This window comes from Culicoides brevitarsis, chromosome 2 (assembly GCF_036172545.1).
Source record: "Culicoides brevitarsis isolate CSIRO-B50_1 chromosome 2, AGI_CSIRO_Cbre_v1, whole genome shotgun sequence".
Lineage (NCBI taxonomy): Eukaryota > Metazoa > Arthropoda > Insecta > Diptera > Ceratopogonidae > Culicoides > Culicoides brevitarsis.
Genome location: NC_087086.1, coordinates 33168407 through 33414732, shown reverse-complemented (window position 1 = coordinate 33414732; position 246326 = coordinate 33168407). Strand labels below are relative to the sequence as shown.

Sequence of the window (246326 nt, the reverse complement as noted above, 5' to 3'; positions counted from 1 at the left end):
GTCTCCTGAAACAACATCCCGCTTGAAAATGTAAGTAAAATTTGCTTTTTCAAACTTTTTCTTCATTAAAAAGCTTCAAAAGTCGCCCCTTTCTCCCTATTTTAAGTCCCTACAACGGTTGGTTGGCGTTTCTGGCACCCATGCGGATCGAATTTTGGCTCCAAGTCCTTACGCGATGCAAAAATTACGACATCACGTCACACCGGATGGCTTTCATGCAGGTATTTGAACCGGAAGATCACCAAAAAATCGATTTCATCATCGGAGCAAAGAAGAAATCTGGAGTTAAAGAACTGATTTTCACGGAAGACGAAGTCACGGAGCTCACAGAACTGCTCGAACGCTACAAAATAACGGACAAAAACCACTCAGAGTTCCTGCGGAACTTGACGCGGCGTGCCAAGTGAGTGATTGATGGGACGAAAATTGCATTTTCGGTGCAATATGTAATTAACTGTAGCAATAAATCACGCGATGAAGAAAATTCAACAGAAACTCATTAAAAATGTGTCGTTTTTCGCTCACATGTGGTCATTTCGCGCTAAATTTATGTAATTTTTCACATTTTAACACAACTTTTCAATATCACGATGACGGAGGCGCCACGTAATTCGTTCAGTCATGACCATGAATTCGTTCTTTTTAGTGTTTTTAGATAATTATCGTCAATTTGTTGCCAAAAAAAAACTCGAAAAATTAAAAAAAAATAGTTTTTACTCACATCGTGTTCCAATTCATCAATTTTGATGGGAGTAACGTTACCAGAAGCTTCAGGAGATAATAAATTATCGACACAGGTGCATTCTGATACCGTATGATAAGATAAACTTTGGCTCAAAGGACATTCGATGGCGGTACAGTAGCTGGAAAGGTCCTCGAGTTCGCTGCAAGGTGACATTGGATGACTGTGAAGATTTTCATTTGGCTGAAAAAATAAAAAAAAGTTAAAAATTTGGTTAAATTTTGATTTTTAACCACGTGGGTTAGACCCAATGCACATTTTAAAATGTCTGTTTAAGAAGAATTTCAATTTTTCGCCTAATGAACAATTTAAATTTTCATCCTAATGCATATTTTTGGATTTTGACCCAATGTACTTTAAGAATTTTAACCCCAAAGCCAACCCAAAGCACATTTTAAGTTTTCTCCCCAATGCACAATTTGAAATGTCTCTGTTTTTTTAAGTACATTTTTTTTATTTGCATTTTTTTTCATCTTAATGCATTTAAAACCCCAAAGTATAAATTTCAACCCCAAAATGGACATTTAAAATTTGCAAATTTTAAACTTTTGTCCCAATGCACAATTTGAAATGTCTTTTTAAGTAAATTTTTGATTTTTTGCCAATAAAAAAATTAAATTTTTCATCCAAATGCATGTTTTAACACTTTGACCCAATGCACATTCAGAATTTTTGCCTAAAGTACATTAAATATTTTAAACCCAATGCACATTTTGAAAAAAATCTTTAAGATAAATTTATGAAATTTTCTCAACAAGCAATTTGAATATTCATCTCAATGCATAATATGAATTTCTTAAGAATATAAGTCCCAATGTGCATTTTCAATTTTGACCCTAATGCACATTTTAAAATGTCTGCTTAAGAGAAATTTTAGTTTTTTGCCCAATGAACAATTTAAGTTTTTATCCTAACGCTTCTTTTCAATTTTTACCCCAATACACATTTAAAATTTTCACCCCAGAGCACATTTAAAATTTTTACCCCAATGCACATTTTGAAAAATTTTCCTTGAAAAACAAGTTCAAACAATAATTTTGCAACAAGATGACGAATTTTCGCATCAAAATTAATAAGTTTATTTGAAAGTGAACTAATTATGTCATTACTGAACTGCAGCTGTTCTCTCGATTTTACGAGTTATTTTTGTGTTTTTGTTCAAATTTTTGTAGTTTATGGGAGATGGCGTGTGTGTAATAATAAAACAAGATTAAACTGAGGAGACAACAAGTGAACTTACATCATCAGTATTTCCGTTAGCGACTTCTGCGGGTTCATCGTCATCGAAAGGATCCATTTTTGCCTGAAATTGAAGAAAAAAATGATTTTCAAAAAAATTGAAAAAATGCAAGTCAAAAACTGTCAATCAAAGAAAAGTCGAAAAATTTTACTTTTTTGTCTGTCTTCAGTAACAGGTGAGAAATAACAAGAACCGTCAGTTATTTTCTCTCTGACGAATGAAAAATCGTGTCACATAAATTTTCATTTCCAACGAAAAAATTTTACGATAATTTCTTTTGTTTACGGAAATTTTTCTCCACTCACTTGTTTCGACAAAAACACGTGCGCCTTGAGTTTTGATCGATACTTTTCCGCCGTTTTATTTGTTCATTCAACTATTTGGACAACGATGTTTTCATAACACTTGCTTTGTTTTGAGTTTCATTAACGCGGATTAAATTTTATGGGTTTTACAACAATTTTCTTGCTGCAAGTCGAAGAAGAACGAGAAAAAAATGAGAAATTTGCGATGATCGTAGGTTTTACCAAAACACCGGTAATAATAACACTAAATAAAAAGTGAATGAAAATTCTCACAAATTGTCTCGGCAGAAGGTTTTTTTAATAATAGATCGCCCTTGTATGCGGCGTAGAAAGACTCGGCGACGATGGTTATGATGAAAATGAGTTTTTTGCTGCGGTACGAGAATGGCGCGGAGACAAAGAGATGAATTTTTGAGAAGATTTGTCGAGATTTGTTGTTTTTGTGATGACGATGGCAGTTCAAAATACTCATTATTGTTGGAAAAAGGTGAAAAATATGAGAAATTAATTTGTATGAAAAATTGACGAATCTGCGGTTATGAGAGAATGATTTATTTTAGAGGCACGTGTCATGATTTTTTTATGCAAAAATATTAAAATATTTTGAATATTTTTCTAAATTTTCTGAATTTTTTAAAATTAAAATTTTCTAAATTTTTCTTTTTCTTGAATTTAATAAAAAAAAATATTTTTTTTTAATTGATTTTTTACGTTTTAAAAATGTTTTAAAAATTTTCAATTTTTTTTTTTCAATTTTCTGAAATTAAAAAAAATATTTTATTAATTTACTTTTTTAATTAATTTTTAAAAATTAAAATTTAAAATTAATTAAATTAAATAAAATTAATTAAATTTTATTCTTTTTTTTTTAATTCAAAAATTTTTTCTTTTAACAGTTAATGACAAACAAGTAAATTGATAAAATATCTTAAATTTTACTCTCATTAATTTTTGTATTTTTTTTCGCAATAATATCAATAAATTATTTAATTTCTTAAGTTATTCAAGTTCTGATTATAAATTTAAGAAATTAATTAATTAATTACGATTTCCTTAAAAATATTTTTAAAAAATGTCACGTGACCAAATAACGGACAAAATTTTATTTTTGTGAGGAGTTCGAAAATGTGAAATGCAAAGTGCTGAATACTGAATTCCGTTTTCGGCCAGTTTTAAATTTGAAATTTCAAAAAATTCGTTAATTTTATTTAAATATTCTAAAATTTTAATAATTTATTAATTCAAAGTAATCATCAAGAAATTGATTTAAAATTAAATTTTAATTAAAATAAAAAAAAATAAATTTAAAAAATTATTTTATGTGAAAATTTCCAAGAAAAAATAATTTTTATTCGAAACAAAAAAGTTTTTCTATCGACACAAAAAAAAATATTAAAAAATGATTTTTATAGAAATTCAATAGCGGTAAGTATTCTTATTTTCGGTTCAAATCTTAAATTTTTTTTAAACTAAATTAAAATTTTATTTTTTTTAATTTTAAAGAATTTCAAGAAAATGCGTTGAAAAATGTTCAATGAAAATTCAAAAAATATCAACAAAAACCCAAACCAGCAAATAAAACTTTTAATTTAAAATTTTTATCATCCGTCACAAAGTCATTGATCTCATAAATTAGCCATCAACATCTCAAAACAACAAGGCAACGTTCGTCGCTTATTGTCTCATAAACGTCCTTTGTTGTTGCCATACCTCACGTACATCGCATGGAGTCCTTTTTCCAACTTGCGCAGTGCACACCGGATTCTGTATGCATCGTAGCAACATTGTAGTGTCGGAAAAACGGGGCGCCGTCTGGTCGGCGTTGAATTGATTTTAATGAACTCCTTGGCAGGAATTTTGGCGCCTCCCATACACGCGTTGAGATGAAAAGTCAACGATTTCTGTCCTTTTACAACACAATTTTTCATGAGCGCCGCTTTTTCATGCGAGATAAGATGTTTGCCAAAAGTAATAAAAATGAGAAATTAATGGATGGTGACATGACAAAATTAATTGTTCCTTGAGTGCATTGAGATACAGAGAAAGGGCAATTAAATTTTTTTGGCTTGGGAAAATTATTTTTTGTAATAATTCTGAGTAAGAAGCCATCAAAGCAGCAACATCTTCTTCTTTTCTGATAATTTTTGCTCCCATATACACGAGAGAGCGCCTTTTATGCAGAAAGTGACATTCTTTTCCCACTTTTGTCGTGGCATGATCATCTGTGTGTTACTCGTCGTCGCGTTCGATTCAAAAGGTGGACCAAGCCATAACTGGCTCGCACAACAATATTTTCTTTTTGTCTTGTCTCTCTCTCTCACTGACTACCACTCGCTGCTCTTTTCTGTTAAAACTAAAAACAGAGTAAAACTATTTTATGTATTATTATTTTTTTTATGAGCATCGCGCACCAAAATGGATAATTGCAAACAAACGGCAAACATATTATTTCTTCGTCATTTCGAAAAATTTATTATGAGAAAAAAACAATTATTATTATTATTAGTGTTTTGTAAAGTGAAGTAACGTAAGCACCGTGTTTGATTGTCAATGTTACTGCATTGCTTTTGTCCTTTTGTGGGTGCACTGCATCGATGATGACAACGTTCCAAGTCAGGCGATGCAAGAAATCGCTAGTATTACGGCATTTTTCATTTGTTATGTGTGTAGTTTATTATGCGACACCAAATAGGTTGTGTGACTGCCAAAATGTGACTCACTGCCTTATTTCGCTAAAATGTTGCATGACTTCAATTAAAGAAATTCGTAATTGGTGAGAAATGGGAACGCATTTTGTGAGTAATTTTGTGCTTTCGTTACTCTATTGGATCAGGTAAGTTCTATTTTTTACCTTATGGGCGAAAACGGGTCCCCATTGGGAGTTATTTAACCCTTCAAAGAGGTTAATTTTACTACTTCAAGAGGTTAATTTGAACTATTTTGATTCAACCTCTAAAGGGTTAACTTAAGCTCTTGAAGGGGTTAACTAATGTATTTGAAGGGGTAAAATTAGCTCATAAGGGGTTAATTTGACCAGTTTTTGCCCTTAGGGTACTAATTTTCCATTGAATTTTTATTTCTCAAAAATTTCAGGAAGGCAGTTTTGATTTGAAAACTAAATCAAGAGCAAAAAAACTGTGTCAAAAACTGTGTCAAAGCAATTTTTGTCAAATCTTGTTGGAAAAGGAGCAACTTCTTCAAAGTCATAGACACTGAATTGCAACCATGAACTATAATGCCTTCAATAAAATATAGAAGAAAAAACGACATTTAGATTCTGACAACCAAGCTGAAAAGACGTGTTTAGAACTTAAAGAATATTTTAGGCATGACAAAGGCTTTCCATTCAAATACTTTCGCTCATACATACAACTTCAATCTTACAAGATCCGATTGCTGGTCAAAATAAAACAGATTCCGTACGAATTGTAGCAAATCATTTTTTCTTGCTTGAAAAACTTAATGAAAACTTCAAGAGCAAAAAAACTGTGTCAAAGCAATTTTTGTCAAATTTTGCTCCAAATGGATAAAAATTTGTCAGAGGGCTCTAATTTATCATTTTTAATCATTTTATACCTCAAAACTGCAAAAAAATTGAAACTGAAAAAAAAATTTTTTCCTTTGACATAGTTTTGTTTTAAAAACTAAATCAAGAGCAAAAAAACTGTGTCAAAGCAATTTTTGTCAAATCTTGCTCCAAATGGATAAAAATTTATCAGAGGGCTCTAATTTATCATTTTGCAACTCAAAACTGTCAAAAAAATTGAAACTGAAAAAAATTTTTTTCTTTGACATAGTTTTGTTTTAAAAACTAAATCAAGAGCAAAACTAAATAAAAAAAACTGTGTCAAAAACTGTGTCAAAGCAATTTTTGTCAAATCTTGCTCCAAATTTGTCAGAGGGCTCTAATTTATCATTTTTAATCATTTTAAAACTCAAAACTGCCAAAAAATTGAAACTGAAAAAAAAATTTTTCCTTTACATAGTTTCAATTTGAAAACTAAATCAAGAGCAAAAAAACTGTGTCAAAAACTGTGCAAATGCAATTTTTGTCAAATCTTGCTCCAAATGGATAAAAATTTATCAGAGAGCTTAATTTTTATTCTCAAAACTGTGAAACTGAAAAAAATTTTTAATCATTTTCAAAGCAATTTTTGTCAAATCTTGCTCCAAAAAACTAATTTATAAAAAATCAAAACTGCCAAAAAAAGAAACTGAAAAAAAAATTTTTCTTTGACATAGTTTTGATTTGAAAACTAAATCAAGAGCAAAAAAACTGTGTCAAAGCAATTTTTGTCAAATCTTGCTCCAAATGGATAAAAATTTGTCAGAGAGCTCTAGGGACTCAAAACTCAAAAAATTTGAAAAAAAAATCATTTTTAATCATTTTATAACTCAAAACTGCCAAAAAATTTTATGACTCAAAACTGCCAAAAAATAGAAACTGAAAAAAAAATTTTTCTTTGACATAGTTTTGATTTGAAAACTAAATCAAGAGCAAAAAAACTGTGTCAAAGCAATTTTTGTCAAATCTTGCTCCAAATGGATAAAAATTTGTCAGAGAGCTCTAATTTATCATTTTTTCATACAATGCTTAAAAAAGCTTAAAAATCAGTCAACCAATTACGGAAGCAATGAAAACCAAACTATCAAAGGTTAACTTGAACATATTCAACTGAAAACTTCAATTTTTATTCATTTAGTGAACTTGTCCATAAATTTTTAAATCAATTGACAATGACAATTCGTCAATGATACTCCTCAAAGCTTCAAGGGTTATATTGCCAGACATCTTGTTATATTCCAAATTCAATTCCTTCAGATTCGGATAAATCTTTGTTAAATTTTTCCCGAAAAATACCTCATCAATGTTATTCTGAGACAAATCTAGGATTTGTAACTTTGGAAGACTTTTTGTGATTTTAAATTCTGCTATGCAAGTATTAATTGCCAATAGAGTTTGAATGCTTAACGGCATCGAAGCATCAGACATCTTCAGGATTTGATTGTCACTTAAATCTAGTTTCTCTAAATTTGTCAAATGCAGAAATGCATCTTCAGATATTTCTTGAATCTTGTTCGAGGGTAAGTTTAAGTTCCTTATGTTTGTGTTTGTTTTGAATGTTTCTCCAGTTATTTGCAGCAAATGAATTTGCGTTATGTAAACAAAAGTTAAACGAGGACATTTTGAAGCGAGTTCTTTTGGAATTTGTCTCTTCTTTGAATTTCCAACAACTTCCAAAGTTGTCAATTCTGGACAGTTTTGAATAATGGGGAAATTAGCTGCGCCAATGTTCAACTGAAGGTCATTCAGTGTTTTTAATTCGTTGAAGAGATTATCTGTAAATGTCGAAATATTAGAGTTTTTTAGATGAAATCGAAGCAAGGTTTTCACTGAAGTAATTTTCCGGTATATTTTGCATATTTTTGCAGTCAAAATGAATAAAACCCAAAAATTCTAATCCTTCGATGTTGGGAGCAGTCCATATTCGATTCGAGGTTATATTGAGTTTAGTTAGTTTAGGAAAATATGGTTGTATTTTCTCTTGTTCATCGATGTAAAAATCATAGTCATAGATTTCCAAATCCCACATGTTTTCAAACCCTTTTCCAATTACGGACAAGCTGAAGTTTGGAGAATCAAAATCGAATATTTTGGCAATACTCAATGGATCGAGTCCTAAATTGTTGATCAGTTGAAAGTGAGTTCCTGCTTTAAGAAGACCTACTTTGGAAATGCTCAGAGTATATGCGTTAAAAAAGTTTCCATCAAGCTTCAGTTTAGGAACAGTATTCACGTCGATTTTCTTGTATTTTAACGGAGGCGCTGGATAAAGTTTGATGGATCCTCTTTCATATTTATTGCTATTTACAATCTGGCTGTATGTTGATACGGCAACCATCAAGTTGGAACAATTGAATATAAAATATATTATGAAATTATCTTCTCTGCGACTCAATTGATCACAACAATAGCTTGTTTGAAGTAAAAACCAGAGAATAGCAAGTAGAAACAACATTTCAGTCGAAAAGTTTCACAAAAACTGAGGATTGAATTTGTCAATTGTTTTATTTTTTAGTGGTTAATTGATGAAAAAGTAGTTTTTCAACTTCATCATGGCTTTATTCAATGTTTGAAACATTTTTTTAGCACTTGATACTCTCAAGGTCAATTCTCATCACAGTTTCTCCCGGAAGATTCTTGCATGGAATGTCACTTACTAAGCTGACTTTCAAATTTGGGTTTTGCCAAATTGATAAAATTGGTTTCATCTCACAATTGCACATCAGTTCAACATTTCTAATTGCAAATTTTAATTTGAACATTTCATCACTTCTCAAATCCGAAATCACCCAAGTTTGAATCTCATTTTCACTCAAATCAACAGTAACATCTCCAAAGTTTTGCGATGCAGGCAAACATGAGTCCGAGAACTTTAAGAGTTTATTTTGTCTCAAATCTAGTCTTTGCAACCTTTTGAGATGACCAAAAGCATCTTCTGCAATTTCTTCAATTCCATTTGCGATCAATTCCAAATTCACGAGTTGCAAGTTTCTGAGAAATTGTTCTTTCGTAATTCGTCGAAAATGAACGTTATGTAAACTGAACAAATGAAGGTTTGGCATATCAGGAAGCAACTCGGAATCTAGTCTATCTTCAGTTATTTCAGCTCTTTTTGAACCTTGTACCGTCAAATACTTCAAGTTGAGACATTCACCAAGTTTAGGGAATGTGGCGTTGGCAATGTTGATGTAGCTTATCTCAAGTTTACTTAAACCTTCAAAAATATTGTCAGAAAATTTTTCGATATTTGAATTCTCAATTTTGAAACTAGTGAGATTTTTGTTGTCTATCAAGTAACTTTCAGGCAACGTATCCAAATTTTGCATGTTAAAGTCTACGATTTCCAATGATTTTAATCCAATTAGATTCGGTGCCATTTTCTGTTGATTTGATGCAAGATAAATTGAATGTAAATGTGGACAAACATCTTGTAGATCGGCATCAAATTCAACTTCAGAGCTCTTAACATCCAGAAGTATCAGCTCTTGAAGACCTTTTAATTGTGAGAATTTAAATCCTTTTGAGTTTTTGACATAAATAAATTGCATAGAGTTAACTTCAAACCCCATTTTGCTGAGAATTTGAGCAAAACTCCCATCGTGATTCTTAAAACCTGCGATTGTGATATCCAAAATATAATAATTGAAGAAATACAATCCATTAAAGTTCAGTTTAGTAAAATGATCCGGATCGAGTGGTGAGTCGGATTGAATTTTGATGAATCCTTGCCGAGTATGTTGATCGGCTTCTATACCGACGGAAAATTTGACAAGGGTATTGGAACATTTGTAAGAAAAAAATTTTCGATTGTAGTAAGTTTCAGAGTTGCTTTCAATACACTCGCTATTTGCGCTGTCAATTAGAAAAATTGTAAAAATTGTTAGAAACAACATTTTTGGCAAAAGTTTCTATGATAACTGATCAAAGCTTGAATTTGAATTTGATTTGAGGAAATGTTATGGTTCAGTGATTTAGAACAAAGCTTTGGTCTGAATAAGTTTCATAAAGTAATTTTCAGTAATTTTATTCAACAATCAATGTTTTCAATGTTGATTTTTTTCACAGTTTCTCCTGGTAGGTTTTTGCATTGAACATCGTTTGTCAATCTGATATTTGACTTTGGATTTTGCCAAGCTATCAATGTAGGTTTCAAATCACAATTGCATTCTAGTTGAACATTTCGTAAGACGAAGTCAACTACAGACATATTGGAACTTCTTTCCGAAATTGATAAGTTGTTGATTGAATTTTCACTCAAATCAACGTTTAATTTTTCAAACTGAGTCAATTCAGGCAGACATGAATCCAAAAACTTCAATAGATGGTTATTACTTAAATCTATCCAGTTTAAAATTTCGAGATGTACAAAAGCATCATCTGCGATTTCTTCAATTCCGTTTGATTTCAAGTCCAAGGCTACAAGTTGGAAGTTCTTGGAAAATGTTTCCTTCGTTATTTTAGGCAGATAAACGTTTTTCAATTCAAATGTATGTAGATTTGGCATATCAGGAAGTAATTCGGAATCCAGTTTTTCCTCTGAAACTTTTGATTTGCTCGACCCATAAACCCTCAAAGTGTTCAATTTGAAACATTTACCAAACTCTGGAAATGTTGCATTCGCAATGTGGATATGAGCATATGTGAGATTCCCTAAGCCATCTAGAAGATTGTTAGAAATGTTTTCGAAATTGGAATCAAGAATTTCAATTCTTAGAAGATCTATGTTGTCTGCGAAACAGTTTTCGGGTAACGATTCCAAATGTTTTCCTTGCATTACAACCTTTCTCAAATGCCCTAATCCGGCAAGGTTTGGTCCCATTTTCATATTATCTGATTGAATTTCAATTTTGTTCAATGTTGGATATATGTCTACTAAATTAACATCAAATTTTACGTCAGCATTCGTGACGTGAAGATTGTACAACTGTCTAAAACATTGCAACTGGGAAACTCTAACATCCGATAAGTCCATGACAAATATTGTAGTTATCAGTTTTACATCAAATCCCATTTTGCTGAAGACTTGACAAAAATCGTCATTTTCGTTCTCGAATTTTGCATTCACCAAATTTAAATTATAAGCAGTGTACAAATGCAATCCATCAAAGTTTAGTTTCGTAAAGTCATCTGAGTTGAGAGTCGAATTTGATTTAATTTGAATGTATCCGAGTACCGTGGTTAAAAATGATGTACGTAAAGTAGAAGAGAACTGGACAAGGTTATTTGCACAATTGTAGGTTGAAACCTGGTTGCCGTTAAGAGTTTCTAATTTTTGTTCGACGCACTTGGCTCCAATGCTTCTTATTATAAAAGTTGCGAGAATTATATTAAACAACATTTTTCGTGAAAGTCCAAACGGTAACTGAGAATTGACTGACAATGAAGCGATTTCATTGTGATGTTAATTTGATGGTTGGTTGACTAAAAAGAATCGCTTTGTTCTGACATAAAAAAAGAACAAATTGAATCAGACCAAACAAATCTTCAAACGAAAATTCATAAAGGTTAACTTATTTGATCAGAACTTAGCTCGTGAATTAGAATGAATCAATTTGATCCCTAAAGAGGTCAATTCGATCCTTTCAAGAAGTTGAATCAACCACATCCTCATTGTTTCAACCTCTTGAAGGGATCAAATTGACTCCTTCAGGGATCAGATCACCCTATGGGCAAAAAACGGGTCAGATTGATCCCTTAAGGGATCAGGTTGATCCCTTAGGAGTCAAATTCCACCCATTAAGGGTTTAATCTGATCCCTTAAGAGATCAACCTGATCCCCTTTCGAATCTGTCATTTGTAGACCCAAAATATTGAATCATTCAAGAGATCATTTTGATCCCTTAAGAGATCAATTTGAACCATTAAGAGGTCAATTTGAACCCTTCAAGTGGTCAATTTAATCCCTTTAAGTGATCTAGAAGATCAATTTGATCTCTTAAGGGATCAAAATTATCTCTTAAGGAAGCAAAATGATCTCTTGAATCATTCAAAATTTTGTGCCTGCAGATGACCGATTCGAAAGGAGATCAGAATGACCCGTTTTAAGTGACCCGTTTTTCGCCCATATGATATCTTGAACCTTAAAAGATCATTCTCAACATAAAACTAAAGCAAATTTCAACACAAATCAATCTTTATTGATCTAACAGTTCAACTCGTTCAACTTAACTTTCAACAAACTTTGTCCTGCAATATTTTTGCACGAAACATCCTTCGCCAAAGATACTTTTAACTTTTTTTCTTGCAAAATACTCAAGAACGGTTTTAGATCACAATCACATTTCAAAGGATTTTTATCAAGATGGATCACAAAAGCTCCATTTCCTTGTAGAAAACTGGAAGCATTTACAGTTCCTATCTTGTTGTTACTCAAATCAACCATTCTTAAGTTCTTCAAGTTTCCCAAACTGAATGTTTCCAACTCATTGAATTGCAATGTCAAATGAAGAAGAGCAGGATAATGCTTCGTTACGGCTTCCAAATCACAGGATCCTGTCAGTTTATTATTCCCTAGACTTAAATGAGTTAAATTTGGTAGATTTTTGGTTATTTTAAAGTTAGTTATTAAATTGTTGGCTGCTTGAAATACTTCAATACTTTCCGGTAAACAAGAATCCGACAAAGTCAGGATTTTATTGGAAGACAAGAAAATCATTCTCAACCTTGTCAAATGACTAAATGCATCTTCTGATATTTCCTCAATTCCATTTGATTCCAAACTCAATATTTTCAGCTCTGAGTTTCGGTAAAAAGTTTCCTTCTTAATTTTTGGAAGATAAGCGTCTGTTACGATTAATTCTTGGATGTTTGGCAATCCAGGTAGAAGTTCCAAAGAAACTTTTTCAACTTCAATTGTTTCTTTAGAGCCAAAAAAAATTATTGAATGAATACTTTTGCATTCACCAAGGACCGGAAATGCCTTTTTCCCATAGTAAATTTCTAAAAAACCAAGTTCTTCCAATCCTGTAAGATTCAGTTCAGTTGAATTAGTTTGCAACCTGGCTTCTTTGATTTTCGGGCAGCATTCTCCCAACTTTGAGTTCACAATTGCTTCTGATCCTAAGATCATGAGAGTTTGAAGTTCTTGGAATCCTTGAAGTTGGGAAGTTTTCATGTTTAATCCATCAATTGAATGAAATTGAAGTACTGCTAAAGGGTCAAGTCCTAATTTCAGCAAAAATTGAGGATAGGTTAAGCCGTTTGGTAATCCAAAGTTTTGTGTTTCCAAAGAGTAAAATTCGTACATGAAGGTTCTATTGAACTTCAACTCTTGAATTTGATCCAGATTGAAGGTTTCATTGGACAAGGATTCAATGTTGATCCTTCCTAATGAATCTGAGGTCTGAATTTGACCTTTTCTTGGCTCCTCCTTCATCTCAATCTTAATTGAAAAACTCGAACAATTAAAAATCACTAAGCGACTTTGTTGCTTTTCCAAAAAACACTCTGCTGCGACATTTTGAGTTACAAATCCTGCCAAAATTATCAAAAACAACATTTTATGCCAAAGTTTCTATGAAAACTGCCAAATTTTTCCACTAAATCCAACAAAGGGTTATGCTTGGATGCCCAAAAACAATCAAGCCAATCACGAATTTCAACATATGTCACAAAAAATCATCAAACTCGTTAATGTCCAATTAAGTGTTGATTGTTAATCCTCCTCTAATGAATCACAATCCACTTCAAAACTTCAATTTTAATCGATTACTCGATAAAAATCGGTATCTTATCACTTTTTTTTCGGAATTCACCGTGGAATGCACTCGATTATTTCTTGAAAACGTTGAGAAAATGCTAAAAAATCGTAAGCCGGCATGTGTTTTGATAAAAAGGCGCCAATAAAATGTAAATAAACTGTCGACTGGATTGATTGGAAATTCACGGAGGTCATTAAATTGGTTCTCAATTTTTACTCAATTTTTTTTCACTGAAAAAGTGACTTTTCTCTTGAATTTTCTCACATTTTTTGTTCTGAGAACCCGCTGAAAAGTGATTTTCACTATAAAAATAATTACATTATTATGACTGAAAATTCCGATTCGCGTTCGGAAAAAGTAAACAAATGATTTTTTTTTGAGTGTGTGAGTCTTGTAAGAATTTTTGCATCTACCTGCTCTTTTGAGGCATTTGACTCATAGAAATGACGACATTCTTATCTTATCGTTCACAGCAATCAGTCAAGATAATTTTTTTTTGCAAGATAATTTTTTTAAGTCAAAAAAAAATTACCTGTTTTTTTTTCTTTTAACAAAAGGCGATGACGTCATTTTTTCTTATCAGAAAAAAATTAATAAGATTTTTTTTTTTTGATTTTTCACTCATTTTTTTTTCGAAAGATCGAATTTTCTCAGCACTCACGACGACAAACGACGACGACGACGACGACACGACACGAGACCCATGCAGCTACTGTGCGATTGCGGTACGAGCACTCACGTACGACAAACAACTCAATTCGCTGCATGCATGATCATCGTTCGTTTCGGGCGGGCGTCGTGTGTCTGTATACGCCGCCAGACAGCCAGCGAGGAGTGCATAGAGAAATATGTGTGATTCACATCAAATGTGTGGTATCTTTTTTCGATTCAATTCAGTATTTAGTGTTACGTCAAACGGTTAACATCTTATAAGTTACTTTTTTTGCCTTGCCTTGCTTTATTGTGTTCGTGCAAGTGAAGTGAACCAATTTATTTTTTTTTATTTGTGAGAAAAACGCGATAAAAAAAATTTACAAGGCACAGCTGACAACCTGTGTTCGGAAAATTTCGAAAAAAAAATTTAAAAACTAAAAAAAAATATTTTTTAAAAAATTAAAAAAAAACATAAAAATTGGATTTATTAAAAAAAAAATAAAATAATTAAAAAAAATTAATCCAAAAAATAAATTAAAAAATAAAAAAAAAGATTTTTTTTTGTAAAAAAAAAAATAAATGTGCGGCGAGTGATCAATAAATCAAATCATTGAGGATTAAATCAAAATCCAATTGTTCAACGGTCATCAACAAGAAAATTTAATGAAATTATCAGAAGAAAGGTGTTAAAGCCCTTTTTTGTTCGTAACAAGTTTGAAATGTGACAAGAAAAAAATCCAAGATTTATTTTTAAAAAATTTAAACAAATAAAAGTGAATTATTTATCGTCCAGGATTATTTATTTATTTCAAATTTATTGAAAAAAAAAATATTTTTTTTTATTAACGAGGAATTAACAGACCGAAAAAATATTTTTTTTATAAAAAAGGTAAAATAAAAGTGTAAATTTTTAAGTTTTGAATGAAAAATGAGACAAAAATTAAAAAAAAAAAAATATTTCGAAAAATTAAAAATTTTCTAAAATATCAAATTCATGATTTTATTTCAAATGTAGAAAAAAGAGTGCAAGCAAATCTTTTTCAACTAGATTTCCGATCTAAATTTAAATCTAAAGTGCACGCAACGACAACGACGACGACGACGCGAGACAACATCATGAGAGTCATGCAAAAATTTTTTTTTTTTGTGCACACGAGTAGTTCAATCTAATTATTGTGCGTTTTTTTTTCGTTGCTCGAGACAGAAGAAGGGACAAGACTCTCTCTCGTAAGTCGAGTCAACTCAACTGTTTGTTCTTGGCCATTGGCCTTCAATTGTCTCGATTTTTAGACACTTTTTTTGTGAATGGTGTGAAAAATGACCGGAAAGCACAAACAAATTACTGATTGACGATTCGCGGGTCAACATCCGATTTTTTGGCACGTTACATAAAAAAAAAAATTTTTTTTTTGGAGCTCCTCAGTTTTTTTTTCTGAGTTGTTTATTTAATTCAGTTCCAGAGAAAAAACTCTCGTAATTTATTTTTATCACAAAATGTTGTTCTCTCAGCCGCCGAAGACGATGAAGAACGACTCGCAAAAAAAAAAAATAGTTTACTGCCTCGCGCTAACTGTCTGGTCTCGTTCTCGTCCAATTTTTCAAACGAAATTTTAATTATCTTTTAAAGTTCATAATAACTAATTTTTTAAATTATCTTTTTTTTTATTATTATATATTTCTCCCGTTTGTTGCGAATGACGAACGTGCGTGAGTGTGCGCCACATCGTCTTTTGGTTCGTATTAAATGAGGCTGGAGCGATGAGGAAAAGTATTTCATGTTACAGAAAAAATTCAAAATTAATCAGATTTTTAGCTTGAATTAGCTAAAAGGCGATTTACAAATTTTTTACTTTAATTTTTTTTCCAATAATTTGCGTTTTTTTTTATTAAAAAAAATTTTTGAATAATTTTCTTATTGCCATTTTTTTTGATTTTCAAAAATTAAAATTTTTCCTGAATTAGCAATAAGCGATTTGTAAATTTTCGATCTTTTTCGTTTTTTTTTTTGAATTTATTAATTGTTTTATTAATTTAGGCATTGATTAATTAATTTTAATTAATTTTTAAAACCAAAAAAATCATTTTTGAGTAGTTTTTTAATAGATTAAAAATTTTCTTGAATTAGCATGAAGCGATTCTCAAATTTTAATTTTTTGAAATAAATTAAACTTTTTTATCGAACTTTTTTATTGAAAAATTTCGCCTTAATTTCCAGATTTTACAGAAATGATTTAAAAATTTTTTTTTTTTTCAAATTACAAAAATTTTTAAATAATGAAAAATTTTGATTTAAAAAAAAAATAAAAAACTTTCAATTTCTAATATTTTTAATTTCAAAATTTTGATCAAAATTTTTGAATTTCACAGATAAAAAAATATCTTTAAAATAAAAATAAAATAAAAATAAAAAAAAATTATTAAATAAAAAATAATCATAAAAAGTGAAAAATTTTCAAAAATCGCACCAACCTAATAATAATAAAATTAAAAAAAAATAAGAAAACAAAAATTAAATGAAAAACGGGAAATAAATCACACCGGTAAAAAGAATCGCTTTGATGATGAATTTTTATTTTATGGCCCCGTCGCTGCCGTATTAACCGTAATTTTTTTTTCTTCTTTCTTAATTCCCCCGAATGTTGAATGGATGGAAAAGTGTCATTTTATTACTTCTTTGATGAGTTTCCACGCAGCAGCGGCGGCACTTTTTCATCACATTCGTCGAAAGCGCAGCAAAGTGTCTATAAATAAAACAATTTTCTCCGAAACGTGCGATGCGTCGTCTTCAATTCTTTGGAATCGCCTTGTGAAAAGTGAGAAATGGGATGAAATTACGTGCGAAATTTAAGTTAATTACAGTTTTTCGTTAGGGGAGAGTGGGAGTAAAATCGCATTTCGACATTATTGCAGGGCAAACTTCATCAGGTGAAAAATGAAAGAAACAAATTTTGTGAGTTTTTTTTTAACGAATCACACATGTTGTAGCATTTACACAATATTTTTCCACTCTCCTCACACAGAGACACACAAAAAACGTTAAAAGTTATACATTTTACAAACAACAACAACAAAACACCCATAATAATTATTATAAAATGAACCAGACAGACTGTTGTACAAAAATAACAAAATAATAATAATAAAAACAGAAGAAGAGAGAGGAAAAAAATTATTTTATTTTTTTTAAGTAGAAGAAAAACTTTTTTTTTTCTTCTCGAGTGAGTGAGTGATTGAGCGAGAAACTGAGAAACCGACCGAAAAAAAATTAAAAAAAATTAATTAAAATTACTTTCTTTTTTTTAAATAAAATTTTTTATAATTTTAATTAAAAAAAATTTTTTAAAATTATTTTTTTAATTTTTAAAAATTTTTGGAAACTCTCAGGTGACGAAAAAAAAAATTAAAAATCACTCATTCACGCACCCGAAACTCACGAAGACGCGAAAATCTGAATGCATTTATAAATAGAATTTCCTTTCCTTTTACTCGAGTCGTCTTGAAAAGTTCGTCAGTGAGAGCGTAGCGTTGATGAGTTAACAACGAACGACGTTCAATGAAATTTTTATGTAGGAAATGATTTTTTTTTTCGAAATATTAATTATCAATGGTGTCTCATTTTTCCTACAAAATAAAAAAAAAATAATTAAAAAAATTAATTAAAAATTATTTTATTTTTTTTAAAGGTGAAAAAATTTTTTGGAAATGAAACAAAGTGAATAAAAATTAAAATAAATAATTTTAAAAAATTGAAGAATAAAAAAAAATAATTAGTGAAGAAAATGAGGAATCGTCAATATCAACGTCAATACAGTTTGTGGTCAAAAATAAATAAATTACAATTTCAACCTCATTTGCGGCCCGGACCTTTTTAAAAGAAAAAAAGTACATATTAACGAAAATTATTAAAAAAAGTGAATTTTTATAAAAAAATTGATTAAAAAAGTAATAAAACGCATAAAAAATTGGAGAACGAGAAAGGAAGTTGTGCTCACGCGCGTGTCTTCTAAGCACGAAAACCACGATAAAAGTCCGGCGTCCTGGCATAAGACGCCATGAATGCGCAAATATTGCGCAAATGGAGTCCATTCAAATCATTAATGTACCTGTGGCTAATTTTTTTAGTTGTATTTTCGATAATTTGGTGTCCAGGTGCGTTTGCGATGCACCTAACGCCGCCGTCTCCGCCGCAATCCGTCAGCAACTTGACAGCAGCACGCAGCTATTCAAGCGAAAACGGTGGCGTACTCAACTATAGTAGCAATAGAAGTAGAAATAGTAGTTCAAGTAGTAATAAGTCGTCGTCGTCGTCGTCGCCTAGTCGTAGTAGTGAGTTAGACCAAAAATTATTGACAACACATTTACACCAAATTACCAATAGCAGCAGCAGCAACTATGCCGCCTACAGTTCGTGGCTGAACGAAAACAACAACAAACGCGAAACAGAAATTGCCAGATGGCGCCACCGAATGAACGAAAAACGCAATCGAATACGGAAGCATCGCCGAAACCTGCTACTAGAGGGCGCTCAAAATGTTTCCACGCCTCTGCTTGATGCCCAAACGCTGCGAAATCGCAGAGAATCTCTCGCGAATCGACTTGACGGTACATTCAGGCAGGAGCGCGAACACAAACGTTATTGTTCGGCGCGCGATCCTGCCGTACTCGCTTTCGAAGCGCCCACAGTGTTCGAAGGTAAAATTAAATCCATGTCGCACAATCGTCAAGGCCCGTATTCCGTGACTTTTGAATGTGTTCACGTGCATAAGCAACCGGCGGGCTTTGTGATTCCGCCCAAGGTTCGGCTACGCTTCGAAACGACGGAAAATCGCACAGAATGCGACATCTATCGGCAGGAATTCAAACAACGAGGTCCCATTCGTGGCGATATACTGGAACAGGGAAAGCTGTACTTTTTGTTCGTGAAACAAATCGACGTGGGAAATTTTACGATCTTGGGACAGCCGATACGGAAAACCAAGAAAACTGAAAAGGAGGTGCGACTTGGGGCGAGTAGTAATTATGGTAAGTCGATTTTTGATTTTTTTTTTTAGTTTTTAAAAGCAGGTCTCTCGACTGCGATCTGAGAATTTAACGAACCCGTAAACTTCGTTCTATCAATGAGTTTTTTTTTTAGAAAACTCCTAAAAGTATGCAATTAATTCAATTTTTAGGCTGTTTTCGGTATGAAATTAAGCTGATTCTTCATATTTAGCAGATTTTTTTGAAATTTTGTTTGAGTTTTTCAGTTTTTATTGTACATAAACCTTCTTAGAGCCAAAATTGACGAAATTTTAAAAACTTTAAAGAAATTCGTGAAGCAAAATTTGAGTTATTGCGTTACAAAATTTGAATGGATTCAAAATTTTTAGAATTTAACAAACCCGTAAACTTTAATATACTAAAGGAATTGTTTTTTTTTATAATAAATGAACTCCTGAAAGTATGCAATGAATAAAAATTCAAATTTAGGCTGTTTTCGGTATGAGTTTAGCTGATTCTTTTTATTTGAAGGATTTTTCCAATTCGGCTTGAATTTTTTGATTTTTTCTTGTACATAAACCTTCTTAAAGCCAAAATCTACTTATTACAAAAAACCGCAAAGATTTTTTTGAAGCGAAACTTGAGTTATAGCATTTCAAAGTTGGTATGGATTTAAAAATTCTTTTAAAAAACAGGAAATTTTTAAGAAAATCTCCTAATTTTTTAAAAATTTCCTTCCATAAAAATTAAACAATTTTGTACAGATGACATTGAACTGCACTTCCAGCATCTTTCTTAATTGATGGATTAATTAACTCAATTAATTGAAGGCAAACTGACTCAACAACTCGAACTTTTTTTTTCGTAGAATTCCTCATGAATCGACAAAACGGCAAAATCCATAAAAATAACAATTTTGGCACGTTTCTAGTTGAAAATCCATCAATTTTGCACCGTCGCACGTTCTCCCAATCAATCTTCGTCCCATGAAAAGTGAGAAATTTCTCTCGCTCTCTCAACTTTGTAACACAATAAACTACTTAGATCTTCTCAAACTATAATTATTCAAAGTTCTAAGTCAGTCAGTCAAGCTTTGCTTGGCACTTTTCAAAATAAATCAACAAAAAAAAAAAAAAACTCTCAAGAAAAACAACACACTGAAAAAAAGACGAGAAAAAAACGGTTCATCACATAAATAAACATGATGATGATTAAAATGTGCGTGCTGCTGTTACTGCTGCTGCTGCTCTTCTTGTGATGTTTATAAAAATAACACAGACTTGACGATGATGATTTGTCTGCCGTGTCTCTTCGCGTCGTCGTTGTGCAGTTTTTCGGGAAGTTTAAATATATATCGCACATTTTCCATTGTTCGTTCTCGTTATCTAGTTCTGGCAGCGCTGCTGCGTTGTTTATTATGTGCCGCTTCGTCGTGCCTTCTGAAGAAGCTTCTTCGCATTATTTCAATTCAATTATTTTATTATTCATTTATGGATAAAACGCACTCGTTTTTGGCCTCTGTTGTTGTTGTTGTTGGTGCCCGTGGTTGGTGCGGCATGAAATACATGAAGCGAAAAAAAAACAACAACAAAATTGAAACGACATTGTGAAGGCAAATAATAGCTTTCTACAATTCCTTTTTTGGATTAAAGCCGCGTGTGTGTGTTTGTGACCGATGATGATCGAGCGAGGCACGCAGGTACCTCTGTGTCTCTGTTAACTTACGTGCTGCGTGTGAACATTGTTCAATTAACAGAAAAATGATATCAAAATGGGTTTTGTTTGTTTTGTTTTCGCAGAGACGACGACGGGAAAACTTTTCGTCTGAAAGTATGGGAATTTTTTACGCGTGATTTTTTTTTTTGTTTTTTGCAAAATTTTTTAAAATTTCATTTAAAAGTTGTTCATTTAAAAAAGTTCTTTTGACATTTTTTTTAAATTAATTTTTTTAAAAGTTTTCTGAAAGAAAAATCGATTTTTGAACAAAAAATTTTTTATTAAATGTAAAAAATTTTCAAAAAAAAAAATAAAAAAAATTTTTTTATTTTTAACTATGAAACGTCAAATTTTTCAACAAAAATGTAAAATTTTGATTTTTTTTTATTTTTGAAGAAAAATTTGAAATTTTTTCAATAGAATTACCCTCAAAGTCAATTGAAGGTCAAATTTTGAAAATTAATATTTTACAGGAGACAAAATTTGAAAATTTTTCAATAAAATTACCCTCAAAGTCAATTGAAGGTCAAATTTTGACAGTTGAAATTTGACAGGAGACAAAATTTGAAAATTTTTCAATAAAATTACCCTCAAAGTCAATTGAAGGTCAAATTTTGACAATTAAAATTTGACAGGAGACAAAATTTGAAAATTTTTCAATAAAATTACTCATAAAGTCAATTGAAGGTCAAATTTTGACAATTAAAATTTGACAAGAGATAAAATTTGAATTTTTTTTTAATAAAATTACCCTCAAAGTCAATTGAAGGTCAAATTTTGACAATTAAAAATTTGACAGGAGACAAAATTTGAAAATTTTTCAATAAAATTACCCTCAAAGTCAATTGAAGGTCAAATTTTGACAATTAAAATTTGACAGGAGACAAAATTTTCATAAAAATTTAAATTATTTTTTTTTTAATTTAAATGATAAATAAAAATTTTACACTTAATTAGGTACTTAAAAATTACTAAAAACTTAAAATTTATAAATAAATTAAAAAAAAAAATAATTAAAACTTCTAAAATTTATTAAAAAAAATACTTTTTAAATTTTTTATAAAACTAAAAAAAATATAGAAAATTTTAAAATTTTATGAAAAAAATATATTTTTAATTTTATTTTTTTTTAAAATTTTTTAAGAAGATTTTCTGATTTATTTGGAACAATATTTTAATTCATTTTAATGAGTTTCAAAATTTAAAATTAATTTAATTGAAATTAAAAATTAAATAAAATTTAAAAATTAATTATTTTTTTAAATTTAAAACTGATAAAAATTGGTTAAATATTAAAATATTTGTTTAAAAAATTTAGATTTTTTTATAAAAATACCTTAAATAAAAAATAAAATTTTTAAGGCTGAAAATCAAAAATTTCATTGCTTTACTCAGAAATTATCAAAAATAATTTTTTTCTTGTAAATCTCATTAAAAAACCGATCGATCACGTCACCTTATCAACACTTACATACAAAACACTTTCCCTTGAAATCCCTTCAAAAATCAACTTGAAATGATAAATTATCGTCAATATTGTGATAATTCCCATAATTTACGGCCCATCTCATATTTCTCCGTTCCTCCTTCCACACGGGAAAAAAACGCATCGTCGAAACGCCTCTTCCAACTTTTATCTCTGCCATTCGATCTACAACCGAAAACGAAAAACGAATCTAACTGTACGATGTGTGGAAAGAAATAGACCAGAACCGTCGTCATCAAGAGAAAAACGCTGAATTCTCAGACTTTTAACGATAAATAATTTATTTGATATTTTTTTTTTGGAGTGTACCGCGTCGACGATGACTGTTTACCCTTATTTGTGACAAATCATTGAACTTAATCAGCCCATACTGCAGCGCACACAAAAATAACAACAAATAATAATAATAAGAAGATAATGATGATGGTATGGAAGAACGGCAACAATGTGATGATATTTCGTTTGACTGCACAAAAGTATCGAACGAGAGACGGCGCGGTGCGTAAAATAACAACAACACAAACAACAAGAGAACGGAGCAGAAGAAGAAATCAACAGATGTTTAACGTGTTCGAATATTGACTCAAAAAAAAAATTTTTTTTTTCGTTTTTCGTGTGTCTGTTAACTTTGCCGAACGAGCTAATTACCAAAATAAAATACGGACCTCGAGAGCGACCAAAGTGACCTTTTATGACATTTTGTCACAACCCTCTGTCACAACAAAAACGCCCCCGACACGACATATGTTAATAATTAAATTATCTTCCTAATCATGTGTAAATTGAACTTTTTGATATGAAAAGTGCACGTGCCGTATTGCCAGCGCGATGCGAGAGAGAGGAAGAACGAAGAACGAATTACATTTTAAATAATTTGTTAACAACAACAACACACAAAAAAGCGTCTGGTATCCAGCTTGCTCGTCGTCGTTCAATTTTTTTTGTGTTTTTTGTTCGGTGTGCGTTTAATTTTTGCAAGCCAGCCGCTTAAATATATAAATTTAATTGTTGCTTAAATAATGTGGAGGAACAAAAAATTTGCGAAAAATTTTACGTGAAGGATTTGACTTGAGCGTATTTTTAATTTTTTGAAAATTTTGAACATTTAAATAAAGTTGTAGTTAAAAAGTCCTTAACGAGCCAAAAATATTAAAATAATTTTTTTAAATATCATAAAATTCGCAAAAAGTTGATTTTTTTGACATCTGTCAACTGTCAAAAAATATAAGGGTTTAAAATTTTGACCTCAATAAGTCTTAAAAGATTCAAAAATATCACAAAATTTTATTAAAATTGTCGAAATTTGAGATTTTAATTTTTTATTTGACATCTGTCAACTGTCAAAATAATGAAAATTTTTAATTTTTCATAAAATTTTAGAAAAATTTTAATTTTGAACTGAAATAATTTTAAACGAGATAAAATATCACAAAATTTCATAAAATTTTGCCACAAATTAAGATTTAAATTTTTTGGCATCCGTCAACTGTCAAATATTATGACAGCTCTAAAAATTTTGAGCTAATTTAATTTTTTTAACAGTTTTGAATTAATTTTTATCTAAATTCAGTATTTTTAAGCCTTTCATAATTGAGATAAGATTTTGACATTTTAATTGAGAAAAATTTAACTGTCAAAATTTGTATCTGTCAAAAAGATTAAAATTTTTAAGTTTTTGTCTAAAAATCATTTTTTTGAAAAATTTTTAAATTACTTTCCTGATTTTTAGTTAAAATTTTGGCAAATTCATTTATTTTTAATTTAAAAATATTAATTTTAGTAGAAAAAAAATTTCAGTTCTGTCATAATTTGAACTGTCAAAATTTTAATTTGAATTTGACGGTTAAAATTCATAGATTAAATTTAATATAAATTGAAAATTTTCGTAATTTTTCATAAATTATGTAATTTCTTTGCTGAAATATTTTTGAATTTTTTTTTAATAAATTTGACATTTGAAATTTTGACAGCTGTCAAAATTTTTGTTAAAATTTAATTTTTAATATTTTTTTAAAATGTTTTTTCATTAAAAAAACTATAATTTGTCTCAAAAATGACAGACAGACCCAAAAAAAAGCTCAAACTTTAATTTTTTACAAAATTTTCCTAAAATGCGGTAAAAAACCAAACCACACAAAACAACAAAAATTACGTTCCGTTTGCGATGTGAGCGAGCGAGCGATACGATATGGGAAGTCGTCACTTCTCTTCGGCAGATGTTTTTCGTTGATACTTATTATTTTATTTTTTTTTACCGGTTTTGACTTCTCTCTTTATCATTATATTCACTTTTTTGTTGTTGTTGTTGTTATTTGTTGCACACAAAAGAAAAGAAGAAATTTGAGTGTAAAAAGGGGCACGCGTCATCATTAAGGAACGATCGACAGGTTCATCTTCTTCGGTTTCTCGTCATTTTCGCTTCCATGATAATTAACTTGACTCGACTAGACGAAATCTTTTTGCACTTTTCTTCCGCTTCTCCGTGCGTTCTTCAGTCTATTTTCGAATTTCATAAGAATTTTGTGTGTGCACAGAAAATGCAAATAAAATGGCAATAAAACACTTATTTCTGTCGTCGTCGTTGCGTCGTTTTTGCCTTGCAGACTTAAAAAGAACGACAGACATCATAAGTGCCTCTCACACACACGAGAAACGCATGCTGATGAGACAACATGACAGATATTTATTTATAAAATTATGTAATTGAATTAAAATACTTTACTTGCCTGCCTTGCTGTTTGCTCGGGGCATTAATTAGATTTTACTCGTGTACTCGTTGGTGCTTGTAACGAGAGACTTTGCGCTCGCGATGATGTTAATTGTATGAAATTTGTGCATTTGTTACAAATTTTATAGATTAGAGCAATGAACTTGACTTGCCATGCCATCATAAGAAAATCGCAAGGCATGAAATTGCCAAAAAATATTTTTCGTAAATTTTTTTTTAATTATAAAAAATTTGAAATTTATTAATTTTTGTAAAATTTTTAATTTTTTTTCTAAAATAAAAAAAATATTAATTAAAATTATTTTTTTAATTTTATGAAATTTTTCTAATTATTTCTGAATTATTTCAATAATTTAGAAAAAAAAATTTTTGATTTTTTTTAAAATCCGTTATTTCATGATTTTTTAAGAAAAAAATCAATAATTAAAAAAAATATAATTTTTAATCTAATTTTTACGTCAAAAATTAAACGTTTTAATTTTAAAAAAAAAAAATAAAAAAAATCATTTTCAAAAAAAATTTAAATTAAAAAAATTAATAAATTAATTTTTGAATAATCAAATTAAAAAAAAATGAAAAAAAAAGAATTTAAATAAAAAAATAATAAAATAAATTTAAATGATTAATAAATTATTTATTAAATAAAAAAATTAAAATTTAATTAAATTAAATTTTTTTATGTGAAAAAAATTAATTTAATTTATTTTAATTAAAATTATTTATATCATCAAAATTTTTTAAAATTAATTTTTATATTTTTTGTGCTCAAAATTCCAAGAAAACTAACATTTTAAGTCATTAAAAAATTTTTCATGTAAAAATTACAAATTAAAACATGAACACAAAAAATTTGGCAGAAACAAAAAATCAACTTTTTTACATAATTTGTTAACAAAATTGATGATAAGTGGCGCACATGGCGCCCATTCCATTCACTTTCCAGGAATTATTTACAAGCAAAAAGTTAAACAATTGAAGTCAAACACGCGTCTTTTGCACCTGGACCTGCCATATCCCGTTATTTATCGCTCGCACGATATTTGCCCGAAAAAAAAAATTTACAAACACAGAGATTAAAAACTGTGCATTTTTTGCTGCATCTCCCAAAATTTCGGCAGATGTCCGGATCAGCTGCTTCCGTCTTCCTTGCGAGATGAAAAGAGATCACTTTGCGTTTTTAAATATTTGTTCCGACTAGTGACTATTAAGCAAATATGCGGAGAAAAAAAAAATAAAATTGTAGAAAAAAAAGTAAATATGATAATCAAAACACAACACAACAAGATCAAAATGCATGCGGTTTCTCTTGTGAGTGAAAATATTAAAAATTTATGCTTTATATTAAAATATACGGCAAAGCAAACACAAAACACAGAAAAATAAACAATAAAATCGTATGCGCCGGCGCATCTCACTTTAAAAACCTTATCCACACACAAAACACGAGAATAAATAAGGAAGGTAAATAATAATAATAATGCGCAAATGCAAACATTATGCTTGCCTCGTCGTTGTCGTGTTCGCTGTTCATAGATGAAGGAGGAGGAGGAGGAGGAAGAGAGAAAAAAAATGAAACTAAAGCATAAAAGGAACGAAAGATAGAATAATATGTAAAAATGAAATAATAATAAGCCATAGAGGGGGCAGGCAAGCAGCAAGGCAGCACACAATATTATGGTTTTCACCTGTCAACAATATAAATTTATTACGCGGCAAATGAAATGTAGGTACATTTTTATTGTTAAATTATTTCATTTGAATTTTTTTTTTGCACTTTTGATTTTTTTTCCTACTACATTTTTTTTTCTTTATTTCGTAAAATAGACACAAAGAAACCAACTCCAATTATTTGACTCATTATTTATTTATTTTAAACAAAAAATCTATTTGATGTTTCCACAGAATTGTTCAAGTAAATATTATTCTTTATCTTACAACTTTTTTTTTTGGTTCAAACAAGCAACTGAGAATAGAAATAATAATAATAAAACACAAGTTTTATGTTTAAAACATACAAACACTCGTCAAACATAGATCAATTGAATAATAATTTGGCGCCTATCCCAATTATGGTATTGAAAGCGATTAAACAGAAGTATTTTTTTTTTGTGTAAAAATTACGATCTGCGACCCTTGGATGGGGTGAGTTTTAATGTTTTTGGTAAAAAAAATAATTGAAATAGATTTAAAGAAAGCCGTAACGAAAACAACGATAATTAGTCTAGGATGACTTATGATGATGACTTTCATCTTTTTTTTTTCAATTTAGAAAAGTTAACAAAAGAAATTTAAGCCAATTAGAAATGTTTGTCAAAGTAATCCAATTAGAATTTTTGATCCAGTATTTTTTTATTCTAAATTATTTTTTTTTAATGTAAAGAATTATTTCAGTTTTAGTTGAAAAATTTTGAAAGTCAATGAACGCCATGGTCAACACGGAACAACATCCAAGATTAATGATGAACAATTTGATGATTTAGCAAAAACGGCTTGATCTGAAGTTATGTCATTGGGAAAGTGTCTAAAACAAGAACAAGGAAACATCGACATGGTACCAATATCTATTTGCATCATGCTGACTCTTCAAGGCTATACAGAAAATTTCAAGCTAGTCTCAACTCATAAAGCACAGATAATCGAAAGACTCAAGTAAAAACGGTTGCCAGCGTGCCAGTTATTGAAGTCCTGGAGTAAAAAAAGACAAAAAAACATTCTTCTTGGATTCTTCTGTAGAACTCGAACAAAATCTACAATCGCTTTTTATTAATATTCATCCCTACTATTTATTTATCTTGTTAACTGAGTCAAAAACTGACAATCTTATATTATCAAATTTTTAAACTTTTTTTGTCGATAGAATAATTCGATACCAATTGTGGCAAGAAAATTAATGAACACATGAGTCAAAATCTTAACTTAACTGAAAAAAAAATTATCAGGAAGTTAACCTGATAGTTTTATCCCTCGGTAAACTCTTATTATGAAAATTATACGACATACAAAAAAAAATTAATTTAAAAAAAAACTTTTTTGGACTATTTAGTTTTCAAATTTTTTCCCTGTAATTATATAGAAATTTTAATTTTTTAAAAATTATTTTCCAAAATCTAATTTTTTGTTAACTAATTTGCTATTCTTCAATAAAAAATACAAATTTCAGTTAAACGTTATTAAATTTAACTTTTATAGAGTTGATCGTAAGCAAAGTCATCCCAACTCACGTTAATCTAATCACACATTGAATATTTACTCGAAGAGGAGATCTTTTAATCTCTAATTTTTATTCCAGTTCAATTACTTTTGTAAACAAATAATTGAATTAAACTCACACATTTGCTACTTGCTAGTAATTGTTCCAATTTTAGCTTACAATAACCTCCAAAGTATCATTTTTTTTTGCAACAAATTCTCTCATGTTTTACTGCTAAAATGATTCATTTTTATTTTATTTCATTTTTTTTTGTGTTGAACAATAGTCACATTGTGTATCATCTTGAATTTTATTTATTTCCATAAACGAGTGGCTTGTTGTTCACTCACTTACTCACACGCAGCAGCAACATCAGCAGCAGCAGCAAAAGAAATAAATGTGCGATCATCATAGAAAATCATAGGAGAATTTTTTTTTATTATTATTATTTCAAAAAGGCAAGAGGCATGCACCGTATCAAGATGAACTTTATTAATAATATAAAATAAAATGAAATATTTTTTTAAAATGCTAATGAAAAGAGTCGTCTCTGCTACTGCCTGTGTTTGTTATCTTTGTGCATCACCGATGTTGCATTTGTTGCATAAAAATGTAATTTATGAAATATTGTGTCGGATGGTGTTACAACACACGAGACACAGCAGACGAAACGCAATGCAATGCAAAAAAAAAACGAGGTGCTTGAACTGCTCTGCTTTGCTCGGACGAGCATTTTTCCTCATTCTTCTCGTTTTTTTTTTTTTGAGGAACGGTGTGTGAAAAAATTTTCGGCTCCAAATCCGGCATAACTGACCGCACACAAACCTTATCTCGGCTAATTAAGTCTTTGGCATTGCCATTTTCGGACAATAATAATTAATTTTTTTGTTTGTTTTACCTCTTTTTTTCTCGTTTTTGGGCAGAAAGCACGTAAAAGGTGCTGTAGACACACGATGAATGGTAGCTGCCTCGAAAATTAAGTTAATTTATGCAAGAACACTGCTGAGTCGAGTCGTCGTCGTGTCAAACACACAAAAAAGGTCTCTCTCTCTCTTGTTCTGTGTTACTTTTAAATAAAATATATAATAACAATACTATAAAAAATAATAAAGAGACCAGAAATGGAGACCACACAAATTGTGTTGAAAAAGTGTCCAGAGAATGCGTGTGATTTTTTCTCGTGTTCGTTCTTGAATTTTTTTTTTATTTTTTTGCAAATAAAAATTATTTTATATGGTTATAAATAATAAAAATGTTACATTTTCGAAACACACAAAACAAAAAAAAATCCAACGACGTACGAGAGAGAGACGAGAATAAAACAAGAAATAAACAAACAATCGCCTATTAACGGTGTGAAGACATTTGCGCTACATCATTTATTGCCACCACGCTGCCATGCAAATGAAGTTGTAAAAGTAAAATTCCGTTGAAATTCACTCTCCGTGTGTTTGTGTGTGCGAGTGAGGAACTACCTGAAGGAGGTCACGTGAAGGGGTCGCCACACGTGTAAAATCCACCTTCATTTAGCACCATTAACGAGACGCAAACGAGAACGCAGCGAAACCACAATCGCAAGTACATCAACCAAATAACGAGAAAAACCAACGAAGGAACGAAAGAAAGACTCGATCGACTCGAGTTGAAACAACGTACAATTACATCTCAGAATAATAATAATAATAAGAATGTGTGTAAAAATGTAACAAAATGAATATTTTACTTGTGATATTTCTTTTACCGCATTTTGATGGATTTTCAGAAAAAAATATTTTTTGCTTGTTTTGACGTCTTTCTGTAAGAAAAAAAATTAAATTAATTTTTTTTTTTTTGAAAAAAATAATTTTTATCATTAAAATTAAACAAAATGTATAAAACAAAAAAATCTTAGGCTTTAAAAAATTAAAAAAATAAGGTTCAAATTTCTTTATGAAATTATAGCTTTTTTGAATTTTAAGTGACCAATTATTTAAAATTTATACATTTTTTTTAAATTATAAATAAAAAATTCTAAAAATTATTTAAAAATAATGCAAAAATTATTCAAATGTTTTTTTAAATCAATATTTTAGAATTACAATAGAATTTAAATTTTTTAAACATTTTTTTATTTTAATTATTTTTTTTATTAAATATAAAATTTATATTTAAAAATATAAAAATTAGTCAAAAATCAAAATTTTTGATACGAAAATATTTTCAGATGAAAATTATCAATTTTTTTAAATGAAATTTTGTTTTTTTCAACAATGAAAATATTTTTTTTTTCTTAGTTTTTTTTTAAATATCTAAAAAATTAAAATTTTAATATCTTTCATTGTCAAATAATTTTTTAATTTAAAAATATTTAAAAAAAATTTTTTTTTTCAAAAAAAATCTGAAAATTTGTGAAAAAGCTCAAAAATTTATAGTAAAAAATTAAATAAAATTTTTTAAATTAAATCAAAAAAAAAAAATAATAATCAATTAAATTTAATTATAAAAAAATAATTAAATTAAATTTAATTAAACAAAAATTTAAACAAAAAGTTTCATAAAATTAAAAAAAAATTAATTAAATTAAATTAAAAATTAATTAAAAAATAATTATTTAAATTAAATAAATAAAAAAATAATTAATCAAATTTTTTATTTCATTCGAATTAATTAGAATTTTTTAAAGAATTTAAAAAAAAATATTCAAAACACGTTCAAGTCTTCAATTTTTTATTTTTTTTTCTATCTCAATTTTCTGTTGTCTCGTTGTTGTTGTTATATTTATCATCAAACCCCAACAACAACAATACAACGTACATGCCTTTAACTCATTATTACTATTGTTCACAGTAGTTGGTAGAGTTTCGTTTTGGTTGACTGCCCCATTTTGTTGCGTCTTTGATGTACTTTTGTGAAGAAAAATAACAAAAAACGTTCAAGAAATTATTTCATTTCATTCCAAATTTAGTCATTTTTTTTTTCTTCAAATCAACAAACTTTCCTCCAGCTTGTCTACCACCGCGTCTGAGGTCATTTCACGATGTCTCCTAATTTTTTGCGTCAAAAACTGGAAATTCATACGAACGAGATCGCACACGATTTTTTTGATCGTAAAATCTATTAATTTATGGATGATAAATGTTCACGAAAAATAAAAAAAAATGTGAAGACGAGAAAAAAAGCGAATCAAAAACAGATGTTCAGACATTTATTTAAACGAAAAAATATAAATTTCAATAAAATTAACAGAATTTGTAATTTAGTGTAATAATTACGAGTGTGATGATATAATGATTGCCTGCCGACGTCGTTTTCGTCATGTGTGGAAGAGTTGTTAAATTAGATTAGATTTATCGTTTGCTGGACTGTCGCTCCTAGAATGGCGAAAAAAAAACATTAATTAGTAATATTTTGCACAGATTTTTTTTTGCGCACCTTGCAACTCCGCGCGCATATCTTGTGAGAAAATCTTAATGTGCTCTTTTTATTATATTATTATTATTTTTTTTTGCACAAAAAGAGTTTTTAATGTGCGAACAGAGTCCACGGTGTCCCATGCTTGGCAAACAAACGCAGCCAACAAACGAATCGGGTAACAAGATTTAAAACATATATTTAAAAGTCTCGCGCTCTGTATTTATTATAATGTTATATTTTTATTTGTATGAACTATTTGTGTGGCGCAAATGCGTGAGAATTAACAACTTTTAGTTGTTCGAGCAAACAAATAAAAACCGAAACAGTTAATGGAGAAAAAAACGGCAGCAACTCTTTTTTTTCGTTCGTTGTTGTTTTTTTTTTTTGTTTTATTGTGTGGCGTGTAGTAGAGCGACAGTTGCAGGTCGACTCGTTGCTCGGATGGATGACTGGCAGTGACATTGCACAAGTAAAAGAAATTGTTTGAAGCGCAGTGTGAAGGTTAAATAAATGACGAGCGATGATAAAAGGATTTTTTCAAAGTTAAAATTTATTTTAAAAAATGTTTTTTTTTAATTAAATTGTCCTTTAATTTAAAATTTGTGGAAAAAAATAAAATTTAAAAGATTTTTTTTATTTAAAGAAAATATTTTATTTTGAGTTTAATTTTTTTTTTGAAAATTAATTTAAATAATTTTGAATTCTTAATCTTCAAATTAATTTTTAATTAAACTCGAAATTTGCAATTTAAGATAAAATTTAAAAAAAAGAAAATAAAATAAAAGTGAAAATATTAAAAAAATATAATTAATTTCTGAAAATAATTTTGATAAATCTAATCTAATTTTGATATTAGAAAATTAATTTTGAAAAATACTTTAAAAATTAATTTTAATTTAATATTTACAAAAATTAAATTAAAAATTAAAATTAATTTTTTTTCTATGAAAAAGGAATAAAAATTCCAAATAAAAGTTTGTAGTTTCAATTTTTCAAATATTTCATAATTTAATTATTCAAATTTATTAAAAAAAAAAAACAATTTTATTTTTTTTAATTAATTTATTTATTTTTTAATTTTTTTTAAATTCCAAAAAACAATTTTTTGTCAATGAAATTAAAGGCGAATTTTTTAATGAATTTTTTAATTTTTTTTTCAAACTAATTCTGAGAATAATAATAAAAATATTAAAAACTTTTCGCTTTATTTTCACATTAAATATTCATTTTTATATACAAAAATCTGCCAAAACTAATGATTATAATAAATTTAAGGTTTTATATTTATTTTTTAGAAAATCGTAAAACTTTAAATTTTTATTTGAAAATTTCTTTAAAACGATAAAATTTAAAAAAAATAATTATTTGTTGTTCAAGAATTTCTTTAAAATTTTTAATTTAAAATATATTTCATGAAGCATAAATTTTTAATTTATTTATTTTTATTTTTTTGAATAAAAATTAAATTTAATTAATTTTTAATTTATTTATTTTTTTAAATTTTATTTAATTAATTAATTGATTTAATTTTTTTAAATAAATAAAATTTATTTAATTTTTTTAAACAAATTAAATTTATTTAATTAATTTAAATTAAAATAATTTTTAATTTGAAATAAAAAATTTTTATTTTAAATAAAATAAAATTAATTAAATAAAATAATTAATTTAATTCAAATTTAAAATGAATAAAAAAAATATTTATCAATAATTAAATTCAATAATTTTTTTTGGCTTAAGATCAATAAAAAAATTAATATTTTGTCAGAAAAAAATAATTTCCAATAAAAAAATTTAAATATAATTTTTTTAAAAAATTTTGCTTAAAAATTCCACTCAAACACTATTTTTCTATGAGTACTTTAACACATTTACCTACCGAAAAAAAACTCCACGGCGCACTCTAAAAATGCAACATTACTCATGCTTACGTCTCATAACGTGTCTTTTATGCATTTTAAAACGGCAATTGCAAATAAATAAATGAATAACTACACTAATAATAATTGTAATTCAATATGTTTGGTTTCTTTGTGCGTCGTTTGTTTGCTGCCACGATACGTAAATTTTTTGCCACAAACAGTTTTTTCCCATAACTAAATGTTTTAAACACACAAGAGCAAAAAATAAAAAAAAAGAAAAAAAAATATTATAAAATATCGGCAATAATCCAGCAATAATAACGTAATTCCAATTATTTCAATGTGTTTGTGGCTCGGTCAGTCTCTCTCGCTCTCTCTCGGTTGCTTTATGGATTTTTTTCTTGCAGGTAGTTATAAATAAATATTTTTTTTTGTGTTGTAAATTCGAGTGAGAATGTTACATTTTTCGAAAAAAAAAAAAAAAAATGCTCGATGACTCAGTCTCGAGATGTCAATTAGTGCAAAAAAACGCAAACATTGTAACGATTTCCAATCTAGATGCTGCAAAAATCATCAAATCATCGCAAAAAAAGACGAATATCATTCAATTTCATGTAAAACATCTGATTGAATTAAATCCGTGTCAATTGAACATTCTTTGCTATACGATCGCAGCGCAACTTTTCAAGGCTACAAACACTGCATGCAGCGATGATATTTCTATTTTGCTGCCGTTTTCATGCTGCCGCCGCTCCGTTCATGGGAAAAATTCAACGGCGGGCATGCAAATTTAATCCAATTACTCAAAAAAAAATTTTGTGTGCGTTTTTTCGGGTCCAAATGTTAATTTAATTCAATTAAAAAGGGCTTACAATGTTAACAACCACAACAATCACTTGGCGCAACGTAGAGACTTAGAGAGAAATAAGCGAGCGTTGCATGATATGGCAAAAAAATCTAGATATTTTTTTAATTGATTTGATTTAAATAAATGGAAATTTAATTGAGGCGAGTGAATGCATTTATTTTGAGAATATACGGGTTTCTCGTGCTGGTCAGTTTAGTTAATTTTATTCTTTTTTTTTGACAAGAAGGGAGAATTTTTGACATGATTTGAAGTTTTTTTTTGTTATTTTTCTTGATGATGACGAGCGAATTTGTTGAAAGATGGTTAAAAATATTTTTTTCAAAGAAGAAAGAAGAAAAAATTTTGTTAATTAAATAAAATTTAAAAAAATTAATTTTAAAATAAATAAATGAATTTAATAAAAATTAAATTAAATTTATAAAAATTAAGAAAATTTTTTTCAATTTTTAAGAAAAATTTTAAATTGCAACTTTTATTTTATTTTTAAAAATCACGTAAAATTTAAAATTTAATTAATTTGACTTGAAAATCCTAATTTTGAAAAAAAAACAAAATTTTCATATTAATTTTTTTCCCAAAAAAAGATGAAAAATTCTGAGACCTTATATAAAACTTGAGTAAAAATTTAAAAAATATTTGGTTTTAAAAGGTTTTGACTCAAGCTCAAGTCTTAGAATCAAAAATTTTAAATCAAAAAAATATTTTACGTTTTACTAAAGCTTGACATTAACTCTTAAAATTTGGAGTTTTGAACTTTTTTCTGAAAAAAGTTTTTTTTTAAATTAATTTAATTAAAATTAAATTTATTTATTTAAATTAAATTTAAAATGAACTAATTAAATTAATAAAAATTCAATTAAAAAATAATTAAAAATTTAATAATTTAATATTTTTAATTTAATTTATAAATTTTTTTTTATTTTTTTTAAATAAATTTAAAAAATTTTTTAAATTAAAAATTAATTTAATAAAATTATTTTTTTTTTATTTAATTATTAAATTAATTTAAAGTTAAGTTTTGACAAATTTTTAATTTTTGCTTAAAATCTTCTTTAAAATTTTTTTCAAAAATAAAAAAAAAAAATTTTTTTAAATAAAAATTAATTTTTTTATTTTAAATTTATTAAATTTAATTTTAAGTTAAAAATTTTTAAATTTTGCTTAAAATCTTCTTTAAAAATTTTTTTCAAAAATAAAAAAATTATAATTTTTTTAAATTTATTAAAAAATATTTTAATAAATTTATTAATTTTTTTTATTAAATCATAAAATTTTTATTTAATTTTTTAAAATAAAAAAAAATAAATTTAATTTAATTAATTAATTATTTTTAATTTAAAAAAAAATTCCATGAAACCCAATAAATAGCAGATATCTCATCATTTCGCAAAAGTAATCAAACCTCAATATAATAGTTTATAAAATACTAATAAAATGTTAACAAGTTGCAAAGACAAATAAACACCGCCGTGCGCGCAGTTAATTTTCGATGTTCATAAATATCGGCAACAAAATTATTTTTATGAGAATTTATTAGATTTTTATCGTAAAAGCAACACGAGTCGACTTCCAGCTGTGCCGCGCGAACAAATTTCGGAATAACTTGTCCTAGAAAGTGACTTAATTATTATCAATTTTCGTGCGACGTAAAAAAAAGCTTAAATTGGTACCTCCAAATTTTTTTTTTTATTTTTTTTTAATAATTTTTTTTAATTAAATTAAAATTCAGCGAAACTTAAGAAAACTCTTTTTTTCTCTTGCAGAACCAAAAATTGTCACTAACGTTCACAGTAAGTAACGATTGTTGTGCGTTTGGGTGCCAATTTAAGCTTTTTCTTTAGTTTTTTTCGTGTTTGTGTGGTTTTTTTTCGTAATTTTCGTAAATTGAGCACGAAGGACATCGCGACGCCAGAAAAAAGCGAATTAATTTCATGCAAAATTTAAATTCGGTCAAAAAAAATTACTTTTAAGCGTCTTTTGTCTGCTTGCCTCATAAATCTGCGATTGTTTAGAGAAGAAACATCATCATAACACATTACAAAAAATTCAAAAAAATTAAACTGACATAATTTCGGTCGTTTCACGCCGAACGACGCAACACAAGGTGACGAGACAGGCGCGTGGGTCGATGGAAAATTATGTTCGACTCATCGGCAAACAAAAAAAATTGAGAAAAATCAATATTTTCTTCCTGAATCGTAATTTCGAGCACGGAGGAAGTCTGAATCATCAAATAATGACCTGTCAGAGAAAAAAAAATTAAGTACGTGAAAATTGGCAATAAAATAAAATTTTCTGTTTTTTTTTGTGTGTCGGACAAAAGAAGCAAGATTGTTGCGGAAAATTGAGGCGTTATTGATTGATTTTACCTTGAAGTTGCACACGAGGGCAAAATTCGAGAAATTTTAATGGGAACATGATTTATGAACGTTCGGAAGACTAAACAACGCGAATTTTATGACGGCACAAAATCCAGAAAAAATTTTAAAATTTTTCGAAATTTTATTTTTTTTCATGTCTGGATTGCCACGCGTTTTCTCTCGTTGCAACAAACGACTGAAATAGACATTGTCTGACATGAAAATAAACTAAATTTGGTTCAAAGTGTGTAAATTTGATGCCGACAACGACGTCGACGACGACGAACGACGACCGGGGCAATGTGAATGAACTGCAAAATTAGAATTAAATTTGTTTAGAAAGGAATTACGCGTTGCGCGAGAAGACGACAACTGAAAGATTTATGATTTGGATTGAACTTTTTTTTCGCTTCGATCAATCATTCGTCACTTCATTAATTGCTTCTTAATTTTTTTTTAATTTTTTTTTGATGAGAAATGACACGAGAAGTGACCTTTTTCGATTTAAGTCGAAGGAAATTTTTTTTCTAAAATTATCCCGATGAAAAATCGTGGGTTGATTTATTTTCGATAAATGCCATAGTAAAAATTTTCGTAGTAAAATGGCTTAAAATAGGCATGCAAATCATCGGAGTAAACAAAATGCATCACAAGACATGCCGCTTGTTCGTTGCCGGTTCAAACTATTTTTTTTTTTCGTCGCTTTGATGGATCAATGCCAATCATCATCATCATCATTGCCGATGAATCATCACGAATGATAAGACTTTGAAAAATTTTGGTTAAAAATAGGAAAAGTCAAAACATCACAACAAAAATTGGGCAGACACATTTTTTTATCAGTCTCGAGAGACTTTTTGTCTGATTTTAATTTTTTTTCTTTTTTTTTTTATTAAAAATGAGCGACACACGAACAGACAACAAATGTGATAATTTTTTAATTTTTTTTCTTAAATTTACTTGACGCACGTAAATTTATGAGTGGCGAGGAAAAAAATTAATCTAACAAGTGGCACGAACGACGATTTTTTTTTTTTGAGCGAAACGCGAAGCACATGGGCTTTCTTCTTGAGAAGTTAACGACGACGACGATGATGATGACTTTAATGGATGACTAAAGAAAAAGAAAAAAAAAAGTTGACTTGCTGCCAAAAATTATATAAAATCCATGGATATGATAGACGCGAAAGTACTTTACACTTTGCTTCGCCTGTAAAATGGCAACGACTCGTTTTTTTTTGTAGAAAAGAAGATGAGAAAAAAATAGGCGGAAAGTGTGAGGTGTTAAAATAAAACACATCAAATGAGCGAGACAGACGACGATGAAGGTGCATGGGTAAACTCAGGGATGGGGAAATGTGAAATTTTGGCGGTTGAGCTTCACTTTTAGTTTTTAAAATTATTTTTTTAGCTTTTAAAATTGATTTTTAGTACTAAAAATTCATTCTGAGTTGTTGAAAAAAAAAATTTTGTACTAAAAATTCATTATGAGCTCTTAAAATGAAAGTTGTAGTACTAAAAATTTATTCTGAGTTCTTAAAATAAAATTTTTAGTACTAAAAATTCATTCTGAGTTCTTAAAATAAAATTTTTAGTACTAAAAATTCATTCTGAGTTCTTAAAATAAAATTTTTAGTACTAAAAATTCATTCTGAGTTCTTAAAATAAAATTTTTAGTACTAAAAATTCATTCAGAGTTCTTAAAATAAAATTTTTAGTACTAAAAATTTATTTTGAGCCCTTAAAATAAAATTTTTAGTACTAAAAATTCATTCTGAGTTCTTGAAATGAACTTTTTAGTACTAAAAATTCATTCTGAGCTCTTAAATTGAGATTTGCAGTACTAAAAATTTATTCTGAGTTCTTAGAAAAAAAAATTTAGTACTAAAAATTCATTCTGAGTTCTTAAAATGAAAGTTGTAGTACTAAAAATTTATTCTGAGTTCTTAAAATAAAATTTTTAGTACTAAAAATTCATTCTGTATTCTTAAAATGAAATTTTTAGAACTAAAAGTTCATTCTGAGTTCTTAAATGAAATTTTTAGTACTAAAATTTTTAAAATGAACTTCTCAACTTTTTCAATGGATTCCCTTTAAACTTTTCTTCGCATTTTCCGCCCCTGCCTCATCTTCTGAATCATCATCGTGACCTGCTAACGACGTTTATTTCTTTTCTCTTGTGTTTTTTTTTTTCATTTATTTATCTTTTTAAAGGTCGCTCACAGTTTTTTTTTTGCGCTAACCAACTTGCATCACTCACAACAGCGACGAAAAGAAAAACATGTCGACCAAACAATTGGCACTATTCCCTCAGATTCTATTTACTCTACTCTAGTTCTCTCTACGACGACGAAAAAAAACTGTGTTGCGATAATAAATTTTACAATTTACTACGTTCTCGTACTCGATCTAAATTTTCGACAATGTTGCTGTTTCTGAGTAAAATTGATCATCGATTGATTTGTCACGCGGTTTCTTTTCCGTTGGCGATTTCCGTTGAGTCAGAAAAACAGCGAGGTGTCATAATTTCATCATTTTTGTTTATTTTGAACGATGAGACCTACTTTTTGTGTTATTTTTCATAATTTTCTGTTGATTCGAGGACAATCAAAATATTTATTTGCGATTTTTACTTTTTCAGGTCAACGCGCCTCAATTTCCTCCCTCAGCACAAATGTGACAGTTAAGGAGGGCAAACGAATACGACTGGTGTGTCGCGTGAATGGGCAACCGCCGCCAAAGGTCACGTGGTTCAAAGATGACAAGAGTCTCAGTAGGTTAAGGAAAGCGGGAGTCAGGGGACGCCGAGAGGGAATCAAACTGGAGCAATTTAAGTGAGAAATTTTGATTTTTTTTAGATTTTGAAATTTTTTTTATTGTTTTTCACTTTTTAGGACCAGATCTAGACTTATTATAGAAGCGGCTTCACTTAGTGACGCTGGCAAATACGAATGTAGAGCTAAGAATAAAGTCGATAGAACTTTCAAATCTGAATTTACACATGTTCGAGTATTACCAAATAGCACCACAACGACCTCAAGTAAGATTTTTTTTACTTTTAAATTTTTAGTACAGTTCTAAAAATTAATTTTTTAGTACTAAAAGTTCAACCTGAGTTAAAAAAATGAACTTTTTAGTACTAAAAATTCATTCTGAGTTCACAAAATAATTTTTTTAGTACTAAAAATTCATTCTGAGATCTCAAAATAAATTTGTTAGTACAAAAAATTCATTTTGAGATCATAAAATTAATTTTTTAGTACTAAAAGTTCATTCTGAGATCATAAAATTAATTTTTTAGTACTAAAAGTTCATTCTGAGATCATAAAATTAATTTTTTAGTACTAAAAGTTCATTCTGAGATCATAAAATTAATTTTTTAGTACTAAAAGTTCATTCTGAGATCATAAAGTTAATTTTTTAGTACTAAAAATTCATTCTGAGTTCACAAAATAATTTTTTTAGTACTAAAAATTCATTCTGAGATCTCAAAATAAATTTGTTAGTACAAAAAATTCATTTTGAGATCATAAAATTAATTTTTTAGTACTAAAAATGCATTTCTGAGTTCTTAAAATGATCTTTTCAGTTCTAAAAATGTATTTTTGTGTTCTTAAAATGAATTGTTTAGTACTAAAAATTCATTAATTCAGCAATTTTAATCACATTTTCTAATTTTTCTTCATTTTTCTCTCTTAGCAACAACAAAATCCACTACAACCGAGGGTCAACCATGCCCAAAAGACTACGAAATCGAGTTGTGCCTAAATGGCGGTGAATGTATCTTCTTCCCCAGCATTGATGAGAAATCTTGTTCGTAAGTATTTTTTTTAATATCTGGAAATTTTTCTTTCGCACCGCATCTTTAATGAACTCAAAGATCATCCAAAGGTTTTCAAAGGCCAATAAACCCTTTATTTTTTTAATTTTCACACCTCAAATCACGCTCTAATTAAAATTTTTGTTATTTTTCAGTTGCGCCGAAGGTTTCAGCGGAGAACGTTGCCAGAACAAAGACCCCGGATCACATCAAGCGAGTACGTACACTTCGAGTAACAATAAAAAAGAATGTAAAAATGGATATATTGGTGGCTATTATTGCTAAATTTCTCTGATCGATTCTCAAAAAAAATTATTCCCGTACTAAAAATGTTAAAAAAATCCCTCTTAAATACAAAAACTTACAAAAAAAACTATTTAAAAAAATTAACATTCCATTTTTCCCCCGTTAACTCGCAATAAAAGCCATCAATTTTCATTATTTTTCCTTTTTTATTAAAAAAAAAATATTTATCAGTGTCAGGAGGAAGGGAACCTTATTTTTTAAAATCTTGGTCAAAGGAAATTTTGTTTTTTTGATTAACTTTTGGTCCCGGAAACGAAATTTTTTAACAAATAATCCTCTTTAACATTCATTTTTGTTGGATGGAGTTGTCAAAAAAGGCTCAGGTGCCATTTTTATTTGAAATAAAAAAAATGAAAGAAAAATAATTTTTAAGAGAGGAAAAAATCCTTTTTTTTTGTAAAAATTGTACTCATAATATGACAAAAACAAAATAGTTTAATTTATTTTTATTATTAATTTAATTATATTATTATTAATTATTATTTAAAAAAATTAAATGAAAAAAAATCAACAAAAATATCCTCAAATTAATTTAATTTATTAAAAAAATATTTTTAAGTTTTTTTTTTTGGTTTTTGAAAATGCGCGTTCGGGACGTAGTTCCCTTTCAAAATGGCTTGAACTCTAAAAAAAAATAAATAAAAATTATTTTTAAGCGTCATTTAAACATCACACACACTACACACAAACACAAACAGATTTCAAAATTTATTTTTTTTTATTATTTGTTTTTATTTTTTTATTTCTCTACACAGGACAGGGACTGCTAAAAGAACAAACTTGGGATTTCTTCAAAAATTTTTCGTACGTAGAACGATTTTAAGTCATTTTGGAAGTGATCTCTCCAATAAATATTTACAAAAAACACAAAAATCAATACAAAAAAATGTCGAAAGTCACTTCTTCGGTAATGAAAAATAAAATTTCTTGAATAAAAATAATTAAAAAAAATAATAATAATTATTTGCCAAGAATAAAAAAAATGCATTTTTTAATATTAATTAATTTGTTAAATAATTAATTAATTTTTGTAATAAAAAAAAAATATAAAAAGAGAGAATCTTAATTTTTTCCTTCTTTTTGTTGTATAAAAAATAAAAACAAAAGTCATGAAAAGTATTGTTGTTGTAAATATTTTTTAAAAAAATAAATAATGAGTATAAAATGGGCTTTCACTAATTTTATAAACAAAAAAAAGTCTCTTTAAAAATAACAGAATTTGTAAAAAAAATTAATTTTAATTTTAATAAAAATATAATTAATTAAACGAAAAAATATTCTTACAATTTTTGTACATAAAAAAAGAAGATTCTCCCCAACTGCCTTTTTTAAAATATTTTTTAATATTTTAATTTAAAAAAATAAAGGTAAGGCGTTTACGTACTTTGTTCCCGTTTTTAATTCAAAACCAATAAAAATTTGATAAGAATTGAAAAAAATAATAATTAATTAATTAATTAAAGACTGACTAGAATAGAACTGTACTCGTCTCTCTCGTAAATTTTTTCGCTGGAGAGAAAATAATGAAAAAAAAGAACAAGTTTGAACTTTTTTTGTGTAAATTTATTTATTAACTAATTATTTTTAATTAATTTATTTATATTTTTTGTATGTTTGTATAATTTTGTGTCTCCTATAATTTAATTTTAATTTTAAAAAAAATATTTTTTTTGTATAAAAATTAATTTTATTTTTAATGAAAAATAATACAGAGCCAAATATATAACTAACGTTCGCATGAAAATTTTTGTGTGTTTTTTTTTTATTTTTCCCTTGTCCCTTAACAAAAAATTTTGCAAAAAATCCTTTAACAATAAAAATTGAAGCTCATGATGAAGCTTTAGTCGTTAATTGTTAATCGATAGTTTTTTACAGAATTTGATGAGTCTAAGAAATTAGCGCCTGATATGGAAAGTAAGCAATGGATTGATTACGATGACGATCATGAAGAGGACGATGACTGGGAGGATTAACAGGTACGACAAAATTAATCGCAAAAATGCCAAAGACTTGTAAATTATATGTAAGCTTCGTAAATGTAAAATTAATGAAAGAATAATAAACTGTATACTAAAAAAGTAATTAAAAAAAAATAATTAATAGCTTGAAAAGTAAATAAAAAAAAATTAGGAGCTTTGTAATAAAACAATAAATAATTAATTAAAATAAATGAAAAATACTCGAAAATAAAGCTTTGCTGAAAATATTTTTTCTTCAGTTTAATGAAAATGAATCAAAATTAAAGGACGAAGATAATAAAAAAAAATATTTAAAATTATAAATTAAAAAATAATGAAAGCAAATAAAAAGTATTATTAGATTAAGCAAAACAAATATATTTTTTTAAATTTATTTTTATGAACTTTCGTCAAGAAATTTATTTTTTTTTTAAATAAAAAAGGTAAGATTTTTAATTATTTTCTTCTTCTTCTTCTTCTTTGCTTTATTAAAATTTTTCGTCTTAAAACTACACAATTTTTAATTAATTAATTTTTTTTAAGATTTTTTATTATTTTATTAAAGTTTAAATAAAAATTTTCACATTTTTGTACTCCTCAGTAATTTTTTTTTGATAAAAACTTAAAATTTAGATTTTAAAATGATTTTAAAAAATCAAATTTTGTTCTTTTTTTCATTTTCTTACTCCTCAAAAAATTCTTAAGCTTGTTATATTAAGTTTAATAATTTAATTTTTTTTTAATTAAATATGTAACTTTTATTAAGAAATTATTAAAAAAAAAAATTTATTGCTTATTTTCACATTTTTGTACTCCTCATTCACAAATTTTCGGATAATTTAAAATTGAATTATATCAAAAATTTAGATAATTTATAAAAATAATTTATTAAATAAAATATTTTTAATTTTAATTTATTTACATAATTTAACATGTTAAAATTCCGATAATTTTATAATAAAAATTATTTAAAAATATATTTTTTTATATTTTTGTACTCCTCAATGATCAATTAATGAACAATTTCAAATAATATTTGATCAATAATTAAAAAAAATTAAATTTAATTAGCTTGAGTTTTTAAAAATATTTTTAGATTTCTTTAAATTTTTCTTCAAAATTGCTTCAAAATAATGTTTTTATTTATTTTCTTCATTTCTGTACTCCTCAATGATTAAAAGGAAAATAAATGAATAATTTTAAATTAAATTTTAATCAAAAAGTAGATTTGTTTAAAGAATTCTTACTATTTTTATTAATTTTTGAAGCAATAACTTAATTTTATTAAAAAATAATTTAAATTTTAAAAACTTTTCACATTTTGTACTTCTCATAATTATTAAAACGGTTTAAAGGAAATTTTAACATTAAAAATTCAAAATTTTTGAAAAAAAAAACTTTTTTAAAATAAAATTTTCACTAATTTTTTGTCATTTATCTCCTTGAACCAGAAAATCTACTTTAAAAATCACTCAATTACCATAAAAAGCAATTTTCATGCTTTTCGTTCGTCATTATCCGTTAAATTTACGAATAAAATTTCAAATTACCTGATTAGCGCAATTTATGTAAAAAATAAAAAAAAATTTCTCCTCACAATGTTTACATCAACGAATCGTGTTTGTATACAAAAAACCGAAGCTTCTGTTTAATGATAATAAAAATAAATACTGAAAGTGATTTTTTTTTCGTCAGTAGTAATTGAATGATGACCAGTTTTGTTTACATTTTTTTTTTCAGTACGTTCTTTATTTATAAAATGATGTAAAAAAAATCACCGCTTAATCTCAATCGTTACCTCGGATTGATTTTCGAGAACGAACGTGTTGATGCACGCGGAGTTTGAATTCTGGAATTTCACATCAAAGTAACACATCATCAGTCATTTTCTCGAGTGGTCATCTCGAGACGTGTCAAACGTGTGATTTTTATCGGTTCGATTCCGGAGAAAAACGTAACAAGTTCATTTTTCTTCGTTCGTCGATAAAATAATTAAAATTTAAGTGTGACACGAACGAAGGCCCAATTTTTTGTCGACGAAGGAATTTCGTGACGCTGATGACTAATGTGTGAGAAATCAGATAATTAAAAAGATTTATTTTCTACCTCACACACAATTTTCGGCTGGCTTGGCGTCAAGATAGAATGCAACTGATACCGAACATCGAATCGTTATTATTATTATTGTTGTCATCATCATTATTTAAAAAGTTGAGAGAAACAACGCACAAAAAAAAAATAAATAAATAAAAACAAAACCTTATTATCTCGGGAATCGATCTCAATTCGGTTTTTTTCCCTGTATTTTTTTTTTTCGTTCGGTCGACTTGGAATGCTCACGCAATATTTGACTCTCGAACGAGCGAAAAAAAAAATAAAACGACGACAAAAACAGTAAATAAGACAAAGGTGAGAAAGGAACACTATCGATCGCATAAAATTTAATTTTATCAACACCGAGAGCGGCGTTACTTTGCGTCTGGAAATATCTCGAGTGCGAATCTCTGAAAAGAGAGCGAGCGAGAAATGTTCAATGTTATTTTTTTCGAATTTTTTGATGAACTTCGCTGCATGTTTGCGGTAAAGAGTTGCATTATTTGCGTTGCATTGTTCTTCTCCGTCGCGAACACTCAATCACTTTGACGAGGACAATAACGACGCAAGACTAACAAACTCGACTGATGAATGCCGAGAGACGGCGATGCGAGATGATGAGTAAAGCCAAATCAAGCATATTTGGCAATTTATTTGTTCTTTTTAAGGAAATTTTGGTAGCTGACAAAGAATTCAGGGGAGAATGAGAAAATTGTCTGTCTGTCTTTTCAATTTAAAATTTAATTGAGTTCAAATTTAAACGAATTTTGCTTGAAATGGAGGAGTTTGTGCATTTTGACAATAGATGGCGCTTTAAATTTTGAAAAAAAAATTATCAATTCATTATCATAAATTTTTTGACTTAATGTGATCAAAATTCTTAGATTTGTTCAAAATATGAGCTAACTTCATTTAAAATAAGAAAAATTCGATTTTTGACAACAGATGGCGCTTTAAATTTTGTTATAAAAATTTTATCTAACGTAAATTTCTTGGCTTAATGTGTTCAAAATGTATAAATTTGTTTAAATTTGAGTAAATTTTCGTTAAAATTATACAAATTTATTTTTTTTGGCAACAGATGGCGCTTAATATTTCATAAAAATATTTAAATCGACGTAAATTTCTTAACTTTCTGTTGTTCAAATTCATAAAATTTTTTTATTTTGACCTGATTTCACTTAAAATAAAAGATTGAAAAAATATTAACAATAGATGGCGCTTAGTTTTTCAGTAAAAAAAATTATTAAGAGAAAATTTCTTGACTTTCTGCGATTAAAATTCAAAAATTTATTCGAATTTGACCTGATTTTTCTTTAAATAAAATAAATTTGAATTTTAAAAAAAGATGGCGCTTTGTTTTTAATTAAAAAATATACTATTTGGAAAATTTTTTCTGATTTTTTATGATAAAAAATCCATAAAGTTGACATTTATTGCTTTTTTTTGAGAGAAAATGTTCAAAAAAGTAACTTATTAAAATATTTGACAACAGATGGCGCTGACTTATCTTTCAAGAAGTTTCAAATTTTCTTAATTTCCTTTAGAATTTGTCTTCTTCAATATATTTTTAATGAAGTAAACCTTTAATTCTAATTTTATTTTTAAAATTTCAAAGCTCGATCAATTTTCTTCGAAATATAAATTTTTTAACGCTAGATGGCGTTTCAAGATGTTTCAAAAATCTCTTCAAGAGCATTTCTTTTAAATTTTATAATTTTTGTTAGATCATTAAAAAACTTTTGAAGACTTTAAAGTAACAAAGTGTTTATAAAAAGTAATTTTTGAAATTTTGACGTTAGATGGCGCTGAGTAAAATTAATATAAAAGCTCAATTTTTATATAATTTTTGATATATTTTGATAATTTAAATTAAAAATCATTAAAAAAGCCCAATAACTTCTAAAAAAATCTAAATAAATTCAAAATATTCGAAAAATTCAAAAAAGCGCTCTTGTCATTTTCCCAACCCTACAAATTCCCTCACATTCCATCTCCAATCTTTTTTTATGTCCAATATTCTCGTGTGCGGAGTCTCTTCAACCGTCGACGACGACGACGACCATCAGAAGGCGGTGTCATTGTATTTCGTCTTTTTTTTCGCTTTAACCACCGTTTAGGTTGTTAGTTGCATGTTGACGGACAACAACGTGCATTTTTTGATTTAGAGATGAATAATAATAATTTTTGCAGGTATTTTTTTTTTATTATTATTTCATGTTGTAATCTTTCGCGCATCGGTATCATCGGCATAAACGAACGCGAACGAAAAAAATCGCGAATGGAATGTGATCTGAATTTAGGATTTTTCTTTTTTTTTTTGTGCACACGGAATTTTTTGCACACAATGCGTGATTGAATGTAAATTTGCTCGGGTCTGAATTTTTTTTCGCTGCTTTTTTTGTAATTTTTGGAATTCTTTGCGGAAAAAAGACGAATTTTTTAGAGGTCAGAAAGTGACTCAGAATTTTTTTTTTTGCAATTAATTTTTTTTTTGTGCTTTACAGGAAATTCTGAAGGGAAACTAATGAAGGTAATTTTTTTTACCGGAGACAAGACAAAATAATTGAAATTGCCGTTTTTGGTGTGAGCGCCATAAAAAAGGAGTGAATCTCGTCAAAGTGAGATCCCAATCGCCGGAGATGAGTTTTCTCTATTTACGGCGATTTTTTGTGAAATGACTCAACACGGAGATTGGCACAGCAGGAAGAGGAATCCTTCTGGGAGGTTTCAACACATTTTTCAAATTTAATTCGAACATCATCAATTTTTCGATTTTATTGTGTCTTGGGTGTCAAATGAGCGGTGCCTTTTCTTATATTTTGACACTTTTGACAATTTATGACCATCTGCCGCTTGTCTATCTCTTCCTGATCTGTACAAAGAAACCCAAGAAAAAAAAAGCAGAAAGAAAGGTCGATACAGACATTCGATAAAGAGACACAGAGAAAAAATATCCTTTTTTGTTAATTCCTTCTTGTTGTCGATTTTCGTCGTGTGTATTTATTTACACAAAACATCGACAAGTTTATTGGCATCGGGAGTGATTAAAGGGAATTAATAGAGACATTTATTATTTTTCGACAAATTTTTATTTTTTTTTCTCTTCTGAGGCATTAAAGGTGGCTTATCGCAAACAATTGAAGAAAAAAAAAGTTTAGAGAAATCATGAGTCAGACGGAAGAACATTTGTCTTCTTGTTTCGAACGAGATAGTGAGTGATAAGTTAGCGCCGTGTGTTACGTCGACGATCGACGGTGCATTGAGTCACTGCGACATGTGCGCGGAGGAAATGTTTGAACAATTAACATGGGCGGGATTATGGCACGTCATCAAAAGTCACGGAAATTTTCCAGTAAATTCGTCAACTGTCTGTCAATTGGAATGGTGAGTCAATGACTTTCTTTTAAAATTATTTTGAGTCATTTTAATGTTTTTTTACGCAAAAGGTTCGAAAATTTGTTTTATGAGGAATGATTTTTTTTTACAAAGTTGATTATTTTTCATTAAAATTAAAAAAAAAATTAAGAAAATATTAACTTTTTAACTGAAATTTCAATTTTTATTTTTTTTTTAAATTTGATCAAAAATTGTTTTTTTTTATACTTTTATACATTTTTTACATTTATTTTCCTTAAATTTGGTTTAAAGGTCAATAATTTACTAATTTGTGACTTAAGCTTAAACTTAAGCTTTAAACTGAAACGAAAAAACTTTAGGTCAAAAGATAACTTTATGCTTTTGAGATTAAGTCAAAATTAAGTTGACTTTCGGCTTAAAAGTAAAAAAGTAAAGTGAAATAAACCAATTTAATTTTTCTTACGTCAAAATTTTAAGTCCATTAAGTCAAACTTAAAAAACTTAATTTTTCAATTAAAATAATTTTTTTCATAAATAATTTCATTTTTCATCTTAAAAACTTATTTTTGCAGAAAAAAAAATTTTGTTCATAAAGAAAATATTTTTTTTAAATTAAGTTTTTAATTTTGACTTAATTGACGTAAAACATTGACTTAAGAAAATATAAATTATCTAATTTAAATTAAATTTTTAACTTTTAAGCCAAAACTCAACATAAATTTGAGATGTTCAAGCAAAAGCATTAAGTTTTCTTTGACTTAAAGTATTTTTGACCCTGTATAAAGCTTAAGTTAAAGTTTAAGTTAAAGCTTAAGTCAAAAGTTAGTCCATTATTCAACCCAAGCTTAAGGAAAAAAATTACAAAAAAAATTTTTTTTTTGAAAAAATAAATCATAACTTTGTCTTAAGTCAAACTTAATTGACAAAATAAACCTAAACTTAAGTCAAAAAATTTTAACAATTTACTTTTATTTTTTTTAATGAAATTTTTGACTTAAGCTCATTTAAAAGTCAAAAATTGACTTAAGACAAATTTATTAATTAAATTTTTCAAAAAAAATTATAATTTTTTGTTAATTTTTTTTCCTTAAGTCGCCTTAAGTTTGGTTAAAAAATTATTTATCGAAAACTTTTTACCTTTTCTTTTAAGTTGTTAACTTAAGCTTAAGTCATAAACTTAGTAAATTTAAAAATCATTTAAATTTTTTTCTGTTTTTAAGGCAAAAAAGCAGAAATTATTTTTAAAATGATTTTCAACGTAAAATATCAGACTTAATGCCTTAAAATAGATCTTTACCTAAAATAAGAGAAAAAATGAAAAAAAAATCACTTGAGACAAAAATTATAATTTCAAGAACAAGAAGAAGAAGTCTTCAGTCTCCCATGAATTAGTAAACAAGTAAAATGTAAATAAATAAATAAAACTGAAATAAAAAAAAAGTAATCAGACTCGTTTTACGCAATTGAGAACTAAACTTTCTCACAGCCTCTTTTCTTTTATTTTTATTATTATTACTTAACATTCAATGCACTGCCTCGACTTATTGCTGCTGCTGCTGGATGGAGTTTTAACAATAAACGATGATGATCAATATTGCGCACCGTTACGCATTGAACAGTTAAGCAACGACGAAGAGAAGAAGAAGTGGTTCAGACGAGTCTTCGTTCTTTGTTCAACTGGCAGAAGAAGAACTTTTACTTGTTATGGCTAGAACAAGTCTGTGGAATTTGTCGTCCGAAATCCACGTCGACCACCCGAGAAGAGTTCGAGATCAACAAGAGTCGACCTCTTCCTTCTACGGAGCAATTAAAGTGAGAAACTCGTGAAAAATCGATAAGAACTCAAACACACGAACGATTAACGTTGGAATTTTTCTCTCTTCTCGATTTTTTGGTTCAGGAGTGCAAATTAACTCCCGAAAAAAAAATTGCAAAATTATTTGATAAAAAAATTGGCAACAGAAAAATTATGTTAAAATCGCCACAAATTGCCATACTAAAATGTTACACCATATAATTATATCGATCGATCAAATTAATTGAGAATAATTTGCTTTAAAAAGAGAGAAAAAAAAATCATTCGAAGCAAGACAAACTGTCTCACACATGCTGCTATGTGCACTTGCTCCGCGCACAAATGTTTGATCGGTCACCCACTTTACCTACCGGATTGATTGGAATTTCGTGTATTTATGGCCTGAAATGGCATTGCAGGTGAAATGGATTTTGTGTCTTGGTCATCTGCGTCGTCGTCGTCGTCGTCGACGTTCTTGTTGGTGGTCTCGTTTCGTTTCTTTTCTTGTCTTGATGTTGTTTGTTGCTGTTTTACTGTCTTTTGTGTCGCGCGATTTACACAAACAATTTTTTTTTCGCTCTCGCTCGATCGTTTCGTACTCTAACTGTTGCAGTTGTACACAAATATTTACGCTAGCAAAGTATCTAAGCTGATCACGGGAGACTTTTTTTTATGAGTGATCGATCGTAAAATACACAACGTTTACGAGTCTAGGCTTGCGATTTGTAAACAAAGTTGTAAAATATTATTAATGGTGTTAGAACAAAAAATTATAGTTTCAACATAGAAAATTTTTAAAATAAAAAATTTGTTAAAAAATTCTTTAACTTAAAGAAAAACTTAGTTGACTTATTTCTTAAGTCCAAGTCACTTAAGTCAGTTTAAAAACTTAATTTGAACTTTTTTAATTAAAAAAAAAAAAATAAAAAATTATCAAAAATCTTAAAATTGACTTAAAGAACTTAAGTTGACTTAAATGAAACTTAAAATGACTTAAGAGAACTTAAGGATTAGTTTTAAAATTATTTTTAGTTGAAAATCTTTCGACTTAAGATTTGACTTCAACTTTGAAGTTTTTAAGTTCTATTTAGAATTTTTTTTCAAATCACGTAAGTTTTTGACCAAATATGAATTTTCTTAAGCTTAAGTTTTTTAACCCTTATTTGACTTATTGAGCTAAACTTAAGCTAAAAAATTATCAATTTTGGTAAATTTTGTTTATTTAATTCAAGTTATTAAGTCAAATGTAAAAATTTTTTAACATTTTACTTAATTTGAAATATTAGTAAATTTAGTTTGACTTAAGTTTTGACTTAATGAATTTTCGCTTAATATAAATTTTTAATTAATTTAATATTTTTTTCTGTTAATTCGGTCTAAAAGTCAAACCAAATTGTATTATTCAAACTTAAGTCTTAAGTCATCTTAAGTCAAAATATTTTTATTTAAGTTTAAAACTTAACTAATTAACTAAAAATAATTTTAAAACTGGTCTTTAAGTTTGCTTTACTTTTTAAGTTTCATTTAAGTCAACTTAAGTTCTTTAAGTCAATTGTTAGATTTTCGATAATTTTAAATTTTTTTATTTGAAATTGACAGATTAAAAAATTTTTTTAAACCTTAAGTTGAAGCTTAAGTCAAAATTTTATGCAAATAATTTTAACTTAAAAACTTAAGAAATATTTTTCACTAATTTACCTTGAAAATCGAACTTTTAGCCCAATAAATGTTCAAAGACTCCCAAATGACTATTCTTTGAGCTAAACTCCATGCTAGACTTTGTTGCAGCCTCGTCATAGCATTTTATGATGTTTACATTTCCGTTCGCTGTTATTATTTACATTTTTAATATATAAAATAATAGTGAGGTAGTAGTAATGATAGTAATTTAGCACACATCACATATTGACTTGCTTCAAATGTTTTGTTGTTCGTACAAAACAGGCTCCGTTTAATTTTTTTTTATCGCAACGACTTTTTCGTGTAATTTAACAACTTTTTTCTCCTTCTTAATGATCGTTCGCAGTATCGACACAAGTTACTCTAAAGTTTTTTCTTCTTCTCTACGAACCGGCTTTGATTCCATAAGTAGCAGACTGATCGACGTCGAGATGTTTTTTTTTTCTTCTTCTTCTGTAGCGAGTGTGTTTAAGACATCCCAGTGGCTGCGTACTATCATAAAAATTAATGACTTGATGAGCATTTTTGGTGCAGTCCTTGTTTAATGCCACCCACGTGGTTGAGTTGACTCGATGCGAGAAATTTTAGTTTTTTTCAATTTTTTACTTTTTCCCTTCAAAAGTCAAGGAATTAATTTCTTACCCTGAAGAATCAATCGAACCGTCCGAACAAGGTCAGCTTAATTTCTTTTGAATTTCTTTTCTTTAAAAAAGGTTAATGTGATCCCTGAAGTCTTGAGATCTTAATTTGATCCCTTTTGAAGTTGATCAGACTCATCAACTGCAAAAGGGATCAAATTTTTACTTTCAGGGTTCATATTAAGCTCTTTAAACCTTGAAGGTCAAATAGAGGACAAATTTATTTATGCGAGAAATTTCTTCTTTTTTCAATTCAAAGCTACTATTGTTAATCCTTTAAGCTACAAGATTTAAGAAAGTACTTTTGAATTGAAAATAAAAATAGAATTCCCCGCATAAATAAATTTGTCCTCTATTTGACCTTGAACTTCTCTTTGATAATTTCACTGTAAAAATGGGCAATTTTGAAAATGATAAATTAAATACAAAACAAAGCGATTCTTTTAAATCATCCAACCATGAAATTCTGATATTATTTAAGAGGACTATAAACTTTCGAAGCATTAGTTAAAGTTCAGAGTTTTCCTAAAAATGTTGCCTTTACTAATTTTAACAATATTTTTGTTTGAAAGTACGAGTGGCAAATGCATCAAAAGCCAATTGGATTCTTTAATAATTTTGAACTGTTCTGATACCATTGTGAAATTCTTAGTTTCCGAAAACGAACAACATCTAGATACTCCATGCTCTGAATCATCGGTTAATTTGCAGCCTCGTCATAGCATTTTATGATGTTTACATTTTTTGTTGTGCGCTTCTTCTTCTTTCTGTGTCTGTCGTCTTCTTCTCCGTTCGCTGTTATTATTTACATTTTTAATATATAAAATAATAGTGAGGTAGTAGTAATGATAGTAATTTAGCACACATCACATATTGACTTGCTTCAAATGTTTTGTTGTTCGTACAAAACAGGCTCCGATTTAATTTTTTTCCTTTATCGCAACGACTTTTTCGTGTAATTTAACAACTTTTTTCTCCTTGAACACTTGAATGATCGTTCGAGAAAAACTATCGACACAAGTTACTCTAAAGTTTTTGAAAAACGTTTATCTACCTAAAATACGAACCGGCTTTGATTCCATAATTTGATAGCAAAGACTGAAGATCGACGTCGAGATGTCTGCCTTTTTTTGGAAGCATGATTTCGATTTGAGTGGAAATTTTCTTCTGTAGCGAATGTGTTTAAGACATCCCAGTGGCTGCGTACTATCATAAAAATTAATGACTTGATGAGCATTTTTGGTGCAGTCCTTGTTTAATGCCACCCACGTGGTTGGGTTGACTCGATGCGAGGAATTTTAGAATTTTTCTCAAATTTCGGGTTTATTTCAACTACTTTCAATAGAAAAAAAATTTCAAATTGTCTAAAATATGATAATTAAGGAAGAAAACTTGAAAAAAAATAAAAAAAAATAAAAATTTATAGAAACTCATCATTTGAATTTTCTTAATAAATTTTTAAATAATTTTTGATTAAAATTTACTATTTAATTACTACTATTTATTATTAATTACTACCAAAATTAGCTTAATGATCAAAATTATTTAAAAATCTAAAATTTTTTACGAAAAAAAAGGTTAATGTATGATTTTTGAAGTCTTGAATACAAATGTTCATCCTTCTTAATTAATTTTTTTCTCATTTAAAGTAATCCCTTTTGAAGTTGATCAAACTCATTCAACTGCAAATTAGGGATTAATTTTTTATTTTAATATTTTCAGGGTTCATATTAAGCTCTTTAAACCTAATAAAAAAAAATATATTAAAACAAATTTATGTTATACAAGAAGTTTTCAACTTCAAAAATAGATCATTTATATTCGTCAAGTAAAAAAAAAAATAGTAAAAAAATGTGAACTAAAAAGGAATAAAAAGCTACAAAGTCGAAAAATTATTGTTAATTTTTGAGAACAAAAACTTGAATATAAAGGATTTATTTCAAAATAAATATAAATATTGACGTACACTACAGGACACTACACTACACAAAGTACTTTTGAATTGAAAAGAAAAAACTAAAATTCCCCACATAAATAAATTTGTCCTCTATTTGACCTTGAGCTTTTCTTTGATACTATCACTGTAAAAATGGGCAATTTTGAAAATGATAAATTAAATACAAAACAAAGCGATTCTTTTAACTCATCCAACCATCAAATTCTGATATTATTTAAGAGGACTATAAACTTTCGAAGCATCAGTTGAAGTTCAGAGTTTTCATAAAAATGTTGTTTTTATTAATTTTAACAGTATTTCTGTTTGGAAGTACGAATGGCAAGTGCATCGAAAGCAAATTAACTTCTTACGGCGGAAACAAAAAATTAGTTTTGAACTGTTCAAATACCATTGTGAGCTTTACAGTTACCGAAAACGAACAACATCTAGATAGACAATTAGGATTCATCGAAATTCAATCTGAATCATCGGTTAATTTGGATCACTTATCAAAATTGGATTTAAATGGAGTACATTTTTATGATTCGTACAATTTGAATATGAAAACAGCAAAATTTGAGAATAACGTTAAAACTTTCGAACAAATTCTTACCAAGCTGGGCCTTGAAGTGAATCGTATTGATAGAGTATATGTTTTAAACTCATTGGATTTTAGATTGTCACAACTACAAGGCTTGAAAATGGTAAAAAATCTTTTTGTGAAAAATTCTGAAGTAAAAATTGATGCTAATTTGGTAGATTTGTGTCCGAACTTAAAAACATTAGAAATTCAATCAGATACCATGAAAATAGGATTAAATCTAGCAGGCTTAAAGCTTTTGAATAGGGTTGAAATAATAGCAAAGAACCTGGAAACGTTACCTGAAAACTATTTCGCAGACAACAAAAATCTTAGAAGGATTGATATTATAAATTCGAATTTTGAACAATTTCCGAACAATGTTTTAGATGGCTTAGCGAATCTCGAGGATGCATGTATTTATATTGCAAATGCAACATTTCCAGAGTTTGGTGAATGTCTTAAATTGAGGATATTTAGGGTATTTGGTTCGAACAAATCAAAAGTTTCAGAGGAAAAACTGGATTCCGAATTACTTCCTCATATGCCGAGTCTACGAACTTTTACATTGAAAAACGTTAATTTCCCACGAATTACGAAAGACACATTTTCCAAGAACTTGAAACTTGTAACCTTGGATTTGAAATCAAACGGAATTGAAGAAATTGCAGAAGATGCTTTTGTACATCTCGAAATTTTAAACTGGATAGATTTAAGTAATAACCATCTATTGAAGTTTTCGGATTCATGTCTACCTGGATTGACTCAGCGTGAACAATTACACGTTGATTTGAGTGGAAATTCAATCAAAAACTTAGTTATTTCCGAAAGAAGTTCCAATGTGTCTGCAGCTGAGTTTGTCTTACGAAATGTTCAACTAGAATGCAATTGTGATTTGAAACCTGCATTGATAGCTTGGCAAAATCCAAAGTCGAACATCAGATTGGTAAACGATGTTCCATGCAAAAACCTACCAGGAGAAACTGTGAAAAAAATTGATCCTGAGACTATCAAATGTTGATTAAAAGTTTTGAATGAATACTTTTCTTTGCAATATTGAACAATTTTCAAATGAAATACTACCCTATAGGCGAAAAACGGGTCAAATTAATCTTGAAGGGATCTTAAGGGATCTTAAAAGGGGATCATTGATCCCTTAAGGGATCAGATTGAAATTTGTCCCAAGGGATTAAGGGGGCTCAATCTGATCAACTTTCGATTTTTTTTATTATTAAATAATATATTAAATTAAAAATAATATTAAAAAGTTTATAATAAAAATATCAAGTATACTTTGAGAATAATTTGATGATTAAAAAAAAAAATCTAAAAATTTAAATAAAAATAAATAATTAAATTAAATTCAAGTGTTTACCTATTATTTTATTTAAAATATAAATTTTATTTTAATAAAAAAAATATTATTGAATTAAATTTAAAGAAAATAATATTATTTTTTATATTAATATTAATATTTATTAATATTTTTCTTAATATTTTAAAAAAATTCTTCATGAAAACGAGAATTTCACGTTTTTAAAATTTTTTTCTCACATTTTGATTAGTAATTAATTAGTTTAATTAGTTTCAAGAAGCAAAAATATAAATTTCATTTAATTTTAATAAAATCAATTTTTAAAATTTAATTCAAAATAATAATAATAAAAATACCTAAGCATAAAAAAATTCGTATTTGACGAAAAATTAAAAAAAAAAATTAATTTCTTGAATCAATTATTTTGCTCAAATGATACATTTATGACAAATATGCAAAATATTCGAAAAATTCTAAAATTAAAAAAAAAAATCAAAAATAAAATCAATAAAATACTTTTTAAAAAACAAATTGGTTTAAAAAAAATGTTATTGAAAAAATCTTCACTTAATAAAAGCAAAAATTTTAGAAACTGAGAAAAAAGTCCTAAAAATAAAGAAATACTTACCAAATCGACTCCTGCTTAACATTCGGTATGCCACAGAACAAAAACTACCCCATACTGTTCGTATTTACCTTAAACAAGTCACACATTTGTCACACGCACGTCTCGTCTCGCTGCAAGAAATGCAGGCCGAAGAAGACGAAGAAGTTGTGAACAAAGGAAAAAAGACGAAAGGTTTCTCTCTGCTGACTTATTAAAACGTGATAAATTGTTGACATTACGCAGAGGCACACACGGAGTCGTCTTGAAAACAAACCAACAACTTTTTTATAACTAAATTAAAAATGTCTCTCTCCATTCATGACACGACAAGAAAAACAGAAAATAAGAAGAAAAAAAAATAATAAATGAATTAGTCACATATTTAGATTAAATTGAATTATTTATTCTTTGTATTGTTAATGTTTTCAGAGTTTCAGGTAGGTGGTAGTGGCATGTACACCAAAAACACAAAAAATCCCATCTGAAATGGCCAAAAAAGGAGAAAGAGAAAATAAATAACGAAGCATGTCGCAGCAAGAAGGATCGGAAGATAAGACAGACGGTAATTTGATTAATTAATGACTTTATTAGCAGCGCGATGACTTTATTCCAGATTTTTTATTTCTTCTTTTACATTTTTAATCCCATTAACACTGGTTGGGCTCGGAACGAAGAGAAATGTCAACACTTGTGACCTTTTTGTGAGTGTGTGTGGAGACAAGTGCGTGTCCCCATTCCCACAAACAAAACTTTTAATCACCCAATTTACAGCTAAAAGACATCGAAAGCGATCGTCATCATAATGCAGAGTGCACGGAAAAAAATATCAACAACAGAAAAGGTAAAGAAACAGCGAGAGAGAGAGAAAAAAAAAAGAGAAACAAAAAAAAATAATAAAAATTAAAATGAAATGTGATTTAATACCTGAAATGAGTGTTTTTTTTTGCATATATGTGAACACTGCTGCTGCTGAGGCTCTTCAAGACAAATATTATTATTATTTTATTATTACAACAACAACAACAACAATAAAAAAGACGAAAAAAAACATCTGAGAGAAAAGAAGAAAGAGAACTGCATTAAATTGTTATTTGTTTATGATTTTTTTCATCAGCGTTCAATTTTGCGCACCGTGTGGTCTGTGCGACGAGTTTTTTTCTCACAAGGATATTCATTGGAATTTGCATTAATATTATAATGTGTGTTATTTGATGGAAACGTCTGGTTTTTTATTTTATTTTTTTAAAATTAATTTAATTTAAATTTCAATTAATTATTTTTTTATTAAAAATAAATAATTTACGAAATTAATTTAGAACATTTAATTTTTTTAATAACAGATTTTTTTTTATTTTTAAAATTTTTAATAAATATTTCAAGGATTTAAAGGTTTTATAAAATTCAGATTATTTTTTATAAATTTGTCAATAAATAAAATTTTTTTTGTTGTTAAAAAAGTTCTAAACTCAGCTTAAAAATATTTAAAATTAATTAACAAAAAATTAATTAATTAATAAAAATTATTTTTTTAGAAATAAATTGTTAGATTAAGCATTAAAAATTTATTTTTAACTTAATAAATTAAAATTTTTATTATTATTTTAATATTTTAATTAAAATTTAAATTATATTTTTTTAAAATTTTAAATAAAAAAAAAATGTTTTTTAAAAAATAAAATTCACATAAAAAAATAATTTAAAAATTTCAAAAATAAAAAAAAATTAAAAATTGAATTGATTTTATTAAATGTTGTTTAAAAATTTTAATTATTCATTATTTAATTTATTAATTATTTAAAGAAAAATAAAAAAATAAAAAAAAAAAATAAAATAAAAAATTTGAAAACAAAAAAAAAAAAAATTAAAAAAAAAATAAAATTTTAAAAAAAAATACAAAAAATTAAAAAATTTTAAAAAAAATTAAATTAATTAATTTTATTTATTTTAAATTTAATTATTTTAAAAAAACAAATTTTAAGAATTTATTTAAAAAATTATAATTATTTTAATTATTATTTAATAAATTTTCTTAATTTTACATAAAATTAATTTTTTTCTGATAGAAAATTAAATTATATAATAATTTTTTAATTGACTAAATTAAATTAGTTTATGCATAAAGTATTAAAAATAATTTAAAATTGTAAAAAAATTAATTAAAAATTGAAGAAATTACTTGAAATAAAAATTTTAAATTTATAGAATAAAAATATTTAAAAAATCAAAAATTTTTGTATAAATTTTCCTTATAAAAAACTTCTTCATTAAAAAATTATATTGATATTTATTAATAAAATATTTTAAATTTTAATTTAATTAAAAATTTAATTAAAAAAATCCCAAAACTATGCAATTAATCAAATTTTCTCGTGAAACGAATAAAAATTCGTAGAACTTCCAAAGCGCACCGCTTGAACAGCGCCCCAATCGCAAAATGCGCAATTTGAGACGACTCAAATTGATAAACTGGTAACTTGACTTGTACAAGAAACTTGAAACTTGGATCAAAAACAGCTGTGAATCATAACAAACCCGTCTTCAAAAGTGTTTCGTGGAGTCCAAAACGTGACTTTTTTATTTTTTATAAATTTTTTGACCGAGTATTTGACTCACGTTTTTGTGTCAAATACTTTTTTGTGGCGTCTTTTGTGTGAATTTTAAGAAATTTTAGACCAAAAACTTTTACGATGAAACCTGAAAACGGCGAAAATGCGGAAAATGGCGAAATTCTGACGAATGGCGATTCACACATCGAGGGATTCGGCAAAAATTTGCTCATTTTGAAGGCAAACGATCAAATTAAGGAGTTGCAGACAATCATTAGAGATAAGTGAGTTCCTTTTTCGTTGTTGGAATTTTATTTTAATGATTTTTTTTATTTTTTGCCGCTAGAACGACAACCCGGAGTGATTTTAAATTCTACGCCGATCGATTAATTCGTCTCGTAATTGAGGAAAGTTTGAATCAACTTCCGTATTCCGAGTGTTCTGTCGTGACGCCGTAAGAATTTTCCTTTTTTTCAATGAAAATCGCCTAAAAATTAAATTTTTCTTGTAGAACGGGTGCAATTTACGATGGTTTGCGGTACCGCAGCGGCAATTGCGGCGTTTCCATTGTTCGTTCGGGCGAAGCGATGGAACAGGGACTCCGTGAATGCTGTCGCTCGATCCGAATCGGGAAAATTCTCATCGAGTCAGACAACGAGACGCACGAAGCGAAATGTATTTATGCGAGATTCCCCGAGGACATTGCTCAACGCATGGTTTTGCTCATGTATCCGATCATGTCGACCGGAAATACCGTCGTTAAGGTGAAAAATCGTCAAATTTTCCTGAAAAATCACTTTTAAATGTTAATTTTTCGCAGGCTGTCGAAGTATTGAAAGATCACGGAGTCGCTGAGGACTATATTATTCTGTCAAATCTGTTTTGCACGCCACAAGCAGCGCATGTGGTCACCCAAGCGTTTCCTAACATGAAAATTCTGACGTCAGAAATTCATCCGCATGCACCAAACCACTTTGGGCAACGATATTTTGGTACGGATTAAAGAAAAAAGTTGAAAAAATTAGAAAATTGGCTAAAAATTACTCGAAAAATTGATGAGCATGTAAAAAAATAATTTTAGATGCTCATCAATATTTTATTTTTAGAATTTATTTTGTAACAAAATTTAATTATATTTAAAAAATATATTTTTATTTAATTTTAATTTTTAAAAAAATTATTTTTTTAAATATTTTTCGCTTAATTTTTATAAATTTTATTTTTTTTTTGTTTATTTGTAGAGTAAAAGTGTTTGCGTTGCATTGCATTAAAAAAAACTGTAGCTGTGTGTTGCCACTTATTATTATTATTAACTTTTAAAAAATTTTTGCTTTTATCATTTTTCATTATAATTTACTAATTAATTAAAAATTTTCATCATCAATTACTTACCTTAATTTTTTTTAATTTTAATCTCATTTTTTTTATTTTTATTTTTTTTTTAAATAAAATTGTAATTTTTTTTCATTTAATTATTAGTTTATTTGCTTAATTTTTTATGATTTTTTTTAATAATAATAATAAATTTATATAATATAATAATAAAATATTTTATAAAACAAGGAGATTAGTGATTATAAATGTTTTGTAATATTAAAAATAATAAAATAAAAATTTATTACAAATATGTATAAAAAAACATACAAAGTTTACAAAAAAAAGTTTTAAAATATGTTATAGAAAATTTTATTTATTTTTACTACATTACAAGTTCTTTGATGATTTTAAGAATTTGTTGTAGTAAAAAATCGCTCGCTCGCTCGTCTCATCATTTTTGCATCGTGTTTTTTATTTGTTGGGGCTTTTGTATCAATTTATTGTTTTTTTTTAAATCAAAAAACGTTTGTGGAACGTGTTTTTGTTTAATTTTTTAGAGTTTTTAGGGTAATTTCGTTTAATTATTTTGACAGATTAAAAATTTGACAAATTAAATTTTTAAAAATAAAAATTAAAAATTTTTAAAATTAAATTTTTTTAAATTAAATAAAAATATTATTAAAAGATTAAAATTAATTTTTTTAAATTGAAATTTTTTAAAATTTATTTTTATTAGGATTATTTATTAAAAAATATTTTTTTTAAAAATTTTTTAAAAATTATTTTTTTTAATTCGTATTTTTTTTTTTTTTTTTTTTTAAATTTTAATTTTAATTATTCTTTTAATTGTAATTTTATTAAATTAATTTTTTTAATTTAAAATTTTCGTTAAATTTTTAATTTTATTTACCAAATTTGACAAAATCAAATAATTTTTTTAACAAAGCTTTAGAATTCATAATTTTGATCAAAAACAACAAAACATAACCTCAAAAATCAAAAAAAACGTATTTCAAATTAAAATTCAGCTTTCAAATTTTTAATCTGTCAAAATTATTTATTCAACGAACCTAACCTCAAAATTGATTTTTAATTATTTTTTTTTGTAAATGCTTCAAAAATCTTACTTTTACTAAATATTTTAGGCCATTAACTGGGAGGTTATGAAAAGGTAAAGTTATTATTTGTCTATAATTTTGTATCTATAGGTTAAGAGTTAAGTTTCGTTCTAATTCTACTGGTTCGACGTTATATTGTCTCTAGTTACGTTCTACATAAGTTTATGGAGTTAATTGCTTCTAAGTTTTAAGGTTAGTAAGGTGAAATTTTGATTTATTCAACGAAAAATTTTAATTTTTTTTTGTGGAACTTAAAAATTTTTGAAATTTGTAGAAATTGTTTGTGGAACATAACCTCAAAATTGATCTACATGATTTTTTTTTGTTTTTTCGATTAAAAACTACTATTTTCTCGCTAAAAATTACTTGTCATGACTAGCTCTAATTAAATAATTAATTAATTATTCGATACAGTTTTAAACCATTCCATAATCTGTGCAAATCCCATTTTTCTCAACTTCCTTGCCGCCCTGTTGTTGTTGCTGCATGCTCAATTCACACAACGTGTCGATGCTGTTGATGCTACTGACACCTTGCAAAATTTTCTGCGCCGCCAACGACGTAAAATTGAAACTCAAATCTGTCAAACTTGGAAAATTGTAAGAATTTTCCGCGTCAAGTTCATTTCTCGCGTTATTCGCTTCTTTTTGCGTCGTTAAACTCGCGCGACGTTGATCTGTATTAATTATTTCTTTTTTCAACGATGGAGATTTCTCGTTTGCCTTTTTTTCTAAATTTGCATTTTTTAGCGCCAAATTTGGTTCGCTATTTTTCCGCAAGATGTTGACGAAAGATTTGTCGCTGTATTGAATGGCGTTCTTCAGATCGATGTTTGAGTTGAGTTTTTTCTGCGTATCGAGCTTCGTTTGGGAAAGTTGTTTTAAATTTCCCACGGAACCAGCCAAATGTTCGTAATTTAGGCGATTTTCGAAGATATTTTTGTTATTTTGCGGCGATTGAGCGAGAGGGGAGCCATTTTCCTTCAAGACATTTTTGTAAATGAAACTTCCGCCGTTGGAATTTCCGTTCAGGGGGACTGACATCTTCCGATTGTTGTTCATGTTGGCTTCGTTATTGATATTTTTCGTATAACGATTGCTTTCCATGACCATTTCCGGGGATTTTAGGTCGTTGTTGACATTCGGATTGAGACTCGAGTCGGGCGACGTCTCGGAAATCATGGATAACGAGTCGCCAGTTTCGCTGGCAGCAGTTTCGTTTTCGCTAAAGTACTGAACATTCTCTTTATTTGCCGAATTTGAGGTTGTGGCGGGTTTTGTGCCAGTCGAAACGACACTTTTTACTGCCGGGGTGTAACTTATGCTCTTATTTGTGGTGACTTCGCCATTCGCATGCGACGTTTTCTCCGAATTGATGATGTAAACGTTCGAATTTTCCATCAGTTTGCCATTTTCGAACGTGATGACACTGCGTACGGGTGAATTTTGTACGAAAATCTTCGTGCTTGGCACATTACTTCCCTGATTATTGGTCACTTGGAGCGTAATGGAGTTGTTACTTTGCGAGTTGGGGACTCCAATTTCGATTTCCGGCGATAATTTTCGCGTTAAATTCTGCAAAGTCTTTTGCCGCATCTTCGGCGAACCCCCATTCGTGACATTTGACGACGATTCCAAGCTTGAATGGCCACTGGTGCGACTGTAAAATTTGCCGCTATCGATGCTACTGGGACCCGACACCTTTCCGCTCTCCAAACTGCTGGGGCCGCTATACAAACTTTTGTGTTTTTCTCGCTCGGAGGCGATTTTTGTGTCGACAACGCTGCGATTTTTGTAAACTTCGGCACTTTTGGCGCGCGATGCATCGTCGGACATTTGCTTGACGAGTGGCGCGCGTTTTGGCGAACGATTTGGGATGGAATGCGTGCTGCGGGGCAGGCTTCCGCTGTAACATTGGGGCGAACGACGACGAACGGGCGAGCAATCGCGTGACGAGATGAGGAAAGTTGATTCGCTGGACATGTGACGGCGATGACGACGAGGCAGCGTCAAGGAACGCTGACTACTGATCTCGGAGGCGGCGTAAAATGTTGAGTTTGAAAGCGTATGGTTGACTGGCATGTCCTGAAAATGAAGTTTTTGATGAAATTTCGAGTCGGGGGAAGAAAATTGGGGGAAAATTTACGTCTAAAGTTTGTGTTCCAACGCTGTGAAGATGAACAGCCTTCGAGTTGAACCACTCTGCGGGAGGAAATTGCCCTGAATATGTTTGAAGATTCTTTTGCTTTGTCCTGCCACTGCGTCTAAACAGTCGGGATAGCAATGAGGCACTTTTTTCTGTAAGTAAAAAAATTGAAGAAATTTTATTTTTTATTTTCTTAAAAAAAATAATTTTTAAAGAATGATTATTTTTTTTACAAAATAAATTTTTAAAGAAATTTAAATTTTTTTTCACAAATTTAAGATTTTTTTTTCTTTTTTAACATTTTTTTCTTATTTTTTTTCACAAAATTAATTTTTTTTTAATATTTACGATTTTTGAGAAATTTTTTAAATTTAAATTATGTTTGAAATTTTTAATTTTTTTTTAATTGGATTTACGGATTGAGAAATTTTTTAAATTAAATTTAAATTTAAATTATTTAAATTATGAAAGATTTAAAAATATTTCTTCATACAAAATTTTGGATTTTTATTAAATTATTACACAAAAAATTAAAACTATTAAAAAATTAATAGAAATTTTGCACATTTTCTGAAAAATTTTCCACAAATTCAAAAGTTTTTCTAAATTTTTTGAAAAATTTTTAATTCTTTAACCGCTTTTACGAGCTTAAGTTTGAAAAAATATATTTTTAAAAATTTTTATGAATAAAGCCTTTGATTTTTCAGAAATTTATAAATTATTTTAATTTACATAATTATTTTTTTTTTAATTTTTAAAAAAATTGAATATTTCGACAACAATAATGGAATTTTCTCACATTTTTGGGAAATTATTAAAATTTCCATCAGTTAACCTAAAATTTCATATTCATTAAAAATTTTTAATTTTTTTTTTAAATTTTATTTTTTTTTAATTTTAATTTTTTTTTTTTTAATTTTAATTTTATTTTTTTTTTAATTTTTTTTTTTTTAAATTTTTTTTTTTTTTTTTTTTTTTTTTTTTTAATTTTTTTTTTTTTTTAATTTTTTTTTAAATTTTTAATAAAATGTCATATATTTTTCAAATTAAAAAAAAAATAAAAATTTTTTGAAAAATTTATTATTTTTGATAAAAATCGTTAAAATTCATCAAAAAACTTACTTGGCGACGAGGAATCCGTACTCTGATACTCCGAGCTACTACTATCTGTGGTCATCGTTTGCGTGTAATTCTTGTTCGATAAGCTCCTAAACGAAAAAGTTCTTTAAGTGAGTTGCCATCTGAGGCAAAATCATCCAAAATCTCATTTAAAACCCTTACCTCGTTGATGCACATCGTTGCAAACGCTTCGATGACCCGAAAAATCGTAAGCTGTGACGTCGTTCGAGGCTACGTGGCGTTGGAAATGAGGCACTTCGCCGTTTATTTGAACGTGGAATTATTATTTTGTCATGAGGATTGCCTAAAAAGATAAAAATTTAACAAAAAAATTAAAAAATCAAATTTTTTGAAAAATTTACCGCCACAAATGACATCCGCCAAGTTGGTTTGAATGCACTGATGAGTCAAATCTCCATCGCGTTCCGTTGTAATTTCGCCGTAGAGCCCTTGGAGAGCCTCCGTGTTGGTCATGAGCATCGTGCGCGAGTCATAAGGCTCACATTCCTCGTAACTTCCGTTGTGAGTGGTGCGTGGGCGGGATCTACTTCGACGGCGTCTTCGAGAAAAATGGAAAAAAATTAAAAAATTCTTTAAAAAACGTGAATTTTTGGGGACTTACTCTGGTGTTACGATAAAATATCCCTTTGCGGTTTGGTAAATTTTGTGTTCCTGCATCAATTGTGCCAAGGCGTTGTAAATAATCTCAGATGACGGTTGTTGCATGTGAGAAAATCTACGAAAAATTCCTTTAAAAATCAAAAAATCGATAAAAAGCAAAAATTTCCTCACTTGATCCCCAATTGATGTCTAATGTTTTCGATGGTAGCTGACTGTCCTTGCGTCGTTAAGTCCATGATAACATCACAAAGAGCCTCTGGTAACGGTGTGAACTGAGTTTGGATCGTCGGTTGGACAATGCAGTCGTCAATGTCGCCTAAAATTAGAAGAAAAAAAGTGAAAATCAGGTCAATAACGATCAAAATCGATTAAAAACAAGCAAGTTCAAGTAAATTCATGAGAATCGGATTAACGTTGGAAGAATAAAAGAGCAAAAATTGGACAGTCATGAAAATGATGTTTGCTCAGTTTTCTCTTGTTTTGTTCATTTTTCGATTAATTTCTAACAATGATCAACGATTTTTATTGGATCAAGATCGTGTTGTCCCAATTTTAGTTTTTTTTTGCATACTTTTCGGATTTTTACTCATGTGAGATTCCCCTTTGTTTGTTTTTTGATGCTCATTTTGATGCAACATGAAGAGGCACGTCAACTTTTAATGTGTTCGTTAATCGCCCGGCAAAAAAATTGATAAAAGTTGTCAGGGGGTGATGAGGGATTATGTAACGAATTTCGAAAATTATTTTTTTCATAAAAAAAAATTTTAAGAAAAATTGAAAGATTTTCTAAAATTAATTTTTAAAATTAAAATTAATTAAAAGATTTATTAAAAAATTAAATTTTTTATGAATTTCAGCAATTTTAGATCTAATTTTTATAATTTTTAGTTAAAATTAACCTCAAAATGTTCAAAAATTAAAATTTTGTTGAAAATTCTGACAGCTGTCAAAAAATTTTTAGAAAATAATTTTAAAATGTTCAAAAAATTTAAGATTAGTCAAAAAAATTTTACTTTTGAGAAATTATGAATTTTTTTTTAAAATTTTTTATTTAAAATTATTCTCAAAATGCTCAAAAGTTAATTTTTTTTTTTGAAAAATTTGATACTTTGTCATCTGTCAAATAATTAAATTGTCAAAAAAAAAATTTTTTTATGTAATTTTTTACATTTTATGAAAATTGACGTTAATTGATACTTGAACGTTCCCTGAAACAAAATTCTTTAAGAAGCCACAGTCGTCCGAAACTTAAAATTTTTAATCAAAAAATTAATTTTTTCACTTTTTAACTTCAAATTTCATAATTTTCCCAAATTTCACTTTAAAAAAATTTCTACTGAAAATTTTAACCTTCAGCCGTCACTGAAATCTCTCAAAATTGCATCGTTGTCCCCCTTTTTTTGCGAAACGACATCAATTCTCATGCTCATTCATGCCTCGTAAAAAGCATTTCTGTCCATAGCTTTACATGTGACGAAAAATCAACAATCGTACAGAATGCTCGACCTTTCAACCCCTACTGATAACATTATCTCAAAAATACACAGATTCACGCTCAAATTCTCGACAAAATCTCAGTTTTAGCTCAACTTTTCGTTCGATCGGTTTGAAAATCCAAAAGTACTTTGAGGAAACGATGATCGGTGAAAGTGACTTTCCTCGTTAATTTGCGGGGAAAACGAGAAATAAAAACTATTAAAATACTCTAAAAGGTGCTGCGAGCATCGAGAAGTGAAAATTTTTAATTAAAAGTATGTGAAAGAAGGTTTTTGATGGAAAAATATTCAGACGAAGGACTTTGGAATGAGATTTTTCTGGAATTATTGAAAAATTGAAGAAAAATATAGAAAAAAGTGATTTTACAGGAAATTTATAAGAAAATTATGAAAAATTAGTAAAAATGTTTAATTTTCATAAGAAAAAAGTGAAATTTACGAGTTTTTCTTCGTATAAAAATTATGAGCAAAAGTATACGTCACACGTTCAGTTCAATAATGTGATCAATACAGTTAACGTTACATACAAATCAAAATATGAGAATAAATGAAAAGCAAAAAGGAGAATTATTATGTACCTATTAAAATGTTTTTTTTTCACAAGAATTTTTATTTGCGAGAAAATTTTAATTTTTAGTGAAATTTTCTTAATTTTTAATATTTTTAAAATTTTTAATATTTTACTAATATTTTTATATAGATTTTTAAAAAAATATTCTTTTTGAGAAAAATTTCTAAAAAATTTTTGGATATTATTTATTTAAAAAAAATTAATAAAAATTTTTAAAATACATACTTTTGACAGTTGACAGATGCCAAAATTTTTGTCATATTTGTAGTTTTTTTATATTCTTGAATTTAATGTTAGAAATTGTTCAAAAAATTGATTTTTTGTCATAAAATCTGAGGCTTATCAAAATTATTGATTTTTTCTTAGAAAAATAAATGTTAAAGATTATGAATCAAAATGACTTAATAAAATTAGACAGAAAGTCTACTTTGATAAAATTTCAAATTGTTTGTATTTCAAGTGGTTCAAGAGACCTCTTAGTATAAAAATAGAATGAATACTTGGAAGTAATTGAATTGAGAATACATAAATATTATTGAAATAAAATGTATTGATCGTTGAAGATTTTTTAATGATAGTTAACAAATTTTTCAATTAATTTATACTCAATTTTTAAAATTCAAAATTTTTCAGTTATATTAACTTTAAAAATCAAAATAATTAATCATTTAATAAAAAAGATTTAATTTTATTATTTTTAAAAATTTATTTAATTTTTTTTTAATAATTATAATATTCTAAATTTTTTTTAATTAAAAAGAATAATTTTTTGAATCTACATAAAAATATTAAGAAAATATTAAAAATTTTCAAAAAAAAATTCCAAATTAAGAAAATTTTCACTAAAAATTAAAATTTTCTCGCAAATAAAAATTCTGGTGATTTTTTTAAACATTTAAAAAATTATCCCTAAATTAAATTATGCATTTGAGAAAAAAAAAATTCAAAAAGAATTTTTTCATTTGAAATTTCATCAATAACAACGTTCATATAAACTTTTCAAATAAATTTAATTAAGAAATTTTTTAGTATTTTAGAAAATTTTCATTAAATTTACTCCAAAAATCGATAAATTGATCTAAAAAAATTACTTTTGAGAAAAAACAAATTTTTTGTCTAAATTATCCCACTGTGGCGAATTTTCTGTAAATCACATTGCATAACCAACGGAACCTTTTAGAATTATAAACTCACAAATTAAACGCTTATCACGCTCAACTGAGTCATCTTGTTCAATATATTAAAATTTTATTAATTAATAACAACAAAAATTGATAAGAAATTAATCTCTTGAACAAAAAAAAAATTGGACAGGGAATTCTCTTAACCTTATCAATTTTTTGTAGCTTCTTGTTTATTTTTAATACAAAAAAATGAATGTCACTTCTTATCATTTTTTTTCTTTCAAACCGTAAATAAAAGAAAAAAATCAACAGTCTCAGAATTTACTATTACTGACCTACTGTGTGCGTCAAAATGCTTCCAGTGACTCTGACTGATAAGACTCTCAACAAACAAATTGTCTGTAAACTGACTGACTGATAACGCCATAAAAATAAAACAATTCTTATCACATTCATTTTATTTTTTTTATGCGTTTTTAGATTACATTACGACTCATTCATCATTCAAATAGAAAGCGGGAGAGAAGAAGAGGAAACACGCGATAAAAAAGTCATCATCGTGAAACGTAAACAAAAATGACTCAATTGAAGGTCGGAATACCGGCGTCGTCGTCTGGCGTTATCAGTGCCGTAATATTTTGTTTGTTGCTCGTTTCTGTTCAAGCAAATGTGAAAAGTAAGATTTTTTTAATTTTTTTTTTTTGTTAATTCAAAAACTTTTTTTTGTCCTTTAGATCCTCTGAAAGATCCCACTGTGTGTGGTCGTCCATTATGCGAATCAGATGACGCTAAGTTCAAATATCAGATCAACACGTTGTACAATTACGCATACAACATGTTTGTCCGTACGGAATTCGCGGGAAGCGGTCAAAACATTTCCGAGCTTCATGCTGTTGGAAATGTTCATATTATCTTCCCGAAACCCTGTGAAGGAGTTTTGCGTTTAAAATCTATCGAATTGCATACGCAAGCTGTTGCTCATGCGCCCTCTAGCGGAATTTTCGATGAAACAAAAGAAGATCTCCATCCAAAAAGCGAAGAATTCGGGGAAGATCTTCAAAAGTACGAATTACGTTTCGCTTTTCATGATGGCTTGATTTCGGAAGTTTGTGCAGAAGATCATGAAGCAACATGGGCTTTGAATTTGAAGAAAGGAATTTTATCCGCATTTCAAAATACCATGGAACGCTTCGATGTGGACTATAATGCGACAGAAACTGACATTTCGGGTACTTGTGATGTTCATTACGCTCTCACGGGAACAAAGAAAACTTCGCTGTTGATTCAAAAAACGAAGGAAATCGCAAGTTGCCGAAATCGGTACAAGACTGAGTCAATTTTACAAACGACGCCATATGATTTTCGAAATGTAAGTTAATTTTGAGGTTAGGTTTTGAACAGATCTCAAGTTTTTTTCTTTTTAGAATTACGCTGCTTGGCCAATTTTGAATAGTAGAAGTTATTGTAACGTAAGTTTCACCTTTTTCAACAAAATTCACAAATCTAACCTCAAAAAAATGTTTCTTTTAGATCTCGATCGATCACCATATCTACAACAACGTTGATTGTCACGAGCGCCATCTACTGGCTCCATTTTCGAACAATGAAACCGGAGCTGTTACGGAAACACGAATTTCATTGTCTTTGGAGTCAGATGCCCAACCTGAGATTATCAGTGAAGATCAACCTCCGATTCAGCATCGTTCAACTTTGCTCTTTGATCATAGTCCGTCGCCGAAAACGACAAAAATTGAAGTTAAAGCATCTCGAGAATACTTGAAGCAAATGTGTAAAATGGGATTTCCTGACATTCAACGTGAGTTCCCGGATGTTTTTGTCAAATTCTTGTCAGCGACGCGACTTTTGTCCCACGCTGCTTTGGAACAATTGCTTCAACGAGCATCCAGCATCTGCGCAAACGGAAAGTATGTCGAATGCGTTGGTTATATGATCATTTTGATTGATTTCATCAATGAAGAGTGTCGTAAAGAAGCAACGACAACTGCTTCTTCATTAGATTTTTGAACTCATTTCATATTAAAAAATTCGAAATAAACTCATTTTCAATCAATTCATCTCATCTTTCATTTCATTTCATCACAACAAAAGTTCATTCATGTGAAATTTTCTTCTCCACAGAAATCACGTGATGGAATCCCTGCCTTATATTGGAAGCACTGCTTCAGTCCTCTTGATGAAAGATCAAATAATCAGAAATAAAGTTACGCTAGAGGTCGCTTCAGATTGGATGTGGTCGATCTCGTTCATGACAAGGTAAGTTTCTCTTTGATTTCCGAACTCCCCCCAAAAAATTTGAAATGTTTGCTTTTCGAACAGACCTACTCCCGAAATTGTCAAAGCCATGTTCGAATTAGTAAAATTCGGAAAAGATAACGACTTGAGTGATTTTATCTTGGGATCATCTTCCGTCGTTGCGAGTTATTGCCGTCAGAGGGAGTGTCAAAACGATCCAAATGTCATTTCTTACGTCAATGTTTTGGAAGAGGAATTTATGACGCTCGTTCCCGCGCTTTCCAATACAAAAGATCGCAAATCCAAGGATTATGGAATTATATTGCTCAAGGCTTTGGGAAATGTTGGCGTCATTCCAAAAAAACTCGAAACATTCCTAAAACGGAAATTCGTGGAAGTAGATGATCTTCCAACTGAATTGAGGTTACAAGGCGTCTTTGCATTTCGTCGCAGTGAATGTTCCCGCAATCGAGAATACTTTCTAGATATTTACAAAAATCACACGATCAATAATGAAGTTCGAATTGCTACTTATCTACAAGCGATGCGATGCCCAGATTACATTTCCATGAAATTCATCAAACACGTGCTCAAGACGGAACAAGTGAATCAAGTAGGTTCGTTCGTTTGGTCTCACTTGAAGAATTTACTGAAATCCGCGTCACCGGTAAAAGTTGAGATCCAAGGTTTGCTTGCGGATAATGATTTGGGCACAAGATTCAACTTAGACTTTAGAAAATACTCGAAAAATTACGAAAAAAGTTTATTTTTCGATGAATACAATTTCGGAGTGGTAGCTGATAGTAACGTGATTTTCAGTACAGATTCGTATCTACCGAGAACTGTCTCTCTAAACTTCACAGCTGACGTTTTCGGAGAAAGTATAAACTTTTTCGAACTCAATACCCGAGCCGAGGGCTTTGAACATCTGGTTGAGTCAGTTTTTGGTCCAAAAGGTCCTTTGAATGCGGATTACATTCAGTCAAAGTTTAAAGATTTGTGGCAAAAGTTCACAAATTACACGGGCGAGTCGTTTGAACCAATTGATGATTACATGTTAGATCGGAAGCGTCGTGCGCTGCCAAAGCCAGAAGCGGTTTCAGATCGCGGAGGTCGCGCTATGAAGGAAGAGCTTGAGAATGGTATCAATAAGTTCGGGTATAAAATGACGAATAATCCTTCAGCTTTTAGAGCTTCTATTGGAATGAAAATTTTCGGCAACGATATGAAATTCCGAACGTCAGATGGCGCTGGAGAATTCAATAATTTCTTCAAATATTTGAGTCCAATGACTTACTTGCGAGACTTTTTCTCGGGAAAGGATTTCACATATACCAAATCTGGCATCTTTTTGGATTCAGCTTATCAGGTACCTTTAGTTTCGGGAATGCCATTGACAATTAATGCTTTGGGCGCCTCTAGCGTTGATTTACGGTACTCGGGAAAGTTTAATAACATGTCAAAAGGTTACGATATCGAGACTCGTTTGAAGCCGAGTGTTTCGATTGATGTGATTTCAACGATGAAAGCTGATCTCTTCTATGATGGATGCGGAGTGAAGGTTAAAGCTAACCTTTATTCATCCGCAGCTGTTGAAACAAAACTTCAACTTAGCTCAAATCCGCATAACAAAGCTGTCTCCCTTCAAGTCAATTTGCCACAAGAGAGAAACGACATCTTGAGCGTTCGTTCAGAGATGCTCGTTCTCAAACAAGATCGCGAGATCAAACAACGTGGATTCCGAAAACGTTATGCGAATTCAACTTGTACTTGGCCCATCGTTGAACGAGCTGTTGGTCTCAAACTTTGCGCTGACTATAGTTTACCGGATGTTAGCAAGACAAAACTTGCACATCCCTCGCTGATCCTTTCAGGACCTGTCAAACTCGATTTTCACTTGGACAAAACTGATCCAACAGCAAGAACTTATAACTTTGTCTTCAACTGGGATGAACATGAAAATAGTTCGCAAGGATCCATCACTTTTGAAACTCCTGGATCATTGATTCCTCGAGTCTTTAGAGCGAATGTTAGTAAAGCTGTGGATTTGTATCATGCTTCGATGCACTTTAGGAATGGAAATATTTCGCATACAGCAGTTGGAAATTATTTCTTCAATGATTCTAAAAATCAGTTGGATTTGTCGCTCGATCTGAATGGACAAAAGTACTTGGAACTCGAAATGGGAATGAATCGAACGAAAATTTCGAATAAAAATGGATTTATTTATTCGCCAAAGTTTTTGTTGAAAATTAAAAAGGAGAAAATTGCAGGAATGATTGGAAAAGTGACAGTTGTCACGAAGAAAGATATCAAACAATGGGATGTAGAATTGAAGTTTGAGACAAAACGATTGAAATCGAAATGGGAAGGATATGTTATCAGGTCACCAACATCGATTTTGTCGAAAATGGGCGTAGATTATCGGGTGAGTTTTGAAGTTTTATAATTTCGAAAATTACAAAATCCTCAAATTTTCGAAAAATTATTAAGAAAATTTTCGAAAATGAATTTATCAAGAGTATTTTCGAAACTTTCTTAATAATTTTTCGAAAATTCGTCAAAAGTCGTTTCGAACATGAGTTTCGAACAAATTTTCGAAAATTTTTAAGAGCATTTTTCGAAAATTTGTTGTAATTTTTTTTCGAAAATTTGAGAATTATTCGAAATTATTTTCGAAAATGTTTCTAACATGCATTTCAACAAATTTTCGAAAATCCTCAAAGGTATCTTCGAAAATTTTTAAGAAAGTTTTTCGAAAATCTGAACTTTCGAAAATGTTTCTTAACAAATTTTCGAAAATATTTAAAATTCTCTGTAAAATTTCCAAATTTTTATACATTTTTTTTTGTTTTTTTTTTAGTTCGTGGATTCCAAAGAAGAACACATCGACATCGAAGTCGAATACGCTGATCGTAGCAAAATTCATCCTGTGAAAGTTCGTCACATCCACGTTGCCAACTTGAAACTTTCCTCAACGGCTTATCCAAAGCTCAACTTTGCCTTGAAAAACCAACTTCAGAACTCTCAAGGTCATATCGAGTTGAAGACCGAATATGACGACGCCCCTGATCTAAAAGATCCCAACCGGATTTTGACAACAAAAATCACCTTTGCGAAATTTGGGTTGATAGAAAGTCCTGATGCGACAACAACAAACGTAGCTTTGCAAATTACTCGTCCTTATACTCACACAGACTTTTTGATGCGAATCAGTTACGAGGAAAAGTTCAAATTGGGACGAACTTATAACGTTGTCGGAACTTTGAGATATGCGCCATCGAAGGAAATTCAGTCAGTTGTGTCAATTTTCTTCCCAGTTCACTCGAATTATGGATTTGACGTGCTTTTGAATATTACGGCGCCTTCGTTTAAACCGTGTTCAGCTAATTTTATATTGACTGAACTGAGCAGAAAGGATTATGATGTGAGTATTTTTAATTAAAATATATTTTTTAAAGAAAACTCGGAAAACTTGAGAAAAATCAAAAATTTTCCGGAAAATTTAAAATTTAAATTGGAAAAATTCATAAAAAGTAAAATTTAGTAAAAAAGTTTTAAATGGAAATTATTTTTCTTGAACTTTTGGGGAAAATTTTGGAAAAACTCATGAAAAATCACACAATTTTCCGGAAAATTTTTAATAAAAATTTTAAATTTTCGTAAAAACTTGTAAAAAGTTTTTGCTTGAAAATATTTCATTTGAATTTTGAGGAAAACCTTGGAAAATTCGTGAAAAATTACAAAATTTTCCGGAAAATTTTGGAAAATTCTAAATAAAATTTAAAATTAAATTAAAAATCTTATTAAAGGATTTTATGAAAAAGCCTTTTTGGATAAATTAAAAAAAAAATCGGAAAATTCGTGAAAAATCATAAAATTTTCCGGAAAAATATTTTTTTTTATATTGAGAAATTTTTTAAGAGCATTATAGAAAATTTTAAGAAAAATTTGGAAAAAAACTTGTGAAAATTTTTAAAATTTTCCGGAAAATTGTGAAAATTTTTCAAAAAATTTGTTAAAAAAAACTTTTTGACTACTTTTAATATCCAAAAATCAACTTTTTCAGATAAAATTCAACGGAACTTGGTTCTCCGGGCATTCCATGTCAGCAAAAGGCTCCTTCCACGATCACAGTACCCTCACCAAACGTCATCATCATCTCAAACTCGCCGCTCAAAGCAAATCTTTCAAAGACACCGACATCGATATCCGTTACTCGCACGACGAATTCCAGATAAAACTCGATGCCAAAGCCAAATACAACAACAAACCGTACGATTTGATCGTCAAGCACTCATATCTCGGCGAAAACCGAACTTTATCGAAAGCTGAGATCAATTTCGACAAAAAACAGTATTGGGTGAAAGCTGATCTGAAATCTGAGCAACCAAAGGAGCTGGCAATGGAAATGCATTTGGACAAACATCGCGACATTCAATTAATTTTGCGGGGAATTTCGATCGATGTCAAGTCAGAAGCGATGATCGAAGTGAAATGGGACGCCAATCGGGATCCAACCCAAAAACTTGTCGTCGGAGTTGAATTTAATACGCCCCAAATGCGAAATTACGACGGAAAATTGCTCGTTTCTTATCCGGATCGAGCTTTTAGCGGGATTTTCGACTTGGATGCGATGGGACCCGAGTACAAAGGCTCGACACGTCTTTCGTGGTCCCCAACGGAAGCAATTGACGTTAAATTTAACAGTGGCGCCAAAACTGATCCGTTGCAAGATATTTGGCTGTGGCTTGTAATTGACACTCCTTTCACGGGATGGAAGCATAACCAACTAAATTCCGGAATTTATCACGATGCGAACTTGTTACTTGCCAATGCGTCCTTCCTTTGGGCCGAAAATCAACTTTTAGGCTTCGAATTTTTGGGAGATTACAAAATCGATGATCAACTTTTCCGATGTGAAGTAAAAACTGCCGTCAATAGCACCGTTAAAGACATTCCTCCGGTGAGTGCGCATATCAAACATTACAATACCGACAGAAAAATCGAAACGGAAGCGAATGTCAAGTACCAAAGTGTCAACGGAACACAAAATTATTACCTCCGCTCCGGATGGGAATACGACAAAGACGAACTTTATCGAAATATCGCAGGTTCAATCGCTTTCCGATCGCCTTTTGAGAAATTCACGCGCGGAACAATGGTCACCAAAGTCTCATTTTCCGAGAAAAAGGAGATAAAAGCAGCTGCTGATGCCGAATTTGAGGATCGTCGTTATACTTTGGTGTCGGAAGGGCATCTCAAGAAGGTCACAGATTGTTGGTTGGTGACAAATGTGACGACGCCAATCGAGAAATTTCGCGTAATAACTGCAAGGGTGGGAATTAATGAGCGGGAGAGACATGCAGTGGCGGAAGTTAGTGCTCCAGTTGGAAGTTTGGGCGGCGAAGTGTTGTTTTATTTGGTCAATTCGAATGATTTTAATATAAAATTGTCGGTTGCGACGCCGTTGGAGGGATTTTCGAAAGTTATGTTGGTGGCGAAGAAGAATCCGGATACTTTGGATTTGCGTGGCGGATGGAATAATGTTACTTTAGGGTTTACGGGAGTTTGGCGTTTTGAGAATTTGCAAGATTTTGAGTATTCTTACAGGTGAGAATTTTTAAAAAATATTTTTTAAATTTTTTTAGGTCGATTTTTAAGTTGAACTCAAAACTTAAATTTAAAATTATAAAAAAAAAATAGAAAAATGACAGAAAAAGAAGTTTTCAAGTAAAAACTTTGGTGAAAAATGTAACATTTTTAATTTTTTTCACAAATTGGTTGATTTAATTTAATATTAAAGTAAAAAAAAAATAAGTGAAAATCAGAAAAACAATTTTTCAAAACAAAACAAAAATAAAATTGAAAAAAAAATTGAAATGATGACAAAAAATAAGTTTTTGTGTAATAATTTTAGTAAAAATAAATTTAAATTATTTTTTTAATTTTTTCAAAAAATTTTCGAGTCAAAACAAAAAAAATTTCGAAATAAAAAAATAAAATAATTATAAATTTATAAAAATTTATTAAAAAAATTAATTAATTGATATTTAAATCAAAAATTAAAAAAAATATTTTTCATAAAATTTTTGTTCATAAAGGTATTCAAAATGTATCAAAATTTATTTTTTTTACTGAAAAAAATATTAAGAAAGTCAAAAATTATTATCTAAAATTTGTTGATTTTGGTTTTAATTTTGACATTTTTTTATTTTTCTCAAAAATTTTTTAAATTATTTTTAATTATTTCATTTTGAAATATTTTCTAATTTTTTTAACTCAAAAGATTAAATTAAAAATTAAAGATATGAATAAAAAATTATTTTTTTTAAATGAAAATTTTATTTAAATTTAAATTTTTTTTTACTTCGGAATAAATTACGAGTTTTTTCTTGAGTTTTTTTTTATTTTATCAAAATATTTTTTTTCAACTAAAATTTCGTTATTTTTACATGAAAATCTAAACAAATATTTTTTTTAGAAATTAATTTTTTTTTATATTTTTCACAAAAGTTTTTACTCAAAAAACTTATTTTTCTAAATCTTTAAATAAATTTATACAAAATTTAAAATTTATTTCTGAAAAAAATATTTTTAATAAATTTTTCATTATTTTCAGGGTTTATACATTAATCGAACTACTCGAGTACAACGGAGTCGTCATGAAATTCGTTCGTGCATCACCCACAGACATCGATTTAGACATGTCCTTAAAATTAGCAACTTACAAATTGGGTTTAACAACTTTGATCAAACCAAAACCAACTTTAATCCTCGCTCTGGGCAAGCAAAAATCGATGAACATGAACAAATTCCTATTCAACGAAGACTTTTTGAAGGATATGTTAACGCAGGAAGAAATTTCCGAACAAGAAGAGTCCGAAAGTAGCGAAGAAAGCACCGAAGACATTGACGATTACGTGAGTTTTTCCGGAAATTTCATCGTCGACACGATCGTGTACCCAACCGTGAAGGGAGTCATCGACGTCGACCAAATTGACGACATAAATTACTTGACATCAGCCACTGTGGTGCTTCCCCAAGGTCAAATCGAGCTAAAAGACCGGTTTTACTATCATTCATTGACGAAATTAAAGAATCGTTTGAACGTGGTGAGCCCTTTCCCATTCGCCAAGGAGATAAAATCGAACGTTATGCTTCGAGCTGACATGGGAGAACGCGATAAACTCGCAAATTACGTCACCGGGTTCGATGTTTCGGTCTTAAATCGTCAAAATTGGATCGATTTGGGACTTTTGGTGAATTTGACACGACCTCCGAAGGTTTATCGCAACAAACAGAAGACTTATAACCTGAATGTTCGTGTAACGACTCCTTTAAAAGGTCTTCCGTTCGTGGATTTTACGGGATTAATCGAAACCGAGGCAAAAACTTACCACGGAAACATTTCAGTTGAAACTCAAACCACGAAATTCTCTCTGGGAGGTCTTCATGAGTCAGATGCGAACTTGTTTAACGCTCAAATGGAGTTAAATCTCGCTGCTCCGCTGGTTCCGTACTACCATCATCGGATATTTTTGCAAAAAAGTAAAAAACCTCAAGAAATGACGGAATTTATGTTCGGTTTTGTCAACAACGACAACGGCGCCGTGTCAGAATTGAATCTCACGGGCGATTGGATCGTCTCTTTGAACAGTTCAACATCAAAAATGGAGTTTAACGGACATTCAAAGCTCATGACGACACTTTTACCGATCAAATCTTTCGAAAGCACGATTCAGCTGGAGTCGGAACCGAAAGCGGAGAGATCTTACGCCGACCTGGAGGTCATTTATGTGGATGAGGAAGGAAATCCTGATGAAATTACGGCGACTTTTAAGAAAGGAACGTGAAAATTTACGCATTTCCGGGTCGATTCCGATTGCGGATTACAGAAATGTGACGCTAGCTGGCAAATTAACACCTTCCGAAGCAAATAATTTTCAATTTTTGGGCGTTTTGAACAGAAATTCGGACCTTTTTGATGTTGAAGGAGACGTTATGCTGCTTGAAAGTTTCCCAGTTCAAGCTAATCTCGAGTTAAAAGACGCTGTGAAGAAAAATTCTGTCGGTAAAGTGACTTATTCTTTAGGAAAAACGGAAAAAACTTACAATTTGGTCACAAAAGTCACGAAAGGAGGCGCTTTTATGGATGTTTCTGGCGAAATTAGTACCAAAGACGCCTACAACTTTGCTTATAACGTCGCATGAAGTCATCTGAGCCCGATTTGAACAACTTAAAGCTCAATTTGAGGTCAGAATCGCCCGAATCGACAGTCGAAAAGATCGATTGTAACTTTGAACTTCGATCTCCGTGGTTTCAAGCCGGTTTAGATCACTTAAAATTATCAGCTGATACCAAATTTGACCCTAAAGATGGTTTCATGAAGGCAATTTATGAGATTCCATCCATTAAAGGTACCACTGAACTGAGTTGGTCTTGGCTTCTCATGCAAAAAATGCGAATTTTGTTGGATTCTGACGTGAAATTCTCGAATTCGACCAAAAAAGTGTTAAAAACCGGGGTAAGTTATGAAGATACTGCGACAGGAATTGTCACAACCGGCGATATTCACGTCAATGATGTCTGGAATTTGAGCGCCAATGCCACTTATGGCATGAGTGACGACTTGGAACACGTGGGAACAGTTAATATTAACCTCCCGTTACCCGTTGGAGACATCCATAAGTTGCGAGGATCGCTTTTTACTGATTTCACGCAAACTCATCCATTGAATGAACTGCGAATTGATCTCGGATACGAATCAGTTGAAGCTAAGAGGAAATATTCCGCGATCGGAAGTTACAAAAATTCAACCGATATTAAGGCTTCGACGAGAATTGAATGGGGTCACGATCCGAAATCGAATGCGACGCAACTCAATTTGGAAATTTTGAAGGATGGGCATCGTCATGCGGTGACAGGAAGTGTTCTGACGCCATATTACTTGGAAGAAGAAACAGTGAAGGCGAATGTTGTTTATGGTGTCACGGATATTTATCACGTTGTGAGCTCGTCTCTGTTTATTCCAGCAAGTGTCAAGACGAGTGAAGCTGATGTCGCGTTCGCGGGACTTGCAAATATGAAAGGAATGGTGAACTCGACGACGCCTTTTTTGAATGTCACGTGGTTGAAAGTTGATTTTGACTTTAATACGATTGAGACGGAGTCGATAAGGTAAGTGAGATTTATAAAAATACACTTTTAAATTATTTTTACCGTGATCTAGCTCAAATCCTCAATTTTCAACCCATTTTTGATCGATTTCAAAGCAAAAATTGAATAAATATTCATTTTTGAGTTTATTTCCATTGATATCTGATCGATTTTTGATGAAATAAAAAAAGTACGATTTTACCATTTGAGGAGCAAAAATCGTACTTTTTTTCTCAAGTCAATTTTCAACCAACTTTTGATGGGTTTCAAAGCTAAAAGTTAATAAATATTCATTTTTGAGTTAATTTCCATTGATATCTGATCGATTTTTGATGAAATAAAAAAAGTACGATTTTATCCTATGAGGAGCAAAAATCGTACTAAAAAAGTTCAACAAAAAAATATTTTCTTCATTTTTTCTCAAATTGAAAATAATTTTCAAATCTAAATTAATTTTTAAAATTTTGTTTAGATTCTTGCGAGCAACTTGGCCTAACAACTCCGCCATCGTGGATGCAAAAACGACTTATGAGCTCGAATGGAAGCTATACGATGACGGAAACTTTGTTCGATTCCGATATTGAATTCAAATGGATGCAAAATGAAGTAACACTTTTAACAACGGCGATCGCGATCAACAAGGCATCATAAAATTAGAAGTTCCTGTACAAACGAGACATGTAGCGCAAATAATTTACGGTTTAAAAGAACGTCCTGTAACAACTCATGGACATGCAACGATCGAGTACAACGAGAAAAATATCTTGAACGGACAATATAAGGGAAAAGTTGAAGTTCGAGGAGATACAGAGAAAAATATCGCCCAAATCACTTTGGAGAACGAATTTTATCCCCTCGGCATAAATTATTTCCATACAATCGACAAAGGCGAAGAAATCTTAGACTTGAAACGAGCTGAAGTCTTTGAACTCAATAAAAATCGGAAATTTAACATCACGGGAGAACTTCATGTGAAATCTCTCACGAACGGCACGGAATATAAAGTTGTTGCCATTCATCCAAATCGAACGGTGGTTTTGACGTCGGATTATTATCACGAAAATGATGAAACGCGTCAAAAGTCGATGATTGAATTGGAGCCAACAGTTTGGATTGGATACGATGTTCACTTGAGAAATTCAACGACGAAGGAAAATGACACAACTTGGTTCTTGGTAGAGCTTTTCTACCCAAAAAGGAATTTGAGCTCGAATGGAAGTTATACGATGACGGAAACTTTGTTCGATTCTGATATTGAATTCAAATGGATGCAAAATGAAGTAGACTCGACTGTTGTAGGTGTCAACCCAGATTATGCGGATTACGATTACGGATTACGATTACGGAGAAAGTTGTCTTGAAGGAAATTTAAAGGTAAAATTGTAAATTTTAGTACTAAAAATTTATTTTTTAGAACTCATAATAGATTTTTTTTGTACTAAAAATTTAAGCCAAATATTTCTTCAAATGGATAAAAATTTGTCAAAACTGCAAAAAAATTTACATTAAAAAATTTTGATTTCACAAAAAGTTTTGCTTAACCTTTTAAAAAATTTTTTTAGTACTGAAAATTTTATAAATTTTAGTACTAAAAATTTATTTTTTAAACTTAAAGATAATTTTTTTTTACATTTTATAAAAATTTTCAGAGGGCTCTAATTTATCATTTTTAATCATTTTATGCAAAAAAATTGAAATGAAAAAAAATTTTTTCTTTGACATAGTTTTGATTGAAAACTAAATCAAGATGTCAAAAACTGTGTCAAAAACTGTGTCAAAGCAATTTTTGTCAAATCTTGCTCCAAATGGATAAAAATTTGTCAGAGGGCTCTAATTTATCATTTTTAATCATTTTATAACTCAAAACTGCAAAAAAATTGAAACTGAAAAAAATTTTTTTCTTTGACATAGTTTTGATTTGAAAACTAAATCAAGAGCAAAAAAACTTTGTCAAAAACTGTGTCAAAGCAATTTTTGTCAAATATTGCTCCAAATGGATAAAAATTTGTCAGAGGGCTCTAATTTATCATTTTTAATCATTTTATAACTCAAAACTGCAAAAAAATTGAAAATGAAAAAAAAATTTTTTTCTTTGACATAGTTTTGATCTGAAAACTAAATCAAGAGCAAAAAAACTGTGTCAAAAACTGTGTCAAAGCAATTTTTGTCAAATCTTGCTCCAAATGGATAAAAATTTGTCAGAGGGCTCTAATTAATCATTTTTAATCATTTTATAACTCAAAACTGACAAAAAATTGAAAATGAAAAAAAATTTTTCCTTTGACATAGTTTTGATTTGAAAACTAAATCAAGAGCAAAAAAACTGTGTCAAAAACTGTGTCAAAGCAATTTTTGTCAAATCTTGCTCCAAATGGATAAAAATTTGTCAGAGGGCTCTAATTTATCATTTTTAATCATTTTATAACTCAAAACTGCAAAAAAATTGAAACTGAAAAAAAATTTTTTCTTTGACATAGTTTTGATTTGAAAACTAAATCAAGAGCAAAAAAACTGTGTCAAAAACTGTGTCAAAGCAATTTTTGTCAAATCTTGCTCCAAATGGATAAAAATTTGTCAGAGGGCTCTAATTTATCATTTTTAATCATTTTATAACTCAAAAAAAAAAATTGAAACTGAAAAAAAATTTTTTCTTTGACATAGTTTTGATTTGAAAACTAAATCAAGAGCAAAAAAACTGTGTCAATAACTGTGTCAAAGCAATTTTTTTCAAATCTTTCTCCAAATGGATAAAAATTTGTCAGAGGGCTCTAATTTATCATTTTTAATCATTTTATAACTCAAAACTGCAAAAAAATTGAAAATGAAAAAAAATTTTTTCTTTGACATAGTTTTGATCTGAAAACTAAATCAAGAGCAAAAAAACTGCGTCAAAAACTGTGTCAAAGCCATTTTTGTCAAATCTTGCTCCAAATGGATTGAAATTTGTCAGAGGGCTCTAATTTATCATTTTTAATCATTTTATAACTCAAAACTGCAAAAAAATTGAAAATGAAAAAAATTTTTTTTCTTTGACATAGTTTTGTTTTGAAAAAAAACTAAATCAAGAGCAAAAAAACTGTGTCAAAAACTGTGTCAAAGCAATTTTTGTCAAATCTTGCTCCAAATGGATAAAAATTTGTCAGAGGGCTCTAATTTATCATTTTTAATCATTTTATAACTCAAAACTGCAAAAAAATTGAAAATGAAAAAAATTTTTTTCTTTGACATAGTTTTGATTTGAAAACTAAATCAAGAGCAAAAAAACTGTGTCAAAAACTGTGTCAAAGCAATTTTTGTCAAATCTTGCTCCAAATGGATAAAAATTTGTCAGAGGGCTCTAATTTATCATTTTTAATCATTTTATAACTCAAAACTGCAAAAAAATTGAAAATGAAAAAAATTTTTTTCTTTGACATAGTTTTGATCTGAAAACTAAATCAAGAGCAAAAAAACTGTGTCAAAAACTGTGTCAAAGCAATTTTTGTCAAATCTTGCTCCAAATGGATAAAAATTTGTCAGAGGGCTCTAATTTATCATTTTTAATCATTTTATAACTCAAAACTGCAAAAAAATTGAAAATGAAAAAAAATTTTTTTCTTTGACATAGTTTTGATTTGAAAACTAAATCAAGAGCAAAAAAACTGTGTCAAAAACTGTGTCAAAGCAATTTTTGTCAAATCTTGCTCCAAATGGATAAAAATTTGTCAGAGGGCTCTAATTTATCATTTTTAATCATTTTATAACTCAAAACTGCAAAAAAATTGAAAATGAAAAAAATTTTTTTCTTTGACATAGTTTTGATTTGAAAACTAAATCAAGAGCAAAAAAACTGTGTCAAAAACTGTGTCAAAGCAATTTTTGTCAAATCTTGCTCCAAATGGATAAAAATTTGTCAGAGGGCTCTAATTTATCATTTTTAATCATTTTATAACTCAAAACTGCAAAAAAATTGAAAATGAAAAAAAATTTTTTCTTTGACATAGTTTTGATTTGAAAACTAAATCAAGAGCAAAAAAACTGTGTCAAAAACTGTGTCAAAGCAATTTTTGTCAAATCTTGCTCCAAATGGATAAAAATTTGTCAGAGGGCTCTAATTTATCATTTTTAATCATTTTATAACTCAAAACTGCAAAAAAATTGAAAATGAAAAAAAATTTTTTCTTTGACATAGTTTTGATTTGAAAACTAAATCAAGAGCAAAAAAACTGTGTCAAAAACTGTGTCAAAGCAATTTTTGTCAAATCTTGCTCCAAATGGATAAAAATTTGTCAGAGGGCTCTAATTTATCATTTTTAATCATTTTATAACTCAAAACTGCAAAAAAATTGAAACTGAAAAAAAATTTTTTCTTTGACATAGTTTTGATTTGAAAACTAAATCAAGAGCAAAAAAACTGTGTCAATAACTGTGTCAAAGCAATTTTTGTCAAATCTTGCTCCAAATGGATAAAAATTTGTCAGAGGGCTCTAATTTATCATTTTTAATCATTTTATAACTCAAAACTGCAAAAAAATTGAAAATGAACTAAAAAAAATTTTTTCTTTGCTCCAAATGGATAAAAATTTGTGAGAGGGCTCTAATTTATCATTTTTAATCATTTTATAACTCAAAACTGCAAAAAAATTGCTCAAAAAAAAACATAGTTTTGATCTGAAAACTAAATCAAGAGCAAAAAAACTGTGTCAAAAACTGTGTCAAAGCAATTTTTGTCAAATCTTGCTCCAAATGGATAAAAATTTGTCAGAGGGCTCTAATTTATCATTTTTAATCATTTTATAACTCAAAACTGCAAAAAAATTGAAACTGAAAAAAATTTTTTTCTTTGACATAGTTTTGATTTGAAAACTAAATCAAGAGCAAAAAAACTGTGTCAAAAACTGTGTCAAAGCAATTTTTGTCAAATCTTGCTCCAAATGGATAAAAATTTGTCAGAGGGCTCTAATTTATCATTTTTAATCATTTTATAACTCAAAACTGCAAAAAAATTGAAAATGAAAAAAAATTTTTTCTTTGACATAGTTTTGATTTGAAAACTAAATCAAGAGCAAAAAAACTGTGTCAAAAACTGTGTCAAAGCAATTTTTGTCAAATCTTGCTCCAAATGGATAAAAATTTGTCAGAGGGCTCTAATTTATCATTTTTAATCATTTTATAACTCAAAACTGCAAAAAAATTGAAACTCAAAAAATTTTTTTTCTTTGACATAGTTTTGATCTGAAAACTAAATCAAGAGCAAAAAAACTGTGTCAAAAACTGTGTCAAAGCAATTTTTGTCAAATCTTGCTCCAAATGGATAAAAATTTGTCAGAGGGCTCTAATTTATCATTTTTAATCATTTTATAACTCAAAACTGCAAAAAAATTGAAAATGAAAAAAAATTTTTTCTTTGACATAGTTTTGATTTGAAAACTAAATCAAGAGCAAAAAAACTGTGTCAAAAACTGTGTCAAAGCAATTTTTGTCAAATCTTGCTCCAAATGGATAAAAATTTGTCAGAGGGCTCTAATTTATCATTTTTAATCATTTTATAACTCAAAACTGCAAAAAAATTGAAAATGAAAAAAAAAATTTTCTTTGACATAGTTTTGATCTGAAAACTAAATCAAGAGCAAAAAAACTGTGTCAAAAACTGTGTCAAAGCAATTTTTGTCAAATCTTGCTCCAAATGGATAAAAATTTGTCAGAGGGCTCTAATTTATCATTTTTAATCATTTTATAACTCAAAACTGCAAAAAAATTGAAAATGAAAAAAAAATTTTTCTTTGACATAGTTTTGATCTGAAAACTAAATCAAGAGCAAAAAAACTGTGTCAAAAACTGTGTCAAAGCAATTTTTGTCAAATCTCGCTCCAAATGGATAAAAATTTGTCAGAGGGCTCTAATTTATCATTTTTAATCATTTTATAACTCAAAACTGCAAAAAAATTGAAAATGAAAAAAAAATTTTTCTTTGACATAGTTTTGTTTTAAAAACTAAATCAAGATCAAAAAAACTGTGTCAAAAACTGTGTCAAAGCAATTTTTGTCAAATCTTGCTCCAAATGGATAAAAATTTGTCAGAGGGCTCTAATTTATCATTTTTAATCATTTTATAACTCAAAACTGGCAAAAAATTGAAACGTAAAAAAAATTCCTTTGACAGTACTAAAATATTTCATTTTGAGAAAAAAATTTTAATTATTTTTTCGTTTTTTTTAGGTAAAAGTACATCAAATCCGAGCAGGCTTCACATGGAAAACGGAAGATCAACTCCCGGGAGACAAAGACAACCAATCAGTTTTATTCTCTTTACGCCATCCATCATTCGAAAAAGACATAACCTTCAAAGGAAATCTGTACCGAAGCGATATCGAACTTTTAAAACTGAATCTCTTAATCGACTACGCCATCGACGAATTCCATCTCGTGAACTTTACAGCAAACGTTCGTGATTTAACGAGTATCAAAGGTCACAAAAACTATACAGCTTCAATTTTCGCCAAACATGACGCTTCAGACTTGACTTTACATGGATTTGGTACTGTTGGCTCGAAAGGTGTTCATTACGAGATAAGCGGATACGGAGAATACAAACGTGGATATTTGCCTTTACAAGACGGGACTTTGTTGACTTATGGCGACTTAAAAACTCACGAAATTTATTATTATCGTTCAGCTTCTGGCAAAACGAACGGAATTTGGCTCAAATTTGATGGAGCTTATCCAGTTTATGGCATTAACGGAACTTACATTGATTCGCCAGATTACGACTCGGAAGGATTTTTCTCCTTGGATCTCATGGAAAAATGCATCCGACTCGATATTGACTTCATTCCGGATGGCACACAAAAGTTACGCATGTTTGGTCACATCCCCGACTCGAGACAAGCTCATTTCGATCTTTATCGCGATTACGAAGACATTCGCGTCACTGACATCGCTTATTACGTCAAAATGAATCATTCGCGTTTGATAACCTCAAATTTCGTGTGGCGCCCAACTTTGAAGCAGGAAATCAAGGAAAACGCGAAAAAATTAATTACTGAATATTATAATGGGCTTTCCGATACGATTGATTATTGGATTCGCACCGTTTATTTGGAAAGTAACGAGATCAAAAATGACATTGTGAGAGAGACGAAACCTTTTACCGAAGGTCTCATGAACGACATTTACGAATTGCGAGCGATTGAGAGTGATTTGAACGATTTGATGGAATTTGTGAATAGAAGTTATCAAGCTGATGATTTCTACATGAGATCCGTGATGAATTTCACACTTACGGTATTGGATGAGCTCGCGGTGAAGAATCACATTGCTTCGGTACCGAAGATTTTCAAGGAAATGTGGCAACTACTTGGAGAATCGGGAGAGACGTTGAGGAAGAGTATCACGTGGTTGCTGGATACGGTGAGTTTTTTGACTTTTTGAGGAATTTTGACAGATGTCAAAAATTTTCGTAAAATATGAATTTTTATCATTTTTGGTTAACAAAAGTTGTTTTTGGTCTCAAAATTACTCAAAAATTAGAATTTTCAAGAAATTTTGACATTTGACAGATGACAGCTGTCAAAATTTTTTCTTGAAAATTTGAGCTTTATTTTGTTTTGTATCTTTTTCATGTGCTCTAAGTCTAAAATTACTCAAAAATTTCGATTTTGACAAAATTATATTAAATTTTCTTTTTTGAAATTTGACAGATGTCAAAATTTTTAAAAATTTCAATTTTTTTAAATTCAAAAATTTTGATAAAAAAAAAGAGAAAATCATGAAAATTTAAATAAACAATTTTTTTTAAACTGAGATTTTAATGAAATTTTGACATTCAAGACATTTGACAGAATATTGACAGCTGTCATTTTTTAATTGAAAATAAGATTTTGAGTAACTTTGAAGTTTTTATGTAAAAAAATTTGTTTTTAGTTTCGAATTTTTTTTTTTAAATGAAGATTTTATTTTAATTTTTATAAAAAAAACAAATTTTGACAATTGACAGCTGTCAAATTTTCAGTTAAAAACCCCAATTCAGTAAAAATTTCTTACATTTTTTAAATAAAATAATAAAAAAATGTTCATGAAACGGATCAAAAATTGATATTTGACAAATTTTTGATACAAAAAGTTTTTTGACAGTTGACATATGTCAAAATTTTTTAAAATTTGGCATTTTTGGACAAGTTGTAAAATAATACAATTTAATGATTAAATTTTAATCCTTAAAAATTACGTAAAAAATTAAATTTGAATCAAAATCGGTAAAAAAAAATAAATATTGACATCTGTCAACTGTCAAAAAATACATCTAACCTCAAAAATTAACAAATTTAATTATTTTTAGTTACAAAAATCATACAAAAACGCCTTGGAAATAATCAGTGGCATCTTACACGGCGACGCTTTAACGCATCTTTCTACCATGATTGAATCTGGCGTTCAGAAATATGATAAATTCACAAAAGATCTTCATGTTTCCTTCATAAAAGTAAGTTTTTAATTTTTCTCAATTGAAAAATTTCTCATAAAATTTTTTTTTTTAGTACGTTGAACGTCTCTACTCTCGCATGACGGAAACTCTTCAATCCTATTGGGAACGCGCTTTGCAAAATATCCAACCATCCATCATGAAACTCATCAATTACGTCGAAAACATGACGTGGAGTGTTAGCAAGGAAATTTTTGACTTCCTCTATGAACGAACCGATGAATTCGTAAAAAGTCCGTATTTCAATCAATTTTACAACATTACGAGTGACTTTGATCGTTTGTACAAGGATTTGATGGAAAATGACGCAATCACGAATATTCGCAAATATTCCGTGCTTACGTATAAATTTTTGAAGGAAAAATATTTCAAATTGGTTCCTTTCGGCAAAGAACTGAATGAATTAATTACAGAGCTAAAAGACGAAATAACTGCCTTGGAAAAGTTGGAATTTATTCAAATGATCGCGAAACGCATGGAAGAGCTCCAACAAAAGCTGGAATGGATTGCTGAGGAGTTCCAAGTCGAAAAACGAATGCATCAAATGGTCTTGATTTTGAGAAACAAATTTTTACGTTACGCTCAAACCGCTCTCCAAGCCGACGACAAATATCGCGAAGCAAAGACAAAATTTATCTTCGACCCGGACAAAGGCGTCATCGAATGGGAACAAAAACTTCCAATGTCGTGGCATAGTTTCAACGAGACACCCATGTTTGATGAAATTCCCGAATACAAATTGCTCATCGATGCTCAAGAATTCTTCGCTACCAGCAATTTTTCGCTTTGGGCAGTCGTTTTCGATATTTACGGATATGTTGATGTCAGTATGTGGTTCCCGCCGTTCAAAGCGCACTCGATTCTCATTGGATCGCGTCATTTTATCACGTTCGATGGAGCTTTTGTGTCGCTCGATTTGAAATATGAAAAGTTGGATGGCAAGAACAAAATTGATCAATGCTCGTATTTACTTGCGAGGGACTTTTTGGATCAGAATTTCACGCTGTTGATGGAACCAAGCATTTTGCAGAAGGAAAATGAGCTAATTGTGACGAGAAAGTTGACGATGATCGTTGATGGGAGACTCATTGATATCGATATTGCGGCAAATGTAAGTTTTTTCTAAGAGATTTTTTTAAATGTGCATTGGGGTCAAAATTTTTGAATGTAAACTGGGTTAAAAAATTCAAAAGGTGCATTGGGGATAAACTAACAATGAAGATTCGAACAAAATTTTAAAATTTTTATTGACAAAAACTCAAAATACGTTCTGGGTTGATATTTTAGAATATGAACTGGGCTCTGATGACGACAAATGTTCAAAAATTTTCAAAAAATGTAACTTTTATTTGAAAAAATTCGTTTTGAGCTTTAAAATTGAAATCTAATTTTTTAAATTTAAGTCACGTGGTTAAATTTTTAAAAATATGCATTGGGATAATTTTACAAAATGTGTTCTGGGTCTTAAATAAAGCTAAAAATTAAAATTGAGTCTTAAGTTTAAACTCAAATATGCAACTGGTAAAATTCAAAATGTGCTTTGAGTCGAAAAATTCAAAATTTAGCTTGGGATAAAAATATAAAATGTGCATTGGGTCAAAAAAAATTAAATTTAACTTATTTTTAAAGCTCATAATGTGCATTGGATTAAAAATTTTGTTGAAAATTCAAAAATTTATTTCGAAATGAAAATAAAAATGTGCATTGGGTCAAAAAAATCAAATTTTGGCTTGGGATTAACATAAAATGTGCATTGGGTCTAAAAATTTTAAAATTCGACACATTTTAGGGTTATAAAATGTGAACTGGGTCGAGAATTGATTAAAAATTCAAAATTTTACATCGGTTTAAAGCCTAAAATGTGCACTGGGTCAAAATTTTTTTCACTATTTTTTCTTTTAATCCACAGGCTGTTCGTTTGGGACGCAATTTAACAACTGCTTTACCCGCAAGAATCGGCGAAACAGTAATTTACCGCACCTCAGATGTCTTAAAAATCGAATCTCAAAACGGCTTCAGCCTAAAATGCAATTTGCAGTTCGACATTTGCTCATTTGACGTCAACGGATGGTATTACGGCAAAACCGCAGGCATATTGGGCACCATGAATAACGAAATTTATGACGACACTTCTTTAATGTCTAACGGAAAATGCACTCCTGATGAAAATGCCTTCGTAAATAGCTGGAGTTTGCCTTCGTGTGACTCGAAAGTGAGTTTAGCAAAGCGAATTGACTCGAACGAAGAGATGGAAAGGAACAAAGAACTTTTCAATGTTTGTGAAATGTTCTTTAAAAGCAAAGTTTCGTATTTTACGCCATGTTTCTCGCTCGTTGACAGTTCCCCGTTCTACGATATGTGTCTGGATTTGGGCGAAAGTTCCCTTTCGAAGGTTGTGAAGGACCCCCATCCAAGTATCAGCGGGGCTTGTACTGCTGCCTTGGCTTATATCGAGGTTTGTGAACGTTTGGGGACCCCGTTGAGAGTTCCAGAGTCCTGTGTGCATTGCAGCTCGATTGACGGAACATTCGTACCTGAAGGAGCTTTCGTTAATTTGACCACGGAGAACATGCAGCACACCACAGACGTCGTTTTTATCGTCGAAGCGAAAGATTGCAACGAAAATTTGAGTAAAAAGAAGAATTTGATGACTTTAACGCAAATTCTGAACAAAGAACTCGAAGCTGCGAACATCACAAATAACCGATATGCGGTCGTTGCGTTCGGAGGACAACCGCCTTTCGATGTGGCACGAAGTGTCGTCGTTAATAACAACGTTTTCACCGATGTCACGAAACTTCAAGCGTATTTCGATCACATCCATACGAGCAACGGCACGAACCACGATCTCTTTGAAGCGATAATTTTCGCGGCGAAACTTCATTTCCGCCCCGGAGCTTCGAAAACGTTCATTTTGTTGCCTTGCAGCACGTGCAGCTCGCTTCACATGTACTTGGATTACTCGACGGTGCTTCAAGCGTTGCTCGAAAATGGCGTCACGATGCATCTGGTCACCGATTACGTGTTTTCTTTCGATAAGCAGAACGAGGCACGCAACTTTTTCGGCATTGACGATAAAAAAGCTTACACGAAGGCGGATGTGAAGGATCTTGTGGGCAGTGAAGAGCTTCGTAGTTATGTGCAGTATCCGAAGAAGCAGTTGAAAAATTGTGCGCCTCTTGCGTTCGCGACAAATGGAACGATTTTCACGTCGGATAAGTTGCAGGGCGATCGGAAAAATCAAATTAAGAGATTCTCGCAAGTGTTTGGAAAGAGAGTTGCAGTGACAGCACATCCGAATGAGTGTCAGTCGTGCGAATGTAATGGCGATAATACGGGAGTTGCTTATATGACATGTACTCCATGCAAGATTCCGAATCATAAACATCCGGTAAGACAAGATTTTTGTTAAAATTTAATTTTCAAAAATTTTTTAAAATTAATTTTAAATTTTTTTATGAATATTTTTGCTTTAATTTTTTTTTTATTTTTTAAGAAATATTTTTTTTTTAAGATTTAATTTTTTTTTAAATTTTATTTTAATATTTTTTAATTGTTTTTTTTTTAAATTAATTAAAATTAAATATTTATTTATTTTAATTAATTTTTATTTCATTTATTTAAATTAATATTTTATTAAAATAAAAATAAAATGAAGAAATTAAAAATAAATTAAATTAAATAAATAAATTTTTTAAAAAATTATTTTTAAAAAAAAAAATTAAAAAATTTTTTCTTTAAAAAAAAATTTTTAAAAATTTAATTAAATTTCTTTAAATTAAATAAATAAATAATTAATTAATAATTAAATAATTTTAAAAATTTTTAAAATTAATTAATTTTCTTTTAATTTTTAGGACTTAGACGACGGCGGCTCCGAAGAAGATGACGAAGAAACAGTCGAAGATTTGGAATTCGATGATGACGAAGAGTAAATAATTGACGTTATTGAATAAATTTTCTAACTAAAGTAGTAGTAAATAGTAACTTTTGTAACTTATGTTAAATAATATTTTAATTTTTTTTTTTTTTTTTTTTTTGTAAAAGAAATTTCTTACTCATGAATTTGCTTGATTTTTAGTCTGGATAAGGAATCAGGAACTTACCTAAAAAGAAAAGAAAGAAAAATAGAAAATCAAGATTAAAATTGTCAAAAAACATTTAAAAACTTTGTTAAAAAAAAATCCGTCTGTCACGTCTTTAAAGTCTCTCTTTAGTGAAGTCGTCAAATGTAAGGAAAAAAAATCGATAAGTTAATCGACAGAAAAATCCACACAAAAAGAAATTCAGGAAAATAATCTAATTTGAATCAGGCACAGATTGAACAATTGATACCGATATTCATTTCATTCACTCAATTTTTTTTTGCATTTTTTCAGTTTTTTTGTTCAACTTTTTTTCAGAAGCAGTGATGTAAGTACTTGATGAGTTGTTTTTCATTGCATGAGTTTTAATGAGAGAAAAAATTAAAATATTGAATTTTTAATAAAATTTAGATCAAAGTTTAATTTTTAATAAATTTTTATTTCTTTTACAGAAATATTTATAAAGTTTTAAAAAAAATTTGTTTCATAAAATTCATTTTCTTCATAAAATTCAAAAAAAAAAAAACCGTAAAAAAGTAAAAATTGATAAAAAAATTGCTTTGATTTTACAATAAAATTATTTAAATTACCTAATTATTTTTTTATAAAAAAATTAATTAAAATTTTAAAAAATTTAAAAAGTATCAAAAAATCATCAAATTATCAAAAAATCGATCAAAAATTTTATTCAGCTTAAAAATTTATGAAAATAAAAAAATTTATTCAGCTTAAAAATTTTTTTCAAATTATTCATTTTAATAATTTTTTAAAATTAATTTATTTAAATAATGAATCTTTTGCTTTCTTAGAAAAAAAAGTTATTTATAATTTTTTTTCTTATTTTTAAATATTTATTTTTTTATAATTTCTTTTAAAATATTAAATATTTCTTTAAAAAAAATTTTAAATTGGATTAAAAAAATTATAAATTTTATAATTTAGTTTTAAAGAAATAATTAATATTTTAAAAAAAAATATAAAAAAAATAAAAATAAAACTTTAATCTAAATTTGATTAAAAATTTAATAATAATATTTAAATATTTTAATTTTGTTTCAATATTTAATTTTTTTTTTCTTAAAAATTTAAAAAAATTTTTATTTTCAAATTTTTTTTTAAATTTTACACCGTCACTGACATTCAGAAGACAATAACTGCACTGAAAGTGACAGAAAAATGGATGACATTTTTTTTATGTCTCCATTAAAAAGGGGAAAAACATTTCAAAAGGACGTGATTTGAATACAAAATTTATGAATCTCATTTTGTCGTTTTCACAAACAGCAAAAAATTTCACCTTTTTATTCTATTTTTACCGAAATTTACTCTCTTTATTGACCAATATTAACCATCTGTTCGGCCTTAAATGCGGTAATTGCCGTAAAATTATCAATCTATTTTTACTTTCTTCTTTGATTTATTCGAAGTAATTCCAAATTTTGATACATTTGGGTCAATTATGATGACTCTCCATTTCATCTTGGTCCGAACCGAGAAACAATTAACCCAAAAAAGCATAAAAAAATAAAAACAAACAAAGCAACCAATGTTTCTCGTATTGACCAACGTATTTGTCTAAATTTCCCATGAAAATGGATCAAAAATTACTTTCGTGTCTCATCACGCAGTTTTTGACGATCTCCATCAATTTGGTCGATACCGTGTTACGCAGCGAGTCATTCGATACGAAGAAAAATTTGGTACTTTTTCAGTTGACGCTCAGTTTGTTCCTCATTGTCTCCGTTTACAACTCAAACCGATTGCCAGAATTTATCGAAATTTCTTCAGAAAATGACGAAAAATGGAATTGGCGAAGTTGGTGCGTGATTTCGCTCGTAATTTCGTTCCTTACGCTCTTTGCCAGTTCCTTTTTGTGGCTCCCGCTGATACAAGACCCCGATGAAAGATGTGCCTTTTTAGCGAATTTTCTCCTTACAAGTTGCAGTGAACTCGGGCTGCGACGCGATTCGATGTTAATTCAAGCTTTGATTCGACTTGGACCGGAAATTTTGATTTTTGGCATCCCAATGGGGATTTTTTTGATGACCGTTAAGAGCTTCAATGAGAAAATTCCAAATGAAAAAATTTTGATGGTTCAGCCAGGCTTGAATGTCATTGTGATGTCACAAAAAGACGCGCCAAAAGTGATGAACGGAGAAGTCAGAGCGATAGAAGAACGTTAAATGACTCTATTAACCTCAAATGTGGTAAAAATAAAAAATAAACGTGCAGTTGATTGTTGCTCATGCGAGATTCTCGTTACGTAGTTTTTCTCAAGATTCAGGTTTTTTTCAGTGATTAATGCAACGCAAGTCGAAACAGCTGAGAGAAACGTGAGTCAAGGTGAAGTTGTTATTACATCATTTTTGTTCATTAATTAGATGGCGTTCTTGTTCTGGAGTACAGTAAGGTTTCTTTAAATTAATTTATCTCAAAAAATTTCATGAAAACCATTCAAAAAAATTTTTTTATAAGTTTTGAGACTCAAAATGTCTTAATTTAACAAAAAATTAAAGAAAATTGTCAAAAATATGGATAAAAAATGCATTTTTAGTAAAATTTTGACAGCTGTCAAAATATGACATTTACGAATTTTGATGGTTTTATCCAAGTTTTTAACTCAAAACTGATTTTTGATCTTCCTTTCACTTAAATTTATCAAAAAAATCTCAAAATTTCTTAAAAAATTGATAAAATAGAGAAAATTTTGACACCTGTCATTTTGACATTTGAGTAAATTTTGCTAAAAACTCTACTCTTAAAACTTTTTAATGCTATTTTCAAGTATTTTAAGCCAAATTATAGGTTTATGATTTTTAAAAATGTTCATAAAATGGGAATTTCATACAAAAATTTTTAACTGTCAAATTTTCGTATTGTCAAAATTATGACAGTTAATAAATTTTTTAATGAAATTTTTAGGTTTTGAACATTTTATGAATTAAAACTACGCTAAAATTAAACTAAGTCAAAATTTTTAAAAATAACATTAAAAAATTATTTTAGAATTAAAATTTGTAAAACAAATTTACTCAGATGTCAATTTGACAGCTGTCAAATATTTGTTAAATTTCTCATTTTTTCAATGAATTTTAATTTTTCTCCATTTTTTTTTAAATTTTTATTTCAGATTTTTTTTTTCAAACTTCAAAAATTTTTGAAATTAATTTTAACGATAAATAATTGTAAAAATTATTTTATAAAAATTCACTTTATCGATCATTTACTGTACTTCCGAACTTATCTTTTACGCTAATTGCTCGATATTATGCGAATATTTTAACCCGTTTCCTCACATAAACGCCTCCATTACCTTACGAAATAATTCAATCAATATTTTTTTCTAAGTCAGTTTGTTTTTCGACCTCCTCTCAATAAGAAGCCATGGCTCGCAAATCTTCATTTTTATTACAAATTACCCTGTTAGCCTCATATTTTCTCATCACTTATCAACGAAAAATTATCTCCGACGCAAAATGGTCTGTGCTTTGCCGAAACATTCCCAATCGAGTCTACAAACGACTTCCCGGAGAATGTTCTCGTTTCTACATTTGCGTCGATGGAATTCCATCAATCTTGGATTGTCCGCATCAGTTGCATTTTGATCCCGTGAAAGTTGTTTGTGATTTCCCGCCAAAAGTAAAGTGTATCTACGATGCGAAAGATGAAGCGACACCTATGGACGTCACGACTTCAAAGAATCATGAATTAGCGGAGGAAAGTGACTCGGAACAGATTTACGACAACAGATCGCAGGTTGAGTGTTGCCGATTTTTTGAGAAGAGACAACTTTGTGGGGATTGTTAAAGCCTTTTTTGAGTTCAGAGACAAAAGTAGATATGATGTCATGGTTTAATGATAAAATAAATAAAATAAAAATGAGATAAAGTGAATTTTTCTCTGGAATTTGATAAAATTCAGCAGCCTTATCACGAATTGTAAAGCACCGTTTTGAGAAGTACTTAAATTCTTATCTCCCGCGGAACGTGTAGAAAGCCTTCCGTGACTGTTTAAAAGCAGCAGACATTACGTATGACCATCATTCAGACATTTTTCATGGAACATCAGAAAGATATTTCATAGAATATTGCGTTCATGATTTTAAGCACTTTTACTGATATAAAAGCCTTCGCTGATTAAATTATTCAGCCAGTATTAAACTTTAAATTAAGTGAAAAACATCTAGTCGGAATATTGAAACTATGAATAGAATAATTTTTCTGATATGCACTTTGATTGTAGTCACGAAGAGTGTTCGAGCCAATGATGATGAGGAATTGTGCCCACTTGGATATCAATACGGAGTTTATCAAAGACATCCAACAGATTGCTCGAAATTTTATACTTGCCTTTATCGGGATCGTCCAATAATTACTCAATGTCCTACGGGATTACTTTACGATGCTCAGAGGAAATTTTGTGATTGGCCTGAAAATGTTCGATGTGAAACGAGAGATAAAAGAAGTACTACAACGCAAAAAACTACGACGAGCGAAACTTTATCTTCGAGTGAAAATGACTTGAGCAATTCTATCGTAGATGACAATGCAGGTTTATGTCCTCCTGGGTTTGTATATGGCGTTTATAGAAGACATCCGAGAGATTGTTCCAAATTTTATGCGTGTCTTTTGGTGAATTATCCAGTAGTTCAAAGTTGTCCCGGAGATTTACTTTACGATGAGGAGAAGGAAATTTGTAACTATAAGGAACTAGTTGATTGTACCATAGGAGAAGAGTCGAGTACGTCGACAGTTATAATTTCTACTCCGACAACTCAAGCACCTAATAGCACATTAAGCACTGTAGAAATAACGAGCACTACTGCACTTCCAACACAAAGCACAGAAATTCCTATTTCTAGCACTGAGTCAACAACTACTGATGAAATTTCTTCGACTACAGATGAGTCAACGACTTCGGGGGATTTTTCTTCAACGGAGGCGACGAGTGAGGGAAGTTCTTCTACAACGGAGCAAAGTACTTCAGAGGAGACAACAACGATTCAAAGCTCTTCTACGACTGAAGAGACGACGACGACAAGTTCTTCCTCTACGAGCGCAGAATCAACTGAAGAGACGACAACGCCTGAAAGTTCGTCTTCAACAAGTTCAGAATCGACAGAAGAGACGACAACGCCTGAAAATTCTTCTTCAACCAATTCAGAATCAACTGAAGAAACGACAACTCCTCAAACAGAGCAAGAAACTACAGAAGAGGCAACAACGCCTGAAAATTCTTCTTCAACCAATTCAGAATCAACTGAAGAAACGACAACTCCTCAAACAGAGCAAGAAACTACAGAAGAGTCAACAACGCCTGAAAATTCTTCTTCAACCAATTCAGAATCAACTGAAGAAACGACAACTCCTCAAACAGAGCAAGAAACTACAGAAGAGACGACAACGCCTGAAAATTCTTCTTCTACAAATTCAGAATCAACTGAAGAAACGACAACTCCTGAAACAGAGCAAGAAACTACAGAAGAGACGACAACGCCTGAAAATTCTTCTTCCACAGAAAAAGAATCAACTGAAGAAACGACAACTCCTGAAACAGAGCAAGAAACTACAGAAGAGACGACATCGCCTGAAAGTTCTTCCTCTACAAATTCAGAATCAACTGAAGAAACGACAACGCCTGAAGTAGAGCAAGAAACTACAGAAGAGACGACATCGCCTGAAAGTTCTTCCTCTACAAATTCAGAATCAACTGAAGAAACGACAACTCCTGAAACAGAGCAAGAAACTACAGAAGGGGCGACAACGCCTGAAAATTCTTCTTCAACCAATTCAGAATCAACTGAAGAAACGACAACTCCTGAAACAGAGCAAGAAACTACAGAAGAGACGACAACGCCTGAAAATTCTTCTTCTACAAATTCAGAATCAACTGAAGAAACGACAACTCCTGAAGTAGAGCAAGAAACTACAGAAGAGACGACAACGCCTGAAAGTTCTTCTTCCACAGAACAACAATCAACCGAAGAAACGACAACTCCTGAAACAGAGCAAGAAACTACAGAAGAGACGACGACGCCTGAAAGTTCTTCTTCTACAGAAAAAGAATCAACTGAAGAAACGACAACTCCTGAAACAGAGCAAGAAACTACAGAAGAAACGACAACGCCTGAAAATTCTTCTTCTACAAATTCAACTGAAGAAACGACAACTCCTGAAACAGAGCAAGAATCTACTGAAGAAACGACAACTCCTGAAAATTCTTCTTTTCAGAATCAACTGAAGAAACGACAACTCCTGAAACAGAGCAAGAAACTACAGAAGAGACGACATCGCCTGAAAGTTCTTCCTCTACAAATTCAGAATCAACTGAAGAGACGACAACTCCTGAAACAGAGCAAGAAACTACAGAAGAGACGACGACGCCTGAAAGTTCTTCTTCCACAGAAAAAGAATCAACTGAAGAAACGACAACTCCTGCCTGAATTCAGAATCAACTGAAGAAACGACAACGCCTGAAGTAGAGCAAGAAACTACAGAAGAGACGACAACGCCTGAAAATTCTTCTTCCACAGAACAAGAATCAACTGAAGAAACGACAACTCCTGAAACAGAGCACGAAACTACAGAAGGGGCGACAACGCCTGAAAATTCTTCCTCTACAAATTCAGAATCAACTGAAGAAACGACAACGCCTGAAGTAGAGCAAGAAACTACAGAAGAGACGACATCGCCTGAAAGTTCTTCCTCTACAAATTCAGAAATCAACTGAAGAAACGACAACTCCTGAAGTAGAGCAAGAAACTACAGAAGAGACGACAACGCCTGAAAGTTCTTCTTCTACAAATTCAGAATCAACTGAAGAAACGACAACTCCTGAAACAGAGCAAGAAACTACAGAAGAGACGACAACGCCTGAAAATTCTTCTTCTACAAATTCAGAATCAACTGAAGAAACGACAACTCCTGAAACAGAGCAAGAAACTACAGAAGAGGCAACAACGCCTGAAAATTCTTCTTCAACCAATTCAGAATCAACTGAAGAAACGACAACTCCTGAAACAGAGCAAGAAACTACAGAAAACGACAACGCTTGAAAATTCTTCTTCCACAGAAAAAGAATCAACTGAAGAAACGACAACGCCTGAAGTAGAGCAAGAAACTACAGAAGAGACGACATCGCCTGAAAGTTCTTCCTCTACAAATTCAGAATCAACTGAAGAAACGACAACGCCTGAAATAGAGCAAGAAACTACAGAAGAGACGACAACGCCTGAAAGTTCTTCTCTACAGAATTCAAGAATCAACTGAAGACGACAAACGACAACAGAATCAACTGAAGAAACGAAACTCCAGAGCAAGAAACTACAGAAGAGGCGACATCGCCTGAAAATTCTTCTTCTACAAACAGAACTGAAAACAGAACAAGAAACTACAGAAGAGACGACAACGCCTGAAAGCTCTTCTTCTACAAATTCAGAATCAACTGAAGAGACGACAACTCCTGAAACAGAGCAAGAAACTACAGAAGAGACGACGACGCCTGAAAATTCTTCTTCAACCAATTCAGAATCAACTGAAGAAACGACAACTCCTCAAACAGAGCAAGAAACTACAGAAGAGGCAACAACGCCTGAAAATTCTTCTTCCACAGAACAAGAATCAACTGAAGAAACGACAACGCCTGAAAGTTCTTCTTCTACAAATTCAGAATCAACTGAAGAGACGACAACTCCTGAAACAGAGCAAGAAACTACAGAAGAGACGACAACGCCTGAAAGTTCTTCTTCTACAAATTCAGAATCAACTGAAGAAACGACAACGCCTGAAGTAGAGCAAGAAACTACAGAAGAGACGACATCGCCTGAAAGTTCTTCCTCTACAAATTCAGAATCAACTGAAGAAACGACAACGCCTGAAGTAGAGCAAGAAACTACAGAAGAGACGACAACGCCTGAAAATTCTTCTTCTACAAATTCAGAATCAACTGAAGAAACGACAACTCCTGAAACAGAGCAAGAAACTACAGAAGAGGCAACAACGCCTGAAAATTCTTCTTCAACCAATTCAGAATCAACTGAAGAAACGACAACGCCTGAAAATTCTTCTTCCACAGAACAAGAATCAACTGAAGAGACGACAACGCCTGAAAGTTCTTCTTCTACAAATTCAGAATCAACTGAAGAAACGACAACTCCTGAAACAGAACAAGAAACTACAGAAGAGACGACAACGCCTGAAGAATCGACTGATGAGACAACAACTCTCCTCGATTCTTCAGAAAATGAAATTTCATCAGAAAACGATTCATCTCCTCAAATAAGAACAACGCGAGAAACTCATGAATCCGCAGAAACAATTTCTACCGATCAAACCTCTAACACTGACAACGAAGAAATTGAATCACATGTCACTGAACCAACAACCACTCGCAGATTTTCACCAAAATCAACAACCGTTAGCAGATATTCTTCTACTAGAAGACCTCAAACGACAACTCTTCCTCCTGATGAACAATGTTGTTTCTTTTTCTGGTGCTGGGAATGCTAACGGAATTCTTAACATGTAACTTTAATTTAAGATAATTTATTGAACATTTTCCCATATACCAAAGCTCATGATTTGACACACATTTCGACTAACTGTCAAGTATCATGTTTGCTAATAAACGATAAGCATCTCACAAATAAGTTCTTTTGCCATTAAATTCAAGATGAAAATCAAACAAAATTTTTGTTTATAAAACAACTTCAAACCGTTCTTTGTCGCTGTTTGTCGAATAAATGCTGCGTCATTATGTGAATGAACACAAAAAAATTACACGACTCATCAATAAAACTTGAGTTTGGTAATGAAAACGAGAGTTCGACCTTTTATGTGACCGCTTTCGAGTGAAATCGTTAAAAAATTGTTCTATTTCTCGCTATTTAAGGCAATTTTAATGACCTTTTGCACGTTTTGTCTCCCCGTTTTGGAACATTCAATTGTCAAACAAACACTTTTACTTTCTTTTCCGTAGTTGTTATTATTTTTTTTATGTTTCGTTCAATTCGCCTCCTAATCTCGCTCGCAAAATCTACGCGAAATAATTTTATTATGCAAATTCAATTCAAGGTCTTTGTTTTGCATCTCTCACGACAGAAACGCGTTGCAATGCTGCAGTTTTTGCATACGAAATTTATGTAAAGTAGTAGAAATTATACAAAGTGAATGTTTTTTTTTTGTTAGTTTTATTAAACTTCGTTTTAAGCTTCTAAGTGGTCGTAAATCGCTTATTTGGAGGCTTTTTCATGGGAACAAACGCCAGCTTTATCTTTGCTGCAATGTTTCAATACTGGATTGAACCAAAATCCAGTCTTGCATTCGAAATTATACTTGCGATATTGGAATTGGAAGACAAATTTGCGGCAAGAGCCTTCCAATGGAGTCATCGTTGGTTTCAAATGTTCATTTCCTTTACGAGTTTCAACTGAACATGAATTCTCTTCAGTTTCTTTGACACAACGTTTCTTCAAGGCATCAAAGACGAATTTTTCGCGACAATCCTTTTCAAAGGCTTCTCCATTGCGACAAACGAAGAACTTGTGACAGTCTTCTGGATGGGGGAACGTTTCAAAGCGATGGTTATTGGGACATTCAGGAGCTACAGCCAAAGAAACTGTTTCAGTTTCGGGAGCTTCTGTTTCAGGCTCTTCTGTGGTAGTTGTTGGAGCAACTGTAGTCCGATCTCCACAATCAACTTTGTGTTCAGAAAGACATAAACTGTGACGTTCACTGTAAAGCTTTCCTTCCTTGCATTGCTTCAACTTTTCATGACGCGCCGAGCAGAGCCAATATTTATCGCAATCCGTTTCATGGGGAAGTGTAACGACTCGGGTGTTGTTTTCGGGGCAATGTTTGAACTCTTCGTAGAAAATTTCAGGAACTTCTGTTTCAACTTCCTCTGTGGTAGTTGTGGAAACTGTAGTAGTTGGAGCAGCTGTCGTTCTATCGCCACAATCAACTTTACTCGCGGTCACACAAAAGCCTGATTTGGAGCTGAAAAGTTTTCCTTGCTTGCAAGTATGAAGTTTTTCCTTGCCCTTGTAGCACATGTAGTACTTGTCACAATCTGTTTCATGGGCGACTCTTGTCAGCTTCTTTGGATCAGCATCAGCTGGGCAGTGCTTATCTTCATCTTCAACCTCAAAGGTAGAAACTGTAGTTACTTCATTATCACAAACCACGTTCTCAGCTTTGTCACATCGGCGTTTCTCCTTGTTGAAAAGTTGACCCTTGCGACAAACCTTCAAGGTTTCTTTGGGTCCCATGCACATGTAGAACTTATCGCAATCCGTTTCGTGTGGAACTAACATGAATTTTCCGGGTTTCCCGTCTTTTGGACAATGTTCCTTCTCAGGTTCGGGAGGAGAGTTAGTAGAACCTTCAGAGTCACATTGAACGTTTTCAGCTTTGTCACAACGATGCTTTACGGGGTTGAAGAGTTGACCTTTGCGACAAGTTTTCAAAGTCTCTTTAGGTCCCATGCACATGTAGAACTTATCACAATCAGTTTCGTGAGGTACAAGAACGAATTGTCCTGGTTTGGAGTTCTCGGGGCAATGAGATGAAGTCTCATTCTTTTCAGCAGCAGCAGCAGCAAAGCCTATCAAGGCAACAAGTAAAACTAAATTTCGTTTCATTGTTTTCACAGCGAAAGTCGATCAGAAACTAACTGTGGAATGAAATTTTTCATGACTTTTTATAAGCAAATGCAAATGTGCATTCAAACCTAAGGGCTATGGGATTATGGGATTTATTGATAAAATTGGCAGTAAACACTTGAAAAATACTTGAAAAGGTACTTCAGACGAAAAAGTATAGCTTGCCAAGTAGTCATGTGTCGATGAATGGATGGATGATTAATCGGTAGTTATGTCACTGTTTCACTCCATGAGACTAGATAAAAATCATTCAAATAACTTACAAGCATTGTTTGACATAAAACATAAGTGACACAGAAAAAAAATCATCTCATCATCGTTTGTTGACTTTTTTTCTTGCCCCTTTGTGGCCTGTCCATCTTAATTTGAATGGATAATTATCAATCGTTGTAATGCGTTATAATGTAATGTGAGACTTGAAATGATGGTTTTGTGGGATTTGATGTCTGTCTTTAAAATTTAAAAAAAAAATCGTACAAAATTTTCAAAAAATTTATTGTTAAGAAAAATACAAAAAAAAAATTGAAAAATTTATCTAATTTGAGAAAAATTTATCAATTTTTATTCAAAAATTTTCTAATATTTTTTAAAAATTCAATTTTGGGCAATTTCAAGAAATTTTTAAATTGAAAAATTTTTTAGAAATTTTAAATTTATTTAAAATTAAATGAAAATTTTATTTTTATTTTAGAATTTCATATTATTTTTTTTAGCTTTTTAAAACATTTTTAGATTTCGAAATTATTTTTACATTCAAATAAAAAAAAAATAATTCAAAATTATTTTTAAAAAACTTGATTTTTAAATAATTAAATTATTTTTGGAAAAAAATTATAATTTTTTAAATAAAAAGCAAATTTTGATTGAAATTTCTCCAAAAATGTAAAAATTTAATGAAAAAATTAAATTAAAATTTTTGTGGAGATTTTGAAAAGTTTTATAAATTTTAAAGAACAATATTTCACTTTTTGGTAAAAAATTATCAAAAATTGAAAAAAATTAATTTTTAGCAAAAATCATAAAAGTTTGATAAAATTTATGTAAAATAATTATTTTTTAAAAATTTTATTTATTTTTAAAATTATTTTATATATTTTTATCAAATTTTTGTGATTTTTGCTAAAAATTTAGATTTTTTTCAAATTTGATAATTTTTTTTACTTAATTTTTTTTTAAATGCGCTCAAATTTTACCTCAACTTCCTCTTTAACATCTTTCGACTCACCGACAAAAGCACTTTTTTTTCTCCATTAGACAAACCCAACATCAAAACATAAATCGAACGAAGTGACCTTCTGAAAGGCGATGTTAACTAAATGTATGTTTGGCTCACCGTCGGCAATATACTCATTCATTCATTCATTCGTGCTACGCCAATTTTTCAGAACCGTCTCTAATCGCATTGAAATTCGTGAACTACTAATAACAAGGAACATGTCGAATTGTATGCAAAGTTTGTTTAAGCTACATTTTTTTTCTATGAAAACGACACCTCAAATTAAAATCAAATGGAAATGATTAGTCGTCGTCGTTTTAGTGTCGATGAAGAAGAGGAACAAGAAAAAAAAACAAAACAAAAGATCGAAAAAAAGGTAAATCAAATTGAAGTTCGTGCCTTCCGCTTCTGTGGTTTGGTCTAATAAGAAGTCGAAAAAAAAATGTAAATAATAATTGTAATTAAATACATCAAACTTTTATTATGAGTTTTGATGGCGAGGTGTCGTGCTCGAAGTAGATAACATCGTTCATTGGTGTTTGTAGGAATTGTAAGAAATTTGGTTTCGCGCTATTTTTGCTTTGCGAGATGTGAAAATTAAGAATTTTTTACAAAAATGGTTAAGTTCTTACCAAAAATTTAAAATTTAATTTTTTTTTAATTTTTTTATATTTTTAATTTTTTTAAAATTTATTTTAACGTATTTTATTAAACATTTAAAATTTTTTTTTTTAAATTTTGTAAAAAAAATTTTTTAAATAATTGGTTAACTTTTTCGATTTTTCGTAGGAATTTTATACAAATTTTGTATTTTTTTTAAATTTAAAAAATAAGAAAAAAATAAAAATAATAATAAAAAAAAATATTTAAAAAAAATAAAAAAAAATAAAAAAAAAAAAAATAAAATAAAAAAAAAAAAAAAAATATTCGAAAAATTTTTGAGAATAAGAAGATATTTTTTCAAATATTTTTTTAAATATTTTTTATTAAAAATTATTTTTAAAGATTAAATTTTTTCGATTTTTAATAATGAAAAAATAATTAAAATTTAAAAAATAAAAAAATTAATGATTTTGTAAAAAAATCTTAATTTTTACGTTTCGTTTAGAAAAAAGGCGCGAAACTTAAATTTTTTACTTTATAAAAAATTTCTCGTGATCGACGCCTGCCTTGAATGGATTCGAATAGAAGAAAAAAAAATGGTAATCAATTTTCTATTGTTTGGCAGCTGTTTCACATGATTTTTGATTCTTTTGTGCTACTTTTGTTTGTTTGACGGAAGACTTGTTTGCTTTATTATTTATTACTAGATAAAATTCAAAAGTTATTCTTAAAAAAAAATGCAAAAAATTTCCTGAGAGAACGAAAACCTTGTCAACACTTCAAATGCCTTGTTTCTTCGCGAACTGAATTGGGAACGTCGTTAATTTCGGAGAAATGAATCCAGCGCTCATATCGTTGTCCCTCAAGATGAACGAAACACCTGCCAACGCCATATAGGTCGAACAAACTTTCTGCGTGTCCAAAAAGGGAGCGATTCGAAGGTCATTCCATTCGGACTTTTTCTTTCCTTTGCACGAATCGAATTTGACATGGGCCCGTTTTTCTTCGCTCGGACGATGATCATAAAAGTCCGTTGGATAAGATTTGTCCTTGATCTCCAAGCGATGCGTTGAATTCGGTCCAGTTAGAATTTTTATGTGAGGTTTCAATTTTCCGCTCTCAAAATCGAATTCAGTGTAAGTTAATTCAAGTTTCAGTTGGGCGTCACTCGCGACAATTTTCACGCCAGTAATGACGAAATTCTGTCCCTGATTTTCCTGTTCCTCCAATAAAAGGTCGTGATTCACGTTAATTGTCGTGAAATCGGTGCCAATGTGAAGAGTGTTGCTTTCCTCGTCGGTGTTGCGTTGAACAGTTCTCGTGGTTTTCGGATCGATTTTGCCATGAGGAAGAAGTTGGCTTTCGAAAAGTTCGAGGTACATGTCGCCAGATGCCTTTTCGGGACGAACAAAACGCATCCCGGTGATGACGTAGTTGCCATAGGAAGAGGCTTTTGTGTAGTGATTCGAGAAAGAGAGACTCATTTTGTTGGAATTGAAGTAATGACGAGCTGCGTGACGATTGTAGACGAAGAAGTGCATCCAACGCCAAAGGGTAACACGTTTGCTGGAAGGAGAATTTTGGTTACAAATTGAGGTTTTTTTGAGCTGAGGTTGAAGCAATTAACAACAATGATTCACTTTTTAAGGCATTTCTGAGCTAATTTTTAAAAAATTTAGTTGAATTAGCAAAGAAACGAATTTTAACGGTAATTTTTTTGAATTGACATTTACGAATTTCAATTTTTTTTTTCTAAAATTGTAAAATTTGAATTGAAAACTTAATTTTCTCAATTAAAAATTAATATTTTTTAATTAATTTTCAGTTTTCTTTAAAAATATTATTTGAAATTAATATTTTAAAAATTTAACGGTAATTTTTTTTAAATTGACATTTACAAATTTTACAATTATTCATTTTTTTCTAAAATTTTAATTGAAATTTAAATTTTTTAGTATAAAATCGAGTATTTTTCAATAAATTTAAGCTTTTACCAAAAAAATTTTCAAAAATTTGTATTTCAAATTTTTAACGGTCACTTTTTGAATTGACATTTAAAAATTTTTATCAAAAATTGACTTTTTGAACAGTTTTTGGAACAAAATTTTAAAATTTTTGAGTCTATTCAATTATTTTTACTAAATTTTTGATATTTTAGTATTAGATCTTTAGTCTTTTGAATTTTAATTTAATTTTTTAAAATTTTTTTAAATTATAAAAATTGATTTTTAAAAAATTTCAAATTGACAGTTTGTTTAAAATTCGTTAAAAAATTAAAAATTAAATTTTCTTTCACTAATTTTTCAAAAAATTAAAATTTTTACTTAAAAAAAACTCTTAAAAAGTGAATAATTTGTCTTAATTGCATCAACTGATGACTTCATTCTCTGCCAAAAAAAAAAAGATGACTCACTAAGTGTAACCATGCACATAATTCCCTCGATTAAACAAATCCAAGGGATCTGCTTCGACATGCTTATCCGGATCCAATTTCCACAGCGTGCGATCTCCTTCCATCACCTGATTCTTCATCTTCCTAAACTTATCGCCAAATTCCAGCACCAATTCCCTCTTTTCCTTCACAAACTTCCCGTGACCCAATTCCGTCTTCATCGTGTAAGCAGCTGCTTGCATTATAAAAACTTTTAGCTCGACAATCAGCAACATTGAGTAAAAACGATAGAGCGCTACTTGAGCTGGTTCCCCACTCTTCGTTGACAATTTTTCGCTCATGTCATGAATTCGCTGAGTATTCGCATCGAAATACTGATTGTCGTTTTGATAAACTTTCGTATTGAAAATTGCGAGAAAATTTTCCACCGAATCATGGCCCGAAACAAGTTCATCTGCAAACTTTTCCTTTGTCTCACGTTCCCAATGGTCCGAAGCTGCGTATTTGATGTAACGCGCAAATTTGGCGTCAATTGTGTCTCGGATCTCGTTAATTGGCGCCGAGATAAATTCCCAGTGAATTTCTCGCCCAAGTTCATCGATGGCGCGTTGCGTTTCTCGCAGTTGACCCGAAATGTCGTTAATTGCGTTCAATAATTCAGTGGATTTGAGTTCGATTAAATCCTTGATCGGATCCAAATCTGCCTTTTTGAGTGTGAATTCCATATCCAAGACATGATTCAAGAACGTCTTCACGCCATAATTCCACAGTAAAATATCCATTTTTGTTGTGAGAGAATTTTTTTCATAAAATTTTCTTTATGCTGAATTTTTGTGTGTACGAGCACGATCGATCATACACGCCCGAAAAACTCGACGAAAAGCGAAACGACGTCTTTACTGGAACGCGTTTCAGCAAGAACTAAATTAAGAAGCATAGAAAAATTACATCATTCTGTGTACGTGTCGTCGTCGTTTATTGTGCGATTCAAACATACGCGACGCGATGAACACAACACGACGAACGAAAAACGGAACTCTTTATTGGTCTTCTTAATTTAAATTAATTATATTCTGCTGCCCATAAATGCATAAACGACTTTTATTTTGGAGCATTTGTCGTGGTTCTTGCTCTAGTTTTGTACAAAAATTGACAAGTTTTTGTAAATATTTTAATATTGGATTAAAATTCAAATTAAGGTAAGTTTACAAAATATATTTTGACAGAAAAGACTATGAGAATTTGATCTTTTTTGTAAAAATTTCTATTTTTTTCAAAATTTAACAAAAAATCTTCAATTTTATAATTTTTTGAATAAAATTTCATATTGAATTGCTTAAAAATTGAATTTAACAAATTTCGTTAAGCAAAAAATTTCCAAAAACCTCAAATTTTGAGAAATTTTTAAACATAAGTTGAAAAAATACAATTTGGTCACGTGGTTTAAAATTTTTAAAAATTGTAATAAGTCAAAAATTTGTATTGAAAATAAAAATTGTTCATTAGAAGACAACAAAAATGATTTTAAAAGCTGATTAAAATTGAAAACTTAAAATTTTTACAAGAATTAAATTAAATAAAGAATTAAAGAATTAAAGAATTAAATAAATTAGGTCACGTGGTCAATAGGGTCATGTGGTCAATAGGGTCACGTGGTTAAATTTTAAACTGTTAAAATGTTGGGTTTTTTGGCATATAAAGGTATTTTTTGTAATTTTAAGACCTAAAAATGCATTGAAAGTCAAAAAATTGTTAAAAAAAATAAAATTTTTGAATTATAAATGTAAAAAATTCATTCTTTAAACAAAAATAAGTAATTTATGCTATATAGGGCAGAATTAAAATTTTGTGCAAGTGCTCTGCGCCCATAAACACACTCGATCGTTGTACCATATGCGATGACGAATTACATGTCGGTGCTTTGTTTATGAGCTGACAATGCAATAAACGCGTCTACATTTGGGTCTGAGAATGCATAACTGCTCATGATGATCGACTGTGCCGTATACAGAATAGGAAGAAGAGAGTTATTTATAAAGCAAAATAAAATTATTTAATGTGTTTATGAGGCGAGTTTATCCAAACACAGATGAATTTTTGCCGCAATTTGCGAAATAATGTGAAAGACAAAGATCGTGTTTGAGGAAGTTTCGGCATTTCGCGAACGAGTATGAGTCACAGATGAGTACTGCATAGAGTTTTGCGATGAAATTAATGAGCCAAATGTGATACATATGGTCAAGAATTGTTGTGCATGTAAGAAATTATGAGTGATTTATGTGATTTTATAAAAAGTTAATTGGTCTGTGATGGAGATTTTTTTAATTAAAAATATTTAAGACCACAAAAAAAAATTTTTGAAAGTAAGAATTACTTAAAATTGGAATTTTTCCACGACATTGTATTTTCCTTTGTATTAAATTTAATTAAAAAAATTTAAGCTTAAAATCCAACTATGACTTTCAGTATAAAGCCTCTTAGCTAATGTTTTTGCTCTATAAAAACATTTGAAAATTATATTAAAATCGTAAAACGTTTTGTTGAGTCACCAAAATTATCTTTTTGATGGTTTTTGCATCAGAATCACGATCTTACATTACTGATTCACAGAATTTTTTAAAAAATCTTCACGTTTTACTGTGAAATTAACATGATTTCAGTAAAAAATTCACTTTTTTTTTCTTAGATGGTTTTTTTCTTAAAAAAAAGTTAAGAAAGTTTCCAAAAAGTAATAAAATCAAAATTTTGATAAATTTAAAATGACAAAAAATTATCAAAATGGGCATCTGGATCATCACGATTCTCAATTTCTTTCCAGAAAAAACTTCAGAAGTCATAAAATTTGCATTTTTATCTGGTTTTTGTCACTTTCTTATCGCCAAAACTGCGCGTCATTTCTTTCTTCTTGTTTATCAAATCAACTATGGGCGTTGTTCCTCATCATATTTTTTCTCATCTTTCAAAGTTAAGGTCACATGTTACTCATCTCGTCTCAATCACGATCATCATTCATAAAAATAAAAAATAAAATCGTCAATAAAACACGCGACGAACAATCAATTCCTTCATCGCGTCGAGGCGATTTTGGAACAAAAGGTCTTTTCATAAATCATAAAATCTCAAACAAAAGAAAGAGATAAACCAGTCGCGGTTTTTTTTTTTTGACGAAGAGATGACGATCGGGTGTTTGTCAGCAGGAAACAACATGACATCAACGCAAAAGTAAATCAATCACATCTGGTTTCACACATGTAAGTACACAGAAATTTTCTTCGTCGAACCTTCTTTGTTTTGCGAAAGCGAGTCATTGCCCTTCGTTATAATTTGTGTTTATGTTTGTTTCTTGATTTCCTCTAATTGAATTCAGTTTAATCCCAAAAAAGCATGCAAAGAAGGTTTGCAGCAGCGAGCGAGCAACGACGACGACACGACAAGCATAAAATATTCACGACCATTATTTACCTTATTCAATTTTATTAATTGCATGTCTAATGAACTCTAAGCTCTTTTGTGTGTGTCTAAATATTGACCATTTTTGGCACTTTTCTCTCTCTTTTTAACTCTCGCTGTTGCATTTGGGGATTCTAAAAATTTCGGATGCTCGAATCTCGGGTTTCCGAGTGAAAAGTACATTATTTCAAATGGAATATTTTTGAACATGAGAAAGTTTCTACTTTCGAAAATTTTGAAAGCATATTTTTGGTATTTTTTAGATAAAGTACATTTTAGAATAAAATGTAATGAAAAATTGAAGGATCATGATATGAAGTAACATACAATCAAATAAAACTTAAGAACATCACAATTACTTTCGCTCTTTCTTAATTAGACTTAATAAAATTCTGTTTCACTTTTACTAAATGGTTTCTTTTTAACTGGTTTCGGAAGCTGCTTGTCCTTCATAAATCTTGCAATCTTCTTATATCATTTCTCTGTAAAGGTAGCTCGTATCTTCTTGACCTACCAAACAGATGTTCTTCTTTGGACAGTCAATGATGTTTGTTTAACAAGAATTTAAAATTAAGTCTTATATGAGAACGTTTTCATAAAATTATCTGAACCTTTGCTTCCTCAGTTTGTTATACAGGAGCTGTTGTCAATTAAGATAGTAAAGACTTGGGTCGACTCTTAATCCTCGTCGATCACCAAAACCTTATTTCCGCCTTCCATTCTATCATTTGTTCAAAGGTTTTTAAAATTCGCCAGCCTTTTGCATTAATTGTGTTTTTCCTCCTTAAAACCTCAGTTTTTCGATATTCATTATTCAATGGCGTTTTTTCAATACAAAACTATGAAATTTCAACCTTTTATAATTCCCGAAACCCGATCTTTAAAAACTTCCCGTGTAATTGAACTCCCCTTGTGTTGCATTTCATTTGTACAATTTATGAATTGAACGTCTCTAAACCGGATGATATGATGAAAGTAAATGCAAGGCCGTAACAAAACAAGAAAAACTTTTACGCGATCCTATTGCATGTTTACGATACTTTGTTAGCCAAATGCAACATCATCATCATAAGCGTCGCTTGTCGTAATTTCTTGTAGGTACTTTGAGCGCGTGCATGTGTGTGTCTGTACATTAGCACAACATAATACTACAATTTAACTTTCTTCTTCTAATTCACTAGACCATAGAAAAGTATTAAAAGTGGTTTTGTCTAAAAATGTGTTTTTTTTTCTTCATTCAGCAACAACAAGCGATTTATGGAATAATGACTTGCACAGACATGTGTGATCTCTATTGATATTTGATAAATTGCTTGTTGTTATGATGATTCACTTTTATCTCCGTTTGATCTTTCCTCCCGTACATGGATCTCAAAGTCTTCTGAGGGCTTTCTCTGCGTGATCAGAAAAGGGCTAAGCTAAAACTTGAACATCAGTTACCGCAACAAATACTGAAAAAAGCGAAAGGGACAAATTTCGTGCGCTCATAAATTGTTCGCTTAGCTAATAAATTAATGCAACAATGATGGTTTTGCTGATTTGATGATGTAAAAATTACTTCTGTATTTATTTTATGTTTTAATATTTCTCGCTGCATCTCCTTAAATGGTCTTTTGCTATTCGAAACGAATAGTAAATGCGAAATTTTCAGCTGGCTTTTCTGCAGAAAAAAAAGTAAATATTGAAATCATGCAATACTCATTAGGCGAAGTGACAATTACAGTGTTTAGTACTCGCAAGTCATCATATTTTGCTAAACTTATGTAAAATGTTCGTTGTTGTTGTTAACCATATATTTTGCAGAAACTTAAACAGCACTAATTGGATTCATGCTTCCGACTAATGAATTCGTGAGATTGTTTTAGCGAGAGGATTTTTTTTATTTAATTTTTTTTTCAAGCTGCGATGAGCATCATTAAGTTCGTGAAAAAGGTCTGAAGATCCTCAAGAAGCAAAAGAGCACGTGGTGATCCATGTCAAGGTCGTTCAAGAACAACTTCAAGCTACAACGATAAACAGATAACAAGCTCAATTATCTTCAATTTAAATTGAGTGATCGTCGGATTATTTTATTTGCTTTTTTTAAGTGTGTTTAAAGCGACGGAATGTCTGCTCTACAGGTCAAGCGCATGGCTCGAATTAAATAATGAAAGATTTATTGCATAATACTCAATAAATAGATTGAAAGATGAAAGAAATTTGGGTCAATGATTGACTTTTATGCGAATTTGGAACGAAAATCGCGGTTAAAGGTCATTTTTGATCTTTTGGATCATCGGTTTTAGCATTGAAGAAATTCATAATCCTGAGTTTTCATTGAAATCTTAAGATTATTTTTTTAAACCAAAAATGGTTTAAATATTTAAAAAAAATCTTTAAGATGATTTTATTGAAAAATTAGAAGTAAAATCAAATTTGATACATTTTAACAAAATTAACTTTAAACAAAGACCCGAAGGTTAAGAGACCAAGCAACTCTCTTCCGACAACTTAACAAACCATGGAAATTATCACACCCCGTTTATTCAATTCGAACAATAATAATTCGTGATTTATAATTTTTTTTCTTAGCTGATGATCGTCTTCTTTTCCCATTCTCTTTATTTCATCGCTTTATATTTTTTCAATAACTCGTTTTATTTATGACTTGTTCGGAGGGAAAAATACTGCAAGAAAAGTAAAAACAACAAACACTCCTCTTTATCATTTCCAACAGATCGCGTCGAGTAATTAAATTGTAAACTAGCAAAAAGTCGACAATTACAAGTCGTGAAGTGACACGAACTTTTCGAAGGTTTTCGATTTTCCATTTTTTTAAAGTAAAGAAGACGAGGCGCGATAAAAACGCGAAACGAAATCGATTACAATTTTTATTATCGTGGGAAAAATCGCGCATATTGATGTCGATACTGATAAATATAAAAGTAATTTCTTTTTTGCAATCTTTTTGCCATTTCTGGTAAAACTTTTGCTTTGCTACTCGAATCTCTTTTGCTTTCGATATTTATGAACTTATGGATGCGCGCACAAAAAACACTCTCGTGCAGATAGAGATGTTGAATTAACGATAATTAATTAAACATTCAAAGTGAGAGAGTTTGCAGAGAGTTGCAGTTGGAAAATTGACGATGACGACGATTAATGTGTCGATTTGTTTTTTCACCTTAAAGCTATTTAAATTCTTGCGTGATTGCGACTCTCCTGAGAATTGGACAATTTTTTTGTTTGCCTGTCTATGAAAGTTTTTTGAACAATTGGCGACGGATGTAGTCCTAAAATGGCGTGAGAGTCGCGCTTACGAATGCTCTCGAGTTATTTGGGCTTTGTCATGGTATTAGCTCTTTTTTCACATAATTCCTTTTCTTTTGCTAATTCGCCATGATCTTAATCTCGTTAATTGTTTTGTAATTTTTTTAAGTACCTACTTTGTTTTTTTTTTTGCAAAACAAGCCTAATTAATTATTATTGCAGAGACAAAAGAGAGAGAGAAGACAAAACTAGGTGCAACTTTGATGACGACACACGGATTAAGTAATTAAAAGGGCTTCATAGGCTATCAAAGTCGTGCATTTCTTGCAACTTTGTGGTAATTACGAAACGTGGATGAGCCGTTAAAGTGACATTAATCCGCTTCAGGTAAGGTTTTGTCCTCTAAAATTTTTCTTTAATTTTTTTTCTTTTCAGGAAAGACGAATTTACAAGGATAAAATAATTTAACGTTTGTTCATGCTTTAATTTTTACAAAACAAACTAAAGGAGTTTTATCAACAAAGTCAATAGTCAAAGTTACGAAAATTCAAAAAAATCATCAAGGTACTTACCAACTGATCTAATAATGTACGTCGCGGGCGGCTTCAAGACACTTCGCGCGTACGCTCCACGCAAGATCTCTAAGGCACATGGTTCTGCGGTAACGAGTAACATTCCAGGCGCGACATGCCCTGCGTATTTTAAAGCACGTGTCGCCGCCGTCAACGGAGGATTCCACCAACATTTGGAATTGGCAGCCAGGAAATTCTAAAAAAGAGACAAAAAGGGTTCAATGAACGTCTGAAAATTCAAAAACATTGTGACTTTGACATGAAATGAAACAGAAACAATGCAAAAGTAGAGGAGACAGGATTTAATTTCCTGTATGATGTGCTGATGTTTCTTTTCATTAACAACAATATTCACTCTCACATGCAACATTAAGAACAAAGAAACGTTGTCATTTTGCATTTAGTTGAAAAAAAAAAACAATCGTTGCTCAGTTTTCAGACCTTTTAACTAATTTCATCACGTTTTTTGCCATAACTTGTTTGAAATTTACTTCAAAAATTTCATGATTTCCTGCTCAATTTTTCACCGCAAGTGTGTGCTCTCGTTGTGTCCAGACAATTCCAACTAAACAATATAATTACTCACATCAATTACAAAAGCAAGGCACGACACGTATTTGAAAAGCACCTCTCACTCCACGCGGAGACACACACACACGACGACGTTAATTTACTCCAAAAACGATTTTTAACACAAAACATGAAAATTTAATTTAATTTGCAACTTGTTAGTTGCAGAGAAAAGACTTTTTTCTTCTTCTTACGTGAAAGACATTAAACAGGTGCCACGAGTAAAGTCGTGCAAGAAAGGTAGAGCTTGGCGAAAATCATCTATCAAGAGAGACGAGGCATTTGAATGGTAACTTGACTGCTTGAAGACAGACGAATTAACTTCAAAGCATTTAAAACTCTTATTTTCATTTGCTTTGCTCTCGTGAATAATTACTCGGTAAATATGTTATATGGACAATCGTGCGGTCAGGCTTTTTATATAAAATGACAATAATTTTTCAAATATTTGTATTGTCAAGAGCGGCGTGTTTTGTCTTTGAAACAGCAAAGGCATGGAATTGGCAAAAATGAACAGAGAGACAATCGTCTACCACGCAACGCACATTGATCGATTGTTTACATATTCATATACGACACGAATAAGAAGGGCTAGTAGAATGATGGATTTTGGAGTTAATGTTCATTGCATAACGAAGGCGAATTAATGAAGAGTTAGAGGTAAGATTTTTATAAAAATTTAGATATCTTTCTATTTTAAGTCTATTTCTTTTTGTTTATTTAAATTTTATTTTAATATTTTTAATATACTTTTTTTCTCTTTTCAGGAAAACTATAGATTCTGATATTGAGCAAGGTCCCGGGATGCACAAACAAAATTTATGCATCTGAAATAACAAGTTAAGGATCATCATTCCGACTACTTATATTTTTATGGTATCCATTAACATAATTTAATTTGATTTTTTTTTCAGAGAAAAAAGGAGATAGACGTGCTGGCGATATTCTGGATAATTTTGGAAAAATAAAGCGATTGTTTAATTAATTGATTGAGTTTTCATAGTCATTGGGGTTACATTTTGCATATGGTTATGAAATTTGACATGTGTAAGAGAAAAGTAGAGAATCTCAGAAGATAAACGTTTTCCAATAAATCTTTAGTAGCATGAGTCCGATAAAGACATATTATGAAAAGTTAAGGAATGAATACTTCACCTGAAATCGCATAATAACTCAAATTTCGAGGAAGCAAAAGTAAAGTGCATAAAAGGATAGTCCCAACTCCCATCTAAAATCATATTAACAAATTGAAAAGTAACGTTTCGCTCACGACTACAATCTAACTGAAAAATCTCTCGCTCCACTCCCCCTCAATTATCATCATCATTTACTTTAATTACATTATCTCTGACCACCTTCGACAAAATAAATTATCTCCTTCTCTTCTGGCTGATAGTTTCACGAAAAATTTCACGAATTCAACCAGCAACAGCATTTTTGCCATCATTCGGGAAAAAGTACAACTTTGTTTACTTTTTTTGTGACTTCTACCGCGTGCGTCGAAAAAAATTTGTACATTCAATTCAACTTCGAATCAATTGAAATCGAAAGTGAAGAAAAATGTTAATCGAGGTATTTATCATCGTCGTCGTCTTCTTCTTCGTGCAATGTTGGCAGCAAAGAAAGACAGGTGCGCACATTGCTTATGGATAGCAAAGAAAGAAATGTTAAGACATATCGGATGTTGCTTGCAACGACGATGTAAATACGATGAAGACGGGAACATGATTTCATTTGAATTGTCGTGTCTTTGATTTATTTACGTGGCTTGCTGAACAAATAACGTCGTAATCTCGTTTTTGTGAACAAATGCACCTACAAGCTCGAATTGTGAATTGGATTGCATCGAGGTATTGTTGTTGAAAAAAAAAAATATTGTGCAACATTGTAAATTTAATTTTTCACATAAGCGTTGCACTTTTGTAAGGCATTTGGTTAATCTTGTCATTCATTTTTGCGTGGGCTTTTCCTTGTCAATTGTTAGGCGCGCATTGTCTTTGTGGTTGTTGTTGTAAGAAATTTGTCTTTTAAACGAAAAAGAAACAAAACGGGTGCTGACTCCTGGCTATTTGACCTTTTTTTCATTAAACGTCGATTTATTGTCGATTTATTTCCTTGACTGCGTAACTTCCGTCTTTGGTTGACTCCTTAATTCGATCACGAACTTCGATTAATTTTCGATCAGGAAAAGAGCTGAGCTTTAAGGGTTTTTTCGCTTTTGTGGTTACTCTTCAATAGTAGTAGATGGTAACTACTAACAGTAGCGATTGATTTTCGCCTGGAGCGACGAAAAATTGGCGGTTAGTTACGATCAATTTTTTTTCTTCGACATGCAAATAATTTGCTTAAGTTGCGGTTGGTACATGGGATTAATTTGAGACAATTGTGGTTGGAATGCGATTTAAATGAAATTAATACTTGTTTGATTGCGCTTTGAAGTAATACGCTAATGGACTGTTTACTAGTTTCGCACAAAGGGTCGTGAAAGTGGATTTGGATTAGAAATGTCGCGACGTTGTTGGTGGTCTTGTTTCTGGCTGGTTTTGTGGGAAACTTTTTCAAATGAAAAATCTTTAAAGAGAGACAATTTTCATTATTTTTGGCACGTTCCGCAATTTATTAAAGGGAATTCGTCACGCAAGATTAAGAATAGAAAATCTTCCCTTGGTAACTCATTTTCTATTGAAAGTCACTCACAAAAATCCCCTTTCAAATTAGGATTCATCGTGAATCAGACAAAAAATTGTTTTTCCTTTTCATCATTATCATCATCGTTTCAACAATTACAAAACGTTTCATATGTTTGCCATTTTTGTGCGATTTTAACAAAAGTATATAAAAGTAAATAAGGGAGAATTCAATCTCAAGAGACTTTTAGCAAGTACGAGTTTAAGTGTTGGAATTGAAGTTTAACAGAAAACAAACAAGGGTTACAAATTCATTTACAAAACGTTACAAAAAATGACCATCAAGAGCTCTTAAAGTCCAAATAAAAACATTTGAAACACATTTTCCACTATTGACTCAAATGAAAAACATCTGATTCATCAAATTGAGATGAAACCTTAAAAATTTTACGAAGACATATATGATTTTGGGGTTAATTTATCGATTTTTCAAGTCCCCTTTAATAAATTTTTGCACATATATTTACAATATAAACGAAAAAAGGGCGAAATAATGACAAGTGTCTTTAATTTTTATTATAATCATCAATTTCGCAAAGTCCCTGGATTTTTTTTTCAGAATGAAATTCGATCCATGTTGTTTTTACATTTATATTATTTATTGATTGTTATTACAAATTTTTATTTTTATTACTTTTGTTGCACTTTTATTCCTCTTTTTTCGTTGTAATTTTTTTTTCAAAAGTTGTTCAAAAATAATGCACTTTTATTGTCATCGTTAAATTTAAAGTTTTTTTTTTGCCTTATGAATCATTGCAAAAACTGCAGTTACAATAAAATAAAAATAAATGATAAGAAAAACTTCTCATGCTGGCGACTATTTGACTAGACGACATATATCTCAACCAACTTTAATAAAACTTTTGTTCATAAAAATTTTTAAAAAAGAAAAATCAATGAAAATTCAGTATTAATCACTTTTCAATACCAAATGGAATATCAATTAAGAGGCTGCTGTCACTTTATTACAAAATAATGATAATTTATCAATTGTAGGCAATTTATACGTAACCGACTGCCTGTCATGTGGCTGCGCTTTACGCATTCGAAAATCAATAGTAATCAAAATAATATAATAATAAAATTGCAACAGTGAGAGCATTCACATTAAGCTAATGTATCGAAAAATGTAGTATATAGTATATGCAAATTATGTTATGATGGAGTTTATTATAATTTTATGTTGTTTTGTGTTTCGCCGGAGAAGGAAAATGATTGTTAACTGTTCGTTTGGATTTTTTGTGAAAAAAGCTTTCGGTAAGAAATTTTGAAAATTTTAGATTTTTAATTAATTAATAATTTTAAAAGTTTAATTTAATTAAGTTTTTTGTTAATTAATTTAATTATAAATTTTTATAATTTTTTTTATAAAATATTTTTAAAAAATTTTTAATAATTTTTTTTAATTTTTTTTTTTAATTTTTTAAATTAATTTTTGTCTATTTTTTTTCATTTTCAGCCTTTTTTTAATTATTAAGCTTTCCTAAATTTTTTAAAATCTTATAAATCTTTAAAAAATTAAAAAAAAAATCAGAAAAGCTGATTTTTAAACTAAAAATGAAAAAGGTTGAAAAAAAATTAGTAAAATCTGTTGAAAACTATAATTTTGTTTCTAAAATTTGGTTCGAATGCCAAGAATTAATGAATTTATGACTCATTTTTAGGGCTACAAAAACTTAAAGACATAAACTTATAAAAATTAAGTAACTGAAGCTTAAGTTTAAACATAAGATGGAATAGGTTAAATAATTTTAGAATTTTCCTGAGATGCAACATTTTTTATTAAGTCAAAATTATTTTTGTGAAAAAAATTAAAATAAAAATTAAAATAAATTTTAAAAAGATTAAAAAAAAATTAAAAAAGTTAAATCGCTTAAGTTTAACTTAAGTCAAATATGTCGACTTCATTTACCAAATTTCTTTAAAAATTAAAAAACAAAATTTTTTTTTCGAAATTTGGTTTAAAATTCAAAGATATTCTGCTTTTAACTTTATTTAATTTTTTTAAAAATAATTAATTTAGACTAATTTTTTTTAAAATTATTCAAATTATGTTTAAGTCATTAATATTTTGAAAGCTTAAGCTTAAGTCATAAGTCAAATATTTTTGATTTTAATTTTTTTTATTTTAATTTTTTTTTACTTTAATTATACTCAAATTAGAGGTAAGTTTTTTAGGTTAAGTTTAAATTTCCAACTTTTTTAATATTTTCAAAACTTGGTTACAAACTTTTTTAAAATTTAACAATTTTATTTTAAAGCCCATTCACTCCTTGCAGGAAACACGTATATTTGCATAACATTTCGCCATCAAACGATAATTCACACAAAACACTCGCATCATTTCCCACCTTGATTGCATACACGCTGCTGCAGTATATTCGTCATTAAATGAAACTGCCTCTACTGCTACAAACACAAAACAGACACTCTCATTAAAATTATAACAATTTCATTATCATTACCATTCACCTTCATTATAAATCGATTTGTTTTTATTTCTTCATTTATTTTTTGCACTCACCTGAAAAATCATATAGCCCGAATCGTACATCCAGAAATCCTCGGGCGTGTGTCCTGGCTTCCCAAGTTGAATGGCGAGACATTGTTGTAAAATTAGCTGACACCGTTGCGGACCTGGGCTTTTTGTACCCATGTTTCTGTTGAGCGTCGAGTAGTTTCGCTGAATTTTGATGGCACGAGCAACGGGGTTTTCAATGACGGACAGTTTTGTGTTGGATTACTTGCGAATGGCTGCGGATTGTCTTTAGGGAATGCGGATCGGCGACAATCGATAGCACGTGACGATGCTCATTATCGGTTCACTATCTGAAACAAAAGAAAGAAAAAAATTAGCATTTTTTGAATGAAATGTGAAAAAAAAAATGAAGTTGACACTTCCTCGTTCATATCACAAAAACTAACAAGTGACGGATAAAAATGAATAAATAAACTTTGCAATGCAAATTTTATTGTTATGAAAGGTTTCTATCGAGTTACTCCATGGCTTGGCAAAATTTTTAGCAGTTTTTTAATCCGTTAAAAAAAAACACGAAAGGGAAACCGTGAAAACGAGAGCAACCTTAATTGTTGCTAATTGTCGTCATACGATCTCATCAAAAACCAAAGGTAGCTATTTACTTTCCTCACCTTCAATTTATTTGTTTATTTATTTATTTTTTTTCTTTCACACAGGTTCAGATTCCATTCCAAGCATTCTCGGAATTTGCCGTCTGTCGATGTCATTAAAGGGATCGCATTTCATTGTTCTTTCGAACGAAAAAAAGCAAAAAGAAAGAAAATGACTTTGAAATGGCATTTAAAGAGAGGTATTTCAGACATGCAAGCAAAAAAAAACAAAAGCTTCGCTAATTAGCGGTGTGGATGGGAAATGGGTCAGTAGTTGTGGCACGTACACGCGGCATTCAATTCACTTTCGTGGCTTCGAATGAGATACAGTTGCAGGTCATAAGTCATCAGTCTCTCGTAAGATGATGATGAGAGCAATTAAATTGCACTTTCGTTTGCTCACTAATTGTCGTTGGGTTGGTAGCAAACGAAAGTCTTTTGTTTTTTTTGCACAGAAGTGAAGGAATTTTTGCGAAGGTAAGTATCGTTCAATGCACTTTTATTCATGACATTTTTTTGTAAATTTTTTTCCAGCAACATTGTAACTTTTAATTACGTGGATTACTGAGAAATGGAATTTTATGAAGTTGAAAGGTTAGAAGGAATTATTTGTGGAATCTCATTAGGTAAGTTTTAGTCTACTTTGATTTTTTTGAAAAAAAAATTAAGATCTGATTTGGATCCTAAGGAATCAACAAGGTGTTTTGTACCCAATAAAATCATTGTGAATAGATTTCTCGAGCTCCAAACATAGAAATTTTGTGACAGATAAGACTATTTTAACTTTTGTGAGAATATTGATACTGAATCTTTTAAAATACTCAAACTAAACTTTTCTTCCGATTTCATGATTTCATCGAATCATTTTCATTCACTTTTTTTGCGATGAAAAACTGGAAAGTATCGAATTAAAATTTTCATTTCTTTTTAATTATAGATTAGTAATTGTTAGCAACTTTGTATTTTTATCGATCATTATACCCATCAGCCGATTTCATACTTTGATCGAAAAAATATGCCATGAGATTTGAGTCAAAAATTTGAAATTCGCTTTTTGCTAATTCAAGTTGAAAATAAAATTCTTGATTTCAATTTTTTTTCGAAAAATCTAACATATCTTACCAAAAATTAATTTTTTTTATTGAAATTTCTTTTAAATATTTTTAAAAAAGGAAACATTTACTGAAAGAAATTTGGAAATCGCTCTTTGCTCATTCAATATAAAAATAAATCTCCAATATTTTCATATTATTCAATTTCGAGAATTCAGTCAGATCTTGCCTAACATTAATTTTTTTATTGAACCTTTTCTCACTTTAAGCCTTAAAGCTTTTTTTTAAAAGAAAATAAAATTATATGGGTTTTCATAATTTTTCGAAAATTCAGCAAAATTTTCTACAAAACTTAAATCGCTTTTGAACCTTCTCTCACTTTAAGCCTTAAGGCTTTTTTAAAAAGAAAACATATTATAGTACAAAATTTGGAAATCGCTTTTGTTAATTCAAGCTTTAAATAAAATTACTAGATTTTTATTTATGTAAAAAAATCAATCAATTTCATGTTAGTTCGTCTTAAAGTAATCGAAAAAACCTAAATTTAAAAATTTTGGAATGAGCTTTAGTGTTTTTAGCCAATTTTAGTTAGGTTGGGTATGCCAAAGAGGTACTTCAAGATACCCAAACGCACTAAAAATGTTAAAAAATCTAAAAAGCCCATTTCAAATTTATAAATTTAAGCTTTTTTGATTACTTTAGGCTTAACTAACATGAAACCTTTAAAAAAATCTTATACCATATTTTTTTCGATGAAATGATGAAATCAGGTGATGTGTAAAATGATCGATAAAAATACAAAGTTGTGAATCATTAATTGGAAAAAAAAAATTTCCAGTTTTTCATCGTAAAAAAGTGAAAGAAAATACCGCCAACGAATTTGGTCCATCAAACGTGTCAAAAAGCATCCAAAAAATCATTAAACCTCCAATTTTATGACATCATGTCGTCTTCCTTATTGATCGCATTGACGCATTGGTTGCCATAAATATTTATTGCGCCACAAATTCAGTTCAAACGACTCTTCTTACGTGCCATCGATGCCGTCGTCAACAAGTTATGAAAATGCATCAAAACATAAATTGTCTGTGTCGTCGCCATCAATTGGTCATCATCACAGTTTGCGGTTTGATGCGCTAATTTAAACATGCCCCAACTTGTGGCTCGCACGCAACATTTGCATGGAAAAGACATCAACAAGAGCAATCAATCATCGTCATAAAATCATGTGATTTATGAGTAAAAATTCAACTTTGAGTGGCTTCGCATCATGTCTCAATGGTGGTTTTTCATATCAATTTGCAACATTTTTTGCACAAATCGGATATCATTTTTCCATCTTTAGCCGTTGGCGACACACAAATTAACTGGAGTAGAAGTTTGTCAATCTCGAATTTCAATTTAGTTAAAGTCGTCTTTAACCTTTTATTTGAAAAAGTGATTCTTGCAACAAAAAAGTATGTAATTTGCTTAAATATTCATGAATGGGAATGAATGTTGAATGGAAGGCGCATTAAAAACTTTTACTTTTCTTTTTGTTTTCATGCTAATGTAATCGGTTTGTAATGTCTTTGGTTGCCTGCCATACCCTTTGTACGACAACGATGGCGATAGAATAGAAATAAATCACGTTCTATTGAAGCAAAATAGCAAAAGTCGTGATTTTTTTGTATTGGGCTTCGTTATTATTCGTTACGATTAGCGAAAAAAAAAGTGCATTCATTGCAAGAGGTTGAACGGGTTTTGATGTATGAAGAGGCGAGCAGGAGCAATTTTGATCAGATATCGTAAAGTAAAGGGTCAATGGTTAAAGATGAGAAGCAAAAGTCCATCGATGGCGATCAGTTGAATGGGAGGTAATTGACATTTTTTTGGATTTTAAAGCTTTTGAATTGACTCAATGAACGAATTTGTTTCGTTTAAAAACATTTTCAGAAGATTTTCAGACACATTTTCTTTGAGCTAAAGTTAACAAAGGATTTCAATTGAATTTTAAAGGACTTATGGAAGAATTTTTTGAAGCTCTTTAAGTTTAAATCGATATTTGGATCTCTGAAAAAGTCTCAGAAAGCTTTAATTTAACACCCAGAACAACTTTTAGAGCAAAATTCTTCAAAGCTGACCCTGAGATATTTAAGTGTAAATGTGTTGAAAATTAGTTATGTCCAGCCATATATGTTAAGAAACAGAGGACAATTAAGAGTTCCAAGAAGTGCAATATACGACTCTGTGTGGCATAAAGGATTGAATTATTTTAACAAAATGACTGTGATATGTGATATTGAAGACTATGATAGTTTAGAGACTTTTAAAATTAAGGCAAAACAATATGTGATAAACGAAATAAGTATATGAAAAAGTGATATTAAACGAACTAGCCAAAAAACCGTCGCAATATCATCGTAAATGATGGAAAGAAATACAACAACAAGATGTAAAATCTTCTAAATCAAGTTTTGAATCTATTCCAATTAATTCAAACCAAGCATATAAATTTAAGACTTTTCAGGTTTTTGAAGTTTTAGGGAGCCAACAGTATTTCCTTAACTTTATGAACACATCACCCGATATCAGCATTCCATAGAAAAATAAATGGCATGAGATTTTTTGATAGTTATGTATTAGTTAGGCCTAAAGTAGTCCAAAAAACCTAAATTTAAATTTCTGGAACGAACAAAGTAGATTTTAGACATTTTTTAGTGCATTTGAGTATCTTTAAGTACCTCCTTGACATACCCAATCTCACTAAAAATGCATAGAAACACTGAGGTTCGTTCTAGAATTTGAAATTTAGGTTTTTTGGACTATTTTTGGCCTAACTAATACCAAACCATCAAAAATCTCATGCCATTTATTTTTCGATAAAATGCTGATATCGGGTGATGTGTGAAATAACTTTGCAGCTACCAAATCCATTGCGTAACTAAACCTCAATAAAAATCGCAATAAATTGGATTACATCGCCTCAAATCCGACAAATATCGATCAGTACATTTCCAATGCATTTGCTCGGAAAATCAATGTCAAAATTTACGTGTCTTTACTACGTTTTCACGTCGTTCATGACGAAACGGTACCTTCGCGTACTTGTCACTTGTTCCATGCCTCGTGACCTAAATCAACGACAAAACAATTGACTGTGGCGAAAAAACTTTTCTTCACTTCACTTTTATTTGGTAGTGAACTTTCGTTGCAACTACTTGCAAGAAAATTTCCCTCTTGAATTTTTTTTTTGTGAATCATGTTAAGTCAAGGCGTAAGTCAAGCTGGAAGTATCGCTTCGTTATCAGGCTCAAGTGAGACTATTAGTGATGAGTCGAATAACAATCAACAGTGAGAAAAATTAAAATTTTCTGTGAAATTCAAAGTTTTAAAAAATTTCGTCCTTAGGGAACGTTTAAACAAGCGAAACAGCTTCGGCGGAAGTAGTTCTGTATCGAATTCTAAGTCGAAAAAACCTCCATGGCGTACAATTATCAACCCGGCACCTCCTCCAAAGCCGGACAAACAGGCCATGCTAAAAGCCAAGATGTTGGATGTTACACGGTAACCTTTTAAGTCTCAAAATCGCTTATCAACCCAAAAATTTTTTGGCTTGTCATATTTTTCTTTTTTTTCCTTCCCTCTTGTATTTTTTTCAAACAATCACGAAAAAAAAAGTAGAATCGGTAACAGCGATTTACTGAAGGCAACAAATTCGATTCTCAAGTGGTAACTAAGCGGCAATAAATTTGTTGATTTTTTCATGTTCACTTCTTCTTTTTGAACCTTGAACTAAAGCACTCAAAGCACTTTTTTGATGCTTTCTCGATGTTTTTGCTCAATTTTTTTTTGATTTTTCGAAAAAAAAAAAAGTTTTCAGTAGATCGAGATCGAAATGCACCAAAAAATTAGAAGGAGGGTCTTGATATGGCGTGCTGTAAATATTGCTACAAAAATAATTTTTTCAGCTGCTTTCTCAATTGGCGCCTTGAATGTCGCTGCTTCATGTTTCCGATCTTTTTTCGTTTTTTTTTGTCCATACTAAGCTCTATATTTAGCCTTCCTGTTTCCAGGCGAGCGATTATCAAGCAACGGATGCAAGGGAGTCAAAGTGTGAGTGTTCAAACGGATCCGCTGCCCACGAAATGCATGAAAGATGTCTCGATCGATCAAAAAGGCTTGATTGTCTTAAAGGATCAGGGAAATATCACTGATGGGAATGTGATGATAAAAACTGAAACTGGAAAGTTTATTTTGACGAATTCTGTGGCAATTTTGACGGATATTCCTTTAACGGAAGATGCAGCGACTCAAACAGCTCTTCCGAAAAGTGAAGTTGACTTTCGGCAGTTTATTGAACCGGATATTGATGCCATTCGACGGGAGGTTGATGAGATTTGTAATGAAAGTAAGACGAACCGGGAGAAGCAAAAGAAAGATATTGACGAGTTATTAAGGAAATTTAAAGGTTCAGAAGAGATTCCTGAAATTATTGAACCCGAAGACGAACTTGAAAGCATCGATTCTCTCGACATTTCTCAAAACGATGCCAATTCCATGAAATCTCGTCTCGCCTCTTACGAAGCAACTCTTCCACGTCGTCCAAATCTCAACACTTATGCTCATTGGACCAACCTTGAATTTCCTGAAGCTGAAATCCCGCCTAGCCTTCCTCGGAGAACTCAAAGTGATGGCGTCGCGCCATGGAAAAATTTCAAAGACGTTATTTTAGGAGATCGTCTCGGCAAGATGTCGCTTCCTCCGATCACAGCTGCCCCCTTACAGCAAGAAAAAATCAAAAAACGAACGAATTGCAAAACCGTTTCTTGGAGCGACTCACACCAACGAGCCGTCAATGACTTGATAAACGAAGCCACAAGTCTCATTCACGTCTTTGATCAAATCTCGCTTTTGCTTGGACCAAATCTCGGCAATTTAGCTCAAATTCCATCCATTGAAGCTCTTACAGGTCAAATGAAAGTTCCCGTAACGACTTCAAATAAACGAGCCGAAGCGAGAGAAGCTTGCGCCGAGCTCCAAAAAAAGCTTGAGGATTTTCAACCGATGCAATTTGCGGTAGCGCCTGATTTGCCGCCAGAATTGCAGCAATATGCGACGCTTTAAAAAAAAATTGTTAAAAAATTAAATTGTTACATAAAAAAATATTTATTTACTAATAAAAATGTTTAACAAAAATTGTGGTCGATTCCCATAAAAAGAATTCAGATTTCGATCAAAAATTAATTGTTGTCACGCAAGGGTTTTGTATGTGAAACAACTTTAGTTTTGTGCCTGAGACCTGCTCCTCTTATCGCAATGCATTGATCTTGAAATGCTGCAAGTGTTATTAACGCAATAAATTTTGAATAGAAAATATCGACTTTTTTCTTTGCATTTTTCAACTCTGTTAGACACAAATTCCGTAATAAATTATTATCGAATTTCTGGTTTTTATTCAATTTGTTTGCGGGAAAAGTGATTTCGAGTTGTAAAATTTTTCGAATAAAAATAATTTAATTTTTATAAACATTTTTTTTTAATTTTCAAAAATTAATTATTTAAAAAATATTAAAAAAATTAATTATGTTAAAAATATTAAAAATTAATTTAATAAAATATTTTAAAAAAAATTAAATATTTAATTTTTATGAATTTTATGAAAAAAAATTATTTAAAAAATATAAAAAAAAATTAATTATAATAAAAATAATTTAAACTTCAATTTTTAAGTATTAAAATAATTTTATTCAATTTTATTTTAAATAAAAAAATAAATAAAATTGAATTAAATTAATTAATATTTTAATTTTTAATTTAATTCAATTTAAACAATTTAAACTGTAAAATTTATATAATTTTTTTTAAATTTAATTATATTTAGAATAATTTATTAATTTAAAATAAAATAATTAATTAAAAGGAAAAATAATTTTTAATTTAAATTTAATTTAAATTAATTCAATTTAGTTTAAATTTTTAAATTTAAATTTTTTTTTAAATGTCAAAAATTGGTTAAATTTAAAATAAATCGAAATAAATTTAATTTTTTTTAGTTAAAAAGAAAAACTTTTAAAACAATTTTCATTAAAAAAACAAAAATTTGTTAAAAATCATCACGAAACTAATTTTTCGTGTTCTCAAACAAACCACTAAACAATTACAACAAAATCAACTTTACCACTTTTTGATTTAATTTCGCATTATTTCTCTCTCTATCCATTGCATACATCACACCAACTCGACGCAACAAGAGATTTTTCCATTACGATATTTCCCGTGTTGTTTTGTGCCCGAAATTATTTATTGCCATGCTTGAACATGTTTAGGCACTTGCAGTCGTCGATACGACTCTTAATCGATATTTTTGTCTCGGTTTATCTTGATAATAAAAAAAGCTCATAGTGTGTGGAGAAACAATCGACGTGCCTTGAGCGGCCTTGCTTACAAAATATATTTGAGTCAATTTATTTTGACATGACAGGAATTTATAATTTTTTGCAATTTTTCTTCTAATATCTATCGATAGAGCCAAGCAGCTGTCGTTGTTTCATTTGCACTTTGCAAAGAAATTGTTCGAAGAGAGGAAACAAGGAACTAAATATGCAGATGAAGTTGTGCTCATGACACGTGCGATTTGAAAGTGAATTGAGACACGATCGGTGTCGATGTCAATTTTGGATAAAATTTCCTTCTTAGTTTTCTATCTCGTCAGAGGCACGAGTTGGTTGTAAAGTGATAGTAGAAGGAGTTGCGCCTGATTGCATGAATGGCGCTCGCTCACATGTGTGACTGAATTGATGTTTATATCCAGTTTAAAAATAAATTATAAAAAAACTTTTATTGTTAAGAAAAAAATCAAAAATTTTATTTTTTTCCAAAAAAAAAAAAAAAATCGAAAATTAAGAAATTATAAGATCAATTTTCAAAAGAACAATTTTTTAGTTTTTAGAACAATTTTCGAAAATTTGAGAAGTTTCGAAAACAAATTTCGAACATTGAGGAACTTATGTTTTCGAAAATTTAAAAAGTTTAAGAAATAATTTGCAAGAGTTTGAATATTAAAATTCAAAAAAATTTAAAAGCTTTAAGATTCTTTTCGAAAATTAAAGGATTTAAATAAAAACTCGAATATTCTATTAAATTAAATTTTTATTCTTTGTTCTTTTCAAATTTTCGAAAATCGTTTTACAAATTTTTTATATTTTCGAAAATAAATCTTTAAAACTTTTGAATTAACAAAATTTGTTCGGACAGATCTTTAGTTAAGATTTTCGAATAAATTTCGAAAATTTATATTTGAGATAAAAAGATTTTCGACTCCAATTCTCAAATATAAACAAATATAAATTTTCGAAAATTCGAAATTAATTCGAAAATCTTAACTAATGATTTTTTCGAACAAATTTCGTTAATTCAAAAGTTCTAAAGATATATTTTCGAAAATTTGAAAAATTTGTATAAAATTTTCGAAAATTCGAAAAACTTGTGAAAAATTTTCGAAAATCCGAACAACTTGTGAAAAATTTGTCGAAAATCTGAAAAAAAAAATTTTTTTTCGAATGAAAATTTAATAAAAAGCCCTTTAATTGAATAGAAAAAAACATCGACACGATAGAGATAATACTTTCATTAAAATTTTACATCCAATAATCGGCTGCCATTTAGTTGCAGACAAAAAAAAAGTTCATGTCATACAACAACAAGCCATTTAAAAGCGCAGGCAGCAAACGTTTTTAAATACAAGCAAATACCATCATAAATCATTTTAGGAACAAGAACAACAGTGTTGTTTTTATTTCTGCTGGCTTTAACACAAAAAATTCAAAAGTATTAACAAAAATACCTGTACACAAGAGTGCAAGTGAATATTTTGTCCTCATTTAAAATTTATGTGGATTTAATGAATGTCGTGTGTTTTTTTTTTTAAATATTTAAACGTCCTGTATACCTTTTGTCTCGCTCTCCGATGGCGTTCAATATGAGTTATTGCCGAGCGGAGTAAATCTCACGAGACGGTAGGCCGATGGTATGTGCTGGTTGCAACATTTGTCTATCCATATTCATTAGTTGCGCCAGACTGTGGTTGCCTATTGACTTGGGAAAATGCAATTAAGTGCAATTTTGAGAGGCTTTTTGGATAAATTAATGGCTAATAATGGGACAGGTGAATGACTTGGCGCGCAGTAATAAGTTAATTTGATTGTGACAGGTAGGTTTGACGACTGTCGAGCATGATATGGCGGTTAAATGGACCATTGACAGAAGGCATGACCTGTGTCACGAAATGGATTTTGCTGAGAATTTTTGCGGTAAGTTATGCGGGAATGGGTTTGCGAAGGTAATTTGAAAGGAATTGCTTTGAAAAAAAAATTTAAAAAATCAAATTTTTAACTTTTAGAATTTCAGAAAATCTTGAATCGATAAAGGTAGAAAATTTGTCTTAGAAATATTTTTAAAAAATTTGTCAGCAGAAGCATTTCTAACAAAATTTTTCTGACCTATTTCTGCCCTTTCGAGATCCATGATAAAATTCCAGTCTACCCAACTCGCAAATTTTTGCATAACGACAATTACTTTAAACATATTTATCTCTCTTCATGCACTTGCCTCGCCATGTTTCGAGCTGTTGTTGCTTTTTTTCTCTCTCTCGTCTTATGCTAAGAAACATGTTTTAATACTGCCTCGGTTCATTATGTGCAGAAAGATATCTCGTCTCACTCATTTACTTGCGAGTTGCCTTTTGGTGCCTTATTATGTCACTTTTTGTCATTTTATTGTCTTGCCTTGTTATTTGCTTGTTTATTATTTTAATTTTTGTGTCTTAAAATGTTTTCGAACATTTACTTAACATTATAATCGAGAGTGAAATAGTTGTTGCTGCATTAAGAGATAAACATTTGAACAAGTGCAGATTTTTGTGTCTTTGGTATTTGGATCGTGGGAAAAATAACTTTTTTTGTGAATACTTTTGACTTTTTTCGTCATAAAAGTCTCTTTTGAGCTGATTAGAGCTTATTAGTAAATTTATACAAAACTTGGAGAGAGAAAGTAAAGCAAAGCCCTGAAACAAGTTGAAAAGTCAATAAAGTGGATTGTCATCGAGTAAGTGCATCGCGTTTTCATATAAAAAAAGTGAAACGATGTTAAATAGCGTTAATCTGAACAACAAGTAGAAGTTCAAGTGAGTTGTAAATATGAACAACAAGTGCCTACTTAAAATGATTTTCGGTATATTTTCTATTGTTTACTGATGATTTCACGGTCGTAAGTGGGATATGTTCATTTTTTTACCGTTCGAACTGCGTTACGCTCTTAAATGTGTTTCAAATTGAGATGTTTGTTATGAAAAATCAATCATAAAAATTTATCGTGCTGTGTAGTTAAAAGGTATTTAAGCCTTTTTAAAGCTTCTTATTTCGCTAATAGACGATATTAATATCAAAAAAATTCAGAAACATCGAAAAAAATGTCACTATAAAATATCGATCGCATTATCTAAATTAATTATTTTTACACGCAAAGAAATATTTTAATAATTTTCTTTACCCATTTTTGAGATATCAAATATTATCATCTATATATCAATATTTAAGTCAGATTTAATAATTTGTTAGTTTTTTTTCCTATAAATTTCACAAAGTTTTATTTAAGTTTACTAAAATTATTAGATGAAAATTTTATGCAAGCTAAGCGTTCGATTTCAATAAGTTAAAAATAATTAAGTGTCAAAAATTAAAACTATTAAAGTATGTAAACCTTAAGAATTTTGACCTCATGAAATATATTCTCGAAAAGCAGGATGTCATGTTCACTATATCTTGTCGACTATGTCAATCGTTTGTTCTTTTTGGCATCTTGAGAATTTTGTTTTTCTTTTCTCCATATGGAACCTCATTTAATGGCTTTATTTTTTCAATGTAGTCTGCATATCCTTACTTAAAATACATTTTCTGTTCGTTTTTCTTCAGCTCGTTTTATAAAGTTCATAATTGGTTTCCTTCTACAATTGATCTAATGTATGGATTTTTAGTTGCTTTATGTTGTTACATAATACTAAAGGACGCTTTTGTACCTAATGACATAAAATATATGCCTCTTTAAATTTTTAAATAATCATTTCAATTTGATATGAACAAACCTGAATGAATCTTTTTGTTCAAATTTAATTCAAAAAGCTCTTCAGATGCCAGATGGATTTCTTTTATGAAATTTTTCATATCGAAATTTTTAGAGTTTACTAAAATAAAATAATATATAAGGAAATCATTGAAAATAAATATGGTGCATCCATTTAAAAAAATACCAAAATCACGTTTTAATTTTTTTCATGCATCTTTGATAATTGTGGCCAAATGTCTTTGTATTTGAAGCGATAGAAGTATAAAGCATTTGAATTCTCATTAATTACTTTTAACTGTGCTTTGCATATAGTATGATGGCTTGTTTTATCAACATATAAAGATCTGCTGTTATAATCTTATTGAAATCCTTTGTTTTCTTCCGAATGATTTTAACTGATCTTGCAAATTTTTTGTAGCTGAAAACATATTAAATTAAAAATTTTATAAAAATAAACACTTATTATATTGCATACCTTACCAATTTAAAATTAAAATTTTTATATGATAAATTAACTTAAAATGTAGTAACATTTTTTCTTTCCGTGTAACATTATTCAAAAAAAATCTGCAATATTTTCCGGTTAATTGAAGTATACTATTTGCTTCAGTCAAAAGCTTTTCAATCAACGTTAAGGTCAAAAATGCGTTTCTAAAGTATTATTTGAACAATATCTTCAAATTCTATGACCTTCTCCCACGAGTCTTAATTACTTTAAAACATTTCGTAGGATTTGTCCTTCAACACTTTACAAAAAAAAACTCCACTTTGCTCAAATTTTAATTACATTGCCGCACATTTCATTCATCTTAAGATCTTTGACGACGACCGTCAAACATCTGCCTTTGTTTGCGCTTCATCTTCTTTTGTTTGCGTTTCATGCTTTTTATTAAAATCCAGTTAGTCAATTCATTAAGCATCTCCGCGCGGTCAACGACACCTCTTCATCTCTAATGTTCTGTCTTTCATTGTTTGACGTTGTTATTGGCGTGTGTTAACTCAAATAATAGCAAATTTCTGACCCTGAGGCCTGATGATGATTATGACTTCCAATATAAAATGTAACAGACACACAAAAAAAACGTTAAATCGAAAGTAACATGTCTCAATTAAGACACGGAAGTAAGCTTTTCATATCAATTCCATGTTTCATATCAAAAAATCGCTAGACATGTTTCATGCGTAATAACGCTAAATTTCGCACAAGTACTTTCTTTCGTCAACAATAATCTCCGGCAAATAAGCAGGAAAATACATGTTTCGAACGTGCGTTACCTTTTGGTTCGAATTTGAGCCAAAAATTACGTCCTTCTCAATGTTTTTTGATTTTGCGAGATAATTCACGTTTTCAATTCGAATTTTGCGTAAAAATAATTAAAATAAAAAAAGTGAACGCACTTTATTGTGCGAAAAAGAAATTGGGAAGTCATCGTTCAATATACAAAAATATTGTTAAAACATGCCCGCGGGCAAGCTTTAAAGACTTTGTTATATTCCCGCATTACAAGCCGTTAAAAAAAATTGTTCGATAAGTGTATCGAATTGCCATCGACTCGAATATCGAAATGCGGTAGCGCAAAGTGTGTTTCCATTAATTGTTATTTCTTTTTTGACCTGATCCGATCGCTCGGATCAATTAAAGGAGAGCAATAAAAATTGTAATCGATAATTAAAAGTGACACTTACTTGTCGTTAATTCGATTCCTCATAAATTTTTTTCGTTAAATAAATCGACGATAATTAACGTCGAGACAACAATCATAACAACAACAACGCGGTTGCTCAAGATCCGAAACATGACAACTCTTAACACGAGAAATAAGGTCCCAACTAATCGTGCTGTGTCCCAAATTCGTTAAAACCAACTATTTATTACAAATAATTACAATATGTGTGTGGCAGCTGCTCAAAAAAAAAAATTGTTTCTTGAGGTATTTTGAAACTCTTTGTTGTTGTTTTTATTGTAGGGCACTTAAGAGTGTCGTATTAGAAAGAAAACAATTGTGTCGATCATAGCAGGGAATGTACTTGACTTTGTTAAAGTTTTAATAATTCATAACAAAAAATAACTTTGCGCGCATTTGGAAGTTGCACTAGTTACATTTTTGAAATTATCGCACGTTTTATTGGTGCGAGTCTTGCTATATTGAAATGGAAAGCACACAAGATAAACATGGGTACGGAATTTGATGTGAAGGTTAAACTTCATGCGCTTAGATGCGGGTTCATAGACTTCTAATTTGTTTTTTTTTATTTAAAATTGATTTTTTTGCTAATTGATTAATTTTTAACAAATTTTAATCAATTAGCAAAAAAATTGAAAAATTAACACTAATTGAACATCTCTGACTCGTATTATCAATTCGAACGAAGACAAGTTCAGAAAATTTTATCTGTGCATATTTTCACCATAAATCGATCGGAGTGACATTAAAACGTCTTTAAATAGAAACACATCTGAATTAGGAATTTTATGACAAGCAAGTGTTTTTTTTTCTATTTTTAACAAGAATTTACTTTGATTTTTTTAAAAGTAAAATCAGTTTTTGGCATTTTATTGAAATTGAAACAAAAATGGAAACAAATGTTAAATTTGAACTTTATTTATTATTATTATTACTAGATTTATTGTCTCACGATTTCTTCTAGATTGTTGCCGCATCGTTTTAGTTTAGTTTTTGTATTTGAGAGATATCAAAAGAAGTAATAATAGTCTATAGAAGTAGATAGGAAGTTACAATGTGTTATTGTTTTGTGTGTTAGTTTACATTATTTGGCAAAGAAACGAGCCCATTTGCTCTTTTATGTTATTATTTTAGTTTTTTTTTGTATTTTAATGTATAATATGGTCGTCTTAGATAAGAACGTAATTTCCTTTTTGTTTGTTCGTGTTTTTAGTTATTCAGAAGAGAGATTACTGATGTTTTCGACGAACTGATATTAATGTTTTTTTTTTTATTTTAGGATTTCTTTTTGAATGGAGATGGACTGAAACGTGATTGGAATTCATGGATTCTTAAGGTAAGATTTTTAAATTATATTTTTAAAATTTCTTATTTTTTTTTAATGTTGCAGTTCAAAAGGTAAGATTCTTTAAACTTAAAACCCCAGATGAAAGGAAGCTGGTACTCAGAAAGAAATCAATATTGGAAACTCCAAAAACTACTCTAATAAGTGTCAAAAGTATTTAAAGCAGAACAAGAATTTTTTGTCATCTTATTTTTGATCCACGTACGTAGCGCAGTGACATAAAGACACGTTTTTTTCTGCTCATTTTTCTTTCAAATAGTTGATTTTTACTGATAAATACCGGAGATAAATTGTGTGAAATTATCAAGTGATCAATAAATACTAACTTCAACACTAAGTCTATTCGTCAATTAGAAAAAGATATTTGCTTAAAAGATCCACAACTTTATTCTGTGAAGCATCATGTTATATATTGTAGAGAAGTCAAAAAATGGTTCCTTTCTGAACAGGCTAGTGAAAACTCCAAATTCTATGCTCAATTATCAAATTCAACGCTGCTCGGCATTGACTTAATTCGTATGAGTAACAACAAAAAGTATCAGACATATTATGAAAAAAATATTTAACATTATAAGGCTCTGGCAGACGTAAACCGCCCAAGAGAGCCGAGTCACTTTTTACCAATCGTCGTGCAGAAAAAACAAATTTAGGTATACTTCTTAAATTAATTATTCATTAATTTGTCTAAAAATTCCTTTAATACCTTAAAACATAAATTATTCTTTTTTTTTCTCGACAAGTGAAAAATTTTTGAAACATAAATTTATTTGATTCTTCGCTAAATTTTAAACTTTCAAAAATTAAATTACATAATTATATTTATTTCTTTTGTATTTTTTTCAATGTTGATCAATTTTTAACTTTTTTGATGAAAACTTAAGAAAAAAAGAAAATATAGTATAAATTGGGTTTTCCTATCGTTCATAAGTTCGTTAGTAACATCAGTGCCTTAATACTCTACTAACCCATAAGATACAAGATGCAATTTCGTATGTACATCGTGGACAGTTTATAATTTCTTTTTCATTATTTTCGCAATTTATTTCTCATTTTTTTTTTTCGTTTCATAACATTATTAAAACTATGAAATTCTTCGTATCGGTCGCGACACACTAAATCATAAAATAAAGTCATGCCGCAACAATGTTGCTCTTTCTATATTTACTACACGACTCAACAAACCCAAGTTTCATCTACTTACTTCAGAAACGTAAGACACAAATTTATCTCTTGCTTGTCCTATCTTTCGTTGCATGAACGCCCTAAAGCACCGAACGAAATCAGGTAATAATTTCCGTAGCGACTTCTTTTGTATTTTTGTAAGACAAAAAAAAATTGTTATGATAAACTTTACTAATAACAACAAAGTTTGAAAATAAATCCCACGCTATAAATATTTATTTTTTTTTTGGATTGTCAAAATATTCAAATTAATGACAATTAACAGTAGCGATAAATGTCATTCATGCATTAAATATTCATTCAGACGCACAGCATGTTTCTCATCGTGAGGTATACTTACGATTAACTTTAGGACTTTAGAATAGTTTCGTACCTGAAAAGACAAAAAGAAAAAAAAAACTTCGTTAAAATTTTTTTTGCAACAAGTTTCTAAAGGAAAGTAAAAGTCAATCAAGCAAAAGGTCGATTTTTCACAACTCTCCTTTTCCGACAATTTATTATATCACAACAAATGTCTCTAATTTCACTCAATCATAACTCATTTAGCAAGTCATTTGATGTCGGGTAAGATCCTCGCCAAATAAGGAAGAATTTATAATCTCATCTCGCCATTTCAACAAGAGGCAGTAAAAAGTGCTTTAATCACGATTAATGACCGCACCGACGGAACGTTTTGTGTGTGAATTGAACCGTTTATTAGCGAGCCATACAAAAATTTATTGATACTCGAAGTAGTCAGAGAGAGAGATGGAGAAGAAAAGGCACCACAATAAATAAGGTGATCAATCGCCTCTTTAACAGTTTAATTAATGACTTTGAAAATTGTAAAATTTTTTTCTCTCTCTCTCTGCACTTTATCCTATTAAAGAAATCTCGCAGTAATGACTTTATTTATAATAAGCAGACATTTTATTTATATTAGGAGTGAATGAAATTGCAGAAAACTGCTCCGCATAGGTGAAGTACGTTGCTTCCTTCGTGACATTCAATAATTTTTATCAAACACTTCTCTCGCGAAACCTGCTTGCCACAAAATTTATCAAATTTCGTGACATTTTGTATCGGAAATGTGCAGCGGGAGACCGGATAATTTTTTTTTTAATAATTGGTCTCGAAACAATAATTAGAAAAAATGTCAAGGTGACAAAGTCGCACTTTCGATTTTTTTGTTTCGTGATTTTTGATCATTTTTCTAAGTCGCTTGTCTTTTCAGCTATTAGAGACTTTGTGTTAAAAATTTTAATCGTTCATTATTTTAGCAACTTGATGTCCATTTACATACAAACGAGAAAAATTCACGTCATAATCGACTTTCAGTTTCGAGAGAATTGACAACAACAAAAAAAGCAAAGCAATTACTTCCACGTGCATTGTTTTGAGCAAAAAAAAATAATTTTATCACACATTGTTGAAAAAACTTTCGATTTTATTGGAGCACCAATTTTCGTTGATGATTATTTATTATTGACTAATTTTACGAGTAATTGTCTTCCATCGCAACACGGAGACGAGACACCTGAAAAGTGATGATAATTTTAGTTGCGGTGCGAAATAATGCCAATAAAGGAAGCAATAAAAGCAGAAGTGATAATTGTGATTGAAGTTGATGGGAATTTGTTGATGTTTACGCGCGGAGGAAGTTTTTTTCGGCGGCGGCATGTTTGTTTGGAGGTGTCGACGGTCGACGATGGTTATTATTGTTAAATGATTAAATGGGTGTTTCGTGAGACTCGTCAGTTTGAATGGAAAAAAGGCGGTGAACTTTTGAACTGAATTCAGTGAATTTTTATTCAATTCTCATGGATTGGGTAACAAGTTGATTTATTCAATTTATCGACAGAAAAGCTTTGAAATTTGTCAATATATCCAAAAATGTTTAGGAATTTAATTTATGAGATTTAAAAATTGACAAATGTTTCACAAAAATAGGTAAGAAAAATTAATTTTTGATTTTTTTTTAATTTAACTTTATTTTATTTAATTTAAAAAAATATATTTTATTTTATTTATTTTTCATTTAATTTATTTATTTATTTAATTTTATTTAATTTAATTTTTTAAAATTTTTATTTACTATTTTTAATTGGTTTAATTAATGTTTATTTAAAATTTATTATGTTTTTATTTTATTTAATTTAATTTTTTTTTAATTTTTAATTGAAAAGTTGATTATTTAAATTCATAAAAAATTTAAAAAATTAAATATTTTTTTAGGTCTGAATTTAGAATTCAAGGGTAAAATTAAATAAAGGCATTAAAAAGCAGGTAAATTTTTGGTTGATTTGCAAATAAAATAAAAAAAATAAATAAAATAAAATAAAATAAAATAAAATAAAATAAAATAAAATAAAATAAAATAAAATAAAATAAAATAAAATAAAATAAAATAAAATAAAATAAAATAAAATAAAATAAAATAAATAATAATAAAATAATAAAAATAAAATGTAATAAAATAATAAAATAAAATAAAATAAAATAAAATAAAATAAAATAAAATAAAATAAAATAAAATAAAATAAAATAAAATAAAATAAAATAAAATAAAATAAAATAAAATAAAATAAAATAAAATAAAATAAAATAAAATAAAATAAAATAAAATAAAATAAAATAAAATAAAATAAAATAAAATAAAATAAAATAAAATAAAATAAAATAAAATAAAATAAAATAAAATAAAATAAACAAAATTAAAAAAATTAAAAAATTGCTGTTCAAGTAAAAAAAAATAACGAAAAAAAATTGTTCAAGAGGAAAATTTTAAACTTTTAGAAGTTTTTAATAAAGAATTGAGAATTGAGAAGAAAAAATAAAAAATTTTAACTTCAAAAATTTTAACTTTAAGCCTCAAATTGACACAAATTCTATCAAAACCAAAAATTTCTATTAAATCACAAATTTCTCTGTCCAAATCTTTCCGTATCGACTCAAATTACTATCCAATAATTCAAACCAAACCATAAGTGAAATTGTGTCACTTTAACAAATAATTTCAACAAACCAGATTAAAATTGCTCTCAACCATCGTCGCATAAGTGGAGGGATGTCTCTCACTCGCCGCACTAAATATTTATTACACTCTAATTTAATTTTATAAAATTGTTATTTTTCTAAAGCGAAACACGTCTAAACCAGTTAAACGAATGCAATTTGTGGTGCAACAATAAATCTCATTGTGCAGATGTTGACAGTCCCAGCCTTCGTTCGACGAGAAAGAGACTTTTCTCTCTCGACTTTTTTTTTGATCAATTTTCATTATTATTATGAATTTTATTATTGGCTTTAATTTTATGTACATTTTATACGTTTTGCTCGTAATAATAATTCATAAATTGTACCTGGAAGGCATTCAATGTTCGATATTATATTCTGTTTTTGCTTGAAAAATTGCGGTCATCGCTTGAATAATGGTCGCTTTTTATGCAGATTTTATGCTGGTTTCGTCTCTCTCGTCATCGTATCGACTGATCGAAGAGAAAAATAAGAAATTAGAAAATTACAGGAACTTTTTTTGTCGCGCTTCTCACGACGACGACACTTTCTCGAAGTAAACTTTGAGAAATTTTCCATTCAAAGTGAAGACGAACAAGAGGTACTTAAGTTCATTCAAGCGAAACGACACAAGTGCATCCAAAAAACACATTCATGGTCGATCTGGCGTTCACTATTGTTCATGCCACCAACGAAAGCCTTCCAAAGGTGTTGAATTGTTGTGTAATTTTTTTTCAACTAAATTTATTTTTATGAGGTGTCTTGTCCATCCGGATTTATGTGCCGTGCTGCGTCATTAATTTTTACGGCTTCACTACTTACCGAAGTAACTTTGAGCCCTTTTTTCGCACGTTTTTTTCCATCTTACGTCATTCGCGCACGTCAAACTCGATCAAAATTCTTTGCACGATCCGGTAATTTAGAGCAAAAAAAGTCGTAAATTGATCTTTTTTTACTCGTTTCTCGTTGAGACGCTGTTGACAAGCTGCGATCTAATTATTCGATCAAGTGTGGAAGATTCAATTCTCGGAGTTCTCGTGGATGAATTCAAACGAATCGTAAACAAAAATATCAAGTCTCAAGTCACATTAATCGATCAAAATGTGTGCAACCAAAAAAATGTCACGCCTGCATCTTGTTTTGAGAAATTATGAAATATCTTGTTAACAAATTTATTTTGTTGTTAGAAAAAAAATGAAGAAGCGAGTTAAATATTTGTTTAATTTTGTCAAATATTTGAGAAGAAATTCGTTGTTTACGAAAATATATCATTTGGTGATGACTTTTATGCGTAAATAATGATGTAAAAAATGTGAATGAATGATAAGATGCAAGATGCGTGTTAAATGGCGTTCTAATTTTTTTACAACTGTTTTTTTTTGCTCATGTTTTGGAGAAAAAATCACGTTTAATTGCTTTTATGGGGTTTGGAAAAGGTCAAAAGTTGTTAAAAATGTGTTATTTTTATGCGATTTTGTGATTTTTTTTTACATTTTTTGAAAAAAAAAAATTTTAAGCCCAATGCACATTTTGAAATTATTGCCATAGATTTTTTTATTTTTCGACCCAGAGCACATTTGTAAATTTCTTTCTAAAGGAAAATTCTCAAAATTTTTGACCCAGATCACATTTTCAAATTTCTACAAGTTCTAAAAATTTTTACCCAATGCACATTTTAAATTTATTTACTTTAGCTTTTCCAGATTTTTGACCTATATCATAATTTTAAAGTTCTTTAAAGAGCAAATTAAATTATTTTAGCTCAATGCATATTTTAATTGATAATTTTAATAGGTACTAATTCGAAATTTTTTTAAAAAAATTCGTTTGTAATTTTTTCCCATTGCACATTTTGATTTTTTTTTCAAAACAACTTTAAATTTTTCGACCCAGAGCACATTTAAAGTTAAGTAAAGTTCTTGTGAGCTCAAAGCAAATTTAAAATTTTTGAATAATAACATTTTGAAGTTTTGTCCCAATGCACATTTGCAAAAATTTTAACCACGTGATTAATTTAAAATTAAAAGAAATTTGATAATTTTAAAATAATGTCAAAAAAAAAAAAATTTAAAAAATTTCGTGGTTAAATTTTTTTACATTGATCTAAAAAAATTTTATCAAAAATTTTGAATTTGTTTTGAGATTTTTTTTTCAAAATGTGCATTGGGACGAAGCTTTAAAAAACATTTTATCAAGAATTTTGAATTTTTTTTGAAATTATTTATTAAAAATGTGCATTAGGCTGAAAATGTGATGAGAATGCAAATTTAAAATGTGCTCTGGGTCAAAAATTTTAAATTTCCTTTAGAATATATTTTTAAATTAACAAAATTTTAAAGTTTAAGAAATTTTTGGTCTCTTCTCTCACAGAATAACGTTTAAAACTCCATAAAAAATTATGCAAAAGACCGTCATCTCACCCGATATGTTTAATAACAAGCACATTTATCGCACAATCTCGAGTAATAACTTTGAAAATAACTTCAAAACAAAGAGATGACGAAAACAAACCAACAACATTGGCCCACATGCTGCTCCTCTGCCATTTGCCGTGTCTCTCACATACATGCTCGGACCCCCAATCGTCTCAAATTCGACATCTGATACGACCTATTATAGCATTGTGTTGCGTTTTTGTACAACGATGATGCCTGATAAAAACGTTCAAAACAATAATGACATAAATATCACATTTTTATGGCATTTTTATGTGAATTATTCAAATATTTGATCGATTTTTTTATTATTTAAAATGTTTTTTGTTTGAATCTGAGATAAAAAGTGACGATTTCTCACATCACATTCGAGAGACAAGACAAAAGTTAGAAAATGAAGAAAGACGTTTCCTGTGAAATTTCGCAGATTTTTTTTGTGGCGTTGCCAATCAATCAAAAAAACTTTCATTTTCACTTGGAACGAGACCCCTCTTGTCGCCTTTCCATATAAAAAAAAAAATAATTTCAATAATAATTGAGACTTTTCACTTTTTCACTCTGCGCACCCGATAATGTTACTACTAATAATGTTTCAATCAAAAATTTCTTAATAATCACTCGCAGTCAAGGCCATAGATCTGCGCAAAATTGATCGCCGAGGGCTAAAAATATTTGACGTTGCTCATGTGTGCAATTTCTCTCTCTCTATTTCTCTCGAGAAACGCCTTTTGTGTGTTTTTTTGTTTATTCGGTAAATAAATTTCTTCCGCAGGTCGTCATCGGTTCAACGATTGATCGATCGCTGCGTGGATGTGCATGAGTAATCAAAAAATGTACACGTGTGACGGCAGCAAAAACGTTAATTACACGAAAATTAGTCAAATACATGAGATTGAAAGCGAACGATAAGATAGGCCCTGAGGGAAGAAGCGAAAAGAAACACTCTCGAAAAGGTCAATGTCAGTTTTTAATTAACTCAGTGCTTTGTCGGAACGTAATTAGCTGATTTTTGCAATGAAAAGTTATTAATAAATAATAGCGAGTGTTAATTGGTGAAGTCTGGAAGTTAGAAAAGTTATGTAAGGTAACTTTCTTTAGTTGTGCCCATGTAAAAAATTACGAAGGGCAAAAATGGGCAAATTTCTCATAAATTTTTATTTTACGCAAATTTTCATTGAAATTTTCTGTAATTTGGGATTTTAATTGATATTTTAGTAAAAATTTAAATAATTTTTGCCCTTGAGATTTTTTTTTATGAATTTCGGGCTCAAAAGTTATATCTGCCCTTTACTTGCCCATAAGGGCAATTTTACAAAATTTTAGTCTTTTGTTCGAGTTTTAATTTATTTTTATTAATTTCTTTTAACTTTTTTTCGTTGGCTTATGTAAAAAGTTATGAAGGGCAAAAAATGGGCAAATTTCTCATAAATTTTTATTTTACGCAAATTTTCATTAAAATTTTCTGTAATTTGGGATTTAAACTGATGTTTCAGTTAACATTCAGATAATTTTTCGCTTTTTAAAGATTTTTTTATAAATTTCAGGCTCGAAAAATATATTTGCCCTTTTTCTTGCCCAAATGGGCAAATTTTAAAAGTTTCTGCCCTTTCATTGCTCAAATGGGCAAATTTTGAGAGTTTCTGCCCTTTTATTGCCCAAAAGAGTATTTTTTAAGAATTTTTGCCCTTTTATTGCCCAAAAGGAAAAATTTTTAAATTTTTGATCCTTAAGGAAGATAATTTAAATGAAAAAAACTTTATTCAAATTTCTTCATTAAGATTTTTGTCTACATTTCTGGCAAATAAAAAACAACAACCACTGACCCATAAATTATTACATTTTAAATGGCTTTTAACACAAACACCAACGTTAACACACAAAAGCACTAAAAACAGAGGAAACAAAAAGACTTCACTCTTTTTTATTGCCTATTCATGCCTAGTCACAGCCGACGACTAATCTACTGATTTAGTGCAAACAGCAAATAAATTTCACGTCTAAACAAAGAAATGCACACAAAATGCGAGAAACGAGGCGAATGTGTGGCTCAAAAGACAAAAGCCTGCATGAAATGCAACGTTTTGTTTGTTTGTTTTAATTTAATTTCTCGAGCCACACAAGATGACGGTCTGATGAATTTTTCTGATAAGCCGTGCAATGCGTAAGAAATTCATAAATAAACTTTATTGACTATGAAATTGAAAAAAAATCAAAGGATTGACAAGCAATTTTTTGTTTCGAGTCAAAATAATCTCAGATTTAGGGCAAGATTTGACGAACAAAGGACCGTTTCTGTCTATTTTTGACCTGATTTGGCGTTAAATTTGCTTAAAATCGTAAAAGTATCAAGAATAGTCAAGACGCTGCTCATAAAAAATGTTAATTAATTCCATTTTGAGCCGAAACACGGACAAATATTGATGAAGAATACAAAACAAATCGTTTAAAATTCCATTTTTGGCATATTTTAATGGACACTTAAGTTAATTTTGTTTGTCCCACACAATGTCAAAGCTGACTTGAACTCGATTACGAGTCACGTGGAGATTTTTTTATTTAAAAAAAAAGGTGAAAATTTGCATGAGAATTGAATTCAAACGGAATTTTATCGACATTTTTGCGGATTTATGTTCTTCAATTCAAGAAATTTGATAACTTTTGACCTGAAAACGAGATTTTTGCTAAAAATATGATCTTGAGCTCATACAAAGACCCAAAATTAATCAATGCTAGTCAATTAAAATTGTCTAAAATTATGAATTTCCTCTTATTTTTGGCGATTCTTTCCGTAAAAGTCGCGTTTCTTTATGAACTAGTCCAAAAAACCATTAAAAATCTCATTGTTTCTTTCCATCTCAAGGGCACAATGGCGCACCAAAGCCTCATTCGCCATAAAAATTGGTCACATTTAAACTTATTAAGTTTTTGCATAAATAATTACAGAAAAAAAACTTGAATTAAAATTTTTATGATAATCTTTTATTTAATTTTAATTTTTTTTTAACTGCAAAATTATGGACTTGAGACTTACTCACAAGTTGTGAAAACGATTCAATGTATAAATATTTAATTTATTTTAATTTTTTTTTGCTTGATCAGTCGGTTACTTCATAAAAAAGGCAGAAATTATGCAAAAGTATACAAAATATGACGCCATAAATAATGAGAGCGTGTGTGATAAGTACAAACAAAAAATTATTCGTTGAATGTTGATTTTTGTTATTAAAAAGGAAGAATTTTTTTGTCGCGTTCGGTTTTTTTTGGCTTTGAACGAAAAAAGAAGTGCAGAAAAAGAAAAAAATTGATGACATTAGGAGGTTGTTGAACTAAGCGACGATTTTTTTTGATCGTGTTTGTAATTTTTATTAACGTTCTAAAGTTTTTTATTGAATTAATTTTTTTTATCATTTGTCAAAAGCTTCAAATTTTTTATAAAATTTTCAAAGAAAAAACATTCATAAAAATAAAGAAATTTTTTAAAATAAAAATAGGTAAATAAATATTCGAAAAAATTACTCAAATTTTCTAAAATTGCCCACATGGGCAAGAAAAGGGCAAATATCACTTTTGAGCCCGGAATTCATAGAAAAAATTTCTCCAGAGCAAAAATTATTTAAATTTAACTAAAACATCAATCAAAATCTCGAAGTACATAAAAAACTGATATAAACGATTTAAATTTCGAAAAATTGCCTTCATGAGCAGTAAAAGGGCAACATCTAGTTTTTTTAAGCGCAAAATTTAAAAAAAATACCTTTCGAAGTCTAAAATTATATAAGATGGGTAATGGATGGGCATTTTACTGCCCAAATTTGCAAAATCTGTCAAAAATTTTAAGAAAACTCATAAAAATGGAACATTTAATCAAATTTCATTTTATTAGCCCGAAATTTAGAAAAATATCCCAAGAAAGGGGCAGAAACTCTTAATATTTGCCCATTTGGACAATAAAAGGGCAAAAATTCTTAAATTTTGTTGTTTGCTTTTTGTTAAAGTAATTCCTTGTCAAATTTTAATAAATTTTGCGTAAAAAATACGCTCAAACCTTTAATTTAATGCTAAGCCATCAAACGTATCAAATTTCATCGCCGCCATTTTTTTCTCACATTCTTCTTTAATGTCCATGCAAAAAAAAAATTCTTCAGAACCATCAAATTTGATTGAAATATTCTTCTTCATTAATATGCAAAACTTGTAAGTTATCGTTCTTCGTTTTCAAAATTTTAATTTGATTTTTTTCTGTGTCTCGTTTCAACTTGCAACTCTTTCAACTTTACTTTTACCGCGATTAAAACGCCATCAGCTGCTTTTCCGCCGTCGTATTTCTCTCACCTGTAACGAAAAGAAAGGGAAAATTTTCATTAATCACCTGTTGGTTAAATTTATCGCACAATTACTCGTTTTTTTTTCTTTCATTATATCACGAGCGACGTCTCTCGAGAGGCAGAAAGAGAGAGAGACGACGACACAGAACGCGCACCAAAACATCAAAACAAGACCACGTTCTCTGTATCAACCGGTCTATCGGATCAGGTTCAGTAACCTAAACAGCAGCAGCGACGAGAGACTAGTTGCTCAGACATAAAACACTCATTTCTCCATTATCACAGTTTGTAGCATGCGAATCGAAGCTGTTACCGTTTTTGTTGCTTTTTTACAATTTTTTTTTAAAATAAATTAATAACAACAACGGCGAAACCTGTTTACCTTGCCCACAGACAACAAACAGCCAAGCGACGTACGAGAGGGAATGCAAACAGTAGACAAGTCCTCTGCAGCGCCGTAAAAATGTCTCATTAAACGATCGAGTGTTGATCGATTTATTTCATGAAAAATATTGAAGCTGCTGATCGAGAGAAATTTTCGTAGGAGGAAGTTCATAAAATCCTTTAACGACCTTCAAAATCCGATAATTGTCCGATAATTGAATGATTAATGTTCCGTTCATTTCACTTTCGAAGCCAATTTGAGCCAATTTAAGGCTAAAAAGTGAAATTTTGCGATTCGGACATAAATGAGCTGCAAATTTGATCATCAAATGGTGATTGTTTGGGCGATAAAAACGTTTCTGACACACTTTGCCAAGACAAGAAATTGACTCGTAAATTTGCGAAAGATCATAAATCACGCTGTCAATCGATAAACATTGAGATGTCTTGATGATAGTGAGTTAAATGTTGCTGGAAAGTGACACAATTAGTGTTTTATTTGAACTTCTGTTTGAAATGTGGCAAAAAGTATTGAGAATTATATTAAATGAATTAAAATGAACCGAAATGAATCTTAATGAATAAAATTTGAAACTAAATGAACAATTTTGAAGTTAAAATGAATTTATTGGTTTTGAATGAACTAAAAAAATTGGAAAATGAATGAATTTTGCCAAAAAAGGAAAAAATTGTCATAAAATGAACACAATTTGTTAAATTTTTTTTTTAGAAATGAACTAAAAATGTTCAGAAATGAACCAATTTTTTAGAATTTAATGTTTTCCATAATTTTTTATAAGTTCTTATCCATTAACGGAAACTTGGACCTATTTAAACTGACATACAAAAAGAGTCTCCGACATTTCCTTTATAATTGATTAAAATGTTGAATTATCAGAAACTAGTCAGCGAGTTTCAAGACAATTTATCAGCAAATGAGCAATTTTTGCAATTTTAAAAACTTGAAGAAAAAATTGAATCAAATTTTTTATTTAGAATTATTTTATTTTATTTATTTAAAATTTTATTTATTCATAATTTTGTTTGTATAAATTTATTATGCTTTAATAGTTTTCTTAGTTCTTTATATAAGATATTATGATTAGTTAGTAATCAAGTCCCTTTAATTAATGTCATTTATTGTATAAATTTAAGTCCTGGCTAAATAAAATATTGTATAGTATTGTATTTTGATATTTTTTAGTTTTTTTTTTATGAAATTTCATTCTTTAAAATTGAGATGATCATACTGATCTTGTTGCGGATCTTCAGGATCTTTAATAGTTGAATTATAGCGTTGTTCTTCTTTTGGATCATTTTTTAAGTCATTTAAAGCAGGATTTTGTTGATATGAATAATATGCATAGAAATCTTCAACATTATTGCTCGAATTTTCTCTATTTATGTATTTCGTATAAAAATATTTGCCAATTGCGATCATTACTCCGAGGGCTAATAAGCCGACAAGTGAGAAGATGATAATCTCGATTTTGGTCTCTTTACTTTCCATGATTTTCTTTAGTTCTTCTTTTGTTAAAACCAAGGACAAGTTTTGAATTATTTCTGTTTTTGCATCGATTTTTAATTCTTCAGAATCGTTTAACGAGAATTTCTGAACAATTTTAGGGTTTTCGGCAAATTCTTTCAAATCAGATCTTTTTATTCTTTCCCATTCATCTTTTTGCTCGATGCAATTTTCTGAGTCTGTAAGATAATAATATCTTATTCTTTCACTTAAAATTTTAATCATTTCTTTTAGTCGTTTGCACCAAAATTTGTTATCATATAATGTCAAGGTATCTAGAAGACTATTTGCTTTAGTCAAGTCCTCCACATTGACATCAAACAACGAATTTTTTTGCAGATAAACTGCCTTTAAACTTTGGTGTCCTTTCAAAAATTCTACATCTGTCAAAATATTATCTGACAAATCAATTTTTGACAAAATTTTATTGTTGACAAAGAAGTTTTCGTCAATTTTAGTGAGTTTGTTTTCGTTTAAATAAATCGATCCTAACTTTATATTTGTGGCGAGCATTTTTAATGGAAGACTTTTTAATTTATTTTTGGATAGCGAAAGTTTTTCCATTTGAAAACACTTTTCAAACGCATTTTCATCTACAAAATGTATTTTACAGCTTAAAGCTTTAAAGGATTTCAGGTTTGGAAATGTTTCACAAACATCATTCGTCAGCACTTCAATATTGGAGTTTTCAAAATAGACAAAAGTGACATTGATTTCTCTATCTTGATCGACGATAATGTTGAAATGCTTCTCCGAAACAGTAGTGTGGACATTATCTAAAACACAACTATTATAATCATAATCACTGTATTCGTCGCAGTTGTAACTTTTAATATTCCCTTTGATCACTTGCACAAATAAAAATAAAACACAAAATATTTTTTGGGACCAGAAATGGAGCTCCATGTTTTTTATTTGGACTTTTCTACTCGAATATTCCTTATTTTTTAATGCATACAAGTCCTATAAGTCATTCCTTTTATACATAAATATTTACTTCTATAACCGGAAATTTGCAATCTTTTGAGATGTCTGAAACATTTCCTTTGAAATTTGCTAAAAATATTACATTACACGGTCCAGCTAATCATTTCTGAAAATATTAAATAATTCTGAAACCTATTGGAGATGATAGAGGACTAGTAAAAAACATTCGATACGTATTTTTTTGTTTTGTTTGGCTGTAAAGCTGTAAATAACAGGTCAAATAATTTTTTTATGATTTTTTAAAAATTTTGAAAAATGATCATTTTGCTCTTCGTGGCTTCTCGATTTTGGTCAAAGTTTTCAAATTTTTTGATTAGAATGTGCTTATTTATGCTTCTAATAATTATTTAAGTTGTTTTTGATAATTTTTATAAAAATTTTAAATCTTTTCAAAAAACTTTTTATTATTTAATTTTCAGCTTTTCTCTAAATCTCACAATTTTTTTCCAAAATTGTCTGAAATGGCTCAAATGATTATTAGAATCACAAAATAGTACAATTTATCAAAAAATTTGAAAAATTTGTCAAAAATTGAGATGACACGAGAAGCAGAATTGATTTTATTTAAAATTTTCAAAAATTCATAAAAAATAATTTGATCTGTTAGAGCCAAAAAAAAAAAATACTTTGTTGGACCGTGTAATGTAATATTTTTAGCAAATTTCAAAGGAAATGTTTCAGACATCTCAAAAGATTGCAAATTTCCGGTTATAGAAGTAAAGATTTCTGTATAGCGAGAACATACTTTCTATACAAGAAAATATTCAGGTTTAAGAAAATCCAAAGGTATATATGAACAAAAAAATTGAAGAAAATTAACAATTTAAACAAATTAACAAATGAACTTAAAATCTTAAATGAACAACATTTTCGTAAAATGGAAAGAATTTTGTCAGAAAATGAATGTCATAAGAATAAAAATATCAAAAAATTATTCAAAAATCGTAAAATTTGTAAAAACGTAAGAAAATTGACCTTTCAAGCTTTCCTCTGAATGACGACATTCGTTCGACGCAATGAACTGCAAAAACAGGTGGGAGTTTTCATTGACGAATTTCCTCTCATTTTTCTTTATTTTTTGAGAGAACCAAGAGAAATTCTGTGAAAAAAATAAATAAACAAGATTTTCAATGACGACGACGAACGACGACGACGCCACACACAAAACGCACACTATTTTGACAGACTTTGACCTAAAAATAAATCTCGCCAGCAGTCGTGTACCGCAAAACCCAAATTTCCCGCAAAATTTTCACTCAAAAGGTACATCTCTGCATTTTCCCGAGCATCGTCAGTGGGACGAAAATTCAGAGAGTTGCAGATGTGCGAACGACGACTTTTCATCAGTTGAAAAAGCGAAACGCGGAAGTGAAGACACGAAATTTTTTTGCTTGAAACTTTTTCACCGAATTCAACCAAAAAAGACAAAAAAATGGCTGCTTCGTTGGATGTTGAGGACCCGATTAAAGCTCTTTTGGCGGCGATTCAGGAAGACAAGCAAGACATTGCGCAGAGTATTTTGGAACAGAAAAACGGCGACGATTCGCTGGACATTACAAAAGTGAAGGATTTTCAGGGTTCAACGCTCTTGCATCATGCGGTGTGGTACGGACGCATTCAGGCGGTGAAACTTTTGTTGGATCACAAAAAAGACAAGCAAACGATCGATGTGAATGTGAGAAATAACGCTGACATTACGCCACTGGATATCGCCATTAACAAAGAAAACACGAGTCTCGTGAGGTTGCTGCTGAAAAAAGGAGCTAATCCGAATGTGAAAGACTTGGATGGCGGCACTCCGGTTCATTTGGCTGCCTCCGAGGGCAAACACGAGATCCTTGAGTTACTTTTGCGTCATGGGGGCGATATGACACTCAAAGACAATCAGGGATGGACTCCGCTCCAATACGCCGTTCACAATTGCCACATTCGAAGTGTTCAACTTTTGGTCCATCGTGGCGCCGATATCCATGTTCGTGACATAAATGGCGGAACTTTACTTCATCTCGCTTCGGATTGCGTTCCCACGAACGAACGTCATACCGTCGAAGATCAGCAGGAAATGTTGGAATACTTAATAATCGCTGGCTTAGATATCAACTCGAAAAATGAACTACGATGGACTCCTTTGCATTACTCAGTCCATCATTGCAACTTGGAGATATTAAAATTCCTTCTAGCCAATAATGCTGAAGTTAATACAAAAGCTCAGCATAACGCGACTCCTCTTCATACGGCAGCAGCTGAAGGCGATCTGACAATCGTCAAATTCCTCCTTCTCAAAGGCGCCAACATGAACAGCAAAGACGTTCAAGGAGTCCTTCCGGAGCACGTGGCTGCCCAATGTGGACATCTCGCAGTCCATGAATTCCTCCTGAGATTACGTTACAGCGAAACTCCCGAGCAAGTCACCTTTTCCGAACACGATTTTGTCAGTTTCTTCTTCTGCGTTCACTATTTGTTCCTTAATCCGGAAATGTGCAGTGTTAACTTGAAGGATTTGCGGGGCAGGACCTTTTTGCATTATGCTTGCCAAAAGGGGTATGGAGCTCTTGCGGTTTTTTTGGTGAATCAGGGCGCGAATATTTATGCCAAAGATAAAGATGGCAAGACACCGGTCGAGTATGCGGGAGAAAATGGACATTATCATTTGTTGTACTTTTTGATCGAACGGGAGGAAATGCGTGAAGCGGAAGAGGAAATGGAGCAAGAGATATTGCGAGAACGTGAGGAAGAGGAGAAGAAAAGACATAAGAGACCAATGTCGATGATTGCATGAGCGGTTTTTTGTATTAATTTTTAAGTTTGTTTGACCAATTTTCAATAAAAAATTAGGTTTTATCGTGAAATTTGAGCCTTTAGTTTATTAAAATTCAAATGAAGTTAGTATTAAGATAAATTTTGTTCAACTTTTTGACAAATTTTTCATTTCCTGAAAAATTTGTTCATTTTTTGACAAAGTTTGTTCATTTCAAGACAATTCTGTTCATTTTATTAAAATTTTTGTTCATTTGAAGCTTCATTTTTACCATTTTTGTTAATTTAAAAAAAATATATTTTTTTAACAAATTTTGTTCATTTTATGACAAATTTTTTCTTTCTTTGAAAAATTTTGTTCATTTTTTGAAAAGCTTAATTCATGTCGTTCATTTGAGAACAATATAATTTCGCTGACTAACATCTGATGATAACTCAGCATTTTGAAGAAAATTTTAAAGGAAATGTTTCAGACACTTTTTGTATCATCTCAAAAGATTGCAAATTTCCGTTTATAGAGGTAATTTTTTTTGTATATAAGGAATGACTTATAGGACTTGTACGTATTAAAAAATAAGGAATATTCGTAAAAAATATGGAGCTCCATTTCTGGTCCCAAAAATTGTTTTGTGTTTTATTTTTATTTGTGCAAGTGATCAAGGGGAATATTAAAAGTTACAAGTGCAAAGAAAATCATATTGATGGAATATTTTTTATTCCATATACTGGTTGTTTTTTACATGATGTCCAAACAACTTATATTGAGAAGCATTTTAACATTATCTTTGATCAAGATAAACTAATCAATGTGACTTTTGTCGAATTTCAAAACTCTTATATTGAAGTGCTGACGAATGATGTTTGTGAAACAGTTCCTAACCTTACATCCTTTAGAGCTTTAAACTGTGAAATACTTTTCGTAGATGAAAATGCGTTTGAAAAATGTGTTGAAATGATGTATCTGAAGCTATCTGGTAATAAGTTACAAAGTCTTCCATTAAAAATGCTTGCAACAAATGTAAAGTTAGAATGGATTGATTTATCCAATAACAAACTTACTGAAATTGACGAAAACTTCTTTGTCAACAATAAAATTTTGTCAGAAATTGATTTGTCAAATAATATTTTGACAGATGCAGAATTTTTGAAAGGAAAGAAAAATTTGAAGGTAATTCATCTGCATCAAAATTCCTTGTTTGATGTTAATGTGGAACAATTTGTTCAAGAAAATGGCCATTTGGAAGCCTTGTTTTTAAATCATAACAAATTTTGGTGTAAACGCCAAAAAGAAATGAGTGAAATTTTAGAAGAAAACAAAATCGATAATTCTGATCTTGGATACTTAAGTATTTGTATTGAGCAAAAAGATGAATGGGAAAGAATTAAAAGATTTTATTTGTCTGAAAGAAAACTCAAACAAGTCAATCAGTTGAAGGCATCCATAGAAGGTAAAGGAACCACATTCTACATTATCATCTTCTCAGTTCTCGGCTTATTAGTCCTCATAGCAATGATCGCAATTTGCAAAAATTTGTATACGAAATGCAAAAATAGACTAAATAGGAGCAATAATATTGAAGATTACTATGCATACTATTCATATCCACAAAATCCTGCTTTAAATGACTTAAAAAATAATCAAGAGGAAGAAGAACACTACTATTCAACTATTAAAGATCCTGAAGAAATATACGATCATCTCGAATTTGAAGAATGAAAATTTATAAAAACAAAAAATAAAATATTTATGAAGAAAACTATTAAAGGATAATAAATTAATACCAAAAAAAAAAAAAAATATTATAAAATAAATAATAAATAAATAAAAGAATAAAGTAATAAAGTAATTCTAAATAAAAAATTTGATTCTATTTTTCTTCAAGTTTTTAAAATTGCAAAAATTGTTCATTTGCTGATAAATTGTCTTAAAACTCACTGACTAATTTCTGATAATTCAACATTTTAAACAATTTTAAAGGAAATGTCGGAGACTCTTTTTTATATCAGCTTAAAAAGGTTCAAGTTTCCGTTTAGGGATAAAAAGTTAGGTATAGAAATTTGTAAAAAAAGTGAAGTTCTATAAAAATTGTTAATTCATTAACATTGAAAATTTTTATTCATTCGAAGTCACATTTGTTCAATTTGTTTACCTGAAACGACAAAAATTCCAACGTCTCAAATCACTAATCTCAAATTTCTAAAGGAAATGCGAAAAAAGCGTGTTTCAATCGATTTGCTTGTAAAATTAGAGGAAGAGACAGCGAGATATCAATCACGTAAAACAAAAAATGTACGTGCCATGTCTTGATGTTGGCTGTGATACCGCGCGCCGCACTCGAACGCTAATGAAATGTTCGTTAGCAGCCAAGACAAAAGCTGAACGAGAGAGAAAAACGAAGAAGAAGACGAAGAAGAAATTAATAGACAACACGTGAGCATTACTTCAACTACGCTCGAAAACGTTAACAAAACAAATCGCATCACCTGCATGGCTTGCTGATTATTTGTTGTTGTTGCAGGAGGTTTATTGATTTCTCGTTGTGTTGCTTGCATTGTTTTGTGAAAGTTATTAGTTTAGAGCGAAGTTGATTTGATGTTGATAACGAAAGAAAAAAAAAAATGCAAAAAGGGCTTAACGAGAGGTCGCAATGTGTTTTATGGACATTGACGTTTATTGTCTTTTTGAGTGAAATTTTTGCGATTTTGAGATAAGAGGATTTTTTTCGATTGAGGGGACAGTTCGATGGACGTGAACAAAAGGGTATGGAATGCATTTGAAAAGTTAGGGAATGGGATTTTTTTTGCTGTGATATTTGTTTCCGTTATCTTTCTTATCGAGTAAATTTTTCTTGTTTATTTTTTTTTTGGTCAAAAAAATTTCATGAATTATTTTGAGATAAAATTTTGACAAAATTTGAAGAATTTTCAATAAAAATTGTAATTTAGAGATTTTAATTTTACTTTGTCATTAGTTTCAAATTTTTAAGAATTTTTAAAATTTGTTTGAAAAATTTTTTTCTTTAAAAGTACTTTTTCTATCCAAATTTCATTAAAAATAAAAAAAAAATCTTTAAAAAAAATAATTAATAAATTTAATTAATTAATTTTAATTAAATATATTAAATTTAATTTTTTGACATAATTTTATTGTTTAATTTATTAATTAATTTAATTTTAATATTAAAAAATAAAATAAAATATTTTTTTTAAATTTTCAAAATTTAAAGATTTAAAATTTTTGTCAAAAAAATTACTAAAATTGATCAAAAACTCTAAATTTAAAATTAATTTAATTTTTTAAATAAATTATGATTTATTAAATTAAAATTAATTAATTAAATTTTATTATTTAATTATTATTAATTTAATTTAATTAAATTTTTAAAATTATTAAAAAAAAAATTTACTACATTTTATTATTAAAATAATTTTTTTTTTGTATTTTTTTAAAGCCTTTTAGTACTAAATATTTTTATTAAATTTCTTCAACGAGACAACAAAACCGATTTTTTTTTCAATGTTTGTCTATCTTTAGAAACTTTGAATTTTCAGAAAAGTCTCTTTTTAGCTTCTGCTAAAATTTTAGTACCTATTTTAGTACTTAAGAATCACTTTCAAAAATTTTTTATAATAAAATCCTTAATAGGACTTATATTAAAACATTGATTGAAAATTGCTTAAAATAAATTAATTTTTATGATTTTTAATTTCGATTTGAAAATTTTTGTCAAAAAAGTCACTAAAATTGATCAAAAACTCTAAATTTAAAATTAATTTCAACTTAAATCGAAAAATTGATTTTTTTTCCTGAATTTTCTTCTGATTAAAAAATTCACTTTTAACTTAAATTTCATCATTAAAAAAAATGAGTACATTTGATTAAAAAAATGTTCTAAAAATTGTTTCCAAGTGCATCAAAACTTGAACATCTGTCGTCTTCCGATATCTTGCAATTGAATAATTCTCATTATCACACGCGAAATTTTAATTAATTGTTATTTATTTTTTTTTTGTTTTCTTATCACTTTCTACTACAATTCTCCCAAAAATTGTCAAAATCTATTTTTGAATAGAATTCGCGTGAACTTTTGATAAGAATTATGCAACAATTCAACTTGATAGCGACGGATTTCTGGCAGTATATAAGACGTCGATGTTCTTGAAAAAATCATTCAGTGCATTCTCGAGTACCGAAGAGCAACTAGAAGATTCGCCATGAAAGTCTTGATCTTGTTAGCCGTTGTCGCTGCTGCCTCCGCAGTCCCCTATTTCCCATACAACTACAACTATGGCACCTATGGCTATGGACGTGATTTGTATTCGGACAACATCGATTACCGCACTTTGATGTTGGGAGGTCGCACTCACATCTTGGACAAAGACATCACCTTGGTCAAGAAGGACTTCGTCATTTTCTACTACAAATACTTGGTTGAACTTTTGGACATCTTCCACACTCGCTTCCACGATATCTTGTCGACTGTTGATGTCAAGACTCACAGTGTCTTTGGCATGCCCATGTATTGCAACAAAATGACTGGTAACCTATTAAAAAAAAATTTCATCAAAAAAAAAAATTACAGAAAAATTTTTCTTTCAGGATTGATGCAATGGATGATGATGATGAATATCGACTTCACCACTTATGATCCCCATTACTTTGATATGTTCATGTGGTGCAAAATCTCCGACTACATGATGTACATGAAATACTACTGGTTGCACTTCAACTTTGTCGATGTCATGCACACCGATTTGCCTTTCATGCGCGACATGTTCCACGGACTCGGATACAACTATTTGCACAAATTCGGTGATTATTATGGCAAATCCTATGATGGTCTTCTCGGAAACAAATTCTACGGAAACTTGTGGTATGGACAAAAATACTTGCCCTTCGGAGAAAAATTCACCATTGAGAAGAGCATCTCGAAGGAATATTTGCTCCATTAAGGTGTTTCGTCGATTTTAATAGTGTGTCGATAGTAGCGCGATATGAAAAAATTATCACGTGAAACCTATTGACCTTTATTTATTTCTCATATCAGCAAAACAATAAAGATCCATGTTTTTCGCAAAATTTTTTTCGTTTTATTTTTTGAAGGAAAATGTTCCAAAAAAATTTTCAAAAATATTTCAAGTTTTTAAAAATTTTTCTAAAAAATACTTCGAGCTTTAAAATTATTTTCTAAAAAATATTTCGAGCTTTTAAAAATTTTTCTAAAAAATATTTAGAGCTTTTAGAAATTTTTTAAAAAATATTTCGAGCTTTTAAAAATTTTTCTGAATTTGTTAAAAAATATTTCGAACTTTTAAAAATTTTTCTAAAAAAAAATTTCGAGCTTTTAAAATTTTTTCTAAAAAATATTTAGAGCTTTTAGAAATTTTTTAAAAAACATTTAGAGCTTTCAAAATTTTTTTTAAAAAATATTTTGAGCTTTTAAAAATTTTTCTAAAAAAATATTTCGAGTATAAATTTTTTAAAAAATATTTCGAGCTTTTAAAATTTTTTCGAGCTTTAAAAAAAATTTCGAGCTTCTAAAAATATTTCGAGCTTTTAATAATTTTTCTAAAAAAATTTCGAGCTTTTAATAATGTTTTTAAAAATTTTTCGAGCTTTTAAAAATATTTCTAAAAAATATTTCGAGTTTTAAAAATTTTTCTAAAAATATTTCGAGCTTTTAAAAATTTTTCTAAAAATATTTCGAGCTTTTAAAATTTTTTCGAGCTTTAAAAAAATTTTTCTAAAAATATTTCGAGCTTCTAAAAATATTTCGAGCTATTAAAAATTTTTCTAAAAAAAATTAGAGCTTTAAAAAATTTTTCTAAAAAAAATTCGAGCTTTTAAAAATATATCGAGCTTTCAAAAATTTTTCTAAAAAAATTTCGAGCTTTTAATAATGTTTTTAAAAATTTTTCGAGCTTTTAAAAATATTTCTAAAAAATATTTCGAGTTTTAAAAATTTTTCTAAAAATATTTCGAGCTTTTAAAAATTTTTCTAAAAATATTTCGAGCTTTTAAAATTTTTTCGAGCTTTAAAAAAATTTTTCTAAAAATATTTCGAGCTTCTAAAAATATTTTGAGCTATTAAAAATTTTTCTAAAAATATTTTGAGCTTTTAAAAATTATTCTAAAAAATAATTCGAGCTTTTAAAAATTTTTCTAAAAAATATTTCGAGCTTTTAAAAATTTTTCTAAAAAAAATTAAACAAAAACTCAATTTTTTCGTTAAATAGAAAGATAAAAAGCTTAAAATTTTCGAAAATTGATTATTTTTTAAACATTTTCTTTCATTTATTAATTATCACTTCATTAATCATATTTTTTCTATTCACCAAAATCGAGCAAAGTGAAATGATATTCAACACAAAACGATTGTCATGAATCGTGATCTTCTTGTCAAAAAAAAAAAACTTTACAAACAACTCAATCAATTCAATTCTGTTCAATACACAAATAAATGAACGAAATTATTATTTGAACAAAAATTGAAAAAAAAAGTAGACAAAACGAAAGCAAAAGTACAAAAGACTGATTCAAATCACTTTTCAATCATTCATTGGCACCTTGTTATTATTTACTTTTTTTTTTCACTTTTCTAAAAAGGCGAATAATTTTCGTTTTTTCGCGATTTTAGATACTTGACTCGCGATCGAATTGACTGGACTGCGTGTTTCGTGCGAGCGACTCAAGATAAGGATCGAGGAAAGTTGAACTGTTTTTTTTGTACTTCCGTTACCTGCAAATGTCTGATCAAAGGGCGTCGTAAGCCGATCCCACGAGCCCATTTTTGTGACATTTCTTTTTGAAAACGTGAAAAAAATGCACATAATAATAATTGATATCACTCAGAGATAAATGCAGTAATTCTCCGGTGTGTCAGTTATTTATGTGGTTCGTTAATCGCGTTCGTTCGTTTTTTCGTTTGAGCGACAGTCGAGACATAAGTCGGTCTTTATGACAGTGTGAAAGAAAGTTATGAGGTGTGTGATACCTTTTTTCGGACAGATTATGTTTTCATTTTTTTGTCACATTTTTATGAGATGCTGACGTAATTATTAGAGACATTGACCGGAGATTTTTTTAAAAACTTAATTAATCAATAAAAAATGTCAACCTTTGTTTTAATAAATTTTTTATTCATTTTTTTTAAGTTTCAAGGGATTTAAGGGTCTAAAAATGCAACGTAAAATGACATCACAGGTTAACAGTAATTTTTTACCAGTCAAGGCGAAAAAAATAAAAAAAACGTGCGGTTTTGTTTAACATCTTCATTAATTTAATAAAAAATGAAATTTTATTATAAAAAATATTTTTGCATAATTTTTTGTGATTTTTTTTTATTAAAATTTATTATGAGTTTATGCAGAAAAAAAAATTAAATAAACTTTTTTTTTGTTGTTATCTTGATTGTCACAAGATTTTTTAGTGTCTCACGCGTTAATAATGTCACTCGGTTGACACGTTAATGCAGTTGTCACTGATGTCACTTCACATTTACAAGAGTTTGAAAGACAAGAAAAATTGGTGTGATGATAAGGAATGTATTATGATGAAATTTAATTCACACAAATAATAAAATTAAAAAAAAAATTTAAAAAAATGTAGAATATTAAGCAAGTTTAGGATGAATCATCAAAAATCCAACTTAAAATATTTTTTTTTAATTTTTTATTCAAGTTTTTAATGTTTTTTTGTTGATCTATAAAAGATCGCTATATAATCACTGAGGAGTATAAAAATGTAAATATTCATATTTGACATCCCTATTAAAAACATAATGCACATTTTAATGAGTAAAATTTTAGAAAAGTAAAATTTATTTCAAATTTAATGAAAAAAAATAACTTTTTGTTTTTCAAAAGTTCCAAAATAAAATTTAAATAGAAATAATTTATTAAAAAATTGATTAAATTTAAACTTTTTATTATTTTTTTGTTTTTAAAAATTTTTATTTAATTTTTATTTTTTTTTGTTATTTTTCTTTAATTTTTTATTTATTTAAAAAAATTTTTATTTTATTTTTTTTTATCTCATTTTCATTTAATTAATTAATTTTTCTTTAATTTTTAATTTATTTAAATTTTTTTTTATTTTTTATTTTTTAATTTTTTTTTAAACGTTTAATTAATTTTTTTATTTCATTTTCATTTTATTTAATTTGATTGTTCTTTAATTTTTAACTTATTAAAAAAAAAATAATTTTTTAAAATTTATAATTTATTAAAAATGGCGCCAAACCCGCTTTTTTTTTTAAATAAATTTATGCTAAAATATGAATTATGTCAAAAACTTTAAACAATTTTTTTCATGAAATTTCTTATCACTTGAATCTTTTTGACATTAAAAAAATGTAGGTACCTACGAACTTCCTACTTATTAATGAAAAAAAAATGTTTAATTCTTGTTGATCTTAATCCGGTTTTGACCTCGTTGCAGTTCCGTCTCCGTTTCATAGCACCATCCGACAATGCAATAATAATTCAGATTATCGCTTCAAAATGTTCTCGATTGACACTTTTTGCGTTGGAATAACTTTTTCTTCGTTTTTTTTTGCAACTGAGCCAACGTAAATATTTCTCCGCAAGACATTTTTTCGCAATTTTATTGAAAAGTTACGCACGCACGTGTCAATTTTATTTATTTATTTTTTATTATTTATTGAGATTTTTTTTTCTTGCGAGACTTGATTTGAAACAAGAACCTGTTCGTTCCCGTTTTGCGATTTTTTTTTCTCAATGAAATTCTTTTTTAATTAAATTTTAATTAAAAAGTTCTCCGAGATTGACATCGCGAACAGAAGTGGGAAATGTGGGCGGATTGTCAGATTTTATGAGATTTCGAGAGAATGCGAAGTTGATAAAAAGGGTTGAACCTTGAAGTTGCGTGCTGTGTGTAAAAGAGGTTTCCTTACCTTATGGTTTTCTGCGCAAGAAATTTATTTAAAATTGGTCACACGGTTGTGGTTTGGCGAATTAAAGCAAATCTCGCCGTGATATCATCCGAGTAAATTTTTTATTTAACTTTTTTAAGGCAAGAATGAAAAAAAGTTTAAAAAAATTAAGAAGTGAAGGATTTTTAATGAAATTCAATGTTGGCGCCTTCAGATTTTTTTTTGTTATTTCCGTAAAAAAATTAATTTAAAAAAAAGTATTTAAAAAAAAATATTAAAATAAATTAAAATTAAAAAAATAAATTAATTTATTAAATTTAAATAATTAATTTATTTAAAAAAAAAAATAACTAATTAAATAAATTTTTAATAAAAATAATAATCTTTTTTTAAAAAAAATTATTGAATAAAAAATCATTAAATTAAAAAAAATAAAATTAAAGAAAAATGAAAAAAAAAAAATTATCTTGAAAAAAAATCTTAATTTAATGAATTTTTATTCAAAAATATTTAACTCAAATTTATATAAATAGTTAAAAAATTAAATATTTTATGCGAATAAAAAATTTAAAAAAAATCGAAACTTAAGTCTTTATTTGAAAATAATTTAATTATGAGTTTCTTTTTTAAATTTTAAAATTTTTTACTCAAAATAATTTTTTTCTTCAAAAGTAATGAATTTAATTAAAAATTTCTTGTTTAAAAGTGTCTCAAAAAATTTAGTTAAAAAAATATCTCATTGAAAAAGAAATTTCAACAAAAATTTCCGCAAAACGCCACAAATGCATCTAAAAAATAAAATAAAACGAACAAGAACAACACAAAAAAAAAATTGAGAAGCCACCAAACGAGTTTCTGCATCATCATCAGCAGCAGCAGCAGCGACACAACTACAAAGAAATTTACATTTTCAGATGCTTTGGCACTCATTTCGTTCGCCATACAAAGCAAAAATCTGGTTTTCTGGTCCTCTTCTATTCCTTTTTTGTTTATTGACTTATGACTCGTTGTGTGGTTGCGGTGCTATATTTACTTCCAGTTCGTCGTTGGTCATAAATTTAGTTTTCAATTTCATGCGAACGAGTGTCGTCGTCGTGTTTAGAAGACGAAGCAGAAGAAGAAGAAAAAATGTGCAATGGAGTTGCATTCCGTGCAATGTGTAACAGGTTTCTGCAGGCTCAGGCAAGACGACGACGACAACGGAGAAGAAGAAGAAAAATTCTATTTTTAACTTTTGTTTGGTTTTGTGAAGCGAAACGACATTCCGATGAGAAATTTTTTTTCTGCATGTCCAATGCGTGATTCTGATCGATGTTTGCAAGTTGGTTTCATAATTTGCTCGCTCACGAGATGTTATAGACTCGACAATTAAATGTTACACAATTCGCTGGGTAATAATAATAATCACATCAAATAAACGCCACGACGAGAGAAACAAACAAATCATCACAACAATTCATTATTATTTCATTTTCTCTTTCACTCATTTCCTATTCAAGCATTTTTTGTTACAATTTATTATTATTTTTTTGCCCTCTTGTATCGAAATTGAAGTTAATTTAACGTCTTTGAAATTTGCAAAAACTTTGAAATGTGCATTGGGCTAAAATTTTAAATGCTATCTGGGTCAAAAATGTAAAGCTCTAATTAAGAAAAAAACTTTAAAATATTCATTGGCTTGTAAATCCAAAACTTTTACGTGGTCAAAAGGTAGAATTTGTACTGGGTAGACATTTTGAATTTTGCACTGGGCTGAAAAAAAGTCACGTGGTTAAAATTTGAAATTTGCCTTGAAACGTTTCATTAATAAAAATTTTAAAATTTTAACAAAAGCTTTTATAAATTAAGTACAAAATAAAATATGGTGAAAATTTAAATTGTTAACTGGGCCAAGAGCCTTAAAAAAATGTGCTTTGGGTCAGTTTTTGGAAAATATTCAAAATAGCAAACTAAATCACAAATTTAGAACTGACATTGAATTAAATTTAAAATATTTATTGGGATAAAAATTTAAAATGTTAAAAAATGTGCACTGGGTCAAGTCACGTGGTAAAAAAAATAATTTTTTCTTAATGAAAAAATTAATTTTACCTCCAAAGACGTTAAAACCTCTAATTTTCAGTTCACCGAGCACTGCATCATCGCATACTTCGCTGAGAGCTGCATAAAAAGCCCATAAATAACGGCAGAAAAGACATTTAAATCATCTTTTTTTTTATTGTTTTTATTATTATTATTTCTATTTTTCATTTCACCAAAGAAAGAAAAAAAGAAAAAAAACATAAACGACGATTGTCTCACATTTTAATTTAAATTTCAACACAATTTATGCACTTTTTTTTTACTATCACTAGCCCTTCGTAGCAAAATTAATTTATTTCGTGCGGTGCTTTACTACTTGGCTTCACTTTTGACTTCAACGCCTGTACAAAAAAAGCGAGGCGAAGCGAAGTGATCAATAAAATTAGTTAGAAATTAAATTAAAACGAGAAACAACTTCATTATTGTTAACAACAACGGAGAAGATAATTTTTTCCGGATAATTTTGTTAATTTTATTGATCGATTGATTTTTTTTCTGTGCATGTTTCGTTTTTTTCTTGTTTTTTTTTGTTTCAAAGTAAAAAAAAAGTTGTAAATTTATGTAAATCTTAATCAAATTGATGCTTAAGATGCTACTTAAGACGGCATTAAAGCTCAAAGACCCGAAATTTGACATTAAGAAGGACAAAGCGGAAGATGAACGTAATTTGTCATGTTCGGTAGTGTTGATGATTTTCTGACAAATTTGTGACGGGAATGAAGTGAGAGAGATGAAAAATGAGACAAGGTCGATTTTTTTTATATTTCTAAGTGAGTATAGAGATTTTTTTGATATTTATAGAATTCATTAGGAAATTTTTTCAATGAATTAAAAAATTAATCTTTTTTTCGGAATTTTTGAATTTTGAATTTTTTTATTTAATATTTTTTATAACATAGAGCTTTTATTTTTTTAAGCTTTTAGCTAAAAAAAATTAAAAAAATAGTAAAAAAAATAAATTTGGTTTAAATTCTAAATTTTCTTTAATTCCAAAATTCTTTAAAAAATTTAAATTTAATTTGAATTAAAAAAAAATATTTTTTAAATTTTTTTAAATATTTTTTTTTATTTTTTATTTAAAAAAAATCAGTTTTTAACATTAAAATTCGAATTTTTTAAAATATTTCCAACTTTTGAATTATTTTGAATTGAATTTTTATTTTTGAATTATTTATTTATTTTTTTTTGACTTTTGAATTTTTAAGAGCAACAAATTTAAAAATGATAAAAAAAATATTAAAAAAAATAATTTAAAAAAATATACAAAAATAAAATTCTTAATTCAAAGTTTTAAATTATTTTAAAAAATAATTTTGAATTAAATTAGTTTTAAAATTTAATAATTTATTTTAATTAAATATAATTTAATTAAATAAACTAAATATTTTAATTTAATGCAATAATTCAAAATTTTCAATTAAAATTCATTATTCAAGTAAAAACATTTAGAAAAAATTAACACAACTTGTCATAAAAATCATCGTGTGAAAACCCTTCACTGACCCATGAATGCAACAATTCGTCATAAATCCCTCGTTTTAATGCGTTTCTTTTCTAATCTCCCCGTTTTAATCACTTTTTTATTCACAACTTTATTGTCCACTTGTTCATTATTTCGTTACTTTCATTGTTTTATTGCCTCCATAATTTAATGAAAAGTGAAATTTTTTAACTCCTCGTCGTTTTTTCATCTTCTTCATTTTTTTACGCCACACAACAAAGGTCATCGCGCTTGCTGGTAAACATCGTGCGTGGGTGTCATGTAATTTTGTTGTTTTAGTTAAATTCCCTTAGCGATGAGCAGCAACAAGTACTTGTTACCCGGAATTCCTGCGAAAGTTGCCAAGTAACCGTTGTCACGTTTTTTCATCGAAATTTGTTTATTTTGCGTCAACAATTCGTTTCTGCATCAGAATTTTCAGAAGGAAAAAGTCAAAAAATTTGAGGATGGCTGAAAAAACGACGGAAATTCAGACGACGCTCGTGCGTTACAACAATCCGGTGCTCGTGGTGAAGCACGAAGAGAAGAAAGACGAGGAAATTAAGGAACGCCCGTCATCGGCAGGAGGAGCAATTGTCGATGCTCGAAAAGAAACCGAGGAAATTTTGAACTCAATTTTGCCGCCGAGGACGTGGGAAGAAGATGGGCAACTTTGGACGCAAACGGTGTCGAGTACGCCAGCGACGCGACAGGATGTCATCAATTTGCAGGAGATGCTCGACACGAGATTGCAACAAAGTCAGGCTCGGGAGACGGGAATTTGTCCCGTGAGACGAGAACTTTACACGCAGTGCTTTGGTAAAAATTAAAATTCTTAAAAAAATATTTTTTGATGAAATAATTTTTTAATCAAGAAAAAATATTTTTAAAAATTTTCAAAAAATTTTTTATCAAAAAATTATTAAATTGAATTTTATTTTAAAAAATTGTTTAATTATTTAAATTTATTTATTTAATTTTATTAAATTTAATTTATTTAAATAATTAATTTAATTGAATTAATTCGGAATTAATAAAACTTAATTTAAAAATTAAAATTTAATAATTTTTGTACCGAAAAAAATTTTTTTTTTATTTATTTAAAAATTTTATTTATGAAAAAAAATTTTTTGATGAAAATACATATTTTTTTTTTTGTTAAAAAAATATTTTTTTTTTACAAATTTTTTATTTAATTTAAAAATTTAATTTTAGATGAATTAATTCGTCAAGTAACGATCAACTGTGCAGAACGCGGTTTACTTTTATTGCGCGTTCGAGACGAGATCGCGATGTCAATGGAGGCTTACGAGACTCTTTACTGCAGCTCCGTCTCTTTTGGCATGCGCAAAGCCCTCCAATCGCAAGAAGGCAAGGAAGAATTACAAGAACGGATCAAATTACTCGAAGAAGAGAAAGATAAACTCTCAAATTCCATCACCGACATGAAAATCAAAGCAGAACAAGCGGAACGAAGAAATGCCGAGTTACGAGCTTCAGAAGAGAAAAAACACGCAGAGGAAGTCGCGTTCCTCAAGAAGACGAACACGCAGTTGAAGGTGAAAAAAATTGCATAATTTCCTCATCTCACTTTTTTTTTTAAATATTTAAATTTTATTTTTTTCCCGCTTAAACAGTCACAATTGGAGGGAATTATTGCATCAAAGAAGTAAAGTAGTCAACATAACAAAAACAGAAAAAAAACGTCTTGTCATGAAGTTGGGCCACACACACTTGTCATTGCATTGTTCGCTGCCTCCTACAATTTCTTCGCGCAGTAAACAAACAAAAACTCATTAATTACTCAAGAAAAAAAAATAAAAACCTCAAAAAAATGTTCGCGTGTAATCTCCCTTAATCTAATGTAATTTTGTAATAAATTTGAAATAAAAAGAAAACTTTTGTACGAGAAGTTAAATAATAATAAATAATCCAATTTTGAACGGTATGTTCGTTTTTTTTTGCGAATTGGAACCAGAAATCATTAAACGAAATAATTTTTTTTTTTTTGTTTTAATAAATCGGACAAGCGCTTGACAATGTTGTGACAGAACTCGTTAAAATAGGCCAGTAATTGATCTTGCCAGATTTTGAGCTGTGCTAATTAATTGCGATGACATGACACTTGAATGGAGCAAAAAATGTCAAGTTTTGTTGAGTGTGGATTAATTTTCGGTTGATTGATTTATTTTATTAATTAATTAAATATTTTTTTATTAATTGTTTTTTACATCGGAACACTTTTTTTATAATTTTAAAATTTAAATTAAATTAAAAAATTAATAAAAAAAGTAAAAAAAATAAATAAAAATTTAAAATTAAAATTAAATTAAAAAAATTTTTTCATACTTTAAAAATTGTGAAAATAATTATTTTAAATGATATTTATTATAAAAAAAATTAAAGAAAATTTTATATTTTTATTCATTTTATTTTTTATAATTTATAATAATTTTTAATTAAAAAAAATTATCTAAATTTTAAAATTTTAGATTTTCATCAAAATTAATTAATAAATTACAAAACAAAAAATTAATTATTTTAATTAAATTTTTAAAATTAAATTAAATTAAATAAAATTTTTAAAATTTGATTTTTTTATTAAAAAAAAATACATTAATTCTCTTAAAATAAAATAAAAATTAAAATAATTTAAAATAATTTTTTTTTTCGAAACTTGAATGATTTTGATTAAACTTTTTTTTTTATTTTTTATTTTTGCAAAAAAATTGACAATAAATGCCTACGTGACTAAAAGTCCTCACAACAAAAGTCAAAGATACCCGAAAACTTTCCGATCATTATGCAACAACATCAATTAACAGCAAATCTTATCACCGAGACATAAATCTTCGCCATTCAGAACTCGTTTCGTGCATTAAAAAAATATCAGTTTTCAACATTTTTTATTGCTTTTCAACGTGAATCTTAAAAGAAATTTAAAAATGTTTTACCGGTGTGCAAAATAAAATATTTTACCAAAATTTGCATAATTAATTCTTGTGATGAGTTGACCTTGAACAGGAGTTTGCGTGTGTCTCATTATAATTCCTTGTTTTAATTTCATCAAAATGCGTGATCCAGTGAAGAATGTCGGGAGTTTTTTTTGTATTTCTTTTTAAACGTTTATCGAAAAAAACCTAAATTTATTGCTTTTTTTATCAAACTTTCCTAATATTTGGCTCGAATTTTGATTTTTTTTTTAGACAATGAGAAGAGAGAAGAAATCTAAACCGGAGTTATGTTTATTTAAATTTTATTGTACAAGGCTGTGATAAAAAAAAAATAAACTTGAAAGCATCCAAGAAATTTAATCAAAATTTATTGCCGATGATAAGCTGGACTGCTTGTTCTTTGCTGGCAATACTTCAAGATTTTTTAACAAATATTTACTGCTTTGGAGGATTAGAATCTGCAGAAATTTCTCAAGTGGGTCAGCGAAACAGCAAATTTCGACATTTCCTTCTTTCTCGGGTTGGTCTAATCGACCTTAAACGTTTCCTCATGCCCGACTTTTTTTTTGTCGTGTAATTTTTTTTTTGCTTAGTCCATTCACAGGTTTATAAAAAAATGTTTTTATAAAGTAACAACGAGTCTTTTTAAAAAACAAAAAAAAAATATTGTACAGTTATGCAATTTATTTTTATCATATGCGCGGCGCGCGAGAGTGTCAGACAAAATTTTAAATAAAAATGAATGAAAGATATTTATTTATTTGTGTTTTGCTTGGCTTTGCGAGTTGCACAAAGACGCGGTTTTAGTTTACGTATGATTTGATATTTTAAGTCGCGAGATATGCGTGAAGTGCATTACTGAGGCGATTGTTGAAGAACTTTGGCGATTTTAGAGAATTTTTTTTTAATATTTAAAAAGCTTAAAATTAATTAAAAATAAAAAAAAAATTTTTTAGTAAATTTTTAATTAAAAAATTGTTTTCAAAATTTAATTAGTTAAAATTTTAACTCAAAAAGCGCTTTTGTGACTTTTCTCATAAAATAATAAAATTTTCGTACCACAAAAAAAAATGCATTTTGAAATGTAACACAGAAGTAAACAGAAAACGAAAATATAAAACTCGAAACATTTATCAGAAAAATAAAATATGAGCTGTCTATAAATAACGCGCGCAGCAAAGTAGGGAAAAGTGAAATGCGTTGGCATTCGAGTCTCATTCACCTCTATTTTTTTGCTCTTTTCGTGCAGCTTCCTGATCTACTCATTCTTTTGTACGAACAACGCGCCAAGGTAACTTCATCATTACTCGCGTTTTCTTTTTTTTCCGTCTTTCCATGTTCGCAATTCGCAACAAAATTAACCGAAAATTAAACGGTAAGCACACACCGGCCAATTATCTCTCTTATGCGCGGAGCGATTGTTGTCATAATCGACTTTTTAAAACGTCTTCGAGCGACTAAGCGACCTCAAAAATGATAGACAGTCGATATTTTACGTGTTTTATGTCAATTATTTCTGTTGAACGAGAGCTTTGATTCTTTTTTGTACTTAGAGAGAGATGAATGGAGTTAGTAAAGAAGGATGGTACAAATTTTAAAAATGTTTCATGTTTATTGAGTTGTAAAAATTTTTTAAACTTTCTTGTTATCAAAATAATATTCTGAAACTAAAGTTTTATGAAAAAAAGTCAAATCTTAACAAGAAGCTCGTAAGTTTTAACTGAACTGTCAAAAACTTAAACATTTTGTTTAACTTATTAAGTAGGCATGAAAGCAAAGAAACAAGATTTTTTTTATAATTCTTATAGACGCTTGAATAGATTTTCATACATTCTCATAGATTTTAAATATAAAACTGATATGATGGTTTTGCCTACTTTCGAAAATATTTTTGTCTACTTTGATAAGCCATAAACTCATTTTTAGATATTGACTCTTCTGAGCTAAGTTTACAAGAGATTGTTATTTTCTTGTTGCATTATCATTCATTGAAATGCATTGTGAAGACTAATTATTTCTTACATTGTACGAAGACTTGATCCTATGGCTTTTTGTTTCTCCTGCCTTGATTTTGTCATCCCTAATTTTGAATTTTATGATTTTCTGCTCAGTGTTTCTAAGTCAATTGTGGTATGCTCTTATGACTGATGTGCATTTCTGGTAGGATGGTTTTGTTTTTCTTGTTATTTTTCCTCCGCCACATTTTGCTTTAACATTCTTTCTTATATAAATGGATTTAATAGTATATAAAGATTGAAGATGTTTAACAAATTTTAAAACATTTCAGGATCCAACAAATCTGAAAATTTAAAAAATTGTTAATTTTAAATAAAAAACAAAATAAAATTTTTCCTTTTAAATTAAAAACTCAAAATTTACAAAAACTTTTTTTCCAATCAAAATTTGAAATTCGCATTTTTGCTAATTCAACAATTTAAATAATTTTATTTAAAAAGAAACAAAACTCAAAATTGTTCCGGGCCAAGACAACCAAGAAACGTGTCTTACGCTACTAAAAAAATTAATAATAATGAGCAAGAAACGAAACGAAACTCGTCAGTCAGACAATGATCGAAAGAAAGATTTCATAACAAACTTTATTTTTTTTTTACGTTGAATGATAATTACGTTGATTGCCAAGCTAGCTAGAATAATAAATGAAATGTGATTTGCAAACAAAGTAAATATTTGTGATTATTTCCGACTTCCTTTCCTGCCAAATATGGATCAACTCGCTTGATAACTTAAATTTTATTGATTACGAGAGATTGATTATCAATAAATCGTGATTTTCGATTTACTTCATGTAACGAGCACATGTGAAGGCATTTAACAAACCTCTGACCTGACGACAAAATTGCCGATAAGAAATCGCAACTTCCAGAGATATTTTTCTCGAAGCGATTTCTCACATAAAATAAAACTTAAAATCTGTAATTTACGTCGCCAACGACTTTTGACGAAAAAACAATCGAAAAATGTTGTAAAATCGTGGGGCGGCCTTGAACAACGTTTTGTCGCTACCTTTTCATTTATTTATTATTTCTCGCAATTTAATTGTATTTTTTTTTGTATTCATTAAAAAAACTTCAGATTATCGCTTTTGTTTTAACGAAATAAACAAAATGCATTTATTGTATTTTTGTGCAATATTTTTTCGGTAAAGAATCATCGGATGCAAATTTTTTATGCAGATTTCGAATTGTTTGCACTCACATGCAGTTTTTTTTTGCGTAATATTCAATGTTTATTCAGACTTTACTGAAAAGTGAATGAATATTTTGAGAGTAAACAAAGTCTTTCCTCTCGTCTTGTTTGTGCATGTTGAAAGTTATAGATGGATGGCGATGCATTTTATTAGGCACATATTTGAAGAAGATGGAGAAGATGTTCAAGAAATTACTAAAATTGTAAATTTTTTTTTAATGTTTTCGAATTTGCTTAAGTTTTGAACCAAAATTTGTTTTAAGAATGGTCTTTTGAGAAAAATGTCAAAAATATTAATTTTTATAAATTTTAAAGATTTTTAGATAAAAATACTCGAAAAATAATTTTTTGATATTTTTAAGAATTTTTATTCGTGAAAAAAATAAATAAAAAATTAAAAAAAAAAAATGAAAAAGTAAAAAAAAATAAATAAAAAAATAAAAAAAAATAAAAAAAATAAATAAAAAATAAAAAAAAAATAAAAAGTTAAAAAAAAAAATAAATAAAAAATGTTAAAAAAATAAAATTAAATTTAAAAAAATTTTCAAAAATTATTTAAATTTTTTTTTGACATTTTGACAAAAATTTTTTTAAATATATATTTTTGAAATTTAAAAATTAATCAAAAATTTTTTTTGTATTTTTTTTTTTTTTTTGTAATAAAAAATTTAAATAGAACTTGACACTTGAATTGACTTGACAAACGAAAACTTACCATAAACTTGCTCAATTTTCTCTCAAAATCGCACTTTTCAGTTCTTTAAATGTAACTTTAACGATCATCTTGTTACCGTAATTCACAACTAACCCATTTGCTGAGGTTGGTTGGTTCTGTTTTGATGTCTTTTTTGCATCCAAATGGCTCATAAATCGCATAAAAAGTGTGAAAATCAACAAAAATGAAAATTTATTTGCGGAAATCAACGACAAATGACACAGAAGCACCCTGAGCTAGCCAATTTACTGCGCGACACAAATCATCGTCGAGTCAAGTAATTGCATATTTCCTGTTTAAAATTGAATTTTTCTTGCAACTGAGCTAATAAATCGTCTTTTCCAACCTACCACAACTGAAAAATTCTTACGAAACTTTTTTCTCTTTCGTCCCAGACTAGTCTCGACGCACCAAAAATCGTCGTGTATTTATTGTTATTATCATCGAGGCATTGACCTTCCTTGCAGCTCGCGCTTTCTTCGTCTCAGTACGATGCGTCGACCGGCTAAAGACATGCAAAACGGCTGCCAAAAATGTTTAACTTGCACGTGAATTCGCTTCATGGCATACGGTTAGCCTCATTGAATGTCTCATGAATAAAAGACGACGTCGACTGGGAGGACGGGAAAAAGGTGAATGCTTGCCAAAAAATAAATTTCGTATGCCGAGTGCAAAAATTATAATGAATGAATGAACTGAAAAGTCAGTAGAGCTGAACTGCATTCCCATAATTTTCACACATAATTCGCATTATCGGGCAATTTTGAGGTGAATTTTGTTTGAAAATCGTCGCAAACTGTGTTAAAGGTCAAATAAAGGTCAAACTTTGAAACTAGTTTCCTGAATTTCTTCTTGGATAGAAATTGATGGTCAAACAAATTAATTTTTTTTAACAACAAATAACGGATCATGACTCTAAAAAAGTTTAATAATAATTGTAAGGTGATTAATTTCACCTACTCACAACGCACACATGAGACGCGAGTAATCGATCGTAGTTAATAAATAAATGAGTTTCCAAAGAATATTAATAATAATCATAAATTGTCAAGTACAGTTTTTTGTTGTAGTTGCTGTTGCTGTAATGGAGTGCACTTATGATTTCCGTTCGTTATTAGTCGTTGTCATGACTTGTGTGGTAGAAAGGTGTTTCTTACAATTTTTTTTTTTTTTTGAATAACATGAGGATTGAGTGACAGAATGATTTTTAAAGAAGTGCAGGTGCATGTGTTGATTTTTTTTATTATTTTTTTTTTATTAATTTTAACTTTTTAATTAATATTAATTAATTATTTTTTTAGAACATTTTAATTAAATTTAAATTATTTATTAAATTTATTTTTTACAAACATTTTTTATTTTTCAAAAAAAATTATTTTAATTTTATTTTCTTATTTGATTTTTTTTCTTAATTTTTTTTTTTTAATTTTTTTTTTAATTTAAAAATTATCAAAAATTAGACAAAATAAGTAAAAATTAAATTTTATTTAGATTTTTTTTTGTAAAATAAAAAAATAGTTGTTCGAAAATTAAAATGTCTTATAAAAAATTTATTTTAATTTAAAAATTACAATTTTTATTAAAAAATCATTTTATTTTATAAATTTTAATTAAAAAATTTTCTTAAAATTTAAAAAAAAAATAAAATAAATTAATTAAAATTAAATATTTAATTTTGAATTAATAAATTATTTTTTTTAATAATAAAAATAAGATAATGTTATTAAATTAATTTAAATATTTTTTTTTTATTACAAGAAGAAGATTTTTATTTTTTTAGTCAGGTAGTTAAACTTTTAAAATTTTTTAATTAAAATAAAAAAAATCATAATACTATTTTCTATCTCTGAAATGGAAAAAATTATTGAAATATTTTTTTGTTTTTAATTAAAAGAATTTAAAAAGTTAAACTACCTAACTAAAAAAAAACAAAAAATCTTCTTCTAGTAATTAAAAAAAAATATTTAAATTAATTTAATAATATCATTTAATTTTATTATTAAAAAAAAATAAATTTATTCAAATAAATAATTTTAAAATTAAAAATAATTAATATTTAATTTAATTAAATTTTAATTTATTTAATTTTTATTTATTTTTTTTTGTTAAAAGAAATTCATCTAAAATTTAATTTGAGGCATCTTAAAAATTATTTCTCATCTCCGTTCCTGAAAACTTTACAATTATTCAACATTCTTCAACTTCATTAGAAAACAACAACAAAAAACTCACTTATTAGTCCTATCAATTTACGTCAACTCTCAGTACTTTACCCAACAAATTTACTTACAATCAACGTACACATGTCGCATCGTGTGTAACAAAACGAACGTGGATGCAAACAGAAGAACAAGTCGTCATCGAAAAATCATATGAACGACGATTGCATGACGAGTCTGCTAGAAAAAAAGACATTTTTAGGTCAGTAGAATGTCGTTGAACGAACTTTGTTTATTTTTCGATGATCTTCACGAGCAAAGTGATTTTTTTTTTTACAAGAGCGACTTGTTTGATCGGAAGAAATATTTCAACGTGAAGAGATGACAAACGAGGTGACAATGGAGATTTATTTCTTATTTTGTTAAAGTTTTTGGTAAAAAAATGACATTTTTTGGTGGGAATGACGCAAATATTATGTCACAAAATGCCAAGTCGGCAAAAAAAAGTTTAAACGCAGCAAAAATTTCCCAGAAATCCGTTTTTATCGAATTACCTTCCTCGAAAAGACACAAATAGCTGGGTTTCCGTCGTTTAATTGCATTTTATTGAGTGTCGTCCAATAAATATTTCAATTAAAGCTCGATTTTTCATGCGAAAAAAGTCTCAGATGTTTCGCGACATCGTTTGCATATTAAGCGAGTTTTAGTTTTTTTCGCTTTTTTTCTCAGTTGATATCATTATCAATTAAAAATTGAAGGAAAAAAGAAGTCGGTAATGTGATAATTGAAAGAAATTAATAAAAATTGCAATAAATCGCTACTCGTTGTAACATGTCATGAAAAAATGCAGAAAAAAGTGAAATTATTCCATTAAATGAGGCTTGAAAATATAAAAAATGACGAATTTCAGTCAATTTTATTAATTTTTTAAAATAATTTCTTTAAAATTTTTAACAAAAATAAATTTTTATTATTTTTCTTTAAATTTTTTTGAAAAAAATCAGGATTTTTCTCATTTTCAACTCTCACAAATGTATCAATTAACGTCTTCATCACTCATTAACAGACTCGCAATTACTTGCAACATACTCAAAAGTACGTTGATCTTGAAAAAAATCGCAGAAAAAAAGTTCATGTCATAACATTTTGCTAATTAACGGTAAATATTTTACGAGAAATTGTGGGGAATTGCGTGCAAATGGACGATCAATCGACCCACGTTAAATGTTTAAATCTTTGCTGACATAATGTACTTATGATGCTAACTTAATTAAAGTTTTTTAATCGAAATTTCTTCTTTCTTTTTTTTTTCTTTTTGTGAAATGATGATTTTCGAGACAGGTAAAAATTTTGCGGCACGTGACTCAAAATTTGTATGGCGCTTAGTGTTCAGAGTCAGTGAGTGACAAGAAAAAAATACTTTTATTATTTTTTTGAAATGAATTTCATTAAAAATTTGAGTTTTTGCTCGTTCTTAAGTCTTTCAGTTAAAAAAAAAATCCAAAAATTTGTTTAAACAATTTTTTTTAAAAATATGAAATTAAAAAAAATAATTAATATTTATAATTAATTTTATTGAGAAAAAAAAAATAATTTGAAATTCAATTAATTACTAAAAAAAATAATAAAAACTCTAAATTTATTATTAAAAATTTTAAATTGATTAATTAAATAAATTTCAAAAAAAAAATAATAATTTATTAAATATTTTAATTAATTAAATTTTTACATTTATTGAATTTAAAATTAATGTGAAAAAATGTTTGAATTAGCGAAAAAGCGATTTTCAAATTTCAACGGTAAAATTTTGAATTGACATTTACAAGTGAAATATTTAGATTTAATTAAAAAATTAAAATTTATTTTAAAAAAATAAATAGATTTTTTAATGAAAATAATTTAAAAAAATTATTTAAATTTATTAAAATTATTAATTAATTAAATATTTGCAAATTTTAAAAGAAAAAATATTTTTTTAATTTTTAAATAATTTGTTTTGACTTTTAAAAAAATAAAATAAATAAATAATGCTTTAGAAATTTATTTTTTTTAATTAATTAATTAAAAATTTAAAAATTGTTTGAAAAAATAATTATATTTAATAAAAATTAATTAATTTTTTTTAAAAAGTGAAAAATTTACCTAATAAATTTTTTTTTAATATTCAAACGTTTAAAATTTGTTTTTTTACAAATAAAAATACGCTTAAATCTCTAATTCCATTCAAAATTCAGCATCTCATTTGCATAAAAACTTCAACAAAAAAAAAAATAATAATTTTTATCATTACCAGCACTTTGTAATCCGTCGTTGTAAAAAATTTCCACTCGAGTGAATTTCTCTGCCATGCCGCTCAAAAAAACGACACAAACTTGAATGAAATCGTTTTTAGCGTGATTCAGCTGTCTTCGCTCCATCTCAAAGGTCTCTCGAATAACAAACCGACGTCATCTAACGTGATGACGGATACCAAGTTAATATTTATTTTTTCTCGTTAAATCGTGAAAAGGGTCTCCAAAAAATATAATTTGCCTAATTGGATTATTATTATTTATTTTTATTTTTTTTTTCTCATATACGAGCCCTTGTAGAACCCGCAGGTCAAACTTTTAGGGCTCTTAACCTTTTTGGCTTGTCTCACCCAGTTTTAACTCGAAATCATCTCACGGAGCTTGAAGAGTCAAAAAATTGCAAAAATGTCACTCAAGTCGAATCAAAGGTTGTAATTATTTCGAAAAAAAAATCCACTCTTGAGCTAAATTAAAAACACGACCAAAAACCGGGCTAGGCGGTTAATTTCTATGCATTTTTTTCGTATTTAGCGCCATTCGAGCCTACTTTAAATGGTGTGTGTGTCATGAAACCATAACATTATAAAATGTATAAAAGGGAGATAATTGACTTATAATTTCGCGTTATTGTTACGACTCTTGCCCTGTTTACTACACGTTACAACTAATAACAAGTTTCGAGTCATGATCGTAATTTTTTTCAGCATTTTAGTAAATATTATTAAATGAAATGTAGAAGAAAACGTAAAAAGAAGAAGAAGAAGCTAAAATTATATTCTTCTTCGTTTTTTTACGATTTTTTTCTTTTTTTATTATTTTTTTTTCGGTTTTAAGTAGAGACGAAAGCATCGCTGGATTAATGATGATGATGATCTGATCATCTAAAAAACCGGCGTGTTTTTGTTTCTTTTTGTTTATAAATAAATCATACTTTTGCGTTCATTTAATTTTAATTCTCTTTTACCGTTGATTTGCTTTTTTTTGTTCTCATGCGTCGGAATTACATGCAAATGTGGAGTGAACGCACGAAATTTGTTCTTATTTGGTGCTGAGGCGAAATTTGTGTTGAAAGTCGAATATATGAGGCAAATTTGGAAAAATAAGAAAACAAAAAATGAGAATGTGAGAATTTTGTGTTGAAAAAAATAATTTTTGATGGAAATCGAACTTTTGGGTCAATTTTTGTGAACTTTGTGACATACTTTTTGGTTGTTTGTTTGAGAGGAAATTGATTGTTAAAGACAATTTTTTTAGAAGAAATTTGTGAGAAAATTGCAAGGAAATGATTTTTCAGGTTTGGAAGGTTCAAAGTTGAACAAAAGTTTGATTTTTTGCTAATTTATATTTTTGTCATTCACAAATTTAATTTTATCAACTTCTAACGGTTCTTAGTTCGATTATTATTGAACGGAATACGGAACGGAAAAATTTTTTTTTTCTGTAATATTTTTTTGTTCTCATGAAATTTGTGAAATTAAAGAAAAAAAATAATTATTAATTTAAACAAAATTCTTATCCTTAAAAGCATTTTTTAAAAATATTAAATATTTTTAATTCAATAATTAAAATAAATTAATAATTAAATTTTGTTAATTTTTTTTACAATTCTATTAATTTTAATATTTAATTATTTAATTAATTTTTATTTTAATTATTAATTTTAATTATTAATTTTAAAAATTTTTTAATTATTTAATTTTTTTTATTTTTTAATTTTTATTTTTAATAAATAAAAAAATTGATATGTGACAAAAGATTTCATCAAATTAAAAAAAAAATAAAATTTTACTAAACTTTCATTTTTTTTATATTTTTTGTACAATTTTTATTTTTTTTTTTGTTCAACTCAAAGAATTAATATAATTTTATTCTTTTGCTCAGAAATATTTTTGATAGGTTTGATTAAAATTTTGTAAAATTCGTTTGATAAATTATTTTTTATTTTTTAAATTATTTTTTGAAAATAATGTCTAAAAAATATAATTTAATCAAAATATTTAGAGATCTTTAATAAATATTTCAATATTTCTGAACTTATCAAAAAAAAAAAAATAATAATAAATAAATAAAAAATAAAATAAAATAAATAAATAAAATTTAAAAAAATAAATAAATAAAAATTAAATATTGAAAAATAAAAAAAAAAATATTTTTTTTAAATAAAAGCCCTATAATTAATATTCTTTCAATAAATTAAAAAAATTCCCTTAAAATATTTTTTCCATCGAAAAAGCAATTTTACAAATCAAAACTCATTAATAGACCCAAAAAAAATTTTTTAAACATAATTTCAGGTAAATATCTCACGACTCACACGACACAAAAATAAAATGACAAAAACCAGCTTTTAATTAAGGAAAAAATTAAAGTAATTCCGTGTCGTGTTAATTTCAAACAAACTTGATTTCTAACACAATTCAAAAAGTTATTATTCAATTCTATTCTATGAGCTTCGTTAAGTAGCGACACATCGACGCAGGTAATTATTAATATTAACTCTACACATATGATAAAAATAAATAATTGAGCGACGCAAGGTAAAGTACAAGGCTGTCGTAGATGCGAGTAGTTCTAAAACACAAACAATTGTCAATTTTTTGTAAAAAGCTCGATGGAGACGCCTCGTAACTCGTAGCTGGTGTCACATGAACAAACCGACAACTTTACAAAATTTTTATCTTTTTTCATGGACAATTTTGTAACTTTTATTTGCACAAGATTTATTTGATTGTTTTTCGACTTACCTTGATTTTTGTAGAACCAAATACGACGTAATCCAAAAAATTTCTCTGATGATCTGAAAAATTGAAAAAAAAAAAATATGAGAAAGATTGTTAGACGTGATCGTGAAAATTTGCCGAGAAACAATTAATTATCAGACCATTACGATCTCACGTACGTTCATCGAGACGGCGCTCGATAATGTGTCTCATTATAATATTATTTGTTATAACAGCAACAAAAGTGAAGCATGTTACATCACCCGCGAAAAAAAAAATGTTTTAATGTAATAAAAGACAAAAAGAGATTACAAGATAATGAATAGTTTTTATGTGTTGTTGAATTTTTTTGTGCTAGTTTGTTGCAAAAAAAAGTAAAAAAAAATTGTTAAAAGAAATTACCGCTGCGCTAACTCTCTCAACAAAATGTGAAAAATTTTTATGCATAACCCACATCATTATATATTTTAATTTTTTTTTTTTTGCTTTTTTGTAAGCTATGGGTGGATAAGGAAATTCATTCAGTGAAGTGTTTGCGCGTTGTTGACGACGGCGGCGGCGTCGTGCGATGGATGAATGATGTGGTAATGTTGCACTCAACAAGACTTAGGGGTAGTAAAATATGAAAAAATTTCTTTTAGAGCAAGTTTTTATCTCTTATGAAGACGAAGTTAGAAGATTTTAAAGATTTAAGACCCCTGAGAGGTCCTAAAATTTAAAATTAAGAAATTTGTTGGATCAAATTTAATGTAAATGAATACATTCGAACAAATTTTATGGATTAATGAAAAAAAATTTCCTTGAAATTATATTAAAAGAAAAATTGAGACCCCTTTGAGGTCTTAAAATTGAAATTAAGAGGATTTTCAGACCAAAATTAATAAAAATGGATAAATTTGAAAGATATTATAAGATTTTTAATCAAAAAATTAAGAAGAAAAATTAAGGCTTTCTTAAGACCCCATTGAGGTCTTAAAATACAAAAATTGCCATAAATCGAAATTTATTTGACAAAATTTTATTAAATTCAATTCGTTTTAGGGATATTAAGTAAAATTTTATGAAAATTATAATTTTTAAACGAAATTTGATGAAATTTTTTAAATTAGGACCCCAAAAAGTTTGAGATATAAATTCACAGCTTAGGACCTCATGATATTTTCCTAAGCTAAAGCTTAAAGTAATTTAACTTAAACATTTTTTGCATAAATTTTGTTCAAAAATTACCAAAAATTTTGCAAAAACTTGAGTTTTATAAATTAAGACCCCCTTGGGGTCTCGAGGAAAATTTGAAATTTTTCATCAAAAGTATCCCAACAGTAAAATTTTTTAAAATGTCTTCAAAATTCCTTTCAAATAGATATATTTTGATCAAATTTGGTCTAATTCTTTGGTAAAGACCCTTCAGAGGTCTTAAAGGGTCTTAATCTTAAAAATTTAATTAAAATCGTTCTCATAAAAGATAAAAACGTGAAACAAAAGAATTTTTTATTCATTTTTAACACAAAAAATCCAGCAACTAAATTTTCATGACCCCTAATTAACATGCAACAAAATATTGGAGCAGCCAAGTAAGTAAACAAACACTTAAATTTCGCGAATTTTAACTTATGAAAAAAAAACTCTTGAAAAAATAAAATGAAAAGTTGTATAAATATTTTTTTTCTGTTAAGTGATTGTTGTCTGATTACGAAAGAAGTATCCTCCTATTTAACTAAATGTTAAAAACGATCTTTTCTTAGATAAAACTCAAAAATGAATAATTGAAATTCCATTTGAAGGTCGTTTCACTTCCCAAAAAAATATTCAAAACATCTCTGAGGCCCGAGGCGACGCGCAAAAGTAATTCACTTTCAATTTCGATTCCGATCAACCGAAAATCATCCAAGTGGCAAATTTCATCCCACAAATGTAACTTTTTAATTTAATTAACTGACTACATGAAAGAAACATGCGGCGCGGCTTATCATCAACTGATTTTTTTTTTGCGTAAATGACACTTTATGAACATTTTTTTTTAAAAAAACATTTGTAGACAAGCATGTAAGAGAAAAGGGAGGAGGAGGTATAAAGAGAAACAGTGAGATTACATGGATTCAATTAAGAGACATTAAATTAAAGGTTGTTATTAAAGGTTGAAGTACGATAAAGAAATTGTGTTTTTTCGCAGGTTGTGACTACTTGTATGGTTATTTTTCATTAATTTTATTTTTCATAAGGTTAGTTTTGTAAAGGCGCTTTTTATTTTTTATTAAAATTAAGAAAAAATAGTAATTAATAAAATATTTAGTAGGTCATAAGGATTTTTAGTGTCTCAATAAGCTTATTTTTTTAAAATTAAAAAAAAAAATAAAAATTTAGTATTAAATAATTAAAAATGATAAAAAATGATATAACAATAAAAAAAATTAATTAATTTAATTTTAATAATTTTTTTAATTTAATTTAAATTATTTTTTTTTATTTAATTTTTTTAATTTAATTTTAATTTAATTTAATTTATTTCATTAAAATTATTTTGAACTAGATTTTAATTTTTAAAATAATTTTTGACTTGCCAAAAATTTTAAAAATATTTTATTAATATATAATTTAAATTTTAATTAAGTTTTTAATATTTATAGTTTTACTATAAAAAATATTTAATAAAAAATCTCTTTATCTTCTCTAAAGAGTTTATTTAGATTTTTTAAAATTAAATTTAATTTTAACCAATTTAATAAACAAATTATTTTTTAATTTTTTTTTTATCATTAAAAAATTAAATAAATTAATAAAATATTATTAATTTGAGTATCGAATATAAAAATAAAAAAAAATATTAAATTTAATTAATTATTTAAAAAAAAATTAAAATTATTTCTATTTTTTTTAAATTTTTTATGATTTTATTGTTTTTAATTAATTAATATTTTATACTACTTTAAAAAAAATAATAAAAAATTAAGCTTTATTTTTTTTAATTTATTAATTTAATTAGATTCAATTAAATTTTTGACAATTTTCAATCAAACCCACTTAAACAGACAGACACAAAATTATTAAAAAGCATTAAAACAATTAAATAAACCACGATAACCCGAGAAAATCAATAAACACATAAAACACACACAAAAATAATCATGTACTATATCATAAGTAAGTGCAATAACAACAACAACAACAACAGCTTACGAACAACACTCGGAACATTCATTAAAATGTGTGTTTAATAGTTAATTATTATTATTATTATATTACATTGCGATTGTCTTGTTATTCATTTTTTTCACTATCTTTCTATCGATTCAATTGAAAAATGCTTGAAAGCAAACAAACAAACTTTACAACAACAACAACTGGTTATACACAAAATTTCTATAAGAAAGTATCAATAAAACTATTCATTTAAAGATAAAAAAAATATTTTTTTATGACTTAAAAATTTGTTAAATATTTTCATAAAAAATGTTGAAAAGAACCTACCGTTTGTCTTTTGCTAATCCTTCAAAATTTATGTGTGTCAGCTATTTTGTTCACTTTTTTTTTATTTATTTATTCAAATGACATATTTTGTTTTTTTTTTATTTATTTATTTTTTTTTATAAAATTCACAATGATATGATAAATTTTTATTTTTTTTTCACACCGGTTTTTATTTAATTATTTTTGATTTTATCAGATTTTATTTTTTTTCTTTTAACTTATTTGTTTAATTTCACTCGTAATTATTTAATTATTTTTTTTTTATTTTTTAAATTATTTAAGATTTTTTTTAAGTCGGTTCAACTTTACGTCATAAGTTGGCACAATTTTTCTTGTTACAGTATTTTTTTGTTGACCTCTTCTAATTTAATTACGAGTTCATGACAAAAATATCATCCAAAGTTATGTCACTTAGTTTTACGTTGAAATTCCGCTTGAAAATGACATTAGTTACCTCATAACTAATTTTGCGACTGATGGGACGTGCCCCTAAAAAAGTTTCAATTTTTATTTTAAAATATTTTAATGAACTAAAATTTTGCAAAAATACATTTAAAATGAAATAAAAAAGGTCAATTTATGAATTCATGACCAAAAAATTTTTTTTATATTTTTTTTTAAATAAAACTATGGAACGTGTCTAATTTAAAAAAAAATATTTTTAATAAAAATTTGTTAAAAAAATAATTTTTAATAATTTCCCATGTATTACATAAAACTAATGTCAAAAAAAAAATAGTTCCTCAATTCACAAAAAAATAATTTTTTATTATTTATTTTGATTCAGTTCATTGATTAATTTAAATGAAAAAAATGAAAGAAAATGCATAAAATAAATAAAACAAATAAAAAAAATGAAGGAATGTAATAAATATTCGCGCTTTACAATTAATTCGCGTGTGTTAAGGCATCAAATAAATTTTACTCTATTTTTCGCGCTGTGTGTATTTTTTTTGCATTTCCGCAAAGAAAAATATTTATTTATTTTTTCTTGAAGACTGAACGAAATATTTTTCTAGTTGAATGAATTCGAATTAATTTTTATGTTACTACTCCAATATTGTTATTATTATTTTTTTATCATATTTTTTTTTCTTTATTTTGTTCAAAAGCGGTAAAAAATCAGTGATTTTGAAAGGGAACTTTTATTTGTTTTTTTTTTGTTTTTGTTGAAGCTTGAAGTCTTGTACATGTTTAATTGGCATTTAAACCACAATTAATAATATTTTGTGTTATTTAATCAATTATTTCACAGTTTTTTGATGGGTTTTTAATTAATATTAATTTATTGAGATTTATTTTTATTTTATTTTAATTAATTTAATTTTTTATTTTTTTTATCAATTTATTTTAATTAAATTTTTCTTACACTTTAATTTTTTATTTATTTTTTTTTATTTTTAAAAAAATTGTTCGTCAGGTCTTTCACGATTATTTTTGCATTTTTATGATTTTTTTTTTAATTTTTAAAAAATAAGGTGAGACCACGATAAAAACGATACACGGTAAAAAAAAATGAACGACGACGAACGTCCATTCACAACGACGTTCAGTACAAAACTAACTCAATGATACGTTTATTTTTTTCATTCAACAACAAGAAAAAAAAACAACAAAACACCAACAAAAACATATCTTTTCTTTCCATGCTGATATTTGTTGTTGCTGCTGCTGCTGCGTCTCGCGTATGTAGAAAGCCGCATATGTGAATGAAATGCATTCGCGAGACAGACTGGAACTCACGAAGGAACTCACGGTACTCATGACACTCGACAAAATCCCAGTGCAAAAAAAATAATTTCCGACCAGCTCACAATCAAATGTCGGTACGTGACCCAGCTCACAGAAAAAAATTTTGTACAAACACCCAGCGGGACAAAATTACCTTTTTTTAAGGCCCTCAATCTTTTACATGGCGAAATTCCGAAATTTTTATTTTTTTGAAAAAATAAAAAAAATGAAAAAATTTTTTTTTTCCAAAAAAATAAAAATTTCGGATTTTCTCCATGTAAAAGTTTGAGGGCCTTATTTTCAAGACCCCAGGGCCTTAAAAAAAAGGTAATTTTGTTCCACTGGGCACTATGCTCACATACGGGTTTCTGTAGCGACCAATCACGTCACAGCCATCATCGTACCGTGTATGTGTGTGTCATACAGACGCGATATTGGAAACTTGTACAATTTTTGAATTTAATTTACAGAATTTTCAGTTGAATTTGGATGTTTTATTAATTTTACGTTTCATTTTTAGTTGTTTAACGGCGGATTTTACTTGCGGAATGACACTTGCTTCTTGAGAAACGATGCCTTGGACTTTGGATTTTGAATTTTTTTCAATATTTTGAGGGCAATTCAGCATTTTTAAGTTTTCCGAGACCTTATTTTGGACAAAATATTCTTTAAGAAGATTTTTAAGTCGCGAATTTTCTTGTTGAAGTCGAGTTTTTTCCATTTTTCTCAGGTTTCTTGAGTATTCGACGTGTGCCAGCTTTGAAAAGAATTTTTCTAATACCGAATTTTGCATTTCTGAATGACTTTTTGTGAAGAAAAATATTTTTTCTTGAGGATATTCGAGTTTTGCACAATTTTGAGACATTTTTAAGAGACTTTCGCCCTTTTTCACTACCGATTTTAATCGTTTCAGGGCTTTGTTTCCAAATAAAGCGATGTTTCGAAGTCGTTTCTCGTCATTTTTCATACTTGTCTTTAATTTACTTTCTTTCAAATCCCAATAAATTCGTTCCAAAATTTTTCTTTCGTGTCTCAAAGCGATCAATTTTTGTCCTTCACCCGTTTCGATGTCTAAAAGTTCCTGATTTAGCTTCGAAATTTCTTGTTCACACTTTTCTCGTTCGATTTTCAAGCGATTTAGGTCGTTCATGGCACTTAAATCCCCTTTTTGAAGTTTTTCATAGACTTTCATGCGTTTCGGATGAGCTGAAGTACGGTGAAAAATTTCGTAAATTTCACGGATTTGATTTTGAAGAGCTTTTAATTGAGAGTTTATCCAAATTTGGTGCTTGTTTCGCGTGTCAATCGCCTAAAAAATTAAAATTTAATGAAAATCTGATAAAATTTGATGAAAAAAAGTTAAAAACTTCAAACTGAATTTCTAATTTCTTATTGTCGTGTTGAATTTTTTCATGTTTGTACTTTGAGGCAAGCAAAAGATTCATCGCGTGTTGACGGTTTTCGTAAAAATCCTCTTTTTCTTTGAGAATTTCGGCTTTTTTCTCAGTATCTTCAGTGAATTCCATCAAAAGTTCCTTTATCGTGTCCTCATAATTGCTTTTCATGCAGTCTGTGAAGTACTTTTGGATTCCTAAAAATATAAAAATTTGTTAAAAATTAAGATTTTTAGAATTTCTAAAGGAAATTTACTCATCAAATACTCAATGACCTTCAAATGTCCTTCAAAAAGTCTCTTGTGTTGAATTCCAGCTTCTTCTCTCCATCTTTTCAGTTTTTCAATGGTTCCGTCTTTGACATCTAACTGCTTTTCGATGTTCGTTCGATGGCAATTCAGGCTTTCAAGAAGATCCTTTTGAGTTATTTCGCCGCAAATGCTTTCCCAGTGATCGTCGAGGATGCGACGAGAGTTTTGAGTGAAGGTTTTTTCGCGTTGAAGTTCATCGCGAAGTTGTTGCTTTTCAGTTTCTAATTTTTTTAGGCGTTTTTCTTCGGCAAGTTGCTTTTTTCGAGCGATTTTTTCTTCTTTTGTGGGCTTTTTGGCACGCGATGACATTATTATTTGGAATTGATTGAATTTAAAGACCTACTTTGATAAAGAAAATTAAATGAAGAAAAATTAAATAAAAGAATAAAATTAGAAAGGATAAAATAAAAAGAATAAAATAAAAAAAAAAAATAAAATAAAATAAAGAAAATAAAATAAAATAAAAAAATAAAAATAAAAATAATAAAAAAAAAATAAAAATAAAAATAAAAATAAAAATAAAAATAAAAATTAAATTAAATTAAAAATTAAATTTAATTAAATAAAAGAAAAAAAAAAATTCAAAAATAAAAAAAAAATAAATTAAATTAGATTTTCTAAATAAAATTTCTTCATTTACATCCGCCTTTGAATTTTTCAATCTAAAGGTATAAAAAGTCATGTAAACCATTCGCCTCTTCTGCATATTTCAAACGATATAAAAACAGCTGCTTTGAATAAAATTTATTCAGTTTCAGTTCAACTTCAAGATGTTCCTTCTCCGATCAATTCTCCTCGTGACTCTTTATCTAGCAATTTCAGAAGCAGCTTGTCCCCATCCGAATTTTTTGCACAAACACATGTGCATGAATTGCAACGACAACCCGATCGACGCCCAACGTTTTGCGATTTCTGCTGATCTTTGGCGTCGTCAAAATCATCGTGCAAAAACGGGAAAAAATACAGTTTTTGTTTCTCAGAATATGAAATTTTACGAAATTAATGATCCGCAACATGGGAGAGTTTGTGTTTTTAAATCGGCAGCTCCAAAGTACAATTGCTTGAAGCGTACCGGATGGGGATGTCAACTTCAGGGCAAAGCAATTGCGAAACACAGTACGAATAATGGGCATTATTTTTATTGAAAGAAAAAATATTTAAAAATTTTTAATAAAATTGATAAATATTTATTTCAATTGAATTTTAATTTAATATAAAATTTTATTCAATTTTAATAAAAATTTTAATTCAAAAAAAAAATAAATAAATAATAATTTAAAAATAGGTATATTAAAAAATTTTATTAAAATTTTAAAATAAAATTTTTATTTTATTAAAGAAAAATAATAAAATTTAAAAAAAAATATTTTAATACTTAATAAAATAAATCTCTAAAATCAAAAATATAAATTACTTAAAATTAAAATTTGATAAAAAAAATATAATTAAATTAATAATTATTAACAAAATATTTTGATTCGTAAAAAAATTATATTATTTTATTTTTTGTAGTTAAAAAGTTATTAAAATTTAAAGATGTTGCTATAGTTAAAAAAAATTTAATTTTTCATTATTTTTATTTTTTTTAAGTTTTTCTAAATAAATTTAGTAATTTTTGAAAAATTTAATTTATTTAAAGTCTTCAAAAAATTTTTTAATTTTTTTTAATAAAAATATTTAAATTGAAAAAAAGTTAAAATTTAACAAAAAATTGAAAATTAATGAAAATAATGTCCCGTTACTTGACTATGAATAGCCAATTCAGTTCCGTGACGCGTGCAAACCCAATGATTTCCATGCAATTCGCACTGAAACTTGGGTGCAGATTTCCGAAAAATGCACATGTTGCCAGGCTCTGGCTTGAAACCCGGATAAAAACTACCACTCCCAATGAAAACTGTGTTGACCAAAACTCGTGGTTTCGGATTTCTCGGATGTCTCTTATTGTACTTTTTGCGTTCCTTTTCGCGCCATATATCGACTTTTGTAGCAAATTGCGCCGCCGAAGCTTCGTTATTCTGACAAGTTTTGCACAAATGCTTCCTGATGAACGTCTTGTGAGGACAGGCAGCTTCACAAATTGCGAAAATAAAGGCAAGACAAACGATGAGACGGAGAAGGAACATCTTTGGAAGAGGTTTTCTTGAGAACTGAAGGGTAATTAATGAAGAAACTTGAGAAAATCTTGCTTTTATATGTTTTTATTGTAAGAGATTTGGACGGGAAATTGAATCTTGTGACGGGAAATTGATTGTTAATCAGTGGCACGAGGCTTGATGAATGAGGTTAGAGATAATAAAAGTCAAGAGTTGGTCAAACGTAAAAAAAAAGTTGAAGGAAAAAAATTTTTTTTAAATGAAAATTTTAATTTTTAATCAATTTTTAGACTTATTTGAAGAAATGAAAGACAAATTTATAAAAATTTAAACAAAATTTCAAGTTTTTTCAAATTTTAAAGAGTCACGTGGTTTAAATTTTCAAAATGTGTCTTGGGAAAATTTTTGAAAATGTAACTTGGGTCGAAATTTTGCAATGAAAATTCAAAATATGCCTTGGGAAAAATTGTAATGCATTAATTTTATTTAAAATTACCAAATTATTCAAAGTTTTCATCAATTTCAAGCCTTCGAATAAGAAAAACATTGAAATTTAATGAATTTTGATTAATAAAAGTTTTTTTTCTCTAAATTCCTGTAAAAAAATTCAAATTTCTGAAAAAAATTAAAAATTCTATCTTTTTTTAATATTTTTTTTTAAACTTATTTTTTGAGCTATTTAAATTTTTTTCTGTCATTTTAGATAAAAATGATGATTTAAAGTTAATTTTTTTTTTAATTTGAAAAAATATTTATAAAAAATTTTAATTTTTTTGCCTTAAAACCTTTATTTTTCCGTAAAAACTCTCAAAAATAAAAAAAATCTCTCCATTTACGTATCTTGTCGATAGTAATAATGTCCATTCCGTGCATCGTGACGTGCAATCACATTTCTCGTAAACCGACAAGTCCATTGTCTACGACGATACAAGCAATTGTACTTCGGTGCTCTGGTATTGAAGATACACAAATTCCCTTGTCTCGTGTACGTCATCGAGCCCGTGATGAAAACTGAATTTTGTCCCGTTGCAGGTCGACGATTTCTGCGACGCCAAGCAGCTGAAGCGGCAGCAAATCGCGCTGCGTCGGCGGCATTGTTGCCACAATTCGAACAAATGTGCTTCTGAACGAAATTGGCTTGGGGACAGGCGACGGAAAGTGCCACGAGACACGCGAAAAGGAAAATTATTCGGATTAAAGTCATTTTTAGCGAAGGTTTTTGAAGTGAATGAAGACTCGAGCGACGATGGAGGTTTATATAAGGCGAGAAAAGATGAGTTTAAAGGTGTGAACAAGTGTCGTGAACTCATTTTTCTGACGTTGAAGGGGAGAGATAGGACACATGTGACCGGAAATTGGCAACAGTGGGACAGAAAATTACATTTTTGGATGCTGAAAAGGTAAGTTTTACAATTTTTTCATTAAATTTGATCATAAATGAATCAAAAAGTGAATTTTTTGAGCAATTTAAGATCTTAGAAGCTCAAAATTCAAACTTTTTGAGCAATTTTTTTCTAAAAATTAATAAAGTTGCCAAAATTTCAACTATTTAAATTGATTTTTGGGCTTTGAAGCTCAAAAAATTTTCTTAATTCAATTTTTTTAAAAAGAACTTAATCTCTGAAGTCAAAAATTAATCAAAAATGAAGCTTGTTTTTGAATTCTTAGTCTAAAGTTTTTATTTTTTTCAAAATTTCAACTTTTTTTTACGATTTTTACACTCAAAAGCTCAAAATCTACTCAAATTTAAAGACTTTTGTATTTTTAGAATAAAAAATTTTAACTTTTCAGGCAATTTTTGGTATTTTTAGTTGAAAAACGACTCAAAATTAAAACTTTTTTTTCTCGATTTGAGGTCTTAGGAGCTTAAAATTGAATTTTTTTTGAACAAATTTTCGGTCTTTGGATTTCAATAACTACTCAAAATTAACAATTTTACGTTTTTACAGAACAAAATTATTCAAATTTGATGCTTTTTCAACAATTTTTCGTTCATTAAATCAAAAAAATAATCCAAAATTGAAGCTTTTAGAACAGTTTTAGTATCTTGAGCTCAAAAATTTCTTAAAATGAAAAATTTTTAGAAAATTTTAATTTTTAAAAGCTCTTAAACTTCCCGAAGTTTAAGATTTTTGAAAATTTTTCAATCTCCGGGATTAAAAAATAATAAAAATTGTCTTTTAACTTTAAAAAATATTCATAAAACTCAATTTTAATGCCCATTGTGCCTTTCAGGTGACTTTTTATCAACTTTCCCGGTCAGTGACAACCGCAAAACCACATCGGAAGTACTATTCATGTCGCAATCTCCCTTCTAACGTCAACTCATTCAGTCATGCATCACTTTTTCCAACTAATTTTCATATTTTTTCTTATCTCAACAGTCACTCCAACGTGTCCTCATCCGAAATTCATCCAGAAGCACGTTTGCCGAGACTGTCTCAACACTCCAGAAGACGTCACGCGCTTCGCTTATCACGCTTCCGATGCCCGACGTCACAAAACTGCCCAAAATTTGGTCTTTGTCGCACCGGAAATGACTTATTCTGTCATCGGCAAGTTCTGCGTCTTCAAAAATCGAGCACCAAAGTACAATTGTCTCTTCTTACGTCATCGTTGGAGTTGCCGCTACGTTAAAGACGTCATCGCGAGACACGATTTGAAAAGTGGGCATTATTATTATCGGTTAGACACGTGATTTATTGACAAAAAATCCGAAATTTTAAAAAATTTCTTAATATTTCGCGTAAATTATCTTCATTTTTGCCACTTTATAGAACTCAATGTCCCAATTTGGCACGTTTTCCTTCCCCTCCGGATATTCGCGATGAAATCTCGTGAAAATTTCCGCCAAAATCAGTCGTCGTTGGTCCTCCGTGTCTTCCGTACTTGCTGGAATGGCTCTACTTGAGTCCCGATCCTGTCTCAAAGAGTCCTCGATCTTTTTGATATCCAGCAAAAGTGACGAATTTGAGTTCGCAACCATGCAATCCACGGGTCGCATCATGGCGAAGAACATGTCGATGAAAATGTGATGCGCCCCATCCTTGTCGACAAAATGCACGTTCAACGGATGGATTTTTTTGATGTCTTCGTGACGAAATCGCAGCAAATTGAGACGCGGATCATCCGAAGACAGCACGGTATCTTGCGAAACTTGCTCGAAACCCTTTTTTGTGGTGACTTTTTGCATTGTCAGCACGTCGCCGTTTCTTACTAAATCCGTCATTTGAAGAACGGCCTGAAATTTTGAAAAAAAAAAAATATTTTTTTTTGAGGAGTATGAAAATGTGGAAATTCTTACTTTAGAAGCGCCTTTATTGAATTCTTCTTCAGAAAATTCCGGATCCCAGGTCATTTTGAGCATTTTCATGTTGAATTTGGCCCAACAGTGTTTAAATGGATTTGCCATGTAAATTAATCGAGGCAGTGGTTTTTCTTTAGAAGTTTCCTGATTGTTACTGTGAGCGAATCTCACAAATGAAGGAGAAGTAAAAGTTTGAGGTTTCAAGCAAGAGTCACGAAAAATTTTTGTCGCTACTGATTGCATCGAAAATAATTTGCGAAAAACCATTTTAGTGTCTTAATTGATTTTTATTTAATTTTTTTAAAAAGATTTTACAGAAAATTTTGATTTTTTTTCTAAAGAGACAAAAATGGTTTTGAACGACTCAATTTTCAATGGTTACTTATTTAAATTTGACTTTTTTCGTAAAAATTTGAAATGCAAAAAATCATCAGTTTAATGGTTAAAATAATTTTAAAATGTGCACTGGGTAAAAAATTTTAAATGTGTTCTGGGATTAATTTTGATAAATTTATAAAAAAAAATTTAAATATTTTTTTAGAGTTAAATTAACTTTTATTTGTTTGAACTTAAAATTTTATATTGATCACGTGATAAATAAAATTTCGAATAATTTTGAAAATTTGAATTGTGCATTGGGGTAAAATTTTTAAATTTACAATGGGTTAAAAGCTCAAATGTAAATTGAACAAGTTGAACGTTTTAGACTTAAGATTTTCAAAAAATAATTGATCACGTGGTTTAAATTGTCAAAATGTGTATTGGGGAAATTTGAAAATGTACACTGGGACAAAATTTTTAAATATTTTATTCGGATTTAAGCATTAAATGTGCATTAGGGTTTTCAAAATTTGATTTTTAGGAAGAAAATTTGAAATATTTTAAAGGCTTGGTCACGTGACCTAAAAAAATACAAGTTTAGGTATTATTTTTTTTTAAATTTCCGTTTAATTCGTTTTTTTTTTCATAAATTAGGTAAATATTTACTTATTCAAAATGAAAGCAATTTTAATGAAAATTATAAAAATTGTTAAAAATTAAGAAATTGTTTAAAAAATAAATAAAAACTTCATTGATTAAATTCAAGATGATCATATTGAGCATTTTCTGATGTTTCTGTATGAGCTCCCAATCCTTCTTGATTGAAATGTTCCAAATATTTATCATTTGAATAGTAATGTTGTTCATCTAATTGACCTTCTGTGGAAATATTTGGAACAGGCTCAGAATTAAGATCAAAATCATAAGAATCCTCATTTGTTTCTTCGTTTTTCTTGGTTTGTCTTTCTTTGAACTTCAAATAAATAAATCCAATAAAAATAATTACTGCAATTAAAATTGATACAAATAGTAAAAGATACAAAATATCAAATAAATTTGAATTTTCATCAGGAAAAAATGATTTTTTCTTTCTTTCCCATTCATCTTTTTGTTCGATACAATTTTGAGAGTCCATTAAATCATGTTTTACGTTCTTTTCATTCAAAATTTGGATAATTTCTTTTTGTCTCTGGCACCAAAAATTATTTTTCTTTAAATATAATTCCTTGGCATTCGGATTTTCGGTGAATAAAAACTCCAAATCGACGTCAAATAATGAATTTTCTTCGAAAGAAATTATTTCCAATTTTTTCATTCCTTGCAAAAATTTGATATCCGTCAAATTATTCTTTGAAATTTTTAAAACTGCAACTTTTTTGTTTTTGAGAAAAATATTTTTATCAATTTCAGTGAGTTGATTGTCGTCCAGGTAAATTAATGTTAAATCTACGTTCGATGAAAAAACTTTGGATGGAAGATATTTCAAGTTATTGCCTTCTAAGTAAAGTTGGTATAATTTGACACATTTTTCGAAAGCATTTTCATCAATGAAGGAAATATTGCTGTTCGGAGCTTCAAATTGATCAATATTCGGAAATTCTTTGCAAACATCGTTCGTAAGTACTTCAATTGAGGAGTCTTTGAACAAAACGTGAGATATTTTGTCTTTTTCTAAATCGCTTGTGATGTTGAAATTTTTGTTAGAAATTGTGGTAAAAACTTTTTCAAATACACAAAAATGACCACTTATTTGTTTGCAATGAAAACTTGCTCCAATGGTTTTGTGAAGAATTAATAGAAAAATTAAAAGTAAGTTTGAGAATAATTTTTTTCATGTTGACTGAATGAAAACTTTTGCTCGAATATTCATGTCTCGTGAAGAAACTTCCGGTTTAATATCAAAGAATATGAGTCACTTTAGATAAAAATACAGCTTGAACGAAGAAAAATGTGAATAACGAGAAATAAGATTTTTTAAGCCTACATGAAGGTAAAAATGAGAACTTTAGATTTTTTAAAAATAAATTTCATGTTCTAAAAAAATTATTTAAATAAAAATATTTTTTTTAAATGTCATATTTTTAGTTAATTCGAGTCTTAAAAAATTATTTTACTCCACTCGATAAAATTACCTTTTTCCTTCAAATCCAAAATTAAATTCAAGCTTCAAACTAAATTAAGACTCAGATGCAAATTAATTTCTTTAATAAACTTAAAAAAAATAGATAAGTTTAAAAAATTTTAATTAAATTTATTTTTGTTCAATTTTTAAAAAAATATTAAATAAATAATTAAAAAAATTAAAGAATTAATATTTTTTAAAAATTTATTTATTTTTATTTTATTTTTTTTTTAATGAAAAAAATTAAATTAATAATTTTAAATAGATACCTAATAATGTTTAATTATTTTTTTAAAACTTTAAAGCTTTTTTTTAATTAAACTAAATTGAATTTTAAATTTTATAAATTAAAAAAAAAATTAATTATTTTTTTAAAAATCAAGTAAAATTTTAAATTTAATTAAATTATTTTTTAAAAATATTTTTAATTAATTTTTAAAAATTAAATTTAATTTTTTAATTAAATTAATTTTATGTTTATTGATTTTTTTTATTTAAAAATTAATTATAATAAATTAAAATTAAATAAAAAAATTTAAAATGTATATAAAAAATTTGATTCTTTTTTTTAAATAATTAAATTTAGAAAAAATAAATAAGAATCTTACCCTTGAAAAAAATTTAACTCTGATTGGAATTGGTTGGAGTAAAAATATTTTTTTTCAAAGTTAATATTTTCTGGTTTATTTTCTTCAGTATTAATTTTTCTTATTCTCTCATCATCAAACGCTTACAATTTTTTTTATCTTTCCGATATATCATTTTTTCATGTATTTTAATTTATTTATCTAAATACTGTAATTTTTTCATTCATTAATTTAATTTATTAATTACTTTTATTTTATGGTTCTTAGTAGTAAATATAATAATAATAATTAATAATGACATAAGAGTATTATTATTTATTTTTTATTTTGGTAATAATCCCATTAATCATATTTATCATTTTTTTTCATAAATATTTGTTTTTTTTTGTTGTTAAATACTATAAAAAGTTTGCTTTTTTTCCTCTAAATTTAAATTCAGTTTTAATATTTTTTTATTTTTTTTTTTTTAATTTAATTTAGAGTATTTTTTTTATTTAATAAATGCTTATTGTTTGTTCATATTTTTTTCTTTTCTAACTATTTAAATAATTTTTATTATTTTTTTTTTATTTTGTATAGAAAATGCATTAAGATTTTTTTCTTTCTAGAAGGATCAGTTCAGTTCGATTTTATTTTAATTTTTTTTTTAAATAATTTTTTTTCTATATTGAAAAAGCTAGCAATTTAAATGCGAAAATTGTCATAATTTTTTCTGAGTGGTTTGATATTGTTCTGTTATTTTTTGTTTGTAACTTTAAGTAATAAATTGGAAAAATTGGAAGAAAAACTACTGATTTTTTTGTTAGATTACGGAAAATCAGTTCATTGTTGATGATATGCAAAAGATTTCGTCGTGCGTCGTCATTTATTCCTGCATCGCGCGCAAACTCTTCTTCTGAATTTCCCGGTAGATGGCTTCCGTCGGCGGCGGGGGTTGTCGTTCGCCCATCGGTGAATGCATCTCGTATTCGACATCTTCGGGTCTCTGATTGCCGGCGGCACTTCCGATATCACTGATTGACTTGACGCGACGATGTTGACTGCTCGAACGGGGCAGCGTGGAGTGATGACCCGCAATTGGAGGCGCACTGATGCGATTATTGATGGGAATGGGCGGGGGCGTCGTCGTCGGGGGAGGGAGATGTTGAATCATTTGACCAATGGTGGCGTAGTTGCCGCCTTCGGAACTGCTGTAAGAGGGCGTTGGCGAAGTTGAAGTGCGCTCAGAGCGGGAACGACTCGAACGGAAGCCAAAAGTGCGGGAAAGGGAGGTCTAGAAAAAAGTTTTTTAATTAAAAATTGAACAAAAATTGAGAAAAAAATATTTTTACCTGAGATCCTTTCCATGTTGTATACTAAAATTCGGTTTAAAAATAATTTTTCGTGGAAAAAAGGACAAAAATTTATTTTCTATTACATTTTTTCCTTAAAATACTCAATTTTCCTGTACTACAATTTCTTTTTTGTCTCAAATAATGATAAAATTCCTCGTTTTTTTTTACTATATTTCATAAGCTAAGCTGTAAAAATGTGTGTTTGGACGTGTATTTGTGTACAAAAGTTTAAAGCTAACGGACAAAAAATTCCGTTAAAAATTTTTTTTCTTAAATTTCAACACAAAATTAGAGAAAAAGCACATGAAATATAATAAAAAAAGGAGAGAAAGAGAACTTCATCATCATGCAAAGAAATTTTCATCGTACAGAAAAGCGAAGAGAAAGAAGGTCCATTACTCACCCGTAGGCTGCCCGATGACTTTTGCAATCCGCCTGGTCCCGTAATTGGAATCACCTGATTCGAGCCGTGCGTGCGAATGCCTTGACCCAAGTGAGATCTGCATTTTTTTTACAGTTTTTTTTTGTGAAATTGAAAAATTGTGCGTTTTTTTTGCAAAATAATTGATAAGAAGTGCAAAAAAGAAGGACAACGAATGGGAAGAAAAAAGACAAATAGAGAAAAAAAAGAAGAGATGAGAATTTTTTTTTGTCTTGAAAAGATGAAAAATGCAAAGAATTCACGAAACGAGAGTTTGAGTGTGAATGAAGAAACATAAAAGCAACATTTATAGAAAAAAATTCAGTTTTTTTGTTTAAAATTTTCATTGGCTTGAATTGGCTCACGAGAAAAAAAGTACACAGAATACAAACAACACCGACACAAATATTGAAGATTTTTTTGTAGCACAAAAATACGAAGGCAGAATTTATTTTTAAAGGAAAGGAAACGTCAATTTGTTGAATAATTGAAAAAAATTGTGAAAAATAGGAAAAAAAAAGGTCAAAAAGGAATTTTTATTTCAAGGACTTGTGCCTGTTTTGTTTGAAGAAGCCATCGATTTGTCGTGTTATTTACATTTTTTTCTTATTTTAATGAAGTTTTTTTTTCATGAAAAAAAATTCATGAAATTTGGAAGAATTTTGACAGTTTTAAAAAATTAATAAGAAATTTTAGTTATTAAATTTTATTTTTTGGACAAAAATTTTAGTAAAAAAAAATAAATTTTATTTAAAATGATCCAAAATAGCTTCAATTTGCTCTAAAAATAAAATTTTAAATAAAATAGTGACAGGTGTCATTTTTTGACAGATAAAATTCTGACAGCTGTCACTATTTTTTTTTAATTAAATGCTCAATTTTTAAACATTTTATTATAATAAATATTTTTATCCAAAAAAGTTTTAAAATTGTGAAAATAATAAAATTTATTCGAAAGTAAAAAATTTAAATTAAAAAAAAATTAATTATTTAAAATTTTAAAATTATCTGAAATTTGTAATTTTGTTGAACTAAAAATTAATTTTAATTAAAAAAAAAAATTAAAAAAATTAAATTAAAAATTAAAATTTAATTAATTAAAATATTTAATTTTAATTAATTTTATTTTATTTAAAATTAATTTAATTTAATTTTTTTTATTTTTTAACGCAGTTTTTCGTTTTTTCTTTCAAAAAAATTAAAGATTACAAAAAAAAATATTGAAAAATTTTATAATTTTCAAGTAATTTTGAACTATTTTTTTTTTTTATTAAATTTTTTTAAAAATTAAAATTTTTAAACCTTAAATTTTCTCAAAATTTAAAATTTTATAAAAAAAATTAAAATTTAACTGTCAAAATTATTCCATGAATTTTTTTTTATTTTTAAAATAGTACAAAAGATGCAAAAATCAACGTTCTCAAGCAAAGCATTTTTTTAATGTATTGCAAAAAATCAAGAAAAGTGTTTGTGAGTGTTTCTTGTGTATTAATTCTTAAATATTAATTAATTCAAATCATTTTTTGGCAGTAATGAGCTTTTTCCCCAAATGAGATTTTTTTGATATGGTTCGTTGTGAATTTCTCATAATTTGTGTGAAAAGCTCATTTTTTTCTCTATTTTGTTACGTATTTTATGTCAGTGTTGTTTTTTGTGTGTATTTCCTTAACATTTAAACTCCTGTCATTTTTTTACAATTTTTATTATTTTTTAAAAATTATTTTAAATAATTTTTTTTCACATTTATCGACTACTGTTCGAGCTTTTTTGGGAGATCATTGATGCACGTGGATTTGGTTCCATATGAAAATCATCAATTTGACAGAACACCACGTACCTGATTTTTTTACGTAGAAGTTTGAGGGCAAAAAATTCGATGTTCAAAAAACAAAAAAAAAATATTTGAAAAAAAAATTGATGAGAAAAAGATACAAAAAAAAAATTTCGTTAAAAAATGTTTCTTTTATGTTTGCTTTTTTTTATGAAATTTAATTAATTTTTTTTATGGAAAATGTAGTGAATGAAAAAAAATGATTTCTTACCTCGCTGGTAGGACAAGCGCCTCAAATTCGGTTATCAGGTGTCGTCGAATGATACTTTTTGATTGCGGGATGCCGAGAGCCATTGCCATTGTTTCTCCGCTGAATGATGGCTCCAATACCACTAAGCCGCCATGAACTCCGCTGTCTGTTAATTTTATTCGAATTTAGTTTTTTATGATTTTTTTTAAATAATTTTTTTTTCACCTTTTAAATTGTCAGCATATTCTCCCAAGTCTATTGATCGTGCCCAACGAATAAAGCGTTGATTGGTCCATACGATTGGATCTGCATCCATATTTTCTGATTGTAGTCGTCTCACGGCGAGTGTTTGTCTGTCGTATTTTATGATACGAAGCACGTGAATTGCTGAAAAAAAAATTAAAAAATATCTTTTTATTTAATTATTTTTGTAAAATTAAATTTTTTAATTAAAAAAAATTTGAGAAATATTTAAATCTTAAATTTAAAAAAAAAATTCTTAAAAAATAAAAAAAAAATTAATTAATTTTAAATAAATTTTATAATTTTTTTACCATTAAATTTTTAATTAATTTAAAATAATTATTTTTTAATTAATTAATTTAAATTAATTTAAAAATATTAAATTTAAAAAAAAAATAATAAATCCTAAAATAAATAAATTTTAAATCATATTAATAATTTTAATTTAAAAATAAATAATTTTAATTTAAATTAAATAATTTTTTTTTTTGTATTTTTTTCTGAAAAATCAAAATATTTACCGTGAACAATACTGGCTTGATGAAATTTCTTGGTAACTCCTAAATATTTTTCAAGCTCCTTCTTTGACAGTGTATCCAACATACGCGCATCAACCAACGAATGCAAAAATGGTTCAGCATATTGCGGAAGTCCAATATCCGGAAGCCATTCAGAAGCAACCCAACTAAAAAAAATCACAAAAAATAAATTTTCACCCCAAAATTCAATAAAATCTCATCTTACGTGTGTCCAAGTTGCCCAATCGTCGGATATCTCACCAAATCCGGGCGTCGATGTTCCTCGATCGCCAGTCGCAACTTTTTCCGATGCATCGGATGTGTTGCTCCAAGTCCCGTTTCCAATTCCGCATCCGATAATTCCAACAAAACTTTGCCACTTTTCACATTTTCCGTGCATCGCGAGCTGTATTGCGGCATTCCGAGCGCTACTTCGAGCCATGCAAGAACTTGCGATGCGCGCCATCTCTCCATCGGGACCGTAGATGCTTCGCGTAAAAGTCGCAATTTTTCCGCATAACCTTCTTCCGTCAACGGACTCCATTGGAAATCTTGCGTTTCCTGTTCGACAATTTGATTTTTGTTGCGTCGACTGCGAGCGAAAACGCGCGAAATGCTGCCCCAAGTGCCTCCGCGACCTGTTAATCGAGTTGTTAGACTGTTGATTTTGTTGGAAGTGCGACGCATCACGGGAGGACCTTCGTTATCGGGGGAGCCAAGTTGCTCAACGGATCTGAAATTGTTGGAAAAATGTAAGTTTTTAAATTTTTTTCGATTTTTTGTCATAAAAATAATTAAAATTTTAAATTTTTTTTCATCAAAAGTCATCAAATTTTACCTTGAAAGTGCTGAACTATCAACAGATCGCGAAAAATTAGCTGCATTCAAAGGAGATAATGTTGGACTGCGCTCTTTGGGGGTCCCATCTGCGATAATTTTTATGTAAAAATAATAAAAAAATATTTTTAGAGTTAATTTAGGGCAAAAATTAACAAAAAAAACTCACATTGATACATATTATGATGACTTGACACCAAAGAAATCGAATCCGAGTCAACTGTAATGCACGGACCATTTTCACAAGGACCATCACTCAATTGTAAGTCTCCAGCTGCACTTTCACGATCACTGCTTCCTATAAAAAATTAAAAATTTTAGTAAAAATATTCAAAAATTAAAATTTAATTAAAAAATAATAAAAAAAAATTAGTAAAAAATTAAATATTTTAGTGAAAAGTTAAAAATTTTAATGAAAAGTTACAAATTTTAATTTTAAAGAAAAAAATTGAAAATTTTAGTGAAAAATTCAAAAATTTTAATGAAAAAATTAAAATCTGAGAAAAGAATTAAAATATTTTAACAAAAAAATCAAAATTTTAGTGAAAAAATCAACTTGCCTCTCACTCCCGAGTCGGCACTGCAACTTCCCCGATCCCCGGGCGTGCTTCCCAAATTCGTATATCCCACATTTGGTCCTCCCATGTGACTCATGATGCCCGTATTTGGCGGCGGGGTGATTGGCGCCATCGAAACTATGCTTTCTTGGTCCGAAGTGAATTCACTCAGTTGTCGTCGTGCTTCCTGCAGTTGATCTTGCGTGCGTTGCAATTGCATATCTCGTGCATTCAACTGTGCCGCCAGTGCTAACGATCTCTCAGCTTCATCACGTGCCGTTTTTAACAAAGACCATCTTTCACGCTCCCGATCCGAGTTATTTTTCATGGCAATCGACTCCGAATCGCGAATGCGCTGCTCGAAAGTTCTGATAAAAGTCCGTAATTCCTTCTCCTTGTCTTGCAACGAAATGCAAAGTTGCTTCACTTGGTTCAATAAGTCGTTTTTGTCGTCGCGTAACTTTTTGCGCTCGGATTTTAAACCTAAAAAGGTAAGTTTTAATAATTTTTTTATAAGTTTTCGTTAAATTTTGAAATTACTTTGAATTAATTCCTTGGCAATTCTCAATTCGTTTTCGAGTTTTTCAACGCGAACGTTGCTTTCTTCATTAGATGCGGATCCGTAACTGTTTCTATTGCCGCCAACAGCGCCCTCTGGCGATTGTTCCCGTAACATGAGCTTCAGTTCAGCGATTTCAGCGTGCAAGCGTTCGTTTTCGAGACGGATTTCCATTGTGCGAGGCGATTCTACGAAGAGAAAAAATTATTTCAATTAATTCAAACCAAGCAAAAATTATTTTTTTTTACAAACTTTCAATTTTATAATTTTTATAAAGCTTTCAGTTTGAAAATCTGAGAGCTGAAAAGGTTTCAGTTTTTGCAAATCTGAAGCTTTTCAGTTTTTATAAATTTGAGAGCTGAAAAGGTTTTAGTTTTTGAAAATCTGAAGATTTTCAGTTTTTATAAATCTAAGAGCTTAAAGGCTTTAAACTTTTGCAAATTTGAAGCTTTTTAGTTTTAATAAATTTGAGGGCTGAAAAGGTTTTAGTTTTTGCAAATCTGAAGCTTTTTAGTTTTTATAAATCTGAGAGCTGAAAAGGTTTTAGTTTTTGAAAATCTGAAGATTTTCAGTTTTAATAAATCTGAGAGCTGAAAAGGTTTCAGTTTTTATAAATCTGAGAGCTGAAAAGGTTTCAGTTTTTGCAAATCTGAAGCTTTTCAGTTTTTATAAATCTGAGAGCTGAAAAGGTTTCAGTTTTTGCAAATCTGAAGCTTTTCAGTTTTTATAAATCTGAGAGCTGAAAAGGTTTCAGGTTTTGCAAATCTGAGCTTTTCAGTTTTTATAAATCTGAGAGCTGAAAAGGTTTTCAGTTTTTGCAAATCTGAAGCTTTTTAGTTTTTATAAATCTGAGAGCTGAAAAGGTTTCAGTTTTTGCAAATCTGAAGCTTTTCAGTTTTTATAAATCTGAGAGCTGAAAAGGTTTCAGTTTTTGCAAATCTGAAGCTTTTCAGTTTTTATAAATCTGAGAGCTGTAAAGTTTTTCAATTTTTGCAAATTTGTAACTTTTCAGTTTTTATAAATCTGAGAGCTGAAAAGCTTTAAACTTTTGCAAATCTGAAACTTTTCAGTTTTAATAAATCTGAGAGCTAAAAAGCTTTTGCATACAATAAAACTTATAAACTTTTATAAACTTATGAAAAAATAAATTGACGAACAATTTACAGTCAATTTATTTTAAAAAAAAGAAAAGTTGTTAAGCCAAAAAATTCAAACGAAAATTCGCTCCAGGGTCAAAATGTGTCTGTGTGCAAGCAAAAGTTTAAAGCAGAATATTCATGAAAATTTCGTTCACGGTAACACCAAAAAACTTTCGCCATAACAATAAATTATGCATTAAAACTTTTGTTTGCAGCTCACACACGTAAATAAAATTTGCTTTCATTTCCATATGAATGGAACGGAATTTTCTCTCACCTAACTCATCGCCGACTTTGCTGCCATTTCCTATGCTGTCGTTACTATTGTCTCTCCGCTCGATATACAGCGACGCCGTTTCATTGGGGAATATCAGGGTTTTTTGTTGGTCAAGCGCAACAGAAACGCGCCCACTGACATGCTGCTCTTCAGCTGTCGTTGTCGCCGTCGTCGTCGTTTGCGCTTCGGGACTTGTTTGATTGTTGTTCTCAGCGGCGACGACGGCAGTTGTTGCGGCGAGTTTTGTCGCGGTTGGCGATATTTTGTTGTTATTCGCCGTGGGTGTCGTCGATGCGGGTACGGGAGTATTTTCGCTGCCAGCGACAAGTACAAGCCCGCTACCGTTAACAAGTTCATTGATTTTATTTGAAATTGTTGAGGTAGCGGCGGAAAATAATTGCGAGGCAGCACCGCGAAGTTGATCGTGATGATGATTCGATTCACTGCCGCTCGATTTGGGCGACGTAGAAGTGCCTTGATTGCCTGTGGCTTGAGACATCGCTTGTGTATCCAAGGACAAGATACTTTTGAAAATCTTCGTGGATGTCGAATTTTGCTGACTCGATTGATGATCTAAGGATTTTGTTGATTTTGTGTCACTGAGATGCTTGAGCGACGCATTTATCTTTTCGGGATTTCGCGGTGGCGGCTCGGGAGGCTCAGACATCGTCACTGTTTGCGATCCTAAGCCGTTCAACTGCATTGCGTCAACAACTTTTTAATTCTGAAAAGAGAGAGAGAAAACATAAAATGTGAATTTTTTGTTCTAACAAAGAGTCGTTTAAATAATTTCAAGCAAGTTAAATCACTGCCATTCACCTCGGTAAGCCTTTACAACAAAATGACACGTTTCAGAGTTAAGTGATGAGACATTTCAAGTGCAGTTTTGCTCTACTTTCAACGATTTTCGTTCGTTAGGCACAATGTTGCAAAAATGATACAAAATACAAGTGAATGCGAGGTTAGAGGTGATTAAGGGCACATGTTGCATGCTTTTTCCTTATATTTGTCATTTTTTTGCCGTAATATTCTCTCATGTTACAGCACTTTATGAAATTTTAATTATGAAAATAAAAAAAGGCATCAAGTGAAAAGCCTTCTTGAGTGGAGGCACGTAAATTTTTAATCTAGAAGATTTTTAAATGCGCGTTCTTTGATTGTTGTTGAAGTTTTTTAAATGGGATTTTTGACGTTTTAACTTTGAACGAGAAATAGGCATTAATGGGATTTTCATTCGAAGAAATGGATTAAAAGCTTTAAAAAAATCTAAGAATTATTCAATTGAAACAATATTTTAAATGAGTTAAATGGAAAAACTCTCAGCTCTCGAAAATTTGAAAAGTTTTCAGCTTTCGAAATTCTTAAAAGTTTTCAGGTCTCATGAATCTGAAAAGTTTTTAGCTTTCGAAAATCTAAAAAGTTTTCAGGTCTCATGAATCTGAAAAGTTTTTAGCTTTCGAAAATCTAAAAAGTTTTTAGCTTTCGAAAATTTGAAAAATTCTCAGCTTTCGAAAGTCTAAAAAGTTTTTAGCTCTCGAGAATTTGAAAAATTCTTAGCTTTCGAAAATCTAAAAAGTTTTCAGGTCTCATGAATCTGAAAAGTTTTTAGCTTTCGAAAATCTAAAAAGTTTTTAGCTTTCGAAAATCTAAAAAGTTTTTAGCTTTCGAAAATTTGAAAAATTCTCAGCTTGCGAAAGTCTAAAAAGTTTTTAGCTCTCGAGAATTTGAAAAATTCTTAGCTTTCGAAAGTCTAAAAAATTTTCAGCTCTCATGAATCTGAAAAGTTTTTAGCTTTCGAAAATCTAAAAAGTTTTTAGCTTTCGAAAATTTGAAAAATTCTTAGCTTTCGAAAATCTAAAAAGTTTTCAGGTCTCATGAATCGGAAAAGCTTTCACCTATCAAAAATCTTTAGTTTTTAGCTTTCGAAAATCTAAAAAGTTTTTAGCTTTCGAAAATTTGAAAAATTCTCAGCTTTCGAAAGTCTAAAAAATTTTCAGCTCTCATGAATCTGAAAAGTTTTTAGCTTTCGAAAATTTGAAAAATTCTCAGCTTTCGAAAGTCTAAAAAGTTTTTAGCTTTCGAAAATTTTAAAAAATTCTCAGCTTTCGAAAGTCTAAAAAGTTTTCAGCTCTCATGAATCTTAAAAACTTTTAGCTTTTGAAAATTTGAAAAATTCTCAGCTTTCGAAAGTCTAAAAAATTTTCAGCTCTCATGAATCTGACAAGCTTTCATCTTTCGAAAATATTTTCAGTTTTCGTAAGTTGACAAAATATTGACTAAAACGTGTCAAAACAAGTCCATAAATCACCATATCCAATCAAAAGACGTCTCCAATCAGTCGGAACAAAATTCACATTGCAAAAACGGAAGGAAAACCAAAAATGATTAGTCATAATCAACATTCAATATCCATTCAATCACAATGTCCCTCTTGTGGTTATCTTTCCTGTCTCTCTCTTCTTCACATCCAATTAGTACATTTAGTATGACAAAATTTTCACTTTTCCCCGGGAACATAGCTGCATGTCATCATTAGAATTCCGAAAATTGTATTAACAAGTCAATATATGTTGGTTTTTGTGGGCATCGGACTTTATTAAATTCGTATTATTATGATCCGTCGACGATATTATCAACGATATCGAAAGCGATATCATGTTCCGCACATGCTGCTCTGCGGTTTTTTGGTCGGCAGAATTGAGGTTGCGATTTTTTTCGATAACAATGGATTTTTTTTGTTTTGTAAGATGTTTAATGACATCATTCATAGATTTTACGAGGCAATTTCGTTCCAATACAAAGAAAACGAAGGCGTTTCAATCAAATCAAATAAAATTAAATAAAAAGAGCGAACAAGGTTCATTAACCAGCAAAGTAGAGCCGGAATTTCATCTCAAACGTCTGTCACAAGTTTTCAATTCGAAAGTTTTTCAATGCAATTTTCTTCCTCGAAACATGTCGTGTTGACAACAATTGCACCGATAACATAATTTTGTGTCACTTGAATGACGTGCGTAAAGTGAACAAATTTCATCATTAATTCCCGATTAAAAATTCATAAATGTCTGAGAACGAACGTAATACTTGCGATGGGGCGACAAACACACAAAGCAAACACAAACACGTGCTGAATTATTTCATGCACGACAAAAAAAAATTATTTCGTGACATTAAAAGGGTATGAAAGGATTAATTTTTTTCCTTGCATCATCACAGAATTTAATGATTTTCCGTGAGTGAGTGTTGAAGATTTTAATCAAATTTGAACGCATTAAAAACTGGAAATGAAGCTACTGTTTCCCCCCTTTTTCTTTGTTTAGTACTTTGAGGAACCGGAATATGGATATGAGACGAGACAATTATTACTGCCGTTATTTATTTTTTGGAATATGAGAAAATTAAAGGGGGAGTCTTTAAAGTTTTCAAGTTCACTTTAAGAATGAGAGCACTCGAGAACAATTAAAATTTCTTGTTGACTTTGATGAAAGTATTTGGGGAGATTTGAATTAGCTTTTGTTGAAAATTTTGAGAGATTTAAATTTTCTGCAATTCTGAAGCATTTTAGACTTTCAGAAAATTGATCTCAGCTCTTAAAAATTTTTAATTTCATAAAACTGAGAGTTTTCAGATTTTTGAAACTTAGAAAACTGAGAGCTAACAATATTCAAAATTATCAAAACTGAACCAAAATTTGTTCAGTTGAAGTAACTGCAGTTAGACTTGAAAAGTGCTAAAAACTGACAAGATTCAAATATTCTAAAGTATAATAAGATACAAAATTTCTAAAATCTAAAAGCTGAGAAGATACGAATTTCAGAAAACTGAAAGCTGAGTTTTTCAGTTTTCTTAAATTTGTATCTTCTCAGCTCTCAGATTTAAGTACTTTTAAAAAGGTTTTTGAATAGACTTCAGAATTTTTCAATCTTGTCAGTTTTTAGCTCTCTTAAAGTCTAACTTCAGTTACTTTAACTGAACCAATTTAGGTTTAGTTTTTAAAATTTAGAATCTTGTTAGCTCTCAGTTTTCTAAATTCCAAAATTTTTATAAACTGTCAGTTTTATTAAATTTAGAATCTTTAAGGCATTTAGTTTTCTAAAACTTTGAGTTTTTATATTTTTTTTTTAATTTCTTGACAAATATATCAAAAATCAAGAAATTAAAATTCTTATGAACTCAAAAAAATTTCAATAAAGGTGTTAAAAGTTTTTCCACGAATTAACGCTGGTTTGAAAGAGTCCTTTCTCCCGACTGATTAAAGATAAAAGGAAATTTATGTCGTTGAAAGTTAAATAAAAACCGACGTTATTTGCATTTCCCTTTTCACACAGGCAGCGCCATAATTAATTTACACACAGAGCAAAAATTTCCATTAAAACAATTAATAAAAACATCATAAAAAAATTGTTAAATAATTATATTTTATCAGCAGACAAAATTAGTTGCTAATTAACTTCCTTCCGGTTGCAAAAAATAAAGCGACGTACTTCATGAAAAAAAAATTCCGCACAACAATTTTTTAATAAAATATTCACGTGTGAGTAGCAAGGTACGTTTTAATTTTATTTTAAATACGCATCTCCGCCTTTCACCTGTTTGTCGCTGCAGCAACCCTTCTATGGCACAAATTATTTTTGCAACGAACAAAAAAGTTATTTAATTGAAATCAACGCATCATGTGCAGGTCATTCTAAGCATTTTTCGACAAAAAATGTGAATTTACCTGGGCAAAAATGTCGAAATCAGTGTGGGATCAAATCGATTTTTGATTGAATTTTCGACATGGATGAGTGCATGTAATAACAAATGGGCGGCATGGCTGGCTGGCGATTATTAATGGTTGACAAATGTGGGTTTTGACAAGTTTCGAGGAATGAGGTAGACGACTTTTGAAGGAAAAATCGACCTTTTTCAAAAAAAGCAAAAGTGTCACTTTAAACTTAAAGATCGAAAATTTTGCAGCAAATAAATACACACATCAATTTCAATTCCGATTGTCACTGTTTGACAATTTATTTGCTTCATAAATGCAGCTATTTTGGTGTGAATAGAGTCCCTTTTGTGTATTTGTGTGTCTGTTTAGGTGCACATTAGTATCGTTTATACATATGTGCATTGACAATGATCTGTTTCATGGAAAGTTTATTTCATGTCGATTTGTTAGAATTTCTTATGAAATGACATTTTCTGACTTTAAAAAAATTAAATTTAAATTTTTTAAACTCTTAAATGGTCAAAAATGTTTCATTTTTCATTTTATTTGATGAATTTTCAAATTTTGAACAAATCAAATTCAGTAAATTTGGGCAAAAATCGATTAAAATTTGTTAAAATTATCTCAAACTTCAGTTATAATTGAAATTTGCAAAAAAAAAAAATTAAAAAGTTAAAATTTGAAAATCGCCATCCTGCTAATTCAAATTAAATGTTAAAAAAGACTTTGGTTTAAACTAAAAATGGAGAATTTTGATACAAATTTTTCATTTTTAGCTCAAAAGTCGTAAATAGCAATTTCAAAAATTTACAAAAATTTGTAAATCGCTTTTTTGCTAATTCAAACTTAAAGTTCTAAACTACTAAAAAATTAATACTTTGGTACTGAGCAGTTTTAGGCTTAAAAGTCGAAAAAGTAAGCTCAAAAAATAACCGTTAAAAATTTGTAAATCGCCTTCTCGCTAATTCAAACCAAGCAAAGTGAAAAATTCTTTCAGTCGAAAATCATAAATTTTCTCAATAAATAACTTTCACGCCGGAAATCGCTTTTCCGTGAAATAAATGCAGACGCTTTTCACAGCAAGTGGCAGCAAGCAAATCAAACACACAGTAAATAAACGCGATAAACGTGTGTGAGGAGGAGGCAATTGCAGCAGTAACGAGACGCTTTTGTGTGAGGTTTAAATTGCTCTGAACAACTATTTATTGTTCGTTTTTGTTTGGAAATTCGAGGTGACAGCGCATAAAGCTCGAACGTTTGACGTTTTGCTTTTTGACTTGAATTAAATTGAAATCCAGACAAGAGCTCTTCTCTCTCTGTTATATTAAACATTTTTCCTATCCCACACACTGAATTCTTGTCCTGTCCATTATGAGAAATTCCTTTCCTTCATTTTTGGTTTTTCTTCATTTATTTTTTTTTTGCTTTAAAAGAAAGAATTAAAAAAAGACGAAAATTGCATAAATTTCACAGTTCATGACACTTTTAGCACTCCCGATACAGTAATTTCCATATTTTTCTTTCGTTTCGGCATCATCTCTGTCATTATTTAAAGAAAAAGAGCGCGAAAGAAGAAAAAAGTTATGAGAAAGTACGTGGCACGTACAAAAGTTAATTTAATGCCGTTTTAATTGAAAATTTTCGGCTTTAATGGGGAAAAATGAGCCAAATTTTCACAAACTTTTTCGTGTTTCGGCATTTTTAATGAAAATGAATGAAAATGTGGGTTGTTAAAACAAGAAAAAAAAACGAAAGAATGAATGTTAATAATTTATGAGAAGGATAAAAATCGTTAACATTGACGCCTACGATTCAAAACAAAGGATGAAATTTGGAATATTTGGGTAATTTTTCTATTATAAAAAACTTGTTCGTAAATAGTTAACAAGAATATTAAATTTTTTACTTGAAAAATTGCCAATTTTGTCTTTAATATAAAAAATGTAAAAAAAATCTCTTAAAATATTTTTCCATTTTTTTTTCTAAATTAAACAGGCGATCATATTTAACAGAAAATTAGATTACGTCGCATAATCTAAAACACTGAGCACTGCACCCAACTCTAAAATTACGCTGTTGATGCACATAATTTGCTGCTACAGGACTTTCCTATCAACCGAGCGGGCGTTAAAAAGGGAACGGAAAATGGATTTTTTTTCTCTCTAATATTAGTTCTAGTTTTTGCTACCGAGTCATCGTACGAGATGTTAGCGAGAGCAGAAAAAAATGTAAATTTATAAGGAATTTTTATTATGATCATCGTCATGTTGCGTTCATATTTTCTTCAATAAGTCGGGATTGTATAACCAACCAAGATTATCATTATATTATTATTAATATGACTCGAGACTGGCAAAAAAATTGCATGAAAGTTCAGTCAACGACGAAGGTACTTGATATGGTGATATTGTCTGTGGCATCGCATTCTTTTGCGAGTAATTTTTGTTTTTTCATGCTTGGATTCTCACGTTATTTTAATGAATAAGGAATTTTTAGCGAGCAGGAAGTTGTTTGGATTTTCGGTTAAGGGGAGAGTTTTTGAAAAATATTTTCCGAAAAAATAATTTGAGTTTTGTTTTGGGCGGAAATTTGCCCTAATGTTTGCAACGAACTGACAATTTGAATTAGAAAAGGCAATTTTTGAAACTATATTAAATCTGAAATAATTTTAAATGTTTTTAGATCAATTTACTCCAATTTGAATTTAATCATCAAAGAAATCCTTTAAATATCTGGATCAATTTTAGAAGTTCAAAAACTATCAAAAATTAGAATAGTCGTAATCTTTCAACAACCAAGGACGAACTTAGAATAATATTGTAATGTGCTTTTGGTGCTCCTATAGCAAGAGTATGTTTCGTGTTTTACTTAGCTTGTATAGGAACATTAACTTTAGTTTTAATTTCGCCTTCAGAATCTCTTGTTTCATGTAATTTTTACATGGTTGATTTCATGTTTTGTTTTAAAATTAATCAAATACAAATTCTAAATAATTTGTACGTCCTCCGCCCGCTGGTCTAATGAGGCCTGAACAATAATATAACTGTACTTTTAGTGTAAAGGAACATTCTTTATTTCGTCATCCAGAGGTTTCATTATTTATCTGAAGGAACATTTTAGCACGAATTAATTTTTCTCTTGGTTTGTCTACAGAACTTATCGAAATCATTGTTTCATCTTTAGATCGTAATTAAGCATAAAGCATGTTGACAAGTCGAATAGTTCAGTTTTCTAACAAACCTTAATAGTATTTCCGAGTATTTCAAATTTATCCATAAATATATAGTTTGGATTAATGTTTAAGTCTCTTAAAATCGGTTTACTATTTTCATCCGATATATAGTATTTGATGCTTTTTGATTTTTTTTTGCTTCCTATTGCTTTTTGTTCAATTATTTTAAAAATCAATTTTTAAACTTTTAAAGAAAAATCAATTTTTAAACTTTTAGAGATTTGGCAGAGACAAACTTTGATAAATTTTCACTTTTTAGTGCGTAATATAATTTTTTTGATTGGTAAAACAAAAGCTACAGGTAACTCTAAAATGATACGTTGATAAGTCCGTTGAAAACTTCAGTTTAAAATTCATATTAAAATTTTTTTTGTCAATTATTCAGCACGAAAAATCAAAGAATACAATCCATCATGTTCACACAGGAAAAAAAAGTTTTTTTTTTAACAACTCTTCAGATTCGGCAACACATGCGAATATAATTCATTAAAAATTCTCTTTTACCTTGCGGCGTAATAATTTCGATATTCATTTTTCCATGCTTTATATTTTTTTTTCAACCGATAACTTCACTTTTTGAAACACAAAAAAATTTAACTTTTTTTTATCCAATTACTGGATTTTTTTAAATCACTTTTCACTGAAATGTATACTTTGTAGCTTTAAACTTCCGATTTTTTTTTGCACTTCCTACTTTTTTCTTTGAATTTTTGTTTCTCTACTTTTACCATGTATCGTAGAGTACGGATAAATTTATAAGTAGTTTAACACAAAATATAGGTCGTGACGATAAAAACGTATTAGCATTGATCAAAAACAACGAGACTGATAAATAAATGCTGCTTTAGAACGGGAACGAAAGAGACTGCTTCCGGTGTGATTTTTATTTAATTTATTTTTTTTTCTCTATTTTTAGAGGTTTCGACTTATAACGGTAAATCCATCACCTTATGTTGACGACAAAATTCGTACGAAAAAAAATCTCGACGGTCCAAGCGATTCAAAGTGACAATTTGAACTAACCATTAATATTTTTTTTACTACTATCCATTATTATCAAATTTCCTTTTGCACACGCACGCACGAACAAACGAGAGACACGACAGCGATACGACAACACATTCCAATTCATTCATACGACAAAAGAGCGACAATGTGTTGTCGTAGCTGCGTGTTGTCATGTAGTAAAATTATAAACAAGAAGACAATAGAGACTTGTTTGACTAACAAAAAAAAATGAGTAGATTGTGTGACACACTATTTTTTTATTATTATTTTATGAAGCAAGCAAGTGAATGTTTTCTCAGAGACTCGGTCAGTTACTTCGACGTGATGTGTGAGGAATTCATTTTTTTATGCAATAATGTGCAGTACCGACAAGTCGAGAGAAATTCGAGACGCATGCGCAAGGTCGTTCGTCGGTTATGGTTTTATCACCATCGCATCATCAACAATGAAATATGTGGAGAGACACAAAATAAAAAGTGCTCACAATATTGTACTACTTAACAGTCATTGATAATCATTGTTTATGTTTGTTATTTGTCGTATTTTGTGTTATTATTTGTGCCTGGCTTCGTACAATATATTGGAATTATTATAATTTTTTCGGACAATGATGCTGCTCATGGCAATTCAATGGGGATTGAATGATCAAACAATATTTGTGACGAACAGGAATGGAGGTAATTTTTTTTTAAGGAAATAATTTTGGAATCCAAAAATGGACAAAAAAGTTACTTGAAGTTTGACTTAGTTCTGAATTTTTTTTTATTCAAACTTGATCAAAAACCTTAAAATAGTAATCAAATTAACTTTTAACTTATTTTTAAGCTAAAATTCAACAAAGCCAAAACTTGCTTAGGTCAAAACATTTTTTGCTTATATTCAAGTTTAAGTTTATGCTTTTAAATTTTTTAAAGTTTAAGCTGAAGTCAAAAGTTTATTGAGCCTGCAAAGAAGTCTTGAAAATTAATACAGGTAAGTTTTATGAGGACTTATTTTAAATTTTAGGTTGAATGTTTCAAACAAAACTGAATGATTTTTAGGTAAGTAAAAATTTGAGAAGTACTGTTACGTGTTAACGATCAATGTTAACGGCGAAAATAAACTAATCATAGGAATCTTGGTTTAACAGTTTTTTCTCAAAATATCAAAATTAATTTCATTATTCCTTCAACCATCAAGTGGAATCAACGTAGATGAAAAATAGTATAATTCAGTGCCTTTGCAGGTATACTAATTGCTTATTTCAAATAAAGCCTTGTTTTCATCAAGTACTAAAAGCAAAATATCAATTAATGAAGTCAAAGCACCGCAAAATAGCAGTAGAATGAACATCATAAAAATACAAAGTAACTAACCAAGTCTTTTAAGTCAACCTTAACATGCCAGTAGATAAGTTTAAAAAAAATGTCAATATGTCTATGAAAAACACACATTACTATTTGTTGGATAGCAAACTTTGAAACCGATTTTTGGGTCAAAGATCCAACTAATAGCTTTAGATTGCAATTCATGGAACCTTGTTGAACCTTAAAATTTTACTATTCCCGTATTTAATTGAAGTATGCTTTGAAAATGATTTTAGTCAATTAATATTAAAATAAAAATGAGTCGAGTAATTGGACTAAGCAAAGAAACACGTCTTTTAATTAACCAGCTACAGGGATAAAATTGGTTCAAGGAGTCAAACTAACCTCTTATGGCATCAAATCAACCTCTCAAGGTCTCAAATTAACTTTTTAAGGGATCAAACTAATCTCTTCGGCCGTCAAATGGACCCCTTACGGAAAAAGTTGACCTCGGAAGTTAAATCAAATCTCGAGGAGTTTATCTGACCCGTTTCATAAACATAGAAGACTTCAAGTCGAATACAGTAGCTTTTGTGAAGTTTTTTAAAGCCTTCTGATGAGAATTCAAAAGATACTAAAGGAGAAGAAGTTCCTTCAAATAACTACAATGATACTCAATTGAGATGAAAAAAAAGGTTTAATAGCCCAAGTTCTCAAAACATCAAGCTCTACAAAAAATTCAACAATGCCCATAACTTGTCCCTATCTACGTTACAACCCTGAAATGCAAAACATGTATTTGAGTGGATTTTATTCGGTATCAAGGGGTTTAACGTTGTCCTCATTCTCAAATATCTCGATAACCAAATTAGATCAGAAATAGGTCGTTGTCGTTGTGTCATCAAATTAACCTCAAACCCGCTCGAGCACAAAATTATAAGGCATCTAATTACTGCTGCTGCTTTTTTGAAACAATTTCGCCCAGCAATTACGTTTTTTTCTTCTTCGCATCAAAGCCAAATTAAAACGGTATAAAAGCCATTCATTCATGGTTTGACTGAGTTCATTCAATACTTTCCATCATGGTGTCAAAATCTATTCTATTTTTGGGATTACTTGTAATTGTTTTGGCAATTATTTGTGTCTCCGATGCCAAACCTCACAATGAAGCGACTCAGGAGCTGATCAACCGAAAATTCCGCGTTCGAAGATCTTTGAGAACTGCTCATTTGGCTGTCGCACATCGCAAGGGCGGAAGACGTAGCGGCGGAGAAGAAGAAGAAGCTGAAGAGGGAACCGAAGGAAGTGAAGGAGAAGAAAAGCCTCAAAAGAAGAAAAAGGGAGGCAGAGGAGGAAAGGGCGGTAAAAAGGGTAAAAAATCAACTACTGAAGCCCCAGCTGAAGAGGAGGAAGCGGAATAAGTTGAGGAAATAAAGCTCTGACGCAAACCTCATTTAACTTTAATAATTCGTCGGTATTAAAATTCATATCACAAGCTTACATCGTCGGATATCGTTACAAAATCCCGCACATTTTCCCTCAACAACCGCACACAAGTACTTGAACATATTTATTATCTATTTTATTGCCTTGTTCCTTTGCATCGTACGTCGTCTGCCTTACTGAATTTACATTCCCCACAAACGCAAAGGAACGAAAAGTTTGAAGCAACAAATCTCCGTGTCTCAAAAATTCGAAAAATTCTGTTCCGATCAATATGCCGTCACGAGATTATGTTATAAAAATCCACACTTTATTGCACAAATATTGTTCCAATCGTTAATTCGAGCAAAAACAAGAAGAAACGTTGTCGGAATAAAAGACGAGGGGGGAAACAAAAAGTCTCCTTTGATCGAAGTTGATTCAATTCTTCTGTTATTACTGATAATTTTCATGCCAAAGCATACCAAATACGGGGAATTGTGTTATCTCGCATCACTTCGACAGACATTTACATAAAAATACATGCGAGGCAATGTCGATTGTCGAAAGCAATGCAAATAAGGGAAATTTTCGACGTTGTTGTTGTTTTGTTGATTTTTTGACGTCGTCAAGTCAAAAACTATTTCGGATATGTGATTTTCTGTTCCATTTGCTGCCCTGGCTTGCCCTGCTTTTTCCGAATGCTGAGGCAAAATGTAATTTATCTTGGTTATTGAATCATTTTCGGAGAGAAAAGTTTTTGATGGAAAAGGATCAAAAACGGATTTGGGGCGTAAATGATGATTGAATTCTCTTGGAGATGAGTTTTGTCGCGAAATGTTGTCGTTTGACAAAAACAAATAAACACACATTAGTCGTAAATTAAAAGGGCTTAAAAGTGCCAGAAAATTGGCAAAGTTTGATAATTTTGAGATTTCGTGAGGGAAATTAGGGTTTTCTAATGTTGGAATTTGAATTAAAGACAAAATTAAAGAAATTTTTAACCCGAAACGAATTAAATTTTGCTGCATGATTTTTTTTAAATTCAAAAGATTTTAAATTTAAATATTTGCCAAATTTGATTGATTTTGGAAATAAATTTTAAATTTTTAATCAAAATTTTATTTTATTACGTAATAAATATTTTTTTTTTTATTTTCGGACCCAAAAAAAAAAAGAATTTAAGAAAAAGAATAATAAAATTTTGAAAAAAATATATTTAAAAATCTTTTAAATTTTCAAATTAATTTTTTATGTAACAAAATTAAAAATTTAACAAAATTGTTATAAAGATGAATCCTCTAACAATTGTGTATTAAGACATCCCGATGTAAACAATGATCAGCTGACTTGGGACAGCCGTGAGAGCGGAATGTGCTCCAACTTTGATATTAATTTAGAGTGTTGAATAATTTATAATTATTATATTTTATAATAATTTATAATTATTATAAAACTTTAAAAAAATTAAAGTTACGTTCATTAAAAATTTGAAAAATATTTTTTTTTAGCTTTTTTTATTAAAAAAACTTTAAAAAATTTTAATTTAATTTTTTAATTAAGTTCTAAAACAATTTGCTCATTTTATTACAATTTTTATTCAAATTTGTTCATTTTGTGACAAATTTGTTCATTTTTTGAAAAAAAGTTCATTTGAAGATGCATTCATTCATTTTGTTCATTTAAGTATAGTTCCTTTTCGCTGACTATCGTTTAATAACTAACTAAGCAACTCGATCAAAATTTTAAAGGAAATACTTGAGACACTTTTTTTTTATCAGTTTTCCGGTTGCAGAAGTATATAAAAGAAATGAATTGAAATGAAATGAAGACCTGTACGCAAAAAAAGGAATATTCGTGTAAAATAGTACAATTAAAAGGATGGAGCTCCAGCTCTGGTCCCAAAAATTATTTTGTGTTTTATTTTTATTTGTGCAAGTGATCAAAGGAAATCTCCAAAGTCATAAGTGCGAATTTTTTTTTTTGTACGGAAATTATTATAATTGTGAACTTAATGGTGTCCATACAACTTTTTCGGAGAAGAATTTCAACATTATTGTGGATCCAGATAAAAAAAGCGAATTGAATTACTTTATATTCGAAAATTCTTCTATTGAAGTGCTGACGAATGATGTTTGTGAAACAGTTCCAACAGTTAGGTTCTTTGGCGCTAAACAATGTGGGATACTCTTTGTAGATGAAAATGCGTTTGAAAAATGTGTTGAAATGGAACAACTTTCGCTATCCGGAAATCATTTAAAAAGTCTTCCATCAAAAATGCTTGTATCAAATATTAACTTAAGAGTGATTGATTTTTCCAATAATAAACTCCCTGAAATTGACGAAAACTTCTTTTTCAACAATAAAAATTTATCAACAATCTATTTGTGGAAAAACTATTTGACACATGCAGAATTTTTGAAAGGACAGAAAAATTTGAAGGAAATTCATCTGGAACAAAACTCCTTGTTTGATGTTAATGTGGAACAATTGGTTCAAGAAAATGGCCATTTGGAAGCCTTGTATTTAAATGATAACAAATTTTGGTGTAAACGCCAAAAAGAAATGAGTGAAATTTTAGAGGAAAACAAAATCGATCATGCTGATCTTGGATACTTAAGTATTTGTATTGAGCAAAAAGATGAATGGGAAGAAACAAAAAGATTATATTTGTCTGAAAGAAAACTCAAACAATTTGAAAGTATCGAGACCAAACTTTACATTATCATCTTTTCACTTGTCGCCGTAATAACTCTCGGAGCAATGATCGCAATTGGCAAATGTTTTTATACGAAATACCAAAATAGAGTAAATACGAGCAATAATGTTGAAGATTACTATGCATACTATTCAAATCCACAAAATCCTGCTTTAAATGACTCAAAAGTTGATCAAGAGGAAGAACAACACTACTATTCAACTGTTAAAGATCCTGAAAAAATATACGATCATCTCGAATTTGACGAATGAAATTTCATAAAAAAAACTAAAATATTAATCAATAAAATTATTAAAGAATAAAAAATTTATACCAAAAAAAAAAAATTATGAATAAATAAAATTTTAAATAAATGAATAAAATAAAATAATTTTGAATCAAATTTTTCTTCAAGTTTTTAATTATTGCAAAAAGATTTTATTTGCTGATAAATTGTCTTTGAACTCGCTGAGTAATGTCTGATAATTATACATGTGAACAATTTGAAAGGAAATGAAGGAGACTCTTTTTTATATCAGTATAAAAAGGTTCAAGTTTCCAATTATGAATAAGAACTTTTAAAAAATTATGGAAAAAATTAAATTCTAAAAAATTGGTTCATTTCTCAACATTTTTAGTTCATTTCATTCATTTGAAAACAAATCTGTTGGTTTTTAGTTCATTTTAGAATAAACTTTTATGCATTTGAAACAATTCTTTTAGAGTTAATTGTCTTCGTAATGATAGTTGAACAGTCACCAGAATTTCCTTTTCACTGACTAACGACTGATAACTCAACATTTTGAGCAACATTTTAAAGGAAATGCTAAAGACACTTTTTTTTTATTAGTTTTCCGAGTTACAGAAGAACATATTTTTATATAAAAGGAATGAATTATAGGATATGTACGCAAAAAAGGAATTTTCGTGTAAAAGAGTTCAATTAAAAAGGATGCAGCTCCATTTATATGCGTTTGTAAAAATTATTAAAAAAAAAATGTTAAAAATCATGAAAATTGCATTCATTAAAATTTTAAAATTTGATAATATTTTCAGCTTTTTATTTAAAAAATCGAAAAATTGTAATAAATTTCTTAATTTTTCTTAAAAACTCCATTGAGACATCATAAACCCATCAAATTCAAGTCCAATTTCTACTAAAAACCCATTTAATGCAAATTCCGCATATAAATCTTCCCATTAACAAACCCTTTTAGCTGCTCCAACTATCATTACACACCTTTTCCAATTCCGTTCTGTCATAAATTTTCTCTTCCAAGACATGTTTTTTGTTAAATAATTCGATTACATCCCCCATCTACACAGACACATTTCACATTTTGCGACCCCAAAGCAATAAAACTCTCTCGTTCCGTGTCTCTGTATCTCTACCTGACCTGCCAACAACTGCCTGTCGATTCATCTATTTTCATTTGCTTACTTCGGCTTTACATCATCGTCATCATCCTAATTTCGTTGCACTTGTTCCCGTTCTGTCGACGTCGTCGTTCGGGAAAATCAATAAAATTCATCTGTTTTTGTTCATTTCCTCCTCCCCTCGCCTCGCCGCCACGTTGCATGTCGTCGTCGTCGTCGCTGTAAAACTGCATGTGCGTGAATGAATTTAAAACAAGTGTTGTGTAAACGTCGCTGTAGGGCGAACGAGATCGGAAAAAGGGGTGCAAAATCCCCATTTAGTTAAATGTGCGTTGCCATTTATTGTTGTTGTTTGCAATTATTTTTGCTGTCTTTTGTGGCAACAAAAAATGAGTTATTACGTTGGAAAATTTTGCGCCGCATGTGAAATTATTTTTAATGAGAACTTCCCGGTGAGTCATCCTTTTTTCTTTTTTGATTAATTTCCACCCGATTAACGTGATAAATTACTTTTCGTGTGATTTTTTTCATTAAAACTTTTTCACTTGCATTTTCTCAAAGCCCGAGAAAAACCGAAGAGACAGATATGGAGAACAGTAATTAGAAAAGTCAATGAATAATTCGTGCATGAAATATAAATTCGTAGATTTCCATTCGATGCACGTTTTATCAGCTACTATGACACACATGTGTCCCACAACTTTTCTTTTTTTTTGTTTCCAAATGAAAGCAATGAACACACAAAATTGAACGAGATGAATTTGTGAGGGAAAAGGTCATTCTATTATTTCATTCCGGCACAGTGAGTCGTGCGTGTCCGGATATGATAACGAAAATTATTCAAGAGGTGATGATTAATTGCACGCGCGAGTTTTTCTGTCTATTTATTTTATCAAAAAAAAAACTGACCCGAAATTATGAAAGTTTTTGAGGAATTAATTTATTAGAGCGCATTTTATTAAATTTAATTTTTTTAATTAATTAATTTATTATTTTTTTTTTAAATTTTTAATTTTTAAATATTTAATTTTTATTTTTATTTTTATTTAATTTTTAAATTATTTTTTATTTTAATTTATTTAAAATTATTTTAAAATTTTTAATTTTATTTTATTTTTATTTTTAAAATTAATTTAAATTATTATTTTTTAACTTTAATTAATTAATAAATTTTTTTTCTTTTTATTTATTTTTTATTTTTTTTTTAATTTAATTTTTTAAATTATTTTTTTAATTAATTTTTTTTTTATAATTAATTTTTATTATTTTTAATTTTTTTTTTAATTATTTTATTTTATTATTTTTTTTTAATTTAAATTTTAATAATTTAATTTAATTTTAAGAATTTTATTTTTTTATAACTTTCATTTTCAAAAATTTTACTGTCCATAATTTTTAGTTTTTTCTTTCTTGATTTTTTATTTTTTTTAATGAACGGAAAGACTTTTAGCAAAAAAGTAGCAATTTTTTATAAAATTTTTTTGAACGAATGTAAAAAAAATTGCTAAGTAAACCCCAAAATGACAAGGAAAAATCAATGTTTGAAGTAAATTTGAAACAATTTGGTCGTCCTCTAATCACCTTTCATTGCCTAATTAAGTCTTTTGTCAAATACATGCGCGACGCTACCTCAACAAACGTTGAACAAATATAATTTATTCATGTTTGATAGTAATTTACAGTGAAGTGGTTCGACTCGACATGACGACATGTGAATTACGATTTGTAATGTTTTATTGGATGGAGTGTGAAACTAGCGACTTTGTCATTTTTGGCATTAATTAATCTTAAACTTTTTTTTTTAAATAATTTTTTATCAAAAAATTATTAAATTTTAAAATTTAAAAATTAATTATTTAAAAAATCAATTTTTTTTAAAAATTATTAAAATTTTTTTTAATTATTAAAAAATTAAAAAAATAATTAAAATTTTAATAAATAATTAAATTAAAAATTTTTTTAAATATTAATTAAAAAAAAATTTTCTTTTTTATAAATGTTTTTAAAATATTTAATTAAAAAATTTAAAAAATTTAAAATTTTAAATTAAAAAATAATTAATTTAAATTTTAATTTTAATTTTAATTTTAATTTTAATTTTAATAATTAAAAAAATAATTTTTAATATTTTAAAATTAATTATTTTAAATTTTTTTGAAATTTGAATATTGTGCAAAATCCTATTTTTAGAGAAATTTCTAAAAAATAATCAAATATTTTTTACAAAATTTTCTTTGAAAATTAACTTTATTTCGTATACATTTCAATAATTTCCGCCAAATTCGAAAATGTCCCCGACACAAGGGCAATCACTCCAAAAAATGCTACAAAACAATCCTTCACCAAAACCCAATTCCCTTTTCCAAGTTCATCAGGCCATAACGTCACACTGTTCACCACTGCGGGAATTATAAAACCCAATGAAGCAAGGAAAAGTGATCCAACAAGTCCAATAAACGATCCAATATTCGGAATAACGAGCGCCAATCCAACGCAAGCCATCACAAGCCAAAATCTGATGATCGTCTCAAGCAACGGACTTGTTTCGTCATCAATGTAAACCCAAACAGCCTTCGTGGCAACATAAAAATTCAATCCAAAGGAAATATAAACACAAATTATCATCATAACTTGAACGGTTATTGAAGTTCCTGAACCTGCAGCAAGATTTAACGTCACAGAAGAGAGAACTTCATCTCCAAATCGAACGTATCCAAAAAATCCAAGAGAAGCGTAAAGCAAGCCAACGAAAACGCAGGAAACGTTTATCACGCCGAACGTTTTTGTGAAATCAGCGGGAGTTTTCATCTCGTTTTCGATCACGAGAGTTACGCCGATTGGTTCGAGAGCGAAGACGACGATGCTAAAAACTGATTTTTTCAGAAAATTATGAAAAACTTGAAATTTTGAAGTCTCACCTTAAGAACAATGGAACTGAAATGAACTCATGAGGACCTAAATTCCTATCCGCGAAGTTAAGTTCGCCTCCGAAGATTTTATAGAGCACAATGAAAGCCACTGAGATGATTAGAACATTCCCAAGCGTCGAAAATGGTATCAAATACTTCAAAGCTCGAGTTTGACCAATAACTGATAACGGAAGTGCACACATGAGAATGTACCATCGAACATTGAGATCTCCTAAATACTCGTCAAGCTCTTGTTTCAAGGAAGAAGCTGTAGAAAAGTCTTTTTAAGGTAAGTCAATTTTCAAAAAGTCAAATTTCTCACCCATGATATCGATATAAACACAACAAATCCCGTAATAACATCCAATTAAAGCGATATTAACGAACAATTTCATCCATTTTGCCATTTTTTGTATCTTTTCAGTACTGGAGGTCTCAAAAGCTGTCAATACTGTTTGTTCAAAATTCATCATCGGTTGTTTCGTTCGCTCGCACATGATTCGTGACACTTTGACGATCAAATGCATTCCATGCCCGCACAAAAAAGTAATCAACAGAGCGAGAATTGTGCCCAGTACGAGTCCACAATGCTTGATCGCGAGAGGCATTGCGAAGAGACCAGCGCCCAGCATCGATTTTACCATGTGTGCTAATGCTCCGAAGGTTGAGCTTGTGTTCTCCGTGCTGCGATGCTCGAACGGATTGTACTTTGAGTCAGAACTTTTTTCCATAGTTTTTTGCTCAAGAGAGAAATTGACAGTTGATGCAACGCTATCCATGCCTAATTTGACACTGCAGCTACATTGAAACTTTTCGTACTACTGATTTATTTATGGAACGGTGATACGAAAAGCGTTAAATCGTAAATTATCGAAAACAGTCTATTTAACTAAATTACAAAACTCCATGTTTCGAAAGCTAAAACATCGACAGTTACAATGAAAAATTGTACATTGGGGCAAGAACTGAAAATGTGCATTGGGTTGGGGTTTCAGAATGTGCATTGGGGCAAAGTTTAAAAATGTTTATTGGGCTGAAGTTTTAGAATGTGCATTGGGCCAAACATGGAACCAAAGCACATTCTTAAATTTTATCCCAATGAACATTTTAAAACTTGACCCCAATGCACATTCTAAAATTTCATCCCAATTCACATTTTAAAATATTGCCCCAATATACATTTTTTTGTTCCTTGATACTTAATCTATCTAATTTTCATGTCTCGTGTGTATTTTAAAATATTTTGTGTCTCGAGATCATTTTTTTAATTTGCACCCTTACATCAGGTTTGGATAAAAGGTGAAACTTGCAAGTTATAAAAATTGACTAAAAATTCAATTTTGCTTCAATTTATTTCAAAATTTGAAAAAAATGAAGCAAAATTGAACTTTTTCAGTTGTTCATAACTCACAAATTTCACCTTTTACAAAAAAAAGTAATTTTGTTACACCGTGTTATCTCTCCATTGTCATGTCGAATCGCTCGAGTGTTTATCGCCACTTTTTTGCATTGAAGTCAATGGCTCATTGAAGCTATGGAGAGCGTATTGTTTAGATACCAAATACTTGATACAGCTATGTCAATATTTTTGTCTCTCGTATTTCGTGTCTCGTCTCGTTCAGAAATTGCTTCAGTCTCACAAAAACATTCTACAAGATGTTTACGTTAATTTCAATTATTTTATTTTTCGGGTCGTTCGTGGAAAGTACTCATCACAAAACGCGTCCCAACATAATTTTTATTGAACCAGATTGAATCAAAAAATTTAGAAAAATTACATGAAGCGAAATTAGAAACTTTAAAATCATTTTTTACGAAGAAAATTAATTTTTCCTACGAGACGAACCGAAAATGTCCTAAAATAGCTTGAAAAATAATTTAACGACATTTTCATACATGAAAAATCTGAACATGTTCAAAATTAGAGACAGCTGTTCATACAATCGACACTAAATTTTTTTTTTCAAAAACACTTGAAATAATTGAAAAAGCTCACTTTGTTAAAGCCCATAAAAATAAGTTCCTTTTTTCATTTTCTCTCATATTTTTTTACTGCTAGCCAAAAAACAAAACATGTGTTTGCGTGATAGCCGGATTAGAGGCTCAGCAGAACAATAAACAAGGCTTTTGTATTTAAAAAAAAAATATTTTTAGCACACATTTTTCCTTCAACAACAAAAAAAACAAGGTGAAAGCTTCTCTTCTTTCATGTTTTTCATAACGCAGAAAATCCCTCTCTGAATTTTGGTCCATTAATCCATGCTGAGGAAAAATAACAATCTCTCAAGCAAGCAATAGTGTTCCGCGCGCTCGTTCCGAGAAACAACAACAAAAATCATTAATTTACATTACTTTAAGCGATTATCTCGCACACACAATATTCATCGCAAGAGCTTGAAACAACAACAACAACATAAGTTGTGCCTGCTGTTTTATTATTATTACGATTTTTTTTGTGTTCGTTGAGTAACATGTCGTCGTCGTCCTCGCTTGAACGTCGCTCGTTCACCTTGCCGAAAAATCTTATTATTTTTGGCCCGTTTTTTCCGTTCGTCCTGAAAATCTGTGTTGTGTTATTTTTAGTGAAGAACAAGTTTGTACATGTTTTTGGTTCAGTGATTTTCGTCTCTGCCTCTTTTTTGGGGTTTTGAGCAAAAAACTAGATTTTTGTGGAAAATTTTCGACGTGAAGTGAACTTGAGTGTATTTTCATGAATTTAAAAAAATATTTTTAAAAATAAAAAAAAATATTTTTTTAAAATAAAAAAATAAATTAAATGAAATTAAATAAATAATTTTTAATTAAAAAAAATAAGTAAAAATTAATAAAATAATTATTTATTTAAAAAAATAAAATAAAAATTATTTAAATAATTTTTAAACTAAAAAAAAAATAAATTAAAATTATTCAAATATTTTTTTTTCAAAAAAATAAATTAAAATTATTTAAATAATTTTTTTAATTTAAAAGAATAAATTAAAATTAATAAAATATTATTCAAAAAAAAAAAAAAAAATAAATATTTAATTAAAAAAAAAATCGATAAAAATTAATTCAATAGTTTTTAATAAAAAATATTAAATAAAGATTATTCGAATAATTTTTTAATTAAAAAAAAAATAAATTAAAATTATTAAAATAATTTTTTAATTAAAAAAAAAAATAAATTAAAATTATTTAAATAATTATTTAATTTAAAAAAATTAAATGAAAATTATTTAAATAATTATTTAATTTAAAAAAAATAAAATAAAATTATTTAAATAATTATTTAATGTAAAAAATTAATTAAAATGCCAAAAAAAAATTTCTTTTCAAAAATCTCAAACGTTTAAACAAAAACATAAAATTCGATGTCGACCTATGTTCACTTCACTTCACGAAGGTGTCCTTGTTCAAAGTTAAAATATGTTTTTGTTATATGAGATAAGATCCGATTGTGTGAACGAACGAGGTGTGGCGTGCTTTATTACAATTCCAGATTAGGCGAATTTTATTAGTATTTTTTTTTTGTTTTTGCCATATTTTAATGGGTACGGAAATCGATTTTCGACTCCAGCATGTCACTTACCTAGTTGTTCCTTTTGTCGTTTGCCGCACCAAAACTCGAATAATCCTCGTTACAATTCTGTTGTGATATTTAACGCCCGGCTAAGCTCCTTGTTTTGATGTTGTTTTTCTTGCTTTGGAACATTGGCGCAAAAAAATGAAAGAAAAGCTGTCGATAAAAAGCACGACAAAAATAATTTCCGCTCTGATTCTTATGATGAAAAGTTTTTTTTTGTCGTTTTTTTTTAAAGAAAATTTACGTTTTCTTTTGTCGTGGCGTTGTCAAGAACTTAAATCTACTTTGAATGCACAACTTCACTTCTAGTACTTTTCTTTCTTATTTTTTTTTTTTTTTTTTTTTGAGTAAAATTGCAACGAAATGCAACTTGATATGATATTTGATGTTGTTTCCCGGGATTTTTTCTTTTTTCTTATTTATTCACTTTTTTCTCTCTTTTCACTGAACAGGACACACTTTTTTGATTAAAAATCGTTTTTCTTTGGAATTCTTTTCTTTTTGATGACAATCCGATTTAGTTTTGTGTCGTTTGTATCCTTTTTTAAAAATTACAAAGTAGTATTACAAGTTTTTAGCCTATTTATGTACGAACGTTATGAGATCTGTTTAAAGAGAAGAAATTGTGTCACTTTTTATAACTTTTTTTTTTGTTTGCATTTCTTTGTAGAAATATAATCCTTGTAAATGTTGAGTAATAAATGTAGTAAAATGAAGAAAATGTGAATAGAACGTTTTGTTGAAAGTTGGTCAATGGAAGAAATGAAGGATAAAAGTGCATTTTTGTCAAGTTTTGAAAATATTAGGTCAATTTTTCTAAGAAATTCAATGAAAAAAAAATTAAAATTCGAAAAATATAAATAAACAAAAAAATATAATTAAAAATAATTTAAAACTTATAAATTAAACTTTAAAAATCGTAAAAAATTAAGAAATTCAATGAAAAAAAAAATTGAAGCTCGAAAATTATCACATTTTGATTTTTATTATTTAAAATTTTTAAAAAATTTAAAAAATTATGAAATTAATTTTATAAAAATTTCTAAAGAAGTTAAATTAATTTTGATTATTAATGAATTAAATAATTCAGGAATTAAAAATTTAACTCAATTAAATTAATTAATTTTAATTTATATAATTAAAAATTTTTTATAAAATTAAAATTATTTTACTTATTATTAATTTTAATAAAAAAATTATTAATTTAATTTTAAATATTGGATTTTAATTTTTATTAATTAATTTTTTAATTTAATTTTTTTTTAAATCTTTGAGTTATAAATATTTTATATAAATTTTATTATTTTTAATCAAACATTTTTTACTCTTTAAAAATTTTTCCAAGTCTTAAATACTTGCAAAAAAATTTAATTAAAATTAATTTAATTTAAAAATTAATTGATTAAAAAAATTAAAAAATTAATTAAAAATTAAAATACAAAATTTAAAATTAAATGAATATTTTTTTTAATTAAAATTAATAAATAAAAAAAAAAATTTTATAAAAATTAATTTTTAACTAATTAATTTAATTAGGTAAGTTAAAATTTAAAATCCTGAATTATAAAGTTCATTATTAATAAAAATTTATTTAATTTTTTTAATTTCTAAAAATTTTAATTAAATTAAATTCCTAATTTTTTTTTCAATTTTGTTTCCAATATTTTTTGAAAATTAAAAAAAAATCCATTAACTTCAGATTTTTTTTTTATTTTTTTAAATTTTTTAATACTTTAAAAATTCATTTAATCAATAAAAAAAATTGGAAAAAATTCAAGTTAGAGCACCTCGATGCCAAAAAGACCTTTCCAAACTATCAAAATGAAAAATTCATTCGTCAGTCTTGTTTTTGCGTTATGCAAGTCGACAAGAAAGACAAAAACTTTATCTTCTTATCGGTACACTTCCAAATGCATTTTCTCCTGCAAACAATGGCAGCAACGAACGAAAATTTCTCATAAAGTATGTACATTTCCTTTTCATGTTCCTTACAAAGGTATGTCCCTTGCAAACAAAAAGATTTTATAATTTTCCTTGTTTGACTCAGTTTTGCTTCTATTTTTTGAAAGTTTTGATGTTTTTGTGACGTTTCGTTGTTAAATTTTGCCAGGCACGTAAATTTCATTAAAATCACCTTGGCTCTTAATTAAGACATTAATTGTTGCTCCTTTCATGGCTCGGCGCAAAAAAACATGGCACAAAAACAACAAAACTATCAACAAGTCCGCTGCCAAACACAGAAATGAAAAATTAAATTACATAAAAAAAAGTTGCCTAGATGCGCGTTTCTTCCGTCGTCGTCGTTCGTCGCAGTAGTTCCGTACACTTGAATATAGGTCACCTTCTGGCGAGATGAAAACGGACTTTGGAATAGTTCTAATTTATGTAATTTCGCAGGAAATTTGCGAAATTGTCGGGTTTGCCATGAATATTGATGGAAATTGGACCCCTTTTGTCCCAAAAAAATGTTTTTTTGATCGGCTTCGTACAAAAAGAAAAGTTACGTAGGCGTACGTGTGTGTGTGTGTGTATGTGTCAAGGACTTTTCCTTCTTTCTTCATCATCGACGTCTTGTTTTCGGAAAATGTCGAAGTCTCTCATGGGAATCGATTGTGGTCGTTCTTCTCTTTTTCTTCACTTTTAACATTTACTTCTCTAAACACTTTTACTTCATTACTTTTTTTTTTTTTTTTTTGGGAAATTTCTCTATGGATGTGTGACTTTTTGTACGTATGTCGCAGTAAATAATTCCAAAAATTCCCAAAATTAAAAAATTTCACTTCACAAAAAACTTACTTCATAAAAAGTATTTTTTTTTTGTTTATTTTCTTTTCTACGTCACTCAATTTACTTCATTTGCTAAGAATTTTTTGACTAAAAAAAGGATATTTTTGTTCCCGATATTTTTGTGTGTTTTTGCATCTGTTTCTCTCTCAACACTGAATGAATTGCAGGACAAAATGAATAAAATTGCGTTTTGTGTGTGTTTATGTGAAGCTGTCATCGTGAATTCATGAGGAAAATGCGCATGTCATTAAATTGTGGGGAAAAGGAAAATTCGAAATTGAACAAGGGACTTGTACAAGAAAATTTTTTGATGTCCTTGAGCTTTTGCAAGGATATTTCTTTTTTATTTAGTGAAGACATGAACCGAAAGTTTATGAATTTGAATGAAAAATTATATTAAATTCGTTGAAAGTTTATTATTTTTAATAAAAAATGCGAAGTTTTGGAATTTTTAAAATTTTAAAAGAAAATTCAAAATCTACTCAAATATGAAAATTTTTAATTTCTTTTATCAATTTTACAAAAAAAATATATAAAATCAAAAATTATTTTAAAAAAAATTAATAACTTTGAACTTAACTCAAAAATTTAAATATTTTTTAACTTATTTTTAAGTATAATTAAAAAAATTAAATTAAAATAAAAATTATTTAAAATAATTAATTGCTATTTTTTATGGGTTTAATAATATTTTTTTTAGTAGTAATTTTTCAGTAAGTAAAATTAAATTAAATAAATTTAAAAAAAATAAAATAAAAAAAATTTTTTAAAATTGCATTCAAAAAAATTTTAATTAAAAATAAAAATAGTTAAAATTAAAGGCAAAAAAAATTACTCAAATAATTTTTTTTAAACCTAAAAAAAATTAAATTAAAATTAATAAATTGAACAAAAATAACATTTTTAAATATTAAATAACTAAAAATTTTTAAAAAAAAAATTAATAATAATTATTAATTAATAAATTAATAAATAAAATTAATTTAGAATTTTAATTGACTTTAAAAAAATTTTTAAAATTATTAATAATAATAAATTTTAAATTATTTTTTATTTAAAATTTTTTATTTTTTTTTTATTTAAATTTTATTCAAATTATTATTTTTTTTAACAAATTAACTCAAAACAACTTTAAAATAAAATTAAATTAATTTTAAATAATAAAATAAAGTTAATTAATTATTTAAATATTTTTAATAACTTTTAATAATTTTTAAATATTATTTTAAATTTTTTATATGAACTTACCTACTAAATTATCAGATGATAAAACCAACCATCATTTAAAATGAATAAAAAATTATGAATAAACAAATCATCAATAAAACTCGAACGAATTTCATTAAATTTTAATTTATATTTTATTTTTCATTTCATTTAACTTAATTAATTATCAATAATAACTAAATAATATTTTTCCTTTAAAACTAATAGTAACATTAATTTTCAACATTTTTCATTTATTCATTAATTTAATAATATTATTTTTACGTTTTAATTTTATTTATTTATTAGTTATTTATTTTATCATCATAAATATTGAGTATAACTTTAACGTTAACATTTTTTTTATAATTACTTCTTTTATTTATTTATATAAATTATTTTACCAATTATGTAGTTTATTTATTTATTTTTCTCTTTTCTCATTTTTTTAATTAATTTATTTACTTATTTCTACACAATTTATAACAATTTTCTTTCTCTCTATCAACAATCGTCTTTCTCTTGGTGGAAAACTTCATAGAATAATATTTATTTTTTATTTACAACAGTTGCTGTTGCACAATTTTCGTAGCCTCTTTCGAAAGTTGCACAATAGTAACGGGAATAATACAAAAATTAATAATGAATTTATTCTTCTTCTTCTTTTTAATTCTTTTTTTCTAGTTTTTTTTTGTATTTTTCTCGTATATAAATATAAAATAGTTTCGAATAACGACAATGTTTTAAGCTTTTTTCTCCTTCTATATTTACACGTTTGGACCTTTAAAATTATTTTTTTTTTAATTTTATTTACAAGGAAGTTTTGAATAAACAACTTCATTAACAGCTAGAAGTATTTTAAATTATTTACAATTTTTAAGTTTTTTTTATTTTTTGATAAAGAGGAAAAGTTTTCTTTGACCATCAATTTAATGTTGTTTGTGTAGTGAATAAATTTTGTTTGTTTTTAATACAAAAAGTTATAATTGTTGATCATCAATTGTTGTCTGAGTTGACCATAAGATGCGGTTTGTGGCGATAACGACATTATTTATGACTTGAGGTTAGAATTAAAGGTGTTTTATTGTTGTAATTTTGGAAAACCACATCTTTGAGGTTTTTGGGTTTGTAAAAAGTCACGCGTGTTGAATTTTAAGTTTATTGTGAAATTTTTTTGTGTTGAAAATTTTTAAATATTATTTTTAATAAAATTTCGTTAAAATTTTTGATTTGTAAAAATTGCGTCAAAAAAATTAAAAAAAAAAAATTAATTAAATTTTTAAAAAGGTAATTAAAAAAATAATTTTTTAAAATTCATATTTAGTACAATTTTGAATATAAATTAAATTTTATTTATAATTTAAAAATTTTAATTTATTTTATTAAATTAAATAATTAAAAATTAATATTTATTTTAATTAAATAAAATTTAATAATTAATTAAATTTTATTGTTATTTAATTTTTTTTTAAATTTTATTATTAAAATTTAATTTTAAATTAATTAATTTATTTTAAATTCAAAAAACTAATTAACTAATATATGAATCAATTACTAAAAAAATTAATTAATAAATTAATTTATTGTTATTTAATATTAAAAAAAATAATTTAGAATTATTTTAATTGAAATTAATTCATTTTTAATTAAATCAATTCTAAATTATTAATTTTTAAGCGATTTTAATTTTTTTTTGTCTATAATTTCCCGTATAAAAATCTAAAATAAATCTAGAAAAAATATTTTTCAGATCACAGAAAAATATTAACTTCATTCAAAATTCAATAAAAGATCATTGAACGTCTGAATCTTCCCTTTTCTTGATGATCCTTAAAGTACAAGATTTTTCTCTAAAAAAAAAAAAATCAAAAAAAGTTTAAGGAAAGGGAGCGACACATATGACGAGGGTTTCGTTTCTGCTGACAAAGTTGGCAGACCTCCATAAAAAAATACAAAAAAAAAACTAAAAAAAAAACGTTGAATGTTGATATAAAAGTTATCATGACAAAGGTCAGTCTCCAAACGATAAATTTTTATCGGAGCGCGCACCCAACACTAATTCTTTATTGTTTCAACCATTATATTTTTCCGGGAAAAATTGCATTTTATTATCATCATCTGTCATCGCCAAACTAATTGAATTCCGAAAAATAATGTCATTAAATAACAAATCGGTAGCTATGGTTGCAATTGCGGTGCGGTGTCGAAATATCAAAAAAAACGAGAAGTAATGATAAAATTATTGAAATTATTTTAATTACACGCCACATTCAGCACTCATTTAAAAAAAGTATATTTTTGATATATAATCAACGATAATTCCAATTCTGAATATATAATAATAATTTCATGCATTGACCGAATTAATTAAATATTTACCGTCATCATTAAATGATGCAGTTGATTTTTTTCTGCTTCGGTCGGTTGGTTTCAGGTTTTTTTCTGTGGTGACAGGGAAAATTTTTGCGGCACACGTGTGAATGTCGCAAAGTCGGTTAACCTCAATTTATGGTAAATAACGACAAAAAATAATATGCTTAAAATTAAATATTTTACCGTTGTAAATTGATTGGTCAAAAATCTTTTCATGTCGAAAAAATAATCGGATTCAAATTAAAAGTTTTGCATCAATAATTTTTTGATCAGAAAATCCTCTTTTTTTCACGAGAATTTTATTTTTAATATAAATGTAGTTTGATTTAGTTTTAGTTTAGTTAGTTTATTAAAAGTAGTAGTTTGATTGATTTTTATTTACTTTTTTCTCTTTATATTTACACAATTTTCTACACTGATTTATTCTAAAAAGTTTTTAAATTTTCATTTTTTTTCCTATTATTTGTTTTTTTTTTCATATTTACACAATTACTCGTACTTTTTCCGATTCACTGATTTTTTCATGTTTTACAATATTTTTTTTTCTCTAAATTTATTTATTGAATTTTGCATCATTTTACTCTACTAACATTTTTATCCAGTAATCCATAAGCTAAGTGTAAGGTATACAATGGAGGAATAAAAGGACATGAAACTATATAATTTTTTTTTTGTGAAAAAAATATAGAGTTACAATTTGTTCTATTTATTTTTTTGTTAAAAATGTACTCGGAATATTTTAATACACGCAGAAAAATGTATTTATTAATTAAAAATTAATTTTGATAAATTTTTTTCTAAATTTTAAATTAAATTAAATTATTTGATTAATTTCGTAATTTAATTAAAATAATTTTTGTGAATTAATTTTTATTAATAAATTAATTTTAAATTTATTAATTTAGTTTTTTTTTTAATTAAATTTAAATTTTATTTTAATTTAATAAAATAATTAAATTTTATATAATTTTTTTATTTATTTAAATTTTTTATTTAATAAAATTCGTAATTAAATTAAAATTATTTATTTAAATTAATTTAGTTTTTTTTTATTATTTCATTTTTATTAAAATTAATTAATTTTTTATTATTTTATTTTTAAATTAATTAAACAATTAAATTTTATTTAATTTTTAAAAAAATTTTGATTTTTTTTCTATATTATAAAATGAAATAAATTATTTAATTAATTTCGTAATTTAATTATTATAATTATTAATTATTATAATTAATTATTTTTGTGAATTAATTTTAATTATAAAATTAATTTCAAATAATTTAATTAAGCTTATTTTTTTTAAAATTATTTAATTTTAATAAATAATTAAATTAATTGAATAAAATATTTTAAATTGAGAAATTTGGTAATTATTTGATTCGAATTTATTAATTTAAAAAAAAAATAAATTTTTTTAATAAAAACATTTTTCTGCGTGTACTGATAAAAATATCCTACAGAAAAAAAATTAAAAGGGGAACAATAAATAAATAAATAAAAGTGCTTTTAATGTTGATAAATTGTAAAAGTTGTTCAAATGTAAAAAAGTGAGATATAGTTTGAAAATTTGTTTAGCTTACGTTACATTTTTTTCTTCTTTTGTTTAGCTAAAAACTTGTACATGCAGACCATTTATATTATACAAGTTAAATTTTTTTTTCTTAAAATTATTCAAAAAATATTTTTTTTTTTACAAAAATCTCACTACAATCTGCTTTCATGTATTTTTTATGTTATATTTATATTATTATTAAATATTTATTATTTTTAATATTTGTATAAATTTATTAATTTTAATTTAATTTATTTTAAATAAAAAATTATCATTATTATTTATTTCATTTATTTATACATTTATTTGTGTATCTTACAACGGCGATTTTTTTTTGTTTTTTTTAGTAATAATTAATTAAATAATAAAAAATACAGTTTTAGAGTAATAGTATACTAACGTGACATACATTGCATAGTTCCTGGCTAGCAGAGCCTCTCCCTTAATTTTTCGGGGGAAAAGGAGAAACCATTTTTATTTATATTTATTTTTTTTAATTAAATATAGTATTTAAATATTTATTTATTTTTTTGAGTAATTTTGATTGATTTTGCTTTGATTAATCATTGACTGAGTTTGAGTTTTATTCGAACCCTACGTCTAAATATTTTGCGCAAATTTTTTTTTTCAAGAAGCAAATTTACAAAAACAAAAAATTGGAATCCCGACTCTTTTCTTAATGAAACCGTTTGCACTGAAAAGTTTAATGATAAGGTTTTACTGCATAATCCGTTCAATCGAAGCCTTGAAGCTATAAAAAGCCACAAAGGACTCTCAACATTTATCTCTCACGTTAATTAGATTAATGAGGAGAATATTTCCGTAAATCTCTTAAGTGGCAACGCAAACACACACACGAGTCACTGATTTAATTCCTAATCTGATCAACTTTTTGTCTCTCGTGCTACCTTTTTTTGCTCCCGTGACGAGTAAATAACGCCCTAGATGAATTGAGTGAGAAACACATGAGATAATTTTCATAATTTAATTAACTAAAGATGGCAAACAGTAATCCTCAAGTGTATCTCTTGTTGTTTTGTGTTTTTTTTTCTCTCACTTTTTATCCGCTTATCACTTTTTATGTACGGACGATTTTTTTTTTGCATTGTTCGAGTCATGAAAATGTAAGCCCCTTATCACATGTGTTTTTTAATGATTATCTTCTTCTATCTACTTTTTTGTATGAAAAAAAAAATTTTTTCAGGTTGTTGACAGTACTCAAAATTGGATTCAATTCAGAAAAAAAATTCGAAAACTTTTTTGTCCCAGACATTCATTGATCGTCCATGCACACAAAAAAAAGTCTCACATAATTCACATTTATGACCTTTTTATGACAAAAACAATATTTTTGCGAGTGTGCGGCAGCAATTTCCACATCATCATCAGCATCACATGAAAATGTGTCCTGTGCTTTTTTTTATTTTATTTTATTTTATAGTGTGAGAGAGTGTTTGTTTGTTATGCTTTTTTATGTTTATTTACACTTTACTTTTGCACCGTCTGTTACACAGCAAAGTGACTGTGTGTGTGTGTGTTTTATTTTAGTAAGTGCAGAGACTGATTTAGACAAACAACAAACACAATAAAAATATATTTTTTTTATATATTGAATGAAAGTCGCTCTTTGATTGTTTTTTTTTCAACAGAAAATTTTTGGTGCCTGGGAATGAAATTTTCTTTTGTTTTTGGTATAATGTTTGATTTAATTGTTTTTAATGGATTTTTTAATTTTTTTTTTGTTTTTGAGACTTTTTTAATTTTAAATAATATTTTTTTTAAATTAGAAAAAATTTATTTTAATTATTTTTTACTGATTTTTAGTAAAATATAAAAAATAAAAAACATTCTTTCTTTAAAAAAATTCTAAGAATTCTGGTTTCTTAAATATTTGTTTTAATAAATTAAAAAAATTTTAAATTTAAAAGCAATTAGAAAATTATTAATTTCAATTTTAATTATTAAATTATTTATTAAGTTTAGTTTATAAAAAAATTTTATTTTTATTTTTTTTAAAAACTTCATAGATTTTTTCGATTAAATAATTAAAATAAATTAATAAATAAATTTAATTAAATAATAAATTTAAAAATTTTAATTAATTTAATTTTAATTTTAAATAATCGTAAAAAATAGGCTTATTTTTGAAAAAAAAAAAATTAAATTATTTTTTTTTAAATTACTTAAATTAAAATTTTTAATAAATATATTTTTTTAATTTAAATAATTTAAAAAAAAAATAAATTAATTTTTTTCATAGATTTATTTATAGCCTATTTTTTACGATTAATTAAAATTAAAATTAAATTAATTAAAATTTTTAAATTTATTATTTAATTAAATTTATTTATTAATTTATTTTAATTATTTAATAAAAAAAAAATTAAATAAAAAAAATCTATGAAGTTTTTAAAAAAATTAAAAATAATTTTTTTTTAAAGTCAGGTAATTTTTCTGAATTTAAATATAAAGAAGAAAAATTCTTAGATTAAAAAACACTCAAGATTTTTTTTTTATTAAATTTGCATATCTAATATTTTTCCTCCTCATAAATCTTCTTTAAACACCAAATGACATCTATGAGTAACACAATCTCCCTTTCATTTCTCTATCTAAACAAAACCAACCTCGTTAAAAATTGAAAACATTTCCATAACAATTTCCATATCCATATCAATTTCAGTTTAAAACTCATTAGAAAAGCAATTTTATACCATTTAATAACAGATAAAAAATTATTTATATGCCAAGCAAGACAGGAATGAACAAAAAAAAAATTCGAGAAAAAAAAACTTTTTCTTTCTTATGGGAAGACACACGAAAAAAAACTCATCTTTTAATGCATATTCATAACGATGCGGAGAACAACCTGATAACTGATCACAATAATGGAATGCCGGAAGGTGCCGCGAGTCTTATGGTGTAATAAAAAAAAATGTTTTATAACATTAATGTTCTGCGAAATATTATCAAAAATTATTATTAAGTAATTAGAATGTTGTTGCGAGCACACGTGAGAAAAAGTTAAGGACATAAATTGGCACAAAAATGACAGTTAGACTTGTTACCATAAGGTGTTGGTTGTTTTTTCGCGCGCACTCTCGCAGATAAAGGAGTACAGCAATCTGGTCGCGTGTCACTTTTATGAAATGTTGCCAAAGCGGCAAAACGTGTTTGTGATTGTTTTTTAGTACAACGCGCAAATGGGAGAGACGACGAACACAAGTTGGGTAATTAAAAAATTAAATTTTTAACCTGATTATTTAAAATGTTGATTCTTTTTGGTCGTTGAATGGCGCGCAAACAATAACGAGCAAACAACAACTATGTTAGCGAAAACACAGATGTGCTTGGCACGTTTATTTAATTAAGTTAATTTGGTTTTAATTTCCTTTCTAGGGTTTCGTGCCTTTCCTGCGCGCCGAATGTGGGAGGTGAGAAAGTGTTTGGGATACATGATATTTATTGCTGCACGGGTTCGAAATAATATTAAGAAAAATCTTTCAAAATTGATTCAAATGTAGCTCTCATGCAATAAATTTTGCAATTTTTCTTGATATTTTTTTTTTCGTTTCTATTCTTCTATTTTGACCCAGATGCCTATCTTTGTTTCCTCTCGGTAGTATCGTAACGTGCGTCATTATCCCTTTGCTTTCCTTCCCGTTATTCACACTTAACAATATTAGGGGTGTTGGTTTCATACGAAAAATTAAAAAAAAAAATTTAAGAACTCGGGTTTGAGTTTTAATTTAGCGAAAATTGTATGGGTTTCAAAGTTTAAATTTTATATAGAGTATAAAGGACCCGTAAACTTCGAAAATGTGAAATGAGGAGTTCGAAAATGTGAAATGAGGAGTTTGAAAATGTGAAATGAGGAGTTTGAAAATGTGAAATGAGGAGTTCGAAAATGTGAAATGAGGAGTTCGAAAATGTGAAATGAGGAGTTTGAAAATCCGATAAAAACTTTTTTTTTATTTTTTTTTTAAATTCGATTGTTTCTGTTAACTAAGTATCATTGACTTGTCTTAATCTACCCCAGAAATTCAACTTTTAAAGAAATTTTAATATCAGTCGCTCTACCAAAAGTATCAGCCGTTAAAGAAATTCTTCTTTTGCTTGTCCATATAATTTGGAGCTCTATTTTGCACTGATGCAAATATTATTGATTTGATTCTGAGTATGGGAGTCATGTGAAACTCAAGTCACCTTATGGCAATCTTTATGAAGGAGTAGCGTTCCATCAATTTTGAATCTAAAGACATGCCGGAAGAATCTTATGTCTTAACTTTTTCCTTAGCTGTCTTTCATATATATGAGAAGTATTACTCGGCACATTAGCTTGATGTTTTGCGGTTTAGCTTATGATCTTTAAATGCGTTAGTTATAGTGATAGTTAAAGTAATGTTCAGAGGTTCCTTAAACTTTTTTTCAACAGTAGATTGTAGAGTCAGTTTAATCGAATGAGTTGATGACTTAAATTGCATTTCCTCTTGATTTTGTCTTTATATCAAAATTGTTCTTCTCATCGTATAAAATCATATTAGGAAAAAAATATTCTAAAAGGAAAAAAAATAAATAACATAAAAAAATAAATTTAAAAAAAATCAATTAAAAAATTAAATAAATAGTTACCTGAAACTTCTCTAAAAAAATAAAAAATAAATAAATAAAAAATTAATAAAACTCACCAAATTCCGTCATCCCTATTACTATTTCCCTCCATCTAGACAGCAAAGAGCCAAACACACACAAAAAACTATAACTTTCATCGAACCATAAAAAGTAGATTTCAGTTTGGCTCAATAAAAATAAATAAAATAATTTCAATTACATTACGACACAAGACTTCTATCTTGCTTGCCTTGTCTGTCTTTTTTTTTCTTCTCCTTTTATATTAGTTGCTGCTCGCTTGTTTCAACTTGTGTGTGTGTCTGCGAGGAAAGATAAAAGCTTTTCGTTTTAATGTTTGCTATATGTCTCTCCTCGCACATAGTTGATCAATAAATATCTCGTAGGTGTATCTGCTTGTTTTGCTTCAAGATGGAACATTCAATTGAACTATTTCTTCTCGTTTTCTGAAGTACTTTGGTATGCCTGAAGTACTGATATGATAAAAGGTCGAAAAGTCATCGATGGTGAATTAACAGAGGAAAAAAATTGATCAATATCGAATTGATTTAATTTAAAAAGTTATCCAGATTTTCCTTTAATTTTATCAATTGTGAGGAAAAAAAAGATAACAACGATTTATAAATAAATGGAACTAGGTATATGGATAAATAAATCTTTAAAGCGAAAGAGAGAGAGAAAATTTATATTTTTTTGTGTAACAATAAATAAATACAAGCAAGAAGACGATCACATTATTCAAGGCAACAAGGCAGGCAAGAAAGCAAGCAAAGGAGCTAGTTCTATTTATTTATAACTTCTCGTTTGCGTCGTCTTCTTCGTCGGCAAATCTAATGTTTATTTGTCTGTAAAGAAGAGCAAACACTCACATACACACCTGACATATGGCAGGCAGTTACATTGTAATGCTATTACTGGCTTTGAACTTTATCTTTATCACATTACTGTCTCTCCTCGCTATCTGCCATCTCCCATCTCCTCTTCGTCGTCGTCTTCGTTTCTTCTGCGATACTTGACGTGCACTTGTGTGTGAAAAATTAAATTAAATTAACTTTAAAAGGTGTTCGTGTCAATTTTCTTCGACGGCAAATCATCGACGTGTGACCCACTTTTCCCCGAGTGTTAATGACCCGGATTCCTCAAAGTTTTCGAAAATCAAGATTTGCATAACAATATAATTGGCGTGGCATGACATGAAGTAGCAAAATCCAATCTATTTTGGGAAACGCACGCAATCGTACCCGTTGCTCTCGTAAAGGAGCACGTGTGACATTATATTAAATGGCAAACACACAAAACAAATATCATCTTCCAATGTCACGTAAATCCCATTCTAAATTGTTTTTGTTTTTCCATTACCACTTCACCGCACAATACAAACACTGAAGCCGCCGCCGTCGCTTCTTATTTCGTTTACTATTCACACGCATCATCTTTGATCCATGAAAATTCATGTGAACCTTTTTGTTTTTTTCTTCCACATTTTTTTGTGTTTTTGTTGGAAAAATCTGCTTTGATGTTTTGACGTCTGGCAATAATTCAGTGGTTAACTGCATTTACGAAAAAATTAAAATAGAAAAAAAATAAAATTAATTAAAATTTTTAAAGGAATAGAAAAAAATATTTTTTTTTAAATATTTTAAATTTAAAAAAAAATTAAAAATAAATATAAATTTTTTTATTTAATTTTTAATTAATTAATTAATTTTTAATTAATTTAAAAATTTATTTTTTAATTTTATTTTTGAACTTTTAAATTAATTTAATTTCTTTTTTTTAAATAATTTAAAAAATTGCAAAATTATTTTTAAACATATTTTTTACAGTGATATTTTTAATAGAGAATTATTGTAAAAATTTAAAAAAAAAATAAAATTTTTAAAATTTTAAAAAATTAATAAAAAATAAATTAAATTAATTAAAAAAATAATTAATTAATTTTTTTAAAAATTATTATAAATTTAAAAATAGTTTAAAAAATAATTAAAAAATTTTTTTTTTTAAATATTTAAAATTTTTAAAATATAAAAAATTAAATTAATTGAATTGAAAAATTAATTAATAAATTATTAAAAAAATAAATTTAAATTTTTAATAATTTTTAATTTTTTTTTTAATTTTTGATAAAAATTAAATAAAAATGTGCTCAAGTCATTCACCAAATTTTTTTATCAATCATTTTTCTCAAAAAGAGAACAAAAACGCGGTTTCATGTCTTGTTAATTCTTTCCCCAAAATCCACTTGAACATTCCTTGAACGACTTTTTAAGGATTCTCTTCGGCTCACAATATTTCACTGGATTCCCATTTCAATTGAATTACCTTTTTTGTTCGTATTTCTTCTATTTTTTTTCGGAAATCCATTATTTACATTTCAATCACCATTATAGGCGATGATCGAGCAAGTTGAGAAGTTGTAAGGCTTCAAAGTATGTTTGCCATAAAATAATCATAAATAAGGCAGTTTTATTGAAAAAATTGTCGACAATTTTCCCTTTTGTATTGAAAGATCGTCTGAAAGTCACTCAAGCGATAGCTTAAGGACCTGAGACTTATTTAGAGACTAAAAGCCCGGATCATTTTCGCTCAGAGGAGAAAAAAAATATCAAACAATACCGGTTCAAGTACCTTCGTTGTTCGTTTCTAGGATTCATGTTGCCTTAATCTCTCAATGCTTTGTGAATATACATGTGAAGAAAAAAAAATAAATAAAAATAAAAAGGATCAAGATTCATGATTTCATCTTCAATTCCATCATCCAACGTTCGTTCGTTCGTTTATTTGGAAGGTTTTGTTGTTCCATGAGTGGCTTTGCAGTTGTATTATAAATTTAAATGTAAGTATTCTGTGTTTTTTTTCGGTTTTTGTACCTTTCTAGGAGGATATCATATAGAGAAATACTGAACGATAATCTAACATGCGAGCTGGAAAAAATTGAAGTTTATTGTAGAGGAAATGATTGAATCTAAAAATCGTTCCTTTCGAAAGTTTTTTTTGGATTTGACATGGTTTTGTTCATAGATTCAAATATGTTTGAAAAAGGAAAAAAGGAACAAAAAATTAATAATCGAGAATGCTTTTAGATCGATATGATAAAAGTTGTTGGAAGAACAGATGTTGAAAATTGATTTTTTTTATTTTCAGGCGTCTATCGGCTTATTTTTTTATTTTGATAAAAATATGTGAAAAATTTTTATATTTACTTAAAAAAAAAGAATGCCAATAAAATTAAAATAAATTTTATGACAAATAATTTGAAATTAATTCCCGGACAAAAGACAAACAAAAGCAAAATTAATTGTTTGACTTTATTTATTTTTCATTTCACTTCCAATAATAAAATAAAAGCCTCGCATGATTTTTCATATCTTTATATTTAATTTATTTGCAAAATCAACAAAACGAGCTGTAGACGCTCTAATTGAAATGTAATTTGATTGTAAATTAATTTAATAATATCTCCATTGTCATCACTTTTGGTTGAGTAAATATATGAACGAAGTTTAATTGGAATCGAAACAGGTGCTTATAAAATAATTTTAAATTTTATTACGTTAGAAGAGAGAAAATTTTGTTAAAATAGTGTGGAAACAAAGATTTATTATATTATTATAGGAAGTGTTACCGAAAATTTATCTGTGGAACAGGAAAATCTGATGCTGGATAAATGAAGATTATAATATTTGTTGAAATTAGATAAATTTTGGGTGATTAGGTTTGTAAAGAGGATTAAAAGGTAGTGATGACATTAGAGAATTAATGAAACTTAGCGGAATGATATTGATGTTATGGAGTTTCAAAAATTGTAGAGGGCGCTTTAAATATTAAAAATGATTTTTTTTATTAATTTTTAAGTTGAAATTGGATTTTGAAGAATTTAAACGTTTTTTTTAAAGAAAAAAAAATCTTTTTTAGAAAAAAAAATTGAAACTTTGAAAAAAAATTAATCTTCAAATTTTAACGGAAATTTTGAATTGACGTTTTAATGACATTTGTTCAAAAATTGTATTTTTAACAAAAAAAAAATTTTTTTTTTTGAGAGAAATTTCAATAATTTTTTTTTTTTCAAATCAAAAATACAAATTTTGAACAAATGTCATTAAAACGTCAATTCAAAATTTCCGTTAAAATTTGAAAATTAAATTTTTTTCAAAAAGAACCTTTAATTTTTGAATCGAGTTTTAATTAAAGCCAAATAATCTATTTCTAATCTAAATCCAACTCTTCGACTTTTAAAAACTTCAAAAATGACCCATAAACTTTTAAAACAAACAAACTTGGACATATTGCTAAATCCAAAAGTCTCCTCATTGTCTCATCCACTTTTATTAATAACAATATTGATACAAATCTGCTTTCTACCTACTCCCAACATTTATCAGAAACCAATATGCCATAATACAAAACAAAAAGAAAAATCTTTCGAGAAGCACTTTCATGTTGTCACATATGATGAAAACAAATGCATTTCTCAATTTTTTTTCACCTCAATTTACCACAGACACAGTTACGTGCTGTTCATTTATCTCGATACAGAAAATAAATTCTCATCCATGAAATATCCTTGCTTACGAACAACCAGAAAACAATAAATCTTGTTTCTCCTCTGGTACGAAAGTTTTTCAGAGAAGAAGAAAAAAAAAACAAGCACAAAAAAGAGCACGAACCGATAAAGACAAACATTTAGTATCTGATTTTGTCTAAACAAGTGCACTTCCGTTCGTTATAATTTTTCAAAAATTGTTTCGAGTACTTCTTTTGTTTTATTTTTTTGTTAAACTAATAATAATGAAAAACAGCAAATAGCAACAATATTCGTCAATTCAGGCAGAATAAAAGAAGAACAAACGACAAAAAGAGGGAGAGAGATTTTTCTTTTGTCTGTCTTTCCCAACACAAATATTGCTATTAGTTTATTATAAAATGTTTTGTTGATTGCTTGCCAAAGTATTTAATTTTTATTTCGATATTTTTTGAAATGAAATACAAAAGCAGATTGTTTGAATGAACTGCTTCCGGTTTTTGTGCTTTGTGCAAAAATTGAAACAAAAGGAAAAGTTGATGATTTTTCGTTTCGTAATAAAATACATAAAATGGAATGGCTTTGGACATTAAGATAGGAGGACGGCGCGCAATAAAAATTGAAATAACGAAGAAGGAGGAGGAAAATTATAAATTTTTTTTTTTCGTGAAACGGAACAAAGAAAATTTAATCCTGTTTGTTGTTTCGTTTCTGTCACACTCGAAAGTTGCTGAAAGGGGTCACGAAAAAAAGTGTTAAGTTAACAAATCATTGAGATTCCCAGCGGAGCCATTAGATGATTGCTTCTCAATCCCCAATTTTTCTTTCTTCCTGAGCAGATACGAAACAGATAACCAACAAATTCAACACCGGATGCAAATAAATTTTAATATCATTCCCTGCTTTAGATTTGTTTGTTTATCTTATTTTTTGTGTTGTAATACAAGGAATGTTGTTAAAAAGTCTCTCCACTCTGTTTACTTTTTTTGTTGTTGTTCGCTGCGTGTGAAGTACTGTAAAGTATCGACAATCAAATAAATTTCCGATTGAACGCTTACACCATTCGATATTATTTTATTGTTTGTTATTTCCTCCCACGAGTAGCAAAGTAACATCGCGAAGTAACGAGAGATATAACGGATTCAAGTGTAACGGAATTTGTTTGGAAGTTTGCTGTTTTCGATATTTTGAATTGTGGAAAATGGAGACGACTTGTCTTTTGTTCCTCAAAACTTTTTAATATTTTGTTTGGCCTTAATTATGTTTACTTTTTGTCTTTTTTTGTAGACTCATGATCGAAGGAGCCAAAAAAAACTTTGAAGGATGTTTTGTGATAAATATTAACTTGAGCGTTTTTCAAATTTTTTCTTCTTCTTCTTTGCTTTCATTAAAATTTTTCGTCTTAAAACTACACAATTTTTTGTCTTGGTTTCAATTAATTAATTAATTGGTGAGTATTAATTTTATTCCTTAAGATCTCTTCTTGATCTGTCTGAACTTCTAAAAGTTTCAAGTTAAAAATAAAAAAAACTTACCTGAAAATCCTTTGAGCTCCTGAAAATTTTCAGACAGACCAATTTTTTCACTAAAGGTTGAAAATGTGCTAAAAACTAAAAAGAAATAAAAAATTATATTCAAATCACGTATTAGACGAAAAAATCAATCAAAATCCTATTTAGATTGTGGTATACGCCCAAGTAACGAAGATACTTTCAATACCATGCCACGTGACTCCAAATCTTTGGATTTTCTTTCGCCAAGTCTTTATCTCCGCTAATTTCGTTGCTAAATAAGATAAAAATTGTCTCAAAAAAGTTTTCGTCTCGATTTCGTCTAATTCTCATAACTCTTTAATCTTCCAAACTTACACTTTTTGGCAAAACAAAAATGTTTATCCCGCATCCAAGAGACAACATTTATTCCGCTCATATAACTTTCAAAATTCATCCAAGTTATCGCATGCTTGATCAAGCAATAATAATAACAATTTTTTCCTCCCTTTGCATTTTGCGTTACCGTCAGATCAATTCTTGCTCCCCTTTTTTTTGTTTTTCTTTAATATTGACACACAAACAAGCAACCGCATGCCGCGTTGTTCTGCGAAAAGAAAGAAAGAAACCCATCGAACAAATGTAAATGAAAGGAAAGTTCTGGGGAAATGTATCTTGCGTTGTCTTTGCGCGTATCTTGTTTCAGCAACGCGCGAAAAGAACGAAAAGAAAGCAAATAAAGAATATGTAATAATATTTAACGATGCGCCGCGTCTCACCTATCATATCTCCGTGTATGGCAGTGATGATCTGGCATATGGGAAAATAATAATGTTGAAAAGATGTTGTTATGAATACTTTATGAGTGTGTTGCGAGTTATGTATTAATATTATTGCTATTGTTGAAATATTTTGTTCATGCCTGCCTCGCGAGCTATTATTATATTTATATTAAAATAGGAGTTTTTGATTGTTTTTTCGCCGCTTTTTACTACAGGCGGCAACTTGCGGGAATTGCAAATATCGCTCGCTTTAAACTCATTTAGTGCGTAGATGAGATCTCACGTGGGGATGCTAAAAGTTTGAGTTAAATTACTTTTGTGTCAAAAGAGCGGTGAGATGCGTGAAATTGACAAGAAAGTAATTTCAGATCAGTCGAAAAGTTGTTTTTAGACATTTTTGATCAATTTCTAACAAAAATTTCAGAAGATCACATTAGTACCGTATTTCGCCGAAATTCAGTCACATAAACAGATGACTTTCAAATTTTGTTTTTGTGGGTTTTATTTTGGCGAAATACAGTAGTTGCTTTCAATTTCCCGCAATTTTGTCACGTTCGTGACAGTAATTCACTTTTTCACGAGGTAGGAGGTAAATTAAAACATTTTCGCACTGTAAAAACATTTCAAATTGTTTTTAATTGTTTGTTCGCACCGAACTTTAGGGAATTTATTCTCCAATCGCGCGATTTTGCAGTAAAACCTCACATCACACCTGCATTTGTTTAGTTTTCAAACAAAACGTACTGAAGCAACTAATTCGTTCAATAAAACTCAAACTTATTCGAGTTTAATTACAATTTCCCCCGTCTGTAATACGTCGCGCGGTTGTGTGATCCAAATAAAATCCGCTTGAACGCTTGTCGAAATTCCGGGCTGAAAATCGTGTAAATGACGGGATTGAGTGTCGAGTTAAAGTATCCGAGCCACAAAAACAGCGAAGCTATCCAATCTTGTATTTCACAAGTTTCGCAAAGGGGCATCAGTAATGCCATGAGGAAGAATGGGAGCCAACACACAACGAAAGCGCCCGTAATAATTGCGAGCGTTTTGGCAGCTTTTCGTTCGCGCTTCGCCTCGATTGTCTCTTTGCGTTTATTGAGGTTGGAGATTGCTTTGTTGGCATTTGAGGCGGCTTGCGGCGTATGATGCAACGGCGTCGATACTTGACTGCTAATTGTGGCGATGGGCAGTTGGTTGTTGCCGGAATCACTTCCTGCGGAAGGCGGGGGCGTCGATAAGGGCGGTTGCAAATGCTGATTATTGTTCTCGATGACAATGGCAGATGGTGCCTGCGTGATTTGGTTAACGGACGAAGTGGTTATCGTGGTTGTGGTTGTCGATGATGATGATGTAGCACTCTGTAAAGAATTTTTGCTTAAAAAAATTCGTGTGGGAAAAAATTAAGGAGGAACATACTTCATCGACGACATTTGTATTGAAGGCAGTAACTTCTGTGCCGCCATTCGTGCTACTTGTACATGGCTTATTTTTGCCGCTTCCGCCGTGATGAAAGTGAATTTGCTTCGCTGGCATCGAGTCACTGCCATTACTCGCATTATTTGTACTGTTGTCCTGATCAACGTCTTCCACGGTGTTTACTGTATTCGTGGAATTGCCCTCGACTAAACCTAATGATGATGCGTGGGCAGTTGCTCCCTTTTTTGATTTATCTGGATCACTATTATTATTATGACTACTAAATGCACCGATTCTGAAGCGTAATTTTCTTTTAGGTTTTGGCACATCCTAAAACGAGCAACATTTTCTCTCAAAAACAAATCAGACAATGACAAACTTTTTCCATTCATACCTGATTATTATTTGATGCAATTGGTAGTTTTGGTTTCCTTCTACGTATACGTTTGCGAGCAGTTTGATAAATTTTCCAATATAAAACTAGTATAACAAAGAGAGGAACATAGAAAGTACAGCAGGTGGCAAAAACCTAAAAGAAAAAAGACGAAAAGTAACAAAAGATTGAGCAGCAAAGAGAAAGATAGGGACAAACCTGATAGGAAACATCTTGTGATACCATACACTTTAACTGCTCAATTCGTTGCATATACTCGGGATCTTTCCAGCCAAATTGCGGCGCCAGCGATACAATAACCGCGAAAAACCACACAAGGAATATCATGATAAACACGCGTTTGCTTGTGCGGGAATGAATGTAGTCGACATTTGTGACAGCCCAATATCTGAAAATATGGATTTAGGTAAGTTTTTGTATATTTTTCTTTATTATATGAAAAAGTAATTTTTTTGTTTATTGAGGTAAAATATCAACAAACAAAAGATAAAATCAATACTAACCGATCAGTTGCTATCGCCACGAGATGCAAAATCGATGCCGTACAGCAAAGAACATCAAATGACGTCCACATATCACACAATTCGGGCCCAAGAATCCATCCTTTGCTTATCTGTGACAATAAAAAACGGAAGCAAACAAGCAATTCATTAAATATTCTGTCCATGTTCTCATCTCTCCGCAGCATTATTACTATCATCATCATCATCTCAAGCGATAGAGTTGTTAAGAAAGCAAAATAAAGAAAAGACTTACCTCATATACCGCACCCAGGGGCATCACAAGACAAGCGACAAGTAAATCGGCTACAGCTAATGATGCAACCAAATAATTGGCCACATTTTGTAAGTTACGTTCGAGAATAATGGCAGCGATAACAAATACATTTCCTGTGAATATAAATGTTTGTCAATCAGACTTTTCTCTTTCTTATTTTGTTTTTGGGAGATAATGAATTACCGATAACTGTAACCAATATCATAAGTCCGAGCACTAATGAGAGAACTGCCATCAAGATGACTTCCGAAACCGG

The 246326-nt window shown here is 28.6% G+C and overlaps 16 protein-coding genes across 22 annotated transcripts in view; 8 read left to right on the top strand and 8 right to left on the bottom strand.

Annotated features, from left to right (window-relative positions):
• The first annotated feature begins 18145 nt into the window (after positions 1-18145).
• Positions 18146-42914, top strand: LOC134832006 (protein vein). Of its 2 annotated transcripts, none has more exons than XM_063845887.1 (6): positions 18146-19228; positions 39431-39623; positions 39684-39829; positions 40489-40606; positions 40765-40826; positions 42781-42914. In XM_063845887.1, the coding sequence occupies exons 1-6, from the start codon at positions 18259-18261 to the stop codon at positions 42795-42797; spliced, it is 1506 nt and encodes a 501-aa protein (XP_063701957.1). In that variant the 5' UTR covers positions 18146-18258; the 3' UTR covers positions 42798-42914. The 2 variants fall into 2 exon arrangements, with proteins under 2 accessions (XP_063701957.1, XP_063701956.1); XM_063845886.1 differs by lacking the exon at positions 42781-42914 and adding an exon at positions 41671-41818.
• A 16487-nt stretch (positions 42915-59401) lies between these two features.
• LOC134830479 (uracil phosphoribosyltransferase homolog) lies at positions 59402-61022 on the top strand. Of its 2 annotated transcripts, XM_063843982.1 has the most exons (5): positions 59402-59708; positions 59771-59878; positions 59936-60188; positions 60245-60416; positions 60666-61022. In XM_063843982.1, exons 1-5 carry the CDS (start codon positions 59566-59568, stop codon positions 60668-60670), a joined length of 681 nt encoding a protein of 226 aa, XP_063700052.1. In that variant the 5' UTR covers positions 59402-59565; the 3' UTR covers positions 60671-61022. The 2 variants fall into 2 exon arrangements, with proteins under 2 accessions (XP_063700052.1, XP_063700051.1); XM_063843981.1 differs by lacking the exon at positions 60666-61022 and having other exon boundaries at positions 60245-60557.
• An 800-nt stretch (positions 61023-61822) lies between these two features.
• Positions 61823-183801, bottom strand: LOC134832005 (rho GTPase-activating protein gacZ). 4 transcript variants are annotated; one of them, XM_063845883.1, is made up of 14 exons: positions 183531-183801; positions 182162-182650; positions 178721-178773; positions 146500-146548; positions 137128-137160; positions 120818-121122; positions 115037-115232; positions 65916-66060; positions 65746-65859; positions 65486-65682; positions 65286-65427; positions 65127-65227; positions 64005-64156; positions 61823-63943 (listed from the first exon to the last, which is right to left on the bottom strand). In XM_063845883.1, the coding sequence occupies exons 6-14, from the start codon at positions 120947-120949 to the stop codon at positions 62276-62278; spliced, it is 2847 nt and encodes a 948-aa protein (XP_063701953.1). In that variant the 5' UTR covers positions 120950-121122; positions 137128-137160; positions 146500-146548; positions 178721-178773; positions 182162-182650; positions 183531-183801; the 3' UTR covers positions 61823-62275. The 4 variants fall into 4 exon arrangements, with proteins under 4 accessions (XP_063701953.1, XP_063701951.1, XP_063701954.1 ...); XM_063845881.1 differs by lacking the exons at positions 137128-137160; positions 146500-146548; XM_063845884.1 differs by lacking the exons at positions 137128-137160; positions 146500-146548 and having other exon boundaries at positions 65127-65212.
• On the top strand, positions 67346-92917 carry LOC134832418 (apolipophorins). Its single transcript, XM_063846432.1, is given in 19 exon segments — positions 67346-67495; positions 69416-69611; positions 69670-70304; positions 70360-70404; positions 70466-70860; positions 71075-71209; positions 71273-73616; positions 74052-74615; positions 75258-76801; positions 77811-79023; positions 79025-79397; positions 79400-80369; positions 80821-80878; positions 80957-81691; positions 86547-87737; positions 88666-88809; positions 88865-89920; positions 90719-92200; positions 92667-92917. Coding segments are annotated over 18 exon segments (13062 nt in total). The 5' UTR covers positions 67346-67495; positions 69416-69511; the 3' UTR covers positions 92745-92917.
• LOC134832417 (mucin-2-like) lies at positions 96991-101475 on the top strand. Its single transcript, XM_063846431.1, has 5 exons — positions 96991-99248; positions 99343-99551; positions 99613-99846; positions 99917-100130; positions 100263-101475. Exons 1-5 carry the CDS (start codon positions 97097-97099, stop codon positions 101399-101401), a joined length of 3948 nt encoding a protein of 1315 aa, XP_063702501.1. The 5' UTR covers positions 96991-97096; the 3' UTR covers positions 101402-101475.
• LOC134832008 (uncharacterized) lies at positions 102041-103550 on the bottom strand. Its single transcript, XM_063845889.1, has one exon. The coding sequence runs from the start codon at positions 103531-103533 to the stop codon at positions 102124-102126; it is 1410 nt and encodes a 469-aa protein (XP_063701959.1). The 5' UTR covers positions 103534-103550; the 3' UTR covers positions 102041-102123.
• Positions 105905-108653, bottom strand: LOC134832007 (uncharacterized). The gene is made up of 2 exons (XM_063845888.1): positions 107787-108653; positions 105905-106939 (listed from the first exon to the last, which is right to left on the bottom strand). Exons 1-2 carry the CDS (start codon positions 108545-108547, stop codon positions 106153-106155), a joined length of 1548 nt encoding a protein of 515 aa, XP_063701958.1. The 5' UTR covers positions 108548-108653; the 3' UTR covers positions 105905-106152.
• On the top strand, positions 125660-127613 carry LOC134830549 (uncharacterized). Of its 2 annotated transcripts, none has more exons than XM_063844066.1 (3): positions 125660-125807; positions 125865-126020; positions 126530-127613. In XM_063844066.1, the coding sequence occupies exons 1-3, from the start codon at positions 125716-125718 to the stop codon at positions 127578-127580; spliced, it is 1299 nt and encodes a 432-aa protein (XP_063700136.1). In that variant the 5' UTR covers positions 125660-125715; the 3' UTR covers positions 127581-127613. The 2 variants fall into 2 exon arrangements, with proteins under 2 accessions (XP_063700136.1, XP_063700135.1); XM_063844065.1 differs by having other exon boundaries at positions 126515-127613.
• Positions 150870-152216, top strand: LOC134828989 (serine/threonine-protein phosphatase 6 regulatory ankyrin repeat subunit B-like). Its single transcript, XM_063841982.1, has one exon. It carries the CDS (start codon positions 150870-150872, stop codon positions 152214-152216), a length of 1347 nt encoding a protein of 448 aa, XP_063698052.1.
• Positions 156382-157258, top strand: LOC134831876 (uncharacterized). Its single transcript, XM_063845704.1, has 2 exons — positions 156382-156734; positions 156795-157258. The coding sequence occupies exons 1-2, from the start codon at positions 156410-156412 to the stop codon at positions 157145-157147; spliced, it is 678 nt and encodes a 225-aa protein (XP_063701774.1). The 5' UTR covers positions 156382-156409; the 3' UTR covers positions 157148-157258.
• Positions 165118-166323, top strand: LOC134832065 (putative inner dynein arm light chain, axonemal). Its single transcript, XM_063845954.1, has 3 exons — positions 165118-165469; positions 165866-166209; positions 166288-166323. Exons 1-3 carry the CDS (start codon positions 165118-165120, stop codon positions 166321-166323), a joined length of 732 nt encoding a protein of 243 aa, XP_063702024.1.
• On the bottom strand, positions 182532-185906 carry LOC134828988 (ninein-like protein). Its single transcript, XM_063841981.1, has 4 exons — positions 185543-185906; positions 185260-185483; positions 184877-185201; positions 182532-182650 (listed from the first exon to the last, which is right to left on the bottom strand). The coding sequence occupies exons 1-4, from the start codon at positions 185904-185906 to the stop codon at positions 182532-182534; spliced, it is 1032 nt and encodes a 343-aa protein (XP_063698051.1).
• Positions 185907-190427: 4521 nt separating this feature from the next.
• Positions 190428-191267, bottom strand: LOC134828987 (uncharacterized). Its single transcript, XM_063841980.1, has 2 exons — positions 190998-191267; positions 190428-190934 (listed from the first exon to the last, which is right to left on the bottom strand). Exons 1-2 carry the CDS (start codon positions 191265-191267, stop codon positions 190428-190430), a joined length of 777 nt encoding a protein of 258 aa, XP_063698050.1.
• Positions 191268-194793: 3526 nt separating this feature from the next.
• LOC134830815 (kazrin) lies at positions 194794-224256 on the bottom strand. Its single transcript, XM_063844399.1, has 13 exons — positions 224151-224256; positions 201937-202660; positions 200502-200708; positions 199961-200444; positions 199574-199698; positions 199406-199493; positions 198794-199300; positions 198571-198734; positions 198032-198193; positions 197828-197972; positions 195768-195864; positions 195362-195385; positions 194794-195303 (listed from the first exon to the last, which is right to left on the bottom strand). Exons 2-13 carry the CDS (start codon positions 202637-202639, stop codon positions 194896-194898), a joined length of 3114 nt encoding a protein of 1037 aa, XP_063700469.1. The 5' UTR covers positions 202640-202660; positions 224151-224256; the 3' UTR covers positions 194794-194895.
• Positions 219910-221355, bottom strand: LOC134831332 (proton-coupled amino acid transporter-like protein CG1139). Its single transcript, XM_063845043.1, has 3 exons — positions 220902-221355; positions 220589-220847; positions 219910-220533 (listed from the first exon to the last, which is right to left on the bottom strand). Exons 1-3 carry the CDS (start codon positions 221308-221310, stop codon positions 219918-219920), a joined length of 1284 nt encoding a protein of 427 aa, XP_063701113.1. The 5' UTR covers positions 221311-221355; the 3' UTR covers positions 219910-219917.
• Positions 224257-243499: 19243 nt separating the features above from the next.
• Positions 243500-246326, bottom strand: part of LOC134828986 (5-hydroxytryptamine receptor) — a 7624-nt gene continuing 4797 nt past the window's right edge. Inside the window, exons 2-9 of the mRNA XM_063841979.1 lie at positions 246254-246326; positions 246050-246183; positions 245797-245906; positions 245492-245681; positions 245294-245428; positions 244900-245229; positions 244228-244841; positions 243500-243511 (exon numbers count right to left, since the gene is read on the bottom strand). The exon at positions 246254-246326 is cut by the window's right edge and continues 191 nt beyond it. Coding sequence (XP_063698049.1) covers positions 244275-244841; positions 244900-245229; positions 245294-245428; positions 245492-245681; positions 245797-245906; positions 246050-246183; positions 246254-246326 — 1539 coding nt within the window. The 3' untranslated portion in view covers positions 243500-243511; positions 244228-244274. The remainder of the gene's footprint in view (positions 243512-244227; positions 244842-244899; positions 245230-245293; positions 245429-245491; positions 245682-245796; positions 245907-246049; positions 246184-246253) is intronic.

Coding starts and splice junctions, on each gene's coding strand:
- LOC134832006 (XM_063845886.1), top strand. CDS start 18,259: ATGAATGCGCAAATATTGCGCAAATGGAGTCCATTCAAATCATTAATG. Junction 40,607..40,764: donor ATTGATGAGAAATCTTGTTC/GTAAGTATTTTT, acceptor GTTATTTTTCAG/TTGCGCCGAAGGTTTCAGCG. Junction 40,827..41,670: donor CCCCGGATCACATCAAGCGA/GTACGTACACTT, acceptor TTCTCTACACAG/GACAGGGACTGCTAAAAGAA.
- LOC134830479 (XM_063843981.1), top strand. CDS start 59,566: ATGAAACCTGAAAACGGCGAAAATGCGGAAAATGGCGAAATTCTGACG. Junction 59,709..59,770: donor CAGACAATCATTAGAGATAA/GTGAGTTCCTTT, acceptor TTTTGCCGCTAG/AACGACAACCCGGAGTGATT. Junction 59,879..59,935: donor GAGTGTTCTGTCGTGACGCC/GTAAGAATTTTC, acceptor TTTTTCTTGTAG/AACGGGTGCAATTTACGATG.
- LOC134832417 (XM_063846431.1), top strand. CDS start 97,097: ATGAATAGAATAATTTTTCTGATATGCACTTTGATTGTAGTCACGAAG. Junction 99,552..99,612: donor AAGAAACGACAACGCCTGAA/GTAGAGCAAGAA, acceptor CTACAAATTCAG/AAATCAACTGAAGAAACGAC. Junction 100,131..100,262: donor AGAGACGACAACGCCTGAAA/GTTCTTCTCTAC, acceptor TTCTACAAACAG/AACTGAAAACAGAACAAGAA.
- LOC134832008 (XM_063845889.1), bottom strand. CDS start 103,533: ATGAAACGAAATTTAGTTTTACTTGTTGCCTTGATAGGCTTTGCTGCT.
- LOC134832007 (XM_063845888.1), bottom strand. CDS start 108,547: ATGGATATTTTACTGTGGAATTATGGCGTGAAGACGTTCTTGAATCAT. Junction 106,940..107,786: donor TATGTGCATGGTTACACTTA/GTGAGTCATCTT, acceptor TTCTCCTTCCAG/CAAACGTGTTACCCTTTGGC.
- LOC134832005 (XM_063845883.1), bottom strand. CDS start 120,949: ATGGGTACAAAAAGCCCAGGTCCGCAACGGTGTCAGCTAATTTTACAA. Junction 65,683..65,745: donor TATTTTATCGTAACACCAGA/GTAAGTCCCCAA, acceptor TTTTTCTCGAAG/ACGCCGTCGAAGTAGATCCC. Junction 63,944..64,004: donor TTGGAACACAAACTTTAGAC/GTAAATTTTCCC, acceptor CTTCATTTTCAG/GACATGCCAGTCAACCATAC.
- LOC134830549 (XM_063844065.1), top strand. CDS start 125,716: ATGTTAAGTCAAGGCGTAAGTCAAGCTGGAAGTATCGCTTCGTTATCA. Junction 125,808..125,864: donor GAGTCGAATAACAATCAACA/GTGAGAAAAATT, acceptor TTTCGTCCTTAG/GGAACGTTTAAACAAGCGAA. Junction 126,021..126,514: donor AAGATGTTGGATGTTACACG/GTAACCTTTTAA, acceptor CTCTATATTTAG/CCTTCCTGTTTCCAGGCGAG.
- LOC134828989 (XM_063841982.1), top strand. CDS start 150,870: ATGGCTGCTTCGTTGGATGTTGAGGACCCGATTAAAGCTCTTTTGGCG.
- LOC134831876 (XM_063845704.1), top strand. CDS start 156,410: ATGAAAGTCTTGATCTTGTTAGCCGTTGTCGCTGCTGCCTCCGCAGTC. Junction 156,735..156,794: donor GTATTGCAACAAAATGACTG/GTAACCTATTAA, acceptor TTTTTCTTTCAG/GATTGATGCAATGGATGATG.
- LOC134832065 (XM_063845954.1), top strand. CDS start 165,118: ATGGCTGAAAAAACGACGGAAATTCAGACGACGCTCGTGCGTTACAAC. Junction 165,470..165,865: donor ACTTTACACGCAGTGCTTTG/GTAAAAATTAAA, acceptor ATTTAATTTTAG/ATGAATTAATTCGTCAAGTA. Junction 166,210..166,287: donor AGACGAACACGCAGTTGAAG/GTGAAAAAAATT, acceptor CCGCTTAAACAG/TCACAATTGGAGGGAATTAT.
- LOC134828988 (XM_063841981.1), bottom strand. CDS start 185,906: ATGTCATCGCGTGCCAAAAAGCCCACAAAAGAAGAAAAAATCGCTCGA. Junction 185,484..185,542: donor GGTCATTGAGTATTTGATGA/GTAAATTTCCTT, acceptor TTATATTTTTAG/GAATCCAAAAGTACTTCACA. Junction 182,651..184,876: donor TTATTGGGATTTGAAAGAAA/GTAAATTAAAGA, acceptor AAACTTTTTTAG/GGGCACGTCCCATCAGTCGC.
- LOC134828987 (XM_063841980.1), bottom strand. CDS start 191,267: ATGGTTTTTCGCAAATTATTTTCGATGCAATCAGTAGCGACAAAAATT. Junction 190,935..190,997: donor TCAATAAAGGCGCTTCTAAA/GTAAGAATTTCC, acceptor TCAAAATTTCAG/GCCGTTCTTCAAATGACGGA.
- LOC134830815 (XM_063844399.1), bottom strand. CDS start 202,639: ATGCAGTTGAACGGCTTAGGATCGCAAACAGTGACGATGTCTGAGCCT. Junction 199,494..199,573: donor TCATCATAATATGTATCAAT/GTGAGTTTTTTT, acceptor AAATTATCGCAG/ATGGGACCCCCAAAGAGCGC. Junction 195,304..195,361: donor CAACATGGAAAGGATCTCAG/GTAAAAATATTT, acceptor ACTTTTTTCTAG/ACCTCCCTTTCCCGCACTTT.
- LOC134831332 (XM_063845043.1), bottom strand. CDS start 221,310: ATGGAAAAAAGTTCTGACTCAAAGTACAATCCGTTCGAGCATCGCAGC. Junction 220,848..220,901: donor TGTTTATATCGATATCATGG/GTGAGAAATTTG, acceptor ACTTTTCTACAG/CTTCTTCCTTGAAACAAGAG. Junction 220,534..220,588: donor TCAGTTCCATTGTTCTTAAG/GTGAGACTTCAA, acceptor ATCAGTTTTTAG/CATCGTCGTCTTCGCTCTCG.